This window comes from Molothrus aeneus, chromosome 3, assembly GCF_037042795.1.
Source record: "Molothrus aeneus isolate 106 chromosome 3, BPBGC_Maene_1.0, whole genome shotgun sequence".
NCBI classification, from domain to species: domain Eukaryota; kingdom Metazoa; phylum Chordata; class Aves; order Passeriformes; family Icteridae; genus Molothrus; species Molothrus aeneus.
Genome location: NC_089648.1, coordinates 68,039,109 through 68,327,466, shown reverse-complemented (window position 1 = coordinate 68,327,466; position 288,358 = coordinate 68,039,109). Strand labels below are relative to the sequence as shown.

Here is a 288,358-nt window from a genome sequence, read left to right as displayed (position 1 = left end):
TCCTGTTTTGCAAAGAGACAGACTTATCACCCAGACGCTGCTGCTGCGATGGGCGCACTGGAAAGGCAGGAAGATAAACTGGTGCACATGCAAGCTCTGGCCCCATCTCTGTTTGTGTTCCCTGTTGTTTCATCCAGGCATGCAGTCAAGCAAAATCATCATGGCTCGATGCAACCAGGAGACAATATTGATGTGTTTTTGCTTCCCAGTAGACCCATGACATTTCACAATGTAATTGCTGTTTCGCATCCGGCCGCTGAGTGCGGAGGGAGAGATGTGGAGCTGGCCACGCCAGGGTGTCTCTGCTAAGCCTTGGATTCACATGGGAACAGCTCAGATGTTTTATGTGACTGGTGTCCTACAGCACCCTATAGGGTGTGCTGTAAGATGCACAGACTGACTTCACTTCAGTCCTTGTGCAGTTTGATGAGCAGAGGGCGGGAGCACCTCTCCTGTGCAGACAGATTGAGAGAGTTGGGGTTGCTCAGTATGGAGAAGCAAAGGCTCTGGAGAGACCTTACAGGACCTTCCAGTGCCTAAAAGGGGTAACAAGAGATCTTTTTCAAGGACATGAAGTGAAAGGACAAGGGAGAATGGCTTTGAACTGAAAGAGGACAGGTTTAGATTAGATACCAGGAAGGAATTCTTCACTATGAGGGTGGTGAGACACTGGAACAGGTTGCCCAGAGAAGTTGTGGAAACCCCATCCCTGGAAGTGTTCAAGACCAGGCTGGATGGGGCTGTGAGCAATCTGGTCTAGTGGAAGGTGTCCCTGGCCACGGCAGAGGGTTGGAACCAGATGATGTCTAAGGTCCCTTCCAGCCCAAACCATTCTAAGATTCTATGAAATTCTACATGACAGCACTTGTGGTGTGTCTGCTCTTGTGAGGAGAAGATGTTTTCTTTTACTGCTAGGCTGACACATCCAGCAGGATTTGGAGGACAGCAGAATTTGATGAGGACAGATGAAATTAGGAGCAGATTTTGAAAGAATCACTGTTGACACTTATCCCAACCTCACGCAGGCAAGGCCAGACAGTCCTTTGTGCAGAGGGTGCAAACACACACACGTGTGTGCACTGGAGAGAACAGTCAAGCAAAACCTTCTCCAATACCCTTTGGACTTGGCCTGCTGCTGTTCCTCAGGTAGTGAAGAGCATTTTCTGACATGTTAGAACACCTCACAATGATAAGCAAAAATTTACTAGCAAAGAAGTTTGTGGCAATGTTTTGCTGAGTAGCTTTTGCACTTCTGATGGTCCCATGGCCTCTGAACTCAGCAGGAGCAAAGCTGCAGGGTCACAAGTACACTTTCTCTTGATGCTGTTCTTGTTTTTGGCTGAGATAAAAACTCTTTTGGTAATTATTCATATCTTCGTTCAGTGCTTTGGCAATCTGAGGAGCCTCCACTACTCAATGATGCTTCAAACTAGGAATGGTAGGGCCCAGATACCCTTGGATTTGACAACCAACAAACATCTTCATCAGTGAAGTCATACAAGGAGATGTTTTGATGTGCAATTAAGTTACTAGAGATCTAGTCACAGAGCAGAGCTTTGAACTACGTAGCTCTTGCTGTTTGAAGCAAATGGGGAGAATAAACACAAATATGTGTGAGTCTGAGGCTCAGTTTGCCAGCGGGCAGGCTGGCAAAGTGGGGCAATGTTCCTCAGCAAAGCTGACTTGAGTGGAGAAAGTGGAGGCTTCTGTGCAGGGAAGGCACACACAGGGGTGTGGAGGTGAGGCATCCTGCACCCTGCCTGCTCGCTCCACTGGGATGCTCAGTTCTCTGGTTAATTCTGGAGAGCCTTGCAGAAAGAGGAATTTATCATTTAGAGGCCATAGAAAAATACAGAAAATATTTTCATGTAGAAAAACAGTAAGTGTAAACATCAGAAGCAAACCTGAACTGAAACTTGTAAAGCATTCCAGAAAAAAATGGGAAAAACTTCTTCAATGTAAGAAAGGAAGAAAAACAAAGTCAGACTGTTGTGCAGTGAAAGAGATAAAGATAATTTAGGCATGGCCTGCAATCAAAGGAGTATTTTACCTCTGCTCTGGTTTAAGGAAGACAAATCCTAGGGGTAAAAGAAGGCTGGTTAATGGGAACAGGGATATGGAAATAGAATTGTTACTGTGCTCAAAGAGCAGGCGGCGTTCCTCTTGGGAAGGCAGGTCATGCCTGTCCAGGAGTTCTGGAAAGACCAGCATGAGAGGTGGCACGTCTACTAGCAACTGTTTTTATAGATCTGCCAAGTCAGAGAGGGACCCCGTGACTTCAGGATATCCATTACAACGTGTTCAGTGGTGCAGGGTTAAAAAATAATCCAGCCAACATCGGCGCCCTTGTACCTCTGACCTCACTGGTATGCGGGGCCTTGGAACGTGCCTTGAAGGTTAATTAAAAATGCAAAGGCACATCAAAAATGGGATGAAATGCAACTAAAGGCACATCCTGCCAGACTAACCCGATGGTTCTCTTTGATAAAACAATTATTTTTCCAGACAGGTGATATCTGCCAGATTTACTTTATCTAGACTACTTTAATGTATTTGCTATGATGTCAAGTGAGAAACCACTGATGTTGCTGGAGACAAAATAGATTATTAAAAAAATTGTGTTGTTGGTAAGAGGAGGAGACAACGAGTGCTGAGGCTGGAGATCTCAGGTTAGGAGAAGTTGTCTGTGAGAGTTCTTCAAACAGGAGTTTTGGGACCAATTTTGTTTCGCTGTTTGCCTTAATGGCATGCTTCTGGCCCATGTGAGCACTGTGCTGATGAAATATGCTGCACAAAGCCATGAGGCACTGCTGGCATGGAGGTGGTTTGCAGGTCAGGCAGGATGAGCAGGGCACCTGGAGAATGGCTGCAATAAAAGGAGGGTGACATTCAAGTAAAAGACAAAGAGTCATACAGGTGAAAACTGATGTCAGAGGTGGCTTTTGCTATTAACAGAGAGTGAATTGGTTGGGAAAAGAACTGAGGAAAAAGAAAAATCAGCATTAGATACTCACAGGGGAGTTGTGTGCTGCCACCTTGATTCTGATGTTGCACCTATTTCCAACTAAGTATTAGTGCCCAGATCAACTCTCCCTTCCTACCCCTCCTTTTGGGAAAGATGTATTAACAGCAGAGCAGCAGAGAAGATCTGCAAGGGAGACCAGGAGACCAGAGACCCTCTTTTCCACTTCCATGGGGAGTTACTGGAGCACATACATGTGGTGATGGGGATGGAGTTTGATGAAACAGGCACCCTCCTGCTGTCACAAGTATCCAAATGCTCCCTGCTCCAGCCTAAGGCCAGCCCCCAATTGTTGCCAGTCACTAGCATATCCACATCTACTTTCTTTGGATTAGGGTCAAAAGCAGCCCCTGGAACAAGAAGCATTAAGTGGGGGTAGGGTGGGGGATAGAGAAAAGCTCAGTGGTGCCTCCCAGTGCTTTGGTACCAAATGAATCTGGGAGCCACATTCCACTCCCTGTCCCGGAGCTGCCAGCTCTTCCACCCCCAGTCCCTGGCAGCTGAGCTGTAGCATCAGGGGTCTGACTCCAACACTGGCATTCTGTGAGGAGCAGTTGCAGTGGCATGCAATTGCATTTGTTTGAATGTTTTTCCTTAAAGCTTGGAAAAGCAATGAAAAAATGAATAAAAACAACTGCCTGTCTGCATGATTCATAGCCAAAGCAACCAACTATATCTTGCTCTGCCTAGCAATTACCAGAGTTTTCATACATGTGTTGTGGAGAAGGGAATTTGCAGTAGGGCCCCAGGTGAAGCCTAACCAAACAGGTAGGAGCAGAACCTGACCCTCTGGCCATGCCTCAGGCCTGTCAGATATGGAACAATGTGGGTCTGGAAGCTACCTTGCTGCCTTTGCTGGAGATGCACTGGGAGAGCGGCTCTTGTAGTGAGCTGCCAGACACGGCCCAGCAAAAGGCCAAGAGATGGTTTCCAGCCCAGGTTTGTTGCCCCAATACTCAGGTCAGCAAGGGGAGCAGAAGTGCTCGGGGCTGCAGGGCCTTTCACAGAGGGACTGCAAAGTCACATTCCAGAATTCCTTCAGCTCCTCTAGGAATTAATATTGTCTCCATCACTGCTGCCTTTCTAAAGAGAAAGGCAAGAAGGTGAGAGAAGAGTAAGTCAGACAGAGAAGAGCTGGGTGCTCATGCAAACCTGCAAGAATTAAAAGTGGTGGCTGCCAGTGCTTGTGTAAGAGCCACACGGCATTTGCAGCCTTGGCAAAGCGGTCGGGCAAGCTCCGGCTCCTCTCGTGAGAACAGTCGTGAGCAGAGCGGGACTCTCCCACCAGGGAGCCCTGGCAGGCTCTTGATTCACACGTTGGTGTTGAGAAGCTAAATCAAATACAATTATTAAACTGATTATTCATATTCCATTCTGTTCACTGTGGGAAGATACTCCTTTTGGGGTTTATGGGACATACAGATTGTCAGAGTGAATCTAATTAGCAAGAGAAATCCAAATTGGAACTTGACTGGTAATTGTTAATGATGCAAGTGCGTATTATACCAGCTCAAATGAAATCTTGGGTTGCAAGCAACACTGAAAGGCAAAAGAACATTTACAGTTGTGCATAAAACACTACAAGTCCTTACCTTGCTGCTCTCAGGCGTGGTTGAGCTGAGCTTCCACCTGTACAACAGCAGTGCTTTCTGAAATTATTCCCGGTCACCACCAAAAGAAAATGCTGCAAGGAATGAATGAGCTGCAGAGCTTTGGTAGAAGAGGTGGTCTGTATCTGGGCTGAAAGTGACCCCTTGCTTTGCTTTCACCACCACAAACCTTGGCTGCCTAGAGAGCTGATTTAAAGAACAGGACCCTTTCTTCTCACACAGTCTCTGGATTGTGTCTCCAGCCCGGGGGTCGGAGCATCCTGGGCTGCCAGCTGTTGGTGCTGCTCTTGGCATGCCTCTCCAGCTCCACCAAGCAAATGTGGGGCAGGCTGCCATCCAAATATTTTGGATTCAGTTTGGATGGTGAATTATGCAATACACACAGGCACACACACAAAACCTATTTTGTTGTTTCTGCCAAAACAGGTGGCAGAAACAACAGGAGGTGGGCATGTGGACCTTTCCAACTGTACAGCGAGCTGTGCATCTGAGTTTGTTGAAATTATCCAGTCCAGAACCTGCATTTTGGTTAGCAGACCCCAAACCAGAGCACTGGGGACTGGCACTCTCACTCTGTGGAAACTGCCATGCTTGTAGCAGTCATGGATTTGGTCCAACACCGAGCCTCAGCTCTCACATGGGATGGCCCTGGTCCCATGCCTTGCTTCTCACTTTCTAGCCCTGAAAACGTTTCAGATGGGTTTTCAGTTCAAGACCTACTTATTCCTCAATGTTTTCTGGGTAGGGTGTGTTTGTAAGAAGTGAACTGTATAGAAATGTTGTGAAAGATGGTTTAAGCTGCAACATTCTGGTTTTCAGAGGTTAAACACAAGTTAGGTGTCTTTTTGGCAATGCTATAAATGTGTATGTGATGGGAAGCCTGGACAGTTGAAACATTTTTTACTTATTCATCCTTCCAAATGTGTGTGGGCAAGACAACATGGTACAGAAAAAAAATGCAGACTCTGCCTTGCAGTATTTACATTTTCTGTGTCATGAAAGATGGGAGAAATAACAGACAAGGGTAGGAAGGAAAGTATAAGGAATTACATGAGTGATAGTTGTACGACCAGAGCATTGGATAAGGCTTCTGTGTCCTCTACCAGAATGTGGAAGCTGGCTGATAAATATCCTTTCATTCATATGGTGTCAGTGTTGGAGATGAAGTAGGACATTCAGCTAAAATGAAAATATTTTACTTAAAAGAGGAAAAATGTTTATATTAGCAGTTGCAGGACTTGAATGAAAACAAATAAAAGACCTGGAAAATCTAATTCAGATCCTTTTGTTTTAAACAACATTGAAGAGAGGTCTGACATGGTTGGTGTCTTATAAAAACCCTTAAAATTTCAACAACACTTTTTTTTAATATAAGTTTGGCAAAATTGTTAAAAACACAAAGAAAAGAAACATTTCTTCTGTGTGGTCCTCTTCCTAATGCAGATTTGAGTCATCATGAGTCCACTGAATGGCACTCAGTTTTGCATGCACACATGAGATTGAAAATTAAAAACCTGTGAAAGTACACAGTGCATTTAATATATTTTAAAGATTTTTGTTTGAGTTTTTTTTTCCCAATGACTTTGCATAGAAGTTTTTCCATGTAACTAAAATCATACTTAGAAATGTATTTTTCAAAACTAAGAATGTCATCATCACTTCAATTTTGCCTTAAAAATAATGATGAGATTTGACTTTTTCTATGCTTTTATTTCTTCAGGATTATAAACAGTGATTTTTTATTTCTCTTTGCTATTGAGATATGACAAGGAATTTCAAAGGCAAACAAAATTTTGCCATTGAAAGCAAATTTCTTACACTGTCAGGCAACACTTGTTTTAGACATTAAGACTGAATTTTTATTTTGCAAATTATTCAAGTAAGAGGAAGCATAAAAAACCCCAACTCAGTTATATTCCAACTCATTTGAACAAGGCACCATGGAGCCTGAACTAGTGTAAAAGCTGGTCCAACTACGAGCAGGGGGTTGTACCACAGGAAGGCTCCAGAAGTCCCTTCCAACCCAAATTATTCTATGTTGCTAAAATAAAATATTTTAACATCACAATTTCTATTTTTTCTAGATTTGCATGAATTTAGACTTCCAGATTTGAAGACTTTTTTTTTTTAAATACAAACTAGGCTCAGAGTTCATTTATCTTTTCATGATTATCAGTTAAAATAAATAAATCTATTACCTTCAACTAGAGGGATAGAAAATAATTAAAAATTACAACAAGACCTCTTGGCATCACTTTAAGAAGAGTGAACAAATGCTCAAGAGGAATCTTCACAAGCTGTTTTGCTAATTCACTTACTGTATAAGAAGGCATAACAGAACCAGCAAGACATCCTGGATCATATTATAACCAAGCTTTATTCTGTAACAGCTTCAATGAACCAACAAAAACCTTACATCTTTATTGCCCAAAACCATTGCACTGCAGCTAACTGAAACTGCCTGGTGTTTTAAATGTACTTGCATGGAGAAATCTCTGTAATATGAGTTTCTCACTGGATATTATCAATTGATGGAACATTTAAGAGTACAAAAAGAGGAGAAGTGTGGCAGAGCAGGTTGAGGTGGGCTCCCCAGTACAGAGCTGGGCTCTCCTTTTGCCAACACTTAGGGAACGCACCATTCCATCTATACAGTCCCCAGAGGAGTCAAGCAGGAGGCAAATCTTATTTATTCTAGAATCCATGAACCTGCATTAGTGGAAATTGTTTGTTTTGTTAAGCCATAGATCAATCTTCGAAGCCTGTTTCTTTTAGCATGGCTCCTGTGGGTTTTCAGGAGCTAGAACTATCCCACCTGTGACTGAGAGTGACTTAGAGTGACTGTTTCTGTGTCTCAGGCACAGAGAGTTCTTATCAGAAGATGAAAAGACAAAAACTGCAATAACATTTATTGATTAAATGGCCTCATCATTTTTCTTTTGAATTCAACACTATCCCAAGATGTCACCCAGTGTCAGTGTCCACTACTCCTTCTGATCCACATGACTTCTCCATTCATTTGCTCTCCTATGGGCTGAGGTTCTGTCTTGTCGACAAGTACAGAACCAGAGGAGGAATCAGCAGGAAGAGAAAAAACAGCAGCTATCCAGACTGGATAGGAGAAGTTGTGTTCCCAGCCTGTGAACATGGAAACCTGAGGGAGATTTGTACCAGACCAGGATGAGGTTTACAGCATCAAAATTCCACACAAGTCCTAACATCTAATGTCTACTGTTGGACATTTGTTCATCTCCTGAAAAACATTGGTTAAAAACCCCCACACCAATACGTTTTAACTTCATCTCCCTAATCCCTAATTATAAAATGTGATTATCAAAGAACAAAGAATTTGCCCTACTGTCTTTATGATGTACAATTTACATACTGCCCCATCCTCCCAGTACAGTAATTTTAAAGGGCACTAAAATATGATAATAACAAGTATTATGCTTGCTGATGTATTATGAAATGTATCCCATTAGTCACTTTATATCTGAAAGGCAGAAAAAATTTCAACCTAGCAACAAAAAGGCTTTTAGGATTTAAAAAAATATTTGGCAGGCAGTGGGCGTGTTAAACTATGCCAGGAGGAACCCAATTGGAGGTTTCTAGAGACAACAGGAGCATAAATAAGTTGCCATCCGTGTCGCCCACCACAGAGCTGGAAGAAAATTCTAAGCTTTGTAACCTGAATGAGGAAAAGAAAAGGAAAGGACAGCCTGGTGGCAGCTGTGGCCTGGCTCTGGGATCCTTGGGAGGAACTGCTGCCCTCCAAAGCCACAGAGAGAAACACAGCAGCAGAAATTCCAGCTCACCTCAGCCCCACTGTGCCATGCTCCTGCTCGTCTTGTGGGCCACAATAAAGATACCTCACTTCCTTAGCTCAGAAGAACTGATCCACTACCAAAATTGCTCAATTAATGATGGTGCTGATGAGACAGATTGAGAGATTCTTGCCAACACTTCTTTTTTCCCTCCTACATAGGAAAATTGCTAGCACTAGAGATTTTACTGAAAAGCAGAGCAAGCAGAACGCTTCAATTTTGGACACAAAGTAAGCCAGGCAAAGGACAAGAATTCTTCCTGCTCTTTATTTATATCAGTAACTACCTAGAAAAGTTTGGGGTTTTTTTTTGCTATCATCTCTAACTTATTCTGGAGCAGAAATGTCCTTGATTGACTAGGCAAAGGCTTTTCCTGTGAGAAATGTGTTTTAATCACACTAAAATTTTCATTCAATCCTTTTTTGTTTGGACAAGGAGCTCTTTCAGCAGCAGAGGGGCATGCAGCCAGCAAGACTCCCTGTATAGCTCAAGACTGACCTGCTAAAGAGAAAAAGGCAGCAAAATTTCATTTCCCAGGTGTGTCCCAGCTCAGGACCAGGCAGTTCAGAAGGGAGACAGGGAACTTGTACAGGCTTTATTGAAGGTAAGAAATATCCCCCTGCCTCAGCAGGACACATACCTCAGCCACACAGTGCTATATTCCCTAACGTCATCCTAAAATGTGAAAAATTGCTTTTTCCACTTTTGAAGGGACACTGCTTTAATGTCTGAACACAGCAAGTAAAATGAGCAAAACGAGTATCAACTGGAAGGATATCAACCTGTTGGAGAGCATCCAGAGGAGTACCACCAAGATAATTAGAGGGATGGAGCGCCTCTCCTGTGAGGAAATGCTAGAAGAATTGGGATTTTTTGGCCTGGAAGAGAAGGCTTTGGGATTACCCAGTTGTGACCTTCCATCACCTAAAAGGAGCCTGCAGGAAGGATGGAGAGAGACTATTTACTAGAGAATGTAGTGACAGGATAAGGGGGATTGGCTTTTAACTGAAGAGAATAAATTTATGTTAGGTATTAGGAAGAAATTCTTGACTGTGAGGGTGGTGAGACACTGGAATAGATCTCCCAGAGAAGCTGTGGATGCCCCATTCCTCAAAGTGTTCAAGGACAGGCTGGAGGGAGATAGAAGCAATTTGGTCTAGTGGAAGGTGCCCCTGCACACAGCTAGGGGGTTGGAATTAATTGACCTTCAAGGTCCCTTCCAACCCAAACCATTCTGTGGATTTGTGATTCTATTGAATGAGCACAATGAATGCATGTCACCCCTCAGTCCTGGAGAGAGCTGGCCTATTCAAGGACACTCTTTCTGCTGCACACTGCAGGCCAGCAGAGGAAGGAGGCCTGAGAAAGGACAAGCTACACCTGCAGGAGTCAATGTTCCTGCTCTCAATGGGAGGGGAAGGTGTTTGCCCTGTTTCACTGGCAGTGAGTGACAGTATTTGTGCCAAATCTTTGGGAAAGGCTCTATGCTGCACAAGGGGGCAGCAGGGTCGCTGAACGGAGTGTTTCACAACACTGGCAAACAAAGAAACTCTGTCTGTGCCTCTTGCAACCTGGCCCCCAAGCCAAGCACAAGTGGCCTGGTGGTACCCCCGTGGAGGATGCCAGTGAGCAAAACAGAGCTGGGCAGGGGAAAGTGGCCTGCTGCTGGTTATCTGAGAAGCCTTCAGATGCTTCCTTTCTTATTCCCACTTACTAGAGAGGCTGCTGGGACTGATAAACCTCTGCCTGGAGTGAAACCCTGCCCACCTTTTATGTTAAACAGAACCCACTTTAGTTTGGAGACAAGTGGTAAGCAGTAATTTGAGGATATCTAAAATGATGTGCACTTCCCTTCTGTTCAGCCCAGTCTTTGTGCTCCCTATCATGAATTAGGTAGGGCAAACACAGCCAGACAAAACACGGGCTGAAACCTGCCATCAGAGCTCGGCCCCATCACACAAGCAGTGCCCGAGGCTGGAATTCGATCCTGGGAGAGCTAATAATAACAACACACAGCAAAGAGCAGAGTACCTTGCTGCTGTTGCTGAAAGCATGAAAAATACCATCTTAATTTAGAGACTTATTATGGAATACTATGGCAGGGCATGCCAACAAACGTGGAGCGAGCTAGAAGTACTATGCTGTGGTATGTACTCTTATTGCAATAATAATAATAATAATAATAATGATAGTAATAAAAATACCTGCTGAAAATACAGTTTTTAAAAAAAAAGGAAAGGACATTCTGCTGTTTATTCAACAATAAAGAGGAAAACTATGACGTCCACAAAATACTCTCTCTTTAAAGTGGGCAAAAATTAACTAAAATGAGCCAAGTAACTTTTCTGCTTCTAAAAGCCTGTTAAGTGCCCCCTTGGCCTGAAAAAAAATTCACACAAATTATTCTGATCTTTTTTATTATTGTTAATATATCCATTTTGTAAAATTTGGTTCTTAAACCCAGTAAAGCTCACACTCAAAGAAACACAGGAACTTCAAACCCTGGTGGCATTTCATGGCTTTCATTTTACCTGGATTTGAGAAAAAAATCTAAAATCTCTAAGACCTTGCTGTGAGCTCAGGTAGGATGCAGGACTTGCACACTTGTCAGAGGCAGCAGCACATGTGCAGGACCCCTCAGTTTACTAGGCTGGCTTCTTGTGCTGCTCCAGCTGGGAAAGCAGAGGGGGGCTGAAGATCTGCTGTTGGGTTCAAGTAGGATCTCAGCTTCAGGCAGCCTGAAATTCCTTGCTCCCTCACTGCCCTCGGCTCCCAGCAAACCAGCAACAGGACAGGTGGAGAAACTCAGGGATACCACGGGGTTCCTGTCCTTGGACAGCCCTCAGGGCCACCACTGGCACTCTGGACCAGGGCTCCCCAGTGCCAAGCTGCATTCAGGCTGTTCTTTGCTTTTTCACAGCATCTCCTATAAAGCCACTGTAGTAGAGAAGCAGGCTGCACCACCACCAGCACTGTCAGAGCTTTCCACATGCACTTTGGGAGGTGATCTGCATTTCATTTAACAGCAGCTTATAATTATTATCTGGGGTTTCTTAGTGAAATACCAGAGAAATCCTAAATTTGGTTGGAAAAAGATCAGCCTTTTCTGTTTGCAGTTACTTGCTGGAGAGATTATTCTCAGGAGTTATAAACCATTCTCCATCAAGGAAGGAGTGTTTGGGATTTCCAGCATTAATGCTCCTAAGAAATCATTTGGCTGTCACTAACGTTATGTAAATAGATGGTTCATGTTTATACTCTACAAAATGCATTTACAAGAAAAAGGCTGACTAATTCGGAGGTCAGCTTCTAATTCAAGGTTAGTGCTCAACAGTTTTTTTCCCCTGCCAAATAAAACCACTAAAGGCTAAATTAAAACCATGTGCTCCAGCTTACCTTTATGTAGTTACTGATATAAAGAGGGTGGAAGCAATTTTGCTGTCAAATTTAATGCCTCTGTCTAAGGAGTGAAGTAAAACATCCTACAGGAGCTTTTGCACAAGGACACACATCAAGGGTGCCTGACCTAGAACGTGTGAAGTGCTTGAGTACATGAAAGCCACCTTTCAGTGACCTGTCACTGTTACAGACTGGAGGCTTTGTTTCCCAGGAATACATTGAAATAAATAGCAATTTAATGAACAAATCATCTTGCTACAGGGGAAAAAAAAAAGATCAGCATGAAGACATTTGACCCATACTATATGGTAATATTGGAGATGGTTGTCAAATTTCTGAAAACTACCAGCTTCCAAAGTTTGTACCAGCATTTTATTCTCCCTTCTAGCCATTTGTTTATTACAACTTAAATGTTATACAGTCTTTGAAATTTCACTTAAAATTGAAATGAAAACTCAACTCCACTCCTTTTTATTACCTTCTCTGGTGTAATTAACACTTCGAATTCATCCATCACTTAAAACATTTTTCCTGGAGAGAGTGGGAGTGCTCACCTGAGGACTTGAGCAGAAAGTCAGTGATGCTGTTCAGCTTCTGCCAGACTAGAAGTATGGTGTGATGTTTCTGTTCAGGCCCATGAACATGCTCCCAAATGGTTGAAGGACTGAGGTCTGTCTGGCCCCATCTCTCAATCCCTCTGTGTCTAAGAAACATTTGGCCCAGGACTGTGAATGTGTGTCAGGGTGACATAAACCCAAGCAGATGTAGTGCTTGTTGAGTGGTGGGACTGAGGTGTGCAGAGCCAGCCTGCTCAGGAGCTTCCCAGCTCCTTGGCTTCTGAGCTATGGACCCTGCTTGGGGTCATGTAGCCTCTCCCACAGATCCCAAACACTTCTGGTACTTAGAGTTGCAAAAGAAAACCTTTGGTTTATGAATGTGGCATTCATCTTTAAATGTGGCATTCATCTGTAGAGCCAGCCAGCTCAGAAAGGTTTCTTTCTGGCAAAATTATTGTCGTTATCAGACTTTGAAGTATAGAATACAAGTTGGATTATGAAATAAATAAAAAAATGTTTGCACTTCATGACCTCAGTAAAAACAACCACTTAGTTTGTATTACAGAAGTTTGCATCTGTTCCACAGCATCAAAAATGTCACCTGTCCAGAGCTCGAGTTTCCCACCCAGTCCAGTTGTTATAAAACACTCACACATCACAGTGGCCAAGCGCATACCACAGACTACAGGTGCTGAAGGAAATACAAATCACAGCCAAATGCAGGATGTGTGTCCAATTCAGCGAAGGCCAGGAAATAAAGAACATCCATTTATTTAACTGCACTGGGCAGGGACAGCACGGGCATATGGTGGCTGAATGCAGGGCTGGGTTTGCTGCGCTTCCACCTGGGTCAGGAGGGCTCCTCTGCCCTGACAGCTCTGGAAGGGTCCCTGCAGCCCACAGGCAGTGCAAGGGTGGATGTGTCAAATGAGTCTCCCAGGGGCTGGGTGTTTTTGTTACCTGGAGATGCACCCTGCTCCAATTAGAAACAACAGGGATGGCTCCAGGTTCAAGGCACTGGCTCAGAATGTGACACCACGGCCTGAAAATTACTGAATCCGTTCAGAGCAAAACAAAGATCTCACAATTACTACGAGAAGTGCTGACTACTCACCCTCTCAAAAAGATTTCTCAGATGTTGAACCTCACATGTCTCTGCTGAAGTCTTATTTCCCAAACCCTCATCTCATTTCAGCTTTATGTTCATATTGCACCTTTAAACCAAATGAATCCTAAGTTTCTTTGCTAAACTGAACTATCACTGAATGTAAAAAGATCCATTTTCAGTATGTGCCCAGACTAGATGTGGTGACACCAGAACTGCTGCTACAGTCATCTCATATGCAAATAATTTGTCTCTAAAAATGGTGACCACGAGCTTTTATTGTAGGCTCAGTACTGTCTGTAGGTCAAGCACAGTGTCCAGGGGTGGGACCCAGCACTGAAGGGGAATAATCAGAGGATTAATTATCTAATATTGAGCCTACATAACTTTAATAACTCCCATTGCATCTGTACCCAGATTCTGACCATGACTATAGTGGGTAACATGCCTTCCATGAGGAAGGATATGCTGCCTGAAAAGAAAGAGCTTTAGGTTTTTGGATTAAGTGGAGAAACAGTTTTGAGTGGATCAGCCAAGATAGCAATAATTGTTATGAGGCTTAACGTAGCTTGTGCAGAAAATATTTCTCAATTGCTTATGGTGGATTGTCAGATGTAAGAGCAGGCAAATTGAGCAGACTGTGAAAATAATCCTAGCATAGCTTCCAACAACAGAAGTTAAACTTTTTTGTTGCTAAGTAATGTGAAATTACAAAAAGCAGTAATATCAGTTGCTTCAGTACCAACAAAAGCAAAAAATACTGTTAGCTGCAGTTATTCATTATACATTATCTGATTAAAAGAAACTGATAAGTAGCATTTTCCAAGGCTTGCCCTTAGATAAAATTATGTTTTGGCAGAAAAGGTCTTCTGTATTGACACATATTGCAAACTGAGAAAACGTTTTTAAAAACTTTACTGAAGAGAGCATATTTTTCCTGCTGCTCACTAAAGACTCACATCATATTAAAACACTTGCAAAGGTTTTTCATTATATTAACAGGGACTGATCAGTTAATTGTCTGAGCCATTTCAATATGGTGATGCAGCAGTGATAGAAATTTTTTGAAAAAAAACCCCAAAACCTAGATTACAACCAAATTATTTGTATTTCAATATTATCCTTAGTTGCAGATGCCAGATTTAACTCTGGGGGTTGCCACTTTCTAAAAATTTAACGAAGAATGAGAATGAATGATTGCTGCCAGCTAACTGTTGAAATCATATATATTGCATACATCCATAAGAGATGATCATTTAATCTTCATTTAATCTTGAAGGTTATGCTTAGCTTTCAATCATTTAGGGGGTTTAATCATCTCTCCAAATGTCAGAATTACCAACCTTTGTCAAACTTCAATTTATGGGAGTGATAAGGCAAGCCTTCACATGACAGTTTATCTCTATACCCTAAAGTTGAAAGATCTTAAAATGTTTTGCAGCTAATAGAAGTTATTTTTGTACAGTAGTTAAGAATTGCTCAATTGTAATTTTAAAAATTCCTTAAGGATGAGTTAGATGGTGATGAAGGAAAGACATTTTCGGTGACTGAATACTCCTTATCTTCATCTCACACTGTGCTAAAAGTTTGACTGCTCTAATTTTCAAGCTATCTAATCTTTTATGTGCTAAAGCATATGAAATCATGCATTATTAGAAGTATGAATTACAAGAAGAGTTCATTTATTTGGTGTTCTATATACCCTTTATCTAAAAGGCACTATGTGGTTAGAATTTTTTCATTTGGTAATATTCATTAAGTCTCAAACTCTTCTTTCAGAGAACAAAATTGCTTCAACCTGATTGAGATATTTTATCTGGGGAAAGAAAAGACTTACTTTCATACAAAATCCATTATCATCAGTGAATGTTTTGATGCTTGCATTGGATGTGAATCCTGTGTATAAGGGATGTTCTTTACTGGGAGATCCATTCAAGTGAGTGCACAGGCCTCAGGAGTCTCCCACTGGAAAACAGCCACATATTCTCCCTTCAGAAATGTGAGTTTTTCAATTTCTTAGAACATGTGGAATGTGTTATATTCCTTTCACTGTTGCATCTGAGGCATGCGTGACTATTTTCTTTGTATACACATAGCTGGAAAGAGTGTAGCAATCTATTAAAAGCAAATTCTATTTAATGTTGAGCTTTCAATTTACATTATTTTCATTGTAGAAGTAAGGAGTTTTATCACTTGATTTTTTGTAAGGATATGATTATACCACTAAGACAATGCATATCATTTTACCAATAAAGTGAAGCTTATCAGAATGGAATGCCACAGTTGAGAGAAAGGACATTTCCACCTTGAAGAAAATGAGACAACGCTTGAAAGGCAAAATGGAATTTCCCTGAAATGTCCTTTAAAATAATGTTCCTAACTCCTACCTGAAATGGTGGCCAACCTGCCCAAGAATGATGCTTTCAGGACAGACGATTTGTTCTACAAAGAAAACACAGTGTGAGCCTGCACTTGTGCTTTTTAGTTTAGTCCTAGGACTTGGGGATTTGTTTTTTGTTTTCAAGTGTCACTAAATCTTTCTCCCTGCCCCTCTGCTGCAAGATTAATTATTTTCTGTACAAGGGCCCTTCTTTCAAAGTCCTCCATTATTCTGTTTTCACCATACTGGGGAACTTATCCAAGTCAACAGAAAGGCAGCCTTTATCACAGAGAGGCTGTTCATGAAGTGGATGGTTTCATATATTGCTGGGAGAGAATTGCCTTAACATTGCTTATTCACACTGCTGTGCCAGGTGCATCCACTTACATGGCTCAAAATGCTGCTACCACCACTTCCTCTGCTGCCAAAACCATTATGTGCTCCGAGTGATGGAGCAAGAGGCAGGACTTAGATCTTCTCTGCTGGGAAGCGGAGGCAGAGAGACCGATCTTTGTGTCTCAAAAGAAAAAAAAAATCTGCTGTAGGGAGCCTTTTAACTCGCTGTGGCTCTGCTGCTGTGAGCGCTTCGCAAGAAGATGGGGAGGAAAATAGCAGGAGTTTAGAACAAGATTCTGCTCTGCATCACTGCCCCAAGATACTGTAAAGAGGACAAAAGGAAACTGGGATATAAATAGAGAATGACATTTTCCTTGCATTGTCCACAATGAATACATTTGTACATGAACAAAATCGTTGGAACGAGTCAACATGCATGCCTGATGCTGAAGAAAAGCTTGTTTGTGCTTAGTACATTGAAGACATTGTTCGAAAATAGTTCATCCTTTTGTAAATATTGCCTCGGCATTGGTGCCAGGGTCACTGCTGCTTTGCGCTATCAGCTGAATAAGTATCAGTCATGCACATGCTGCTGGGAGAAATTTTAATACGGGCACCAGATTTAAAAGCAGAAAATTATCCTCTTAAGGACTGTCCCCTTCATTTGTAGTTAATACTCCCTGCTTTGCTCTTAGTCTTCTTTCTTCAAAACTTACGAGATTTTCTCACAACTAAAGGGTGTTTCATACGTGCCACCAGGAAGTAAAACTTGCCCCATCCCTCAGGCACTGCTAATGTGTGTACAGAAAGCAGATTTCCCTTTCTGACAAAACCCTGGTAGGAGGAAACCTTGCCTTTGCTTTTCATCTGCAGTTAAACAACTACAGCAGATACAGGCAACGCTCCCTCCTCGTGCAAAGTGGCTGAGGTCAGCTGAGCGGCGCCACGATGGAGATCTTGGCTCTTCAGCTTGTTTGCTGTTTTCTGGAAAGACATTTACGTGGCAACAATCCTTTTCTTTTCTCCAGAAGTTTTGAGAATCCAGCAAAACAAATACTTGTACCACATGCAAAACCAAATCTATGAAATTATTACAGTATGTTCTGTATCCAGTGAAAGCTTCCTTGTATCCCTACGCAGAAGGCAAATATGATGAACAAGATACATCTGTATTCATCCCCATACCCGGATTTTTTGGCAAGATAAACCAAAATCTGAAACTACAAAGTATGTAGGACCCTCCAGCATTTCATGCTAGCAAGCAAATACAGCTATCCCTATGATAAAGTCAAATAGATGATGGGAAAGTGAACTAGTGACTTGGAAAAAAAATTTGATCAATGGAAAAGCTGAAAATTATACCTCTAAAAAATTCTATGATGTCTAGGCAATTTTGAAAATGTTTCTCTGCCCTAAATAAGGTATAGTTCAATTTCAAATAAGATGTGGTATGAGCTATTGTATCAGGCTTACACAGTGTCTGAATATAATGCCACACATCCTGAAGATTCCTATATTCTGCCACTCTGTGCTTTTATCTCTATGGCCATGCCCCAGGGTTAAAAAGGTTCAAATCCTCCAGGCCTCCAAATTTTGCAGGTGGAAGTGGGAATTTCATTAGGCTGACAGAACAGGGACATCACATGTGTTTTTCTTGCAGCCTAGTTAAGTTGTATTGTGCTCACCCACCTTCACCTGGGCAAAAGGGCCAGGCACTCAATCTGCTCCTGTCTGGTAGGACAGGGCTGAGGGGACACAAGTCCTGCTCTCTGCTGGCTTGCTTGGAGACAGTGCACAGCTTCTGAGAGAGCCCTCTGGGAAGGATGGTGGTGTAGCCTGGAAGATAGGGAAGCTGGAACCAGGTAGTCTTTAAGGTGCTCTTCAACCTGACCCATTCTACAATTCTATGATACATGATCATCCCAGCAATCCCATTTTTTTAGGAGGCCTGTGTGCTTTAATTCAACAGCTGCTTTTATGCATTTGAACTCTGTCTGCATTTATGGCACAGAAGATGTGCTCTTCTAGCTGCTCCCAGCTCAGACAGACTTGTCCTCTTACCCCCTTGATTACAGCTCTGGTGGGTTTTTGCCATGTTACTGCCTTTTGTTTTTTGACATGTTATCACAATAATAAAGTTTTCACATCGTGCTGTCTCCTAAAAAAAGGTGAAATAATCTATAGATCAAGGATGAATGTCCAAAGACTGTATTAATTCATTAATTAATGGAAAATTTACTTCGTATCTTGTAGTAACGATTTGCTACAAATTACTCCAACATATGTCACTTCAGGTTTTCAGATCAATACCTTAATGAAAACAATTTTTATGTTTTCTAATTCAGGTCTGTGGTCCAGGAGCAGCTTGGAGACTATGAAATACTAGATAATTGCCTGCAAAACTGTTGGATCTATTTGTTTGTCCAGAAGTAGTATCACAGCACACCCCAAACTAAAACATGTATATGCTTTGACACGTGTAGGAGTCAACTAACAATGTAAAAAGTATATAATTGAAAAAAATAAAGGCAGGCCACTAAAATTCATGGTTCAGTCTTTATTATCACTATAACTTAAACCATTTGTGATGACTGCACAAGGTGATAAATGGATTTTCTCTTTTTTTTTTTTTTTAGATTGGTTCTGTAGGTTTTGGAACTAAAATGTTGAGAAGACTGCTCAAAACCAACTACACTAGCCAAATTGCTTTTGTTTGAGCTCAGGACATCTTGAACTCTCATTTCAGTGTAGCTCTCTGCACATTTCCCAGCACTGCAATGGGTCGAGGATTCCATCCTTCTTCTCTCAATGGTTCAAAAATACTAAGAAAACCTAGGAGTGAAAGTAAAACAAAATCCTTTTGCAGTTAAATTATGTTGACTAGAAATGTGGATTTAAATCAGAACCAGAATCTATTTCTATAGCAATCACTGCAGTGATGGGCTTTTGTATATGGTAGAATTTTGCAGAGTTTTTGAGTAAAATTTGTAAGCTTTATTCCAAAAAAATTGGAGTTAAAAAGTTCCTTCAGCACAGCAGAAAAAAGAAGATCAAAAAGTTGCCACTGTAGAAGTGAGGACTGATTACTCACAGTGGACTGAGTAATTAAGGAGACAGTATTTACCTATCTTAGGTATATCTTACCTCCCTAATTGCATTTTGCAGCGGGTATAGAGCCTCAACCTTCTTCCATATTTTTGATAAGCAGAATGGAAGTTTATCCATATCTTCATAGGACAGAATGATAGCAAAGACATTGCAATACAATGGAATTATTTCAAAATACTGCTTCTCTCAGTAGTGGGTGGTTCCTTGAGAACCATGAATATAAATATTCAGGAGAAAGTACTGTCAACCAAGGAAGATCGTATCTTATGCCCTGGGAGTGATTTAAAGTAAGCAATTTTATTAATAGGATTCCGTCAGTAGCCTATACAAGGTTTTACCATTGTCTTTAGATGACACTCTGACATCACAAACACAATATATTATTAATTAAAATTTGCTTTTAGCATCCAGGTGTCCCACTTCAGACCAGGGACCTTTCCTCTAGGCACTGTAAAAATTCATTAGAAATGTGTCTCAAAAGATTAAGATGAGTATCTGGCTACATCTTTGCCTTGATTGCAAAAGAGCACTGTCAAGCATCTTAATAACATATTTACTGGTGCTCAATTAGATGCTAGAGAACAAAATTGATCACCACACTTAAAAATATTTGCTGCTGCCTTACAGCAGTGAAAAATGTTACTATTCATCATGCATATGGCAGAACCCTTGGCTTAACACCAGTTCCTTCAATCACCCTCCACACCTTGTGGAGGAGCTGCCAAGTGCATCCAACCCTGCTTCTCCTCACCTCCAGTTTTCCATGTGTCCCTCAGCAGTTGTGACAGTACTTCAGTACTACTGAAGTCTGAGAACAAAAGCCCCCCAAAAAATGATGCCCTTCCTGTCCATCTGCAGGTTAACGGATCCAATGGTCTCTCTTGCTTATCAATGATTTCTAGCATGACATTGAACAACTGCTTTACCTTTATTAGTAGATTTGATCTATGAGGATAAAAGAGGGGAAGAGAGGTGCAAATGAGGGTCAAACTATGATCAGACTATTCTACATACTCACTGTCATCAACCCTTATCATGTTACCAGTAGTGCCATAGCTGTCTCCTCTTACATTGAAATTTCTTCCTTTTGGCTTTTCTGAAGGTGGGGGAGAAGCCTGTGAAGCAAACTGTTGTTTTCCTTTAGCGCAGTGGGTTTTGTTTGTTTGTCTGATACTGGCTTTCTAGCTTTGATTTTGCAATGTTTTTTAAACACAGGCGTTGCCATGCCTTTTTGCTAAAGGCAGACAGACCAAAGAAACATGTGCAGCACTTAGAAAGTGGTAGAAGAGTTTCACGCAGCACCATAATAATGAGATATTTTTTTTTTAGATTTTGTTCCCTGTCCCTTTCTTTGCAATTCCTAATGTTTTGCATGTTTTTTGACCCACTGCCAAGCTGTGCATTGATGTTTTTGTGGCAGCATTTATTGGAGCCTCACGAGGCTGCTCTGGAGGGGTACGAGCCAGCCAAGATCCCTCTGTGTATCACAGGGCATTTATCCACAGCAAGGTTCATCTGCTGTTTTCTTGCTCAGTCACTCTGCTTTGTGGCCTCGTCCCTCATCCTCTCCTCATCCTCACAGTAATCTCTGCACTTGTATTCTTGCCCCTTCACAGAATATTTCTGAGCATGCTGGTGAAGGGACTCTGCTACTGGACTCCCATCACCACAAGAAGTGACCATTTGTTTCTGACCTGTGCTTCCTCTCTTTCCTGTGATGTTTCTCCACATGAGAGGGTGCCTCTTTGTCCGTGCAGCTTAAGGTTTTTGAAAGCCTCTGGTAAAAGATGTCAAATGTCTTTCTTTAATTCCTTTTAAGTGTGTTGACCAGATCTCCCCTCCACATGGAGGGATTTGTGAGGCATCTCCTCCCTCTGCAAAAGCTGCCTGCTTCTTCCCCTGGGTCATGCTGGTTTTCTTCAAAATACTATTTTGATACAGTTAATATGGTTTTTTATATATATATAACTGGCCAGCTAGATGTTATTTTCTGATTTCTCTATTTGGGCATAACTTCAGGTTTTTTAACTTGTAGCAACTCTGACCAAGTTTGTTAGCTATGTTCACATTCTTTTTAAGACTTCATAAAACCTCCAAGATATGATCAGCCCTGGGCTGGACTAGAAATGAAGTGTGAAATTCTTGGAGGAGTAAACTGCAGCATTTAGAGGCTCTTATATCTATGGTCTTCTCAGCTATATGCTGAAGACTCCAAGAAAATCCATGTTTTACTACTGTCTCTGTGAGTGAGCTTCTTTGGGAATCCTTTAGGTAGAGGTGAAATGACAAAAAAAAGTTTTGTTCTGGGTTTCTTTATTTCTCGGTGAACAACCTTGGTCCTTGAGTCCAAGCCCAAGAGCAGTCACCTCAACTAAGATTTTAGAAGTAATGAAAGTTTAACAGGAGGAAAAATTGGGACTGCCCATCAAAAACTTGGATGGAAGGATGCATGGGATAAAATAGAAAAAAAGATAAACACTACAAAGCTTTCCTAATAATAGATTATGGCACACTAGCCAGACATTTACAAAAAATGCACCAAACCCTATTTTCTACATCAAGGAAGTGAGCTGACCTAATCTGACTGGATTTCAGGAAAACATTTGTTAGTATGCTACTTGAAAAAAAAAATAAACTGAGGAAGATAGCAGTTGCAAAATTAACTCTTAATATGAATAAAAGCTTGCAATGTAGTTTGGTAGGGAAAGTCTCAAGCTAGCAGAAAGTTTATAGTGAACTTCCTTAAAGAATGATCTCAGACAGATCGTATTAGTTATTTTCACTAACTACTTTAAATTAGGAATGATCAACTGAGGATTCAAAGCTGGGGTACTGCCTGCACAAAGTGGGGCTGGAATATTGTATAACAACGGGCATGAGAGTTATTGTACATGATAAGCTTGACTCAGTACCCTGGAACTCTGCCTATGCCAAACTTAGAAAAAGTTCTTCACTATGATATTTTCACTATAAAGGCAAATCAAGTGGTCAAGTTTCTTAGTTGTTTTGCAGGCACAGAGGTAAAATATATAAAATAAAATTGCTATATAAAAATGCCACAATACAAAGGCCGTGTAACCATTTCCAAGGGAAGGCAAAAAAAAAAAAAAAAGAAAAAAAAAGAAAACAGATTTTTGCTTGTTTAATTAGAGACAGTCATGATGTTAGCTAACTTCCACAAACACAACAACAAAAATCCTCCAGATTCTTCTATTAAAAAAGGCAAAAAAGAAAATTCTTATTTTTAGATGTTATTTAAGAGTGCCACACAATCCATTCCTCCTTCAATTTCACAGGCATCACCTGTAAACTGGAGATTAATGGACAAGATCAATAGAAACAATATAATGAGACACTAAGTCCATTCCTCTGTTGTTCCTGTAAAAATATTCCAGAATTTGGTCTCTTGCTCCCAGAGCTGTCAAATGAAGCCAGCGCAGAACAGGAAGTGAGAAGTGCTGTACAAACTCTGGAAGGCTTACCTGAGCTAACACACTATGATGTGCTGGAGGTAACCTAATTCTAGAGACAGCTCTGTTCCATGAGCCAAGCTGGCTCCCCTGCAGTGCCCTGAGCTGCATCGTGTGCCTGTGCCAGCTCACATCCATAGTCGTGCAAAGTACAGAGATTCCCAAACAAATCTGGACTTGCTGGAATTCAGGGGAAGCCCGTAGCTTGTATGAAAGTGATGACACCCTTTCATAAAAAAGCCTTTTGACACCCTTGTCATGCAATACTAGTATGATAGTGCAAAGGTCAAGGTCACAAACTAGGAATGAAGAATGTTTGCTGTCACTATTCATAAAAAAAGTATAAGTTGGATGTTTCGGTCAATCCTTACAGCTTTTGAGATACTGAGAGCAGGTAGCTTCAATATTAAATTAAATATATTAAAAATCAAAATATTAGTTGCTTTGTATCCAGGAGGCATGGGAAGATATTAATGCCACCATAAGAGGCAGTGGCAACATCTCATCTGGGTCACTGTGCTTACCTCTAACCCTGCAGATTAAAAGAGATTTCCTGGAAGTGGAGGTAAAAAGGAGGGTTAGAAGAACCATCAGTGAAAAGCATCCTTGTCTGTGACAGGCACGGCACAGCTGGTTTGGCTGAAATCAGGCCGAGCAGGTTTTGGCAGTAAACTGAAAAACTCAGGGGAGGACAGATGGGAATGGACTTTATTCTGGGTGAGAGAAATGTTCTTTAAACTGAAGTTGAAGACCCTGCAGAATGTGAGAGGTTCAGCTGGTCATGATACACGACCTGAAATCTTTAACCATACAGAGGAACAGAAAAACAGAGGCAAGCTGATGGCAGGGGTAGCTTCAAGATGGAGTCCAGTGTCTCTGCACGTTAAGTTGGAGAGTGCAACACAGCTGCCTGCGATAGAGAGGATCAAGCCCCAGAGTAGAGGAGGTCTTCTCCAGCCCTGCCCACTTTGTCAAGGACAAAGCTGGCTATGAAAGCTCTGATTTCAAAACACGTATCAAATTTACCCATTTGTCACCGGCCAGTTTATCACCACCCTCTATCGTATATTCAATAGTGTTACACAAGAGTGTAAATTAATGTGAAGTGCAATACTCCTAATTATTACAGTTGGGGAGCAAATGGGGCCATGCATATGCAAATATCTAATTAGTGACATTGTGGTTGTCTGTCTGTGGAAATGCCCTGTGTGACTATGAAATCATACTGCCTGCTTTGGCTTATACAATGATGTGTGTTGCTGCGACTCTTGCATAAGGAGAATTAGTCCTTCTGTTTTAATAATACTGCACCATTCTGCTCAATTCTGAGCCCTTAATCTTGCATCACAGTGAAACACTGTAACAGCAACACATAATTGTCTATTTTTCCAATTTTCTACTTTGTAAAATGCTAGTTCCTGACCTCTGCTGAATGTGTACAGTGGCCTACCTTGACACAATATTAGATTAATCTTAACTAAAAAGAGTTTCAGTGCAGCTGTAATAGAAAAAAGAATATGACTTCACCTACCCAGGAATTTTGGGTTTCGGTCTTCTATTCTCAGAAGAATGTTATCGTTTCATTATGACACATTTGTAGTTTCGTGAGTTCTGTTTGTTTTAGCCTGAGATGACCTTATTAGTTCCTTCTATCCCCTCCAGTTTTGGTGGGGTCCCGAGTGCCTCCTTAGTGGTATTGCAAAAGGAAATCCCCATAAACCACATAAATCCCTAAAAAAAGCTGATGGCAGAACGGAGCAGATCTCTGTTCAGGCAGGCAGCGTCCTCCCCTCGCGCAGTGCTGCCACGGGTGTCGATCGCAGCCCTGCAAAGAGACACAGGACGGCACAGCAGCCCGCAGGTTCTGCTTGCTCTCCAGGACTGAAAGGACACCCTCACCCAGAGCACTTTGTCTGTATCTGCTCAATTTTAAGACACCTCTTTGCTGGGATTTCCAGGGCAATATCCTCATTGTGGTGCTTCTGTAATTTACAGATAAAGGGTGACAGAAATGTGGTTTGGAGGACTGGGCACGATATAGGGTTGTGTTCACTAAGGCTGGCAAGATATCTGCCTTTCTGCTCAATTTGAAGGGCTAACTGGTTTCTGAATTATCATTACTTTGTTTTGAGGAGCGTCAGCAATGGATTGATAAAAAAAAAGTGTTTCTGTGGTTTTAAAAATACCTCTACCTTTTCTCCAGAATACAATAATTTCTTATCTTACTGCTTCTACACAGCAATTTAGATTCCTCCTAATTACTACCAAATTTTATGGTTAATTTCGCCTCCTTCCCCCTCTCCCAAAATGCAGACATGTATATTCTTATGTACATACGCATACCTCATCAAAATTATTTCAGCATAAGCGTGAATACCACGAACCAAAAGTTTGGCATCCCTGCTACAGTGAAAGATGACTGCCACCTATGGGTAAGAGCTCATGTTAACATATTTAGATAAAATTTTAATATTATTCTTTTTACTCAATTCAGTTTGTAATTAACTACCAGAACAGAGTTCTGATTCATTTGCTTATATTTTGTCAACAACAATCACTGAAAATCATCCTCTCAAAGTTAGGTGTTAAACCCCCTCCCTTACAAAGGAGCATCAGCTTTACGACGAGTAAAAAAAAGGGTACGACATTCTTATTTTTCTTTTTCTGAATAAAGACTACATAGAAGTGCTCTAATTCCCTATGCAAAGAAAAAAGACTTATTGCTGTGCAGCTAGGTACAGCATATTAGATAAAGCTGTATTGAACGACGACTATAATTTTAAAGTTTAGCCGTCTCAAGGTTTTTATATTATGCTTGCTGTTTCTTTTACTAAATACATACAACTAGCTTGGCTGTGCAGTTCCATGAAAATGTGTGTATAATCAGTACGTCATAGTAATTTTCTTTTCAAAATTTTTCATTTTTCATAGTAAAATGAAAGATAAGTGGGGGAAGGGAGGCAGTAGAAAAATGTATGTCCCGATTACGTAAGCCTCAATTTTTCTGATAATCAATCTGCGCAGCATTTACCTAGAAAACTCAAAAGAAAGTACAGACTGCAAAGCCAAATTTATCGTATCAAAAATACTTTTTTCCGATTCAGTTTTCAGGTATTTAAAAGCAAACAGCCTGACAAATCTGTATATCTGACTACCAAAGAGAAAAGCGCTCAATTACGGCTGCTATACTGTGGTAAGCTGCATTAAAATGGACATTACAACCTCTTTCTCAGAAATACCATACATAAAAATTGCTGGAAGTCTAGCAAATTAATGCATGTATTTCAGTTTGGGGAAAAAATCATTTTGCTCTGGAAAACAGAAGCTAATTGTAGTCATTATATTTCTCCCTTTTGGGGCTGGGACACAGTATTTCTGAAGGAAGAGAGTTGAACTTAACAAAAGAGAAAATTATATTAAAAGAGAGAGCAACTAATACAAACTAAGTGCAATACTGATTTTTTTTTAAATCTGTCTTTTAAAGTAATCTTAGTCCTGGGCCTTCTCATTTGTATTGTACTTTACTAAATATGATAATTGGCCTATCTAAAAAACCCAAAATCAGTATTACACTAGTGCTTACCTCCTCCATTTTCACAAAATAAAATTAATACTAAACCTATATTATAAACTTGTAAAATACTGTAAAGGTGGTCAGTAAATGTTGCTCAAATATCTGAGGTTCACATATCACCATTTCATGCTTGGGCTCCAATGGCGTCGGTACCCTTTATAATCTACATAATTCAGACATCTGCAGTAAAATCTTTGTGCTTCATAGATAAAAACATCTTCTAGGTAAAGTCACTGCTCCACAGTAACATATTAGTGATGTATTTTCCTGACGTATTTTAGGCCAAAAATAGCATTCTTCAATTTACTTCCTTGTGTCCACTTTGGCTACCGAATCAAACTGTCACCGGTCCAATAACATTTCCCTGTATTTTCAAACCACAGTTTAAACTTAAACCACTTAGTCTCCTTTGATGGGAACTTCATATCAGACAGACATTACTCCTTAGCACATTTAATGAATCCAGCTTAAAATAAAACACCAGAACTGCATGAGCATCTGTGACAAATGACTTGTCTCAGTCATCCTGCTCCTTCTTATTTAATCTCCCACTGGAGTACAATTTCATAGGTACACTGTTTTACAGTGCAGACCTCCTCCCACCAACCTACTCCTTGCAAAAGGAATTTAAAAAAAAATATTTTCCATTTGCCATACCAAAATCTGAACAAATTATACTTAAACCTTTCAAAATAATTAGAAGTAGGAAAATGGAAATAAATAAATAAACCTCAAATTTACAAAAGCAACAAAAAGGTAAAGAATTGTAGAAATGCAATAAAGGATTGTTAAACTAATCGATCTGCTAATGGAATATGAAACAAACCCTCCTTTCCTGGTGACACATCGCTGAGTTACTACCTGCATATCATACAAGTTAAAAGAAGAGAAAATATTTTTAAGTATAGTCAGTATGATGAATTTTGAGATATTCCTATTTCAGTCTCTTTAAAACCAAGGCCATCTTAAAAGACAGGGTACTCGACAAGATCTACATGATATTGGAAAACCCAGACAGGTTTTTCTTGATTTTTTTGCCGCCAATGATCTCTGTGTTTTACAGAGGGAAAAAAAAATTCCGCAAATCAGGCGGCATTCTTAATTCCCTGAAGTGCTTGCTGTTAATTTTATACCTTTACAGAATGACAAGTAAAATTCCACTTTCAAAGTAAAGAAATACAGAATGTCGTATCATAGCTTTAAAAAATTATACTTTCTGTTCGATATAGATGTCTCATCAATTTCACTTGAATGCTGCTTATACTGTATAACACAGATTTTACTTTAAATAATAGTACTTAATGCCTATATAGATTTTTTGTTACCTAACAGCTTTGCTAGATTGGTCATGGATTTTTTTACTGTGCTATGTATTTTTTTAGTACTTAGTTATATGCCTGCATTCTCCAACAGACGTTCAAAATATTACTGCATTCTGACCTATTCCACGGTTTTGACACTGAAGTGCATTAAGATACTCATAATGTGCTTATAGAGGCAACTAAACAAAAAACCATGTTACCTTCTGATGTTCTGGAATGAACGGGACTTTATTCTAATGGGGGAGAACCTGTTTGTTTGTAATAACTTAGTTTGTAGCTGAAAAAGAGAGCAACACACCTGGAATCACATCACTGAAAATTCCAGAAATGCAAGGAACTTCACAAAAAGTCTGCAGTTACCTTGTTTTTTAAGTAACCATACAGAGCTGACAGCTATTAGCAGCAGCAAGGACTTGCATAACGAGGACTTGAAGGAAGGCTTAGTACCATCCATGCCGGAGTGATTTAAAGAGAATGAAGGCACGTATTTCTTTATGATGCATTATGTAACAACAGAGAGGGCAATGTGAGGCATTAAAAAACTGCAGGACCCACACTTGATCTCATCCTTGTTATTTATCAGACAAATATTTAATAGTGCTTCTAGCAGAAGGCTTACGAAACACCAAGCACAGGAATGTTATCCGGTATAAAATAGTTTGAAATGTTTTAGGTGACGTATTCTATGTTTTGTACATCTTTATGAAAATGTAATAGGCCCTATAATTCATCTGCTTCAAACTTCTGCAATACATGCAATCTCAGATAAAAATGTCAAAATCAGTGATAGCTGGACCTTCTGGTTCACATTAGTGTGAAGAGAAAACTGCTGTTGAGCTGACACATTGATAGATTGCGAGTTCTGCTGAAGAATAGCTAAAAATGGTGATTCAATCTTGTCGCTACTATGTAAGAAGAATAACAGAAGTGGTGATGAGACTCATGATATCCTGTCTTTTATCAAAATCCTAAAGGGTATTGGTGCATTGAACACATTCTCTTCCTGAGAGCTTCTGGTTCCAAAAAAATACCTGTGTAAGTAAATGAAACTAAATAGGCCTATTAAAAACCAGGATCACTTTGTGCCCTAAATTTATTTAAACATTGATCTAAATAGCAGATTGTAAAAAGACTTTTTTTTTCTGGAGGGGGGGGTCCTCTCTCTTTCTCTCTGTTTTTTTTTTTTTCTTTTACAGTAGAGATGCTGGTCTTGTAATGACGAAATGGAGAGCTAGGAGGATTATGAAACACAAGGAACATGAAGGGCAAATCTGACTGAAAGAGAGGGAGAATATTATTCCGATTATTTAAAACTTCACTGGGTTTCTTTACTAACTTAAATCAATACCGGTGCCCTGAAATCTATATGGTGATACAGATGCATCCAAGATGCATGTAAGGTATTGCAGATCATCATCTTCTGTTAGGACAGTAAATAAAAACACTTGTATAATCATCTTTTCTGAACAGCTCCCTAATCTTTAGATATGCAAAACAAAACTTTAAAAAGAGGCTTCTGCTATTCTACCCCTGGTCCTCTGTTATCTGAAACTTGCGTGGTCGTTAATGCTGAAGTGAAGTCAGGTTTAAACACTGACTTCTGTCCCTCAGTGCTTCATACTTCCCTGTGCTGCTGCAAAATCACCATGGAAGGCTCAAGATGGAGGGAACAGGGCCTGGGTGGCTTGTGCCTTCCTCCCACAAAGATCACAAAATGCTCCCGGCGCTTACTTCCGACGCATCCAAGGAGTTCTGCAACAACAGAAGGGGAAACAAGGCTTCACAGTCCTCATCTTTCACTGACAGGAATAACAGGTAAGGAGAAGGAGGAAACAGAAACATGGGGGGAGGACGGGGGTAACGATTTCATCTTAGAGGCTCCCCTTTTCCAAAGGGAAAGGAACCTTGACACAAACTTCATTACATCACAGAGATTTAGACAGGTAGGCACCTCAGATTTCTGATAACTCAGTGGGTTGTTTCAGGGAAAGATTAAGCATTCATTTGATTTTTAGTTTTACATTTACCGGGGCCTCTACAGCAAGATTTGCAGCTTCTCCTGCAACAATTAATGTTTCATGTTGCATAGGAATTTCTGATTACATAAAAAAAACCCCTCTCCAACAAAACTGTAACTTAAGCTGTGTTCTTAATTTGATGATGGATGGGGAAGAAAAGCAGCAAGGCAGAAAGTTTATCACCCTACACTAAAATGTAGGGAAAACCAGAAACCAAAATCAAATTTAAAAAACCCCAGAAAGGTCTCAGCTTAGTTCCGTGTTTTTCCTACAATTCTTATACATGCATTTGCCTTTTAAGTATGCAGGTCGACATCTTTAGGATATTCAAGCAACGCATTAATACACCGTAGATATGGGAAAGAAATAAGTTAGAAATATTTGTAGAGTGTGAAGCAGTAAACAGTAACCAAGAAGAAATGTTTTACGTAATGCTATCATGGCTTGACAGCAGAGTAGATTTATACCATGTTTTCAAGCTAGTAAGCTTGGTAACAAGTGAAATGGGTTAAATTTTCTGAGTTTGGAATGCAACTGATTTATGTTTGTTCCACAGGGCTACGCAGCTCTTAAATGTACGAGCTCCTGCGGATGAAAGTCTGCTTTTAGGACAGGCCCCGCAGAGCCAGGCTGCGGCACGGCAGGGAGAAGAAGCCCAGGTAATTCTGGCGGGGCAGGGGCTGGCGATGCAGGGCGCAGCAGGTACCCAGCCATCCTGCCAGCCCGCCTTACGTAAGGACTTCATTTTCGTCCGCCTGCATCTCGCCGCCGCGCAGGGCACGGCAGAGGAGGCTATTCCATCTCCCCGTGCAGCCCCATCCCCTGTGCCAGGCCCAATGACCGCATCCTCGCATGTTTTCATTTTTTAATTTTTTTTTTTTCTCCTCTCCAAACAGCACATCTACACAGTGGCGTTTACCTACTCGCTCGCGCCGTGGCTGCCACGCAGCCTATCTGGGCGGCCGGCTGGCACAGCCCGCGGTCACCGGAGCGATGCCGAAGAGGAAACTCCCGCTCCCTCTCCGGGCGAGGGGCGCGCTGCGGGCCGGCTCCGGGCGGGCAGCTCTCCCTCCTCGGCGGCGGCGGCGGGTGTGCTCCGCTCTGCGGCCAGCGGCGGGCAGCGTCCATTGCAGCTCGGCGGGTCCGCGTCCGGAGTCCAGGGGCTCCGGCAGCCAGCGGGGAACCAGCCCCCGCTCCCCTAAATACCGCTGGCCAGGTGTGTTTATTTCTCATCCCGTCCTCTTCCCACAAATCCACCGTCTGCGGCCGCCGAGCGCCAGCGGCAGCCCGGCCAGCCCCCGAGTCACCACCGATCTCTCTCCCCTCTCGCTCTCGCTCTCTCTCTCTCTTTCCCTCTCGTTTCAAGCTCTCCCCGAGGAGGAAACAGCACAGCGGGGCCGCTCGTCCTGCATTTCACCGCCCGGGAGCCGCCGCCGCCGGAGCGCTCAAAACAAAGCGGAGAACAGTCACTTTCCACACTGTTCCCTTCCCTCCCCGCGCCGAGTAACGCGGGTGGCTGGGGGAGCTCGCCTAGAAGGGATGAAAAGATGAAAACTAAGGGGGGGGCGAAGGCAGCAGAACCCACCCACCCAGCCCGGAGCCCCCCAGCTGCTCCCCGTTCCCGGCGCAACCCGGCGCACCTGACAGCCCGCCGCGCGCGCTGTATTTCCCTCCCTTAGCGACAGGGGAGGCGCGCGCCGGCCGCGGCCCCGCCATTGGCGGAGCGCAGCGGCGCGGCGCGGCCATTGGCTGCGACGGCGGCCAATGGGGCGCGCTGTATCCGGGCGGCAGCGGCTGCGGAGCTATTTAAATCCTGCCCGGTGATGTCAGCGCGGGCCGCGCGGGGGGAGCGGCGGCGCCCGCGCCCGCGCCTGTCAGGCTGCGTTAGGAGCAGCGCGGCCGCCGCCCCCTCCCTCCCTCCGCGGGTAGCGGGGCGGGAGGGCTCGGCGCACCTGCACCGCCGGCCCCGCTTACACGGGACACGCAGCACCCCGCCGCCCTCCCCGCTGAGGTGCCGCGGTGTCGCTCCTGAAGGGTGCGGGTTAATCCCGGGGTGCTGGGTGCGCTCTCTGGTTGCGCGGGTGTCGCGCTAAGCCCTCGCTCGCGGAGAAAGCAGAAGGGCAACTCTTGGCGCTGAAAACACTTCTGCCAGCTGTTCGGGGGGAGGTACCCTCACTATACTGCATTCGCACTCTGTGGCCTCGGTGACACTGAGCCCCTCAGCTCAGGAAGGACATTGAGGGAATGGAACGAGTCCAGAGAAGGGAAATGAAGCTGGTGAAGCGTCTGGAGCACAAGTCCTGTGAAGAGCAGCTGAGGGAGCTGGGGGTGTTTAGCCTGGAGAACGGGAGGCTCAGGGAGGCCTTATTGCTCTCTACAGCCACCTTTCGGGAGGGTGTGGGCAGGTAGGGTCGGTCTCTTCCCCCAGGCAACCAGTGGCGAGACAAGAGGACACAGCCTCAAGCTGTGCCAGGGGAGGTTCAGACAGAATGATTAATTTCTTCACAGAAATGGTGATTAGACTTCGAAATGGACTGCCACGGCACATGGTGGAATCACTGCCTCTGGAATTGTGATGGAAACTTACCCATCATGTGACTGAAATGCAGGCATCTTACTTTTCACAAAGGTGTGTCACCCATGATGGGAACACACAGCTGCAGGATTTTCTCAGTTTGCAGATGGATGTATGCTGTGACCATAGCTTCTTGGCCCATATAACTACAGGCATTTTGGTTGCCCAAAAAAGTGTGTTAAGCTATGTGGCTGCAGAAGGAGTTACGGTGAGGTGACATGTGGAAGTGGTTCCCTAAAAACAATTCTGTGGTATGGTTAAAGTAAACACAGAGGAGGTCACTGAATATAGTTGATGCCAAATATTTATCGTGAGGACATTAGGACCAAAAGCCAGGAGGAACTGACTTCATGTGCCTTTTCAGTCCCATTGGCATTTCCTTGTTTTCCCTATTTGGGAAACTGCTTGGAATAAAGATTAACTCACTCCACTCACTGTGTTCTTTATGTATTGTATTTGTCCATCAATGCCACCATACTCCAGATTTTGTGTGAGTTACCATCAAGGTTCAGGAATAATATTTTTTGTTGTTTTGACTGCACTTTTTCTCCCCGGTTCCCAGCTCTGTTACTTCCAGGGTGACTTGGGGAAGTGTTACCTTCCTCTAAAATATCAAATTAGCATTAGCAAGAGATGAAAAGCTGGACAGAGGTGTTCATGGTGGCCTTGCTCCTGACACATGCATCTTGCTCAAATGCTTAGAACTAGTGATGAGATCTGACTCAAGAAGAAATTTTTCTCTAACGCGGCCTGTTGCATTTGAGATAAAAAAAAAATAATAAAAGGGTAAGGGGGAAGCAGTTACCCCACTCAGCAAGATGGAATGTGGTTAATTTTGTAAGTGAAACTTGAGTATTTTGGGAACAAGAACTTTTGGACAGAGCCCTCACCCTAGAGCAGTATAAACCTTCAATCTGTTGGCAGGGGAGTGGGTGGAAGAGGTTAATATACGTAGTGAAAGACAAATGTATATTCCTGGGCTTCACAGCTATGGCATAAACTTACAGGGGCAAAAAGGAATGTGAAGAGTTCATCTCATCTATCCCATGATTTTACTGCCATAAAGCAGGATCCAATCTCCCCATCTCTTTCCTGGTAAATACCCAAATTATGCAAATATCTTTAGGGATGAAACTTGATAACCTCCCCACTCATTTCTTTGAGTGCTCTGCTTTCCATAGCTTAGGACAGTCTAGCTCTCTTTTTTATGACTCTGAAAGACTGCAGTCCCTGACTCTTCCTCACTTAGGTCCACACATCTGCTTAAGAAAGGTCTGGAGAAAAAGGCCAGTAGTTATGTCAACATTTCCTCATGGTTTTATTTTTTTTCTTCCCAAGCAAGCATGGTGAATTAACAGAATTAATGGCAGGTGAAATTTGCAGCCCTGGGAAAGTAGCACACACTGCAGGGGAAGATGGATGGATGGTGATGAAGTGATGACATCAGCTCTAAAGCGAAAGGTAGGGACAGCTGGGTGCACCTCCACTGAAAAAAGGGGAAAAAACCTCTCAAAAACCAACCTGCAAATTTAAGCATGCTTGAGGAGAGGGATGCTGAATGATGAGCAGTAAAATGCTATTGTAAATGATACTCACCAGGTATTACAGTGTGTAGCAGTACCTCAGCTTCAGAGTTTTGAAGGGTGTACAAAGATCACTGCTAGAGCTGGGTAAACACAGACATGGAGAAACTAGGAGGCAAGTGAGTAGCTGAAGCTCAGATGAGGCAGAACTCATCTGGAAATCCTTTCCCAGTCTCGACACTGCTTCTTCCTGGCCAGTCTTTAGAAATCATTCCTGCTCCAGACTAGTGATACATAGTGCTGTAGTTTTTCCTGTTAAGAACACATTCTGCAGAAGGGTCTATAACACGGTGTAGGATTCAGCTGAATTCAGGCTACAAGATGGGGTCACTGAAGTCCTCTGCTTTAAAACATCACCAATAAAAATCTTATTTTAAATGTTCTGGTCAGGACTAGTGAAGCTTTTCAATTTTTAAATGTGTTTTGTGTGGAAAATCCCTCTGTTAAATAATTAGCAAGTGCTCTGAGCATTACTGCATATTTTATATTTCATCTGCCTGGAAGAAATGGACAGTTCTGTTGCTATAGATTAACTGCAATTTATTTTGTAATACTCTGGCTGCTGGAAGAGAGAGACTTCTTATTTCTTCTTATTTCTTTTGTATCCAATTACTCAAGGAATGGAGCTGGACAGAAGAAGGGTTTAGCCATACCTTTTCTTCTATTCCCAGTCCCAGTGGACATTTGAGTTCACAAAAAAAATATCTGCACAAGCAGTAAATGTGAAAAACAGAGACTGAGTGGTTCAGCAGTACAAAGAATCCCAGTGCTAGATCTTATTTTCTTGGCAGGCATTGGCTAGGATGGCTTGTTTATTTTACCTTTTACATACCCTTATTCCACATTTTAGTGTAAATTTTCCTCAGGCAGAAAAAAAATCATTGCTGTTGCATGAATTAGTCTGAAGTACCAATGGACACTAATTGTGTTTAAAAGGAAGAATTCAGCATAAAAAGCTGTTCAGATTTAACCTTTTCCTCTCAGAAGTGATATTACAAATTATTCTCTTAATGGAATGAAGGATTAGATCACCTTTCAAGTAATTTTGATTATCAGATCTGTGTTCTGAGGCTCTTTGAATGGGAGGTTGTGTCAGAAATGTGGCCCTGGCTCTGCTGTGGGCATTTCTGTACATCTCACTGCTGTCAGGCTACACCAGCAGACCTTGGTGTGACAGAGTGGTAACTGTCACATCTCTTTTCCTAGAAAGTTATTTTGTTCCATCCTCAAGACAAACTTTGAATTCTGAGATAATTTTATATCCCTAGCACTGCAATGGGCATCACCATTCCTGAAGGAAAAAGTGCTTCAATTTTCATGCGTGTTGGACCTAACAGCCCTCCTGGCAGTCTGTGGGAGCCTGTAGTCTGCCAGAAGATGCAGGTGTGGGTTCCTCAGCCTGAAGGAATTGGTGTGGATTACAGAACACAGATGAATGTTGATTAACCCAATGTGCCTACAACACACAGAAGTTCTCTAAGTGTATAAGCTAACTTCCTAGTCTCCTACCCTGGTGTAGCACCAATAGCTCAAATCTCTAAGCAGACCTCTGCTTAATTTGACAGGCACTGCATGAGTGGCTGCTCCAGTTTGGTTGGTAAGCTGTGTTATACAGAAAGTGATCACCTGTGTGTGCTGTCTCTGCACTCGCTGGGGCTCAGTCCTGGATGTTGCCCACATCAGTTTCTCCCACAGTGTTGCCTGGTTAGCACTTGCAGCAAGCATCCTGTGAAGTCTTTAGAAAAGTCTCTTCCAGCTTGCTGGAACACACAGGATGCTGTTGACCATCATGGAGTATAAAGGGGATGTTTGCAGTGGTGCTCAGTGGTCTGTTAAGGACCAGGTTCCGAGTCAGGCCAATGAGGATTGCAGGGAAGAATCAAGGGCTTGGATGAAACTAATCCTCCATTCTGGCCATCAGACTGGGGAAATGAGTGTTTTCTTGCAGCCCTGCTGCAGCTTGTGCATTCTCTTCTATCTCCAAAACACTGCTGAGACTGATGCCAATGAAAATAACAGGCAGAAACATTTTTAACATTTATGCTGCTCATTTGCAATTCAAGTATGGTGAACTCTTGTGTGCTGAAAAGCAGGGAGCAGAACAGAATGGACCAATCTGTTTATGAAGACTGCAGAAGTTATTTACCAGCTCTGAGATTTAGAGAATTGTTTTAATGTTATTGATCAGCATTTCCAAAATGGTGTTGAACTGTAGCTCTCCTCTTGTGATGAAACTGAATGACTACAATCTTGATGCTTTGTTAGTAGGTTGGCTCCACATATCAAAAGGCATGGGACACCAAAGAAGGCTGTAAGAATGTGTTCAAAATAACATAAGGGGGAATTCTATGTAGTATTTCCTAGGTACAATGTTCCTAAAGAAGTGAAAAATTTTACTTCATTCTTTCACAAAACTTACCTCTATGTATACAATAAAGTCTATTTTTAAGTATTGGCTTGCTTGAGCAACTACTTTTAGATTTGGGATGAAGTATAATGTGATGTGATATCATGTCAGTGGGCAGTATTATACTCTGCATAATTTTCCATAAAGGGTATGAAACTTTAGAGAAATGTCCTTTTACAATCTCCTATAATGAAGGAGGAAGCTTGTCAGCTGATTTGCCCAGTATGTGGATTATTTTTGTTTTTCAGAGTTAGCTGTCACATTTCACTGTGGTCTTTCTTCTCCTCACAATCCTGAAAAATAGAATATTCAATCACTAGCATAAAATTTTAAGTTCATAGATGACTCTTACAGTAAATACCAGTGTGACATTTAATATAAATTCTTGCCTAAAAATATCTGCAATAAATCTTAGATCCTATAGGTATGCATATGTATGTATTGGTACTAGAGGATGATGTAGTTGGGGGTTGAGCACCATGTTCCAAAAAAGCAAAACCATGTAAACTACTCATCACCTCTTCATCATCTGAGCATATGCAGACACCTACCATTTTTGTGACACAGTTTTAATCCTATGTGGAATGTCTTCATGAAGGCAGCTGCATTTTTAGCATACATGGAAGATTACCGAGCTCAGCACAGAGCTATTTCCAGTCAAGAATGCAAAACAGCAGAGATGGTTATTGTCCACTTCTTTCCTAATGGGCATATATTCAGAGGATAGAGGACTTGGTGAGGAAATCAGACTTTCAGCACCATCAGACAACAATTCCCACTTATTTCATGACAGATTTCACCCTAGTGGCATGAGTGGAATCATGACACATCCTCTTCCATGGTTTTCAGAGTTGATTTATAGTCTCTACCATGCTTGCATGGGACTGTTTTCCTTTCTATAACCACTCAAAATGCCATTCTCCTCTAGTTTCTGTGGAATTCGAGGTTTGTAGTAAGGAAAGGGATAATTTCAACACAAGAACTGAAATTGTGTCTGATTCTTGAGTAGATAGAGAAGAATATCTCTAGTGCTATTTCCATAGCTCTTTAATTTGTAAGATAAAAAATATATATCTATTCTCTGCTACCAGGTTCTCTTGCATCCTTTAAATAACTGCTCTATTAGGAGTTTTAAAGCACACAGTGCTTTTCAATTCATTCAATTCAGCATGAGGGAGAAGCATGCATCAAATTTAAGGACCCAAATGGAATCATCAGTCATTCACAAGGCAAGAAAGCATTTACAGCTTCTTGTCCTGGGCAATACAGAAAACTGAGAAGCTACTGGGTTAACTTGTCCCACCCAACACAGAGCAGAAGCCCCTGGAGTGAATCCAGCATTACTTAACTATGAGCTGTGTCTATGTGTTTGATTGGTGTGTTGTTTTGGTTTTGCTTTTCCACAGGAATCATAACTCATTTGCACAAACAATCCCTCGTCCATAATGAATACACATACCAGGATTTATAACAGATAAATTAAATGAGATGTGCTCAGGAGACAGCAAAGCATGCAGTAGTAGAAAGGGAAAGAAGTACCCTTTTCATTCTGCCTGATAAGAATGATCACTCAGAGCAGGATATAATTTTAATTTCTAAGTTATCCAAATACCCAGAAAGCAGGTCATTATGGGCACATCGGTATCACAAGTGCTTTGGTATCTTGCTCTTGTGTTGCATTCAATATCTGATTGTACAGCATACAGCACCAAAGCACACAGCATTTATAAAGATGTCATTAAAGAATGTGACAGTCTAGGCTGCAGGAGGCAGAAAGAAAAAACCTGTTTCCACTTAATCATTTGTCTGAATCTTACATTACTTTTTCCAGGCCAAGAAAAATAATGACTATTAAACAAGTGGCAAGTGAGCTGTTGCTCAAAGAAAGGGGTGCAACTCTATATGGCATCATTAAAAAATGAGAGCCAAGAAGTTGTGATCTGCTGCAGACAGCTGAGGGTGTGTGTTATTCTTCAAATTAATTTAGGTAAATTTAATTTATCAGTAAATCAGCTATCATAAGATGCTGGAGAGGGATAACCAGGTTATAGGTGTGGGTGGGAATAATAAGCCCAGCAAAACAAGCTGGTTGGGTATGTGAGAAGAAGTGTGTTGCTGGACCATCCTGTGAGAGGCTTCATCTAGCTGAAGTATCGTATATAAACTTGTGTCACATGCTGGTGATCAGGCAGAATTCAAACGCTGAAAAGTCTGAGCTGTGGCAGTCTCTGGCTTTGTGTGATTGCCAAAAAACTCCAGCGTGGAACACTTGGTAGTATCTTAACCTCTAGTTTCTGCTTGTAATGATTACATGGTGCTGTTTCATGGCAATTTTGAGGTTATTTGAAGAACTCTGGAGAAGGGAGCCTGAATGGCATATGGCATTGGAATGGACCCAGAAACTGCTGGAAGATGCAAGAGGATTCACAGGGGAGAAGTGTAGAGGGCAATGGAGAGAAGCCAAAGTGAACAAGCATGGAATGCAAAGAATGAACACAGAAGTACCTTTATTTACCATTATGGTGTAGTTTAAGATGTTACCTAGGGCTGCTTGGACCTGTGGGAAGCTGAAGAGTGCTCTTTGCTTAGCATGGCAGACCTGCTTGTCTAATTATTTTATCTGTGGTATTTCTAGAATACAAGTCGTGTGCAAGCTGTACTGCAATGTGGAGATAAGCAATAAAGGCAATTGATTGTCGGGATCTGCAGATGCTGATACCTGAGGTCCCTCATAATCTGGTATGTGCCCAGCAGGAGAGGAGGAAGCGTAGCAAAGAAGAGTCATAATGCACTTGGTTCCATGGTTCAAACAGCTACAGCTGTCAAACAATAGTGCTTCTTGTTTTGGAGTTAGGTTGGGTTAAAACTCTTCAGGCCTACTTGCCTGGGGCAAGCCTCCAGGCTACAATGCTGTAAGGAATTCACAGCTTAAATCTCCTTGGCAGCAGTTGGCATTTTTCAGCTTTTGTGGCAGTGGAGCAGGTTCTTGGGAATGGTAAGGGAAATCTCAGAAGGTATTTGGGAGACATCTGGGAGATACCTGTAAGGAGAGGGAGGAAATCTGTGAGAAGCCAGCAGGATGTCATGGGCCTGTGGTAGACCTGCAAAGAAGGGTAGGCTTTACTCAGTTTCTTTCCCTTTTCTCAATATGTTCTCATCTTTTCCTCCTCAGGGTTGGCTCCTCATTTTCTTGGGAGATTTGAGTTTCTGAAGCCCACATCTGTCTACTTCCCACCTTATAGCTGTCTTCCTCTATCAAGTCAATTGTACCTTGAAAAAGCCTTCTTTGTGGCTTTGCTGTAGCCTCTAATTCTTCTCTGCTGAAAAGAAGAGGATGCTGGTGTGGCTCCTGTTACAGAGCAAAGAGGAGGCAAAGGTTGGGTGGGGATTATTTAGGCCAGAACAGCAGGTTCTGTATCCCAAGGCACAGTCCCTTACAGTCTTCAGCTGCCTCTGCTGGGCTGACCACACTCAAGTAGTACAACTGATGTCAGAGGCTCACAGTTCAATCTTCATTATATTGCTATGTAGTTGTCAGGAATTAACTTTTGTTGGGTAAAGCATGATCAGACACATCTTATTAAGAAAACATGACTGGTAGAAGTAGCAGAACTGACCTAATATGAAAACACTTGCCCAGTGACTCAATGGGCAATCAAGCAACACTAGAATGAAGAATGAACCTACAACCAGTAAAAATCATCCAACCTGAATGGTGCTCTCCACCTCATGAAACTCATCTAAGGGCAGTAACAGAGCCCTACCTTCAGGGATGTCTGGGACCAAGCCTGTGTAGCTGGAACCAGCACAATTAATGCTGCTCCTCCCATTTATTGACAATCTCTGGTCCTGTCAGCAAGGAGATAGCCACTCTTCTGTAACTTTGTAGTGTCCTTTGCATTATTAATCACTCTTTCATAGAGATAATGAATTGTCACACTCCGTCCCACATATCCAATTATTGCACAATAATTAATGTGCAATTCAGCCCATCCTGACCTAAACCACAAGATGCTGAAGTCTCTTGAGTCAGCTTAAGACTGTCTTGCAGGTTTCTAAACCAGGATCAATTAATGGTAGGTATTTTCTGCATGCTCTCTGCAAACTCCTGCCTCAGTTCCTGCCCTTTGCCTTTGAGGTCTGTCTTCCAGTGTAGTGGTGGTCAGGCAGTGGTGGCTCTTGGATTCATCAGGACCATAGCTCAGTGGAAAGAGCCCTGATGGACACACTAGCCTCTTTTGTCTCTACACCTTTGTGTGTAAGTAGAGGTTATGTTTATATATCTTTGCATCTAAAATGTGCAACATCCTAAATCTAAATGTGCAACATCCACTTGCTAACTGGATGTGTATGAATGGAATAAAGCATTTTCCTCTTCATTCCAGATCTGTTTTCTAGCCAAACTAAAATCTTGTCCAGTTGATGTATCTACCTCATGGATAATGTCCACTGTCTCTCAGCAAAAATAAACCACAGCTGTATGTGTTTCCTGCTAGTTAAACTGACTTAAATGACTAATCATCTCTTCATTCATGTATTGCCTTTGGTCTTCTTAGGGTCCTCATAACCATGCAGAGTGTAAAACGGATGATTATCCCACTAAGTTATCCCGAAAATAGTTCAGTCTTCTTCAACAACAGAAAGTTACCTGGACTTTATTAATGAATTATGAGTTTCAGTGTTGGGAGAAGCTCTTTGTTCTCTTTCCTGGTTTTCAATGAAGCTGGTTCCTATCTTTGCTCAGAATGCTTCCATAGTGGCTTGTCTATTTGAGTTTCAACTCATGCTTCAAAATGCTTTCTTCCTCACTAGTCTGAAGTCTGAATAGTCCTTTACAAACTGGTAATGTAGGACATTTTAAATATTATCCTTCCAGTCACTCTCCAAAGCTATCTGTCATGATAGGCCTGTCGTGGCTGGAATTCAGTTGCAGACATTCCAGGATTTACACTCATCAAATGTCTTAGGTTGCAAATGCAAGATGTGGCCAGGGGTGTGTATTCTATTGCCATCTGTCAGAACCAGGTGGGGTGGTTTTCTTTATCTCTTCCACAACCCATCCTCCCTCAGGAAATATGTCTTCTGTTAATGGGCCATTTGAGAGTCACTGCATGACTGAAAAAATTACATCATTCCATTGTGAGATGCTCTGTCCGGGGGGGGAGCCAAACATTCCTACCTGGATATAATCAGAGATTTGGAATACCTTTTGGAATTTCCTTTGGAAATCCAAAGGATTTCCTCTGAGAATCGTTTTCCACTGGATTCCCAGAGGACCAGCCCTTTTTTCTATTGGATTTCCAGAGGAAGACCAGGCCCATCTACACCAGCACTGTAGAGGAAAATGACACCCTTCTACAGAATCACTGCTTCAACAGAACCACATGCAGCACTCCAGGAGGATTGCAGCCACCATTTAATCAGACTGCTACCAACACCCTGACCAACAAGGTATCAAGTCATATTCTGTCAGTGTTATTTTGTATTTCTGCATTTTTTAAAATTTTTCCTAATACAGAACTGTTATTCCTACTCCCATATCTTTTCCTGAGAGCCCCTTAATTTCAAAATTTTAATAATTCAGAGGGAGAGGATTTACATTTTCTGTTTCAAGAGAGGCTCCTGCCTTCCTTAGCAGACACCTGTCTTTTCAAACCAAGACATCATAGTAGCTACTTCATAGATACCATCTCTTTCTACCTCTGCATCTACCTCTCCTTTTCCTAATAATTAAATTGCAAAATCTTTGTGACTGAGAATGTTGTCACGTTGCTCTCTATTTAGATGTCTATTACAATTGGCTCATCATTCATGACTGGAATTCTTAGGTGTGGTAGTGAAATAAAAATTTTTAAAAAAAGTAATTATGTATTCCTTCAAAAACACCATGTGTTTTAAGGGAATATTTTAGGATATTTGAGTGGAATATTCCTGAAAATACAAAATGTCAGTGATTCGGGATTCTATCCATCACATGGTTTCTCCATCACTCCAATTACCATGGAGTGGCAAATTTTACCTTGTTTGTAAAGCCAATATCAAACACTTTTAGTGTTTATCTGGACTCTCACCACAAGACCATAAACTGGATCAACCTTCACTGTGGGAATGCAGTGATATTAGGACAGAGCAGTTTCAAAAGCTCAGCAACTGTGTATTCTTTTAGATACTTAAAGTAATAAATTTTCTAAGCTGTATAATCTCACCAGATTCTTAAAGGACACCATCTGTCTGTACCATCACAAAAGTCCAAGTGTGCCCTCCCCCTCCCAAAAAATGCAAGATGTTTTTTAATCATATCTGTTGAATCTATTTTCACAATTCAAGAAATTTAACAATGTTTTTGAAGATGAAAGAGCACCAACAAAACTGAGAAATCAGATTGTGGGACTTTCCTCCCTAGACCTGATGGGAACATAGAATTTGAACAATGTTTGTCCTCCTTTGTTCCGCCACCTCAGGAACACCATTCTTCCTGTGCTACGGACAAAAATAATAATACAGATCTCTCAATGTACTGTGGGAATAAGGGGGGCAGGAAACAAAAGTTAAATATTTACAACTGACCAAGTCCTACTCTGTTTGTTTCTACCCATGACAGCAGAGGAGCCATTCTCTGAATGTTGTGTTCCTGGTCAGAGAGGCTTCCTATCCTCTCGGACACCATCACTCCATCTTCTTTCTCAGCAGCACCATTAAATTGTGTGCTGGCATGGCTTTCTGTGGAAATCCCTCATGCACATAAATGAGTAGAATGATAATGACAGAAAAGTGCCTCAAGCTGAAGTATCAGGATGCAGTTTCACAATTCACCTACACTGCTCTCAGTCCATTTTGCCATCTCCTTCCCCTGTGCCCCATACCTGCCAGCAGCAAAAGTGGTCCTGCAATTACACACAGACTGATCAGCCACCCTATTTGGCAAAGCCAGCTGATTTTGGAGAGGGGAGAGTCTGTTTTCTGCTTAGGCAGGTCTCTTGCCCCCTACACAGCCCTGTGAGAGTCAGCAGTAACACACAACAAGGGGGCAGGAGCAGGACATAAGGGCATAAGGTTGTCCATATCTTTAGCAGCAATGCAGATGACTTAAGTTGGTAAAATCTCCCATTAGAAAAGGCATTAGAACAGACTGGTAAAAATGAATTTAGAAATTGCCAGGACTTGACAGTATCTATTCTTCAATTTCAGCATGGTTAAAATATGAAACTGCTCTATTGCTTTTTGTGGTGTACCACTTGAATTGGGTGCAGGAATTGAAGGTGAAGGGTTTGAGATATTTTTGGTAAGCATAAGCCAGCATGTCTGATTTCTGCACCAAGAAAATAAACTAAAATTGTATCCAAAACTAGAACTAGTGTATACAGCGGGTGGATAGAATATGAAGAGTCAATATGGCTTTATCACAGGGAAGTTGTACTTCAAAAATCTATTAGAGTCCTTTATGCTGAGTGTATGAAAGTAAACAAGGAGCTGAGAAGGGATTCAGTCAGGCTTTCAAAATACTGTTGACCAGGTCCCTCAGTAAAAGCTCATAAAAAATAAGTTTGATGAAGCAAGAAACAAAATCTGTTCGTTAGTAGCTGTTTAAAAGCTGTGCAGCAATGGATAAAAATACAAGGGTTTTCACAATAAAGATTTGTTGCTGTTCACTGTTATTGGCTTTCATTACCCAGTGAAAAGGTAAAGAATTCTATATAGTGATAAGCTTTACTGACTATACTAAGTTCTTTAGGATACTAAAAATCAAAAGCCAGTTATAAGGTGTTGCAGGAGGACACCACGAATAAGAAAAGAGCTAACAAAATTAGGTAAACGTATGCAAATCTTAACTTTTTAATACAGACCAATGGTTTCTAAACATCACTAACATTCAAGAAAGAGGCTATATAATCATTTTGACCAGTTTGATTAAAATAGTCACAGTTCAAAGGTAAACCATAAGGAAATAAACTGAGATTAAGCAGCAAAACATTGTTAAAGCACTCTACTTTTCTCTGTCTCATATTTTTCTAGGTTACAGAAGATCAAGAGGAATGATCAAAGGTGGAACATTTCCATCTGAGGAGATAGTAAATGAAAAGTAAACAGACCAAGATGTTTCTATTTGAAGAAAGGGTAATTGAGGGGATACTATGAAGGAAATCTATGAAATGGTGACTGGTATTAGGGCAGATAGAGAGCAATCACATACAACTTCTCACAATAATAGAATTGAATGGAAGTCTATAAAATTGTCATTTGGCAGGTTCAAAACACAAGGAAGTAATTTTTTTTCCATAAAATAGAATTGAATGTAGAATAAACTTGTTGTTATGGTAATAAAAATGAGAACGGGTTAAAAAAAGAATCAGAGCCCTCTTGGAGACAAACCTATTGAAGACTATTATGCAGTGGTCTAGAAAGAAATCTCCAGCTTGGAATTGTTGGGAGCTACAGGATATACCCTGGAAAGAATTGATTTGTATGTCTAATGAGCTTTTCATAAGTGCCCACAATTGGCCGCTGTGGGGAAGAAGGAACTGAGCTACAAAGACCTCTGGTCTGTCCAAGTACAGACATTTTAACCTCTACTTTCCAAACACAGTAAATTACTTTAATGAGGCTTCTAATACCAGCCACATAATGTGAGGTCAGCACAGGGAGGCAATATTTTAGATATTACATCTAACTCCATATTGCCTTGATTAACAGCTATGAAATATTCAGCATCATTCAAGTGGAATTGGTCTTATGCCATGGATGCAACAAACCTCTGTATGAGACCAGAGCACTTTCTCCTGGTAAACACCATGCCATATGTTTTTATCAGGCACTAATTTGGGGGAGAATTAATCTTTATAAAGTTATTACATTAGAGTGTCCTAGTTATGTCAAAGTATAGAGCTGGGGGCTTCTTCATTTGTACAAATGTTGCTAAACATTTAATTCAGATTTTCAGTCTGGTGGATAATAAAAAATGACTACCCACCAAACTTGGAGCATTAAATTGAGGCTGTGTTTTTGGCAGCTCATCGTAGAGGGATTAATATTACTGGAATAGCTTTGTTTCTCAGCAATACCATCTTAAAAACAGCTTCCTCCGAACACATATTTCTATTTTATTGAGAAAAGGAAATACAGTATTAGAAATCAATGTTTTTAAAGGGTAATTTAAAGAAATCTATCTTGGCAGATGCTGAAATATTTTCAATTTAAAACAAATAGTATTTCTGTCATCCAGTTGGATTTTTTAAATTAGACCATTACTCCTTGATAAGTTAATTACAAAACAGAAAGAGACTCAACCAATCTAAAAAAGCGTACTGATGAAAGTATAGAGCACATGTCTAAAAGCTACTTTTACTGATTTATGGGTGAAATTTTACTTTTTATATGAAAAAACCTTGTCTCCAAAGTCTTAAATCATGGGGAAAAATACTCAATTTTTCACCCTATCACAACTAATGTTTTACATTGCTACACTGATGGACTATTGTTTTCCTGTGCTACCATCCATTATAAAAAGTGACAGCATCATAATTGAAATTATTTAAAATATGTTGCATTTAGATAATTCTTTACTTTGCTATAAATATGACTACACAAGAAATGCTGCTACTGGAAATTGCTAGGATGAGCTACCAAAGTGGAATTATTGCTCAGCAGGCCATATTCCTCTGGGGATAGGAAATGAAAAATATCAGAACTTCCTCTGAAATGCAGAAAGGTTAAAGGAATGGAAGGAACATTTTTTGTTGTGTCTGAGATGCAGAGAAGGGAAGCACAGAGTATGTTGCAACCATGGGTGGAAATGTCTCCAGGTCCATCAGCTGAATCCTGATCTCACCAAAATCCCTGACAAGTCTTTCAGCTGAGTGAAGTCACAATTTTACCCCAAGGACTTTGGGGTAAAAGGAAGTAAAACTCACAAAAAAAAATTCCACAAAAAATTAGCTTCATAATCTCTGCCCATGGATGTCCCTGTAACTGTGATGCATGGCTGCATTTTGTTGTGCATTTTCTTACTGCTTCTTACAGTAAGAACTTGCCAGGGTGCCAGTGGGAATCCTTCTGGATTAGTGCTGGGGTCTGAGCCAAGTCGTGGCAGGTATCAGTCGAAGAGTTTAACAAAATGAATAGTGGCAAGCCAGAACCCAAACTAAATGCCCCCTATGAGTAATTTACCTGTATAGAAACTGTCCCACAGAGCTAACAGGTGTTGCTGTCCTAAAGTGAACAGGCAGATTTAGCATTTTCAGATACTGTAAAATTTTACAGAATTTCACAGAACTGGCCAGCTGGTGAAAAAGAACCTGGCCAAATGCAGAACAATGGCAGAAGTAACAAATCTGGGTTATGGGGGATTTTGTGTCTGTGAAACGGTACAGTTTCTGAAAAGGCTAAATTTGCTTGTCCACTTTGGGGCAGCAACATCTTGGGATAAGAAAATATTTATCATATTATAAATACAATCAACAGGACTAGCCCTGGAATTGAACCTGGATGAACACTGCTGGTGACTGGTCACCAGCCAGTTTTAAGCACACCCCTTTAATAACAATCCTTAGACTATTCAATACCAGGTGAAATCATAAGAAATTTTAACAAAAAAGTGTTTGCAGAAGACTTCTATACTTCAAACACAGGAAAGAAAAGAAAAAAAAAAAAAAAGAGAAAGTATGGGACACAATAAAAACCTCAATTTTCAGTATATTGTCCACGGATAATTTTAAAAACCCAGAACTTTTGAAAAAACAGGCAATTTCTTTAATTACATGAGAAGTCTCCTTTATACAAGGCTTTCCATATTACTGCTCACATCAATACTATCTCAGAGATAACAGCAACCCTTAAATTACAATATTGCTTGCCTTCCTAAATGCGGAGCAAAATTTAGGCAGACACTATGCCTTGTTTGTATATCTTCATCTCCTCCTTCTGATGAATGGCAATACAAGTACCACTGTAAAGTTTGTAACTTTATGCTGTTACATGAGACAAAGTAATGATCTTCACTCCTTCTATTTAAAGAGAAAACCTGTCTGGTGATGTTTGTTTTATCTTTACCTTACAAAGCGACATAGTCTAAGGACCCTGAAGGACAGGCATGTCAGTTCTGCAGTTTTGATTTGGGATTGTTCCAGGTTAGATGACTTTTCAAATACCCCTAATTACCACTGTGAAACAGTTTGCATTTTGATATAAATTAAATCCCTGTCTGTAAGTGTGGATTTCTAATTTCCACAGAGGAAAAATAGAAGTCAGAAGTTCTATATGAAAAATAAACATAAGCTGCATTGAAAATTGGACTTTGGATCATTGTTCAATGGTTCACATTAACATGCATTAGGGAAGTTACTGTGAGCATGGTAGCAGCATTGTGAGTCCAGGTTCCAGTTCTGTCACTTGCTTGTGGCTTTTCAGCAGGAGTTTCTTGCGTTGCTTCATGGTGGAGCAATGTGAAAGATCAAGTGGGGAGTGTCACTGAAATTCTGTGTTAGGGACTGTGCCTGGCCTAGGAGAATGTGGCTGAGTCCATTATCAGGGATTTGACTCCTCCATTTATCACAGTTATTAATGTACCAGCTCAAAAGGTCAAGTGACTCACATGAGAATCTCACTTTTCATTTGAAGAAAAATGTGTCCCCAGCCTTGTGCTTATGGAGAAAAGATAAAAATGTAAATGTGCAAAGGCTTAATAAGTAGAATGATACTTAAAAAATCATTAAAAGACACACTAAACATGAAGAGGTTTTGATCTGATGTTATGATCTGGGGGATGAATTCATGACTTTTGAGTCAGGGATAGAAAAGATTAGGACAGACAATAGAAAAAGGAGTAGAGCAATCTTCCAAAACACGCATTATTTAAAGAGCTATTCCCACGTGTTTAAAACTTGAGATAATATTTTACTGTCTGCTGCTGTAGACTACGATCCTTCTGGTTGTTATGTCACTTCAGTCAGTTGGAATTTTACTGACCAATCACTTGACATTTGTTGTTGCAAAGTAGATCCACAAAAGCCACATCTGTCCACACACCACAGAATTGCTCTTCCACAAGGGCCTCAAGACCTGCTTCAGACCTAGTGCCTCTCACCAATCAATTAAATACACTTATTTTTATTTTTAAAATGAACCCAGATTTTACGTGAAATGAGGGAGAGCTGTATGATACAGTTTGCTGTGAGATAACCATCAATGGTCAGGCCTGAAGTAATGTTTTGGTTAGAGTTTGTTCTGTAGTGAAATGCTTGAACAAAAGGTGAGGTAGTTTAGTGAGCTTTCAACTACTACAAAGAAGATCTTGTAGAAAGAAAAGAGACTGAGGAACTCAACTGTGTGAGAACTCTTTGGGTAAAATTTTCACACTTGCCCCAACTCCAGCTTTTTGCAAGTGCCAAGTCTCTTGGCACATCTCTAACTAGTCTGTTGCTGTAAGCATTCCTGCTCCATTTCTGAGTATCCTGTCAAGAGCTTCCTACAGGCTTGATGATGGAAGCATGGGGTACAAATCATGGTATCTCGCACAGTGAAGTGTTTTCATATTAGCACTTGACATTGCTGGCCGAGTATGAAGAGAGAACTTCTCTATCAAACTTGATGACTCCAAAATTCCCTTTTGATCAGCCAGTGGTTAGATTTTGAAGGGAAGGGCACAGCTGTTTCAAAAGTGAAGTTTAGTGGTTCTTCATAAATACCTTCCATTTCACATCCTTTGATGTCAGGTGAAACCTCAATATCTCAGAAGTTTCCAAAAGTTGTTTACTAAAAATCGCAAAATTAGAAAATTTTCTTTTAGTGACCATGTATCCGTATTTTTCACTTTGAACTACTTCTCTGTGGTTCAGCTTAATTTTTTGGTTCCTCTATCACTAGCAGACTGATAACATCCTGGTGTCCAGTCATGGCCGGCTGGATCTTAATAATGAAAGATTATAGTGTATGTATAAACACACTTTGCAAAATTATGTTCTATCCCAGAGACAATTGTTGAAAACAATCCTATAGACAACTGTAAACCTGAGAAAGGAAGAGGATTATCGGTCAATACACTACCATAAAACACAACAGACTGTCTTTAGCTTGGCAGAAAGTTACCTTTTGTCACATATTTGCAACCATAGGGTTGCAGCTGTATGATAAAAGATCCTTATTTGCTTCTTACATTTAATAATATTATGTTGTTCTACTTGCATCACAGCTGGAGAGTGTTAGAAAGTATTTGGGAGCCTACTGAACAAAACTCCTTCTGCTTTTCCCTTGTGTGGGCTTGATCCAGGGGCAGTAAGTAGAGAGCTGAAAGGTAGAAAAGAACTCTCTGAAAAAGTTGTGTGATAAAAGAGGACAGCTAAGAGAAATACTGGAGCTTTTAAACCCCTCCCACTTAGCAATGCTGTTTCTTGCACCTTCAGTTTCATCTGCTTCTCACAGACTACCTATCCTACCAAACATGCCTACCTTTCAGAATTCCCCCAGCTTTGGACTGGAGGTAGCAGCAGCTGCAAGACCCCACAGGGTGTGATTATCTGTCTCCTGTTGATTATGTTTAAACATATGCTAAACTGTAAAGGTCATTTTTCTAGCGTGACTCTAGAGTACACTTAATGATAGTCTTGTTACCAATTGACCTCCTGTACCTGACAGAGATTAAACATCTTGGGCAGATTTTCATTGCTTGAATCTGTGCCAAATCCTTTTAATATGTGAAGGACTTGATCATTTTTAAACTGGTGATGTAGTACAAACAAGACTAAATTTGATGCCAAGATGCCTGCTTGATTTTTGCAGTAAAGGAACAGAAATTCATAACCACTATGGAAAGAGCAAAAGAAAATGTATCTGTGCAGATCTTTGTTGATAGCCTAATCTGATTCCTCAGAACATCCTGCCTGGACAATGTTGAGTGATGCTCAGCAGAACTACAGCCATGCTACCACACGTGATGAAAACACATTATCTGTGTCCATGGCTTATCATCAGAAGCATAACCTCAGCTTTCAAAATAAGGGACATACTTCTTTAAGTATTCATATTGTGGAAATTAAAGTAAATTAGATCATGTTGTAGTGTTGGTTTTAGCAACTTTTACTTACTCTGCTTCCAGCATATTTAGACTTAAACATACCTGAAAAATCCCACTAAATCTTCAGTGGGGCTATTTTCAGGGGTTTCTTTTATGCTCCATTGGCTGTTAACATTTCACAGCATGTCACAACTGGCCATTTTGATTCTATTGAGCCTTGCTGAATGGGAATGTTTGTATCATTTAAGAGCAATTCATGGCACTGCCTATATTCTATATTGCTTCCTCAGAAATAGGGATGATGACAGGTGATGTCTCAAAAGATAAGTAATCTTCCACTACATACCCTCTGTCTACAGTGAGTTCTCTAGATGTTGTACATGAGGTTCACCAGGAAAAATCATCATGGCATGTTACCTACTTTATTTATCCATTCCACTTGATACACCTACTAAAAATAGCTGTTCTTAGATGAGTGAGTCTTGCTCTCTCACATGTGTCAGTCTGCAGGATCTAATTCTGTAGCTAATTTTACAAAACTGAAGAGTCATAAGATGAATGGGCTAAATGGGAAACTGTATCCTCCAGGAATATTTTGATGATTTAAAAATTTCTTAGGATACATGTCAATTAAAAGGAAAAAGGAAGAGGAAGGATTCCATACACCCTTTCATGCTTATTTCCTCTTCTTCACTGTTGTTTCCCTTTTATTGTATCTGTCCTCAGATAAGCTTTCTGTCACCAAATCAATTTTGCTATTTTGTATATCTTTTCTTTTATCTTCTTGACTTTTGCATCTTTGTTGTGGTTTAATCTGGCAGGCAGATAACATTGCACAGCCACTCACTCACTCACTCACTCACTCTTCTTCCCTACCTCAGTGGGAATGTGGAGGAAGTTGCATAAGAAAAATAAAATTCATGGTCTGAGATAAAGACGGTTTCATAGGACAGAAAAAGAAAAAAAATTAAAAAGAATATGCAAAACAAATGTTGCACAATGCAATTGCTCTCTACCTGCTGACTGATGCCCAGCCAGTTCCTGAGTAGCAGCCCCTGGCCACCTCTCCCCCTAGTTTATACACTGAGCATGACACTCTGTGGTGTAGAATGTTCCCTTTGCCTGTTCAGGTCACCTTGAGCAGTTGTGTCTCCTCCCAAGCTCTTGTGCCCTCTGGGCTGCTTGCTGGTAGTGTGGTGTGAGAAACAGAAAAGGCCTTCCTTGACTTCATGTAGCAACAACCAAAACATCCCCATGTTATCAATGCCATTCTCATCCTAAATCCAAGCCACTGCACTGTGACAGTTACTAGGAAGAAAATCAACTTTATCCCAGCTGAAACCAGGGCAATGTTCTAAGTTACACTACTACTACGTGAGAAAATATTTCTATTTATTTCCAGGCATTCTCTGTTTTTTTTATTATTAATGACAATGAGATTGGAACCAAGTTCAGCATCAACCAATGGCTGATTAGTGGTCTTAGTATTTCTGATAAAAACGAGCAGATAGTCAAATTTTGAAGGAGAGGGTAATGATTATAACATTTTGCACACATTTTGAGCTTTTGTTGATACTTTAAGTAGAGAAAGTAGATGGCTGAATTTAACAGCTTTTCATCACTAGAATGGTTTCCTTTACACCATGACTGAAAACTGCACTGACAGGAGACCACAGAAAAACTTGCAAAACCTAAGCTTTAGGTTTAACATTGGCTTAACATTTAAGCCTGGTTTAACATTGACAATAAATGTCCTCGGCACTAAGACAGAAAGAATGGAACAAATTGTGATTTGCTGGGCATAGGAACAAGGACAGAAGGAAAAATTAAGTCTTTCACCCAGTCTTTCTGTGCTCAGAGGCAGGTCGTAGAATGCAAGAAATTATGAAAAACAGCAGCTGCAAAAATACTGGGCAGACCAGCCTTTCTTCAGAGGCAGTGTTGAGCAGGTCAGCAAGGATGCAAACTGAGGTGGGTTTAGAACAAGTATGAAAAGAGTACATCTGCAACAGTCACAAGGTCATGCAAATACCACTCAACTATCCATGAATATTTGAACTGCAACTGCTGCCAGAAATTAAAGTAGTTTTTCTTTCAATGTAATTCTACAGGTAAATATATATTTTTGTACGGAGGATCAATCCCCACAGGAAAGTATGTGTTCCAAAATTACAAAGAGTGCCTTTCCCTTAGTTTATTTATCATGGAATAGAAGTGTCCGCACAGGCAGCTTTACATTCATAATTATATTGTAAGATTTTTAGTTTGGTTCATTTTTTCAGTGAGTCAAGTCTTAAACTATTACTTGATGGAAAACCCCCCAGCCTTGGAGGAAAAACAGGAACAATATTGATATTGCTGTGTTCTGGAGATGGTACCCTTGTGTGCAGAATCCATTGTCCTCTTTGGGCAAATCTGGGCCATCACACAAAGCACTGTCAGCAATGAAGCAGTGTGATTAGCAATTTAGGAGAGAAATGTGATGCCATCAGAAAGGAACCCAAAGAAGCAACAAAGATGGTAGCCAGAAAATTATATATCAGCAGTACTATTTCTAAAAATAATGGTTTCCAAACTTTTCCACAAGGCATTAACAGCTCTTTTAGGGATAATTTTTATTGCTTTGTAATGTACAAAGCAATAAACAGCTGCTGAGATTGATTAATAGCCAAAGCAAAGTTGAGGCATGTAATCAATCTAAAAAGCCATTTATTGTGAGTATACTACAAAAGCAATAGAGATTATTGCTGTTGCACAACAAACCATAACAGAAAACACACAAACACACACACACAGACACACACAAACAAACAGTTGTTTTCTTTTCAAGGCTTGGAGTGCTATGCTGCCGTTTCCCTGAGTTTTTCTCTCTAACAAAGGCAGGCAACTGGCCTTACAGCAAACAATCTACTGGGAAAGGTAATGCTCTAAGAACTTCAGTGTTATCTAAAGGAGAAGTAATAGTTATTCTTTTAATTCTGTAGCTAGAAATACAAAATTCCACAGGTATTCATCTTGTCCTTGGTAGCACTACTGTTACTTATTACTGAGAAAAACAAAAAGTTAGCTTACCAGTCAAAAAATCATCTACTTCATGCAAATGCAGTGCTCTTTTAGAAATGAAGGCTATTTACTTTCGTGGGGTATTTTTATGAATGGCTACTAAATCACTTCAGCTTTTTCAGAGTAACACTGAATAAAACTACTGGCTTTCAGCTCCAGTTATTTTCAGCAACTACCCCACCTCATTCTTTTAATGCAACTTTAGTACAGCTCTTAATATAGTTTGGTTTTGACTTCCCCAGTCTTCCTGGGAGGCTGTTTCAGAATCTTATCTCTCTACTAGCTTTAAACTTTTTTTAAAAATGGCATTCTGATTTTTCCAGGTCAGATAATGCTCATTTGTTCCTGAGCATAAATAAAGTATAAATTGCTTTTTATCTTCTTTAAAGAGATGATATGAACAGAGTCTCTCACCCTTCCCTTGGGCAGAATAAACAAGCTGTGCTGCTGTAGCTTTATGGCATGATAGGCTTGTCCCTGGATCAGTCTCACCACCCTCCTGTACACTCATCCCAGTCTCAGTCTCTCTCTCCTGAATGCTCTCGATGGCACTGAGCTGCAGGGGGCCTCCCAACACTGCCTCCTCCTGACACACACTCACTACATCTACTGGAAATATCTCACCCAGCAGACCCAAGGATCAAATTTGCCTTTTCCACATCCCCTTAACATTTGAAGCAAGTGGTTAACTTGCACTTCCAGGCACAACTCGCTTATTTCTGCTTCTGAACTGATGACCTTGCAGCTTATGACAGAAATTTGTATTAGTACAGAAGGGCACAAGCTTGCAATTTGCACTATTAAATTTCAGTCCATTTTTATTACTCTAGTTCTCAAGGTTATTCAGGTCTCCCTGTATCATATTGCCATCCCTTTCCTTATTAACTATGTCTCCCACTTCCGTGTCATCAGCAAATTTTATTAATAAACTCCATCTTCCTATTCTAAGGTAATGAATAAAAATATGACTGAAGAGGTATCCTTGAGGAACTCTTGGTAAAATACCACTCAAAGTCAGGTATCACAACAGTAGGAACTGAATTCTCCAATTTCACATTTACAGGAAATACAATTCAGCTCAATGAAAGTTAATTTTTGGGTCCTAGTGGATCTAAACTTTCCAAACGGTTATCTTCAAAAATCTGAAACTATTTCATATCTGCAATTACCAAAAAATTAATAACACCTAATTAAAATAATAGAATAAGGATTTTCATAAATATATGTACCTACCTCTTTACAGATACAAAAATTTGGATTATAAGAATTGTACTCATGATGTAGTGGTCCTTTTGGTTGTTTCTAAGCATTTGATTCTGGTAGATAAAACAATGGTTTTAAAGTTATTATTGCCTTAGCAGCCAATTTTACCATTTATCCAGCCTTATATTTAATTTTTTATCACCTTCGTACTACTCCTGCAAGTCATAACTTTCTGCAGAAGATGATCTCCAGACTTGAGATGGCATTCTCCATGAATTCCTTTTCTCTGTGGTTCTGAAATTTCAAATTTCCTCATGTTTACATTTTCAGCAGCCATACCATTCTTATTTCAGGAAATGCTGGACCTAGATGCATGATCTTCTTAGCCCTTCTCTACTTTTTTTTTTTTTTTCCCCAGCTGGGGAGTTCGGTGTCAGCAAAATCTATGAAAATCTTTTGATAATTATCAGTGATATTTCTTTTGTCCCTGCTGGTATTTATTTGCAAAGGGATTGTCACTGAAGTACACGACCTTTTGTCAAAAATTTTGGAGGAAATTCTCACTTAGAGCTGCCAAACTGAAGCTCGTACCTATCTCAGCTGTGTCTAACCCCACACTTGTGCTGTGGAGGCATCCCAAGGCTGTGCACACCACTGCTGCTGCTGCTGCTGGCCTTGTTTGAACTAGAAAGTTCTAGTGGCAGAAGTTCTGCTGGCATATGCCACTGACATGGCTGTTTTGACAGGATGTGTTCACATCTGGCTGTTTTTTAAAGACGCACTATGTCCTCAGATCATCATCAGCAGCAAGAGAAATCTGGTGCTGTGGGAAGTTAACTCAGAGTACTTTGTGCCACATTTTGGAGATTGCTTTCTGGTAATTCTTTGCAGCATGTTGTGGAGCTGCACTGTATACTGTGAGGTACAATGTCCCATCCTAAATCTGAGTAAATATTGGGTCAGATTTAAAAATGCTTTTCTATCTTGTACAATAACCTATTTTTATATGTGTTGTTTCTTCATATTGCAGATTTCTCAGTGCCAGAACCCCAGACTGTATCCAACAGCAGAGCTCTCTTGCTCATTTAGGACAGATGAAAGAATTCTTTTCTATCCAGAGAGGAGCTTAAAATATTGGGTACTGTGGGCAAGTAGGGACAGGGACATAGAGACAATGAATGTTAGCTAACTATTTGCTGTAAGTATTTGCTAAACTAGAAGAACAAAGTGTAGTTTTGAGACATACTGTAAACACTGGATGAGGGAAAATTTCAGGGTTGGATGTAAAGTTTGTGTTATCCTCACAGCACTTTCACTCTGAGTTAAGAGATGCTTAAAGCAAAGACAGTGGAGAAATAGGTGGTGCCAGCATTCTGGAAAGCTGGCCCAGTCTGGGCATTTTGTCATTATTTGAGGTGCTCACACTCCAGTAAGATACACAAAATTAACTATTTCCTGCTGTACAGTCTTTTCATGCTGGGTAATGTACTGGAAATCAGAGATGAACTTGATACAATGAGCTTTGCTGATTGTGGTGGAACAGTAAATAAGGTTCATGTCCAATTCGGTTTTGAATACATAAAATGAAAGCAGGGCTTCTCAGTGATGATCTCTCTGGAGAGTATTTTATATCAATGTTGTTTGTGAGAAAGCCCATGCTTTCCTTCCCATCTATACTGTTGTCAGTAATAGAGCTACAAAGCCAACCCTGGCAGCAAAGACAAGGCAGATCTGCTTGGCAAGGTGTTTGTGGAAACAAAACCACTGTAACTGGACAAAAATAACACCAACCCACAAACCTTTAATTTAGCAGTCTCCTGCAAAACACATGAAGAGTCTCATAGGGTCCCTCAATTTCAATGGAGTTTCATCCTGTTTCCTGAATTCAACACAGAGGCAGTGGCAGTGCTTTGTATTTTTCCATAACATTTCCAGATATTAGAGACAAGTGGATTCCTTAGAATAGCTATCCTACATGTAGAATATACAGATGGATGGAAAACACATCAAGCTTAGAGACCATATGTAGGCATGGAACCTGCTGGGTATGTGCATAACCACACGTGTAAAGCAAGTTCCAAACAATGAGTCTGACATGTTATGGACCTGCAGCACCTGTGGTCTGCAGGCAGCCTCTGTATACATGGAAACAGGCTGAGAGAGTTGGGGTTGTTCAGCCAGTAGAAGAGAAGGCTCTGGGGAGACCTTATAGCACTTTCCAGTACCTAAAGAGGGCAACAAGAAATCTGGAGAGGGTCTTTTTACAAGGGTATATAGTGACAGGATAAGGGGGAATGACTTGACACTGGAAGAGGATAGGTTTAGATTAGTTATCAGGAAGAAATTCTTTGCTGTGAGGGTGGTGAGACACAGGTTGCTCAGAGAAGTTGTGGATGCCCCATCCCTGGGAGTGTTCAAGGCCAGGTTGGATGGGGCTTGGAGCAACCTGGTCTAGTGGAAAGTGACTCTGCCCATTGCAGGGAGTTGGAACTAGATGATGTTTAAGGTCCCTTCCAACCCAAACCATTCTATGATCCTATGACTTTTTAAACTTTTGATGAAAACTAATATTTTAGCAATCTTAACATGCCCTCCCAGCAGATACAATTTGACAGGAGAATCTGTTTGGAAGAAAGGCAAGGAATGCTGCTGTAGGTACCTTGAGAAAGCAAGTAAGATCACCATGTTAATGCACCAGCTCTATTCAGTGAATCCTCTTACTCATTTAGCTCCTTAATGGGTTCTGTGTCTCAGCAGTTTTGACTTTATTCACATCTCTGTGCTCAAAAATGCCTTCCAATTTAGTCAGTTCTTGGGCTTCTGTGAATTTTAAGTGCAGTGTGTGAGGTAAGTATGCCCCATAATTAATGTACAGCCATTGGAAGTTGTGCACAACAAAATGCTCATAAAAGAAGCATTTTGTGTCTTCTGAGAAGAAGAAGAACCTAAAAGAAGGTTGTGTCTTCTGAGGGAAAAAAAAAGCCCTTTCTTTTTCACTTTCAGTGGTTCTTAACTTGCTCTTTAGGCTCTATGTTGGATTGCAACCTTCAATGACTTTCACATTTTCCTTCCAAATTTATTTATTCTTCAAGAAAGGCTGTTTCTCTAATGTCTAGTCCCACCTGGCCCAAAGAAATTTGGGTCTTAAATTGACAAGGAGCACCAAAGTCATGGGGAGTTCTGTTTGTCTAGGTGTTTCAAAAGGTAGAGTAGAGGAAAATCAAGCATTTCACTAACATGCCAGGGATTTCCAGTCACTGGCAGAGGCAGCAGAAATATCAGGAAATCAATGAAAGCAATCATAGATGTAGGGACAATTGCATAGTGGGTGTGCAGCTGGTAGATTGCTCACAATGCTTAGTTAGCTGGTACAAGAAGTCTTTGCATGCTGTGCGTCGGCACAAACATGGGTGTTGTATTGTGTTGGTTTGTTCCATTCCCCCTCTATGTTAAAATGATTCTGCCCTGGCTCTCCCTCCCCTCCCAGTTACCGCCTGTGACCCCAGTTGCCATGTCGACCCTTGTATCTCTTTATACTCTGCCCTGGTTTCCCTAGCGACTGGATGTATCCTTTGCCCCGTGCCCTGCCAGTCACTGCCTGCTACCACCTTTCTCTCCAGAAACTTCAGCTGAGGGCTCGGAGTGATTGGTTCAGGGGCTGGGGCCCCTCCTTTAAGTTGTTTTCATTGGTGTTTTCTGTATGTCAGTCTTGTGTACCCCACTCCCCTCTAGATTCCCATTTGCTCCTGTACTGGTTCCACCCCTACCGCCCACACCCTTTATAAGTTCGTGTAATCCCTCCCCTCGCTCTCTTTGGTTGCTGGCCTGCCTAGGACCCTCAATAAAGCTAGATTTGCCCCAACCTGAGAGCGCCCTCCTCTTTTCCTGTTGTCCGCAGCCACTTTTCAGCCTCGTCGTGAACGTGGCCACGTCCCCTGCTATAACGCAGGGCGATTGCCTGAGGCGCTGACCCAAAGCGCGGCTATCGGGTTAAGTGCCCCCTGTGCTGCTAGCTGTGCTGGCGAGCTAGCTGGGACGCATCTCTCTGGCCAGACAGCTGCTCATGGGTACAACTGAAGTGTATTTCACTTAGGAAGCTGGTGTTAACTTCTCTGGGAAATCTCAGCTTTTGGCTGGAGGGTTGAGCACTGAGCATGGAGGGAATCAATTGCTGGTCAGAGAGAGGGAAAGGGGCAGAGTTTGCAGGATGCAGTGGTTAAACCACACTAAGCAATGCAAGCTAGACATTGATCATGGCAATTTCCAAAATCTAAAATTTCAGCCAAATCTGAATAAGATTTTAAGAAATTTTTAAAAATTTACATCTATCACAGAATATTTAAGGTTTGAAAAAAATCTCTGGAGATCACCTAGTCCAACCCCCTCGCTTAAAGCAGTTAAGTAAAGAAGGTTCTTCAGGGGCTTTTTCAATCAAATTTTTAGTATCACCAAAGATGGAGACCATACAACCTCTATGAACAACCTCTTTTTGTGCTTGAGATATTTAGAGATAACCATTCTCATCACAGAAGTTTGGTTTTATGATTAAATGGAGTTCCATGTATTTCAATTTGTGCCTTCTTTCTCTTGTTCTTTCACCGTGCACCACCAAGAAGTCTGTCTCCATCTTCTTTGCACCATTCCTTCAGATACACACAGATAAGTTCCCACCAGAGCCTCCTCTTCTCCAGGCTGAACAGTTCCAGCTCTCTCAGCCTTTCCTCATGGTAAAAATGCTTCATTCCCTTAGTCACCTTAGTGGCCCTTCTCTAGACTCCAGTATGTCTCTCTTGTACTGGGGACACCATGACTGTACCCAGTGCTGCAGCTGTGGCCTCACTGGTGCTGCACAGAAAGAAAGGATCACTTTTGTCTATCTCCTGGCAGTGCTTTTCCTAATGCAGCCCAAGAGGCTGTTGGCCACCTCTGCAGCAAGTGGCACATTGCTGGTTCAGCTTATGTCAGCTGGCATCCCCAGGTCCTTTTCTGCCAAGCTCCTTTCCAGCCAGCTGGTCCCCAGCATGTACTGGTGCATGAGGTTATTCCTCTCGAGGTGCAGAACCTCACATTTCCCTTTGTTGTGCTTCTTGAGATCCCCCTCGGCCCAGTTCTCCAGCCTGTTTGGGTCCCTCTGAACAGCAGCACAACCATCTGATGTACCCGTCACTCCAGCCAGTTTTACATCATCTGTAAACTTGCTGAGGGTGCACCCTAAGGATGACTGGTCCCCAGCTGCATTTTGTGTGGCCAATCTCAACCCTTTGAGCTCTGCAGTTCTGCCAAATTTAAGTTCAGCTCCATATCCATCTTAATAGCCTATGCTTCATCAGTTTGTCTGTCAGGGTGTAATGGGAGACAATCAAAAGCCTTACTTAAGATAAACAGCGTACACTGCTCTCCCTTTACCCACCAACTAATCATCCCATCATACACCCAGCACTCTTTCCTGTGACAGATTTCCCTGCTGCATATAATGGAGATCTTCATAAACTTGTTTTATTAAGACTTATTAGACCACTTGATATAGGAGTTGCTTCTAACTGCTATAAAATGAACAGCTCCACCTGCCTTTGTAATGATCTACAAGTGATACAAAACATTGAGCTTATTTAACAGCACATACCAGATGGTTTATACAAGATTGAATATAACAGGAAGATTTTTGTCCAGATTGGGGGCGGGACTGTCGTTTTATTTTGAAAAAGAGGAAAGAAATACAGAAAAATGGGGGTTACATTGTCTCTTGTGTTGCTCAAATTGCACTTGAGGCTGCTTTTACAGGTCAGCAGCTAGAAGCAGCAAATGTGGTCAATGAACACTTGGCAAGCAAAGTGCTTAACACTGTTAACTAATTCTGAATTGCACTGAAATATAGGCTTGGTATGCTTGGACATTCAGGTAAGTTTCATCTCTAGACAGATTTAAGTTAGCCAGACCAAAACCTGAGACTGGATACCAGCACAAAATCCCTTCCATGATTTTCAAATAAAAAAAAAAAATTAAAACAATTTGAATGAATATTATATAATTGAATACTTTTTCATTGGATATTTTTCATTAGTGAGGCAGAAATGTTCAGAACACACTGCTTTTACCTTAGCAATCACTTCAGCAAATACTAGCTTACTTAGACCAAGTCAATTTATAGGTTTTGATGATATTTCCATCCTAAAACACTGTTACTGCAAACAAGATTTGATTATGTACCTGCATTTAAAAGAGGTGCTGAGAGAGTTCCTTCAATAAAAAGCACAGGATGGAAAGGATTTAAGTGAGAAAGTTATAACAATTGATACATAGCAGAGAGATCACAAAAGAAATATTTGCTATAATTGCCAAAACTCAGAAAATGAATAAAATTTAACTCTTCAATTTGATGACCTAGAAAATAGAGAGGAGAAATAATGTGCATATGAAAAGGATTAAAGAAGAAGCCAAGAAAGGAGGCTTAGTGGGTTTAACTGGGTGGATTTAAAAATTGTTTAAAGAATGATAACGGTAAAAAGAAATTCAAACTGGCTTTACCAGGAAACAGATCTACACAATTTTCTGTGAAACTTCCCTTGTATTATTTCAATAAAAGAAAGGTTCAGAAGAAAGTAACAGAAAATGAGCTGTGAATGATCTGAAAATAGCATACATACATGCACACACACATTCTTTTGGCTTTTAAAGAAGAATATACAGAGAAAAGCGGGTACCATAATAACAAGGTTTTCATTACTTCTGAGGTATTGAACTTGGCTGCCAAAGAAAGAGGACTAGATGCCTAATAATTAGAGATAAAGTAGAAGCTAGCAGAGATAATGGCATGTGTTATGTAAACCAGGTAGCGTTACACATGGAGATCTTTTTACTGCTATCATAATGCCTGTCAGAATCAAAAAAGGAACTGGAAGAGGGTATTTTTCTAGAAGAGAGTGGCATAACAAAGCTTATCATAAAAATCAGAAAGACAAATTAAATTTAAAATATCCACAAGGTTCTTATGTAGCAAACATGAAAAAGTAAAAGTTATGTTAGCAAGCAATTAGTAATAGGAACTTCAAGCTAGTAAGAGATTTATAGATAATTACATATAAATATATAGAGAGGATGAATTTATTCAGGGAGTGCTTTCAGATATATCTGAAGTATATAATAAAGGAACAAAGGAAGAAGCTTGGTCACACAGAGCTGTATTTGTTGTGTTTTTCTATTGTTCACAGAGGTAACAACTACCCTCCTACAGCAGTTTATAGATAAATTTCAAAATTCATTCAGAGATAGCGAACAAAGTCAGTCACAAGCAACCCACTTGCCACAAAAGGCCTGTCTTTGTCGTTATTACATGTCTGGAGATTTTCTGATACAAGCTGTGATCACATTCCTCATTGCAATAGCAGGAGACATGCGAGGGGGCTGTTCAGGGAGCATCTGGTTCATCTGCCCAACGGGACCCAAACCTGGAGGTGGATGCATTTTTGGTGAGACCTTGCCAGGAGGCAGCCTGGGGAAGTCACTGCAAGTGACCCCTTTGTGCCACTCCAACAAAGCCATCTGGCCTGTGGGACCTATGTGTGTGAAGCTCTGCTACAGCCAATGTGAAAATGTCCATCTTTTGGCCTTCCAGAGAACAGGAGGCAAGCGGGAGATGTGACAGCACTTCTGCCCTGCCAGGGAACCACTAATGTGAGCAAACCAACCTTCACTGCCTGATCAGAGAGACCCAGGCACAGGAGAGGAGTTTGTGGCTGCTGCTACACCATGTCTGAGCTCAGAGAGAAGGTATTAAAATGATGCTGACACCCAAAGAGTCAGAAATGGCCAGCAATTCACCCAGAGAGTTACAGAGAATGAGAAGAGAATGAGAAGGGGGTTGGGAAACAGAGTCTTGCCTCATCAGTGAAACAGGCATCATAGCTTTAAAGGAGTGACCCTGAACAGAGGATCACTGGGGCTTTTATCCAACAGTCTGGGGTTATCCTGTGAGCGTTCAGCTCCTGCTGTGTCACCTGTCTGTCTATTGTCACTTGCTGTGTCTCTTGTCACCTGTCTGGCCACAGGTCCCCTGCCCTTTATAATGCAAGGAATCACTGCCAGTTCACAGCCTCTTGATTCCAGCCACCGTGGAGACTCAAACACCACTGGCCACCAACTCAAGAATCCCACCAACTCAAAAGAAGAGAAAGATTGAGCATGAGGAGTAATTAGTATAAGAAGCAAGAAAATCGTTAAACCAATAAAGGTTAAATACCAACAGGAGAATTTTCCAATGAACTGTGATTTGTTTGCTAAAATGTATATTTAGTGCAATTGAAATGGACTGCCCATGGCGGTGGTGGAGTCACTGACCCTTGGAGGAGTTTAAGGAAAGACAGGACATGACACTTAGTGCCATGGTCTAGTTGGCATGGTGATGTTCAGTCATAAGTTGGACTCGATGATTTCAGAAGTCTTTTCCAAGTCAACCGATTCTGCGATTCTGTAAATTTTTGAGAATCTGAGTTGATTTGTGTAACACTTCCACCTTGCACCCTGCACAGAACAAAAAACACCTCCTGTCTAAACCGGGCCTCGTGTCTGTGTTTAGCGTCCCCAAATTGGCAACAACAGTAGGTCACCCCAGTAACTTCTGCCAGCCGTGCCCTGGCTTGTGCCACCACGCTGTCCATGAACGCGGGCCAGCACTGGCCACGGGGGACAGCTCTCCACCAGGAATGCAGAGTGCTGCGGGACAGCGCCGCGGCAGGAGCCCGCATGGGCACTGCCCCTGGCATCTGGGCACGCCATCCCCGGGATCTGGGCTCGCAATCCCTGGATCTGGGCACGCCATCCCTGGGATCTGGGTACGCCATCCCCGCGATCTGGGCACGCCATCCCTGGATCTGGGCACGCCATCCCTGGGATCTGGGCTCGCCATCCCGGCCGGGCAGCGGCCGCGCCGCGCACGCGCCCGTAGGTGCTGGCGCGTGCGCCCCGGGGTGCCCGGGCGGCCCCGCGGGCGCGGCGGCGGCGGCGCGGGGGGGGCGGCCCCGCTCGGGCTCGGCCTCGGGCCCGGCGGCGGCGCGGCGCGGACGGTTGCTATGGGAACGGCGGGCGGCCGAGCGACGCTGGGGCCCTGCGGAGGCGCTGGCGGGTCCCGACCGAGTCCCCCGGGCAGCGCCCGGTGCCCCCGCCGGCCGTAGCGCTCGTCCCTGGGGGTGTCGCCTGGCCGGGCGGGGGCGAAGGGCCGGACTGTGCGGTAAGTCGGGCGGGAGGCTTTGGAAAGCGGCCGGAGACTGATAATCCCTGTGCCGCTTCCCGGCAGCTTTCCCGTGCTCGGGAGGGAGGCGCGATTGCCGGGTGTGGGTTGGGACAGCGTTTACTCCACAGGTGCTGCTTGTTTGGGGGGTTCCTCTGGGACGTGTTGACCCACGGCTGCGCTGGAAACCTCGCTCCGCTGAGAACTCGGCTCTCCTAACTTCATTCTATTTTCTCTTTGATAGCGATTTCTCTGCGTCAAAATTTCACCGGGGTGAAAGTGCATCAATTGTGATTGGTAAGTTTCTGTGAATCAGAACTATGTCTAATAATAGCTGTTGTTTACATCTGAAAGGAGGATGTAGTGAGGTGGGGGCCCAGCTCTTCTACCGTGTCTGCAGTGAAAGGACAGGAGGAAATGGCCTTAAGCTGAGACGGGGAGATGCAGATTAGATATTAGAAAAAGTAAATTCACTGTAAGGATGGCCATGCACTGGAATAGGTTGGCCAGGAAGGTGATGGAGTCACCAGCCTTGGGTGTGTTTAGGAGGCGTCTGGATTGGGCAGTGATTGATATGGTTTAGGGGTTACAGGGGCAGTGCAGGGTTGGCTTTGGACTTGATGATCTTAAAGGTCTCTTCCAACCTCAGAGATTCTGGGATTCTTACTAAACCTGTATCTGTGTGCTAACTGTTCTAGAGATTTGCTAGGGCATACAGAACATGGTTTGGATGTCAGAGAGCAGAATGTTCATAGCCTGAATACAGGGCTTCTCCTCACTGTACTTAGTGATTGCAAATACACCCACTCTGCACCCTAACAATTAAATGACACTGGTCTTGAGATGGGAAAGAGGATGGCAGAGGCAGTGTGAGATGGCAGAGCCAATGTGGTGCCATGTCTGATGTAGCCAGCCATGCTTCTCTCATCTTGACTGAACTGAGATAAGAGCTGTGAGAGTACAGCTGTCTCACTTCTGGACATTGCTGGGAGTAATGTGTGGATTCTGTACTGCTCTCTACTGCTTAAAAATCTTCCTATACAGCAAAGACCAGACTTCTGGAGTAAACAATTGGGGAATAAGGACAAGAGCCCAAGTATGGCTTTTCAGACACTGCTGTGATACTCTTCTACCTCCCAGCAGAGTCAGAGAGGAGCTCTTCACTTGTGCAAGTTAAAGGCTTCTTGGAAATGGTGACAGTAGTGAGGGACAAGATCTGTGTGTACCAGTTATGCTGTCCCCATTGATGCTGCAGTCTTCCCTCTATCTGTTCCTGCTGGGCCCGGGGAGCAAAATTACAGAATCACAGAATATGCTGAGTTGGAAGGGACTCTCAAGGATCATGAAGTCCAGCTCCTGGCCCTGTACAGGACCATTGCCAACTGTATCAGACACGTAAGGCCTACAGAGGAGACCTTCCACTTAAGGTCAAAATTCTGGTTTCCAGTAGCTGGGGGAATAGGGAATGATAGCCTACCTTCCTTTTTCCAGTGAGAACTGGTTAATTTTTTTCTAAACAGACGGCTGCAGTGGAATTCCGTACTGTTTTTTTTATCACATTGTAATGGAGGGAAGAGTATTGAGCATAGAGAACAAAATTTAGTCACAGTGAAGACAAGTAATATATTAATTGTAGTTGGAAATATTAAAAAGACTGTTAGTCTCAGGCTCCTGATCTGTTCCTGAGGTTTTTTAAACTATGCATCATTTAGTGAAAGATTTGGTGCAGTTCTCCTTATCCAATTTTATATTGGATGTGCAACAATGACAGACACTACCAGAATGTGCAGGCTCTCAAAGAAAGAAGAAGCAGCTGAAAAAGTTAGACTGCAGAACAGGAAGAATTGAATAAGAAACTAAGGATATAAGATTTTTCTTTTACTCTATAGTTTAGAAATAACCCAGATGATGGTGTCTGATCTACTGTCAGTTCATTGTCATAAACTGTGTAAGAGAATAGAAGTTACCAGATGGTCTGAGTCACAGTGCAGAAACATATTTTTGTTTTTAGGTAAGTCTGAAAGCAGAAGAGGAATTTTGCATGGTGTAAGACTCATGATGAGTTTGCTGTAAAATGACAAGGATGATACCTACAGAGAACTGCACCATGATAGTGATGGGTTGTGGGTCCAGGGGGTGATGGAGCAACTCTGTCACTGCCCATTGCATTTCCCGGAAACTACAGCAGGACAGAATGCTGATTGGAAGTTTGGGTTTATCACTTACATTAGTGTTGTCTTTCTTTGCCTGTGCTTGGGGTTGGGTTGGGGAGTCGTTTCTTTCAGAGGAAAAAAATGGATTGCCTGTTCTTCCTTGTCTCTGCTCATCAATTGCTGATAACTGTGCTTCAGTTACTGATAATGGTGCCTCTGACATATTAGGAAGCTGCCCTTGGTAAGGTCGATAATATATATTGGGTTTTTCCTAAGTTGGTAGAACCTGTGTCTTTGCAGCATATTATTGAATTCCTGTTTTGGCTGTGGTGTTTCACAAGTAACCAAGTGTCAAGAAACAGATTTTCTATGGATTTGTAGAGGACCACATTTGGCCCATGAAGCACAGTGACATATTTTAGTATCCTATAAACAAACTGATGGTAGATCATCCATGTCAGATGCTTTCTGTTTTTGAGTATTATCCTACAGAAGTGAAGAATAGAGAGGAAATGCATTATCAGTGTACCTTATTTCCCTCTATTTCAGCACTGCCTAGGATTTACTGTGGTAGCATAACCAGTGATGAATTAATAGTTTGTAATTTAAAACTAGCATAATACTTTGTGCCATTCACATATATTTTCCAGTCTTCTTCCTGTGCAGTACTTTGCAGAGGAATGCAAGCTTCAAAGACTGAAAACAGAAGAAAAGCAGAACCATTCTACTGGCTGTCAATGGCAAAGCCTAGGACCAGTTCTGAGATTGTAAATGAAGCCAGAGATGCTCTACGGACAGTGAAAACTCAAAGACCATTCACACCTACAGATGAACAAAGGAAACTTTCTGGGTCTCAATCCTCACGATGTCCTCAAAATAGACGCCCTGTACTTTTTAGGTACTGTGGCTTTAAGATGTTTTGAAATATCTTTTAGCAGCAAGAGATTTGATTCTCTAGTTATGCTTCTGGTGGTTATTTTCCCTGTGTTAATCTGTATTCCTAATCACATCCTTTGCCTTCTTCTAATGATCTTTACTGTTGGTGTTAATCTACATGTCCAGCAAGTTTCTCTGGCTTAGAGCTACCAGAGGCAGTCACTATACACTAGTTTTTATGTGTAGAATAGTATAAGAAAATAGTCTGTTACTTACCTTTTCTTGAGACGATTGAATGCTTTTAATTGAGATAGTCTTCAGCTTTTTTCCTAGAACATGTGAAAGCTTGCTTGTTTCCTATAACCTATGTGCTAGATCTTTTTTCAGAGCCTTCTGAGTTCTTTTAAATGTGAAATTTTAGGTCCTGCAGTTTGAAATGCTCATTTTCAAACAGAGTTTTTACTACCTCAAAATTATTTCTAGGTGGAGTTTTGTTACCTTGATGTGCTGATGTGTTCTTGTCATTTTTCCTTTCTTCCCTTTCCCCGTATTCACTGGCAAAGGGAAGAAGCATGCACTTAAAAAAACCATCTGGTCACACAACTCTGGGTCTGCTTTATTCTAACTATGTTTCATTTCTTCATTAGTCTTGATACTTCCAGTTCTGATTCATCTGAATCAAGACCGAATTCTGGTGTTCGTCTAAGTCCACTGACTCATGTAAGTACTCTGGAAATAACTCATGCAGTACTGATATAAAATATGTGTCTTGGTAGTGTTAGGAAAATAAATGGTTTAAAGACATTTGGGAAAAGTGGAGGCTTGTTGTAACATTAGTCTGAGACTTATAAAGTCAGTTTTGTCATTTTTACCCCAAAAGAAACTGGAAAATAATTTAAACTACTTAAATATTGCTGTATTGCTTTATGATTCAAAGTGACATTAACAAGAATCAGAAGGCTGATAATTGAGTCAGCTTTCTTTCAGTGTAAGTTTACTAAAATAGGTGAAGTTCATGAGCATGGACATGTGCCAACAGCATGCCCTGGCTGTTAAGAAAGTGGCTGATGGTATCTGGGGCTGCATTAGGAGGAGTGTTGGCAGCAGGTTGAGGGAAAGTGATCCTTCCCCTCTACTCAGCACCTGGAGTGCTGGTATGCAGTTCTGGGCTCCACAGTATGAGAAAGACATGGAGCTACTGGAGAGAATCTGATGAATGGCCCCAAAGGTGATGAAGGGACAGGGAGACATGAGAATGTTCAGCCTGGAGAAGACCAAGGGAGGACCTTATCCATGGATGTAAATACCTGAAAGGTGGGTGCAAAGAGGATGGGACCAGCCTCTTTGCAGTGACTGGACCAGAGGCAGAGGGCACAAACTGGGACACAGGAGGTTTCCTCTGAACCTCAGGAAACAGTTTTCCCGCTGTGAGGTGATGAGGCCTTGGCACAGGTTGCCCAGAGATCTTCAAAAGCTTCTTGGGCATGGTCCTGGGCAACTGAGGTTAGGTGGCTGTAGTTGAATACAGGGCTTGGACCTCCAGAGGTCCTTTCCAACCTCATCTATTTTGTGGTTCTGTGAACAGTAACTTGAAAGTAACTAGGTTGCTTTCTATTTGGCTTACATTTCTATAAAATGTCATGATTGTAGTTTTATTTCAAAACAGATAGAGGTCCTTTAAGAACCACTTTTCTCCCTCTGTGAAAGCTGTGAATTGTTTTCAATTTATAAGTGTATCTGCTCTTTCACAGGTTTTTTTATATTTGGTCTTTAAATATAAGATTAAGTCACGACTGTTTGTTTAGTACCAAAGATAACAGAGCATGCTATAGCAATTAAATGTACTTGCTGTATACATTGCTTTTTCCAGACAGGAACCTTTAGGAAATTCTTTAGGAAATTAGGGGAAATATCCAAGAAATTTTATACTTTAGTAATTTGGATAAAGGAATGTATTTACATGAATCAAGTTTAAAAAATTCTGAGCATACTTCTATTTAGATGAAGTATATCTACATTTGGATTTAAGAACTGGTGTTAAATTTTCATGTATTTTGTGAGAGTGGAAAAAAATTAGAGAAAACTACTGACGAATGCAAAACCTGTTTTTTTTTTCTTTATCAATGGGTATAAGTTAATACACTGTAAATTAAGAGTTCATATTAATTGTGGTGGTTGTAAGTAGTCAGTCTCACCTGCTGGCTCCTTAATACTATAGAGAGCTCTGAAGTATTGGCTGGAGACTTTTTAGTGGATTCTTTATTTTAAGGAAATTGGTATTGGTATTAGAGGTCAGTACTTTATGTAGGTCAAGGGCACAACAGGTACTTGATACTAGAGATTCAGGGACTTGTTCACCTCCTCTAAGATGCAAGACACTGACATAAAAAAACTAGGACTTTCATGTTTCTGGATCTGCATGATTTGTCTCAGTGTGACAGAAAGTAGTACATATGATGTGAACATATTTGGAGTGCTTTGGAAATACTGTTTTAGTGCTCAAAAGCAAATCAAAGAATAGATGTATCTCTAGAATTGTTGACAATAGTCATTGGCACAATATTTTCTTTGATAAATAAGCTTGCTGCAGATGTAGTTAAATGAGTACTTACGAGGAATAAATAATTCTGAGTTCTACTCAAGCTAGGTTTTGTTTTCTGCACCTCTGAATGTTGGCTTTCTGTGGTGATAATGGTATAGACATCTGGTTTGTTTGGTGGAATGATATCATTAGATTCAGAATATGAAAATTTCTTAATGAGCAGGCCAGTGTAACTCCTGTTCTATTTTGAACTTAGCCCTTTGTTAGAAGTTATGTAGGTTTGGTTTTTTTAATTTTTTACTTAAATGAAAATTAAATTATCCGTGCTTTTGTTTAAAAGTCTTCTTTATTTCTGTCACAGAAACCAGTAGTAATAATTTCTGAAAAAAAAGATGAAGCTTCTTCTGTTTTCCATCCAACACCTCCTGCTGATGCTGCAGAGCTTAGAAAAGTCAGCAAAGCTTGCAAAGGCTTATTTAGAGCAACTTCTCTGAAAGATTTATTTTCTGCTAAGGTGGTTCCTCTGAATCAGAGTAAGAATGTTTTGATACATATTTGCGATAAAGATTACTGCATGATGGGTTTTAATATTGGTAATTACATGAATTATTAATACATTAAAGGACTTGTGTGTCCTTTCAGTATGAATTCTGGAAGTATTTAAATGGGTTTAAGGCAGTTTTGAAACTCTGGTTTCCCAAAATGATGCTGGCTTGCACTACTGAAAATGAACTGAAAACTACTCAGGTGCCTCTTCTTTCTATAGGTTTCCAAGTAATGGAATTTTACTGAAAGTTGTCATCAGTAAAATTAACATTAAATGCTGTCATGCTTGAAGAGATAATGAGATGCCATCATCTAAGGAGATTCCCTGATGGATTATTGAGCCTAAAAGGAGGAATAAAAAGGAATGATATGTCTTGACAGGCCTCCAAATACATCGTATTTGTTGTTAAGAGTTTTATTAGTGGAGGTTTAATAAAGGTCACCAAATGTGGGATTTAAAAGTAATTTTCTTGAAGATGGGAAATGGCATCTTGGCTTCCTGCATGCTGACTCATAATAAAGTGTGCTGGGACTGTCTTTATTTCAGAAGACTCATTTATAATGACAGTTCTTACACTGTCTGGGATTGTTACTTTACATTATAAACTGAATATCTCCTTTTTACTTACTAAACTTTACTTCATTTTTATGTATTTATTCTATAAATATATCTTTATATAATGTGTCACTTCATATAGCCTTAATAAGCTGATGTTACTAATTGAAGAAGTTGAGAAGCTGATGTATTTGTAACCTGCCTTGGTCTCTTCCCTTTTGGGATCATGCAAATGTTATGTGAGGGGTTTTATTTGTGGAGGTTCTTCTTGTATGTACATAGAAGCTACAGGATTAACAGCTACCTTTTCCTGAGTTCCTTCATAATATTCAGGTCCTGAAATACAATCACTTTTTTTCACCAGGTACAATCCACCTATTTGTAAAAGGGAAATCATGGAGATGAAATATTAAAACTTGAAACACAACCCCAAAAGACTTTAAGAAATGCTGTTCATAAGAAGACACTGACTACGTTACTCTTAATAGTCTTAAACTTTCTCAGCTTTTAAATTGATACAAGCAAATTTTGATAATGTAACATGACAAGCAGTAATTAATAACACTTGAACAAAATGTGTTCTCTTTGACTGTTTCAGATGAAATGAAACTTGATTTTGAAGAGCCAACTATGATGATGAATAGTCTTGACAGAAGTAATAATAACTGCTTAACAGAACAAAAGTTGTACACATCATTTAATGATGAGAGTAGACAATTAATTTGTAATGAACATACCAGCAGATCAGGAAATGAAGACTCCATGGAAGGGACACCAGGAAACTTTTCACTTCAGCTGCAAGGAGAAAGGTCAGCATTGGTCAAGTATGGTAATGTACATCTTCCATACAGCCCTCTTCCTGGTTACTCAATTGTGCAATATCAAAATGCTTAAAATTAATGGTATCTGAAGATAACATTACATGTGCTTCAAAATGAAACTGTGTTTAGATTATTAGAAAAATTTACATTTCTTCTTTTAGGAAGTTTGTACATTCAAAAGACTAATTTGTAAAATATTGGTGGTAGAAATTTATTTGATGTGATTGTTTGATCATTAACATTTCAAAACCAAGTCTTCTAGCCACTGTGTGTAAAATTCTCAAGTTTAAATTTAATGTGCTTGCTTTCATAGTTTAGTCCTGTTGTTTTAAGGTGCTATGCCATTCTTCACTTAGCTTGACAGATGAGCAGAGCCATGCTTTCAGTTCAGGTATGTGATCATACACCAAAACCAGGCTAAAACTCTTTAGCAATAGAAGCAGAATTTTTTTGTGACTTTTAATTTTTAGTTCTTTTTTTTTTTTTTGCATGACCAAGTAGGTGTAAGAGATTAATGAGACTCATATGCCTGCAGTCTGTTTTTACTGGACCTGGAATATCATATCCATTCTTTAGTTCATAATCAACTAGTTTGTTTTTCTTTTGATTTAGATGTGAATTCTTGCACAGGGAGCAATAGCCCTGTGGCACTGTGGGTAGTTGGTGTATCAGTTGCTGCATTAGCAGTCAGATGAACAACTGTTTTGTGCTAATAACATTGACAGATCTGGCAGTCTCAGCAACAAAGAATGAAAAACACTTTATTTTCAAAACACATTCTTGTAAAACTTGTTCACTATTAAAAAGACATATTTGCCAGTAAGTATCTTCTTTCTAGCATGTTTGTATGCTTAGGGAAAAGCTATTTCCCTGGATATTCTTAAGCACCTTTGATATTAAAGACTATGTTCTTAATTTTATAAAATGAAAGGCCTTTCATTTACTAACTTGATGATAGCACTTAATAGTGTAAGAGAATGTTGTCCATTGAGGCTCTTACAGTAAATGATACATAACAGAGCTATCAAAGGACTCTTTTAAATTAAACTGTAAGCAGGATTTTAAAAAAAGACAGATTCTAAAAGAATGAAGATTTGTTGTAGCAAAGAAAAAACTCCATGAGTGTGGAGGACGAATGAGAAAATAAGAGCAGAGATGAAAAAAGTAGGTGAAAAAAAAGAAAGCTTAAGCACCAAGGAGAATACTTTACTGCAATATAATTTTCTCTCTTTAAAATCAGTGATCTAATAACTTCTTAGATAAAGACTAGTTGGATTATCATACTACATAATTTACTGTAGTTTGAATTTTATTTAATAAAGGTGTGGTGTGAAGTACTTCAGTGTTGCAGTGGAGATGGATAGTTCCTTTTGTGGAATACGCATCCTGCTGTGTTCAGTTCTGCTTTCTGTTTGGGTCGCTGTTTTGGTTGATGGTGTCCAAATGCCTCTGACAGGAAAGGGTTAGTTGATACTTTTGCTAATTCAAAAGAATCATCTTCTTTCTCAGTCATAATTTTAAAACTTGCATGTATAATGGAACAGCTAACCCATTAGGCATGCTTCCTGTCTGTTCAAAATTCTACACTTCTCCTTCTAAGAACAAGAGCTCTGCAAATTTTTGGTTTTGCATTTTTGTTACTGATGCTTTTTGCAGCCATGAGTCTCATACATCAGTTAAATTAGATCTCAAATTACTGGCCTTAACATAATACCAAAAATTGCTCTTGAATATTGTTCTGACTAGTTCTCTCCAAAATGGTAGAAAAATATAACATTCCTCCATCTTTCTGTGTTGGATGCAAGATGCATATTTTTAAATAGTCCATTTTTACCTCTCCTGTGAGTCCTCTTCTGTGTACTTGAGTCAGAGCTGTTTTTTGCCAATGCTTAGGAAGCAAAGCTTCCTGACACCATTTTAGGTGCTCATTAGGCTTAGAGCACCATGTATATCTGCAGTGCTGCAAGATGCACAAGAGTAATACAAAATGCTTTCCATTTAGCCACAGACAAAGGTCCCTCATCTGTATCAGCCCAAGCAGTTCAGGCCATCATGTGATGGGATGGGTGTCGATAATCTCAGCTGCTCTCATAATGTTGTATCTTCTTGCTAAGACCAAAGAGCACATTGGTCCAGTGTTTGTATGATACTCCACAAGTCAGGCAGACCTTGTTCTGTGTGCTTGGGTGAGTACAAAGATGTCATTCTTCTTCTGACACGGCAGTTGAAAGGTACCACAAACCTCGCCTTCCATACAGTTTGTTGAGTTTGGTCTTCATGATAGTTGTATGTAAAAGGCTCCAGAACCATAGAGGGGCCATTGCAGTGAGAGATTTGGCATTCTTTCTCAGTAGAACATGTTTACTAGATGATTGTAAGGTTAGATTGCATCTGGTTCTGTATAATAAATACTTGAGGTATCTTGTATAGGGTTACAAGATATTTTCTATTTAAAGTACATCACATTCAGGAGTAATAGGATGAAAGCTTAAAGGAATGTCAAATCTTTTATTATCTAGTGTCCTGTCATTTTCTACATGAAGCAGGTGTCAACCTCAATTCTGTACTGCAGTGACTTAAAACCCTTACAGGAATTAAGCAAGGGGATCGTAGATGTAGTGTACTTCATATAGGGGGAGGCATGGGACTTCCTACTCCCCTTTCCCTACAGTTCCTATACATGTACTGAAATAACTTTCCTAATTAAACCCTTTTTCTGCTAATGAGGAAACAGTAGAGCATGACAAAATAGCATGGCAGATTCCTGCCATTAGTGCTATTATATATTTATTTTAAAGACAACAGAAGGGGGAGGTATTCTATTCCAACAAGAGACTTGATCACTTTCTGTCTCACATTCTTTTGTTGTCCCAAAGACTGAAGAAAAGACTGAACAGTGCTAATGAAATCACAACTGCCTTGTAAAGGTACTGGGGGAAAAAGAGAAAATGACCTTTTGAGGGAAAAAGCCATTTGCCATTTTGTTTGCAATTCTGTTTTGCAAATAACATTCTAGATGTAATAGAATAGGTATATTAATTGAAGCAGATTGAATTTATTGACATGTTGCCTCAGGAAACCTAGGAACAATTTCTGGCAATCATAAGGAAGCTCAGTTTTGTTTACACCTTCCTCTAACCATTGTGCCTTGCCATCTATTGTGATTGCTATAGAAGTGAAACTTCTAAAATGTTTTCTGCATTCATATATTTCAAGAGAAGTGTCAACAGTGATGGCAGATTTGCTGATGAAGAGATGAAGAGCAACAGTTTCCCGGGTGTGAAAGAATGATGATTTTTTTTTTTCCATTCCAATTTCTCAATATTCTGAAAGCTTAGATGTCATTCCAGGACTTCTTAAAAGCAGAGGTGCCTTGAGTGAGGAAGAGTTTGGAGGCAAACAGTTCATTCCCAAGTGGCTTGTTCTTTTTTAATAAGTGAGTTTTATAAAGAGCTACAAAAGGATTAGCAGGTACTGTAAAGAAGATATACTCTGCCCTGTTTTCTCTCACCATTGTTCTCTTTATTAAATGCCTGTTTTACTATATCCTTGAAATATATTCTTCTTCCATGAGAATAGTTTCTCTTTCTTGTGCTTTTTTAGAGTTTTGTAGTATTTCAATAGAAAATGATAAAAGCAAAAAATTAAATGATAAAGTGAATTATACATTTATAGGGTGGGTTGGAGAGGACCACTGGAAATTGCTTCTCTCTGGTTGCTTGAACTACCTTCACATCTGTGCTCAAAATATACATTCTTTTTCTCTTCAAAGAAAAGGATTCCCACAGAGGAGAGAGATTTTTTTTCCTCAGGGGAACACCCATTCTGTTTTGTTCTGGATGATGTTTTTGAAATGAGTGATATGGTGTGGCTATTGGTTTGAAGTATGGTGTAGCTGACTCTCCAGACATTTTTCAGTATTTTTATATTTTTCTTTTTTTTTTTTTTTAATTATGTATATTGACAAGTTTTGGAATTCTCATAAAGACAGGGAAACAGGAAATTAACCTGCTCCCCACTAATCTTTATCTATTTCTGCCTCAGTTCCACTGGCTATTTGGATCACTGATTTTGAGTGGTGGGAAATCCTTCACAGGTGGAGCTTTCTACAGTGTTTTCCAGATTGTGACACCTACCCTTTCAAGAAGGTGCCTGGTTTGGTATAGGGTTAAGGGATACTGAGAGAACACTGGGGAAGAAGAATTCTTTTTTTCAGAACTTGTTACAGACTTCTAAAGAAAAGGGTAAGAGGTAACTTTTATCTCTGGTCTCTTAGCTCACAAAAGAGACAGTGGTGTTTAGGCTCATTTTTACCCTGTACTCTAAAGAGTCTTTCCACTCTAGCACTTAGTTTCAGGTCAATGTAATTGGTCTCCAAATCTGGGAGATCTAGGTCTTGAAAGTCCTTAATACCAATTGAATTGCAATTCTGGAATGGGAAAGTGTGCCATGCAAAGGGTAGAGAAGAAATGTCAGTTCAGTCTAGGTAGACTTGTAGTAACAATGGATTTAAATTTATTTTCTGTTTAGAAATGCCATGTTTATTCAAGGTTCAAGTTAGGAAGATGATGAGGGTGTGGTTTTCAGACTCAAATATATTTAGGCTAATGTTTTAGATATTTTTTATAGTTAGAATTAGACTGTCAGTTGTCTGGTTGCCTAAAGATACACTGCCACAAATAGATACTGTTAATATTTTCAATATTAGACAGAATATGCAAAGACTGTGAAGAATAAAAAGGATAAGGATAGAAGTTTTTCATCAACCTTGATTATTATTTTAAGTCATACTGTTTAACATGTGCATGAGGTTCTCCATCAACAGCCTGTGTAAATAAGAAATGCTGTATTTTCTTATCGCTGGAGTTGTCATAAAAAATGAGTGAGCTATTCCCATGATTGTGTTTACAGGATTGTTATTTACTCATCTTTAGGATGACTCAGAGAGTTGGTCTATTTGTCAATATATTTTTACAAGTTATGTTGTCTTTCTACTAGTTACATTTTCTCATATCAGTGGTATCAGTTATGCACTTGATTATAGTTTTCACTCCCTTTGTTTTTTTTCTCTTCTTATTATGTTCCTTGTAATCCTCTGCGGTTCCTGAAATAATTTCAGGACATCTATATTAGCAGGTTTTAAATTATTTTCATGCTTTTGAGGAGTTTTGTGGATGAGAAGTCAAACTGACTCAAATTGTGTGTAATTGGCTTAATACTTTATTTTATATCTCTTTTAGCTGTCTGCCAGTAATTTCATCTCCATTGTTTTTTTGAAAAAGAAAATAGTCTTTAAAAATTGAGCTATTATACTGGGTTTTGTTTTTTTCTTTGAGGCTTATTTCCAGATTGTGTTTATCTGTCTTGTTTGTCCCTCAGATGACATCACAGAATGGAAGATTCTGTGGTAACTGAGTAAAATAGGGACAGATTCTCTTAAGTGGCTCAGTGAAGGTCAATTCTTTGTCTAAAAGGATAGAGTGCTTTTCAAGTGCTGAGTTATGGTCAGGAAGGAATCAGTTGGTTTGCAATAAAAAACATATTCCATACTATTCAAATAATGAAAGGCAATACCAGAAACTAATTCTGATGTCCTTCTGGCAACATGAAATATCTGGATAGTATAATGAAATTGGAATAAAGGGATTAATGAGAAATGCAAATGTTAATTGGTATGTGGAAAAATTAATTTCTGTGAGAGTAAATGACAAAACTAAATACTAATTTTTCTCATTTTGCCAAAAGCTAAAAACACTTCCTACTAGTTGCTTTGGCAAAAATACTGGAATGTTGTTTATACTTCCTTTCAAAGTCTACAGGGCAATGTCTTGTTGTTAACATCAGTAATTTTGGTTTAGAGTTAGAACTCTTGTTTCTCAATCACTAAACACTTACAGCAGAGGAATCATGGTAGCAGGGGATTGTGTTCTGAAGCAGTGGCTCCTAAAAGCATTGTGTAAATGAACCTGCTCAGAGAAGATCCATTGCAGTTTCACTTGCTGCAGCTCCACATCTGACTCTGCCCCTTCTTCGCCTTGGGGCCCCTTGCACCACTTTGTCCCTTGCTGCTGACTCAGGGTTTGCTCCGTTGTCCTTAGTGCCCTAATTCCCAGGATCACCATTAGCTCCTTTAACTTTCCCTAGAGCTGCTATTGTTCTTTTGGAGACAGCTGCTGGGTTAGGCTGTGCCCTGATAAACTTGCTCTAGAGCCCTACATATCTTTGCATGGTGCTACACAGTGCTCCTGCCAAGAGATCTCACAGGCTGTTCATGAGACCACAGTTCTGAATATTTTTTTTTAAAGTGCTGACAGTCAGTAGATAAAGAACGCATTGGCTGATACACCAGAGGATTGTCCAGAGGAGCCTCAGCAGGCTGGAGAAATGGTTTGATAGGAACGTGATGCAGTTTAACAAAGACAAGTGCAAAGTCCTGCATCTGGGCTGGAACAGCCCCGGGCACTATTATATACTGGGAGCGATCCAGCTGGGAGGCAACTTTGCAGAATAAGACCTGGAGGTCCTGATGTACACAAGTTCATAAAACCTCAGAAGATCATCTGGCCTGATCTTTTGTGGAAAAGAGAGTAGATGAGATTATCTAGCATGCTGTTCATTTGTGTCTTGAAAACCTCCGCTACACCTGGGCTGCTGGGACCAGCTCCAGGCTCCCCAATGCAATAGAGATGTTGAAATGACTGAAGGGAATCCAGCTGCTAAAATGTGAAGGAATCCTTTGTATAAGGAACGGCTGAGAGATCTGGAACTGTTTAGCGTGGAGAAGAGAAGGCTTGGCAGGAGTTTTTATCAAGATCATTCAATACCTGGAGGGAGGGTTAGGGTGCATTGTAGCACCATCATTGACTGTGGGACAAGAGCTCTTCTCCCCCATGGCAAGCACTCAAAACAGGAAAAACTATTTACCTGTGATGGTTCTTTTTAAGGATTTATTGGTTGTATATACTTCCACAACACCTCCTTCCAGCTTTTCCCTTTGTAGTCCATATAGAATTGTGAGACTTCGGTTGAAAGAAAAGCACTCAGCTGCTTAAATAGCCAAATGATCTTTATCAATACAAGGCATGCCATCCTGGACAGTGCTAGCAATAAAAATAAACCCAGATTACAGTGTAAATGTGTAGTCACACTCTGAATATACAGGTGAGTAAAATCTCAACATTCTTTCTAAATGGCCTGTCTGTTTATGGATTATCCACAGTCATGGGAACCAAACTCTGAATGAGTCTGGAAGAACACCTTTGTGCCTAGTAGTCATTTTGATACATCTGGCTTGCCTGAACGGGCCCCCAAAATCTGCTTAGCATTGATTGAAATCTGTTCTTCCTTACACTTAGTAAAATATCTTGATTTTTGGGTGTAGATTCACCATGTCTGGCTTTCCAATGCACGCAACCATTTTATGTTGGTAAAATCAGATGTTCAGTGCTTGTATTTATGTATAAACAGTCTGCATCTACTGCAGTGCCTGCACTGTTTTTAGAGTTTTGTGAAAAGTTAGAAATTGCTCTCCTAGACTTTTGCAGACCTGAAAACATTGATATATCATGGATCCAAAATAAAATTTGTAAAAATTTCAGCCACATTTTTGGGTTTTAAATAAACTAGAAAAAGGAATTTTGTGGGAGCTGAAGGGGATGTAATGAAGGAAAATACAGTGGGGAGAAACTGAATGACTATGAGGGGAAAATGGAAGAAAAAAGATTTGTTTACCTTATCAAAATAAAGACCAAATATAAAAGGGCTCTAAGGTTAAACAAACTATCTGGTGCTTAGATTTCCTTCTGAGGAAGTAACTTAAAGATAAGAATGGTGGTTCTACAGATATAGAAAGGCCTCTGCAGTTATAGATGTGTAGAAATTGTGTGCCCATAATTATAGTTCTTTGGCTTAATAAAAAGGGCATGTTTAAAAATGGAAAAGAAATCTGTTTCCAGACATCAGATTGTGTCTACAGTCTAGGGTTTCCTTACAGCATTTACTCAGGGCATGCTGTGCACAGTCTGTGTGTTAGTAGCTCTCTGCCTTTCTAAGAATCTGTTCAGGTTCTGGTTTACATGGGATAGTCCCAGTTTTGTCTCTAGGAGAAAGTCCATAGATCCAGTTTGCATGGGTACAAAAAGAGAGGCTCTTAGCATCTGGATGAGAAAGTTCTGTGAGGCCTTGGTGCTTGTAGAAGGAGATACTGGCTCTTATGGTGTTTTCCATCCCCACTGCCCTCATCTTTTTCTCATTTGCCCTTATTCCTGCTCTTCCCTTTGAAAAGTAACTTGTATATTTTTCATTCTTTGTTACACTATGTCAGTTACTGTGCTTCTGTCTTCTTCTCCCACTTTGTTATCTAGTTTTGCCTCGCAAAGCTGTGAGGATATATAAGATGTTATAGGATACTTTGAGGAGGATACAGGATACTGTGAGGAGAGGGTAATGTCAAGAGGGAATGCCTTGAAGCTGGACAGTTCAGAAAAGATGGTCATGTTCTCTTTTTGTTCTAGTTGAGCTTTGCTACCTTGCTGACCACAGGTGCTTGATAGATACAATTCTGTAAGAGAAGCATTAACTTGTTAGTATTAGACCATAAGTCCCTCTTAACTGGTAACTAAATAATCAGGGGTACCAGCCATACATCTCTACCAATAATTAATAAAAATTAAACGAAGCAGTAAGTCTCTGACTTGGTGGCTATCAGCAGTGTCATAGGTTATATCAATACAATGACACTTTTTAATTACCTCCCTATTTTTAATACACATAAGGTAGTGTGCTTATCTATGCCATGCTCGGGCATCTGTCAAGAAAAATATCACCTTTCCTGGGCCAAAACTATAGCAGGGGTGATGGTAAGGGTCTAAATCTGTGGGATAGTGTGAGACAAAATTCAGACCCAATGCCTGAATTTTGGGCAGGGAGGTAGTCAGATTCTCAGATGTTTAAGGTGCAGTATGAGGAAGGAGCCCAAGCACTGTTCCTTCATTGGGACCTTACTTTCACATTTGTGATTCAAACCTTGCTGTTGTGTGCGGCTTCTTTGGAGATTACTAGCTCAATTCTTTGCCTCTGGGATATAGTTCATAGAAATGTAGTTTTCCCTGGAATACCATGGAAGGGTGAGAGTTTGCAGGTTTCCTATTCACAAGAGGCTCATGGCAAGAACAAGCAAGTAAATTTCTAAACATGCAGAATTGCTTAATAAATGCAGCTTTCACTTAATTATCCATTCTTTCATGAAAATACTGAACACGTGTTGGGTCTGGCTGAGACGGAGTTGATTTTTCCTGGAGCAGCCCTCACAGTGCTGTGCATTGCATTGCAGGGGGTTGTTGGTAACACACCAGCAGTTGGCTGCTGCTGAGCAGCACTCCACAGCATCAGCCCTGTCTCTCCAACTTCAGCCTGGCACAAGTAGGCTTGGGGTGAGCAAGGTGTTTTGAGGGGACATAACCAGGACAGCTAGACAAAAGGGATTCCATAATGTATGATGTCTGCTCAGCAATGAAAGTTAAGACAAAGGAAGTGAGGGGGCATTTATTATTATGAGGTTTGTCCTCCAGAGCAATCACTGCATGCTCAAGCCCTACTTCCTTGGAAATGGCTGGACATTGCTTTTGGTGGGAAGTTGAGCATAACTCTTTTGTTTTTCTTTGCTTCTGCAAGTGGCCTTTGCTTTTGTTTTATTAAACTGTTTTTGTCTTGACCCGTGGGTTTTTCTCCGTCTTGTTTCTACCCTTGGTCCTGCTGAGGCAGGGAGTGAGAAAAGTGGTGTGATTGGGCACCTAACATCTGTCCAAGGTCAACCCACCTCACCACACTGCTCCAGTACTGGCTCACTTTCTTTTTGGAAGTCCTCACACTCTGTGTACATTCATGAGAGCAGTGTTCTTCATTGAGGCTACTATGATTTCTTTTATATGAGAAGGACCAAAATGATCCAGTTGCCAAGTTCCTTTTCTTCTGTAAATCATCAGAGCCTCTGTCAGTTGATTTCTTGATGAGGCCCTTATCAGATGATCAGATTTCTGCCAATTGACTTTGTTTCCAAGGCAACCACTCTCTTGACAAGCCAGTTCTCTTCAATAGTAGGTGACTTATTTTTTGTAATAGGTTGATTATATTTTAACCGCATTGTCCTTAATAAGGTACTTCTATTTAAATTTCAATCCTAAATGAAAATGTAAAAATAACAAACCAAAAGTCTGTGTAACTAAAATGAAGTTGACAGAGTGGTAAAGACGTGTAAAGGGATTTTATAATCTCTCACAGAATTCCTAAATTGTACATATTCCCTAAAGATAAGCCTGCTCATGAACCATTCCCAATTATATAGGTATTCAGTGTATTCATTTTCTGAAACTAATGGAAGTTTGGGTGACTTACAAGGATGTTTCCCAAGAGCATAGATGGTTCTACTGCTGGTATTCACAGAACAATTTGCTTTCCTACTAATTTAAGTCTATAAACTGGTGATACTGGTGTTGATACTGGTGTTTAAAAAACAACAGATTCCACCCAACTTCTTCTTACGCACATGGTCTTATTCTTGACATGGTCTTACTCTACATCTCACACATGTGGTGTTTCTCTCTGGTAAGTTAACTCATCCTTTGCTTCAGTGGCTTTTTATATTAATTTGCTTTTGCTTCCAACAAAACTCATAGGATTGTCTGTGTTGAGTTTCTTGGATTCATCCTGGATTTACATTTTCAGGGAAGAGGCACCGAGAGAATATAGTTACAAAACACTTTCTCTGAGGAAAGCGAATTCTAACATCTGTATTCATATAGGCATGTATTGTCATCATGCCTACACACACAATTCTGAAGGTACTGATTTCTGAATATAGCTATGTTTAGTATACAGTGACTGAAGATGTTCTCTTGCTTATCTAGTATGTTTTCAAGTTGTAGTCTTGATTTCAGAGATGGCTGAAACTTGTAGAAACGTTTCTGAAACTTTTAAAGTTTGTAGGACAAGGCATTCACAGAAATGGAATCAAATTTTTGTTTCTACCAATAGATTGAACTGTCTGTAATGCATGCTCTAAGCCCCGTCTTTCTTAGAGATGTCAGACAATTTTAGAGAGGCAAACACTTGTCTTTTTTACTTTATAAAGTATTGTTTCCCCAGAGGAGTAGAAATTGCTATATTTGAGCTGAACTAATTTCAAGGTAGTTTGTGTAAGCATTTGGATTTTGGAGCACTTAAATCCTCATGCTGTAAAAATAAACACTGTTCATTCTTAACCGTAATGAAGCAACTGGTCCTCTGTAATGTGATTGCTTGGGAAATTTCTCACTGACCACCGTGAGCTATCCAGTCCTTTTTGCAGGGAACTGATCTTGCAAGAGCTTTGTCCTTTATTTTGTCTCCATCTGTTTATAGGTTAACTTATATCTTCTGTCTGGACTGACAGACAGAATTTAGGCACCAATCCAGCAAACTACTTAAACAACAGTTTAGTTTTAAGCCTTAGAATAACTAAATTACCTGGTTAAAAAAAAATGAAATAACATTGCTAGCACACTACTGTCATCTTCAGAATGGAGTTCGGGAGATTAGGTTGTATTGGTACATGAACTTTAAATGGAATAAGAAGTGTTAAATTAAACATACATTGAGAATAGAAAACATAGATTAAGACATTCGTCTTTAGTACAGGAGAAAAGATTCCAGTTTGATAGCAGGCAGTGTTCATCTTGTATATTTCTTTTAGATCAGTGCTGCTTGAGTGTGTGGCTAGGCAAACTATTTATTTAGAATAAATAAATAAATTTATTATAGATGTAGTAGTTTCCTCTGTCCAAAGAAGGACTGACCATAAAATCAGCAGGAATTATGGCATTACTTTGTAAAACAATAGAAATGGCAACATACCTGTTATTGTACTGGCAGAACTAGTGATCACTACATAGTTAGCAATAATTCACTGGCATACACAGAAATTCTAATATATACTTTAAAGGTTACTCAGGTGTTTGTTTCTTTGAAAGATCTTCTCATTAAATATTATAAAAGTGTTAGTCCTGTCAGAAAAAGAAACTGTCCTGTGAATGGGTGAACTTACATTTTTAAGCTAGTTGAGTTTTACATTCCTTTAATGAAGCTGATGGTAAAATAGAAATTGTCTCTTTTTGAATTTAGTTTGGTTCATCTTTCATTTTATTGAGCAAGCAGAAATGCCTAGTTTTTGTGTTCCATAATGGTGACCTCTTGTGGTGTGAATATGTCAGTATTTCTGAAGGAGCTTTCTGTAATACATAGGGGAGGAGGTTGTATTTACATGTAACTTTTAATGAACAGCTAACTTACTAACTTAGTAAAATAACATAATCTTTTCCAATTAGCTATTAATATGCACAACTCAATGCATGTGGAAGAGCAAGCATTTTGAGACAGTTTTCTGATAATGCTTTTGTGTGTTCATACTGCATCTTGTAGTGACCAGATGGAAGAGCCTGGCAAAAAGTCATCACAGCTGAGGACTTCAGGCCAGAAGAGAAGAGTAACAGGTACAAGGGATTTCATCTCCATTCAAAAACTGTGAAATGCAGTCAAATAGAAATAATGTAGTTCTTGTGATTTGCCAGTATTGTTCTTTATTATTCACTGAACAATATTTTTTGGTTTTCTAGATATATTGGGTTTTATTACTGTTCTTAGTGAAGAGAAACAATATTCCAGGGATCTTCACTTTAAATATCTGTTGGTATTTTCTATTTGCTTTTCCCATATCTAGGCTTAAGAATCTGCCAATCCATTAATACCTTATTTGCCCATCACTTTTTGTAATCTGTCACAGTTGCACAGAAACTAATAAAATTATGCCAGCCTGTATTATCTGAAGAAGCAGATTTTGGATTGCTCTGTAGGGATGCATTTTGCTAATTTTACATAACAGACTTTAATAATATTTCCTCATAGCTGGCACATTTCATACATCACAAGTGTGTATTTGAGAGTCTGATATGGAAACCTGAACTTTCTACTGTGCAATTATTGTGCTTTATTACTATTATTCTAGAAATGAGAAATTCTATTATTCTAGATCATTCTGGCAAAAGCTGTATTGTGCTCTGCTCTTATTTCTTTCTGAGGAGCAGAGAGTATTTACCATGTCATGCAAGTTAGTACACTTACAAGCCTTTTAATTTGTTTGTGCTATTTTATTGATGTTACTGAAAATATAAAGTGTGTTTTTAGGATTGTTTCTTTCTAAGTCTACTTTTTTAACATTATGTAGCTTCCTCAGTTTGTGCATGCTTCATCTTTTATCCCACAATAAAGAAGGGGATGGCACCAGGAATTCTCCATCATTTCTTCTCTACAATGGGATTCTGGGTGGAGTGTTCATTTACAAATTATTTCTATTTTCTGATATGAATTGTGTTTATGCTTTGACATTTTAGAGAGGAGGTAGACTGTTTTAATATTGATCTATTCGTGGCCACTCAGTATTCAGTGAAAAGGCTAAACATTATAAGTCAGGCAGTACTCAGCTTTTCAAAGCTCAGTGTTGCTAAGGCTCTTGTATTTACATGCTAAAAACAGCAACCAATAAATGTAGACTGATTAGTGATTTTTTTTTGACCAGAATGCAAAGCAGCAGTTAAGACCTATGAAAAACGGAGACAACCAACTTGAACTTGCTGCATTTTTTTGCCTTGAGTATTTTTTCTGTTGAGTTGTGGTTTGCTCTATTAGAAAGTTCTGGACAGCTTCTGCAATATTTTAAATATAGCTAGTACCCTAACTTTTCATCAGCAGCTTAAAAAATCTCCCAGGACTGAGACACGATTTAGTAATGTTGCTTTACTTTAGAATCATGTATTGTCTGGTCATTCTCACTTGTTTAGTAAAAGCTGATTATCTTCTTTTTTATTTAGTTATAAGAGATAATTATATTTAGATATAAGGTATACCTTATTTAGATATAAGGCATAATTACTTTTTTTAAACTATACCATTATGACGTTCAGTTTGCTGTATTCTTCTGATGAATATGAGACAAGTGAAGCAGAGCAGTACAAAAAAGCATCTGTTCTTTCCATTCTGAACTGAAAATTAAATGGATTTGGTAATTTTTTTTAAAAGTGAGAAGTTTGTCTCTATCTGCAAATGCATGCCCAAAATTTTCTATTTCTTGACTAATGAAGTTAAGTATATGTGTAGTTAAAAAGTCAGTTCCATCTTTCAGTTTAGGAGAGGTAGCTACAGATAGAAAATAAAATAAATAATTGAGTCAGTATGTGGATTTTGTGGCAGGAAGGAAGTGTGCACACTACTGTAATGTTCTTATTTCAGCTGTACTTTTACATTATCCAGAGCAGAATTTTCACTTCATTGCAAACACTGCATAGTGTTTTATTAATTAGGCCACTCATCAATTTAAATAAGATGGTCAGCTCATTTGATCTAGAAAATAAAAATGCCATGCAAAATAATAAGAATAACAGTATTTGCTAATAACATGCACTTATATATAATATGTATATATCAAATATAGTGTATTACTTATGAAATAGCAGCATTTTTTATAATCTTTTGAAATAGGTATATTTGATAGATTAATTGTGTTAAAATGTAGACAGTTAATATAGACCAAAAAACTAGTCTTTAGGTTATTTTCTAAAGAGCAAGTTTTTAAAATATGAAGTTTTAAATTGTTTTACTGTTCCAAGTAATGCCAGTATGCAGTCACTGTTTTAAGGTCTGAGATACTGTTCTTGTGATGCAAACCTCTTATTATTGGTGTTTTCAGGCAGTATAGTAGTTTTTGTGTTCTTCATATTTCTCTTAGGAATTCACATTGTCCTTTAAGTGCAAGAGCTAGTAATGAACAACAGGAGACATTTTCAGACAAATCCATGACTTAAAGAAATGTGTATAATCCAGTCTTAATGGCTTTCTTATTTAGTAGAGTTGTGTGGCTTTTATTTCCCTATTAAAAAACCCTCAAAGCAAAAACAAATCAACAGACCAGACCCTGTCTTTATAACAACGTTGCTTGCCTGCAAGATAAAGAGCTTAACCCATTCTTGAACTCCAAACACATGCCTACATGCACCTTGTAAGCAACTGTTAGATCCTTTACATCTTGAGTTTCAAGGAAGCTCTGGCTCTCCATCTGTAGTGGCCCAATGGTCAAGGCCAGAATTTTGTCACTTCACAAAATACTAGGTGGAGGTGTAAAGGATGTTCAGCATGTCAGAATAATTCCCAGTGATGCTGCATCCATATGAAAGTGAATCCTTGATTCCATTTTTTAATTAACTGTGTTTTCACCATCTTCCTTGTCCAATCTGAAAACAGATCCATGCTCCCAGTCTTGTTCCCAGAAAAATTCTAGTCCACTGGTTTTCAGGTCTGCCAACTTTTGCCTTGATGTCTGTGATACAATTTTTTTTTTGTATTTTCTTTTTGAAGCCAAGTAAAAAAAGCTTAAATATCTTTAAAAACTTCCTCTGTGAAGTGAACAAGGTTTCTGATAATGGAAAGTAGCTTTTTCTGAGTCACACGGGTATTTGGCTGAGGGCGGCCAAGAACAGTGGGAGTTAGTTGTCTTCAAGATTTCTGACATGTTTTTTTGGAGGCAAAATATCTTTCACATATCTATAGTTTACTACTCATTTCAGAGGTTGCTGTGTGACAAACTGCTGAATGCATTGAAGAATAGGAATAAACATACATTTTATAAAAGTCTAGTCATGAAGTTTGCAAAACTTCATGCATGAAGTAGTTAGAATTGCTAACAGGATGTAATAACTAACAGGACTTTTCCCTAACTGACCAGTCAGTTAATCAAGCTTAGTGTTATATCATGCATATGTACTAGATAAAATACTGCAATCCTAGAGGATTATCTGTAGTATGCATTTTTTTGGAACAAATAATAAGCTGTCACGTGAACACAGAGCTGAGAAATAGTAGGACACTTTGATGTTTAAGTAGTCATTACCTTCCAATTCAGTGATCAAATGATCCATTAATGTCAGCAAACAAAACTTTATAATACAGCTTTACGTATCAAACTACTTATCCATCTAGTTTTGTTTGAAATGTTCGTTTTTGAGAACATGTAAATAGAAAGAAAATCTTTAATTCATAGAATAACCCAGAATATAGCAAAATGTGACATTTTTAGATTTTTTTTCTGACTAATGAATAAAGTATTTGTAGTTATTTATTATTGTAGAAAGTGAAACCTTCACTGAATGTGTGCTTCTGTTTTGAATGTATTTTGAAGGTGTAAAGGATGAAACAAGAATAAATGAATGGGAAGAGGAAGATTTCTTTTGGCATACAAGGATTCTACCAATTCTGCGTGAACTGGAAAAAAGTGGGTAACACTGCTCTGAAAGGGTGTGTTTTCTGTACTGTTTCTTGCAGGAAGCATGGGACTAATTTTTGTTTACTACAAAATAACAACAGTAATTGGAGTATGTGGCCTTTTATGCTTCCATATGTTCAGTGACTTCACTGTGTAAAACTGGCCTGGGCAGTCTAGGTGGCCCTGCTTGAGCACAGGGGTTGTACCAGATGACTTTCAGACGTCATTTCCAACTTCACCCATTCTGTGATCCTGTAAAAAACCCCAGAACTGGTTTAGTGTGAACCTTGTCTGATTAAATTACCTTATTTTAGACAACATAGCTGTGCAAGCTTAGCGGTCAATGTTGAGCTAATAATTTTAAGAATAAGTACTGCACAGATTCACTGCTTTAACCATAGACTGTATTGAAGGTCTCAATCCATTTTAAAAAACTAAGGAAATCTTAATGAAAATTTCCACTTGTGATTAAAGTGTTAGATGTGCCAGAAAAGTATGTAATGACTCAGAATACTGAAGCAAAATTGAATAAATTAAGTATAGTAAACTCTGGAATCCATTTTGCATTGGAAAAGTTGTTCAGTTGCCTTCTGTAGACACTGTATTTATTTGAATGATGAGAATATAGAAAGTAGATTTGTTTTTACAAGTAATTCTGTTTTACAGGATCTTTAGTAGTGTTTATGATAGCATGGCACAGCTTAGAACTTTTTTTGCATAGTTTTGCAGATGTTCATGAGTGTGAAGCACCTGTACACTGCTAAGTGATTCCCAATATTTGTAATTGTTTAAAAAAGACGGGATTCTCATTCCCACGTCTGTCACTGATGTATAGACAACAGTGATCAGGAAATTTGAAAACAGCTATGTAACTTCACATTTTCCTTGCTTAATGCCAAGATTGTCAAATATCAGCCATTGGTTACAGTTTTGCATGGTGAGCTGTTCTTTATTTGTAAGCGAAATAAAATTTAGAGGTAAAATCTAATCATGTCTTTCCCTTGTCATGAATGTAGCTAAGGAAAATCAGTTTTCATGCCCCTTTTCCTCAGTCTTCACTTGATTTGGTTAGTGTATTGGGGTTTTTCTAGCTTTTATCAAAACCTGATTATGGCCTAGCTTTTCTAATAATAGATGACATTATCTAATGATACCTTCTCACCAGCTGATTGAATGTAGTACTACATATACCTTAAGACCTGAGGTTTGCTACTTCTTGAATATTAACACAAACTGTAACTGAATTGCATCATTGCCTCCTACAACTGTGTGATATATTGCTTTCTTTAGACTGTTTACTACATAATTCTTATGAATGTTAGAATTTCATAATTGAGATGCTTTGAGTGGGTCTGTTAGTAATTTAATATTTTTTAATTTTGTGTGCAGTCATTTGCTTTGTACCTTTTAGCTAATTCCCCGCACATGAACCTAGGTCACATTTAGTTTTTCATATATTAATAGAGAAGCCTTTTTCTTCACCTTCTTGATGCAAAAGTATTTGCAGAAGCCTTTCCATGCAAAAACAAATCTGGAGTTAACCTGGAACTTATTTATTGCCTAAATTCTTCTGAATATGATGTACTTGAGTTGTTTATAATGTGACAAAAAAAAACCAACCCTAAAGTCTCTTTTTCTAGAGGAACAAATAATTAATTTTGTTACCTTCCAATACTCAGGAAGTTAAACTTTAAAATGCCCCATGGGATGAGTGACGAATAATTTTTGTTGTTAATTTTGATGAAATGGAGTGTAAGACCTTTCAGTTTTGGTTCCTTGCCACTCCTGTTTAACAGCTTACTGGAGCAGAGCATTTAGAATCATGCTAAATTTTGTTACATTTTCTGTCATGATGGGAGTAGAAATGGAATAGTCATTGCTGTTCCTTGAGTGTGATGATTGCAAATTGAGAGCTTCCAGGCACTTCTCATCCTGAGAGATCAGTCCTTGAATCTGCCTGCAGGGTAGGGGCCTCAGACATGTTTCATCAAAAGTGCTTTGCCTCCTTGAATATGACTTTATTTCAGCTGTGAAGTACACCCTGAGTAAATGCAGTTTATACTACCAGTTCATGTGGATTTACATGGGGCTCTGTAAGTGTGACCTTATGGAAAAAGGCAAATGCAAGAAAATCTTTTAAAAATCTCACTGTTCAATTTTAAAAATAGACAAGACTTCTCCTTTTCTCTGTAGACATGTACATGATTCCATTGTGTTGAGATGCAGTTTTTGTGATTTGGTTTTATTTTTGTATATTTTAAACAGAGTCTCAGGGACTTGAGTGAGGAAGCAGATCACTTTTTTGTCCATATGACAACATTCCACTCAAATATGTCTTGCACCTCTACATTGAAGAGTTCTAGCAAGTCTTTACTTGCACTTTTTTTAATCCCAGCAAGGTTTGATATATAAAGTTAGGTATATGGGGAGAAAAATGCTCCATAATGATTCCTTTTTCACGTCTAATGTTGAGTGGAGTGCTTTAAATGTTCTCAGAGACACAGTTTCCTGGTAGACATTTGGTCAATCTGATTATTAAGCATCAAAGGTGAGTTTAATTTTAGCTGTAGGTATTATTTTGGCTAAATGATTTCTCAGCTTGAGTCTCCTTTTTTTGACAAAGCAGAATAAAATTATTTCTGGGTATCACATTAGCATGTGAAGACATTTATTTGGTGTCTCATTTTTGGAACAGGTTGTTGTGCAACCTGTTATTTATTTTGTTCTTCTGTGTCTTCATGTATTGAGATCCTCTGGATAAAGTGGCACTGATAATTAGGTTTTTTTCTCTCCTTTCCTACACCCTTCAAGGAGAAGACAATATAGAACACCTTTGTCTAGCTTGTACCAAGCTCCATCAAGCATTGGGTGATGGAAATATGCTTGGAAAAAGATTTAAAAGAAGAAACATCCTTCTGAAGACATTATATAAACTTGTAGACATTGATTCAGATCCACTTTCCCTGAAGCTGGCAAAGATTATTCTGGCTGTAAGTGTTTTGAAATGCTCTTTGGTAAAATGTGAAGCTCAAAATCATGAATTACAACTTGCATTTAATTTTTCATTTCATACTTGTAAACTGTGTCTAAACTAACTCTTCCCTAAGTACAGTTTGCTACCTCAGGGATACTAGTCTGCTGTCCATCTACATCAGCACTTGTAGCTTATTTTCTGTAGAGAAGTTACATCTGGGGGAGGAAGGAGGGGCACAAAATAGAATAGTTGGTGTATGGTGGCAGGAATATTGTATAGGCATGGAAAAGACACAGTGTTCTAAACTGGGGTACACGTGCATGGATTTAAAAAACCCAATGATTATAAAATGTACACATGGAAATGAAGCTTTGGTTTTGAATAATATCTTGATCTTGTTCTGAAAATACCAAAGTGGAGGGGTTTTTTTTGAAGGTGAGTGAATGTAAATAATCTTTTACATTAATATTTCTGGTTAAAACTCTCAATTAAATGTTGTGCTTCAGAACTTCTTTGTTCTGCAAAGCATGTATGGACAGTCACTGGTGAAAGGATGCCCACTAACGTTGTGTTGTAGGCATCTGGGTAATGTGTGTGTGTGTTGAGGGAGTTGTGTTCTCCTATAAGGGAGTAAGTTATGTTATTGAGAAGATACACTTACATACTCAGATACCACAGAGATGTTAAGTGGTGCTTATTAAAAGGAAAGGTTCCTTTACAGACATTTTTCTGTGTAATCTTCAAAAAGCATGAACCTAGAAGAAATTGCCCTTGAAGTGCAGAGAAAAGGAAGAGAGATGTCATTGTATTTTTGCCACCCTTCCTTCCCTTTCACAATCTCTCATCATAAGAGCATGTTTTCTGATAGCTGAGAGTAAATTTCAGTGTGACATGTACTGTTGTGCTGGAGGTCTTTGTTGGTAGGGCCATAGATGCCAAACCACTGATTTCCATACAGAATTACTTTGTAAGGGAATTGTAGAAAACAATCTTGCAAGTTATTGATAGACTACCTGTTTATATTAATACATTAAAAGTTTAAAACTGTTATTTTAAAGCCAGCACAGTTCGCTAAATAGAGTTTAAAATACCTGAGTTTCAGGTTATTTCAGTTTCCTTTAATTCTGCATGTATCTTCAGTTTGTTTTAGTGTGTTGTTAGGATTTAAGCTGTAATTTAATAGTTCTGTGAGAACACAAGTGTGCCATGGTATCTGAACTTGTAGAATGTTAGATGTGTTTTTGCATGCAGATCTTAGTTGTGATTTTATGTCTTTTAATTTCTTTGCAGATGAAAGTAGATGGAAAAAATCTTGTTAGTGTTTGCAAGCTAGCATTTAAAATTTGTAGGAATGAAAACAATTATTTCATCATTCAAAATGATACATTATTGGGTATGTATTCTTTCTTATCTGTAAGTTAGATGTTGAAATTCAACAGTTAAAGTTGTTTATCTTTGAAAAAACATTTTGAGAATTAAAAATTCTGAAGAAAGACTAAAAATTGCCTGCCTAGGTCAAACTGATGGTTGGTCTAGTCCAGTATTCTGTGTCTTAAGTAGTGATGAGGATGAGGAATGCTTTTTAGGGGGAGCACAGGAGCCTGTGTGGTTTTTGTGATCTGTTTACCCAGCACTACTCCAGCATCCAGAACTTTTCTGTTCTATTAGGGACATTGGATGGTGCATCCCTGCCTAATCCCTTTTTAATTTCTATGTCTTTTGTTCATTTGTTTGCCTTTTTGGATTTTCTGATTTTGTCTCCCTCTATGATATCATAGAACAATTTCCAGAAATTCTCTGTGTGCTATTTTAAATCTATACATTTTTCTTTATCCCCCTGCTTGTAGTTTTGCAGGATTTATAAGAGTTTGTACAGTCAGTTTACCTTTCACCTTCAGGATTTTTTAAAAGGCAGTCTTATGACATATCTCTTTCTTCTCCTTTTCAAGACTGGGGCATCTGAGCCTCTTAGCTCTTTGAGCAGATATTGTGTCATTCAGTTGTTCTTTAAGTCCTTCTCTGTACCTTCTCAAACTCCAGTGGATCCTTCTTGAGATTTGTGGAACAAAAATGTTAGCGTTCAGAAACACATAATCACGAGAATGATTATATGCAGGTGCTTTTATTGAAGAGCTCTGGGTGTCAGGGGTACAAACCCAAATCTGACTCCTGACATGGGTTTGGGATGAACATGTTTTTCTATTCTATCGTTATATAACTTTCATGTTAATTAATAAACTTATATTGTTCTATTGTATACATAGATTTCATCCAAGCTCCTCGTGGTCCCCCTCAAACTTCTAACATAGTTTCTCATGATTCTTCTTATGATTAAACAATAATTATATTTAATTACTAAACAATCATCACATCTAACAATTATATCATTTATCATATACTGCTTACACAGGTGCAATTTCACGTGATCTGGCAAACACAAAGTCTAACATTTTCAGAGTGAATTTTTGACATTTTTCCAGGGCCCCACTAAGTTTAGCTTCTTTCTAATTCCCTGAATTTTATGATTTTAAAACCTTTTACTATCAAAACTATCTATAGAATTCAAGCTGTGTCTGCACCAAATTTATAGAAATGAGATAATGCTGACTGTGGTATTGGCCATCATCAGGGAGGATCTTGAGAATAGTCATTGGTTTTTTTATATTTTTTTATAGCTGCTGCATCACATTGAGCCAAAGGTTTTACAGAACTGTCAGCAATGGCTTAAGATCTTTTGTGTTTTTAACAGTGTTTGTGTCATGTACACCCCCCCACCCCTTGCAAATATGAGAAATATTAAGAAAATGAAAGTGTGCAAATGATACTCAGTATTGATGGAAAGTCATTCCTTTCATTAAAACCTTAGTATGTTTTATTAATGTAGGTCTTGATCTTGCAAGCAGTTATTGCATCTGTATTGGTTAAGACATATGTGTATATTTGCTTGAATAGTTGAGAGTGTTCATGGTCTTAAAGTTTAGCACGCAGTTGTTGTCAGAAATGAAGACATGCCTTTCAGGTGGCAAGGAAAGGACTCACAGGAAACAGAACAGGATTGACTTTGGATACAGAAGAGTACAGTTTTGTAGAGATCAGCATCATACACAGCATTTGAACAAGTTGCATTTTTCTCTCATTTCCATCCTCATTCACTTTTCTTTCACTTGCTCTTCTTTCCCTGTATTTTAAAAACTAGTGAAGGAAAGAGCATTGGTAGGTGTTGTTTTATTTGTTTATTCACTCTTTGTGTTTTGGACCCACCTTGTCCCAGAAGTAGACATGACCCTGGCCTATCATCACAACTGCCCAGATCCCTGTTACAGTCACTGGGTTATAGATTCAATTTTTTTATTTTTCCTCTTCTGTCCTTGTGAACTGTTTATGTGCAGTGCAGCAGCTCCAGCAGAAGAAATAAGTTAATCCTTCATCCCAGAATAGACAACTACTGTTCAAGACCCTGTTTGATACTGTGCAGAGCAGGAACCTGAAACTGAGTTCTCACATTGCCACAACCCAAGTGATTTAATTGGTGAGGGTGGGAGTTTGGACAAGAACCTAGAGTGTGTACTTCATTCATATATATATATATATACACACACACACACCATTTCCCACAGCTTCAGTTGAGACAGAAAAAAAATTTTGAATCTCTTCAGTTTAATGATATGGGAAGATGTTTTTATTCAACTGGAACTGAATAGGAAGCAGAAATAAATATCTCTTTGAATCAGTTATTATAAGTTTAAAAGTATAATGTTGGTTAGGATTATTCATTTGTTTAAGATACCCCACTAAATTCAGAATGTCTCAATTTGACTGCAAAAGATACCTTGGCCATGTGTTAACTGTAAATTTTAACATTTCAGATGTCTGACAGTGGTTGCACAAAACAAAACTTCTATGTCAACTTTACCCACATGAAAAGGAAACCTAAAAAGACTATGAACAGGTTTCAAATGTGAGAGTTGAATTAGGCCCCTGTGCCTTTTAGTGCTCCGTTTGAGATGCTTTAAGACATTTGATTTTTAATGTAGTAGTGGGAAGTACACAAAATTCCAGGCACACACAATAACTTTTGCAAATCTTGACTGAGAATTTCAATGATTCCTGCTATGTGTTTACAGCTTACATTGGTTCTTGAAGTCTAGGAGAACAAAAGTCAGGCCCATTCTCTCATTCATCAATAATTGTTTCTTGGTTTCAGTCCAAATATCCAATTTTTCTAGCCCACTTATTAGAAATGTAAGAGTTCAATCTGAGGGTGTTTTTCAGTTGCTAATCTCTTTAATGAGATGGATTGTACAAAATATAAATTTTGATATTGAACTTTCTGAATGATGGTTTTCCTTTTAGATTATTTGTTGCAGGTTCTGTGGAATGAAGACCTACAAACAAACCATGAAGCTCTTGTCTATTGCATGGCAGCTATAAAAGTCATGTCTGAAAAGGAAGTACTCCGTTTAAAAATGGTCAGCAAAGGAGCTATTGAAATTTTTCTGGAATTAATGAAGCGGATTAATAACATAAAAGAACATGACACATATTTCTCCAAGCTGGGCCTCTTATTAGTCCAGGTTAGCATTTACTTTTATTTCTAAAAGTATGTACTTCAAGGGCAAATTAAAAATTTAATTAGAGGAGATAAGCTAACCCTGTGTGCTACTGACAGAGTTGTACCTATATTTCAATAGACTTATTTATAAGAAGTTAAATGAAGTTGTTCAGGACCTAATGTAATTACCACAGATGTTTGTGTGTAGTCAGTTTTAAAGGCTTTAGAAATTCTGAAGTTAATAGAAATATTTTTATACCTAATTAGCCAGTTTCTCATTACTACTTTATTGTGCTGACAATATTCTGGATACTGTAGTAAACAGATAAAAATGTGTTCTCTATCTAAATTCTTGAAACTGAAATAATAAATACAAACTGATTCTGCAATACTCTAGGAGATTACAAATTTTTTTTTTTATTATAAGAATAATGTATTTTAAAAATGTGTAGGGAAATACAGCTGTGTTTTTTTGACACAATGTTTTTGAAGAACTGTGATATAAGGAAAAAGTAGTTGCAAAAGCAAACACTTTTTGAATCTTTTGAAGGCAGCAGGCTCAAAACTGTTTTCACATACAAAGCACCTTGATAAACAGTGGCTATGAAAACTAATCCTTGTCCCTAAAACTTTTTAAACCCATGTATTTTAGAAACACAGTGGGATGGATGTTGTGTTTACCAAGGATTTGCCAGGTAGATTCCTGGAATTTGTTTGGAAGTTACTGATGTAATGTTTAGCGAGTGGTTGAATTGTAAACTTTCAGGTACTTCATAGGAAAATACATTGGACAATTTTCTGAGGTAGCTTTTGCACTTGGTTTGTCAGATTTCTTTAATTCTCTACTAATTTATAAGCACAGGATTTTATAATTCTTGAAATTATATGAGAAAACAGATAGCCTACATCATCACATTACTATTGGTGATCTTTGTCTGGTTTTTTAAATCTTAGTAATAAAACTAATAAATCAGTTTATTTCCAGGATTTTGACTATCTGTCTGATGTTCCTCACAACTTTGCAGGAATGTTTTTCTTCCATTGTTTGCCCGGGATAAATTTAGGTTTTTTTAAATCAAGGCTTTAGTTTGCAAATACCTAGAAGGAAAATGTTGTATTTTATGCTTTCTTTAAAATATCCCTCGTATCTCTGCTTTTTCCAGTACAAATGGAAGTATAGCAAAACTGCTTTTGTACTGTTTGAATAGACTGTCTGTTTCTAAGAATTTCTTGAGTGTTTTGTGAAGAAGTCAGTACTGACAGCTGTCTCTTATGAGATTGTTCTTTCACTTGTTTGTGTTCTCTTCTATAATAGTACAGATACTTCAGTTTTCTTCCTCTTGTGAGAAAAATAGTGATTCCTACTTCTATGGAATTCCTGTGTGACTTTCTCATATTGATTCCTTCAACAAATCCATGTGCACTACTTCCTTCATGTGAGTTAATTGATCAGTCATCACAGACAGATAAACGGGTAGTTCTGTTTTAGGGATGGTTGAAGAAAGTTTCTTCTGTGATCCATGTCTTCAGAATAAAGTTTTCATAACATACTGCATCTTGTAGCAACAGATCAAATAGCCAGTGATGTACAGAAAGAATGCCTTCAGTTATAGAAAGCACACTATATTGGAGCAGAAAAACACTTTAAATAGTCACAGTGGTCTCTGAAGGATGCTCTGCTATCTCTTAACCTTGGTAACTGAAGTATCCCATTTAGTTGGGACCAGCTTTTCATTCTTTAACTGTATAATTGCACAATCACCAGATGGCAGTGTTATACATAATCTTGCTAGATCCTTTTTCTGGGAATAAAGTCCCTATCTGGTTTCTTCATTCTTCCACAATGCTTTTTTTGCAGAAGTCATACAATACCAGAATAAAAATGTTAGTATTTTTTTTTCCCTTAATAGAGGGCATGAAATCAGGGTCAACTTTGATTAATTTTATGTTGCTTAACCTAACAGTCTGTTAATATTTATACAAAATACAAGATTTTTAAAGCGTCACTGTCAAGACTTGATAAGTGTTCCCTGTTCCTTAATTGAAAAGTACTTAAATGTCTTCTTCTTTAAAAATAGCATTTGTCAGCAGTTAAATTTTCTGTTTGGGTGAATTTGATCTTTCATATGGCAACGTAAGGATTAGGACTGGTGGGGGTTGCTAAAGATAATTGTTATGCATTTCTCCCTGAAAGATGGGGTCTGCTTGAAGCAATCACAATATTTCTAGAATTGACCTGCTGTCTGGCTAGCTTCTATTATTTTTCAAACTCTTCAAGTTTCAGTTGCACATTAGCTGTGTTTTATGGATATATATTTCTGTGAAGTGCCAAATGCTGTTTTCTTGCACATTTAAGTGTATATATTATTTTGCATTGCTTTTCCTTTCCAATCTGTCTTTGTCTGAAGGTTGCTCTTGATAGAATTTACTGCTTGAGGATTTTGAACCATCTAACTGTATCAAGCATTGAAAAATCTTACTCTCTTTTTGGAGACCTCTGTACCATCATCTATTGATTTTTTTTTTCCTCATTATCCAATATGTAAGTCTCTTTGCTGCAGTGAAAGCTCTTGTCTGCGTTTGAACAACACTTCTAAAATGTGGCTTTTCCTTAATTTTCTTTATTGTGTCAATTGAAGCTTAGCTAGAATTCAAAACATATCATCCTAGGCTGACTGTGAACATCTTGTATGTAAGCACTAAATGGAGTCACCTGTCTCTATTCCATGTGACAAGAATTTTTCTAACATAACTTCTGAAAAGCAAAGTATTTGATCAGAATATATTTATTAAAATGTATCTCCAGTATTGTGTTGATTTTTGAAGCATCGTGACTTGAGAAGGAATATGCATCTGGAAATTTTTTTTGCAGTTGTTCAGTTAAAATAATAAAAAGTCCCAGGTGTCTTCTTAAAATATGAGTGATATGAAGCAAATGGCTTCTGTAGGTTCAGATTCTCTGTATTATGAATATAGTATAAATTGCATTTTTAGTGCTGAAGTTAAATCCATTCGCATACTACATGACCACATTTATCTTCCCTCTATGCCTTGCTTCTTCATTTTGACATGTTGCACCTCCAGTTGCTCCATTACAGAGCATCATGGGTTTGCTGAGGATTTGTTCTCTGCTGTCAAATTTGTTGAAGTAGGACAGCAGATCTGGAAGCTGCTGGAGAATGGACAGAATGTGCATAGAGTCCTATGTGCAAAAGCTGGAACACAACATCTTAACCTGCTCTTTGTCAAGAGTTTTTCTTTAAAATTAGCAATTACATATCATTGGATAAGCAATCCAATTTAGTGATAAATTGCTTAATTTCCAGAGTTTTTTGTGATAAGAAACAATTTGAACAGATAGTTTTTGTGCCTTATCAAACTCCATTCAAAACCAAATTGAAGTTAATAACTTCACTCTGAATAAGAAAACTTTGAAGAATTCCCATATCCACATAAGATTGAATGACTTCATATTCATTTTGTAGTAAATTCTGGATTAGATCAAAATTAACTTAAATGTCATGGCCTGTCTGACCTTGTCATTTGAATGCTCTTGCCTTGGAAGAGAATCAGAATATTTCAAAATATGCAATAGGTGATACATTTGTTCATCTGCCAGAGTTAGATTATGCTTTAAGTTCCTTGAAATAGAACAGTATCATCTGAAAATATTTTGGTTTCTTCAAACAGACCTGAGCACTTAAGCTTTTCATTTTTATTTTGTTCATACAGTGGATTTCTTTTATCATGATTAACTTTTAATTTTTTAATTGGAATAAATCTGATTGTGTTTTAAAAGCAATTCATTTTAGTTTGCCGTTTGCAGTTATCATCAAAGTATATATTATATTTTCAAGATTTAAATATAAAGATTTATTGAAGAATTACACAAAAAATTACTTTAAACATCCACAGCATTTCACCTAATTCCACTTGGTACGTGGCTGTATACATGCAAGATTTTAAAGCATGAAAGATCATGTGCCCTCATAGAAGGAGGTTACACGCAGGCAAGGACCAGTGTCAATCTTGCATTTTCAGTTATCCCAAACCCACCATCTTGCCGCCTGCACGTTTCCTGTGTTACTTATTGGTTTATACCTAGTTGCAGAGTGTTAACAGGCACGCAGAGTGCTCTAGGTGCTGTCGCTGAGACCCGAGTCGTGCTGTGCCACGGTGGTTAATGAGTGTCCCAACCCCCGTGTGCAGCTGACGGCCACCCTGCGGATCCTGGCCAGCTGCGCCCTGGCGCGCCGCCAGCTCAGCCCCAGCGCTGCCATCCCCCAGCTCTGCGTGGCGCTGGAGCAGCGCAGCAGCGACAAGGACGTGTGCATCTGGATTGTCAGCGTCCTCAGGTACGTGAGAACGCAGTGCTGTGTGCTGCCACGTCCCCCTCCCTCGAAGGAGGCACGACCAAGCGCTGAGATTGGAAGATTTACTTATTGAACTCTTTTTTAAAAAGCTCTTTTAATGACGATATCTTTTAATGATATTGTATGTTAATTGTGTCTCTATTATTGCTTACGGAATTGTGTAATTGTAGCCACACAGACTTGGATTCATCATCCCCATGAAAAATATTTTGTTGTATTGGGTCATTCTTTGATCCCACCGATCCTGATTGAGTTTTTTAAAGTGCCGTTTCTTGTGTTTTAAAGCTGCACCAATTATTAGGTATTTATTAATCCTGGTTTAGGCCATGTTTGAAAAAAAAAAATTAATGAGAGAAATTACACAAGGAACTGTGTATTGTGAAATAAAATACACAAGAGGGAAAATGTGACCAGTGTTCATTGTTTTGAGCAATTACAGAGTGTTTGAGGAGATTAATCCCAGGGATCAGGGCTTCAGTATGCAGATGGAAGTGCTGAAAGAATCTCAGTTTTATGAGCAGCCAACGGCTGCTTCCCAAGTAGTGCTTTTTAGAGGGAGATCAGTGTGAATTAGTCAGCACAAAGATCATTTTGTAGTCTGAATAGTTTCTCAGTCAAAAGTCTTCCAGTTACCAAGCATTGGTTTGCAGTATTCAGTGCTAGATGGACTTGCAAACAATGTAAGGATTTGGAAGAAGTTGTGAAATCGGCTGTTGGTAATTTCAGGAATAATGGGATTATAAATGCAATTTATGAATTATGTGCTGGATGAAGTATTTGCCATTGCTGCTTTGTTACTGCACTGAGTCATGTTGCCTGTGGCTCCATGTTCAATGAGATTTTGTTATGGGCTTCTGCTGTTCAGGTGCTCCAAATTATCCCTCATGTTCTCCTCTCTGGATGAGGCTGAGTTGTGCTTTGAACAGTGGCATCATAAGAGGCTGGTAGTCCTTCCTCCCCACAGCTGAAAGCAGGCAAATCTGCTCCTTTGCTCTTTGTGCTATCTCTAAGGCATGTGAATGGCTTCCTCAATTCCCTGCTACCTTGTTCACATCTGTCTCTCTAGTTTTGTTCCTAAAAATGAGCTCTTGCAATGATTATAGCACTTTGAGCATATTTACTTCTTCTGAGGAGGGAGCATTTCTTTTATTTGGAAAATGCCATGAAAAGTGGGATAATGAGTTTGTAATTAAGTGTAATTGATACTTATACTGTAATTCTGATAAGGACATTTACTTGTTATAGAATTCAATATGGAGAAAAAATACCTTACTTAAAGTTTCCTGCTGCTTCAATTTTTTTTCCTCAAGATTAGAACTACATGATCCAAGAATACAAATTAGCCATAGAAATCAATTTAATTAGCTTCCTGGAAATTGCAGTCGCAAAAAAAAATATATACATATATATATACATATATATATACATATATATATATATACACACACTATGCAGGAAAGAGCTCAGATTTTAATTTTGTTTTGTCTTCTAGTAATACAGAATGATTAATCTCTCAATCAACTTTAGGCAGCTTCTTCATAGAGAATGTGTTCAATCTATCCAGATTATTCATTCAATAAGACTGTAAATCTTCCTGTAAGAAGTTGTAATTGAACATCAACACAGATCTTTTGTGGTTTTGACTACATAAGAAGTAAGATGTTATCCTAGCTTGTTCTGTTACTGCATTTTTATGGTGTGACCAAAGCATGGCAATGGGCAAGGTGAGCAGTGTAGGAGCAGCTGTTAGGAAATGTGCAGAGATAAATCCTGCCTGCAAGGAGGCACAGTCTCTGTATTTGCTGGTGAGAGATGTGTCTCTTAGTGCTGTTAATGGGCTCTACTAGATGTGCACTAGGAAGGGACCCCTCGTTTCCTCTCGTCTGACTTCACACATCATCTTGAAATTCCAGTTCTCCCCTTTAGCACTGAGAAGTGCTGGTGTTAGCATACTGTGCCCATATGGCAAGCAGGTTGGAAAGCTCCTTATGTTTGCTTCTTCCAGTAATGCACTGTGCCAAGGATAGCTGGGCTTCTGTGGTGCTCTTATATAACTGCACATGTCTCTGCTAGAAGTCAGAGTATTGGCATTCACTTCATTTGTTGGAAAATACAGCTCTGAGAATCAAAAGTGACTTTCTAAAAAATGTTTTGTGGAAAAAAGTTCTTTTTTTCATTTCTATTTTTTTTTTCTTTATAGCAAACTTTCTACCTACAATGACTTCTGTGCAGCTTTAGCCGACTGCTCCAGATGTTACATTGTATTTTTAGCCCTGCTAAACAAATACCAGAAGCAGCAGGTCAGTTTTTCATCTCTTGATTTTTATATATTAATCCTCTGATGTGTCTGTGTATTATTGTGTATCAGCTTGTTTTCAGTGTCCTACTTTTATGCATTTACCAAATAAAAAATTTTAAATGGTTGACAGCATTTCTAAATAGTAAATAATTGTGATGAAATAATTTAGATTAGAAATTCAAAGCAATACAGTGGACAGTTGATTAACTTGTCTATCCATGTGTAGAATCAGTCCTTTGAGTACCTATTTTTTTCCTAGTTTTAAGAAATATTTTTCAAAGCAAAAATCTATTTGACTATTTAATTGTTGTAAATTGCTGGGCTTCCTCCTGTCCTCCTCAGCTGCAAAAGAAGTGTGACTTTTTTAGAGCTAAGCAATGTGAAAGCAGAGGAAAATATGTTCCTTGCTGTCATGTAAAACGGGGAAATTTGCTCAACCCCTTTGTGTTTAATTAGTCTGTCAGAGCCCCAGGAAAGCTGTTACCCTTGTGCCCAACCAATCTATCAGTGTCCCATTATGAGACCCTTCACTAGGCAGTCCCACTGGATCTGTTCCACTGATTTATTCAGTGTCACATACCTAGCAGAGGAACCTCCTCCTCCTTTACCCGCTGTGGGCAGAGGGCAGTGCCCTTGGAGGACTCGCATTAACAGTTTGCAGACTGACACTCTCCATTAATAGAATTGTGAAAGGTTAAGGTTTGAGACTTGCCAATGATAGTAACAGACTGCAAAAAACATACTCAAATCAATATACTAATTTAAAGCGATGTACTAACAAGCTCTATAATATAATAATAATATTAATGATAATAATAATAATAATAATAATAGCTGATCTGAGACAATCATTCAGCATGTAGAGATCACATTTCTTACACAGTAGGCGTCCCTACGAGGGAGAAGACAGATTCAGCTTGTCGATTAATCCCAGAAGTTACAGTGGAGTAACTGTAACCCCATTTCTCCCCACTCTTAACTCATTTTTATATTATTTCTTTATGTTTAGGTGGAACTTGAGTGGCTTTGGTCATACTTCTTAGTCAGTGAGAGGTGGTTGTACTGGGGGGTGGATATCTTAGGATAGTACCCGAGATAACCCTGGGATGGGGACATGCATTAGTCCAAGCAGAATGATTTCACAACAGTTGATGATTCAAGAGCAGGACATTTTCCTTTATCTCCCTTGTTTTTCAGCAGCTATGGGGCTACCTTCAACTAGAAGGTACCACTGAGTTCCCTCCTCTGCAAGGGTTTCAACACAGTGGCTGGCCATGGTGTCTCCACTCTGCTCCACCCTCCGTTGGGTCCCCCTTAGTGTATGGGAGGTCAGATATGCTGACCATGTTTCATCCAGGGAGTACAACTGTTTTTTTCCCTGTGACTCCCATACCATTATCTTCTTAACCTTAGTCATCTTCCCATACTCTCTAACTGCATAAAATATCAAAATGTATCTCTCCTTTACCAGAGAAAACCACATGCCTGCAGTACTGCATTTGGGATGTTCATGTAGAAATAAATGTTTAGACATTGTCAAAATGCCTTGTATCATGAAGTAAAATTCTGAGTATAGTTGCTGCCAACTTTATTAGAACTCCAAGGGTGTTGCTCTGTTGTCCTGCTGTATCACAGTGATCTTTCTTACATTTACTGAAGATAAAACTCAGAGCTCGGTGCAGGATCCCAGTCTTACAGATTGATGCATTGGTAAGATTGGAGTGCCCTATGTAGGGCAAATTACTCAGCCCTATTGCCAGGTAAGTTTTAAGAAGAAAATAATTTTTATCTGAAGCATAGATGTTCAAATGTGGAACAAGGTTTCAAAACAGAGAATATTAAATGACATTAAGATCCGTCTTAAAAGTAAGGAACTTTCTTGGCTGGTCAGCATCTAAACTAGTTTGAGATAATTTAGTTATCCTATTCAGTTTGTCCCAGGGTTAGTAATTCTTGGGGATTTGTTGGAAGGAGGTCTTTTGGGTTGCTATCATTGAAGGGAGTTAATGAAGGTTGCTGGATTTGCTATACTGAACAATATTCTTTCTCCTGCCAAATACAAAAATAATTTGTTCCTTTCCTGTTTACCAGCATCCCTGTTTTCTATGATAATGTACATGGAAGAGGAACAAAGATTAAGTTGTTTCTCTTCTAAATATCTGCTGTAGCATATCTGAGTATTTCTAGGTTCAGACTGCTCTTGCATAGCTTAGTCTTCAGAGACACTTTAGTAAAATACTATGTAAATGCTATGTAAATAACATGAAAATTGTCAAAGGCATTATATTTTCCTAGATTTATAGTTGTTCTTCCTTATGACCATTGAATTAAAAACTCAGCAAATTATGGAACCGAGATTAAGGATCTTTAATTAAGTAACGCCTTTCTCCTAAACTTAATCTGTCATTTTAAGGGTAGCTTTTTTAGGTTCCTGAGATAATAGCTTTGTGTCATAATGAATTGTAGGTTCATATCTACCTCAAATTATTATTATTTAGTATTCATAATTTAGCTTCTCTTTTGGCTTTTAAGTGGTCCTAAAATACATCTTTCTTCACAAGGTTAGCATTGCATTTTGTGTTAAATTGTCAGTTGTTTCATCAAAATACAAATGAGTAAAGAAGTAGCATGTGTTTTGTATAGAAAAAACCACTATTACATTGTGTTGATTATATATGCAGTGTCTTCAGAATAATTATGTCTTACTGCAGTTTTGAAACAAGCATGCAGTTGTCAGTTGTCAGCTTAGTGAAGCCCTGCAGAAACAAAAAGAACATAGATAATGTAATGCATCACTTTTTCTGTAGTATGTAATAAACACTTGAGCTGTGTGGAGTGCAAATGTTTTTCCTGAGGTGTAGTTGGCACTGCTAATCTTTTTTTTTTAAATGCTGACAGCTAATGAGTTACAGTATGAGCTGGTATGTGTTGAAAATAAATGAAGTAACAGCAGTGTGAGTAAAATTGTCTGCTGTGGGAACAATCAAAGAGAAGGAAAAATCATCATTATAAAGCATTAAAAATCTTCAAGACTTAAAAGTGATATGTGAAGAAAGGAAGTGTGTGTGTGTGTTTTTCTGTTCTCAGGTTGCAGATTTTGTGGGATCAGGCTTTTTACTGGCAGTCATAGCAGCAAGAAACACAGGGGAAGAAATAGAGGAAAACTGGCATTCAGACTTTCTCAAGAGCTGTCATAATTGTGACTTTAAAGATAATTATTAAGTACTGTGGAAGTAAAAATGGGAGCACTGGAAATAGGTTCAATGACTTGCACCCACACCACACACTGAATTCCACAGTTGCAACCCAAATAGTCTCTGTTCTTTGCTCCACACTGCAGTTATAACTCTTTTCCCTTTTTTTTGTCAGCTCATTTTCTCTCTTGGGTGAAGGAGGCAGACTTTTGGGGAAATTCAGTTGGCAAGACTTGATAATAAAGACTTGTCATAGTCTTAGGTGGGGAATACAGAAGACTGGAAAAGCTGAATCTTCAGGGCAGGACTGGGGAAGTCAATTGGGCTTTTATGCACATCTGAAGTATGCATTCATGGTTGGCTTTGGAGCTTACCTGTGTGCAGTAACAAAAAAAATCCTTGGTGGTTGCCACATGCTGTCAAAACTGTCAGAAATGTTTGTGTAATTCCTCTGTCTTACAGGATAAGCTTTGAATGATTCTGCTTCTAGTCAGCATTGTAACTTTTGCCCATCTCAAGAGATCTTCTAGCAGGGTTCTGTTCCACTTCCCCACATCATTATCATCTCTGAGCTTTCCAGATAAACTGCATCAAGAGTGACTTTCTCAAGCTGTGGTTAATGTCACAAGTCACAAGCAGGCTGTGCTTTTGGAACAGAGACATTGCCTAAATAGGACAGTAGCTTCTGTCAATAAGTCAGGCACTACCTGAGCTTAGGTGACATTTTGGGGCCCTGCCAGCTTCTGTGTAATGTTTTATCAGTTAGGAGTCTGTTTTCAATCCTAAGAGCACAAACACAGGGTGTGATACCAAAATTTGTATAGGAGCAATCTTATGCCTGTTGTATAGAAAGATCCCCTTACACTTTAGTGTTCCTAATTTTGAAATTGGGAAGCATTTTTTTAAGAATCTGACATCACTGGATGTAGTAATTGCCTATTCAGCAAAATGATAATTACATTGGATCACATGAGCAGTTCATCCAGTCTGCTCTTGATACTCAGCAATGGTGAGATTCAGATGTCTGGAGAACAGTAAAAATGGAGCAGGCTTTTATGATACTTCCTGTGTGTACTTACCAAACCCCCAACTCTTTCCAGTTTGGAAACACCCTCAGCCAGCTGTGTATGAAATAAACCTCAGCTGAAATGAAATTCTACAGTCTCTCTCCTACCCCATATAAACTTTTAATGTGTTATAGATCCATTGACAAGGAATTGCATAGCAAACAATTCCTTTTGCCTATTTTGAATTTTGCCTTTACTGTGTTTATTTGATGCCTTCTGGTTCTTGTATTGCAAATGTGGTGAAGCCCACTGTTCCTTTCACACCTCCCTCGATTTTCTAAGTGTTTAACCTACTCTCTTCAAGTTACCTCTTTTCCATGCTGAGGAATCCTTGCTTACATAGCCCTTTTTGATAGAGAGACTGTTCCATGCCATGGTGTATCCACGTTGCTTTTCTCATAACATTTCTCCAATCCTGATTCCTGTCTCATTTTTTGAAAGGAGGAAACCAGAACACAGCACTTAAGATGTGGCTATATCATAGATATATGTGCCAGCCTAAATTTATTTCCCAATAATTCCCAATACTTTATTTACTTTCTTGATCTGTGGTCATTAAACTCTGTCATTGAGATTGCTCTGTAGGTGGATATGGTTGGTTTAAAGGCTGTAATTTTATACAGAAAGGTATGTTTGCCTTGTTCTTTTCCATAGATCCTTTAATGTGTAAATTAATGCATTTAAATTTCATCTGCCATTTTATTACCAACTGACTACAATTCTTTTTCAGCTTTTCAGTCAACCTTCATCTTATGTACTTTGAATATCATGGTGAAATCAGTACATTCTTCCATATCACTGCTGCTGCCCATTTTCTGTTTTTATGGACAAATTGAATACAACAGATCCCAGAACAAAACCTTGGGAATTCCACTGGTCATCTTCCACCACTGCAGAAACTGCCAATTTACTCTTAACATCCTCTAATCATTTATCCATACCAGGACATTCTCCCTTACAGAATGACTCCTTAGTTTCACTAGGATTTTGGTGAGTGACTTTGTTAAAAGTCTCCTGGAAAGTCACATGGGTGATATCAGATGGGTCTTTTTTATGCATGTTTGTTAATCCCTTCAAAGAGCTCAGTAAATGCATATATAAGAAATGAGAAGTCTTAAAGCTGATTGTGTCCACTCATTTTTTTGTTCTTTTTTTTTTTTGTGGTCTCTTCTAATTTATCTGGTCCAGACACCAGACTTTATTCTCACTTGGAATCTTTTCATGTTTGTTACAGTTGTAGGAGGTTGCATAGTGCTATAGTGCTGTTAGTAATTAAGCTATTTAATTAATTAGTTCTTTTAGAACTGTTGGATAATTATCAAGTCCTAGTGATTGGTTACTCTTTGTTTTGTCAGTTTGTTCCTTAAAGTTATTTGTGATTGCTTCAGTTTTGGACAGATGGCTCTGATGAGCCTTCCCTGGAGAATGCTGTCTCATTGAGATCTCCCAGTTGCTTCTAGAGTGGGCATGAATCAATGCAAAGTACTCATTTAGCTTCTCTGCAATTACATTTTCTTCTCTCAGTGCTCCTATTTTATCCTGATCATCAATTAGTTCTTCAGATTCTGGCAAACTTCCCAGTCCTGATACATTTGAAAAGATTTGTTATTATTTTTGCATCTCTTGCATCAGCTAGAAGAACTGCACTTATTTTCAATTATAATTTGCACACTGCTTTACCTGGCTGATTTAGCAATCAGTTTGTCAGAAACAATTTATTGAATTAAGAGATGTTGCCTTGTCATCCTCTGTAAGGACTTGTCCACATTTATCAGGTTCACTGATAAATGCCTGGGTGCCCAGCTTCCTTCCCAAATGCATCTACCAGTTAGCAGCTCCCAAATCAGCTTATTGTCTTCTGTGAGCCAGCAGGCTTTTGCATGTGAGACTTGCTCTTGTCTCCCCCAAAGAAAAAACCTTGTTTCAGGGCTGTTGAATGTCCTTTTTGCTCTTGGGAGTGCTGCTGTGGGGAAGGTTGTCACAGGTGAGGCCTCTAACTGCAGGGAATTTTCCCACTGTGTTTCTGGCTTTATTGATTAGGCAAAGGCTTATCTGCAAGTGGTGATGCCTGCTCTTCCTGGCTGGTGTTTTGGCTGCTTTATGGATAACTCTGTGATGAGCTCCAGGAACCCACCATCTGTCTGTTTCAGTCAGTCATAGAACATAAGTCATGTAGTGCCCAAAAGCAACCTCAGGCTCTTCCTTACATAGTGTAGTGCTGCACCTGTGTTTAGTCAGGTACACATTTGCCTTTTAAATACTTTGAGAGTGTTACTGATGCTCTGTTCAGTGCCATCGCACTCTTCTGAGATTCCAAAGGGCTTTTTTATTAATGTTGTACTGGGGGCACTGGTGTGTTCCTGTGTCTACTGCTTGCTTCTGAATAAATGGTTATCCAGTGCTGTCCCAAGTGTTCTTTGTGTTTTGGTTACTCACTTTTTCTCTGTGTCATCCCTCATTTGGGCTGAGGACAGCTGTTTGTGTGACAGCACCGTACATCGTGTCAGAGAACTGACCCAGCTTCCAATAACCATGAAGCTGAAAAAAAGAACCCCAGTCCTTTCCTGGTTATTATCTGCATTGCTTTCCTGTCTAGTTTGTTGAACAGCCATACAAATGCTTCCTTGATCCCAAATACAGGCAGCAGTGTGGGAGAAGAAAGAAACTCTGTATGGAAAGGAGATTGAGTGCTGTTTATGCCACTGCTTGTCCTGAAATGCTTGTCAAGGTAACCCTACAAAGACCTTCCATTGATAATGTGGTTCTTTTCTCCTACATGTACTAGTACATATTTTCAGTTGGATTCCTCCTCAGTGTAGCCCAACATTGTAATAATGCCTAGGACAATTTTAAAAAGGAAATTGATCAGTAATGTAATTGATCATTAAAGAACAAAAAAATACAAGATTCTTCTCCAGTATTTTGTATGTGCACTTGCATATTCGTAACTGATCAATCATTCTCTCTGAATTTGCTTCTATTTCCAAGAAGGAAGTAGCAATTCTAGGATAGATATTCTGACAACTCTGAAGGAATTTCCCTGCTGATAAAGGTGAATAACAGAAGGTCACTCTTTCCCTACAGTATGATTTCTGACAGTGTGCTGAGCTGAAAAGTGTATGTGCATCTTCCTAAAGCTTTAGTTTTTTGGGGGTTTTTGGGTTTGTTTTTTTTTGTTGTTTTTTGGGGGGTTTTTTTTGTTTTGTTTATTTGGTTTTTTGGGTTTTTTGGTTTTGTTTTGTTTTTGTTGTTTTGTTTTTTGGGGTTTTGGCTGAAAGAAAAAGCAAAAATGTTAAGAAAAGTGCAGAATATTTGATCTGTACACTGAATGTAAAATTGTCAGAAATGCGGTGTTCAAAGTTTGTAATGAACCAGTTGGCATGCATCATGTAGAAACCTGCTGTTCTGGTGTATCAAAAGATACAAGTGAGTGTATGTAATTACTAGATAGATAAACAATAAAATATCAATAATAACAATAACAACAATAATAATAGTACTGCTTGGTGAGACACACTGCTATGAAAATATGTTATTGTAGTTTTTGATTTAACTTCTCTAAACGATGCTGAAAGCTTGGGAGCACCTCTAAAAAAAAGCTACAAGAATTACTAGAGTTAAAATGCCCCAAGGAAATTATCCATGGCAAAGGTCAGACCATTAGCAAGCTGCCTATTAATAGAATCTGTACAAGGAAAACATTTCTGTTAGAAGACCAGTCTTTAATCCAGGAAAACAAAAGCGCTGATAAGAAATAGGGGCTAAAGTTGTTCAAATTTAAAGTAGTAATAAGAATAAATGAATTTAAAGTAGTAATAAGAATAAACGTTTTAACAAGAGAGATCAGCAGTCATTGGAGCAATACCATGGAGGATATGGTTTTCAACTTTTTTTTTATTAAGTTAATTTCTGAAATACTGTTTTTTTTAGAGAACCTACACAGCTTTTCATCAAAGATTGTTCTGGTAACAGTGTGCTTGCTTTTCTTCTTTTCCTTTCCCAGGTGTCCACAAACAAAATGGACAAGTTCTAAGCACAAGTTCTTGATAGCTGAAATTCACTAAGTGCAGATGAACCCTTTTCTGAAAAGTTTAGCTGAACAGATCAGATTTTGGGATGTAGAAATTACTGAGTAGGGTCCTATGGTGTGGATACAGTATAATTGCATTTTACTAATGGTCTCTCCTTCTCCTCAAATGCATTAATATTTGGGGGGGAAGGAGGGTCTCTTTACTGACAAGGTACTCCCTGCTGTCCCTGTTGCAAAACTTCTCTCTGCTCCTTATTTCACATTACTTAGTCAGGAGGTTCTCTATTTGTTTTTGATACTTCCAGTGTGTTCTGCACCACTGCCCTCTACCCCTTTTTTTATTCTTTAAATTGAGTTTCATATCGTGACAGCTGTTTTCTGTGGTTGAACAGAAATTTTTCCAGCTAGAATGTCACTTCAAGATGAATATTTACTGTATTTGGAAGAGATTAGCTCTGGGTTAGTATACCTACAGTAATTTTGCATATAAGTAGACTATTAAACTCCCAAGTTTTCTTTCCAAGGTGCATAATAAAGCAGAAATACAAATTTGGAAGTGAAGTGTAAATTAGATTTGAATGAGAATCAGGGCAGGTGTAGAATTTTGACTAACTCCACTGAAATTTGGGTAACATGGAAAGCAGATTTCATTTGCAGCTGATGATTCAATAGGAACTCAGCTGCTGGCATCTGACCTTTTGTTTTGTACTATCCCCCTCATTCTGAAGGCCCAGATAAAGTAACAGCAGGTACTTGGCCAGCATTCACAGGTTCTAGATTAGACTGTCCTTCCTTGTTGATCTTGTTCTAGTTAGAAACTACTGACCTGATTTGCTTTCCTTCCTTCCTGATAAGATGCCTGTACAGTCTGTACCTGTGCTCATCATGTTTACACTGAAGGCAGGTGTACTTTATTGCCAAGATAAACTGATGTCAGGTTCTGTGACTCAGCAGGTCCATGGAGTACCTTTGCTGCTAGGGCAGGGCAAGGAAGAGAGTTTTAGAAGTAGATAAGCAAAAAAACCTTTCATATCCATCATGATCTAGTGTTTATGTGTCAGTTGCCAGAAGAATAAGAGTTAAATGTTGAAGGAGTATGTAGTGCCATTACCACCTCGAAACCCAAAATATCACAGTTTCTTCACAGATATGAAGCAAATAAAAAGATCTTCTCAAGCTTTTCTTGATTTGTTTGTTCAAATTTATTTATGTAGGTGAAGCTGTGTGCTCTCGTATATAGCCTTCCACTCAGGTTTAAGTACACTCTGTGTTCATCATGTCTCACATGAATGCCTCACTGTAAAAAGATGAAATAACTGAGTGTAATTCCTATCTTTAATCTAGTTTGTCTTTAGTGCAATACATGTTTAAACTTCCATATGATAGAAATTGATCTGTTAAATGTAATTTTTCTGTAAGTGTGAAAAAATGTCTGAAATTCCATATGTAGTTAATACTCCAAACATGTGGAAATGAACAGTAATCTCATTTATTATATTGATTTTTTGCTACAGAAAGGCCCATGGGCCTTGTACAGGTTTAGTCTTGCAAGCAGTTTCAAAATACCGTGTAGTTCTGCATGTATCTTTTTACACAGCCATTCTAAGATGGTGCTTCTTACTCTTGCAGTCCTTATCCATGAGCATTTAAAGAAATATAGCCAAAAATAATACAAATCTTTGAGCATTGTACTACTCAGGAGAAGTTGTACTGCTTTCCTTTTTGTCCTTGCTTGTTAAGTTTTCACTGAAAGATAATGCAACTTTGGTACTATTCTATTAAAGCCGGATGTGCTTAGCTAAAAAAGAAGTATTTTATAAGTTTGTTTTGCTGGGCTGTAGGTGGAAAGCACAGCTGAGATCACACTTCTCAAAATATCAGTTGATTGCTGTGTGGTACCTGTTTGTCTCTTTCCTGATTGGGCAGAGCTGTTGCTGGGCTGATACCATTTTGACCAAAATTAGAAAGTCAATATAAACGAGTCAAACTAGATTGCCTGCTTTTTTCAGTTCTCTCTTCTGATTCATCTGTTGTTTGCTTCAAATTTTTACAGCCTTTGTGAGTTGGGTGTTGTGCCAGCAAAGGTGAAAGCTCTTAGTGGTTAGTCATTAAGAATATTAATAAAAAATTGCTGTGATGACATTTAGAGCCTAACAAAAAATGTGATGCCTAGTTTAAAAAAAAAAAGTGGAAGTGGGTCCTACAGAGTGATTTATTAAATACATGAATGTGAAAACCATTTCCTTACATAGGAGACTGCTGCTTCTCATGTTCAGGCATAGCAGTCATCTTCCTGAGAGGATGTTATTGCCAGTGTCTTGTGGCAGAGGCTTAGGACCTGAAACTTACTGATGAAGGCAGGTATCAAAGGAGGAGTTGCTGCCTAAACATCTTTTATACTTCAGTATTAGCTTGTTTAACAAGTTGGACTGAGCCTGGTTAACTTATGTTGCTAATACCAGGGAGGGTTAGAATATGTGTAAATATAATTATGATATTTGAACAAAACCAGTGGAATAATTGTTCAGTAAAATTCTAGGTTAGTGCAAGTACAGCAGGTTAGCAGCTAAAAGCAGATGTTTCTCTTGTACTTGAAGAAATGCTGTTACTTTACCTGCACCATTAAGCTAAAGCTACAGACTCTTCTTAAATGAGTAGATTTTGATGCAAGTGACAGAGGGAAATGTTTGAAGTAGTTTAAACTTGAGTTACTTTAGATTTTCAGAATTTTTTTTCTTGTCACATACTGGTGGGTAATAACCAGGCAGGGATGTCGTTGAATTGCCATTCAGTTAGGATCCTCTAGTCTTGCCACTAAAAGGTTGTATCTCAGTATGTACAAAATGAAGGTCAGGCTAGAAAGTGCTTTAGGAGAGCAACTTGCTTAAATCATGAGATCTCAAGATACCTTACAAAAATAGAAAGTAGGTCTCATTCAGCAATGATAAAAGTAAAAAGGTAGGAAGAGCATATAAAATCAGAAAAAAAAACCCCAGCAGAACACAATGTGAGGTGCAACTACAAGGGACATAAAAAGAAACAAAACTTTTTATAGTAAATTGAGACGACAACAAGGAAATAATTTCTCTGGTGTTCAGAAGAAGGTGAGCATTACTGGCAGGTACTGTGGATAGTTAAGTGTGAAATGCCTTTTTTTTTTTCTTCTTCTTTTTCTGAAATGGTTATGTATGACCAAATGAATAATCTCTGCTTTAGCCTGGAGTCTTTTGTCACTAAAAAACAAACTGAAGCATATTAAATGTCATCAAACCAGCTGATGCAATTTTCCTTTTGGTGTTTAAAAGGGGATCCAAGTCTCTGGGATTCTTGAAAAGTTATGAAGAATTGCAAGATTGTAGGGTGCCTGTTTTTAAAAGGAGAGAGAAGGAATTGAGGAATGACAGACCAGTGAATTTAAATTGTATTTCTGGTAAAAATTAGGAACAAATAAGTCAGCTATCTGTAAGCAGTTAGAATGAACAACAAAATGAATAAAATCTAATTTGGATTTAACAGTAACAAATCAAGGGGAAGGAGTTTAACTTCTAAAATGGTTACCAGGCCTAGAAAAGGAAAGGTTGTGGTCTCTTCCTGTCACAGCTGACACTTTCTTACTTGAAAGATTAGTAAATTCTGCTGATTTTTCTGATTAGTCCGGTTATATAAAGTGTGGTTTTAAGATGTTTTAAGATTACTCTGGGCTTGGTAAAAATAGATGACCTTTACTAAGTATATTGCATTAGTAATTACTTCAGTGGTATCTAGTTCTGTCAGATGTTTTTGATTTCTTCTGTAAATCAAATTTTGAAAATTGGTAGCATAAAAAATTATTTCTAGCTAGTGTGTTTGGCATTCCTTCAGTTGTTCTGGATGTGCTGTTATCTGAATTGGGAAGCAAATAAGTATTATGTTCTTTTTAAGCAGGTGCCACCTTCTGATGTTGTCCATGTAACATGGTTTGTTTATTTATTTTGTTACAGGATTTGGTTATCCGTATCATCTTCATTCTTGGGAATTTAACAGCAAGGAATGACCAGTCCCGGGAGCAATTTTTTAAAGAAAAAGAAAGTGTTAACACCTTGACATCATTATTCCAAACCTACTATGAACTTGATTTGAATGCACTGACATGGCACCATGATAGAAAAGGAAAAAACCAACCAAAGTATCCTTCAGAAGCAGAAGATGTTCTGATAAAACTGATCAGAGTGCTGGCCAACCTCTCCATTCACCCTAGAGTAGGTGCAGCTCTGGCAGCTGCCCATCCTCTTGTAGGATTACTTGTTACAATACTAGGTAATAACATTTATGTTGTACTTGTTATGTTTGTTCAGCCTGTAAGGAGAGTTTAAGACTTTCCATTGCAAAGAAACCCCACAGTCAATTGGCTGACATTCATAAACTGTTTTATGTAGGAGGCCTGTTTGAGAAGCATTGCTACTTTGGTACTGACTTTTCAGTATCTGGGGAAAGATGTTGTAGAAGTCTTTAATTCAGTGATCAGATTTGCAGATAGGATCATTAATGATAAGAAAACAAATTTTATTTTAAACACATCTCACTGAGAGTTAATACATAAGGAAAGTTTGTTCTTATCAAGTTCTATATATGTGTTTGGTGGTGGTTTGGTTTTTTTTTAAAGGTTTGTATTTTTTGTGACTGTTTTGGATTGTTCCTGTTCTCTGCACCCATAACTTTCAGCTTCTTTAAAGATTTTTCTCTTACTTTTTTCCTTCTTTTTCAGTCTTCCAACCTTTTATCTCTTTCAGATGGAAGAGTGTCTCCCTCTAAATGGAGGATTAGGACTGCAGTTCCTTTACCACTTACTGATCCCCTTGTAAATCTAATTACAGACTAGGGCTGGTCTGTTTGGCCCATAACAGAGTTTAACTGTGACAAGATACATGTTAAACAGCTCAGTATATTTTACTGTGTAATGAGAACATTAAATATTATGTTAAGGTAATCAACCTGATTGTACACTGTCTTAGCAGTCATGAGGGATGAGACAAGTCAGATGCACAACTTGGTTCTGTCTCATGGGTTGAAACTGTCTTAATGATTTTGTAAGTGCTTTTGACCTTCAGAGCTTCTCTCTGCTACCCTCTCCTCTTCTTGAGCACTTTATCAGTCAGTTTACTACAAAATGTTCTGTCTCCCTATGAACTTACCCCTCTTTTATTTCCTTCACTCTTGGCTTCTGAGGCCAGGGACCTCGGACAGAAAAGTCTTTCAGACTTTTTTACATGTTAACATTCTGTCAGGAAATCTGAGAGAAAAGTCTTTCAAATATTGTTGAAGGGGTTTTTAACCAATTTTTCTCCATGTCTATCACACAGCCCTGTTTCTACATGTGGACTCTCCTCAGTGCCATCTTAAAACAGCGAAGAGGATTTGTAGAATGTCTTAACTAACTAAATTTTAAACTATTTTGCCTGAGTCACAATGATTTCTCTAAATTAATAATGGGGAAGAATGGTTTTGTATTGCCATTCTTGGATCAGGTGTTCCTGTTAGCTTCTGCCATGTTACTCAACAACAGAAGGTTTGACCGTAGTAGTGGCCACATAAACTATTATTCACTTTGCTTCTGGGATCTAATGCACTGCAAAATTAGACACATGTGTGTGTTTATCTACATATGCATATGTTTTGGGGCTTTTTTACTCTCAGAATACAAGTCAGTCGATGATTGTGAAGAGTTGGTCATCAATGCTGCAACAGCAATCAACAATTTGTCCTACTACCAAGTGGAGAATTCTGCAGTTCAGGAGAAGCAGCTACACATTGCTGAAAGTAAGGACTTTTAAATGAGTACTTTTTGTACAGCTTTTTGAAAGCAGAAATATTTTGACACAACAGAAAGACGCATAACATTTTGTGGCATTATCTTGCAGGAGTATAAAGCTCATAGGGCTAAAGTCTTTCAATAATGATTTCCCATTTTCTTGAAAACACTATGACTTATATGAAAATAGTTGGGTTGTTCACAAAACCCCTTCTTTTCCTCCACAAAGGAATTTGCTGTATTGTTTTCTGTTCAGCAGTTTTTGCCAGATTTGTTCAAAATCCATATACCTGAGCCAAAATAATCATGTTGCTTTTTTCTTCTAATCACAGTATGGCAAGAGGGTTTTTTCTTCTTGATAAAAACTTACTTTCTATACCTGTAAAATCAGATTTGTGTTCGTTTCTGGCTTGTAAATCCATTGGCAATATTATATTGAGTGATTCTGTCCTCTCTTGATATGGTGGTCAATAATCAGTTATGTGTAGGAACTGCACTGACTTCTGAGACTATTGTGTTAATGTTGTACAAAAGATAGAGAGGTTGTGTCTTGCACATCTCTCTGTCTCAATAGACCAGACATTGGGGAGAGACAGAACCTGAAGTTCACACAACAGGTAGAATGAGGAATAGGAAAAAATATCCTGGCTGTCAGCCCAGTGCCTGGACTGGTAGACATCATATTCTCTGTAGGTGACATTTCTGCTGTTCTGTCACAACTCATTTTATCACCTGTAAGCCAGCTGCCTCTTGTTGCTGGTTGAAAACAAATTACTCCTGTCCTGTGTGTTGGCATGTGGAGCCAGTCCCATCACCTTCCTGAACTGAGGAAAAAGGAAACCTTTTGATGCAAGACCAGCAGGCTTTCTGCTCCTGCAGGCATTTTGAGAATGCTTCCTGTTTGATATGAGTGGTGGACAAAATCCCTTCAGATGTCTTTTTAAGACAAATTCAAGATGTGTTCAGCATTGCAACATCCAGAGGCAGAAGTAATGAGGACAAAGCCAACCTCCTTTCTATATTTCTTTCTCTCTTCTGTCATATGAAGGGCTAAGGGTTGACTTATTTGAGTCCTTGGTGTGATGGACTGATTTAAGTGTTTTGCTTTGTATTCACAGAAGACTGATAAATGTAACTTTGGTAACATCACTCTCTGCCATGCACAGAAATCTTCCATGATTGTAGCTCTTCCTAGGAAGTGCTGAAGGTCTCATTCCTGCTGCTGAAGCACACACTGATCATATGTGAAACTGCTAAGCAGAAAAGCAGCAAGGAAGTGAATGCATCAGATTGGGACAATATTAAGTAGCTGTTGAGAGAACACTTGCTTGTTATAGCAGCACTGAGAGAAAACAGAGCTAATGAGAAAATAATTTCATCCCACCATAAGACCATCTGTTCAGGATCTAAATCAATTATATATTACATTGTTATATTATATTAATTTTTTTAATTATGTCTTCCTGGATTTTCATGAGCCCACTCAAAACTGCATAGCAAAACTGGCTCCCCTTATTACAACTGTGCTTAGACTGTCTCTATAACTCCTCACTTGTTCCTTTGCACTTAGTCCCATATTGGAGCTCTTTGTTTTATCTTTGAAGCCATACGCGATTTTGTTCTTGTTCTACCATCAGCTCAACCCCTTTGCTGCCACCAGACAGACAGACAGACAACTGCTCCCATTTTTTACATTTATAGCTGTTGCTGTTTGCATTCTGATATTCATTGATGAAAAAGAGCCATATATTTGTGATTTATCATTTTTATTTAATTTCTCTGCAAACCAACAGTGCTTTTAAAGCTGTTAATGAGTGACAATATGGATGCAGTTGTGGAGGCTGTCAGAGTCTTTGGCAATCTTTCCCAGCATCATGAGATCCGTGACTTCATCATGCAGAAAAAGAGTGAGTTACTTTTGCATTTGTAGGAGTTCTATTTTTGAATGTCCACGGTTCTAAAAAGAAAAAGTTGTTAATAAGCTGTCTCAGTTAAAGGGTAGAATCAATCTTCCCTGATGTTTTGCAAATTAGGCAAACATTAGAATCCAATAATAGTCATTATAAATACCATTTCATTTCAGTTTCATTTAAATGGAAATATTGGAGTAGGAAAAATATGCCAGGCTACTTTCACAAAGGTACATATTACAAAAATTCTGTTTTTCCTGAAGTTTCAAATTTGAAATTTCCCTTTACTCAAATAGCTTTTCAGATCCTGCAGGTTAGTAGTGATATGATATAAAATTAAAATCCAATTAAAATCTCATTTAGGTTCATAATCTCAGATTCTTGATTCCCACAGTTGACAGCTTGTTAGCAGTTTGTAACATGTGGCTTGGATTTGACTGCCTCAGCAAAGACCTCCTGTTTGCCTCGGGGTGAAGTAGGGTACAAGTCTTCTCAAGTTCTTTTGCTTTGTGTATCTGAAGAGCTTTGGGGAAAATGGCAACTCCTTGCTATCCACAGAAGGTGTGTCATCAGCTTAGACACCACTTCATTGTAAATTTTTTTTTCCTCTGCCTCTTGCTGCTGAAAGTGAGGTGATCATGTCACAATATGCAATTTTTTATTCCAAGGGTGGCACATCACCATAAATGAAGGGAGAAGTGACTCTTAGGAGCTGGTTCCTGGTGAACAGTCTCAGTCAAAGGACTAAGTTTTCCAGCTGGAGAGACAGTGGTGTTGGTGTGCCAAGCTCAGGAATTGCAGAGAGGCTTCCTCTCAGAGAGGCCAGCCCAGCTCCCACTTCCTGGCTGGGCTGGCTGCACAGCTCCACAGTCAGTGCCAGCAGGTGCTGTGGATGCTGCTCCCACTGGAGCCCCAGGCTGGACTTGGTGCAGTCTGGGACAACCCTGCACTCAAAGGGGAAAGAACTTCCCCCTCTGAGTGCCAGATGCCAAATCCTTGCAGTTTCTGCTGACTCTGGGATGGAAAGGGAGGTGATACTTTTAAGAAATAAGCTTCAATTCAGTTTGGTCAACTTCTGATGGGATTTCCACATTTCTTTGGTGTATTTTTATTACTAGAATTTCTGGTTTGTTGTTTTGAAGGAACTGGTGTTGAGCATGATGCTCTGTCCTGTGCCTCCTCTACAAATGTCACAGTAATATGCTACAAGGGTGAATTTTTGGATAGGGTATCCTGCATTTGACTGCTTTCTAATAATGTGTTGTAATGCCACTTGTATGGTAAATCCATCTTCCTGGTAATATTGTTTCCTTTTTACAATCCAGTATACAAGTTTGTGATTGCTTTGCTGGATTCCAAGGACCGAGAGGTCTGTTTTCCTGCCTGTGGAGTTCTGCTCAATCTCACAGTAGATGAGAACAAACGAGCTTTTCTCATGGAAGAAGGAGGAATTGGAAAGTAAGTTCCTGATTGTGCTTGAAAAAAGTAATTTTGAGTAGTTTGGCCAAAAAGTTTTAATTGGATTTTTTTTTCTGGGGCCAGTAGCTTGTAATAAAGATGCCAGCATAGTAGATACTTAGTATCTAAAGTTCTTTGAGAACCAGCCTTTCATAAGAGCCAAACCCTACAGAAAAGTCTCCCAAACACCCTCTGTGATCTACACAGCAGAGAGTACCATAGAAGAAAGCAACTAAAGCCTGGCTTTGCAGCAGCTGCTTGAGCTTGGCTTAACTGGGTCCTAGGTGGGCTACAGTGAACAGCAGGGTCAGTGTGCATCTGAGGCAGGTGTGAAGGTACTTCAGGAAATTACAAACCAGATGGTCCCTTGCAATTTTTGTAACCACTTGGTTCTGTAGGGAAAACTACCTGATGTAGCCAAGCTCTGCAGGGAGCAGCTCCTGGGTCTCCTTTCTCTGGGACTTCCAAGTTAAAGGCACTGTAACATTGTGAGGGATATTAGACCTTGAAAAAGCACCGTGGATGCAACACTTGTGGCTTTGATGTTCAGATAATAGCGGATCCAGCTTAATTGGAGCAACATGAAAGATCATGTTCCTGTGCTTGTAAAGCAGTTGGTACAGCCCACAGTTATGAAACAATATGCCTGACTTTGAAATGCTTTCCTGTTCATACATCATATAATTACTTTTTTATACACTGTAAACAATGCATAGTCTTCTCATCCTTCCTTCCCACATTCTAGTTAACTTACAATATAAAGCTGGAAAAGGAGCATAAAAAGAAGTTGCTGGCAAATTGAATAATAAATGTGAGAAATTTCTATAATATAGAATATTCTCTAGCCTATAGAGCCATATAAATTCAGAATTTTCTATACTGTGTCTGAAAATTTGTGAGGGAAGGAACAGAAAACAGCCTGGAATGAATCTAGAGAATTTGGAAGTGATTGTTAAGGAGATCATCCTGACAGTGCCAAAGCAGCTCTAATTTTTTGGAACTGAGGTTATTGTACCACTATATAGTTGCCCAAAGAAAATAGGGAATTAGTCTTTTCAGAGAGTTACATTTTAAAAAAATTAGGGCAAGTTTTTTTGGCTATTCATTAGATGCCTCCTGTTTTTCCACAATGACTGCCTTCAGAGAGGAGGAAAAAAGCAAACCTCTTTTTGGGTGGTCTTCAATGACTGATATTTCCAGCCATACCTGAATATAGTAGTTATCCTTTACTATTCAGCAGATTATAAATCTCTCTGTGAAGTGGAGAAGTGAGGGAAGGAGGGGTTCCTAAGGCTGCAGAAGAGAACAGCAGTGAAAGATTACTCTCACTTAAGGGACACCTTAGTAAAACAGGCATTTCTGAGAGGAGATGCAAGAATGGGTGAGATCGGCAAAATTGTGAGGCTTCACTGACTGTGAAAGGTAATTCTTTGATCATGGAAACAGCAGATTCCTTTGGATTTGTTTTTTTGGTGAGATGATCTGATGTGTAGTAAGATGGATATTCTGACTGAAGCTTTTTCTGCATTCCCCACCACCTTTTCCAGATGAATCATTGGTGCCTGATAAAGTTTGGCTTGGTTTGCAATCTCTGCTTTAGTGGTAGTCACAGATTTGGGACAGTCACATACTGTAATGAAATTTGATGGAATTTTAGTGTCTTTGAAATGGTTACATTTGCAAAGTATGTGAGTGAAATTGGTCATTTGGGTTAGAAAGTTATGGAGGATGGGCAGCCTGCAGGCAGGCACACACATGTGTAGACAAAAGGCATGTCCACATGCTTGGGGAACTACACTTAATAAAAAGGGGGAAGTTACTGAGGAAGAAAGTAGCATCTGATGTTTATTAACATAGAATTTTCCTGCAAACTTCCACGGAGCTTGCTTACATTTCTAGACTGCCAGATTTTCAAGAGCTCAGGAGTAAATTCCATGGAACAAAGCACTGGTTTTGTTTGGTACCAACAGGTTGATTGACTGCTTACAAGACTTTGGGCCAGCAGACTGGCAGCTCTCATGTTTGATCTGCAAAACCCTGTGGAACTACAGTGAGAACACGGCGAGCACGGCCTCCTGCTTCGGAGGGAACACCAACACCCTGCTGATGCTGCTCACAGCACTTCTGGGTGAGACTCCCAGCCTTGGGCTCTTTTCCTCAATAAAAGACACAGAAGGAGCAAAATCAATGCAGGATTAGTTTGGGTGGGAAGTCTGTGCTGCAGCTTTCAGTGGCTGGCCAGCGTGGGCTGTGCAGCAGCACAGTGGTCCCTGTGCAGCACACGCTGGGCTCCCTGGGGATTGTGCCGTTTCTGGGGTGCAGCGGGCTGACTTTCCTGCCTGCCCACCTTTCTTGTCTCTCCATGGTTTCCTTGTGGGCAAGGACAACATCCTGACAATTTCTCATCTGTTCCCTAAGGCCAGGAAAGGTGTGCTCATTGCTTCACAAGGCTGAAAGGTTAATGTAAAGACCTTGATTTGCTTACCCAGTGGCATCTTTTCATTCGGGCATTTACTTTTGCTTCAAATTTTACATAGTTCAGTGGCTGTGTAATAGTCCTGCAGTCAGTATATGTAATATTCCTCCTTTAGTTTTAGAGCACTGCTTTGCTTATGATTTTATTTTGGGTAGATCACTTGCAATCATCTTTAAAAAATCTTTAAAATATAAATCAAATTGAAGGAAACTAACTATATGTGATATGATTTTAATTGGAAATTGATTAAAGATGTATACTTACTGTCAGACCCAGACAGAACGTGAGATCTCACAGTCTCTTTCATTGTAGACAATCAGAAAAGTGGGTGGATTTGTGAGGATTTTTTTCCAGTTACAGCAGAATTACTGATATTCACTGCTGTAATACTTCCTTGTATTACATTCCTTGCTATGATGGACTTTATCTTAATGTGTGCAGTAATTCCATCTATTTATCTGAAAATAGCAGTGTTTCAAGGTTATTGCTGCACTTTTCAACATTCTGCAAGAGATCTGCAAACTTTACAGCCACAATCATGCTTGAATTTTCTGGCACACATAGAGAGGTATATATCTTTGTTTTAGAAAGTACATGCTTATGTTTTCCTCTGCATTTAACACTCCTTATTGAAGCAATTGATTTGACTGCAAAATCCAGGCTGGATAGCAATTGTAACTCTCAGTGAACAGTATAACTTTCATCAGCTGGAAGTTTGTGTACAATTGCAATTGCAGTTACAGGAATGATTGCAGTTACAGTTGTGATTGCAATGCTGCTGTAATGGTAATTAATTAGGAACAGGTTAGAATTAAATCAGAAGGCCAGTCATTCTTCACACTGTAGTATGAAGAGGAGCTGTAGAAAAAGCACATCTTATTCATTGGATCTGGTTCCTCTGTGTGCAGAGAGCCAACAAATCTTAGTAATAGCAGCTGGTTGATATTGTGTTGCATCTTCCTCCTCCCATTGTGTCCAGTAACAGCCTTGAACCGTCATTGCTCTGATTCTATCATTCAGGAAGCAGGAGGCAACTGCTGACAGCCATGAACTGTACTTGAGCGTCAGCACACCCTCAGGAAGCGGAAAAAGTGGAGCATGGCACAGCAGACACCTCTCTTCACCTGCTGTGCTTGGCCTCCTCCCCTTTATTTTTCCCTTCCCCATCTGGCACAGGGTGACAAAAGATACAAGGAAGCAAAAGGGAATGGAAGTGGCCTGGAAAGATGTTGTGCCCAAGAGAAAGGCTGGACAAAGGGCACTATTTGTTTTTCTTTCTCCCTGCCTGATCCCAGCAGCCTGGGATGCAGTGGCCCTGCTTTCCAATGGCACTTGTCATTCACCTTCTTTCAGCTGCTTGACTTTCATGTCACTCTGCTGGCTCAGAGCTCCTGGAGGCTGCTGTTCCCAGGCCCCTGGCAGCAGCTTTGCCTTGGCCCAGGCCCTCACAGGCAGCAATGGAGATGAGCTTCTGTCTTGGGAACATTCTTCTCTTTGGTCATTCACTGAAAATAAAGTTTCTCCCTCTCCCTCCAGACTTTTTCTTATGCTGACTTTTACCTCCACTATCAATTCCAGGAGGTTATTTTGGAATCTCAGTCCATGTGAACTCTTACCTGACATGACAGAGCTTCCAGGGCTGCCAGCCCCTGTCTTGCTGGTGTTTCAAGGATGGGCAGCCCTTGCAGACTGCAGGAGTCAGCACTCCAGGCTCCAGTTTCCCCCACAGTATGCAGGCCCACTGTGTTTGTCTTGTTCCTGGGCTTGCAGCCAGAACATATGCTCTTCGGCCAGGACCCAATATTGCTGGTTTTTGAGGAGAGTCGTGGGAAAATTAAATTATCTGAGGATGCACAGCTTGCATGCGGAACACTGATCCTCGCTGATCCACAGCGTTACTCACGTTCTGCTTTGGGAAATTTACTGCTTCAGTCCAACACTTCAGCTTTGAACTGCTTCTGACCCTTGTTCTTGTAGGCTGGAATTCTCGACCTCAGTGATTCCATAAATATTCAGTCGACTTCTGGGGAGCACAGCTGTCTAATAAAAGGGAGAAATGCCTCTCAGTCTGTGTTTGAACAGAGTTAATTTGGGTAGAAAAAAGCAGGAGTAGGCAAGGCAATTCTCCTTGAAAACAAATCCCATAATCCCTTATTTTCCTCTTCAGGGTCTCTGGCTTCCCTGCTGCTGAGATTGATTTTTAGGTATGTTGGGTTACTGTGCCATTGACAGGACAAGAGCTAATGGGCACAGGTTGCAATAAGACAAAATTCCAATTAAGCATTAGGAAAAGAGATTTCCATTGTAGCAGGAGTTAAGCACTGGAACAGACTGCTGCCCTAGAAGGTGTTCAGTACTCAACACAGACTAGAGCAAGCTGGTGACTCTGCTCCAGAGGTTTTTTCCAACCTAATTATCCCGTGACATCATCAAATATAGATTTGATGTCAGAGGCTGGATTTTATCTCTGATTACAAGCTTTCTTCCTGCAGAGATATGACATCTTTCTTGAAAGAATGGGTGTTCTTTTCCTCTTTATTTTATTATGGATAGACTCTAAATGTCATCTCCTTACGTAGAACCCCTTTTGGAATCTTTCTCACCATCAGCCTCTGTTTAATTTTGGTAGTTGCAGTGTAGTGGCAGAGGATCCACTTGTTTGCAGTTGCTGGTAGCTTTGTGTGAGCTGGAAATGACACACAGGAATGTCTTTTGCTCCTTCATACCTGTCTCAGCTCAGGCCATCTGATCTGCACAGGCATCTTGGCATGCTTTTGGATGGGAGTAACTGCTGTTGGAGCATCTCTTTTCTACATAAAGTTTGATTCAAAATGTGGGTAACTGAAATTTCTCTTTAGCCCCAAGTTGCTTTTACCTGCTGTGACTGTGCAATTAGCTCCCTTAAAGAGTTATTTATTTAACACATTGTGAATCTGGTGCTTTTTCATAGTGTAGGCCAAGGATTAAGTATTGCCCATTTGGAGCAGGATTCTACCTTCTTATTAGGTTTGTTTGTGGCCTAAATCCTGTCAAATATCCTTCTGTTAAACTGTGTGAAGACATTCAGCATTATCAGTTGTGTTTGTGGATTCCTGATTCAGGAGAATGCTTCTGGTTGCAGACTGATTTGTATTTTCTCTAAGAGTTTGTCTCTTTGTCATATCCAGTGCTAAGCAAAATAGAAGGGGAAAAAATGACTGATGACTTCCTTTCATTCCTAACATTGTCTTTAATAAAGACTGTCCTGTTCTGTTGTTTTATTTTTGAAATCTGTGAGGAAGGGAGGGCATCAGTAAATCCAATAACCAGTGTGGTTCAAGTTCCTTCAGTGTGAGAGTAGGTAGAGTTTGAACGAGTCTCCAGATTGGCAGAGCAATTTGGGACAGGAAAAACATAGTTGTAGGTAGATTAATGGATTGCTTACCTCAGCAAAATTGCTGTGGGCAATATTAAACCCTGGGTGCTTTCCAGACTGACAGTCACAATAAATGATCAGTCTCAGAGACAGTTTTTGTCTCAGAGACACCCATGAGGTGTGAGAATAAAAGAACTTGCAGTACCATTTTTACTTTTCTACTGACCTTACCATCCTTTATTTTCAATTAAATCTAAGACCCTCAGACAGTGATGCTTAACTTATCTCAAGTGCAGTTGTTTTTAAGCCATCAGCATACACAGCTGGTAAGCTGCATGTGTCACAAAATATGTAGTTGAATGTATTTTTATTTGAAACTGATGATAGTATTTCCTTGATTACAGATGAAGAGGTAGAGTTGGAGTGCAGCCTTGACAAAGATATAAAGGACTGCCAAAGAGTATATTGGGAAAGAGAGTTCAAACCCGTGGCAGCAAAACTTCTTGACAGAATTCAAAGCCATCACTCTTCCAGCTGAGTCTATCACTCCATTTTAATCAGTCGGGGTGTTTTTATCAGGTAAACTCTGTATATTTCTAATATACCTGTACATTGCCAGTGGTAAGCTTGTTGGAGAGCATGACTATTCTAAAAAAAGTCAGAAAAGCCTGGCATTTATATACTGGATGCTATCTTCTGAAGAGCTTGTATGAAATCTTTGCATGTGTAATTATTTTTTACAATATACCTGAGCTGATGAAGCAGCTGTTCAGTGTGACTTGTCTAGTAATTGCATTGTTTCTTCACTGGAAAAATACTTGCTGAACTTCTAATTTTTAAAAAGTAAGTTATGAGTGAGTACCTGGACCTCTGTGGTATCAAAAATGTTGTGCAAACGAGTGTTATGTGACAGGAGCCACATCTCACCTACAGACCTTGACACACTTTTACCTTAAGGAGCTTCTGTGACAGAGTAACCTGGTGCTGTTGGGGCATTGTCCTGTGCTCCTTCATGAGCTTCACTCTTCAGATCGAACACTGTTGGTGGTCAGGGAAAGTCACCCCCTTTTCCTTCTGACACTGGGGGGTAGGGTCTAGGGTATCCCAGCTAACCCAGCTGCTGCCTTGATGCTGGTGGGATGTAGGCCCAGCTGTGCTGGTCTTTCTTGAATTGGGACTTCCCATCTTTAGGCAAAACACCCATATCCCTGATGTCAGAGAAGATTTTACCTTCTTTCAGTTGGTCCCACACTCCCAGGAGCTGCCTGAGTGCCTCTACTTCCCAGACTTCTTGGCCAGCTGTCTCCCCTGAACCTGTGTCTCCATCTGTGGGGCCATAACAACCCTCTTTCTCCCTGTTCCCCCTGCCTGCTGCTGCCTTGTTTATTGCTCAGTTTCATCCTTCCAGCATGTAAAAGTTCCTGTAGGCCATGGATTAGCGCAGCAGGTGCATCGCCGGCCTCCAGCGTTCACAGCCCAGTTGGCCACAGGGAGCTGCACAGCCCTGACCCATTTCTCTCTTTGCTGACCTCAGATTACTGGGAATGAACAGCTGGGCAGGAGCTGCCAGGCTCCTGCTCCTGTGGGCCAGCAGCATCGCACTGGGCCCTGCAGCAGGAGCAGCTCCAGTCTGGTGGTGCTGGAAGAGGCTGGAGAAATTTGTTGGGAGGCAGGGATTCATAGCTCCTCCCTCAGTGGAACTGCTCTCTCTGCCTTTGGTAGTGCCCAGACCTCTGCTTCCAGGGGAGGAGAGAGAGGCTGGGAAGTAGCACCATGGTAGAAGGGCAGCAAGACTTCTTTCCTAGTTTAGATCCCTGCTTTTATGGGGCAGGGAAAGGGAGATTTCATGGTCCAGGTTTTGGGAGTGGTGAGGAGAAAACTTCAGTGAAAGTGATAAAATTTGCTCCATTCTTTGTGTCTCAGCTGTTCAGGTGTTACTTGTGCCCAGCAAGGCTCAGCCCTGCTTTGGGAGCTTGTGTGATGGCGGCCTCTGTCACGGAGGCCGATCCACAGGAGAGAAGTGCTCGGCATTCCGTGTGGTTTGGCTCCAACAACAGCTCTGCTCAGCTCAAAAATATCTCAATTATCATCCCTTCTTTTGCCATTTTAATTTTAGCTGAAGTTGAAGGGAAGATAAATGGTTTCAATGTCCCATTTGTTTCTGGGAGAAAAGAATGGATTTGCTTTGAGAGAGTATTAAAGAAAGGATGCTGGGTAAGTAGTCCCTGTGGGGAAGACGCTGGAGGCATTTGTTCCTGGCATTTGTGTCACAGCAAGGCAGGCAAACATCCGGCTGTGCAGGGCAGGGTGTGGGCACTGGAAAAGGCCCCTGTGGCTAAGCCCTGTTAGGAGGACTAATCAGAATTGACAAGGGCTGAATCTCAGTCAGAAGGCAGCTGATACTGATGGCTGGCTCAAGTCAAGGTGGTATTTGGGCAATTAAGATTTGTTCAAATACAACACTAATTCTGTCAGCTACTGCTAATCAAACTGTAACCAGGAGCCTGAAGTACTGTGTCTGCAGCTGGGCAGAGCTGGGGATCCTGGGGCAGCCACCATGTGTGAGCTCTGGCCTTTGTACAGGAAGAGGCACATTCACAGGAACTGGATTGAGAGGGTGGCACAGGACTCTTGAGCACCCCTCCTTTCTAGCTATACCAGCCTCTGTCTTTCTCTGCAGAAAAACCTGTGAGTAGTAAGAAGCAGCCCCAGAATGCTGGATTTCAGGTCTGTTCTTATACCATTTGGGTATCTCTGCCACAGGCCTCAGTGCAGCAGCTCTCTGGTGTCCAGGAGCCCATTCCTGTTCTCCCTTGGGGAGAGCTGCCAGCACCACAGCTGAGAGGCTGCTGCACTCCACAGCCACAGGCTGGGGCTCTCCTGGAGCTGCCCAGGAGTACTGGGCTGGGAGTTGGGATTGCCTGCAGGTTGTGGCTTCTGCTCTGATGGCAGCTGTGACCAGATGAAGCCACTCACACACAGATCCACTGCAGTGTTTACCGCTTGAAAAGTGAGAGGGCACTTGGATGTGGCTGGAGAGCATAGGATGGAAAGGGCCAGTTTAGGTTTCTTGGAAAAATTCATGTCTACCTTTGACCTCAGAAAGCACCTGGAGACTCAAGCGCTGCAGGAACTGTTCACAGACTGGAAAGGCCCAGCTCAGCTGTACAATGCCCTTAAGACAGGAAAGTTTTGCTCTGCTTTTGGAACATCAAAAATCCTGTATTTTCAGTTAAGAGGAAGCACCAGATGCTTCCTGTTAGTCACAATTTTTGACAGTTTATTAATCTTTCTCCCCTAGATCTTTTTAGATATTTTAGCTTCTTGGACTGTAAACTTAAAACTGTTCTCAGAAGGTTCTGTAGAAAAAGAAACCAGTCTGAGCTGAAATCCAGGCCAGGGGACAGAAATTAGACTGCTTATGGGCTTGGGCAGCATAATCGAGTCCCACTCCTGGCCCTGCACCAGACACCCCAGGAATCACACCTTGTGCCTGAGATAGCTTTGTCCAAATGGGTGAAAATACCAGCAGTACAGAAGAGGTGTTCCCACTACAGTTAGTGAAGCTCTAGCTCTGTTTTTAAACTTTTCCTCCCACCATTTCAGACTCAGTTAAAAAATTCATGGCTCATGATTTTAACTGTTTGCTCAGTTACTGTTTCAAACATTTTAAATGGTCTCACACCCAGTAAGAACAGAAGCTTAAAGTTAAACCACACAAAAACGCCAAGAGAAAAAGTTGTTACCTTTATTTCAAAAATACCAGTAATACTGACAGATTTAAAAAGCAATTCACACTCATACAAAAGTATTCATGTGTTCTCCAAAACCACTGTATATTAAACGTCAGCATTTTAATCACGTTTTGATTTACTAAAAATAGATGTTTTTTAGCCTAGTTATTTAAGCAACTGCAAAAATCATTAAGACCAGCGTTGGGCATGTAATACAGTAGGACTGTTTGGCAGTCTAGAACAACATTCCCACACCTTTTCCTAGCTCCTTCTTGGTTCATCCATGAAAAGGAGGACAAGAAGCTACTTGACACTTTGTGTAGGTAGATCTCTAAGAAGCTTTGAGGACTCCAGTCCCCTTCTTTCCATAGGAAGACCATTGCACTTTGGAGCTCACGAAATAATGCTGAACAAACATCCTGTTTTTAAGGCTAAACTAGTTGAGAAAATTGACTGCTATCTTTCAAATTATCAGTGTGGACAGAAGAGGTTTAGTTCTGATTAAATGGGGAATCTAAATAACAAGGCTTTTTTGAAACCACACACAATAAAGGCTCAGACAATAGCAGTGCTCACTTTCACTTCTAGCTCACCTGGAACAGCCTGGGTCTGTTCACTCCACCTGCACAAATAGCAGCATCAAGATTTTCTAGAATTATTCTCGTAGGGAAAGCAAATGCCATCAAGTCCCAGTTCTTTTCACACTCTGACTCCCGCAGTATTTGCCTTAACACAAGATCTATGTATCTATGGTTTGCTATATTGCCACAAGTTCAGAGAATGTCCCGGGCTGTCTAAAGCCAAAATACCATGAGCAGGCAGCACTTCTGCACAACCCTGTCTGTCAACTGCCAAGCGTTCGCTGCCCAGCGGCAGCAATGATATTCCAAACATGGAAATAGCTGAAACTAAAGGAGTTATGGCACAATGGGCATCTTAACTTATAGCTACTGTTGGTCCTGAGGCTTCGTATCTTCCTCTGCCATACTGCAGCTGCAGAACATTCCAACGTCGACAGGCAGCCAGAGACATCAGGTCATATAGCGAGTAATAGCTCTCAGAGCATAAAGTAGTTCGGCTTGCATCCGAGCTTCTACCAGAAGCAAATTTACATGGACCTGCAGAGAGAGAAGAAGTTCTGCTTTAGCATCGAGCTCACCGCCACACCTGCAGCCACAGGAAGCCTGGGGGCTGTGGGCACTGTGCTGTGCAGCAGCAGCAGGGGAGCACTGCCCTGTCACAGCCAGACCTCGCTGTGGAGCTCACTGAGGGGGGCAGAGGAACCAATGCCACACCCTGTGGCACTGTGGCACAGTGTGGCACTGGCCCATGGGCACACTTATGTAGGGCCAGGGCCATAGGAAGAGGAAATCATCCTTTAGCAGACCAGCTGGTTTAGCTGGAAATAACAGACAAGCTTTCAAGCACACAAGCCCTTCCTTCTCTGGCAGCACAAAATGCACAGCTTGTTCAGTTTCAGTGAGGCTAATGACTAAAGGCAGAAGGGCAGTGAGTACCTGTGGAGCAGAGGGGGCTGATAGCAAAGGCAGAGGTGATAAGGACATTTGTCCCTGGGGACTGAGAGAGAAACACACAGGCAGCTTCCACCTGAACAACACAGAGTGGTTGGCAAAGGTGAAGCACCAGAAAAACTCTCCAGTGTGATAAACCCTCTATCTCTACTGACACACAGGTGTTCAGTAGCTACTGGAGCTAAGAATTTTAGTTCCCCACATCATCTCCTCAATGCCTTTACTGCATTTCTTTGAGGATGAAATCAGAAACTTGTGGGGGGAAGGGTGTGAAAGTATTTTTTCACTGACAGCAGGTTGCTGTGAGTTTGCTCTGGCATGTAAGGGCTGTGTGTGGTTTCATTTGCATGATCTCTGTGAGAATGTGTGGTTATTGCATTCAGTGACACATATGTGAATGAGTCTTGGCTTTTGATGGCTATGGAGATGCAAAATTTTGGGCTTTAAAGAAGGATTTGAGTGCTTGGAAAGCTCATCTATCACAGTCAGTCTAACCAAAACATAGGCAGTGTTTTACTTGAACATTAAATCATTGTAGTTACATGACCCTTCTTTAAGGGGTTTTATCAAGAATTAGAGCCTTTAATGATATGAGCATTAATGATTTCTGCATCTTTATGTTTCAGCATTGACTTTAAGTGAGGCCAAGAAATACCATTTCAAAGAAAAACTGAAGGACATAAACTTAATGGATTCAATATCTGGGAGTTAATAGCAGGAAATGGGAGGTGTAATTCAGGCTGTAACCCAGCAGCAGAGCTTTTAGGCTTTGATAAAAAAACTCTTTTGGAGCTATCCATGCCAGAAGGACCAGGGGACTGGAAAGAGCCTGGGCCAGCCAGAGAGCTGTTCCAAGTCTGCTGCCAAGGGATGAATGGACTGTGTACCACTTTGCTGCCTCTCTGAGATACAGGCAGTACTGACTGCAGTTGAGGTGAAGCTGTACCATTGTCATGTCTAACCCCCTGTACTGCTCAGAACTTGCCCAGTCTATGTCAGCTGTTACCCAGCACACAGGCATGAGGAAAGGCGAGATTATTTCAGCCCAGGAACACAACACTTCCCAATGACTTGACTGTGAGCAGAACCCCAGGAGCACCAGCTAAAGCTTAAGCTGTAGCTGTCAGGGAGACACTGATGTGGGGCTGTCCCTCAGCACACACACCAACTGTACCTTCTCAGAGTGTTCAAACTGTCTCCAGAAGCTATCATACATTCTTTTTGTGGTCTTTTCAGGAGTGCAAACCACAGTCTTGATATAAACTTTAAAGCTGCGGTCCAACAACTGATTAATTTCACCATAGTCATAATCATCGTATCTGTTTGGAATTGAAAGAAAAACACTTTCATTTTCAAGCAGCAGTTATTTCACTTGCATTGTTTCTAAGTTCCTATGGCAAAACAAATTATTGGGTAAGTGTAGCACTAGTGGCCCTCCCCCATAAACAAAAATATGTTTAGAAGTACATGCATGTTTGCTTAATAAATAGTTCTGGTTCAACTTGAGAAAGAAATGCCAATGTGTTTAGAATAAAAAGAGTAAAACTGACCTTATTCCAAACATACAATGAATATAGTTCCAAATAGCTCGTCTTAGCATTGAGGTATCCACATCTTTGTGCATGGCCATTGTGTTGTAAGTCAGATTATAAGCAATATGAAACTTCTCATCAAGTAGTTGTCCCACATCTGGATAAAGACGATTAACCAAGGAATAACCATGGTCTTCCCAGGAATAATCCTTAGAATAAGTAAAAATGCAGAATGAAGCATTTCAGAAATAAACTTGTGAAGAACCAGAGTTTTAGTATAGTAAAGATCCCAGGGCAGATAATCCACTGGGGGTAGGGGTCGTTCATTTGCTGGCTTAATTTAAGCCTCACCCATGGGGCAGTGAGAACACAGCCATTTCCAGGTTTGGTATCTGGCACAGGTTGTTCCCTGAGCCCCCTGATGGCAGCCCCCAGCCTCTTACCTGAACACGAAAGGTGGGCACGTGCATTCCGTGTCGGGAGAAGTCTTTGTAACCATAGCTGGTGTCCTCAAAGTGCCGAGACACATCTCTTGTTGCTGCAGATTCTTCATCTTCTGTTAATGTCAAACAGAATTGCACACAATTTGGATAGAACAAATTGGAAGTGTATGAGCAGAACTCCTGCAGAAGAATGGGTCTCTGTGCTTTTTAATCAAACACATTTTCACTGGATTAGCTGTATTAAGATTCTCTGGTACAGTTCTGTGACTGCAGCTATGGTGTTCAGAGGCAACTCCATGAAAAACACTCAGGTTTTTTCTTACAGACAAACATTTTTTTCTCCCTTCTCTTGTACTGCAGTCTTCACCCCATCCCCTGAATCTAGGGGATGTTTTCCCCCTAACTCAAAAGTCTGTAAAAATATCAGGGGGAAAACTGGTTTGAAACAGAGAGCTTATTAAAAGAGAGACTTCTGAGACTCCCATGGTCAAGTGTGTCTTAGAGGAAATTGTATTGAAGAGCCCATTACAAGCCTAAATTTGTAATAGATGAAGTATTGTCTCTCAGTCATCTGAAAAGTAACGTTTCATACACTTAAATAGCAAAGCATGTCAAATGTCTAGTTTTTAGAACATCTTGCAAGATGCTTAAATCTCCTGTGCAATTTCTAAAACTTTTAAGAGAGAGATTCCATTTCTGCTGGAGATTTCTATTAAACACAATTTTGGTCAGAGTGTTATGGTGTGTCTGCAAGCAGGCACAAATCTTGGCACTACTTTGCTTTTAAGTGTTCCTGGAAGAAAACAAGGCATCTCTAATACTGATTCCTTCAAAGAAATGGTAATGTTTGTGTGACATCTAATAGCATTTCTTTCCCCTTTTGCAGGAGTATTTCTCCAAATAATTGGGAAAAGTCTTAATAAATACATACAATAAATACAGACTACATCTGCACTACCTGAAGAGCACACAAACATGCTTTCTCTCTTCTCTCTTTCAAAACGTGTGGCCATCTCTTCTTGGCTGGCTTCTTCTTCATCTCTGCACTCCTGCAGCTGCTTCATCTTCTCCATAAGAGCTTCAACTTCACAGACAGACTCTGTGGACTAAAAAGAAGAGAAAGACATTTCATTTTCATGCAACAGGAACTGACAATGATGGCAGTAATTGCCAAGCCAGAAAGTTTAAACACAACTGAAGTCCTTTACATCTTTAAATAAAGATTTTTCAAGGAACACAGTTTTTGAAAGAAACCTGTACTGACACAATGGTTTACATTTAGTCATCATCTTTTCTCAATTAGACCCCTGGTATTTTTAGCATGATTTAAAAATCACAGCATTTTGGAACTAGTTGTTCTCATGCTAAAATTAGTTTCTCTTAGTCTAAATGTTCAGTAACTGAAAAACAAGGAGCTGTAACAGAAATTTTGATAGAGGAAGTAACCACAATTTACCACCCAACAGTATTTTTCTCCTCCTCTGCTCACAGAGAAGAAACATTGAAGGAAAAAGGAAGGGTGAGTATAAATGCAGATTTAATGAAGCCTCAAAAGAAAGCCAGTGCAAGATAATCGTCTTTCACAACAGCTGTTTTAACACCTCAAGAATTCGGTAATTGATCTTGTAAACATTCATCATCACCAGAGTAAAATTATCTTTAATTTATACAGTTCTGCCCCTTTCCTCCCTGCCTTTTGCAGTTTGGTCCTTCAGAGAGCCAGCAAGCTTCATCAAACAAATTTAAATGCCACCCACACCACTGCAGTAAAATATCACAGGCAAGGATCTTGCAGTGAGAACACCCTCATGGCTGTTCTTAAACCAACACTTAGTTCACATCATTCTTTTCACCAAGGGAAAACAAGTCCAGATCAGCATAACAGCTGCAGGCAGGAGAGAGTGTTTTAAAGAGTCACAAAGTTGTGAATGATCTGTTAAAAATGATCCTTTGTGTGATGCATGACAAACACCTCAAGGCAAAAAAGTCTGAGAGCCTGGACTCAAAGGAAGAGCCAACTTTCCACTGCACAGATGAAAAATGCATTCCCGGCCACTGCTGCTCAGGACACGTGTCATGAACTAGCTGAGGCTGGGACTCATCTCAGTTCACCTTTATGAATGACAGGCAGAAAAAAATAACAACAGAGATTGTGTCTGTTTCCCTTTGGTAGCTTTCCCCAGCTTCCCAGTATCATTTCAGCTCCTCCTAAATGCATTTTTTCAATACCCACATCTGGATTAGGCTCATCAATCCCACTCTCAAAAGAATAAAAAGAGACAGGCACCCTCCACGTATTAAGTTTACAAAGACATAACTATTGTTGGAAGAGACTGTTTGTTCAGACAGACACTTACTGGAATACTTGCAGCTGGGCTGGCATGGATTTCATCCACCCCGTGGTAACCATTTGTTATATCACAGATGCAATAGTTACTGACAGAGGGGGGCCTGAAGGTGTGACCCCCTTCACAGTCGATCTCTGGGCTGATCCCACAGCCAAACGTGAAGGAAGCAAGGGAGTGGTAGTGTGTAAGGAGAACAACTGCATGGATCAGCTCTGCCAGGGACCAGCTGTTCTCTTCTGTCTTCAGAAGTTGCTTTAAAAATAATGCAAGACAAAAATATTAAAAGTCATTCATTTGACCCCACCTTAATGCACTTTATCGACACATTTCTTAGTCAGGTAAAATTACTTTTGTGACATCCAAACATGCTTCCTCACTCTGCTGCCATTAGTGTGCTCAGTGACCTGCCATACACAGACCTGCATGGTTATGCCACAAAGGACACAACTTCTCTCCCCTCTGTCCCTGGGCAATTGAATAAGTTGGGGTTTCTTCTTTTGCACCATGTGGCTTCTGTCGAGGCCATACTGACTTGCACTGAAATTTCACACTTCTGATGAAGATGCAACCACAACTGTTGCATGTTTGTTCAAATGGTCTTTACAGCATCAGAAAACCCAGGCAACCCCTTGCAGATCAGCTGTGTAAAAATCTAGCACAGGCTCCCTCCATTTTGTCCCTGTGGGTGGAATGCTCTAGATTTGACAAGAAGCTTCAAACCCCAACTTCCCCTTCAGGCAGGAAAGTGTGGGAGGTTTGGGGCCTTCTGGCAGAGCGTGCGCCCTCCCCGTCCTGCCCCAGCTGGACCTGCCACCACCTCCCACCAGGCCAGGCAGCACAGAGGAAGTCCCAGCACCCACATGCTCCTTGCTTAGGGCACAGAGGAGAGCAGAAGGGGTGGAAGAAGCAGCCCTTTGGTGGTTTGTTGGTGCTGCAGTCCTGGCTGTCCTGTACCACCACCAACCCCTGGGCAGCTCTGCCAGCCTGCTCTCTCCATCCCACCTGAAAACACAGCAGCAGCAAGCCAGACAAAATGTGGTGGCTGGTGTTCTGTCTAACCTCTGGCAGCAACTCAGAAACACTCAGGGGTTCTGGCTACTGAAAGCACACAGCTTGAGGAGGGAGGTGCACACCTGAGCACCCTGTCATTGCACCAACAGAATTCCAGCATGACAGAGAAATTTCAGGGTGTTGTAAATGAAATTTGTTACTCATTTAAGAGCAGTTATGATCCTGTTAGTTTTACATAACAGGGCACAAGTGATACTAGATCATGCAGTGATGTAGCACTGAAATCAAAGTCATTACCACAGAACATCTTTCACCCTGTCTGGCTCTGAATCCAAGAATCTGGGATTGCTTTACTGAACAAAGGGGACATTCACATTACTCTGTGAAAGACCTACCTCGATATGTTCCTTGGTGATAAGCCAGGGTCGGTGAGCCAACATTTTGTTCAGTTCTCCTAAATTTTGCAATTTTTGAGGTGCATTTTCCAGACCATTCAACCATTTCGGGTCTCCACCAACATGAAGGAAGTCATTCACATGGAGGTTAACAAGGTAAGAGCACTGATGTCGTGCTGCAGCCTAAAAAGGAAAACAGTGTGATACAGAAAACAATTAGAGAAAGTTAGTACTTTATGACAAATACCATAAGGCATCATTTCCTCAAAACATCCAAGAATAAGCCTTGCACTGATCAAAGACTCAAGTAAAAAAAGTTTTCTGAAATTAACACATCAGCTTGTTTTGATTATTGTTCTCACAACATAAATAATATCCCTTGTTTATACACACCATCGTTATGCTGGCTACAGGTGCAACATGCCTATACCCAGGGAGAAATACAGGCATAGATTTATTGCATGTCCTGAAGCAAGTAATCCATACTGCATCCTACAGCCCAGGGGGAAGAAGCTGTCTCTAGCTGCATCTTTACCAGCAACAATCAAAAGCAGGTTTCAGATTGCATATGGCAAGAGAAACTACAGGCAGCTTCTCAGTAAAGAAAAGCCCAGTACCATTTACTCCAACAATTTCTATATCAGATAAAGACACAGCCCAGAACCTTAATTCAACTTCAGCAAGCAAAGGTCATTGAACTGGCAGATTAAAAATTAGAAAACCACTTTTGGCAGAAAACTCACTCAGAATTTACATATTCAGAAATGCACAATGGGACCAACAATTGAGTTAGGAGAAGTGTATGTGACAGGACACAGATACAAAAACAAGCTTTCTTGAGAAACAGTTTCTGAGATACTAAGGATGCCAAAAACAAACAATTATCTCATTTCTACAGCATGCTTTTCCCCTTTTTCTCAGAGTCCTACCAAATCTATGAACATAAAGTGCCGATCTTCTGAAACCATCTGTAAAGCAGACACTAACAAACAAACAGACACAACACTACTCTGCTTTCCAGCTAGAAACTGCAAAACACAGCAGCAGCTGCTCTGGGGCAGGGCTGGGTGCGTACCATGATCCCGATGTAGTGCCGGTAGTGGAGCGGGAGCGGGCCATCCATCTGCAGCAGATAGTGCTGAGTTTTGAGAAAGCTTTCCAGATACTGCGGGTGGAAAACCATCACCAAGGTGACGTTGTCCAGCCGGCCCAGCGTGGCAAAAGACTCTGCAAACAGCGTGTGCATCGTGGCGTCCTCCTTCCCCACCTGAATTGTCTGATCGGAGAGAAGGAGCAGTGAGCAATATTGTCCAAGTTCCACCAATAAAATAGCAAATAAATACATTACCACAGCACCCAGAGGCCCCAAGTGAAAGGAATTATACTATAAATCTATTAATGACATTAAATCAGTGCACATAAGGCACATTAAGTCCCTGTAATACCTCTCATTTAGGAGATCACAAGTGGTTATACCAGCAAAAGGAGATTTTTGGCTTTAGTCTCTCTCTAATACAACGCTGACTTTCATTTTTAACTGTCTCACCTTCACTTTCTTGAAAACCCCAGGTTGATCTTAGTTAATTATAACTAAAAGCTAATTGAATCATCACTTTTACTATAGAAAAAAGAGGGAAAGAAGTGAAAAGCTGGCTAAGAGAGAAAAAAACAGGAAATTGAAAAAGACTAAAACTCCTAGAAAACCACAGGCATATTACTAACTTTTCCTCTACTCCAAATTCTCTTACCAGACAATCAGGAGATAAGCAGCAGAAATGCTCATCCAAAGCACTCTGAACCTTCTCAGATTCTTCAGAGTGGTAGAGGCAGCTCAAGAAAAAGCAATCCCAGAGCAGAGGGGCAGGTACCTTGTGGACCAGTAGGAAATTACATCCGGATGTTCACAAGGAAACAGTATTGGGTTTCTCTCATACTAGATAGCAGCATGGGAGGGGTCATAACTATTCCAAAGCTCCCCAAGGCTCTGACTGTTCTGTACGCTAGAACTGTGGCCAAAGTCTCAGGACTGAATGTGATACCACTCCTGAAAATGTTTTGCAGATCAGCAGCTGTCCTGAAACCACTGTGGGCTACTACTATAAAATGATGTTCCTTAAAAGCATAAAGTTCACTATGTACTTGAAAACACTACCACACCTCCTTCTCAGGGATGAATCTGCTTGGTCCGTGTCCCAGTGGTCTAGGAATTCTTATTCCAAGTTCCTAGAAAAGAAAATTACACCACCTCAGCATTTAGTTATAAACAGCTTTTCAGCTGTGGTTGCAAGAAAGAAAAGAGTTCTCCATTCAGAGCTGGGCTTATTTGGGTACTTGTGGTACTCTTGCACGGGCACTTTTACTAGTACTGTTTGTACAAATGCAAATCATTTTTTATACAAGTGCTTTATAATTAGCTGTGCTTGTTTACAGCACACTGCCCCACTCCAGCAAAAAAAGTTCAGCAACAAAGGCCCTGTCAACCAAAGAAAACACACACAAATTTATATGCATGCACACACACACACACACACAAACACACTACAGGCTGGTTCACAGAAAATTCTGCATAAAGCATATTTTGGCAGGGTGTCCAGGACAAGGAGTTCCGAACATGCCGGCTGCTGTGTGGTTATGCCACTGATACAAAACGAGGCTGCTGTGTGTGTGTACATCCGCAGCTCGCCAGCACACAACACCCTGTGCATCTGTCAGGAAATGAAACAGCTGTAACCCTAATCAGATTTCTTCTTCCCAACCTCAAAGAGCACTTAAACTGCTCAAAGTACCTGATCTACATTTGCATCTGCTTTCTTTTCAAGATAGGATAAAAAGCTATTCACATTTGCAGGGAAGGAGGGAGGGAGGGGAATTTGCTCCATCAGAACAGCAGCAACCACATCCTTCCACCTGCTTGTGTGGATGTGTTGCCTTGCAGGGAAGGTGGAGGCTGGATAACCCTGGCAGTTCACTACTTGTCCTCTCCTTCAGCCAGATGCAGCTTTCTGACAGGCCTATGGCCCCCTGGTCCTTTGCTGCAGCCAAGGAGCAAACACATGGAAGACTTGGGTGCATTTGTGTCCTGCCCATTAACACCGTTCCCTTTGGAAGGGAGGGAGCCATGTGTTCCAGGGCAGTCTCTGTAGCACAGAGCAGCCCCCTGAGAAGGCACAGCAGGTTCCAGGTACCAGAGCAGGACATGGCCTCACCTCACACTTCCACAGATGCCTCCCATGCCATCTCTGCAGAGGCTCCTCTGCCGTGTGTGTGGCACTCTGCAAACCAGCCCTCCTGAGGGGATTACTCCCCACTGAGCAGCTCGGCTTCCCCAGGAAAGATGGGAGCCCTGCCAGCTGATGGCATGGCACTCTTACAGACGGAGACCTGGGATTAAAGCTGAGGATGGAGCTGAGTGCTAAACACCAGGCATTATATAAACTAATGGTTTGGGCTCCTTATCTGTGCCCTCTTTCCCAATCATCTTTTAGAACACATGCATTGCCTCTGTTCCATAGCCAAACCCGCCCATTTTGTGACCACACCAACTTCTCAGGCAGGTTTAGATGAATAAATACCAAGCACTGAGCCAGTTCAGGCCACACAGAGCAGAGGGGCACCTTCAGCTGGTCCAGGCCTCTGAGCAGATGATGCCCCAAGAGCTGCCTGCCAAATGCAGTTGTTAACTTTGACACATTTTCCTCACATAGGTAAAGGCTGTTAAAATGTGCAATACTGGCTGCACTTTTTTTCTCTTTAGCTGAGGTTTCTATTTGCATGAATTTCACTGTACAAGAAGCAATTTTATTAATCAGTTACTGTTTCCTGAACTTTCCCCTAAGATTAAAAAACAACCTCAGAGAGCTGGAAACAATGAGTGCAGGCACAAGTGGCAACTGCCAAACTCTTTAGACTCTGACAGTCTCCTTAAATCCCAAAGTCAGATACCTTCATTTCTCAAGTCTTACTTGGATAAAATAAGATCAAAGGGTATCTCTTACAAATAGTCTTTTCACTTTTTCCCCTCAGTGCCACTTTTTCCTGCTATGGGTCCCAACACACACAAGGAAATTTTGCCTGTCAGCCAAGCAATGCCACTTGTAGGATGGAATTTATCAACATCTCTCTTTAAAACTTCAGCAGAGCTTCTTATTTTGGCTATAACTACACTCGAGAAACATAGCCAAACAACAGCAAGCAAAAAGAGAGATCATTTAAATTGTAAACAGGATTTAAAAATTTAGCAGATGTCTGCAGTTTGCCAGATCAAGCCCTCCAAGACAAATAGCTTGAAGTTTAATTCTTGAACAACTGTTTTTCAGTTTTTCCTTTTCCCAGAACAGTTAGAGGAAGGAAAAAAAACCCAAACCCAGATTTAAGAACCTGAGATCAGCAGACTGCTAGTGTATTTTGCTTCACAATCTAAAATACATCACAATCAATACATTTCTGTTTATTAAAGCATACAGAGGTCAGGCTTACAATTACACAGCAGTAACAGGTTATATTACTCAACCATCCAAACCCTGGCTGCAAAGTGACTTAAGAGGTTTTTTTTAATGATAAAATGAGTTGCTTTGTTTTCCATCAGGAGAGGCATCATCCCCCTGATATCATGGCACCAGCCTAGTACTTGAGAAGCTTGGGGTCAAGGCCCTGTTGTGACAGAGACGTAACAAAGGATCTGTGAAGATGAGCCTGTTTCCCACCTGCAAAACGGGGGTTTCTTCCAGAGGGTGCTGAGAACAGAAGCAACTTGCCATGAGGTGCACGCTTAACACAGTCACGAGAGCTGTGTAAAATCTGACCCATTAGAAGGCTTTTGAAAACTTGTTCTTCAGTTACAAGCTATGGCAGACCTTTCAAAAGCTATTTTCCTCTCTTTTTAGGAAGCAGCATTTAATTCTCCTAGTACTTCAGAAATAGCTGTGTGCTTCCAGCATCCCAGCATTTCAAATACTTGATAACACAGTAATAATTCTCCAAACAGTCCTAGTGAATTTCTCCTTTGTCCTGAACATATTTCTATGCTTCACAATACCCTTCACTAAACCTCCATCTTTCAAATACACTCAAGTCAGGGAGCAACACTCCCTCTCAAAGACAAGACCTGCATCCTGAGCAGACACACCACTACATCTCTCTCCTGCACATTTCTCTTAAAGCACCATCTCACCTGGAGCACCAACAAGCCCTTGGTGAAGCAGTTGTGTCTTGGAGAAGCAGCAGCTGGAAGAAAGCTTGCATTTCTTTTGGTTATTCCAAAAGTATAAACAACTTTCATGCGATTCCAGACCACGGAATTGCACACCAAAGTAACCTACTTAGTGACACATTCTCTGCATCAAACTTCTACTGGCTCCTTTCCTCCTGTTTGCCAACCTCACCACACCACACCACACCACTTTCATTCAGTCTAGAAACTCTGCAGCTGAATACAGCTCAAAGCTCAGCAGAAAGCCAACCACAACTGAAGCATTGGGTGCAAATAAATAATAACAATAACAATAATAACAATAATGATGATGGTGATGCATCAGACGCACTCCATCTTCAAAGCCAGAACATAAAACTCAGGTGGCTGCAAAGCTGAGCACCAAGGGTGGAACACCCAGAAGCTCAAGGTAATGGAAGGAGGTGGGCCTTGCAGGATGGCAATCCACTCCACTGCTCACCTTCCAGACATACCTTGAGAGAAAAGCAAGACTTTAGCCATGTAAGTGCTGCATTGCTGCATGGACAGAGACAACCGCAAAAAACACAGAAAAGCCTCCTCTTTCCCCTTATGTAATGTAACTTGTATTTCTGTACAGCCACTATTATTATTTCCATGGGAACTTAGCTCACCAGGTACCCATCATTTCTCAATCTACACATCCCTCACCATTATCACATCTCATGCATTTAGATAATGCAAGATTCCTGTGAGGTAGGACAAATACATTATCTCCAATCTAGAAGAAAAAAATCCCTCAGAAATGGAAAAGCTACACATCTTAGAGAAGCTGCTACAGAAGACTGGTGGCTTGAGCTGAGATCTCTGAAGTCACAGGCTAATGCCCTAACTATCAGACTGTGTGCCTGTTCAGAGACTTCTCAGCCAGGAAATGCTTTATGCAAATTTACACCAAGAAACAGCACTGCAGAGCTAAGACAGAAAAGTTAATGAGACAACTCTGCAAGCTTAATTATATACTTCCCAGTCACCACTTACTCTCACCAGTCTGGCTCAATTAGCACATCCAACTCCTCAAGGACGACTAGACCAAGAAGTCCATACTGCCTGCACATACATGCTCAAGGAAGTCCACTCTAAAGCACAAATGTGTAAATTCACACAATGTAGAGCTCTTCTGTATCTTACAGCTGTTGATCCAGCCCAGTTTGTAGGTAGCTTTTTAAGCCTCTTGACAGGAACATCATTCCCGTCAAATTTATGTAAAATCCCGAGATAAAAAATTGAACTGCAATAATGTAGAAGAGGTTTGTAAACACTAACAGTATAACACACATTACCTGTGCTAGCAAGAGAACATCATCTGCTTTGGTTCTGAATCTCTTAAAACAAAAAAAAAAAAACAAAAAAAAAACAAAAAAAAAAAAGAAAAGAAAAAAGTCATGGTCTAAGCAGACACACAGTATCAGAAATTTCACCTAGAAACACTGAAAACAGAACTAAGCTACAAGCCAGGTCACAGAGCCTCTGGAACAGGAACAGCTATCTAACCTAAGCTACAGTTCTTCCTCCATTGTATGCCTAAAATGCTTTTTCAGATCCTTGTTGGTCCCTCACTACTGGCACCTTGCAGCTAGAGCTCTGCCGCTTATCACAAAACCTCTCCCAGAACTCCATGGTAGTTTTATCCAATGAATCTGGGACTGTTACCAAACTGCTAATTTTCAGTCATTCAGGACTGATGAGCTATGATCCACAATGCTCATTCAGACTGCTTCCCTGGTGCTAGCACAGTGAGTCATTTTGCTCCCCTCAAGTACAGTCAGTACCACTATCAAGTCTACCAGATTTATATCTATCAGAAAGAATTATTTACGTACTTACTTAGGCCTTCTCCCTCGAAACAGGGAACATTTTATCATAAATAAGCCACAGGTGAAGTAAGATTGTAATTATCAATTTACTTCACTAAACTACATTTGAATTAACATCTTTATCTGAATCATCTATGTCTTGATTAAACACTAAGTGCTGCTAGATTCAAACAAAATTATATGAAAATCGCACCCATAATACAATATAAAACAATCTCATGTAATGAACCAGAGAAGGAAAATGAGATTGAGGTGAATTTTTTGAGGTAACATTTTTTCTAGATAACCAGTCATCATTTTACATAATCTAAGTGCTTTCCTACCCAAGCTTAGGGTTAAGAAAGGCACAATGAGCTGTGAATTAAAAACTCTTCGACACAATTTCCCAGTGGAATTAACTCCTCCAGCATGCCTGTGCTGAAAATTCAACTCAGTATAATATGATGAGCATTTGAAGCATGGGCATTAAAAATACCCATTTAGGTCTTTATAAGCTTATAGGATGAAATGCCTCTAAGCATATAAGTGTCCAAGAAGGTTGTGCAGCATTTCCAAGGGAGACTTGGCACTTACCAGTCTAAGAGGCTTCATGCTGCTCCTGCTGCTGCGCTCACCATGAACTGTCTGGTTCCTACTTCCCCTTTAAAGGCCACTGACACCAAAGCCTCGCTGCTGGTGACACTGAGGCTACAAGTAGAGTTTCCTTGTTTAGGACCTTAACAACAAGGACTGGCACAACTGGCCCCACAGGACAAGCTGTCCCCAAGCTGATACATACTCAGCTTAAAAACTGTATTTTCAGTTCTGCTAAATGCAGTAGCTACTGTAGTTTCCATACTGGTCAGAAAACTTTTAGGAAGGGGAGACTTAAGAACAAAGAGTGGTGATTAAATACATTTCTTTTCCTACACACAGAGAAATCCTACACCTTTTCTAAATGTGGGGCTATGCAGAGCTGGCCATTTTTCCTAGTTTACTTTTTTACTTAATCCTGAAGTAGCTGCAATTATTGTGGCTTTCCCAAACAAACCATGATTCACATTAAAATGACAGAAAAAAAAATTATCCTAGAAATGCTCATTTACTTTAAATTTTCGCACTGGTTCCATTTGCTGGGTATTTCAGACTGTCATTCAGCTGAAGCAACAGACATGTCTCCACTTGTACGGATTTAAAGAACTGGGAACAAGTACTCCCCCTCTGTTACAAAGCGCTTTGTTACACAGACCTACCACTCTTCACTGGAATTAGAGCATGGCAAATGCTGAACTGTTCCTCTTTCATATAGAGTATGTTATTCTTACATGAATTTAATTTCATTATAATTTCTCTGAATGTCTCAAAGTCCTTTGAAATACCTGATTTTAAAAACACCCCCATCTAGTTTATGTGACTTGATTCAAGAGAGAAATCAAGGCAAGGGAGAGTGTTTCCAAGATCACGCACCTTGTTCACAATGGCAGGAATGAAAGCAAAGCCCAGACTCCACTGTCTCCATCTCTAGCACCTCTTCTCTGGTCATTTTCTAGGACTGACAGGTACAAGCAGGTCCAGCTGCAGCAGTCTCAAGGTGCCTGCCTATGTGCTACCTACTCTTACTCAGCATTAGCAGCTCTTCCTGCAGTGGTTTTGTGACACAACTGCCTAGAGTCCACGACCCAATTTACTTTTGATATGAGCTCACTGAAACTGAGGCTGAGTTTCAATGATTAGTGCCTAACTTTTTTAATATGGCACTTCTGTGGTGAAACAGAAAGCATTAAAGGGCAAAGGATTTTGAATGAATGCTTGCAATTTCCCTGCTGTAAACACTATTTAAATACCAATAAATTGGTGGCACAGAAGGAAACAGTCTAAATGTGACAGTAACCCTTTGCATTACATAGACTGTACTGCTGGATTATGTCAAAGCAAAGCATATTCCATATATATGTATCCATATGTATCCATGAAGTACTGGGTTACTCTAAATCAGAAAAATACAAAACAGGCTCTGCCGCAACCTACACCACTTCTGAGGATTTAAAATTTTCCTTTAAAAGAAGAATCTTAACGTGATGAGACTAAGAAATTTACAAGAGAGATCCAAATCAGCAGATTTATTCCTTTCTAAATAATGCTCTTGACTTGCATTTGTTTATAATTACAGCCCGCTCTTCTCCATGAGAAATACAAGACCAGCCTTACTGTTTCAAAAGGATAATCCAAATCTATGCAAGAACGACGTAAACGCCGGGCAATTCCGAGGCAAAAGCCACCGGGACGAGCCCGAGAACCCTTCAGAGGTACCCGGCTGCCGCACACCCCAGCGGAACCCAGCTCCTCCTGGGAGCAGGGGCTTCGCGGAGGGTGGCGACAGCATCTGCGCTGTCACCGCGGGCAGCAGCTGCTCATCCCGCGGCTGAACAGGACCTGCGGACCCCCGAACGACACCCTCCGAGCGAGGAGCCCGCAGGCAAACGCCTCTGCTGCCTCCTCAGCCGCGCGGCTCATCCGCAGGGGGCTGCCCGGACCCCGCCCCCCCTTCCAGCAGGGATTTCTCTGGGGATGCGCCCGGGCAGAGACCCCCCCGGCCAGCCGCGAGTACCTGGTGCTGCCGGCCCGGCCTGGCCACCATCCGGCCGGTGCTGCGGGGCTGGCCCGGACTCGCCGCTCTCGCAGCCCCACTGGGCTCTGCCCCAGCGCCGCCGGGGCGGTGCCAGCCCCGGCCCGCCCGCCCGGCGCAGGGGCGGAGCGGCGGCCGCGGCGCTGCCCCGCCAGGGACCGGCCTCGCCGCGACCCCGCCGCTGCTCCCCGTGCCCGGGAGTGGCACCAAATGCCCCGGGCGGGGGCACAAGAGGCGGCAGCCCCCTGGCAGTCCACCCCGGCCCGGCAGGACAGCCCCCGTCCAGTCCAGCCCCGGCCCCGACCCACTTGGCTCCGTTCCGCTCTCCTCCCCAGCCCAGAGACGCTCCTCGGACGATGCTTTCCGCCCCCCTCTCCTGTTCCTGATGCAAGTGTTTCTACCTTGTCTTTAAGAAACAAAATAATTACGGTTTTTAAACCGAGAAATCGCAGGAGGTTCACATTTTGCAGATATTTGTGTGACTAAGTGCGCTGCTGCTGCTGCAGAAATCTGGCCTCCTGCCTATTCCCAAGATCAGAACAGTCCTGGGCAAACATATGTTTTGCAATCGTATCAGCAAAACACTCAGCCTTTGTTTGCAGCAGGCTGTGCTGTGCCTGCCGACCCCCCAGCACTGTAAACTCTGCCAGATGCCTTGCATCTCCCACCTCTTTTGGTCTGGGATTTTATGTCATCAGTTATTTCAAAAGAAACAAGTTCCTGAGCTGGCCCATGTGATTTTTATTTCTTTTTTCTTTCACGACATTAAAAGATCCATAGAGCTACATGCTGTTAGTTTTTACTTCAAATAATTCCAATTAAAATAAAATATGGTAGACCCCAAGAGGAGATCTTCTGTTGCAGTTTTCATGGGAGAAGGGCCAGGACAGCTCTGAACTTCTAAACATACTCACCTGGGGGAAGGAAGGCTTCTGCCTACAGTTCAGGCTGTGTGGTTTTGAGCTGTACTAAGTTATCTTAACAACCAAGCAGGGAAATTCCATGACACTGAACTTTACACTTCTGTTAAATGTAAAACTGAATACTGCAAAATTGCACACAAGCTGTTCCTGTTATCAAACCTAGCAGCTAAATGCAGAAAACACTGAGGACAGTGCTGTCAGGGGAACATGGCAACATGACGCAAGGCAGCATTTCTGCACATCTCTAATTCTGGAGCCTTAAAGGCTTTCTTTCCTCTCCAGTTTCCAAATACCACCAAACCTCTGGGTCATGCAATGCTGGAGAACCAAGGGATACTCTACTGCTGAAGACTTAGTAGCAGTTATAAGGTTAAATTACCTAGAGATGCCAAGCTACCACAGTTCCATCCTTATTTGGAGCCTTGGCTTGAAGCTGCTAATTTTCTCCAGAAGAAACTGAGTGTCCTCACCTACTTGCACTTTATAAAATGCTCAAGAGAAGCATGGAGAAAGAATAATGCAATACTGGCAGAGAAGATTACACTTTGTGAGCTAATAAAATAAACTAATGAAGAACAGTGCTTAATTCCCACTGCTTACTTCCTTACTTCAGGCCAAGGTATAACAAAAAGGTGGCATGGGCTCCTCTTCCAACACAGGCAGAAAACTGGCTTGCACTCAGAAAAACTATTGAAAGGGAGAGAAATTACCTGAAAGCTGAAATGCGAGAAGATGCCTCACCATAAGAAGCCTCCCTGGATGATAGACAAATGGTCATCTCCTTCAGTGCATTTGTTAATACCCTTGGAAGAAGAGGTGGGGGAGGAGGGGCAGAACTCCCTCAGTTCCAAAGTGGTTTTGTCCCACTGCCTGGGTATTTGTGAGGAAGCCTGTTTATATTAACAGTTGTTCCTATACAAAGAACCTTGGCAGATACAGATTCTTTTCTGGCATTGTCCAAGGGAAATTCTCTCTCTTTAAACAACCAACTCAACAACAGAAGGTAGGAAATTGTATCGTGTTCTCCGCTTTCTCTGTCAGGAGAGATGGAGGCAGTGACAGCATGTCAGAAAAACTGTGTACAAAGGGGAAGAGGAAGTTGCACAGCCACAGCAAACAAGTAATAATGGACTTAAAAGCTCTCCCATATGGCCAGAGTACACAAGCCCTGCTCAGGCCCCAGGTATGCCTCTGCCTTAGCAGAATCCCATCACCCAGCTTGCTGCAAGCCCTTTCTCCACCCCACCCCTCGCACAAGTGTTTCCAAAGTGCAACTCCTCCAAACTGAAGAGCCCACACAAACCTGAGCCCCCTGCTCATCTATAAATCAGTACACAATTGCAGACTGAAATTATTTGTGTTTGTGAGCTAGTATGACCAACTACATGAGCAATTTCATAAGAGAATATGGCACAGAGCTCACTTGGGTACTGAGGAGTGCAAACCACAGTGCAGCTGGAGAACAAGGGGACAGATCCATGGTTTGGTTTGCATAACTGAGTGTTCCCCTGGGGAAACACAACAGTGTGTTTGACCATGGATCAGTGCAAGTAAACAGATCCAGTGAAATGCTCCTATGGGAAAACACAACAGATGTTTAACATGAAAATATCGATAGACATCGAGTTCCTTTCACCCAGAAAGTGTGCATGAGATATACTCAAAGCAAACAGCACCTACAGCATGGAAGCACACTCCTTCAGAGCAAGCATATCCATAGACGTTGGCATTTAACATCTATGCACTCTAAGTTATCAGAAATGCAATTTTTCCTTATTGCTACATTTAAAGAAAAGCCCTGGGCAAGCTAAAAGGAGACCAACCAGCTACAGTGTGAAAAGCCTAATACTGCAAACAAAAATGTCTGCACTTTGCTGCTTTAAGTTGAAACAGTTCTGTTTCAGTCCAATAGGGCAACTTTTTGAGTCAAGTTCAGCACAAACATATGACTCCAAAGAACTGGCAAACCTAGATCTTAAATTCTTTCCACAGAAAAGCCATCCAGGCAGGAACACTTGAAATGCCTGTTATTGCAATGCCCTGGACAGCAAATTAGTATCTTGGAGGATGATCAGATGATTCTTTCCCTGGAACATTTACAAGTAAAACCAGGTAATGCTTTGGGGCTCTGAGCTGATTTGTATTAGTTTTAACTCCACCTAATATGGTGCCTTAATGAAGTCACCAGGTGTTTCAGCAATGACTAAGCAGCCCCACACTGGCCACTATGAACATTTCTCTGTAGATTCCTCTCATTCCTTGCTGTCCACAGCCACTTTTCATAACTAATTTCATATGTGTCTATTAATCTCTTCTATCCCTTGATTATACATTGTTATTTCTCAAACATCAAAAATCTTTATCATGATAACAATATGGCACAGGAATCAAACCATTCATTACAGTGATGAAAGAATTTAAATTAAATAGAAGAACATACCATTGTAGCATGCAAGTAAAAAAAAATACGGCCAGTATTTGAAAGCATTCCTCTTGATTTAACCTTGTCTGATTAAAAAAAAAATCATTCTATTATTAGAATTGTTACACAGTTTTAGGAAGGAGAATAAACTGTATTCTTTGTACAATCTAAATTCTTGCTGTATGTGTCAAAAAGGATCAACCCTTTAGGAATGTCACTACACCTGATGCTTTTACAACAATAACAAAAACAAGTTGTTTATTAGAATGGAGGGCTGGCAATTGGCCACATCAGGGGATAAGTTTAGATCAATATACAGAAGCTTTCCTTTTGTAGTCTTTAGGATTGTAAGGTTGGCTAAGACTGAACATTTTACTCTATCCATACATTAGATGTATTGTCTTTTCTCCAAACCTTATCAGTCCTCAAAATGCTGTTTTTCTATTTCTAGACCCTGCTTAAATGCTGTTTTCTTAATGGCCTCATCTTAAGCATTAATGGGCAAACAACTTGCAAGTGATCATGCTCGTTTGTGAGCAATTATAAATCAGGTCATTCATTCCTAGCCCACTGTATTTCCCATCTTTTCTCTCAGAGCTGCAAGAAGCTGTGAGACTCTTTTGTTTCACCTGAGCTGTTATCACAATTGACTGACTTGAACTCACCAAGCTGCAAGAACTTCAGTGGTTTTATTTGTTTCCTGAACTATGTGGTTCATCCCTTAGGACTCTTACTGCCCCCAAAGAGTCCTTCTTCTGGTAATTTCTACCTTTAAGATATCTACAGCTCACTCCCACCTCTAAACCACAAGTTGTTTTGTTTTTAATGTCAGCACGGCTTATCCAAATTTAACGTTCTGCTCTGCAGTTATTAGGTAGCAGAAGTACAAAGTTTAATTTAGGGAGCTATAAGAAGTTTAGATCTTGAGATTATTCATGCTTTGGCAAGGACACAAAAACAGAAGTATGGTTTCTAAGACTACTGTAAATAGGTAGATTAAAGATGCATATCTAAAGCTGAGAAGATTGAAAGAGTGTTTTACTAGATTATCCTTCCCCTTTTTTATGAGGGTACACAGCCCTTCCTAGGCTGATAGGGAGCAGCTGACCTATTGAAGTTGTTTGTCTGGCTGGCTGTGGGTTCTGCTGCTGCTCTTCCGAGGTGGCCCCAGACTGACACACCACATAAGAATACTCAGGTCAACAATTCCCCCCAGATCCAACTCTCCCAAAATCCAAGTCTGTGTCAGTTTTCAAAGCTGACCTTGGTATCTCAGAGGTAACTTCAGAACTTTTGATGGCTAGAGGCTGTATAGAGAGGGGATTGGCTGTCCAGCTGCAGATTGTCACCACTCCCTGGGGAATGGAACATCTGTAGGCTGCCAGTCACTCTGCAGTCTCTCAGTACTAAATAAGCATTAAGGTTAAACAAAACTAGTTTAACCTTAATAAAAGAGTGTATTTGGAGTTCAGACAAGAAAAATAAAACTTAGCTCACAGCTGTCTAGAACTGGTTTGGCCTAAATAGGTCACCTCTCTTTCCTTTAGTAGCAGATTGCTGGGTCACACCAATGCCAAACATATTTCCCAGCTCCTTGGAGTTGGGACCCATTCTACCATCTTATACTGATGTCCCTTCTCCCCAGGATGAATACTGAAAAGTGATGAATATGATGTGTCCAGTGAAAATTCACCCTTAGGAACTTCCTGCAACTCCTGATCCTCATGATTGATTGAGACAATTCAGTACCTTACTTGCTATGCTGCCTGGAATGGTGTGTGACCCTGCCTCACCACTGTCATGTGAAAATGCTCCTGGAAGGCCTGTCCTGCAGAGATGGAAGTGTCCCTATCACTCACTGAGCAATCAACTGCCAACCAACCTTCTACAAAATGCAAACATATGTCTTCAAAGCAAGGGAAGGCCAGCTGAATCATCTCTATGAGTTTAAGGCTTCTGTTTGTTGTTTTTATTTTTAACTGCATTTAACCTCAGAAATAGTCTTTATATGAAAATATAAGAAAAAAACAGTGAAATGCATGTCATTTCAGATAGAAATAAGACACAACAGCAAGCACATGGGGAGAAGGAAAAGGCATTTAGGAGTACTGGAGTGTTACACTTGGCTTACTGAAATTGGCTGAGACCATGACAGCAAGTGACCCAGAGCTGCACTGCTGTGAGGTGACAGTGAGTGTGCAGGAAATGCTGTGCAAGTGTCCTGTAAAGAAGTTGCATCTAAAACCTGCTCTCATATTCTGGAGCATACAGACATGCAACCCAGAAGTGCATCCTACTAGAAGCTTTTTGCCATCTTTACTCCTAGGGGCTCGAGTGTGTTTCTAGAAAATTGCTTTATACTGTGACCTGAGGCTCAGGCCTGATTTGATTCTGCAGGTACAACATACAAAAACCTTACTTTTGCAGGGCCTTCACTAAGAAACAAACTAGAAATTTATAGAATGCTTTGTTAAGAAACCAATTCAACCCTTAATCTCATATATATTCACACTGCATTCAAAAACGAAGATATTTTTGTGTGTTTTCCTTTTTGTGTGTTTTGTTGTTTTTTTTTTTTAAATAAATTCAGCGTTTTCCCCACAAAACCACAAGTAACAAGAATGGAATATGACAAAATGCCATGCCATTTAGTGTACCTCAAGACTCAGCTATTTATCTGTAGCTTGATTTTACAATGAGATAAATTAAGTGAAATAGTACTAAACTAATAATGTCAATTACTGCTAGAGATTCAGGAACCCTTCTGACAGTAACTGTACTTTGAGGAACTGTTTTGTGGCTTCTTGCACTTGCCACTTTCAGGCCCATGCTCAGACTGCCTAAGAGCAGTAGCCAGGAAGAAAAAAAGAAAAATCAGTTTTTTTATTTTCAGTTTTCACAGTCTAGCTGTGTCCCACATGATGTTTATTTTTTTGAGTCTGGGAATTCTGGAAAAACATCACCGTTTTTTATTAGGAAAAAAAATTCCAAATAACCATATATTCCCTTTGCACTGTCTGTAATGACCTATCTTGTCAGGAGGGTTGCAAGTTCCTTTACTGAATCTCTCTCCTTATTTACCTAATATGTGGAGCCAAGTACAATACTATAATATAAGATTTATCAACTCCTTTAGAACAGTATCTTGGTAAAAAGTTAAGTACAAAAGTAAACAGCATCATCATAGAACAGCAAAACCCACATCACTGATATAATGATAGCCATTAAGAAAACAGATCATTCTCTAGGTACTACTCAACAACTGATTGTTATAAGTTAAGGAGATAATATCAGATCTGTTTCTTTTTGCTTTTGCACTCAGAGACAAACCCATTAAGACCTCTGCATGAGGAGAATCATAAAAATACCCAGATGAATAATATATTTCTTGTCATTTTTGGCAATGTTTATTGGTGTTTTGTTTAAATTCAGACAGGACTGTGATCGTGATCTTCATTATTCCCATTATCAGAAGACATAGCTAAGATTTTTGAAACAAATCAGTTTTTGGCCTTTGCTTTCTAAATCAGAAGAACTGACAAAAGCACTGCTTTCCTGCCGATACAAACCCTAAAAGATCTGGCCTGTCTCCTACTCAGGAATCGATACCATTTCCTACCATTTCCCCACAGTGGGTCTTACTATGTTGCCACTTGCAGCAATATGTCATTCCTTTATCTCACAGCGAGTTAAGAAGAGGTCACTGCCACTCGCTGGGAGTGCACAGCAGGGAGCAGAAGCCTCTCAGCCCATCAGGAGCAACCCCTGCCCTGTGACCAGCGCCGGCCAACACCCGCTCTGCTGAGCCCCAGCAAACTGCAGTGCCTCTGCCAACACGTGCTTCAAGGACACAGTACACGTGCCTCTGTTTAACAGCACAACTTCTGCATCCTCCTAAATCCTGGAGAGCTTCAGAGCTTGGAGAGCTCCCTCAAGGCCCCTGGGACAAACTGGCCTGGCACCAAGCTCCTGTGGGCCTCCTACTGCCACTGCCACCTTGGCACTTTTCCACTGGCCACAGAGACCTTGGGTCCCTGCAGGACAACTCTAAAGTCACAGGAGATTTCTGCAACTGAGCTGCTCAGGATCTGAATAAACCCACATACTCTTCTGGACTTTGTAACATTGCTGTCTGCAATACTGTCATCTAAACCATGCAACTGTTAATACCTTCCCCCATCTACCTTCTCAAAAGCATATTTTGTAGGGCAACTAAGTCAAAACAGTCTTGAAAGCAATTTTAACACTTTCTGTTAAAATACTGTTAAGTTTGTTTGTTTTTTGGGTTTTTTTAAAGTTAACCACAGTAGTGGAACTTAGCCTTAAATCCACTGTTCGTTACAATCATAATTTTAAATCAACTACTTGCTGTTGTGAGAGATGAAAGGCCACCTACCACTGCCTACCTGCCTACTTTCTCTACAGCATTTTACACTCATGATAGATTCTGTCAAAATCTTAGGAAAGGCCAGCACTGACTATGTAGCCCCTCAGATTCCCACATGCTGAAACCACACAAAAAATACATACAGCAGATGTGCTGTAGGAGACACAATGTTCTCAGATTTCCTTACCAAAAGAAGAATCTTGTAATCAAGTATCTTGTAATCAAGCTACCATTGAAGCCTGATTAATAGTAATTTTCAAATATTAAGTAAGTAAATAAAGTACAAGTAAGTAAATGAAAATGCACACATACCATACTAAACATACACAATTTTACTAAGATAGGATTAAAATAAGATCTGATAAATATGGATGTGAAGCTATAAACATTTAAACACCTTCTCATTTTGTCAGTGAAGCTATAAATCCATACCTGACCCTCTGCTCCTCACCAGCATGACAACTGTATTCTGGACACTCAGCAAGGATTCCAAACCAGCAAAACAGAGCAGAAAACTCAGGCAGAACTGGATCACATTTTCACTACTGATGAAAGATCACTGAAGCCTGTAAACTAAAATGTTAGCAAAAAATTCTGGTTCATTTGCTAATTTGCCTATATTACTAACAACAGCAGAGATGATGACTTCTCTTTATCAGGGTGTGTTTGTCATCTTTCTGAGTTGTCCTTCTCTTGAGAGAGACTACCACAAAAATCATTCTATTATTTTTGTAAATGTAAATTTCATTCAAGTAACAAATTATAACTTAATGTGAAGTATGACTTGAAATTAAGTCATCTGTCCCATCACACTCCTCTGAAGCTGGTAGGGTGAGACTAAACCAAATTTGGATTGTAGCAAACCAGGGCCAGAGGCCAACTCTTTAGAGCTGCAGCAAAGAATTACTTTAATAAAGTAATAAATAAAGAATTACTTGGCAAAGCATAGGTCTGGAGATGTCAAAGATCACTGCACAATGGCTAAAACATACAAGACTGAGACAAGTTCCAGAGAAATCATTTTGGTGAGCCTAGACCAGGGGTTCACAGAGAAACCAGAGTCAGGATTGGCATTAGGATTTGAACCACCACTGACTAGCAGGGCAGAATTCAGGCTTTGGGCTAAGGAATGAGAGAGAACTCCTTAGCATCATCTCTCTAGATTTAAACTTAAGCCTAGTGGGAGTAATTTTGCTAAGGCAAGGTGTTTGCACATCCACAGCCAGCAGCTGAAGTGTAGAACTCATACTAACCAGAAAGGGAGGTTCAAATGTGGCAAATGAGAGGGCTCCCTGAGTCCCCTCTTGTAACAACAAGATTCTTTGCTCTGAAAGAATAAATAAATAAAACCCTGTGTACCTGAATTCACACCGCAATATCATCAATATTTTTTCTTCTACATGCAAGGGCCACATTTTCTACAATGAATTCTTTCTCAGGGCTAAAGAACAATAATGCAGCATTACACACACAGGCAGGCACTTTCTTAATAACTGTCCTGCTCTAATTATTTTGTTGAAATACAATCAAGATGTTGATGGAAGGGAGTGTTTTAAACAGGAGTCACTTGAGAATTCAGGTTGTTTCTGGCAACACATTGCCCTGGCTAAAGGGAAATGGTCGTGTACAAGAAACCAAAATTAATCATCTGACCACGCCTAAGCTGACCTGAACAGGAAAGAAAGATAACCCCCATATAAGCTTGTACAGCAAGTATGTTAGGAGTGAAGGACTTTGCCCAGTTTCACATGATACAGCAACTGGACAAATTCTCCTAACGGCTCTGAACCTCAAACACACAATGCTCTGAAAGCAGAGGGAAGAAGAAATTAGCTAGAGGCAAGCTGGGGAGCTGGTTTGCAGGGAGAAACTCCATAAAAGAAATGACAGGGCAGGGTTAGAATGTTTCTGTATGGCAATGTGGACACAGCCCAGGTGGGCAGCATAGATGATGCTAAATCAACAAATTTTGAAAGAACATGAAATGTAACTGCAGTGCATCCAGGACCATTTTAGTTCACTGAGTACTGCCAGTGATCTCCCAAGTATAGTTTGTTTAACAGGTCTGAACCTGCTCCAAAAACATCAGACACCTGTGTGTATGCATGCAGCCATCATTTTACAGACTGTAATCAGCTATCAGAAGCCCCAAATGACCAAATTCCTTTTTTCCCTTGTCTATGCCATCTTCCAGGAGGGGAGGGGATGGCAGGGGTGGAAGGGACAGGAATGTGTGTGGGTAATGGCAGCTCTATTTATGAAGTCCTAAAAACAGACTAGCTCTCTGCATGGGTACTCACTGATGAAAAAAACCAACCCACAACTGCCTGCTTTGCCTCATAACAAGACAGACGTTCACATAAAACAAAACACACATTTAGATTTTTGGCTCAGTATACTTGTCTCTGAATTGTTGCTCTGCCTATCAACAAATGATCCTTTGTTTTGAAAAAGCCTTACCAGCCACAAGTTTCCCAAGAGAGGGACATCCTCAGGTACTGACAGGCCTGCCCGGTAATAAGTAACCAGCACGTATGGGATAGATGGCACAAATCCAGGCCTGAGTATAGAGGAATCACAAGAATACTGGCCAAGAGAGAGTTTAAGTTAAGAAGGTATCTGGGTACAAGACTGACAGAAAAGCACTGGACACAGTTATCCTACAACCCTGCTATGCTGCCTTGCATGCCAGCTTGTTGACATTTATGTGGCTATTGAAAAACGAGAGAACAACCACAAACAAGTCACTATGCAAAACTTTTTTTCTAAAAGTACAATGTTAAGGAACATTGGACACAGAGGTATCCAAGCCAGTCTTAAAGCAATCAGCCTCACATTGAGAGTTACTGGCTAACAATTCTCAGTCAACAGTAGCTAAAAACATTCAATCCCAGGCACCTAGAGCATGGGAAAGACTGCAATCTATTAAAAGTCAGGAACATCAAAAAGCTGCAGTAGAAACAGAAGTCTGGACTTGGCAAGTAAATGCCTTTTCCACTCCTTTTTAGACAAACTTCCTTGATGGAAGTTGTCCATTTTAAAGGAATTGAATTTTGCATTTGAGTATCCTATTAAATTCTTAACTAAGTATGGTTAAAACCTTTTTATAACTTACAAGAATATAGTAACTGTTTTTGTCATGAAGTTTGTTGACAGACTAGAGCAACAGCACTTACATTATAGTAAATAAAGCCTCTAAAGGCAAATTTATTTCATGTTTTTCTGTTAACTAGCAAAGTATCAACTAAATGTTATTGGCATTTATCCTGCTATTTTGGTCACTATCAGATTTGAAGGAATACAGCTGCACCCATTTTTCCCATATGTTTTATACCAGTGTCTTCCTAAATGTTTTCTTCCTCTCACCATATAAAACTTCCACCAACTGTTGGAGAAGCTCCCCAGCTGCATTTGACTCTAATATGAACTTCCTCATCAGACTGTCTACAACCTTTAGCCCATGTTCCCAGTAGTCTCAGGGGGCAAAGGGAGTGGGCAGTTGCTCAGAAAGCTTGTAACTAACAGAACATTGTGAAAGGAACATGAAGGGAACTAGAGACAACAAATTTGATTTGAAGATTTTAAGCAAAGTGCCTGAAGAGACAGCACATATTTTTAGTCTGGTAACAACCTCAGCCATTACATAAGTGTATTTGTACATCACCCTGGAAAGCCTACGGTCCCTGTGGTAGAAGGATGCTTGACCTCCACGGTTTGCTGCTTACAAACAACAGTTTACATCAAGCAAAGTGTTCCATCTTAGATGCCCTTGAACCAATTTGAAAACTTATTAAAGCAGCATTGCAATTATTTGAAAAGTAAGTGGAGAACAACCCAGAAAAAAAAAAAGCTTCAAAGGTTTTCAGTTAACTTCCAAGTGGCATTTCCAAGAATCGGCATGCCTGTTCCATACTGTGAAATAGTTTTCCAACTGTTTCTTTTGCCCAGTATTTTTCCAAACTGACTAGCACAGCCAAGCACAGCTAGGCAACTCAGAAGAGTGCACAGTGAAAGACATTTCAGAAGAACCCTGGGTTCATGACCAATTTTATGTAATGGAAATATGTTTAAATGTGATTTTAATGTAGATATAAGAACTCTTCACATTGAGATGATATCGACCTATGTGGCTCTCTTATGTGCCAATAAGTTTTGTACATCACATTCTTCCCTGATAGGAGGCCCCTTCAACAAAATGGGGCTCAAAATTCAGAACACAAAAGTTAGTTTTCTGCTGCTTTATTGTTTTCAATCTCTCCTGACCCTACTGCTTCCCAAACTAGCTCAGCTTTTCAATGACATGAGAACTAGGAGCTAAAGCAATGTACTAAGGTTTCAGGACAACGCCCCAAAACCAAAGCAGCCCCCCAGTGCTCCTCTAAACTTCCACCTGCAAAGACTTTCTTCCACATTATGGAAGAGACTCATCTCTGTTCTGCTATAGATTGCTGCTATTAAAAAAAATTAAAATCTAGCTCTGCAAGAGCTCATTATTACTTTGATGATGTCTCTTTATCAAAGCCACTTGAAGATTGAAAATATCTGGTCTGCCCCAGGAAAAACAAAGTCCAGGAGAATTTATCTAAATTTGAGCTTGTTATGAAGCTGAAACTTGCACAAGTTCAATAAATACAGGCTTTGTCTCAGCTATCTGTGGTTGTATTACACCACAACTTACTTCTGCCTTGGAAGAACTAGGAAGGTAGAAGTTGAAAACTCTCCATGTACACATGTAAAAGTAGAAGAAAACAGGCTGCACTCCTCCCCAGGGCCTGACAGCTGAATCCACTGATGATTAAGGACAGGGGAGAGAGCAAAGCCAGAAAAGGCAGTGTGTGGACATGAAGGATGGCAAACCAGAGGCTTAGGCAGGGACAGCAAGAATGAGCATCCAGAACTGAGGACTCCTAGGTAATAGCATCCCTGTACTTGTTGGGCTTAGGGACAGCCAGCCCCCCTTAGTATGGGGACTCACCTGGGACAGGAGCCTTGTAAATTGCTGTGTAAGTCTATCAGGAACTAGTGGAAACCATCTCTCTCAGACTAAAAGCAGCTTTTAAGGGGTGAGATTTGGTGTGATTCAACTTCATTGAAGTTTCAAACAGTGGAAGTTTAAGATAGGGCCGGGACTTCATGGAAAACATGGGTTTACCTGAGTCTGTGACCAAAAAGCCTTCCCAATGGTCTGAGAGCTTTGCTGTATAATCTGTTTAAATGGATTCAATTTGTAGAATTGAACTTGCAAGTTTTATTATTAAGCACAGCTGCTAGCAAACAGAAACACACAAATCTGATGTGAAAATAAAATGGTAGCCTATCTATTCCTTCCACTGTATTTGGCTACTGTATTTGTTTTCTCTCTTTGGACAAACACTCACCGAAACTTGGGACAATTCCAGCTGGTTACATCAGCAGTTTATACAGCAGTAGTTACAGACAAAAACTAGCCTTCATATTACTCTATGGACTTTATTACAATTCCCTTCTAAAATCTGCAGCATTAGCAACAACCTTGTATGTTATTAAATCTATAGCATCTGAAAAAGAAAATTGAGATGCTTTTATTTTTCATCTTCAGAACAAATAAATCAGAGTTCCACAGAGCATCTAATTATCACATTTTCATAGACATCAAATTATCATCGACTTTCCAATTAACACTACAGGCCAGTGACAAATGATGCAGGAGTACCTCTTAACACAATTTAACAAAACCAGTCAAGTCCCAGAGCAAAGAGGGATTCAAAGCCTTTCAGATGACAGGAAATAGTGGCCAGCTGGCAAGAGATTTAATGAATACAATAGCATTCAGCAGCAACTTGAAAACTGTCTGCTTTGGTAAGGCTGAGTTATTAAAGAAATCTCCATTTATAAACAGTGTTGATGGGATTTAAACAGCCTGTGTAAGAAGGATTAAAAGTCAATTGAAAAGTCTGTACAGATAAGAAAGCAAAAAGAAACTGTGCCCTTGAATTCTGTACATAGTGATTAACCTTATCTCTGTCTCCTGACACTCAGCAGGGGTAAAACAGGCTGCCTTATGCTGGTGAGGTGGGCTTTGCATTAGGGTTATTTAATGCTTGTACAGTGCTTTGAGCTCTACTGTCCCTTCACTCTCCCCCTCTCTGTTTTTCTAAAGTGTATACTAAAAATCATCTTTTGCCATCCCACCAGTTACATTTAGCAGATACCAAAGAAACACAAATTGCAAGAATCTTTCCAGGCATGCTATAATGATTAGGTTTTTCCTTCCTTTATGTAATTGATGATCTTGCTATTCTCTGTTAGACTTTTATAACTGTACACTTTCAGTACAAACCAGTGTAAATGTTGACAATGGAGACTGGCAAGTGGGGATTTCTGGAAGAAGGAGGAGGGAGATGAGAACTTGTTTTTAAGGGTTTTTTTTCCTCTTGCCTTCAGAATATCCTGTAATATTCTGTTTTACCCAAGACTTATTATGGCTCTTAATTTATGCATCACTTCTTAGAATAAGACAACAGAAAGGAACACAAAACTAGTTCTTTTCAGTCCTTAATCCCTCCCCTATCCTTTCTCATCTTCTCATCCCATCCAAAATCCAGCCTATTCTGGTAACATAAGTTGCCTATTTCTGACGTGCCTTTTGTAAAACAGCCAAAGCCAAAGAGCATTTAAGGTGAAAATGTACAATGCCACATCTTGTCTTGGTTTCCCTTCCCTGTAACATAGCCTAACATCTGATTTGCTTCCTTTGCTCTTGCCCAGGATACAATAAGAGCTTTATGAAAAAGCTCTGTAAGAATCTGGGCCATTGGTTTGAACAAGGGCTGTTTAGCCATGACACAGCACCAAAGAGAGCTGCTCCACACGCTGGCTCTGGAAGCAGCAGTGCCCTTTCAGTGCAGAGCTCTTTGCAGGAGTGCAGTGCTTGGCAGCACAGCTGGGGAGCTTCTGGAACCCAGGTTATCTCCTGGCAGTCCTTCACCTCATTGTGCCAACCTGTCAGAGCTAGTTCAGGTGTGTCCAACACTGCACCACAAACATGATGTAAACATATTCCAATTACTTATCTGTGACATTTATCAGCCTATGTTTTTTTCCAAGGCATTGCAGAAACCATTACATAAACATAACCAGAATATTACTTGCAGAAGGGGAAAGCTATTCCACTGGGAAGTAATATTTAAGAAACAAACAAACAAGCCACAGATACTTATGAGTACATTGCCTCCATGCAAATCTGGGGTGGAAATGAAGAACATCAATATACAATTGCCCTAGGGAGATTCAATGAACTTATATTCAATCAGCTGTGTTTGTATAAAGCTGTATAAAAATCCTGTAGGAAATACATTTTTTCATTCAATAAGTATGCTTTTATGTCCTTAGATATTATATCCTTAGATATCCTCATCCTTATATTCTTATAGAGTAAGAAGTATAATGTCACTCAAAACATGTGTGATTATTCATTTTGCAGCAATGTTTTCATGGTCCAGTCCTTACTCTGGATGACAAACCCAGGTAGTCCTCATTGACGATATAGAAATAAACTTAGCAAACCAATCCCTCCTAAAAGCTCATCACCCTTTTATGTAGTTCCTACTGAAAAAAAAGGAGGGTTTCTTGGTACTTTTTTCTGTTTAGGCTGCAAAGACAGCATAGGTAAGATAGCCAGGTCTCCCTATTTGCTAGGGTTCCTACCATCTTACTATGACATTAAAAAGGATTGGATTACCATTCTGTGAGAGCTGTGAAAGATGAGGTGAACCTTAAAAACTGAAAAAACACCTTGCATCTGAAAGTAGCCAGGCAGCTGTCTCATTGAAACACCAAGAATATCAGTCACAGTTCGCCTGCCTCAATGCACGTACCTAAGAGGACTATGGTCTAAAAACGTGCAGTTTGTCTCCTTTGCTGTAACCTCATGATGTTATTTGGGCATTTATGAATAGCCAGATCTCTGTGCAGATGAGCTGCTAATAACATGGCAAAGCAAGTGATCTCACCTAGGCAGCTTGTGTAAACACAGCTCAGCCACAGAAATATGACAAGCTTCTGAGCATGCTTAAGGTTATTCCATGAAGAGTATTTATTCTGTTGCCTGGAAAGACATAAATAGGGCTTTTGGGGGTTCCCCTCCAATTTTTCATGAAGAAAATTTAGAACAAGAATTCCTTCAAAGAAGGGGGGTTTCCTCTTGTAGTAATTTAGCATATCATATTCGGAAGGTTAACTTTTCTAAACAGCATTTCCAAATCCATCAATCTTCCTTTCTGAACACCTATTTCCATTAGGAAGTATTCTGCTGTTATAGCCAAGAACTGATGGCACTTCCAGTGGCCTATTTGAACAAATGCACACTGCTGGAATTAAGACTACTTCTCCCCATGAATGCATTTGGAAAAGTACTTTTTAAAGCACCCTGGACACGACAGTGAAACTGAATTTAAATTCTGAAAGATAAAAAAGTCCAAACCCTTTCAAAGAAGCTATAAATATCTGTTACCTTCTTGCTTAAGCCAATAGATATTACTTACGTGTTGGCAGATTGGTAGGAAAATACTCTGGTTATTCACAAGGTCTACCATTAAAAACCAAGAATGGGTAGATTCAACTGTCTCATGGTCTCATGAAGAAACAGCTAAACCCTAGTTCTGTCCAGATTAGAAGAAGTAAATCCTATTTACCACCATTTAATCTCCCCTATACTACATCTTCCATTATTAATACTTAAAAACAGAATTCTATTTCATATGCAGCATTGTTAAAGAACAGAATTTCCATCAGAGTAAATATGAAGTTCACTCTATATGAAATTTCTGGTTTGCAAAATATTTACCAAAGAATCTTGTAAGAAAAGAAAGTTTATTTTTATATAAGGTATTTCATTATATCAACTAAAGCAGTTGGAAAACTACAGGGGGCAAGCTCTACTTCAGATCAGGCTTAGAAGCTTATCTACTTTTATCAATTGTATGAGCTCATCTAAGAAAAGCAAGCACCTCTCCCTACAAGTCTGATTTGCTGTTATAACAGCTACAACACTATTTTTATTCAAAAAGAAAGACCAAGTTTAGAATGTTTGCTAAATGTTTTTAGTTGGTTTTTTCCCTCCCCATCAAACCAGAAAATAATTCTTTCCTTGAAGGCGCCACTGCTACAAATGCCAGAGCAGGAGAAGAAATAGTGGTCAGACAATTTATTTTAGAGATATATACTCTGCATTAAGTGGGATTTCAAAGAAAAATGGTATGATAAGGAGATTTAGCCAAAAGCTTTGGCTAAACAGCCAAAGTTTTTTTACTGCAACTTCGTAAAATGAGCAGGTATTTATTTTCAATATACAGTAATTGAACTCTGCCTGGCTTACCTGATGGGTGCAAAATCTGATGGACAAATGACAGAAAATTATTACATATTCTTCAATGTTTTAGTCTTCATAATCACGAAGAGAAAAACACCTTGAAATTTGAAAATTTGTACAGCACACCATGCAGAATATTTCAGAAATAGTCAAAGGAAATTACAAAAGTATCCCAGCTGCAGAAAAAGGACAGATGGGACCCCTGAAAGCCTACTTGAGACCAACCTCCTGTTTCAGCAGAATCAACTGCAGCTTTGTCATCCTGACAGATGTTTGCCTAACATGACAGAAGTGCCATGAGTCCTTAAGTAAAGGAGTGCTTAAGTAGCCTTATTATTAAGAACTATATTTTACTTGGTACCATTATCTGAATGAATCTGTGAACATAGAATGACTTTTCAGTTATAAAAAAATCTTCTATTACTGCTGAATAATTTAACACACCACCAGTTCTTAAAGAACATATTGCTAAGAAAGACTTTTATTATGTTCCTGCAGTGTGACTCAGCTGCTCAATTGTCTTTTCATCCAGATATAAAGCAAAACAAACTCAAGTCCAGAAGCAAAGAGCATCAAATATAATGCATGACAGAATGCAAGTGACAACAGGTATTTCAACTTAAGTGTAGCTCACAGCATTGTTGTTCTTTGTTGTTCTCAATTCTTTTATAGCTTCAGTGGATTTGTGACTGAGAAATAGAGGGACAAGGATAAAGAATAGGGTGATTTAAAATTGCTAAGGAACAACTGTTTTGTGATAAACTTTTCAGAGAAGGGGAATGAAGCTCCTAGGAAGAGCAGCAGTACACAATCTTACTGCACCTTAGAACAATGCTTGGCAGAGGATTAAGAGAGGTCTATTCCTACTCCATCGTAAAACTGGTTGCAGTACACCATTAGCAAAAGGTGGTTCAAAAGGCTTAGATCTCATCTCTATTCAACCCTACTTTTGCACCAGCTCTTGCTGACTTTTGAGAATTTCTTGTCCTTCTTCAGCAGCCCCACTATTAGTTACTCTGTCAGGGAGAGATACTTCTTCAGAGACAGATAAGTAATGACCTTGGACAGCAAGTTTGTTACTTCATCTTTGCCTCAGAAGATGGGGACAAAATGTTCTACTTGTTCTGTGCAACCCTTGTTACTGAAGAAAACAAGTAGTGGATGATGTACTGCTGTCTCCTCCAGACTGAACAAGCCAAGTGATCTCAGCTCCTCATAAGGCTTCCTCAGCAGACCCCTCACCATCCTCATGGCCCTCCTCTGGATGGTCTCTAATAGCTTCATATCCTCCTTGCATTGTGGTGCCCAAAACTGCACACAGGACTCGAGGTGAGGCCGCACGAGAGCAGAGTAAAGTGGGACAATCCCCTGCCTTGCCTGGCTGGCCCAGGGAGAGGTTCCTCTCTGAGCTTCCTTAGCAGTGGCTTAAGTTCAGCTGGAACTTTCCACCTGCACTCTCCTCTATTGTTTCTTTCAGTGATAATTTACTACAATTACATCCCCATTCCCTGCTCACACGAACTCTGCCAACAGAAAACAAGCCTGTCCTACATCCTGGAAGGCCCATATATTTTTTTTTCCTCACACAACAGATGTCATCACATCAAAGAACAGTGATGATTATCAGCAAGCCTCTCAAAGCACACACAAAGGCAAACAAAACCACACATCTGTTTAATAAGTCTTGTTGAGGACCCTCGGTATGCTTACAAAAATTCACACAAAAGCAGGACCAATGAGCCTCCATGCAAGGCTTCTCCCAAATGCATGATGGTCAGGTTTTTAAAATGAGTCACAGGTCATAAAAAGAAGGAATGCATGGAAACTCTTTTTCAAGTTTTCACAGGTAGAGGTGAAGCAGAAGTATAGAAGTCCAAGACCCTGGCCAGTGTAAGATGGAGGTAATGGCTGGATAACAATAGGTCTTTACAGGCGTTTTACGTAGTCAATGTGAAAGGATATTTCTAACGCTACTACAAAGGAGATTCAGGGTAGAAGGGAAAAGGGCTCAAGGACATTTTAAATGTATGTGACTTCAAAAATCAATCCTACAGGAAAAAAAGGAGGAAACAATGCTGTGCAGCTGTAGAAGACAGTGGTGTAGCTGACAGGAGGACCTTTCCACTGGAGTCTTGGGCTACCCTAATTTGTGAACATTTGCACATGTGTGCATAGAATGGCACTGTAAAGACAGGGAAAGAGGATGGCTGGAAAACTGTAGGTGTCTTAATGCTCCATGTCCCTTTTCTTTTATGCTACATTTAACCTAGGACTCCCTGTTTCCTTTCAAGAACTCCTAAAAGAAAAACATTTTGCCTGTAGTCATGCACACAAGCCGTATTTCCACCTTTATTTGTCAATCAGTGCTAGGTTTTCTTCTATGTTAAACTGGCTTCTTATTCACTATTGAGGCAATGATCAGGCACTTCAGTCTGTATGGAACAATTTCCTATGAAAGGTCTTAGACACTTTTTCCTACTCAAAAAAAACCAATCTTATTGGAAAGCAGCAAAAAGAAAACATCATGCTGGAGCAATTACCACAGTGGAAACAGTCAATGATTACGATGTCTGGGAACTGTCACAACATAATAACAATAAATTAATACCTGGGAAAAAGACTAAACCCCGCTGTTTATTGAATTATAATATGAATTAGTATAACAATCCATGAAGGAAAAAGAGGCTACATATGTGATCAAATTCAATGTGAAATCCCTCTCTACAAATATCTGATACTTATTATTTATTATTGTAATCTTTAAATAATTGATCTTATTTACTCAAGCACTGTACTTTCTGAAACTGAAAGCTTACCTTACCATCAAGAGAGGCAATTCTTTTCCTACAGTTGACATCTCAAAGAGTTCTCTTCTGCTTAAAAATGTAGTTGGGCTCCACCTGCATTATTTGTTTGCTCTTGCACTATATCTGAATGATTCTATAGGAAATATACTTAAGTCCACAAAGCTTTTTTAAAACCAGTTTTCTACAGTTGTACAGCTGAGCTTGCAAATTCCTCCAGGTCCAAAAGTCTAAAGTGCACCTCTACAGACTGTCAGTGCAAGAAGGTGTCTGAACACAAGCCAGCTTCAGTGCAGAAACCATATAACTCTGACACTGTTTTCAGCATTTCAGAGCTAATAAACTCTGCCTCTTAGAATGAGAAACAGGTCTAATACTTCCTGGAAGACATTCAACCATCATGAACGTCAAGCTATATCCCAGATGCTTACCTGTAATTTCACTCTGTTCATGTCATTAACGACCATACAAAACTAGAAATGGTATCAGATTTCAAGCAGCTAAAATGGCTTTGCTGATGCTGCTCAATCCTGGACAATTCATTCTTACTCTACTGGGGAGTTCAATGACCTAACAGGATTCAAAAGCAGTGAGCATTCCTGCAGATATGCTCAGCAGATAGCTATGCTGTGAGAGGAGACAAGATCTGTTAAGAAGGCAGTCTTTCTATGGCCTTAGCTATATGCAGTATTTGTAGGTAAACTGCTACTGATTATTAAAATGGGTTTGGTTAAACTGCCACAAGCTATGTCCATACATTTTAAACACTGTTTACAAATGGCTTAAACAAGTGAGAGATAAAACCAAATTAAAAAGAAGCTTTTATAACCCAGAGTACATTTATTTACATCAAGACTCAAACCAGCTTAAACTTTAATGATGGTTATGTATGGAACAGCATTTGCAAAACAGACTACTGACAAAACTATGCAAACATTGCTCTTGCAGTACTGTCAAGTCAGCTTGGGAACAGCTAGTGCTGTGGTTTCCTTGTGAAAGTGTAAGCACCTCAGGATCTGATAAGAGACACAGTAGGAGTGTATTATACTAAAGACAGAATGTCAGTTCCAATTCTTCATCCTCATAAAGGCACTAGGGTAACAAAGGCCCCACATGACATCGGTGCAAGTAATTCTGGGCTTTAAACATGAAAACTACAGGTATGAAGCTTAAGTAGTTGCACTTGATGATGTCTATCAATACTTGCTGAGCCAAGTAAGACTTCAAACTATCCCTTCTTGCTTCAGAAAAGAAATTTATGAAAAGCTTAGCTTCCTAAATAGCAAATTTAAATATGCATAATCCAAATATCTGCATGTTGTTTACTTGTAATTCAAAATTAGCATACAGTTCTGTATAAGTGGACTCCAAAGATTCTGCTGGATTACTGATGTCAATTTATTGTTGAAATGCTAATTTCAAACAATGAATATAAATGAGTTTCTTTTCTGTCCTCTCCCAAGAATCATTCAGCCATTATCTGGACATCCAAAAAGGCTATATATTGAAGAAACAGCCTCCTTTATTTCTCAAATATGCTAGTGCACCTTCTAAACCAGAATTTTTACCTGAACTGTAGTAATGGTTTCAGAGAGATGTGTAATCAAAGCATGAAGGGGAAATGGCTCTCTCTGCTTCAGGTATCTTCAGGTACAAAGAGGAGATTATAGAACTGACAAATCGTAAATCTCAAAAACAAAGAAACCTGCTTGTTGAATAGTCTGTGTGATAAGAGCTCAAACCAGTAAATTTTGGTATACTCTGTAATTAATCTTTGGACATACCTCCTATGAGAAATATTTATCTAATAAAAATATTTTAATGCATATACTTTTTCAAAACATCAGTTGGAGACAATCAATTCAAAACAACCAATGGAGACATTGCTCAATTGTGCTCTAGCACAAAAGTTTAAATAGATCTGCAGTAGTCTTTAAAGGAGCCAAGAAAGCCTGTGTGATGTGCTGCTCTTCCCCTTTCAAAAATGGGAGAGGTAAAGGAAGTTTTATTTGACAAGCTTAGAAATTTAGGTTTGTTTACCCGAGACTCTAGAGAACTAGCACAGCTACACTGCAATTTTCAGCAAGTTCAGCTCTGGCCATAAATTACAGTGGATACAGCCCAGCAGGCATGACTCATTCCTTTTGCAACTGTGCTTTAACATCTAAAAGGCCCTGCACATCAGCCTCCTGCTTCCAGGAATATCATATTTTTTGCACACTTGCCTAATGATAAGTAGAATTGCAGGCTTTTGTTTTTGCTCAGATCCCACCTCCCAAGACCTGATGTGCCCAGCTGTGTCAAAGGCATGTGAGTACAAGTGTCCCCATTTTACGTGTCAGCCTTGTTGTTGAGCGCTTTCCTCGAGACTCTTTGGTCCTCTAGTCCAGTGCTAGGCCACAGGACTTCACTACTAGACAATAAAGTCATCTGGGCAAGCAAAAGGAGAGAATTACAATAAAGACTGGCTATAAAAGGATTTAATTCTGGATGAGAAGGGGATTTCCAGAAAATGAGTGAGGAAGGAACCACTGGTAGGCTTCCCTCATCTTTTGTTAAGAAAAGATACGTTCTTTTTTACTTAATAAACAGAAATACATTGCAAAGATTAGAGGCAAAATACAGAGTGATATCTCAAAAACTTAAATATATTTACAGTGTTATTGATAGTTTAAATTAATATGATGCAATCATTCCTTTATAAGGGAACATTTATACTCACTTTGAACATTCCTCTTCATTTTCAACTTAATCAGACAAAAATTGTCAAAATATATTACCAAGAAAAGCTGATTTTCAAAACCTAAAATTTCAAGATTCACCTTCTTAAATGTGCCTGCATAAACAAAAAAAAATCTAAATCATTAATTATCTTGAAAGATTTCTGCAATTCATCTGATTGTAAAATTGCTTTAGTAAACAGTTCAAAGCTATTTGATAAATACAGGGACTACTACACTATTAAAATGCTAGTCATAAATTGGCAAGACTTTCTTCCATAAAAGTGTCTAAAAGCTGCATTTCAGAAATCTGTTTTTTAAGTTTTTGTGTTAACCATAATGAAATCTGTGAGCATGTGTGAATAAAACATACAATTTTTTAAATAAAAAGATTTTCCTGACAAGGAAACTGGACCTGGCTACAAAAGCCATGGCTGATTTCCTGCTCTTTCATGGGACCTAAATAATATTTCAAGGCAAATAAAAAAAGGGTGGACATTTTTACTTCTCCAGGAAAACCCATCTAACATCCAATTAAAGAGTTTAACTATGAAGGTAAAGGTTATCTGATAATATCTTAGAAATCCTTGTCTGGATCTTCTGTCCATATTCCACTTAGAAGCAATATTATCCTTACTTGCTTATTGTGTTTTGTCTATATTGTTAATGGTCAAAAATACCTTGAATTATTTGGTACAGCTTCTATTTCCACTAGCATATGTAATTAAGACCTAATAGGGTGTTGTAGCACAGGCAAACAAGGTCATATGGCTGTATCATGGAACAGAGACTTTCACAGCACTGAAAGAAAAAAATTGTCCAAACTTCAGAATTTCAGCATCTATTAAAACCAAAACTTTTGAAATTCAGGGATGAGATAATAAGTGAATGGAAAATAACAAAAAGGCAACATAACAAAACCATCTGAATTTCCTTTTTTAACCCTCAAAGCTCAACATCAACACAGAAGACAGAAAATCAGTCTAGACAGAAGAAGCTTAGCCAACTAAAAAAAATACTTATATTTCACCTTAAATATATACAGAATTGACTGAAATGGCTAGTGTTGTTTTCAAGACTTTATGGAGGATGGGCAAAGTACCAAAAACTAGAGAAACAAGAAACAATGCTTTCATTTAAAGAAGGAAACAAAAAAGGAACCAGTTCAGCCAGCTGAATTTCAATTCCTAAAAAAAAAAAAAAAAGGGGGGGGGAATTGGCAAAGCCGTTTCTAAGTGCCTAGGCAATATGTGATAGGGTAAAAGGCAAAATTCAGTTTGACACACATGTTGAGGACAGATTCTGAAACCTTTCTAGCTTGCCTTCCTCAACAGATAATAGGTTGGAACAAGGGAAGGCCCATGCTGCTGGTAGTCTTTAAAACAGTCAGATAAACTTCTCATACACAGACTAGATACAGTAATTGTTTCTCCCCCGGGGCATCTCAACAGACCTAACAGCTCTCTTCAGCACCTTCCCTACCTTCCCTGTTCTGTGGTTCTGTGAAAACACATTTTAATTTAGCTACCCCACACATAGGAACAAAGAAAATAATCAACATGCACACTTGGGAAAGTAATTTGGAAAGCACTGTCTCCAGAAGGAACATTGGGAACTGCAGCTTGGGCTCCACTGTGTATTTCTTACTGTGGTTCAGCTGTCTAGAAGGATAATTTGAGCTAAAATATATAAAAGTAGAAATATCAAGTAAAAAAAAACCACCAACCCCCTTTCCTGCAAACACTATGGCAATCTGATTGTTTATGATGATTTTCCCAGTGTCAGAATTTACTTGAAAATACTAGAAAGATTTTTGAGGCTCCTGTTGATTTGGTAAAGAAAGGGGAACCTCTCAGTACACACCTTAAAAACCTCACTATAGGCAAATTAATGGAAGCTGAGAGATGGCTTGATATTTTTGCATATACACATATATATTTTTACATATATACATACCTTTAAGACTCATTAAGATGTCTAAGAAGAAAAAAATATTGGGGAAAAAAATTAAGATTTTTTTCCAAATTCATAAATTAACTCACAGAAAACCACAATGAATAGAAATTGAGAAAACTCAAAGAACCCTATGGGAAGGGCTTGCCGAATAAATTTACAAGACTCTGTAAATGTGTCTTACAGAGGTACCACTTTCTAGCAGCAAGAAGATTACTCTGAAAGCTCTTACTACAGGAAATGGACACCATTGCTTCAATTTTAAAGTAAATTTAGATACCTTTCAGAAACTTAACTTATATTCAGCTTCTGGGAGATAAACAAAACTCTGAGCTACACACACAAGAGTGAATCAGAGCATCACAATTCTCTAACCTGGCCTAGAAGTCTGTATACTTCTTTCTCTCAGCTTCTCTGAGATGCTTTCTAGTCTGTGCATTTTGCAGCAGGAGGGACTCAAGACAAAAGTGCCCTGATGAAAAGACAGGAAGAATATTGAGGTACCTGAAAAAAGATACCTCAAAGGCAACAGTCATATAAAAATAACTTCTTAGATTCCACAGAGTAAGAAAGGAGCTTTAAGACTTGGCAAGTGGAAAACTCAAAGAACTCTATGGAAAGGAAAGACGCAAGGAGAAAAATCAACATATCAGAAGGAAGACAACTATCATCGTCTATGATAGCTATCCATCAGGGAAGAAATGGTCAGTTGCCTCTTGAAAAGGCTCTGAGCTTGAAATATGTGTGAGAGAAATAAAACTCATCTGCTCCCATAGCCTGGGCTGCCTGATATGTTTCAAGTTAATAGTACCTCAGGCTTTCTGCTGTCCCTCTATAGGCTCAGACTTGCCTGACAAAGCAGTTTCAAAGTCAGGGACATTACAAAAAGAAAGCATTTTATTGTTATTGCTGTACTGATTAATCCATGTCTAAACCTACCCTGTACATTACATACAGTCTTTGTTTACATTTTATTACTGTACAAGTTGTTCCAAAGGAATCTTTCCCTTCCCTACAGTAACAACCAGGAAAAAAAAATTCCAGTAATACATTATGTTTCCAAGTGTGGTAATTGTCATAACAATTTAACCTCCAGTCCATCCTAACAACCATTGCTAGAACAAATTCTCCCTTTGGCCAGCAATGCATCAAGTCTCACTCCAAAATACTGTCAAGGCTGCTACTGGATGCTCAGCAGAAGACTTCAGCAATGTAACTAATTCATGCTACCCGTCTGCTAAGAAAATTTAATACTGCCAGTTCAGGCAGCATCTTTTCTATGACAGTAAAATAGCATATTTGACATGTTTATAACTTTCAACTCCCAGCTTAAAGTCTCAATATTTCAATCACAATGTTGTCCCAAATAAATAGTAATAATGAAATTTTGTATGTCAGAGTAAATTGTAAAGTGGTTGGAAAACAGAACCTAAGTTAAATATAATTAGGTGTTTGTGGTTTTTTTTTTTTTTAATTAAGACACTAATGTAAAAAAGATTCTTTAAAATTTAATAATGAGAAAGATTTATTATGTACCAACACATACAGGATTCCAGAGGAGCCCACACTAGATATTTACTCAGAACAGGAGAACCTTAAGCCATTTTTGCTGTTTTGGAAAACATGACAGAATATGTTAAGTTAAAAGAAATACAGAATACACTCATACTCTATATCCTCAGATCAGTATATTAGATAAATAAGTACATTAAACATTTCCTAGGACTTTCAGATCATAATGAATCAATGAATGGTTGACTGAACAGTACGTCCAGCACCCATGGAATAGAGGGTGATATGGAAAGGTGCCCTTTAAAAAACAGTCCTAGAGCAGCTCAGTCCTGAAGTCCTACTTCTGCCTGAATAAAATTTTGAGTTCCTGGGATAGAAAGATAAAACCTTGTTCTACATGATATGGAAACAACAGAACATGCGAGACTTGAGATATAGGAAGAAATATACATGTATCAGGGATATGCAGGGAAGAAGCAATTACAATATAGCACTCATTACAGACTTGAATAATGAAGAGCAGGAAAACATCATCAGCAAAGCATACAAGAAAAGGGCAGGCTATGTTAAAGCTCTTTTGGAGCTGAGCCATTTAACAAACACGGGAAACATTCTGAGAGATAAAATGCTCCACAAAGTGTACTGAGACAAAGTGTTTGTTTAGGAGACAGGGTATTTTTTTTTTCAGCATTGTAAGGTAGGTTTGGCTCCTCTTTGCAATGTTGGGTACTTTATAGTTGTTTTAACATCTGGCCACTTAATATTATGATCTTTTAAAACTTCTAAGATTATCAAAACATCTAAGATATGATTTTAAATGTTCATAACACTAGAATTAAACTTCATATGTCTTATAAACAGTACTTCCTATGCAGAAGAAAAATACAGCATCACTAAAGCAAAAGCCTAAATGATGGTACAGCCCATTACATTAAAACAGAAGCATTCTCTGTTTTGGAGAACTGCATTTAATGTAGATATTTAACATTAGTTCATATTTATTGAGCTCCAATTAAATGTTGTAAACATTTTTGTTTGGTTTTAAGCCAGACATGAAACCTGAAATTCTTTCTTATTTATTACCCAGGGGACACATTAGCAGCAGTACCTCCTTACTGAGCTAGGCTGTACATATATTAAAGGAAAGCATCTGTCAGCTGAACAAGGAAATCAGGAGTTGTCTGTTTTGGTCAATACTTTTTAATTTCCACATGAAAGCTAAGAACATGTGCACCCACCTAGAAAAAACAACTCTAAACTTGGCAAAACACACAGGGTATAGGTTTATTTTTTACCCATACCAACAGTGTATAATTGTTTCTTAGTGAAACTACCTTAACCAGCCAGTAGAAAAATTCCTGGGAGATTAAATACTCAGTCCTCCAGAATCAGGTTTGAATTTTCTACTTAACATCAAATTCATGATGTGATGCTGTTATTCTGGGAAGCAAACTAACATTATCTTTTTTTCCATGCCCTGAATCCATGGGCAAAGAAACAGTACTAATAGGTTTGTGTTTTAATTGCTAGTACAAAACTATTCAGTCAACCATTTATTGATTCATAAGGCTATGAAAGTCCTAGGAAACATTTAACATCTTTATGATTTCCATATGTAAATCAGAAATTAGAATAGGGCTTAATTACAAATCAAATTTCCCCCCCTCCCCCCATGATGAAGAGATACAGTACAGAGCTTTCACTGTAGGATAAAGTTGATGAAAGTGATTAAAATAGAACTTGCTGTGCAGTTGTTCAGAACCACACTCTTGCTTTCTGCAGTTTCAGCACTTCCAGAACGTGGAGGAAAGCATAAATAGACTACAACAATGAAACAGAGCTCCACCAGGGATCTGAGACAATGTGTGCAAACACAGGAACTTCCCTTTTTCAACTCTTGGTAGTCCCTGATTCACAGAATATCCTGTATCAAAAAGTTCAGATGATATAAAGTTGGACATGGGAAAGGGGTAAATTTGTCTTTGACTGAAATTTGAGTTTATATTCTCAGAATTTAACTGGACAGTGACTGTGGTGAGGATTGCATTGTCTATGCAATTAAAAAGAATGTCAACACTCAGAGGAAGAATTCAGGTTGCATGAATGATTTTGAACACAAACAGCACCTGCATAAACTCCCACTAAGCTTCAAGCCTTCAAACTTTGGCACTGTGGCATAATGCTGCTGGTGCCCCAGAGTACAGGGATAACTTTACCCACAAGCAGAAGTTTCTTTACACTTAGCAGACTTTTAGACTCCAGAAATTTCAGTGAACTGTAACAGTTATTTCCATGGGCTAACTGTAATATTTCCCCCCTGCCCCGCAACTCCAAGGAAAAGGAAAACCTACCATGTCTACATGACTAGACTGCAGATTTGAAGATAGAGCCCAGTTTTACCCTTACACCTCCACTCTCACTACTGATCTGACAGCTTCCTCCACCTCCTAAGCAATGCCTGCAACTGCTGGAAAGTTTTTAGAGGCTTGTAACTGCACAAAAGTAAATCCTTCTTTTTAACACTTATAGGCTTGACAAATCTGAGTGTAGCCATGGGAAAAAATAAAATTCCTCTTGTGTAGTTCAAGTGCTCCTGTCAAATATCAAAAGATCTGCTCCAAAAAAAAAAAAAAATTAGACTCTCTCAAAGAAAAGGTCATAACAATTCTTTCCAAGGAAATGTCAGGGCATATCTGTGCAGGTTTTGCACAAGGTAATGTCTCCGTAATGCAAACCAACATTAGTTTAGAAAGATATATGGGTAGGGTATAGCTATAAAACTCTAAAATTAAGTCATAGTAATGACAAGACAAAAGCACTTCTATTGCTACAGTTTATAGCTGTGGATAAAATAGAGAATAGTTTATAGTGTGGAAATTTTAGACTGACAGAAATATTTCTGAGTAGTAGCATTATGAGACAGAAAAAATGAAACATTGAAAATTCTGCAAATAAGCAAAAATACTGAAACTCATCTTGATATAGGATGATTTCCATAATCTATTTGATCTATAAACCAACAAACCAAAACTATTGACCCATGCACTTCTTCCTCCCAAACCAAACCATATTCAATGTCTTATCAAGCTCTGATTTAGTACCTCAAGCATTAGATAGTCACTCTTACATACATTTACTTTGTGGCATTTCATTCTTTTCCTTCAGTTGTTCAATACAGAGAGGTTACATACACCTGTCTGCAGAAGTAAAGACAGAGAGGAGGGGGTTTAAGCTATAATATCTGGAGCTTTTACAATGATTGAAAAAAAACTGTTTATATATTTTTGTCTTAGTTTCCACTTGAAGCAGAATGGTGTAACTCAGGCCAATCCCTCTGTGTGGAAGGCAATTATTTATCAGCTTCCTTTTGGCAAAGAATTCTTTCACCTCTTATTTTAAAGCACTGAGGGTACCAAGGTGTTTCCTGCTCAGCCATTTATCACAGCAGGTTTATAATTTATTTTAACAAGAAACACAAGATAAAAAGGATATCACAGAAGTGCAATGCCCCACAGTAAAGGGAATGCATTTCTAATAGCCACCAAGACAGGTTTCTAATGCTGAAGATTCTCCTACCAAAGCAAGCACTGTTAATCCCTGTTGAGTCAGAGCATTGCACAGACTGCTGATTTATTCAGGAATTACTGCTCCCTGCTCATTGCCCCCAGTTAGACTGTCCACTGTATTATGAACAACTGGCATGTAACACCAGAGATTACTACCAGCTGTATATGCACACAAACCCATTCCTATACACACATGTACAAACACTCTGCACCATGCTATTAAAACACAACATTTCTTTTGTCAGGTCTCACTTTCTCAGAGGTGTGCACATGCTGTTCCAAAAACTAGTCTGAACAAATGAACACTTTAACCTTCATTTCTAGATTAACATTCTTCATTGTGAGGAACAATTAGCACCAGCTGATGGAGCTATTACTTTGGTTGAGTTTTGAAATCGGTACAAAGTTCACAGTAAGTCTGAAGTCACTAAAGACTTGATTTTTTTTTATTTGCCAAGACAAGAGAGACGTTCCTACTTCCTCCAGGAAACATACAAGTAAATTCCAGAATTCATTAAATGTTTGTGCTCTGCCTATTCCCTGAGCTGCACGATAGATCCTGGACAAGTGAGCATAACTGAAGTTAAACATTTCCAGCATTCAATAATAAAATTTTGACCTTTATCAACTGAAAGAAATCCTTTTTTTTTACAAAAAACTTCACTTTTCCTTTAATATTTAGAAGAAGAAACTTGCACACAAGGGGATTTTGAAATTTTTCCTCTTAAATTTATCTTTATTATTTGTAAACTCCTGCATCCTCTCAGCACAAGGAACTAATCAGTTCTTCTCTAAGCTTTTCCATTTCCCATGCCAAACATCTGCACTTGCCTTCCCCCATCTGCTGTTCTTGTTGTTGAGTTAGTTTACCACCTCAATCCCAACTTCCTTTTCAGTTTCACTGAACAATAGATTGGTGCTCTCCTCAATGAGGTTGCCTTCTGTCTTTTCTATCATTCCATCTTTCCCCTTCACTAACCTGAGGTGATAACAAGACACACCACTAGCAAAAGCTCGTCTCCTTTGCTTTAAAAGAGAAATTTATTTCATTTTATTCTCAGTATTCTCCATGCTAGTTTGTCCAAGATTAACATACACAAAAACAGTAAGAAAAATGCAAAGACAAGCCAAGAGCAAGACCTCATATAGATATATATATATATATACACACACTTGTTTTAAAGCAGACTAGGAAGAAGGCTATTTGAAAGCAACACAAACACATTCCTACAAGCCACACAAACACATTCCTACAAGCCACTGTAGCTATTGTTAAACATTTACTTGGTTTTGCCTGTGTGCAGTGTTACCCAATAGGCCATCTCCATTGTATTTAATAAAGTATGTGATGAGATGCTACAATAGCCAAAGTTGTCAATTCATGACACATTTTAGTCACATATGCGTTGTCCAGGTTATACAAAACTGTAAATGGAAGAATCTTAAATGAAAAATAAAACAAATAATGAATCCTATAGGCTGAAGAGCCTGAGGGCAGTAAACAAAACCTACAGACTATTTCTGTAAGTCTCACTATTTTGGGAGTTGCTAGGAGCCAGAAATGGATCAGCAGATCAGACTGAGGAACTGAATTTTCCCAACTGCAGATTCAGCAGCTTCAAAACCAAACCACGCCACCATTTTTTCATATTGATCTACATTAAAATAAAAGGCCTAAAAGAATTCTTAAACTACAGTAAAATAAATCTAAATAATTTCTGATATCCTGGCAACTAACATACATGAGCAAACTCCAAAGTGTGTTTCTCGGGAATTTTTTGTTATTATTGGAATGGTGTACGAGCAACTGGAACTGCAAATCTCATGCCAACAGTTAATTCCATATTGACCTGACTCACACAATGATGTTAAACCATTTCTACACAGATTTTTAGTTATGTTTTCTGTAGGATCCTCTTTTGCCATTACCAGCACATCGGTGCCTTACAGCAGTATGCCAAGTATCATGAAATTTAGTTAATAGGAATCCATATTCCTCTCTAACCCTTTTTTCAGGAAGAGGAATACTACATGTAATATTTTCTTCTAACTTTTGATTTATTTATTTTTAAAATTAGAAGCAGCAAGCTCAATGTGGTCTTTTTACACTTACAGGGGAAAAGAACAGTTGGGAATGTCCTTGAACATACTTGTTTCCCCATGGGCATTTAATTCATAATCTAGGAACACTCACCTTCAAAATAAATAACTCTATGCTTCCAAAGTCCCCGCTACATTTTCAATCACAGTCTTGGGGTTTGAGACTTTTGCCATCTAAGGACTCCTTTAACAATGCTAAGCCTTGTGCTTCTTTTAAGTATTGGAAAGAACTGGTGATCTGACAAAATCCAAGACTACTCTACAAATTGAAAAGAACAGAAAATTACAAAGTTTAGTTGTTAAAACCAGAGATGTGACACAGTTTAGGTCACTGTGAGGTGACAGCCTCTCTGAATAAACAATAAACACACCAACACTAAACTCTTTCCTCTCAGTATCTCTAGATATCTATCACACACTGTTTCTAAATTGCTAAAAGTAACTTCTTACTTTACTGATTTGTCCAAGAATTGTAAAGTGTTATTTGAGTAACATAATCACCTCTGCAGATAAATACCGGTCCAGACTTTTTGAGTTTGAGAGGCAAACAGAAGCCAAATCTCCTAGCAATTCCTTAAAATATAATTTTGGCATTTTTTACTTCACCCTTCCTCTTTTTATTTATAATCCTCCACACATGAGAGGGACTCAAAACATTGAGGGAAACAGTTCTCTTGAACAGCCACAGCTATCCCAGCCACTCCGGGATTTGCTTTTTGTTCCCCACTTCTCATTTCATGTATGTTAAGCAGAAGACTAAGAAAAAGCATGCAGCCACTAACAACCCTCCTTGGGACACCTTCAGCCTGTGGAACAGGTGCTTCACTCTCTGCCTCCTCATTTACATCTTTGACACTTGGCCTTCTTCTTTCTACTTGCAAGTGCAATCCTCTCCCAACACCATGCCTCACTGTGTTTTTGAGGGAGGGATACTCTTATTTTTGGGACAAAGGCACAGTCATCCCCTTGGTTAGTGCTAACAACAACAGCAACCAGTACCAGAGACCCAGAAAACAGGGTAAGATAGATGTCTCACAGCCTACTTGCCTTGTTAAGGCACTCCCTGCCTGCCTCCAGCAACCTGCCACTCAGAGAGAGCCAGAGTTGGGCAGCACATTTTAACACCCTTCCAAAAACCTCTCCCAGTTTCTGGGCAGTTGTCTGAACCAGCATAGGCTTCTAGGAGACATACCGGCCTACAGAAACAAGGTTTCAAAGGTTAGCTGTGCCTTATTTAAGAAAAATAATAAAAAAAGAAGTAATCTCATTTTGCTTGCAAACTACCACCCAACAAAGATTTTGAAAGCCTTTTATTCTTTCATATAAGGTGGGAAGAGCAAAACACCATTCCCATTCTCTAATAGGAATTAGAATTTTCTAATATGAATGGACAGCTCTACTGTAATTTCATTGTTTTCTGAATAGCAAGCACATAGAACACAGCCTGTAAAATGGGAATTTGCTTCCCCTTACACGCATATCTTGCAGTTGTCAGTCTGAAATGTCACACATTTTGAAGCTCTCTGCTACCAGCTTCCCATTTTACGAACCAACTTAGTATCAGCAAATATTTTAAGGAGGTTAAGAGACTGTCAATTAAGATAACAAAACAAGAAGTCTAAAAATTGCTTCACTAGCTCTTTTATGCCTATGGAGAAAGGAAAAAGATGCATCTTTTTTTTCCACAAACATGGCTAAAGAGCAGCAACATTTATGTAAAGGGAAGAGCACAGTTCAACATTTTCATAAACAATATACAAGACTACAATAATATAATAATGAAACTCCCTTTCAAATGTAGATCTGAAAGCACAGGTTCATCCTTCAGTCTCACTAAGTCTCAGGATATGCAAACAATGCTGGTAAGCCAAAGAAACCCTAAATTGTTGTATCAGCCCTAAGGCACAGATATAAAAGGTTATTTTCAGGACTTCCTACAGCTTACAAAAGGGAAGCAGCCAGAGAAAGCTTTTCTCAAAGCAAGTCTTCAGAAGTCTCTGCAGCACTGAACAAGATTCCCTCCTTCACACAACTCCCTTAATTACCCTAATTTGAAAATATTCAAATTAACAGCTAGAAAGTGAGCATAAAAGGAATGAGGCTGCTAGCTCTCCCATTCTTATCCAACAGGAAGGAAGTTTTCCTTAGAGGAAACGTTACTTTTGCGTGTTATCTAGCTGATAACTAACAAAAAAACCCTAGAAATCAAGAATATACCATTACCATACCACTCCTCCATTTGCAGCTATGGAATTCCATATTTTTTTTAAAGTTTCTGAGGAAGGCTTTTCTCTGTCACTTTTCTGGGTTAAGATTTTAAACAAACAATTAAAAAGATTTGTGTATTAGTGAATTGAAAGTATCTTTTGCTGCTAATTCCTCCATAAGTGCATTTGTTATTTCCTCCTCACTTTGCTCCAAAGAGCAAGGAATTTTAATAGGATAATGTGAAAGCTAATAAAACCATCACTGAGGCTGCAAAGATTTAAGAAGGGAATGTTTAATTTAAATTCAGCAACACCAATAAGGTATCACAGCTGGTCTTTTAAAAATCTCAACAGTTAATTCTGTATAGATCATGAAAATAAATGCATTTTCAAAAGCTGATTGGCAATTTAAGTATTACTGATGACTGCTTTTATCCATATTTAAATATAACAGAAGCAATTCCAATTATTCAGGGAGAAGGGGAAAAACTGAACTTGGGTTTTAAGAGCTTTCTGGTAGTCAGCCTCTCTTGCCTTTAATCTTCTCTCTCATCTATTTCCATTCTCATTCTCCTCAGTATCTTTGCCTTCTTCTGAAGGCAATTACTCCTACAGTCAATATTCCTGTTTGGTGCTGGTCCAAATCCTTACTACTTGATAACAACCACAAGTTCCTGCTTCACAAACTAGCCTATCACAACCCTCTGCTTCTGTATGCATCCCATATGAACCACAACAAAAGTCATATGTTTTTTCCATATAATTTTCTACCTTTTTTTTTTGAGAGAGAGAGGAAGTAGGTTAATGAGTTCTGATGTATTCAGTTATGCCAGATACTTACTCAGCTGGAACATTCATTGCAGATGATCAAATCACTCATTCAGTTGCAGTCTGGAGTTATTTTACATAGGCCATCAAAATAGTTTAAGTCCTTAACTTAAAAAAAAAAAAGAAATTCCAAGAAAATTGCAGATATATTTAAATTGATTAACATAATAAAAAAAGAAACTCACTAAAACATGATCAGAAATAGCAACTTGATATTTACAAAAATAATGAAAGACAGTACTGCAATTGTAAACATTTTACTGGGCAGACATAAAAACAGCTTTAGAAGAATAACTGCCTTTAGTATAAGCTGAGGTCAATACATTATAAAATGTGAAAACACCTTTCAGCTCTAGCTAAGATGCAAGGAAGTTCTTGAATATGATATATAGTCACCCGAAAAATGCAAATAACAGATCTAGACAACTCGCACAGGCACAATTTTCTCAGGAGGAAATGAGGAAAAAACAAAAAAACCACCACCAAATAAAACCCCAAAAACTTGAATTCATTCCATCCATCTAAAGTACTACATTTGTTCCAAAGAGGTTAACTGTGTTTGTTCTGGTTTATTTAGATATTAAATGCAAGATAAGAGATCTCTAGGCGAAATGTAAAAGATTGTATCTTATTTTTGGGAAATAAACAGATTCCAGAGGTGTGTTCCCGCCCAGCCAATCCCGAGGCTGTTGTGCAGCTCTGCCACCTCTCACAGCCCAATCACAGCCATGAAGGGGGAAGCTCGTTTTGCAGTTTGGCTCGGCCGTGCTGCTGATGAATGGCTGCTTCAGGGGAAGAGATCAAGCTGTGCGGTAAATCTTCGCATTTGTTCCATTTGCTTTTCTATTTTAAACAGCTGCAGTGATCACCCTGGCACCCTACATTAAGTACATGCGAATTTCATGAGAGAAAACATTTCTGTAAGTGAAAACATATCCTAGGAAGGACAAACCTTTCTCAAACTAAACACTGCAACTTCTGCAAATAGCTGCAGAAATTTACTATAATTTTGTATCTGCCTTTCAGAAAAGATATGGCATAATCATAGCTCAATTTTACAGCTTTTACAAGGTCTGCTTTGCAGCCATAGCTGGTTTCAAGATGATGTTCTCCACCTTCTGTCCTCCTGCCTAGCTCCACTTTGCAATACAATTTGTAAAATGGCAGAAGTAATATGCAAACAGAGTATGTTTATTAAAATATGCAACTCAAATATACAAAAGCCTAACCTGTAAGTCTTACTTATCTTGTAACTGTGCTGAGGTTGTACTAATGTAAGATATGCCAATCCAGCCTGGCTCCAAAGGTCACCATTTTAAAAGAACGCTTTCAATAAAGCCCATTACTAATTTTAAGCCAAAAAGACTGGTAAACATACTGAGACAAGCCATGGGCTTGGGTGGTTTTTTTTTTTTTCCTTTGGTTATAAACACCAATTCTTGACTGGTCAGATTCCAGTGTGGCCAAATGCTGCTTTCACTTTGACTGTGTTGCTCTTTGTCTCCTGACATACTGTGCAGCACTGCTGTGTTCTGCTAAACAGCTTCCTCACTTCTCAAAGCTAGCTACATTTCAAATGCCAGCAAAACAAACTTTAGTGCCTTGATAAGAATATCTACCCTGCTCCCAAACTGAAATGCTTTAGGAGTCTAAGGAAGGAGAATGCTAGCACATGTATCTACATGTGCTAGAGTATAACATTTTCTATTACTGTTTCTCTCCCCCACCTTAAATTCAGTTTCTTTGAAAGTTTGAATATGTTTAGCCACTTCTGAATTAAAGTAAAGGAAAAGTGAAGTGAAATGGCAATAAAATGAAATTGCAGATGGCAGCACTATAGGTTGCCTTTTCAAAGTCTCACAAGAAATTACAACATCTCTTAGATAGTTTCCACCATACTCTATCTATGGATAATTTTCTTCACATTAATATGTCATGCTATAGAAGTTTTCTAAAGTACAATGGTATATAAAAGTTAGCAGAAAATATTTCAACTTCAACTAAATATACTTCTATAAATACATCCTATCAGCTTTTCACATAACTCAAAACTGCTGTGAAGTTCCATGAGCATTATTTACATTTTACAGATAAGCAAACTGAAATGGGGCTATAACTCGTCCAAGATCACACAGCAAATCAGAGAGTGGCAAGGCCAGGAATAGCACTCATCTCTCAGGCCATTCCTAGAACTGTTAAGCCCATTTCAATATTGCTGAAGCAGGAGAAGGTACATTTTGGGGAGAAATGCCAGAGGAAGATTTCTTAGTAAGGAGTCAGAAAGAACACTCATGTGCCAAGTTCTTGAGAGATCAAAGTCTTGATTATATTTCTGTCCCCTCCTCGCAATAAGACAACTTGTTGAAAGTGCCTTTCAACAGCAGGACACATGAATGTGAATGTGACACCAAGTTGGCAAAGACTTCAGTTAAGATTTGATCTTAAAGGCTAACTACAGGATCGTTTGATTAGCAGAATTTAAAGCTGACATGTTTATACATTCAATGTATAACTTTGCAAATACAATGACCGAACAACAAAATAAGCACAATCCCAGTGTTAATCTCTTAGGAAGAAATCAAAATTATTTGAGAACTGTCTGTATAGTTTCTCAAAATTATTTGAGAACTGTCTATATAGTTTCTATTATTTCATAAGTTTCATTTTAAAGAAGATTTTAATATTTTAAAAAGTTTTAAGGCTATTAGAGACACTTAGCACCTTTAAGGAGAATTTCAGGAAAGGAATTATAATTTTCTGTATTCAGACAGACCTAAAGTAGACATTTTGAATATTATTCTAATGGTAGCACAATATATGGTTAAGCCATGCTACCAAGGTGCTTTCTTTTGGGTAACCAGTAAGGACTGGAAAAATTGTGCAAAAAGCTTCTGCACAACCAGCATGAAAAAAACAGGTCAAACTAACAAAACAAAACCTCAAACAAAGCAAAAAGATTCTACTTCACTTACCTGCTTTCAGCAGCAGTATCTTAGATTTATGCAGATAATCCGAAATTGTCACACTCTGTCAAGGAGGTGGAACACTAAATTGTGAGCTCCCTCAGGCTGACAGTTTTTCTTTCATTTGGGATTTCAAACTTCGTTTGCTTTATTTCCTCACCTCCCCACCCCCTTGTCCTGCCTCAGCAGTACTTTCTTCTGTTATGCTCCCGTGCGTCAGTGGGATGCGTCCCTGCAGCCCCGCGTGCTGCATGATGCAAGAATGTGCAATCTGGAAGGGCTGCTATTGATACAGTCCCAGCAAGGTATGTGCCTGATGGGCACACAAAGTTGGGCAGATCCTATCCCTACAGTCAATACAGAAATCAATATCTTTATGTAGTAAGCATTAGTGGAAGTGAACAGATCTTTAAAAACAAATTTTTGATTTCATGACACAACATGAAATCAACGCATCACGTGACGCTGTAGGAAAATAGTAAGATGATGGCAAAGTAGGAAGCAAGAGCAATGAGATGACAATGACAGAACAGGGAAGGGAAAAGCTGAAAGGAGTTCAGTTTAGGATACATTAACTAAGGTAGTCATCAAGTCATCAGACATGAATATGATCTATGCCCAGACAGCTGAGACAGAAAATGGAATCTGAAATTCAGAGACCAGAGATGGTCTACCTCAAAGAAAAAAAGTGCAAAAAAAGCTAGAACAATAATAGCCTGCACATTTAATTAACATGAACATAGAGAATTTGCACAAAGACAGAAGACAAAAATCTTTATTAGCCTGGGACTAAAGACATTTATCGAATGGATTTTACCATTCATGTTCCTTTCATTTTTAAATTCTGCCAGTCTAATATTTGCAAGTTCCGTTCTTTCCTTACAATCCCTGGCTGTAAAGCTTAGTGAAGTGACTGGCTGCTAACTGCCAAGTATTCTTGTGCTTTAGCAGGATATAGGCACTTCATTCCAATAACATGATTTTATTTGGCAGTTGGCACAAAACAGGCATTAGGGTTATGATTCAGTACTTGGTTGTCTCAACAATCTAATGCTGAATGAACTTTTATCTCCCTAGCATTTGATGATCAGACTATTAAAAGGTTAAAACGGGCAAAAAGGTTTCTAAAACTTTTTTTCTACAGAAATCTTCATATTTCACAGGGCACTTTTCAAGGACAAGAACACTAAACAATCAGCCAGAGGTGCATAAATTCCAAAGCAATATTTATTGTGTTACTATTAGCTACGCTTTCTCCTACTACCTCTCTCTACTGCCCCATGTAAACACTCACACAAAGCTCTTACTGAAAAATACTGCTCGCTTTGAAAATATTCTCAAAGCTTTATGTTCTCACAACCTTCATAGACCACAGAATTTTCCTTTCACAGAGTAGTGAAGGGGAGATAACACTGAATGGGTGCCAGAAAATTCTTCCTAACTTCCCAAGCTACTGTGTTGCTCTCCCTCACCAACCTGTACTTCTCTCTTCCCCATTCCAGAAATGGTAACTAGACTTCCTCTCTAGTTTCAGCTCTGTCTCCAGAGAAGCAAGCAAGCAGCACCCATTACAACCCCTGCTCAGCCCTGAGCACTGCTGCACAGAGCTCTGCCTGGCTCCAAACTCACCTGAAGCTGTAAGTCCAAAAGCCTCTGTCCCCCAACAGGCTGATATCTTGAGCCAGAGATGCAACCTGCTAGACTGGCATCTGCTGAAACCCACATCTCAAATTCTTCTACTCCAAGAAGGATGAAAAGAAATCACTAGAAGAAATGGTTGTATTTGAGCTTGGACTGTGTCCTCATTCCATAAAAGCCTAATGCTAGAGTTCAGCACTTGTTTTCCCCTTCAGCTTATGGAGCGATCCTCCAAAACGTAAAAAGTAAAACTCACAAACCAGCACTTGGACAATGTAAATTGTAGGTGCTCAATGCTATTCCTGAACTCTGGTCCAAGTACAGATCTAACTACACTCACTAACACCTCTATAAATCATCCCTTTCCAAACCAGCTGGGTCTAGTAATGCATAAGGGGTCCACAAGAAGCAAATCACTGTGGAATAGATTAAATTAATAAATGTCCACCATTTAGGCTGGGGATATTCCCAGATTTCCAGCAGGGAGAAACCATGCAGACCATTACACAAGCAAAGCCTTACCAGCTTCCATTTTACACAAACTGCTATTTTCCCTGGTTCCACACCCAAAGTATAATGATCTACAATAGAAGGGCTGACTCCATCTTTTCAAGGACATTGACAACTTAATGTTGAAAGGAAAACTAGGGGGGTTTTGTTTTCCTTTGGTTTGTTGCTTGTTTCTCTATTTGATATTTTGAAGATTAAAACTTCACAGAAAGGGATGGAATCGCCAAAAAGGAAGTCTGCTAAACTGACAATGGGCCAGCCTTTGGTTTTATGCTAGCTATTCCAGAAACAACAACGAACCAAACAACAACAAAAAAAAAAACAGACTATTTTGAAGTTCCATATTTATAACTCTAGGCTTCTGATGTTCATGAAAGCTTTTACAACAAGGAGGTCACTAAACAGTCACCCCAGGTATCGCATAACTAATTCATGTCACTTGGGGAAGGTAGGGAGAAAACTATTAGCCCAGTCTTGTGGGAAAACGGGGAAGAACCAGCCATCATCAGCCACCTTCTTTAATCTACTGCCAATAGATTAAACCAATAATTGTCTACAGCACCACTTGATGTTTGGCATTTGCTACATTTCCTTCCTGTCCAAAATCCTTTAAGAAGAAGTCTTGAAGATGCTGGAATATATGTTTTAGCATGCAGGCATGCTTTAACACAGAAAGAAAAGTAAACATTAATAAGAGCTGCTATCATAGTAAGTTCACACAACTTCAAACAATCAATTTACCACCATTTTGTGAGTTAAATCTTGTCACTTCAGTCACTGCAACTGACAGCATGCTCCCCATTTGATGTGTTTTACGCAGCAAGTCAGACAAGTAAGTTTTTAGAGATGAGCTGCTCCTAAGTTAACAGTAATTTAGTTCACATGCAATCATGGGAAGTTACCCTAAAATCAGAAGGCTTGAGTGTGAAGTGTTAGCATATATCTTGTAACTCCAGCCACAGAGAAACACTCAGGGGCTCTTCAGGGTGCAGATTTTCATGGTACTGTTCATGAAACCTCTGGCATTTCACAATGTCCATGGCCATCCACTCTGCGCAAGATTCAACTGCACACATTTCTATGTTTGAAAAAAGGTCTATTAAACAGAGTGGAAGCACAGTGTCACTAAAGAGACATGTATTTCATCTCCTATTGTTTGATATAATTAGGAGATGGGGAAATAAAAAGGCCTCTGCACATTTAATATATGCTATTATGTCATCTAGTTGCATGTTTGCTTGAGGCTTACTTCATTTGGCCTGAATATAAACTTGGAAGAACTTCAGGTTCTTTTAATGCTAATGATCTAGTTCCTGCATAATACAGTCAAATGAAAAAGCTTGACATGTGAAAACTTAAATAGCAACAAGAATACACAGTTCTCTTCAAGAAGAATTTCAACTTCAGCCTCTATTAAACTCAATCTAGTGTACAATACTTGTTGACACTGTTTTGCTCTTCCTCCAGACTGTCCTGCTGCTTCTGTGACCCTGTTTCAGCCACTTAGCTGCAGTAGTGCAGGTTACTCAAATCTCACTGCACTTGGATTTTGAAACCAAGTTGCAAATCCACTAGAGACTAATTATTTTCTTTCTAGGTGCCAAACTGTTCTATCAAGTCTTATACACCCATTGATATTTTAAAGAACTGTTCTTCTTTTCCCTTTACGGGAACTTCTGTCTGCAAACATTTTTCTCTGAAACTAAAGATAAATAGAAAATTCATAAAAAATACCAAGAGACACCCAGTTTTGCTTTGAACCTCCACCAAGAGGTGGCAGTCAGTTATAAAGAAATAATGAACCTACAGTGCCCTCACGTGTGAGGGGATATGAATTAGAAGTGTGGAGATCTAGAAAGGGAGAGAAAAGTTCTCAAGCCTTCAGGAAAGACCCTCACTGAAGAAAACAATGCTTTCCAGCACGTGGGGATAATTGCCCTCATGCATTAGGACAGACTGGGTACTATAAACATGTGCAAGAAACAAATGACAAAAGATCTCCACTTTCAACTGCCTTTTCAGATGCTTGTGAGCTGAAAGTTTCATGTGCATTCTCAACACAGGAACATAATAAAGGCAGTTTAGTTATCTAGTTTAGAAGCCACTAGATAGTATGTCAAGGAAGTGCCACCTTAGTGGAAGAGCAAAGATCACACTTCACTCTATTACCCAGGAACACAAAAGTTATCTTTTCTACAGTTACACAGAAATTAAGGAGGGTAATGCACCTTAATTAGCATTCAGAAAACCTGTAGGTCAAGTTGGAAGTCACCTAAGTTAACCAACAGGAAGCACCAAAGACAGGAGTGCCTTATCTCTCACTGTGCTAGAGCTTTCTGCCCACCACAGAAAGGCAACTGCATCTATTCACAACCACAACCTCAAGCTGAGGCTGGTGCTCTCACCTCAGCAGTGAGATCACTCAAACAAGACAGAGGCCAAGTCCCAGTCATTAATGGGCCCAAGGTGACTTCACCTCCTCTCTAAATAAAGTTAAGCTGTTTAATGATGGTGACACAGCCAGCACTTCCAACTGCATTAGTCCTGCTTTACATGCAATTCTTAACTTGTTCACAGGCCTGGAAATGAGAGCAAAAGCTACTTCAGTTCTCTCATCTTGGGAGCCCAGGCATGTAAAGGGCATGACTTTGAACCACCTCAGGGAGAAAAGGTGCTGAACCCAGAGTCCTACTCTTTGGAAATACTCTAACCACTAAGCTATTTCTCAGGAGTGGGAGGGGTAGCTCTGGTTTGTTTTGTGCAAAGCCCATCTGATAGGTCTTCAGTAAACATGCTCCAAGAACACCATGTTCTGCAAGCCCTGAGAGGAGATAGAAGGAAACATTTAACCTCTGGATCCACAGTGAGCTTACTTGAGCACAGGCGTGGAACTATTGCCCACTTCTAGACCTGAAGCAGCCTTAAGCATGGCTGAGTATCTGATGAAGTTCTGCCTAGATTCTCACTGACTTTGGCTAAAGGGTTAGAAGGATCCTGAGTTTTGAAGCTCTGAGTTGGGTCATAAACACAAGCTTCCTGAACTCAGCTCCTGTCTTTAGACTACGTCATTGTCTTTCAGCGACGTAGTGAAAACCAGAACCTGTGTCTTGACAAACAATTATAACACAGGACAGAGGATCCCCCATGTTGGTGGCTCTAAGTGCAGAAATCTGAAGTTATCTTATTCCATTTAAAACAAACAAACAAACAAACCCCCAAAACCCAACCAAGCAAAAAACAAAAAAACAAAAAAAACCCAAAAAAACAACAAAAAAACACACCCAAAAACAAAAAAAAAAAAAAACCAAAAACAAACCCATCAGCAGTACTATAAAAACATTAGGTTTGAAAAGCAAAGCATTCTGATGCTAGCAACTACCAGAAGTTGAGTCTACCTACATTATTTCAACTTTCAATTTTTAAGTTTTTGTTTTACTGTAGGGAGAACATTTTCCTGTTAGGGTTATTTTTCCTATAGTGCCATCTGTTGCAGAACCTCACCTCTTTCATTGTCATTGTGAATGATATATCAATGATAAAGCAGCAACAAACTTGTCAATGAAAATACTGCATAGTAAGCTTTGTCACAATCATGACCTAAATGTATCCCAAGTGGGTGAACTACCATTCCCCTGCAGGAGGCTGTAGGAAACAGTAAGTAACAAAGTGTAAGAAACAGTAGAGCATAGCACCTGAAAATACCTCCAAGATACAAGCTAACTCTTTCAGTTGCATACATATAGTAAGGGAGTTTAAAGAATTTGAAGAGTATTTGCATCTAAAAGCCACAAGCTCCAGCACCCTTCTTTCATGAAAACACCACCTATGTTCTGACACATTAGACAGTAGTAAGTAGGAAATCTCTGGGGACACAAGCAGTCTGTTGGGTCATTGCTACAGCCAGGGCTGAATTAAGTAAAGCACCTTTCCCACTGGATGAGGCCTTGCCATACAGCAGGATAAAAGTGAAAACACAGCTAGGAAGTTTCACCATGCAGGGTCCCTTTGAGCACACACCAGCAACTCCTGTGTACCACAGTCACACAGCAAAGAATATATTTCTTCTTGCTAGTGAGGACAACCAAAAAATTCCATTTTCCACTGTCTCTCTTTATAATAGTGGACAATTAACAGTATTTAAACAGATTTTAGCCTTGACAATGCAGGAGTTTTACTCTGCTTGGAATAAAGAAAAAAAAAACAAATATCAACACTACCACACAACACATTATTTTACTTAAGATAATACAGTTCAGCAGAAAAAAATTATAGCTTAAACATGTTTATTGGTTAATTTTGTTTAACAGGAACTAAAAAGTTCCTGTTAAAGGAACTTCAAAGTCCTAAAACCTTAAATGTCAGCCTTCTCTTCCCAACTAGAATCTACTCATTTGTTGAATCCGTTCTTAGAAAAACTGGTTAGTTACCGTGTGCTAGTTTAAAATTCTTCTCAGATAAGCTCAAAATTAAAGAGTTATTCACCAAAGTCTTCTAATAGTTTCATTTCCCTTAAAGTCCTTCATATAGATCTGTTGCTAGATCCTTCAGGAAAAGAAAGACTGATTATGGCTATTATTTTCACTTAGTACCTCTGCTAGTATTTTCTGGTTAGACTGAGGAAAGTCAATGCCACAGCCAGCAACAGAAGACACCATCATACATACTCAGGACTGATTTCCTACACAAACCTCAGCTTTTTGATCCCAACTCATTCACTTATTAAAACATCACTGTAGTTGGGTAGGGGATTTTTTTCTGTTGTTTTGGCTTTGGGTTTTTTTTAATATGTGGGAGTGCATGCCTCCCACAGATTGTTCAGACATGGTGACTTAGTGCAGTGAGTGCCTTTTTCCTTCGTTCAGTTTTGTTGTTTTGAAAGATGTATTTTTTGAAAGGCTTTATTAACAATACAAAGGTAATATTAGGGAAGTTTCAGTAGGAGATAAATGCCTTACAAAACTGAAATAGTGACAATCATGAATTAAAATAGAAGTAGGCATGAAACTTGAATATAGCGGTGATTATTCATAATTAATATATAAGGTGCTGATTCACCTACTATCATAAATTTCTTATTAATTAATAATTTTCTTCTCCCTTTCCTATGACTGTGTCAATCATCACTGCTTTAAGTCAGTTACAATTCCATGTAAGAAAACTAGCAAGATGTCATCACCAACAAAAAAAAAACCTAAAAATATGCTCCATCTCAAGAAGTTTTCATATTACTATTCTGCAAACAGAAATAGCATGAGATAAAAGGGACATTTTAGTTTCATTTTTCAAGAGATTTAGAGTAATACATTTCCATTTATATTGATATCACTTCAAACAAATCAAAAACTGGCAACAAAACATGAGACATGAAGTCTCCCCCAAGTGTTCCTTCAAATTCATTACATCTTCCTGGAGCAGGTGCACCAGCTTAAGTTCATTCCATGTGGAATTCTGTGAAGCATGTACAAGTGAGGAATGTCTATTTACTGCTGTGGTAACCGGCACACCTGGTAGCCCACACTGAGCCAATTTAGTCCTGAAAATACTGCAGCTGCATTCATATGACATTAGATTCAACCTCCCTGGCCCTGCTGAAAGGTACACCACACAAATAAATAGAGACACTGTGCTTCCAAGCTCCATATGGCCCATCCAAAATTTGCTTCCTGCATCTCTCTACTCACAGTGTGACTTCTCAGATTAAGAGACAAGTGTGAGTGTCAGCTTGGCACAGTGATCACACTTATGGCCACTGGAACTCCAGGAAACCTGACACTTGTAAGAGGAGACACATGATTGTTCGTAACAAATGGAAGTACTAAGAGAGTTTTGAAACAGAATCCTGCAGCAACATTTCAAGATGCTTCTGGACCGACCAACCAGCACAGGAGCCTCAACCCTGCAAGCACATACATGCTTCACCCTACCACACAGGAGCAGCCATTCTGGCAATTTAGGGCTGCTCCTAGGAATAACAGGCAGATGGGACTTTTCTCAGGATAATGTCTGTGGTACACTACACTTTTAATGAAGTACCTGCTGGTTTATTTTTAATCTATAGCTTTTAGATCATGTGATGGTATTAATATAAGTTCCCTCAGTAAAGCAGTTCCCTCCAAATGTGACAGTAAGTGCCCAAAATACTACTGCTAAGACAATAAATACTTCAGAAGAAAATCAAGGAAAAAAAACCCAAACAAATCCTACCACAACAACCTAATTAAACAGATGTGTTTAATATAATAGTAAGTTTAACCTGAATAAAGAAAAATGCTTTCCTCTTGTGGTACAAAACCAAATTGTGTCGTATTTCTGTAGCACAACACACTCTTTCCCCTCTTCAAAAAAAGATTCCAGAAGCTGAATTTTAAAAAAGCTGGGCAAACATGTATTTAATCCTAGTTTTCTGAAGGCAACATATTTAGAAGTGTTCTAAAAAGAAAGAGAAGATAAATACTTAACATTTTGATTGGAGAAATTATTTTAGCATATTTCAGTCTTCACCAAAATTCTTGTTCAACTCACCTCATTAATCTAACTGGATTACCACTATTCAGGTTAAATCCTTCACCCACCTTACAGGATCTTCAAAGCTTTCTCACTACTTTGGCTTTAATATAAAGCACTTTTGGACTGAGATAAATAATTTTCACAGCATCTGGACAAAATGTGGTTTTTTCCTAACTTGATGGAATTTTAAGACCTCAGGTAATTATTTCCCAATGTGACATCTTGTCAATAAAAACAACCTTTAGGGCCAAATTAAGTTTTGAGATGAGGCAGAGCAAGTTTCAAACTCCAGTTCAGTACAGATCCCACTCATGCTTGAATGAGATACTCATAGATCTAAGACAAATGCAGATTTTTACAAGTTTAAATGAAAACATGAAACTCCTAATGCTTGAGAAGATCTACTTTGTCTGTTCAACTGCGTTCACAAGTCACTTACCTGAGAGAGGCAAACCAAAGACTGGAATCTGAGACCTTAATGTTCATAGGTTTTGGCTATTCTAAGGGTATTTTTCTTGCTGTTCTTCATGGGACTTCCAGTTATTACTGAGGAAGCCTTTTCCTGCAAGCACTTTGTCTAAAGCAGCACATTTTCACAAAAAGGAGGGGTTTTTTTGAGACATCAATCAACTTTGTAACAACCAAATAAACACTGATATTCTAGCAAATTCTAAATTTTACTCTCAAAAAAACAAACACACTGAAGAACTAGTTCCAGTATTGTGGTGGGTTGATGCTGGCTGCATGTCAAGTCTCCACCAAAGCTGCTCTATCCCTCCCTTCTTCAGCTAGACAGGGAGACAGAATGTAATAAAAGAAGCTTGTAGGCCAAGGTAAGGACAGAGAGAGATCACTCACTCAGCAGTTACCATCACAGGCAAAACATACTTGATTTGGGGAAATTAATTTAAATTATTAATAAACCAGAGTAAGATAATGAGAAATAAACCCAAAATTTCAAGCATCTTATCCCCCCCCAACCCCACTTTCTTCCTGGGCTTAACTTCCCTCACAATTTTTTCTACTTCCTCTTCCCTAGCAATGCAGGGGAACAGGAATGGGGTTGTGGTCAGATACATTGTCTCTGCTGTTCCTTCCTCCCTTGCTCCAGGGGTCTCTCCCCACAGGAGGCAGTTCTCCATGAACTTCTCCAAAGTGCATCCTTCCTCAGGGCTGCAGTTCTTCATGAACTGCTCCAGCTTGGGTCCCTTCCAGTGGGGTGGAACCATTCAGGAACGGACTGCTCCAGCATGGATCCCTCTCAGAGTCACAAATCCTGCCAGTAAAACCTCTACAGCTCCATTCTCCACAGGGCCACAGGTGCTGCCAGAAGCCTGCTACAGCACAGGCTCCCAAACTTCCTCAGGCATCCACCTGCTCTGGTGTGGGATCCTCCACACCCTGTAGGTGGAGATCTGCTCCACCACAGACCTCCACTGGGACATCCTGCCTCATCATGGTCAGGACCATGGGCTGCAATGGAATCTCAGCTCCAGTCCCTAAAACACCACTTCCCCCTCCTTCTTCACTGCCCATGTCTGCAGAGCTGTTTCTCTCACATATCCCTCCCTTCTCTCACTCCAGTTGCTATTACCCAGGGCTTTTTCCCCTTTCCTAAAAGACATTATCCCAGAGGTACCACCACTGTCACTGATGGGCATGGCCTTGGCCAGTGACAGGCCCAAATTGGAGCCAAATGGACATTTAGGAAATTTTCAGCAACTTCTCACAGGAGTCACCCCTGTAGCTGCTATGAAACCAATATCTTGCCATGCAAACCCAAGACAAATACAGAGCCAGGGGGGTAAAAAAATAAAATCCATTTTTTATTAAATAATCTGCCCCACACATTTTCTGGACTTCATCTCCACTACAAGAGAGAAATAAAAAAGATTGCTGTAAGAGCCTTCTAGAAATTTAGAATTTGCATCAATAATGAGAGCATTCTCTTTAGGATGCTCTCCTGCAGATGATGCCAGATTTCCAAATCGACTCTGTGAAGAGTCATGATCCCATCTAGTTACATGAAGAAAAGCAACTGCCACAAGGACATAATAGCAGCTTCTCTTCTATATTTTCTTATAGCAGCAGAATATTGTTGCGACAGAATATTATACAGCATGCTCCTTCAATTCCTTATCATTCTATAACATTCAGAATTGTTAAGAAGCTTCCCCTTGCCATTTCGAAGTCTCAGGGTTCAAGACTTCTCAGAGAGCTCATTCAGAAATAGAAACTATGTAAGTGGTATCACACTATTTTGAAAAGAAAGTAGTTTACAGACTTTATTATCCACATGAAGACTGACTTAGTCTGTTGGAGATGGAGAGCTTGATTTCAATGAGCATCAGAATCTACCATTGTACCAGATAAAGGAATCTAGTCTCAAATTAGGCTATTAAATTATATTATCCCTGGCTTCTATTACATACAGAAGGAGAAGATATTTCACATGATACTATCCCTAGGAAAACCACTTCATTCTATTTCAAAATTATTTATGCTTGGCTTCAGAATTTAGAGTTAGTTCTTTGTTAGATTGCCTCTTATATTGTATATCCATAATAAAAACCTACAGCACATACTCTTTCCAGTTTGATTTCCACTTATATTTCTTAGCAGTTTTAGACAACAAAGGAGCTCAATGCTTTTTACATGTCCTGTCTAGTTGGATTGGCCACCCTTGTTTTTAAACAAATGAATTCAAGTAGTACTGTAGCAGGATACTCTAGCCCTAAAGTGGTCAAGCAACTTGGACAATGTCCTGTTTGCACAGCTATCAGTGGTGGGCTGAGCTCAGGCCATGTGCTGGTTTTGGTGTTGAACTACACTAAACCCCAATTCAGTATCCTGATAGTGAGGCAAAGATTTGGCAGAGAAGCTGCTAAGCTGGCCTGGCAGACATGGGACTGGCAGTCGGTCACTTTATACTATCAAAGCCCAGTCCACTTTCATGAGGTAAGGTTTCTCTAGCATATTCCTTCTTGACACTCCTCAAGGTTAGGAGAGAGACCTGCCCACGAGCATTGGTAGGGTGAGTTACATCCACTTTACTTAATTATTCCTTCCTGTGAGCTTTAATATAATTGCTTTGCAATAGTGCTCTGTTCTATCCTATACATACACTGCTAGCAGTTCTAGCTTTTATACTGTACAGGAAAGAATATTGGGGCTAAGATTGGATCCAGCCATACCCGGACCTCTCTCTGAGAAGGAGTTTAGAAAGCAAAGGGTTCCTTTCAGCACCTTGTGGTTCAGCAGCAGGACTTGGCACTCCACCCTCAACAAGTTCACAGAGCAAATGTTCAGAAGATTAGTATTCGTTTTTCTGCTGAAGTTTGGAAAACACATGATGATAGACATGTATGTTTGTTTCTGTTACAGAATCAAGTAGGTGTCTCCTTACAGCTGTCTAAAATAGCTAGATACAAAAAGAAAAATTTCACACCAGACCATCACACAGGACAGAACCAGATAGGTTATATTAGCAAAGGATAACCTGGGATAAGTTTGCACTAAAACCATAGACTTTCAACAAAACTTCAAGCTTTGGCCCTCCCACGCCAGCATCCCTGACACAAACTCTGAGATTATATCATCGAAGACATTTTATTCCTCAAAAGGCAAATGTTTATTCATGAAGTTATCATTAAAAAGGGAATTTGTGAGTCTGAGTGAGTGTGCAACTAGAGAAATTTTCAGTTTCTCAACACAATCAAGAAGAGATTTAGAAGATAGTATTAAAATGTGATTTTATTCTCCGTAAAATGCATTCTTTTTTTGACCTCAGGACATCTTCCCAAGTATTTTTTCGCAACTGTTTTTTTGAAGGAACAGTCAGCAAGTCATTTAGCTTCCATGTGAGATTCCCATCAGAACTTTGCAATTGCCTTAGCATGTTTTTATGCACATGCGTGAAGATTTATTGCCAGTGGAAATGACTTTTGAGCCACGTGGCTACCCTACCCCAGAGATCTGATAGCCAAGAACTGTACCTCCCCCCAAAACATGCGGATGTGTGACACACTGCACCGCAGACCTGGGGCTCTGAGAGGAGGAACATAGGTGGAAGCCACATATATGGGAAGCACACGACAGCTTACCGGTACAAAATTAATTTCTGAGTCATGAAGCAGCCATGTTTTCCACTGCCCTTAGGAGTAATGATCTGCACACTAAATTCAGAGTGTATAAAACCAGCACTTTTCCCAAGTCTTCTATCACTATACACAAACATACCAAAAACTCCACAAAAAACCACAGAACAGTCTATGCTTCAATCTCAGGTATTCATTTAATGTATAAGCTACAAAGAGTTAACTACTACCTTTAGAATCTAAAATTAAGATTTTTACATTGCACATTACAAATGGTATCTTCTGCATTAAAAAACAGCTTTCATTCCTAGTGAAACCTTACTCAAAACCTTGAATCCTTTAACAAAAAGGCCTGACACTGAATAATGAAAGAAAAAGAAGCAACATTTGACATTTCCAATTTACACATACTCTTCTGACAGATTATAGACAATATCAGCCAAGCAGAGTTGCCATATTCTGAACAGCAAGAAAAGCAGAACACTACAAGCCAAGATACCAATATGCCTTCTAAAAGCCAGACAAAAGCATTTCTTTTCCATTTGGCTTATTTTCCTGCCTCATGGAACAGAACAGTAGCAATAAAAATGTCAGAATTAAGCTTCTCTTACAGAACACTATTTATACATCAATTTCTAGGTAAATATAAGTGACCATTACAAACATAACTCTTAAAAACAAAATGTAACCTAGGTGAAGTTATAAGGTTTCCAAAACCTTTTCTGTAACACAAGTAGGAAGGACAGAATGGACACAAAGGAAGTTACAGCAAATATCAAAAGCATATCCTGGTAAGGCCTTATCTTGTAACATGGTGAGCTCCAGAAAACGTTTTGTGCACAGCAGTTGCCAAATATTTAGTACTGTTAAAGGGACATAAGCTTGCACTCAGCACTGACTTGGAATTCACAGAAAGCTTTTCTTAAACTTTTTCCTTTCTTTGGTCTTTCTTCTACATGGGTATCAGTGTGAAACTAGTTTAGAACTAAAATTTAAATAAATGGAAAATCCAAACAGTTTAATCTGCGTGGAATGTGCTGTTGGCAAACAGGCTGCATTTAAAGCTAAAAGTTTTGTAGCACCAGAACACCAGCAACAGGCTCAGCAACAAGCTGCAATGGAAAAAAAATCTTTCAGAAAAGAGGTGGTTCTCCTCCTCCCAGAAACAAACACCATCCCCTCTCCCCCCTCAAAAAAAGAAAACAAAAGAAAAAAAATGCACACAGGAAAGGCTTTAGAACTTTAAATAAGTTTGCATTTTCAGGTTTATTCCTCCTTTGAATAAATGGTCATATTATTCCATGTTTACTCTCTAGGAGCTAAGAAATCCTTGACAAAAATATTTGTCTCAGAAGAAAACCGTTTAAAAACAATTCAATACCAATCAAAAATATCCCAGGGAGAGAAATGTGGTAAAGAGGTGATTACATCCTGAGTCTCAAAGCTCAGGCCCACAAAGCCAGTCAGCTATTTAGGCAGACAAAGACTTGCCAGGAAAGACCTGCAAATAAGAAATCTTTATTACTGACTCCAGAAGGCATAGAACAGTGAAAAAAAGTTACAATTTTTAACTAAGTTACAGGGAAAAAAATAAAAACCACGTGTTTTCAGAAGCAGTTTTCAGTGCTTTTCTACAGTACAGTGCCTGAATTGAAAGTTCTTGCAGTTGCACAGAAGGGACACATTATCAGATTACATAAGCAGCATCACCTCTATTTTTAAAATACCAGCCCAGTATATTTTTGGGTAATATTCTTGCACTAGAACACAGCACTGGGTGATACTTTTAACCCAAAATTACATGAAAGAACAAACTTTGTTTCTACATAAAGCTGAAGTAAGAGAAATGGTAAATTGTTTACTAGGTTTAAATAGAACTAAACCAGTTCACCTTCCCAAACCAACTTTTGGCAGTAATTTAACCTAAGCTTTCCAGAAAGAAGACAAAGGGAAAGAAAAAAAGTCAAAGTCACTGAAAACATCAGAAAGGCAGTAAACAAGAAAAAATTAACTTAACTTTTTGGGCTTAATTAATTTATGTAGCTTCAAGTGAAGATTTCCATGTTTCCATTGATTTCTGGGGAGAAACCTAAGCTTTTCCCACCCTCCAATCCCCATTCAACTGTAAACAATTTACAGGAATAGAAAACCATACTGACAGCAAACCATATTTTTGGAAATTTAAACACTCGGTATCCACAGGAAAATATAATCAAGCTTTCAAAACCTTTTTTTCTGGCCCACAATGGTATATTCAGTACTTTTCCACTATGTTTATTTTAAAAGGAGAAACCCTGACCTGAAGAAAAAGTCAAGAGTAAGATGACACAACAGCAAGTATTTCTTCAGTGCTCACTTTACACTTGTCACAGTAAGACAATGTAATTTTCTTTCAAGTAATATGCTTTGGTCAGGCTAACAGAAGATACATTATTTTACATAACCTAGAAATACATACTTTTTTTTACTTAATATTGTATGCTAATTTACAAAAGATTGCAAAATCTTAGATCTTTTCCCTTTGCTTGAACATCTCCTCAAGATACATAAAATTCCCCATTTGTGATCAAAAATCAGCCAAGAGCCCAAAATGAGGACAGTTATTTACTAATAAGCAGGACAAACAAATTATATTATAAAACCCCCCCAAAAATATAAATAAATTGGCTTTTTGGAAACTTAGAGCAGAACTTCTAGGAAAATCAATGCAGAGAGGGGAAGGATCACTGCTACCCATAGACTATTAGAATCAGAGCAAGAAGAACAATTTCAGATAGAGACCTAAGTGGACACTAGAACATGAGTGTAGACTGGAAAGGATCATATCCAGTTATGAGTTGAAATGAACAGCCAACTTCTAAAATTACCTCTAGAAAGAGAAGCAGAATCAAAAGAAAGTTTTGAAAAAAATCTAAAAAAGCATTCATGTGACTTAGTGACTGCTAGATCAGGAGAACAGATGCTGCTATTTACAAAATGCATTCAAGCTGAAGCATTTCTGGTTCCTACAGATCTCTAGGTATCAACTCCTATTTAAAAAACCAGAAAAATACAGGGAACAAATATTTTTTAACTAAGCCACCAATGTACATCCTATAATTGCTTACCTCATTACTAAAGAGCAATAGATAAGGAACCATTTCTGTTTGATTTCTTCAGTTTTAAAGTACTTCAATGCAGTAAAAAAATAAATATCAACCAAGATATTACCAGAAGTGTGCTTCATGCAAATAAAATTTGTAGTTATGATGTCTTGAAAATCAATGCAGCAAAATCACAAAATTCATAAATTTACAGATAAAGTAATTTCCAACAATTATAAGGAAAAGCTGACTAAGCAAAGCTCATTTCCATACACAAAGAGCCACATAACATTAGCATGGAAAATTATGGACAGGCTCAAACACAGAAACAGCATTAGAAGTGCCCCAGATGCCCTACTTGGCATCACTTTGAGAACCTCCACTGTTTTCAAGCAACTCCTTATTCCAACCAAAGACATTCCCAAGGTCAGGCAATTCTGGAGTTGACAAGCTCAGCAAGAGAAAATTTTCCTTCATCTCTCTCAACAGACTAAAGCCTTAAGAAAGAAGGCAAGTAGGCTGAAGGAGGGAAGAGTCAGATAAGGCCATCTGAGTTTTATTGGGCATTTAAGTCTTTAAGAAATATTTTCACATGCCTGCTCAGAATATTCCCTGACATGTCAAGATTACTTCTTCTCCATTAACATCAGCCTGACCCCACACATGTGATACAGACCCATCATCAGAACATGTTTACAATAATACTGCAGAGGCAGCAGATGCCATAAATAAGACTGATCATTTTAAAGCATCATGTCATTACTTCAGTATTCTCTCTCAATTTGAGGAAAGCAAGAGTATTAAACACCACCAAAAAGCCCATAACAGACAGATGTTTTCTAAACTCGTGATCTGGTAAAGCACCGTGTGGATTTTGAAGGGAGCACCCTACAATGAATAATTAAATCCATTCCATACAATATCTGGAAGAGACAGAACATGCTTTTGCTATGAAGTGAACTTACAAAAAAAGATGTTTTAATTCACTGTATAAGAGTACTATGCAAACAGGAACTGATTTGGGTATTGGCACTGTGCAGAGAGACTAGTCAGCTTCCAGACGGATCAGATTCACCAGCTACAGTGAGGATATCATATTTAAATTCTTAAGCTTGAATAGACTATAAATTTCAACTGAGACACCTTTCTAGGGTGGCTGACCAACAGTAAGAATCACAGGGGAACATCCCTATCATGCAGCAGGACACAGTCAAATTAACTTGGACAAAAATCCTAAACCTAACAGATCTGCCTAGCTAAAGATCTCAATGTTCACCAAAGAAAACTACTAGTGTTGTACAGGAAGGCTAAAAAGGACTTTAGACAAAGTTATAAAGTCATTTTTCAAAGATTACCCCCAAGAAGATTAAAGATTTGGAAAGTTAGGCAGTCTTCCATAACACCGCTGATCAGGATAAACCATTTGGGAGCAATGAGTATAATTTTCACCCTTATTACTCTTAAGAAGTGTGCACCATAGAGCTCAAACACAAAGCAAAGAGTGAATTCTTTTGTGAATTCACATTGCTAGAACAAATACAGCAATGAAACAGAAAAGTAACTCCTATTTTATCCTTTATGGATGCACACAGGGGAATTACTACCTCCTCTCCTGGCAGAGGCTTTATTTGTCCTACCACAGTAGCAGAGAACACAATGTCTGCTTTGGCTATGACCAGAAATCTTCCCATCCTTTCTGGATGCCCATTTAATTTAAATGATACAAGTATTTTGCCAGGATTTGGAAAGGAAGGATATTCCCTCCATGTCCTCTGCCAAGCAAGCCTAGATCCCAATCAGTCCCTCAAGGTTTTAAGACAGGAAAATTTATTTGGCTGCTCACATGACCCCTCTCTTCTGTGCCCTAACAGCCCTTGGCAAACTCTGGAATTCTGATACATTTATCTACTAAAGCAGCAGGCCTGAGAAAACAAAGAGATAATCAAAACCACCCCTTCAAGCCACCTGATGCTTTTATGTATGAGACAGGTTTCAGACCACAGGTTTGAGCACTATTTGTCAGGTAAATACACTCCTGAAGATCAAAGGGAAAGGACTTAGATGGTTCTTGAAGTCCCTCCAAACAGTTACCAATACAAAACACAGAAAAAGAAGCTGGAAGGAAAAATCATCCAGCTAGCAATGCTCTCCCTTTCCCAGGGAGAGATCAAATAAGCACCTCACTCCTGCCTGATGTTTAAGAACAGTTTAGATCTAAAGATGAACATGACTGGATAAGTCTATCCTAATACTGAAATTTTCCCCAAATGTCCAATCCAAGTCTTTCTGGAATTTAGATCCATTGTTCATTCATTCTAGCTCATGTTTTCTTTATTTTTGCAGCAGGATTTTCATCCCTTTTCATCACATTTCTTTTTGAATATATTATCTTAAGCCTCCTTTTAGCTGACACACCACCACTAAGTGCTTCAAACCTTCTTCACAAAAAAACTCCAAAGGACTAGAAAATATTATACAAACTCACATTAAATATTAAAGTAATTTTAAATTATATGATTGCTCTCCAGTTCTCTTACTCTCCCTCCCAGCTCATAATCCATTCAACAAACCATAAAAATTTGTTAATCAAGCCTTTGCTGGACTGGACCTTGTGGAGGCTGTACCAAGTACTTGTTACCTGACCTCACTTGCCCTCTGGGGATGGTTTTCCAGCTAATTTTACTCACTAAAGTGCAGTTTATAGACCACAATTCCCCAGCTTGTTAATAAGGCTATCATGTGAACATTGAGGACTCCAGTATATCAATCTATTAATATAATAGAATCTCTCTGCACCACAAGGCCTATTACTCCATCACAGAAGCAGTAGCAATGCTGGATTTAAAAGAATTTATCCTGGCTAAGTCTGCTTTGGCTGTTGCTCAACTTCTTTTCCTAGGCACTAAAAATGTGTTTCAACACTGGTCCAGTATTTTTTCTTTGAGCTACAGTTAAAATCCATCAGCTTCCTCTTCATCCCATCCCATTTAGCCCACACTGAAGAGGCATGCACCAATTAATCTGAGTCTGCTACTTCCCTCCACTATCTTGAAATTACAATCCACTACATGAGATCACTTCAGCTAGTTGCTTTTTTAAGCACCCTGGAATTAATTTCACCAGGCCCTACCAGATTTAAAATCTGTTGCTTATCCAAGCAACCTACAGGTTTTCCCTCCAGCCTAGGAAGGTACTATTTATGCTTTTATGGCTATTGACTACACAGGCCGGATTAACCGTTTCAGAAAACATTTCAATCACCTCAGCATTATCTGTTAATCCACTAATCTGTGGATCTTTTATTTCTTGCTTTCTTCCAATATTCATTTTAGCCATGCCTCCTCATGATTTTGACCATCCTAGCTTTATTCATATGTCTTTGTGTACTTTCTATATGTTTCCTTTGTTTACATCAATGAAAAGATCAACAGAGAGCACAGTTATTTTTTCATTACTAATTTTCCCCTTCAATGCAAGTGTTTGGTATCACTAGACTACTTCTCAAAGAGGTAGAGATTGTTTTTTTCTTCCTTATATTTGCCCCCAATCAAGCTCTGTGTGCCATATTCTCTGCTTTTTGACATTTACTGATTTTTATGCTGTTGTCATCTTTTATCCTATGTAGACTAGAATCTTGTTGCACCAGCAGAACCTGCCCTCCATCTATGTATTCTCTTTGTTTATGAAGAGAATGAATTTACACACCCATGGAAAGCAATATGTCCTGCTGAGTTTTCTCCACTGAATGGTTACAAGAGATTTTAATTATCAAATCTCATCCTTTCAATGATTCTTCTCCAGCTATGGACAGACACCTTGTATTTGTGTCCCACTCCTGCATTACTGATTGATCCAACAGAGGCTGGCAGAAGACTGTTCATGAGCATGTGTTTAGACATTCCATGGCTGTTCTTTCCCAATATATTTGTGTTGGTGTGCGGACACCCAGCACACTGGGAGGAATGACGCACTACTCTGCAAGGTCATAGGCACTATGCTATAAATACATGCAAAACACCCCATCAGCAAGAATTTACTAAGAACCTAGGATACATCTTGGGGGTTTTACCTCAAAAACCATTCATCAAACATTTATAAATGCAAACATTGAAACTGCTTTCACTTGGTTAAAGCATTGCAATTGAAATATGTTTAAAACATTTTTAAAATTATCCATTGAGGTCAAAGTGGCTTTAGGAACTTGCTTTTATTAATAAAAGCAAAAATTAGAAAAAAGGGAACTCATTTGCTGACATTGTCTTTATAATAACCCTTACAAAAACAACTCATTTATTCTAAATGGGAAAACCTATGTATTCTCTCAGGTAAAAAAGTATATGTTATTATACATATAAAGACATAGAGCCTACAATGAGAAAACTCATTATCCTGAACATAAGTCAAATCAACAGGAATATATGTTAAGCAATAATTAATTCTACAGATTCTGATACAAGCAATATTATTTATTAATAATATCATTATTAATGCTATTTATGAATAGCAAAGAAGAAACCCGCATACTTAGCAGCCCACCATATATCAGAGAAATTTTTATCCAGGAGAAAGAAACCCCAAAACATAACAAAGGCAGGCTTAGAGGGATGCCATGCTGACACAGGCTGCTGCCAAGCCTGCAGCTTACACCAGCCATACAATGCATTTTACCAACCTGCTCCAGACACAAAGCTGCAAAATCACCAGGAGCACCAGTTGCTCATGCCTAAATATTTGCTGACTGCCCCAACAGGCAAGAGGGCACTAACTCAAAGAAAGAAATAGCAATCAGACCACATGGAAAATTCTAATCTTTGATGTCCTCACTGATTTACGCTGGAAGCAAATCTGAAAGATGAATAAAGCACATTTTGCAGTTCTCCGTATTGAGGCAGCTGGGGTGGGCAGGAACAAAAAGAAATACCTAAGTCCAGGCTCAGAGTTCTAGTCTGGGATGGACCATTCCACAGGAGAGAGAACGAGGGGGGGCCCAGTTCACAGGAGAACTTCTGGGTTCAAAGTTGCCTCTCGTGCCCTGGGCTCCATGTCATTTAATAACTTTGGAACATACTGCTTGAAGTCCATATTGTGGACTTCAGTATTGTTTCAGAGCCCAAAAGAGGGAGATAAAGTAATACAAGTGCTGGTGCTGATGCTGATCTGAATGGGATTTCACATTTTTAAGTAACTAACCTTTGGAAGCACTGCTGAAAGCCACAAGTTCTATGGGGTGATAATATTTAATTTAATAGTTTGCTCTATCTGCCACCTTCACTGCAGAGAACTGAACAATATTATTCTTGATGATTAATCAACAGAAAACCTTTTCATGCCTGACAGGGGTCCTCAGCACCCAAAACAGAACACCTGCACTGGATTATTTCTCCAACAAATGTGGATCCAAAGAGTACAATGAAAATTTTCATTTATAAGTACAGACACAAGAACTAAGATTTGCCACTCTAAATTGATAAAATACAGAATACTTCTCTCTTAGATCTGTACTCCTGAAAGGGAAAATTTACAAAAGCAGCTTTTAAAAATTTTCTTAAAAATAATGTTGTATTTGACTTTATTTGCTTAACTTATTGGTAAACTTTTACTGCACCTTGTGTGTACAGTTGGTTTCACAGCTATTAAGCCTTTGACACCTATGTTTATTAATCAAACCAGCAAGGACCACAGCATTTGAACTTGCTTTTGCTGTATGAAAATGGACATTTTCTGCCAGAACTTTTTGGCCTAGTTAAAAAAAAAAACAACTAGTAACAAAGTTTCTAAACCACACTAAAACTTGAACAGACCACTAACTTCAAATACATAAAAACATAAAAGGGAGTCATCTGGTCCTGTATTCTGACCTCACCCCAAAATTTAGGTGAGAGATCACCATCTGTTTGGCCTTTGAATAGACTGGTATTTTGAACCTGACAAAAACAAGTCTTCCCTTAGCAGTCTGTTGCAGTAACTCATCACTCCCACTGGTAACAGACTCACTTCTCATATGAACCTTTAACAGGGAAGATGCCAGATGAAGTTTTCAACTCAATATTCAAGTTTGGGGTGGTTGCTTGTTTCACTGGCTTCAGTTTTTGAAGAAAAGCTGTCAAGCTTTTCACTTAGACCATGTGGAACTATCAGCTTTGAGAAAAACTCCACACACAGCCTAAACTGGGTAAAATAAGTTACACTGTATTGATCATACTGCACACTACTAAGAAGTTAAACAAAATAAACAGAGACTCTTTCACCTCCAATAACTCAAACCCGGAATGTATTTCTATATATATGATAACATAAAATGTTTTTTATGTTATACATATTTATGCATATCATGTATAAATTATTCTATCTATAGTACTTTCATATATTATTATTATTATGTTTCCCCGGATTTCCCTATGTTCAACCTGGTAAAGTTCAGGGAGAAAAAGCACAGTAGTGAGAATCAGGCAGCTATCTCCAAGCACAGCTCTCTGTATTCACTTGTGATTAAAAGAAATACCCGAATTTCCTTTTCCTACTCTGCAGCTAAAAGCAGCAGCTTTAGCAGTGCTGCTGGACCCGTTGACACAAGAATTCCGAGACCTGTGCAAAAACTTGAGGTGAGCAAGACAATCGCAATGCAAGTAACTATAATTAGACTGCAGGAGTGGAAGAGTACAAAGTAACATTTATTTTTGTTAGCATTAGGTCAGTAAATGTAATCCTCTACTGGCTAGGCTGCCTATGATGCCTTTGGAAAAAAAAAAAAAGTTTGGATCCTATCGATGCCAGTGGAAAAACTATTTACCAATAAACAACAAGAAGGGCATTCTGACAGGCTCTGCCTTAACAACAAGCTCACATGGCTTTTAAAAGCTCCAAGACTTCCCATTTATATTTTCAATTGGCAACACGAATATCAATACCCAAATCCTTCCTGCTTTTCTGTTAAAGTTAACTGGGTAATACCACAACACTGATCATACAGACTGAAACTAGAGCGTTAAAGTTGTCATTTTAGTGCTTCCTTGGGGATGCCCCAACTTTCCAGCCATTCATTGCCAAATCCTCTCTGGTGGATTCCACTAAAAGACTTCGTGCTTTTTCACAGAATAGTTAGGGTTGGAAGGGACCTCTGGAGATCACCCAGTCCAACCTCACTGCCAAGGCAGGATCACCTAGAGCTGGTGACACAGGAACATATCCAGGTGTTTTTTGAATGTCTTCAGTGAGATATTCCCCCTCCCTCCCCCCGCTGCCTTTCAATAACGCTTTTCCAGGTGTTTATTCGGGGAGAGAGCCATAGGGGTGGGGAGTACTTAGCACGTATTAATTGCAGGAATAAATCTGACAGGGTGGATCAGACGCCCACCTCGGGGCACAGATGAAACCCGAGGGCGCCCTGCGTGGGACGGGGCCAGTCCCAAAGCCGGCCTGCGTGGGAGATCCCGCGGGCCGGTCCCAAAGCCGAAGGGGTGGAGTGCCGCGCTCACCTGCACCCCGCCGAGGATCGCCTCGCTCTTCTCCCTCACGTCGGGGAAGGGGCACCGCTTGGACAGCATGAGCAGGCGGGCCAGCGCCTCGCCCAGCCCGTCCCGGGCGGCGGGCACCGGCAGCCCGTCGGCGGCCGCCCCGGAGGCGACGCTCTCTGCGCGGCGGAGCACGGCTTGCCCGATGGTGTCCAGGGTGGCGGCGCGGGCGGCGGCGTCCCGGCTGCACAGCCCGTCCCAGCGCACCTCGCCCTCCCGCTCCTCCATGGGGCCGCCCGGCCGCTGCTCCCCCGCCGCAGCCACCGCCTCCTCCTCCTCAGCAGCCCCGGCGCGGCCGCCCCATGGCGGGCTCCCGGCAGCCGCCAGCCCGCCCACACAGACGACGACGAGCGCGGCCGCGGCGAGCGCAGAGCCCGCTGCCCGCGCCGCATGGGGGGCAGCGCGGGCCCGTGCCCCCGAGAGCTGCCGCCGCCCTCCCGCGCCGGGGCAGCCGAACGAGCGGCGCCGCTGCGGCTTCGCCTTTCCCGGCGGGGAGAGGGGCGGCCACCACCCCGCGGCGCCGGCGGCTCCTCCTCCCTGCCCCGGGCATGGAGGGAAAGGGCGGCCCCAGCCCTGCCTCTCCCGGGACGGCCCCTCAGCCCTCCCCGCCGGGGCCGCCACCGACCCCCGGCAGTCCCCTCACGCGGGGTTGGGGGGAAATAGTCCCGCCCAGCACGGGGAGCCCGCGTGACAGACCGCCGCTCAGCCAATCGTCTTTCAGCGCTCCCACCCAGGGGGCCCAATCGCGGCGGGGAGCGGCAGTTCCGGGAGGGGCTGCTGGGATATGTAGTCCGGCCAAAGGGCGGCCCTGCGGCCCTTGCGCGGGAAGACTACGTGTCCCGGCAGGCAGCGCGGTGCGCGGTCCGGATCCTGCCGGGGAAGGGGGAGCGCCCGCAGGGATGCGCGCACGGTATTCCCGTCCGGTATTCCCATCAGACTCTTTGATGGGAGTCTGGGGGGATTTTCCCATCCGTCGCAGCGGGTTATGGAGCGCCCATGGCGGGTGGCACCCGGGGGTGAAGCAGTCCTGGGATGTATCCTAAGTAAGCGCGTCAGCGGAAGATCTGTCGGTGCTAAGGAAACAAGAGTCTCGTCGTCACTTGGGATAAAGGAGGGATGGGGGGGAGGGCGGGGAAATCCCCGGAATATTCACATTGAGCAACAGTTCCGCGGTGTTTTTATCCAAATTAATCCCAGGGGATTGTTTAAAATCCCAGTTGTGCAGGGGCTGATGAACCCGGAGAAGAGAAGGCTCGCGGGGAATCTTACCCGCGTGTAGATCCGGACGTTTGTATGTGCCCAGAGGGAAGGTGCGCTGAGGATGGAGCCAGGGTGGTCTCGGTGGTGCCCAGTGTCAGTATCAGAGGCAAGGGACTCAAACTGAAACGCAGGAGCTTCCCTTTTAATTTTCAGCCAAATCAGTTCCTTGATCCAGTTCACCTCTTGGCAGGGAAGAGGAGAAGAAAACAAGGGAAGAACTGTTTGTAGCTGTCACGTTGAAGCAATCATGAAACTAAAATTTTGAGTACACAAAAAGGTAAAAGAATACTAAGAATACTTGGGAGTAAATTAGAAACAGGACATTGAGCCTACATAGGGTCTTGCATAATAATTTTTTGCTTTTCACATACACATTTCCCACTCTAAAATTCAGATGTCAAAACTGAAGGTAAATGCAGAACGAGCTACTCTTATGCCACAGAAAGACACAGAAACCACTTCTGAGTCCAGGAACAGAGGCTGGGCTGGCTCACCAACATCATCCATTGTCAGACCTCTTCTTTGCAAAGAATCTGATTTCTTCATCTGCCATCCCTTTGTTTTCTGGAACAGTTTCTTTAAAACTTGCATTTACCTGTACCTTTGAAGGAAGACCAGTCTGTTTTTGCCCATAAAATCCCTTCTGCAAGGAGGCTGCATTGCCATTGTTCAGGAGGGTGGACAAGCCTGGGCTGCTTCACGCAGCTGCTTCCTCCAGGCCCTTGGCACCCTGGTGAACAATGTGTCTGCTGAAATCAGCACTACCTGTAATAAATATGAGTCTTGACTTCTCTAAGCACTCCAGGCTTCCACCCACCATAACTGATGGGTTCAAAGAAAATAGTTCTGCCAGTACTTTTTATGTTGTTGGAGGGTTTTTTGTTTGTTTTTTCTGTTTTTTACATTAGCTACCACTTCAGCTTCCAATCCCATTCTGTTGTCACTCGTTATGGTCTCCCATTTTCCCGTGAATGGGCATGTCACATCTGTTTGCTTTATTTCTATCTAGATTTTGATCTCCAGAAGTTGGCTAGATCTTATTTTTCCCATTATGAGTTGTTGGGTGTCCCTAACAATGACAACATATATCCAGGATCAGAAGAGTGAACCAGAATCAGAGCTGGAGCTTTGGTGTTTTAGACTTTGGTACAGCTATATTCGCACACTGAATGCCAAGATTGATTGAAAGTCACAGCACTGCCTTTTATCTTTTAGAAGCTGTTTTTTCCACTGGCTCCAAATGAACTCTGGCTACAGGAAACAGATTGTGAAACTGGCTCCAAGGCCTAAACTTCAGATTTCAGCCCTTTGTTTTATAGATTTTAATGTAGTACTTAGGGAATAGCCATGAGGATGGCTTTATTATTTTTCCAAACCAAATCTCTGCAGTTTTCTGATACCAGGTCAGGCTTCTTTATGCACTGTAAGACATTGTGGAAATCAAGGTCAAAGGCTACCAGTGGATTTAATCAGAGCCCAAAGTTAGGGGAAAGTGTTTGATTTGCATGTTCACAGACTGCAGTTAATATGCTTGTTTTTGATCCCTACAGAATGGATAAGAGAGAGGCAGAATTATGAAGGAAACAATCTGGCAACTCATCCAGAATTACAGCAGTTGAGTTTTCAAAATGATAAGCTGAAGAAAAACAAATTTGTGGCTGTTTTAAACCTCAGTATTTCCTTCCTTCATGATTTATCAACTTCCTTTTTTTTTTAACTAGATAAGGACTTCTATAGCCATATGCAGATGACATCCAGCAGCAGAATTATTTTTGAAAATACAATATCTCGTAATTGTATTCATGTTCTTTCTAAGACATAAGATCTAAAATGTATTATCTTTACTTTTAAAAGTTCATTCCAGTTTCTGTATGTCACAAAAGAACACTTTACTCGAGAATGCATTTAGTCAAATACTGGAGAACTAATAATAACACAGTAAAACTTGTGCAGTCTAGAAGGAACTGCTTTTTTAAATTAAATTCCTTCAACTGTTTTCCTTTACACCTGGTTTTCTTAAGTCTTACTTCATTCCAATTGCTAAATACCTAGGATGGGATGACTCTTCAAAAAGTTCACCCTCCCTTTTTAGATCTGTGTTTTGGCATGTTGCCACAATAAATGGCACTCCAGATTAAAATGCATTTTTCTTCACAGCTTCTTTCTGAGAAAACAAAGTTCTGTGACTCCTGTTCTGCAAAGAAACACCAAAAAGCCAGAGGCTACTTCTCTACTGCCTTTGAACCCAGGCTCAAGTTTGGTGTCAAGTCCAAACCATTCTGTTTGGAGGAGATGTGACCTTTTTTTGCTTCTGAGCATGTGTTTGTACAACTAATGTGTTCTGCCCTATTCTGTGTTGCAGGCATACATTTGCACCAAACCCTGCCACCCTGCCTCCTTAGAGGTCACAAATACAGCAGGGATGGGTAAATTAGACAGCACCTTCTTCTTAGGAGACCAAATCTTCCATGCAGAAAATCTGTGGAATAGTTTATGCTGGGGAGTGGGTTGCTTTGAGCAGAGCTGGGCTATGAACTAGAACTAGGCCAGAACTACTTAAAGTCCTGCTGGATGTTGCCAACTCTCTGACTATACTCCACTTAACTATAAATGTCACCTGAAACACTGAGGACAAGGAAAACAGTATGGGTAAACTAAAAGTGCTGTTCTGAAAAACTCCTCTGAGCAGCCACCTGAACTCTTGTTAATCTGTTTCTGGACAGAAGTGTTTGGAATTGCCCCAAACTGGGCACTTTGCAAGCTGTCTCCTCTTTGTTCCCACTTGTGGTCTGGAAAGTAGGTGGAGCAGCTCTAAGAGAGGTCCTGCTGAGTGGAACCTCTCCAAGCCCAACAAGTCAGGGTCTTTTGTTGTAGGCACAGATGGCTTCAGAGCCTGGCAGAATTTGGTAGAGTGCTCACCTTCAGTACTGTAACCCAGGGATTGAAGAATTGCCTTTTAGCTCAAAGGCATTTACATCAACACCTCCTAATTACCAGGAGAGTGTCCCAGGTACTCAGGAGGATTGCAAAATGGAAGGGAAGCATTCATCACCTCACTTGGTGAATTTGTGCCCTACTGGAAAGGAAGGCAAATAAGTGGCACCAGTGTGAGCTAGAAGGAAGGAGACACAGGGATCTATAAGCACTTATTCCTGGTTTCTGATAACTTTTCCCAGGCCAGTGCTGGTTTTTTATCCAGGAACTATTTACTACAGAAATACATAAATTAACCCCAGGACCCTGTTTTGCTGATTGAACTAGATGAGAGAGACACCTCCTGGTTTTACTCTTTGGCCTCAGCTGCCTTGTCCTTGTTTGAGCTTCACATGCTTTTTGGAGCAGGGTCATAACTTCAAACGAAAAGGTGGTGACTCCCTGTTTCCTTCCTGCTCTTCCTCCTCCCAGTCTAGCATGGTGGTCAGGGATGAGGCATGAATGCTCCCCAGGAACTCCCACTTCCTGGCCAATGCTCTCACCACTGGGTAGCAGCACAGAGAAGGTGGACACCGTTTCCTCCAGCTGCACTTTAAAAGAAAAGGAACATTGCTCATTGGGAATTTTATATCTGCTGACAGCCCAAAAGGCCCTTTTAGTGCCTTTGGCAGGCTGTTAACACCGACCTTGGTGTTTTCCAGCAGTAACACAAAGAAAAATGCTGTGACCAGCAGCCACATGAACTGAAGTCACAGACCAGAAAAGCTACAGGGACTCTTTATTCATTGTTTTAAAGAACGGGTTTTGGCACTCACTGCCAGAAGAGGACTCCAAATTCTGAGTCCAAAGAAGATAAAGGTGCCAAGCATGGGTGGGACTTCACCCACGTCTCTGTTCATAGAGTTTCCTCACCCTGAAACAAAGCTCTTGTTAGCTCCTCACTGAGTGTGCTGCTTGTTTTGGATCTATACCTGCATTTCTTTTTCATGCAGGGAATGTAAGCCTGTCATTACCACACTCAGCCCTGAGGCTGAAAGGCTCATGTATCCTGAAACATCAGTCCCTTATTAGTCCCAACCCTCTGATTTATTAAGGTCACATAGAATGACAAGAATTGAAGTCAAGAACCTAGAGATCCACTAAATTTCCTTGCATTCAGAAACTGCATATAATTAATAGGGAAGAAATGCCTATTAAAAACTTTATAATCAATTGAAGTTAGTTTTCTGCCTGAGACATTGCACAGGATTTTGTATCATCTTACTCAGGTTTGGTTTTTCTGTATCTCCAAAGGCATGCAAGTTTAAATATACAGATTATATGAAACAAGTAATGCCTTTGACAGTTTTAAGTTTCCCCAGGCAACTCAGGGCAGAAGTAGTGATAAAACCATTCCTAGATTTTTGAATACTCATTATACCATATGATATACAAACTATTTAGCATTATTACCTAGAATATTGTGCCTGTTCAGGATGTGCAACATGAATGTTAGAATTGCTATGATTATTCTGGGTCATGTAAACAGGTGATATTTTTAAAAACCATTCTTCAACAAAACAGGTCTCCAAAATAAGATTGAAGAGTTACTCGAGGAGTTGCTTTCATTTTTTCTGCATATTAAAAGGCAACTATTTCAGACAAAATATGATTTTGGGAATAATTTCTTGCCTGGAGTGAAACTTATCTTTTCCTTTTCCTTGCTAACATTTTTTTCTCCCCTCATTCTGTTTCTTAGGCTGCCTGATGTACAAATGCAGAATGGAGTTTTTATTCCTTGCCAGGTGCCTAGCTATTGGCAGCACAGGAATATATGAGAAAAAATGTAGGTGGGGTAGTTGGTAAAAAGAGACAAATCCTATGAATAATTATCTTCTTTGTGTTTCTCTGCTCATCCATGTCAAGCTTTTGTGGTTATCTGTCTAAAATCTACCTCCTACTCCATCTTCAGGCTAGGTTAGAGGATAGTGGATAAAGAGACTGACACTTTCCCTGAGAAAGTATTGGTAAAAACAGAAGTTTACTTTAAAAATAAATTCCAAGGCAGCAGTGGGGACACAATCTGTGTGTTTCATCTGCCTAGAGGGCAAGTTGCAACATTCAAAACCATCTTTCAGTGGTACCATTAAATATTTGAGACATAAAAGGTGAAAATTATCATGCAGTAAAAGTGTTTACTGTGAATGAGTCAACACCTGCAATAATCATCCTCTACCTTCTTACATTTCTTCACTATGATTGTCATTTCAACCCACCCTTATACTTGCCCTGCCCTACACTAATGTGCCTTTTCCTTTTTGCATTTGCCTTTCTAATATCTAATTATTCTGCCTGTACACAGATACAGTCTTTTATACTGGAGTCAGTTACCCTTGAAAACCTTTCCTTTACACAACAGTAAACCTTCCTTTTTTTTTTTTTTTTTTTTTTTTTTTTCCTAAGGGTATATAGCCAAATCCAGTAATTTCTTCCTGCCTTCCAATCTGTCAGGACACACCAAACAAAAGAAACTACATATGGAAGACTGTGATGGAATCAGCTGGAAACAACAGAGGACAGAAAAAGTAGCCTTTTGCATTCTTCATGTAGAGTATGAGGAGAACACCTTCAATTTCCACATCAGTCAGTATACTAACGGCAAGCCGCATCTCTGAATTTTAAGTATAAAATGAATAAACTTGATTGTTAATCTTGGGGGGGGGAATGGGTATTTTTACTTTGAAAAAATCCTAGCTTTTTGTGCTAGAAGAGGGAGTAAGATAAAAGGAATACCAAATGGCAAAGGGCAAGGAACAAAGCTATCATGTAAACAAAGGATCATGTAAATACAATAAAGAGAGAGGAGATGAGGGACAAGCCCCAAATGTAACAGAAGGTAAATGAAAGAAGAGGAACAGAACAGAACTGTGAGTGAAGTGAGGAAGTGCATTAGTGATCACTTATGGTATTTGAGTTTTGTTTGATGCTTATTACAAAAAGATTATGTTTAATTACTTTGGACTGATTAAAAATATATAAATGTAGTTATTTTGATAGTACTGTATTACAGGGTAAATGTTTTCATGCTAAGATAGCAATTATTTCTAGGTAGGAATTTGCAGTCTTGCTCCTCTGCAGTTCAGTTATCATCTGTACATGGAGGTTAAAGCAATTTACACCAACTTGACTTCCCCACCAAGGGTTGATTGTGAGTGTATCATGTGCTTTTGGATGAAGGCCCAGTTGGATGTGGAACTTGGTCTGCTGTGCTCATTGAAGAAAACAGCAAAACTCTAATAATATTTTGACCCAAGTTTGCATGCTTGATACACTGCCAGGTTAGAATCTATTCCCCAAAAAATTGTTAAAAAGTCACAGGTTTTTTCTCCACTAGGTTGTTTCTTTGCCTTGCTCACAAAGTACTCGTGTAACTCATTCCACTTTCCTTCTTCCTCTGTTTTTTCTTTTTTTGTTTGGTTTTTTTTTGTTCTCTCTTTTCTCTGTAGCAAACAGGAACTAGAGAAATATCAGTGTGAATGCTTAGAAGTGAAATGCTGACACAGTGAAAAGTCTTAGGAGTTTTGGGCATTTGTTGGGTTGTTTGTGGTTTGGGGTTTTATTTTTGTTAAAATGCCAGGTTTTATCCTATTTGACAGTACATAGGGTGTCATGAGAAAAGAGAGAATGCCATTTCTTTTCCTTTTCTTGCAAGAATGAAAAACAAGGATTGTATGAAAGTCCTACATAACATTTGGTATTCAGGAGCGGATGGGCTTTGCTACAGTAGTATCAAAGAAGAGACTGGAAATTTAACCTTTATGTATCCAGTTCTGAGACTGCCAGTGTGTATCTTGCAGTTTGTACAACAGACTGCCTCCCATGGATTTGGCTGTGTCAGTTTTTCAAAACACTCCCAGGTTCCTTGATTTCTCTAATAAATTTTTACCATTTGCTCTGAACTTGCTTAAAGTGGAACTTGACAAAACTTAAAAAAAATGTTGAGGTGCTTTATTGATTTGGTGAGGTTTCACTTCTTATTAGTTTTGCACCTGCCACCATTTCGTGTCTAACTCACTTATATTAGAAGAGGCATGGGAGTATCAGCTGCTTAGATATGTCCTGAGCATTGCCATGTGTTTCAGGCTGATTAAAGTGGTTGTGTCAGGATGCTAGAGACTGGGTGTTCCCAAAACAACAATGCAGTTTGCCCACAACATTATTTATTTCTTTTTTTCCTCTGTAGAAGGGCTGTTCTTTGTCTGCTGGGAATAAGGCTGAGTGTTGCAGCATAGCTAGTACAGCTGACCAAGCTTTTCTCCGAGTTCTCAAAGGAAAGTGAAAGGGGAAAAATACACCAGTTTGGATTGTGTCACAAAAATGGCTTCTCACATAATCATTAGCCAGCAAGACTTGGCTCAAGTAGAAAAGGCAGCAGCCAGAATTTTGGGAGCTTCTTGTTATTGCCTGTGTTGGGGCAGTTCTTTAGAACTTCTCTTATGTCAGATAAACACTGAATCAGTCTTTGGTTCATCTAAGACTTTGTTTTCAGTTATCAAAAAAACACTATAAATTGTGTATGCCTGTTAGGTCAGGGCAGAAGGTAGACATCTTTGTATTTCTTTCTGAAAAATGCTTTGATTTGCTTTTTCTTTTTCCTCTTTGAAGGTGTTCTGACAGCATTTCTTTCTTTGGTTCTAAAAGGTTGCCCTCACAGCAATTTGAATGAACCAGTGTCCCTGTGAGATAGCGAACATCAGAGAATTTAGTGGAAGTATCCCTTACATTATCACATTATTCATTTAGTGTGTCTTTTGGGAGACTGTTAAGCCAGCATTATTCCCTGAGTCTGCTGTTGTTTACATGTGGAAAGAGCTTTACCATATGCTGCTTTACAACATGGGACGTAATTGTATGTGTGGCAAAATGTTTCTGGACTTATCACTTGAGGAGACATTTTTTTGAAACTTTGTAATGCAGTGCGTTGCACTGGAGGGGAAACACATAGAGGAGGGGAGGAGGATGATGAAGAAGTCATCAGTGGTCTTTCTGTAACACTTGGGATTTCAGTTGTGTTCAGTAATTCTCCACTGTCAGTATACTTGCTTGGGCCAGACAGCAGTAACTAAAATGTCAATTGATTTTTACAGCAACCCAGTCCAGTACTCTGGCATTTACTGCAGGCCATATTCAGCAAAAGTAAATAGAAATGGGATAAAGGTAAATGGTATTAGTACTTGTATTACTCTGATGAAATGGGAAGTTCTCTATTTGTCTTAAGGTACCAAACTCCAGTTTGCTTGCTCTTTTCTGAGGCGTGAATGTCATATGTACAGGGATGGGCCTGATGGTGGGGTTGCTCCCCAGCATACTTTGTGCAAGCTTGCTCTCAGCCTGCGTGTGGTGCTGAGCCAAGAGGCTGAAGTGGTCCCCCTGGAGGGACCAGCCCTTCTCATGCTCACAACCCCAGGCCCGAGCACTCCAGCTGCAGGAAGGCAGGAGGTGGGCAGAGTATTTGCATTAATGCAGTGCTGTCACAGAGCTAATGTGCTGTGCCTGGCATCATGCACCATGCATAGGGTTGCAACTGTGTGGCACAGAACTCTGTGAGTCTCCTAGCTCAGACCAGGAGAAAAACATAGCTGGCTTGACCAGGCTGATAGTTAATCACAGAATATTCCAAGTTGGAAGGGACCCATGGTAAACTCCTGGGACAGCACAGTTACCCCATGCTTGATGCAGCCAGTGTTGGGACCAGTTACTCTGTATTTTTCTGGGTAAAATAACACTGGGTGTCTGAGCATCACTACTGCATCCACCAACACAGGCTGTGCTATTTCCCGTTAAAAAGCCCACGGGGCCAGTGTTGACTCCAGATATGACCTGCACAACACAAGTGCTTTGCCCTGCTCACCGCAGCAGTGTAGGCTGCTGGGGTGGGAGTGAGGCATTTCTTCCTTCTTCCCCTCCCCTCTGCATGTAACTGGGGTATTTTGTCAGCCTCTGTTTAATATGCATACTTCTCTCTTGGCTCTTGCCCAAACTCAAAGGAGTGCACTGCTTTCCTCAACCAAGGGCTTGTCTAAACAACGATATTCTGGCTGCTTTAACGAGTGTTGTTCAAGTGCTAAATCCCCCTAAGCCTTGTGGAGTTACATTAGTACAAACATTGCTGTTTGGGAAGCAATATCTGCTTTAAAGCACCTCTCTAGGGCTGTGTACCAGGTGTCCATGGCAGCGGCGCCATGGAATAAGAGAGTGGTTTAAGCTTGCTGTATAAGACTTTTTAAAAAGCAAACCTGGTTGTGATGATTTTATAGAAGCTTAAATACTTGGGGGGGGGAAAAGTTGTGGTAGGACAGTTGACGTTCAAGCATACGTCAAACTACTTGGTTATTTCCTGATATGTTTCTTGTTGCAGTGGGCTGGAAGTGGCCAGGATGTTTAGTGATGCCTTGCTGGTGTAGAGTGACCTGGTCCTTTTCCTGGCATGGATCTCCTTGCCTGAGATCTGCAGTGTTGTACGCATTCCTGCTGTGCAGTTTGGTTGCTATAAACTCTATTTACCTGCTGAGATATTAGGGCTTGCCTACACCAGAGTACCTCTACCACAGTAATTATGCTGACACAGCCTCAGAGCACTATAGCAACCATGCCCTCAGCTGCTGCACACAGCCTCAGTATCTGAGGAAGCTGTGGTAAAGCAAGGCGTCCCTAACTGTGTCTGCAGCAGAGTTTCTGCAAACACAGGTGTCTCGGTCCTGTGGTGTTTTCTTTCACACCCTTTGCTGAGCCTGTGCTCTTATGAGCAGCTTAGGGAGCTCCCCCCTCCAGCTGGAGGGTGTTTATTTTCACATTAAACTTGTGGGGTTTTTGTGCTGAAGCCCACACCGGATTAGCTGAATCACCACCACCAGGCAGGTGAGCTGGCCTCTTCTCTTTCACTTCCCTTTGGTTTCACTTGCAGAACTAAAAGGGTTTTATTTCCCTTTCTGCTAAAAAGGTTTCCCCCATGCCCCCCCCACCTTTGTCCACAAACTCTCAAATATTCTGCTTCTTTATTCCCTCCTTTTTTCATTATTTCCTTCGGAACACTGCCCTCCTTACAAGTGTCCACAGACCCATGTTTTCTCCTTGGAAACAGCAGAACTTGTTTATGTGAGAGTAATAAGGAAAGTAATTGATGTGTGTCTGTGCAGGCATGCAGGGGAGCCATGTTCCACTGGAGGATGTTGGAAAAGCGATTCTCCACTTAAGCTGACTGCCAGAAGGTTGGATGGTGGAAGCAAAAACCACCTTCTTCCTCTGCTGTTTCCAAAGTTGCCTTTTATTCACAGTGGTGGTAGGAAACTTCTTGCCTGTCCATATGCTCATTCTTCTGGACTTTTTTTTTTGCTGATCTTTTTCATCACCAATGTGAAGGAGTTGAATAGCAAAATTTTTAGGTCTTGCTGATCTCTTATTTTCTGGAACTCCATGCTGATGCACTGTGCCATGCCAGGGCCATCTCCTCTCTTGTCTTGGCCCTGACCACCTCTGTGGCCACAGGACTTTCTCATCCACGTTTTGAGGTTTCTGCTGCTCCCTGCTTTGTGCCTTTTATTGCCATTGCCCCTTGTGCTGTTGGACATGGTTGATAGACCTGGCTAGCTGTTAAGTTCAGGTATCCCAGGATGGTCTTTCCCAGCCCTTCAGGACAGAGGTAGGGAGGCCTGTAAACAGCTTTTGTGGCCATAAATGTGGTTGGGTCACCAGATGGGGCCTCTCCCAAGTGATGGTGGGATACCTGGCTGTCTGCTGCTGCCTACCCAGTGCCAAAGAGCTCGTGGCCTGGCCTTGAGTAGGATGGCAGCAAGACCCCATGGAGAAGTCTTTGGAAAAGACCTGTGGCATGAGGGTAGTCTAGATAGACTCCCTCTTTGGGACCAGGGGGTGCTGCTCTGAATGGTGTCACCTCAGGGGTGTTAGCACACATGATTAGGACCATCACACCTGGTGATGGTCAGGTCAAGCAAGCCCTGGTGAAGAGGTGCTCATGTGGACATCTCTGTAATGACAGTTTGGAGGAAGAAAGAAGGATTTCTGATTGCCTTCAGTTTAGTGCATACCTTGAAAAGGCAGTGTGGCTGGAAGATTATTTTTAATCTTAGCTGTAAGAGCTGTAAATGCTCCTAGAAACTTTTTTTGTAATTGAAAAATTTTCCCTTGTTTGCCACCCAGTATGAATGGCTTCTGGGGTGTGCTTCATCATCAGGCCTTAGTCTTGGTCTCTTTTTTCCTCTTTCTATCTCCTTTGGGTGATTTTCTTGGGACTAACATCTGTAAATAGCCTTACCCAAGCAGGAAGACTGTTCCAGTTGCATGCCTTGTATTTTAAACACAAGTGATCCAACAATCATAATTGTTATATCACTGAACCTTGAAATAAGCTGTTTTTCTATTAGCTGAAGCTGTATAGACTCTTTGCTTCTTACACTGTGTCAAGTGAAATGCTTGGTACTACTTTGATAGGTCACTGTAGGATGGTTTCAAACTTGCTTTAACTTCCTAGAGGTTGTATTAGCCTAAGGCACTTTCTGCACATTTCACTGTCCCATGTCTTGAGTATCAAGAAAAATTTCTGTTTGACAGGGTGTGAACTGTCTCCAAATGTGCTTCTCATAAAACAAAGAATGTGAAAGGGTGGAACAGAAAGGGAGTGAAGAAACAGGACTTAATACATGCGCCTGATAATGGAGATAATACTGGGGATATTGCATATTAAATATCCTCCTGTTATCTCAACACTAAATGTGGAGAACTATGTCTTTATTATGGAATAATGGTACATTATTTACCATATGTAATTTGGCTTTACATCCAAAAAGATGGGAAGAGGAGCACGAAGGAGGCTGCAAATGGAAATAGGCTGTAAAACCTGGAATGTTTGCTCTGCAGGGAGCACTTAGAGTCAAAACATTGAAGTCTGTAAAACAGTTAGTAGAAAATGCTCTTGATGCTTGGGTTTTTAAAGGACAAAAATCAGCATAAGTTATTAGAAAGCACCTAGAAAAATCTTGGAAAATTTTGGTTGGTCAAAGGAAGCTGTTTTTTTAATGTTATGAAAGACATTGTTTTGGAATTGCATTAAAAGACAGGATTCTTCTGGTGGGGTGTGGGTATAATTATTGTTATTGTTGTTGTTGTTGTTGTTCTTATTACTACTATTATTATTTTGGTGTACATGATCTGGTTTGATATAAACAGAGCCAGGAACAGCCCAGTGACATACTTCTGAAAAAGAGTCTTTTAAAGAAATAATGTCATTAAATGTCTCTCTTTCTACAGGCTATGGATTCTGAATCAAAGAACAGTTTCATAGGAAGCTTTCTTCAGCCACCAGATTGGAGGCTTCCTGCAGCCTTTGTTTATATGGAATCAAAGAAGTTGGCAACTGCTGCTGCTGACAGGCCTTCTCTCCCAAATAACCAAGGTATAGCCAAAATATGTCCTTAAAACAGTCTTTTTAATTGTTCCATGTGAAATCTCTTGAGCAAACTCCCCATCCTATTTGACTGAGTTCAATGACTTGCTGCAGTTATCAGTCTGACATTAAGACAGGATGTATATGTGTCCTGAGGGAGTAGTCTCCCTGAAGTCATACATCTAGAATGGAAACCTCTGCAAATCTTCTAACATCCTTGTAAACTTTGGCTTTGAAATTTGTTTAACTTAAAATTGTCAGACTTCCTCTGAAAGCAAAGGAGAATGCTTCAAACTCAGTAGAAGTAGTTCATGACTTCAAATACAGTAAAAAAAAGACCATTAGTATGGTACAGTGACCTGAGTGACCTGAATTTGCATGGTGCTATTTGACTCCTTACAGCTTAAAATCACTTCTAAGGGGGCTTTTTTGGTTGTTTTTTTAATTGTTTTGGTTTGGGTTTTTTTGTTTTGTTTTGGTTTTTTGTTTGTTTGTTTGTTTGTTTTGGGTGGTTTTTTTGCATGGTATATTTCTTTGGGAGAACTTTTGAACAATTCAGATCCCAAAAAAGTTAGCAGCATGAAAGTTAGTTCCTATGAAATATGGTTGTCATGTGCCTTAATGGGTGACTGCTCTCTGGAGCTCACAAGGGAAATGCTCAGTGGCTTAACATATCTGGAGAGCCTGGGGAATATTAAGGATACCCACACTTGGACTTACTATCATGGACAACTTTGCTACCTTGCACAGACATAACCCGTGAGTGTGCATGTGATCATTGTTCTTCACCTAAAAAATCTGTGATTCCTGTAGTAATCTTATTTCATACAGAGTTTGGGCTTTTTTGGATTACAGTGATCAGTTTAGTGCTATGTAGCTAAGTGGTTAAGGAAATGTTTGGCATGACAATAGAAAGACGGAAAGGGTGGTCCCACTTCATCCTTCTGTTTTCTGGTTTTTTCTTTTTGGTTTGAGTTTTTGTTTGATGTTTGCTTGGTTTTTGCTGTTTTGTGGTTTGGTTTGGTTTTTGTTTGTTTGTTTGTTTTTAATAGATCTCTGATAATATGGTGAAAGTTGTTACGGAGGTAGCAATATTTGATGGTATTCTTTTGATGAGAGAGTTTGGAATAGAGAAACTGTCAATTATAAAATGTCAGAAAATCAGCTTGACTTGTTGCAGGACATGTCTTAAACTTCCACAGGTGTGTTTGCTTTATGGAGAGCTAGCAGACTTTTTCTTGTAGCTGAAATTGCAGCTTTTATTTTTGGTATAATTTGACACATACTGATTTGAGTCTGAAAGCAAAATCTTCCAGACTTGTTTCCATGGTTTGCAGACTTGTTTCCATGGTTTGAAGAATCATCAAATACAAGATACTGGATGTTGAAACATTGCCTTTTGAAACAATAAAGTATTTAACAATGTATCCTTGCTAAATTGTCCTTTGTATCTAATTTCTCCCCCTGTTCTGAGCATGTTTTCTCTTTTCAATCTGTCCAGACCAGTTGCCTTACACCAAAACTTATGACCTCACTTGGATACCTGTGTTCTCTGCTTCTATTTAAAGAGAAGGCCCAGGGTTGATTATATTCTATTTGCCATTGTTTCTTTGTGCTTGCTGCCATTTGGAGTGAAAATATTTTTGCTTATAGGGCCAGAGCTTCATACCTCAGTTATGCAGGAAACACATCCATTTTCTCTCATATGTGTTCTGCATATGTTAGTGTACAGCAGGGGAATATCGTTAATTTTGGGAGGGATACTAATAAGAAAATTTAGGTAGTATATTGTAATGTGAAGTGTTTTCTAATAATGATAATCATCATCAAAATAGGAACTGTTACTTAAGGTGTAGCTGTTGTGTTGTTTGCTAGCTGTAGTGGCAGCCCTGAGAGCTCTGCAAGAAAAGATCCACTGCCTAGAGCTGGAGAAGTCACAGGCTGAAGATAAACTGTGCAGCCTCTCCAGAGCAGCTGCTCAGTACAAGAAGGTCTTAGAGCACAAATCCTATGAGAAGGATGCAGCATATCAAGAGCTGATGCAACAGAGGAAAGGTATTTCTTTGGAGTGATAAGGTGTAGCCACAGCAACCCTAAAACTGTATAATCCAGGGAATGTTTTGTTTCGAAAAACTGCTAATTAGTGCAGCCCCCTTTAGTTTTTTGCTTCAGAACTGAGGAGGGACAGGGGCTGGATAATTGTGGATAAAGTTGAGATATGTTTAACATATATCAACTGAGTATTGCATAAGCCATGAAGCAATTTTAAATACTTAGCATGTTTCAGGTGGTATGTTTAACTCCTACAATAAGCAAGCAGCTGCTTACATAACACTGCTAACTTGAGAAAAGATAGGAGAAGATTCTCCTCTCTCAGATTCTGGCTAGGTATCTGCTGATACAAATCAAAGTAACTGCAGTGCTCATGCCGTTGGAATTCAAATTAGAGACTAGCTTTGAAAAAACATTTTGATTCTCATGTCTTATATATAAAATACATTTTAACCTCATTACTTGTTCAGGCTAACAAAACTGTTCTTGCCTGATTTGAAGACAGAGAATTCCTCAATGATAGTACAGTCTGGCTAAATGTGTAGCTCCCTCTGCTCTACTGAATGTCTTGTTTCTCTCTGTAGATTCAAATGCAGTACAATCCCGCTGCTCCCTGCTGGAGAAACAGCTGGATTACATGAGAAAGATGGTTTCCAGTGCAGAACTGGAAAAGAAGATGATTTTAGAACAACAGGTGAAGCCTTTTAGCATAATAACAAAGTAATGACAGAGTTCAAAAGTATAGAAATGTGCAAGACGCGAAGTTTTTTGTGGTCATTGTTTTTCCTCAGCTCTGCTCAGGCTGCTAGCAAACAGAAGCAATTTAGTGTATGGCTGATGGCAACCATTCAATGGAGTGTATGAAAAGCTCCCTGGGTGGAACTCCTAATGAGCAAAGCCATGCTAATACTTGCACACTTGGTAGACAAAAAAGCTGCTGGAAGCTTCAGTTGTCTTTGTCTGCCTGGTATTTTTCATAACTTTGCAATTTAAAATATATGGAATTTAAAGTAATTAAACACCTTTATTCTAGTGTGGGGTGGTTTGGTGGTTTTTTTTGCTGTCTGAAACAATTTCAATCAGTTGCCATCTCCATTCTTGCTTATTTTTTCCAGGCTCAGCTTCAGAAAGAGGAAGATCAGAACTGGTTGGAACTGCATGCAAAACTTGAAAAGCTTGAAATGCTAGATAAAGAGTGTCTTAAACTTACTGCTACTCAGAGAATTATTGAAGTAAGCATGCATGGAATGACAGTCTGAAAGTTATTTGTTATCATTTTATGGCATACTATTAATATTATTAATGACTAACTATTAATAGTACTAAGTTTTGCAAAAATTGTCTCTGTTAAAGCATACCTGACTGAGTGCCACCTTGGCTTCATGTGCATGAGTCTTTTTCAGTCTGGGCTTTAAAAATTCCTAAAGTTTTATCCCCACATTACAGTTGTGAGCTCCTCCAGACTTCTGACTCAACATTCAAAATGAAGTGGGACTAATCATTCTTGCCTTCAAATTCAGGACAAGATCAAACACTTAGAAGAAATGCTGTGTAAAGAAGAGCATCAGCATAAGCTAATACAAGATAAAACTGCTCAGGTAGACTGAAAAGATTTTATTTTATCTTCTTTTTTAGTACTGAAGAAATCTATTCCCTCTGTTCAAAATGCTTGTTTTATTACATTTTAACCCCTTGTGTTTATTACCCAGGCAGAACTCCTGAAATACTACCTAGATCAGTTATAAGCTATATATTAGAAAGCTTGCCAGGTGTGTTGTATATCTCAATGAAGAAAGATTCTACTTGGCTTTGTATTAGTGATACAGTTCATCAGCCTCAACACTGCTCTAAGTGACCCAGGTAGAAAATTAATTTCTAGAAAATCTGTAACTGAATCAGGTTAATTTAATTTTCAGTAACTCAAAAGTGATCGTATATGAAACCATATATACCAAGTGAGGCTGGTTATTATGTTTGTTTTCCTCCCTTTCTTAAGATCTGTAGCAATCTAATACATAGAGCTGTACTTGGAAAAACCCTAATCAGTGATATGTTGTTCATCAAATGAGATCTTGTATAATTCATTATTCTGTGAAGCCATAATCAGTTTGTTGGGCCAGCATCCATCTGAGAGAGAAGTATTTGCCAAAGAGAGCAAAATGATGAAACCTTTTGTTAAAGGGGCAAGGTAGTCATTTTCTAAACCTCACTTTGTGCATTAGTACCAGCCAGCTTGAAAGAGAGACCAGTTGTGGGGGAATTCCCTTGGGGTGAGGTGAGGGCTGCAGTGCTGAAGAGTAATATTGGAATAATGCAAGCAAAGCGGATGCCTTAATTTAATTCATCACTGCTGTCAGCTCTTATACCTCATCCAAGGATGATGGGTTTTCATCTACCCAGGAAGCTTTAAATAACATGCAAATTTGTAGCCCAGATGTCTGACCACCTCCAGAATCCAACAGAATGACACAGTTGAAAACGTGTAGGTTTTTTGGTTTCTTGCTTAGACTGCATGCAGAGATTTTATTTTTGGAGAAACATGGTAAGAATGACTCTCCCAGAGCAGATAGTCTAAACATTTGGTCAAGAAACTACTTAGATGCCATAAACTGAGTCCTAAAGTCATGTTAGTACCATCTTCATACACTGCAGGATGGGTTTAGGTCTGTTGGATCTGGGCTGGGAAGCACAGGGTTCACTTCCTCACTTCCTTTTGATGACAGAAAAGCCAGAATATTCTCACTTTAGTGGCAGACCTCCAGCATTGTTTAGCTGCAGCTGTAACACACGCCAAAGCAAAGTCCTTGTCCTGTTTTTAATTGGGGATGATTATCGTCCTGTTTATCATGGGTCTTGATAGCAACTTTGGACCACCGAGCGGTATGAGGATTGTCCAGTAGGTTTGACCTCAATGTAATACAGACAGGCTTAGTTCTCTCTGTCCCCAGATTGTAGGAGCCAAATGTTCATATAATTTGGATTTTATGATCACATCCTCAGCATGTGGCAGGATTAGCTTATCTCAGTTGCTGGTTGTCACAGTGGAAAAATACAGCTGCTGCTGCAGCTGAATATGAAAATGAGGAATACTAAGATAGAGCTGCAAGATCTGCCTGATACCCTGCCTTCCTAGTAATCTGTTCAGGTTTTAAGTGTAGCTTATGCCTTCCAAGCAGGACAGTTAATAGTGCCCTTAATTGGTTCTTATCCATGCATGAACAAGAGAATTAATTAAACCTTGCTATTTCATACTTCTAATATTACATTAAATGGCTCCTTTTTTTTTTTTTTTGCTTATTGCCACAGCTTCAAATGGGATTTGATATAAACAGAATTTTGATGTCTTCAGTAACATCTCAACATGAACCTGAAAAGGAAAATGGGAAGAACAAAAAACCTAGGAAGGTAACGTGGAAATTTTTATTAACATACTGTTGCTGATAGCATCTGACTTGCACAGAGACTGGAATTTGTGAAAAATGGTGATGTAAGAGGAACTTGATGCATTTGCTGCACTTTACTCCACTTCCAAAGTGACAAACAGTGCTAAATAACTCTTTTTTCCTTCTTTTTTTTCTTTCCTTCATTAACTAAAATGGTACTGGGGTGATATGACATCACTTGCAAATCTTCCCTTATCAGCTTGACAATTACCTCTGTTAAAGTCTTGCTGCCATCCCCCATGTCCTGTCTTAGCTTCCTTTCAGTTTATCTGGCAAAATTAGTTTCCAAAGGAGTTTTAGCTCAGCATCTTAAAGTGGTGTGTTTTGGGGGGATTACTGAAATCAAGAGAATTTATTTTGCAACACATTACAGATCAGTCAAAATTTTGCAACTGTGGTTTTGAAAACGTAAGTCAACAAGGTTCAATTACTTTCATGTTAGCCTAATTGTTAAACAATCTCCTACATGCATATGGCATAAAATTTATTTGTGTCAGCTATTGGAAAGTCTTATTTGTTACACATACAGGAGGGAAATTTATTTCTTTAAACCAGAAGAAAACTGAGGTGCTGCATTTCACTGCTTATTTACTTGAATTTTACTTCCTAAAAAAAAAGTTTAAGATTGTACTCTTGAGTCAGCAGATTGGAATTTTTTCTCTTATATTTTCTTATGGCAGAGAAATCCTACAATGAAGAAAATGCAGCTCTCACAATTACATGTAAAGGCTGGTGAACTACCTTTTGTAGCTGGGAAGGTAGGTGAAAACCACTGCTGTCACTAAAGTGACATCTTTGGTTTGAATAAGGCTGTATAGTTGTTAATTACTTCTGTAAGCCACTGATCATTCTTCTTTTAGTCTGCCAGCTCCAGCCATTCTGTCAGTGCAAATGTACAAAGTGTGCTGCACATTATGAAGCATCGCAATCCGTGCATCTCACCACAAGGACAAGGAGGAGCCACAGCTGGGATTTCAGGGCACAGTGCACTTTCAAAATCTGTATCCTCTTGTTCCACATCACCCACTGCCACCAGGAGCTTTTCAGACCTTCTGTTGGCCTTTCAAGACGAGCTGGGCCAAATGAGCTCGTGAGTACCCGTCTCTGGTGTTGTGAGTAAACGTGACTTCAGCAGCAGCCCTGAGAAGCGACAGGGTGCTGTAATTGAGCCTAGCCTGTTTTAGCTATAGGACTGCTTGTTGACAGAATGACCTGAGCAGGCTTGACTAGTAGGATTTTTCTCATTCAAAAAATTCTTTCTGTCCTGGTGTTTCACTGGTCTTGTTTTTCTGCTTCCACATCCTGTATTTAAAAAAGCAGCAAATGAAAAGCCTTTCAAACCTGTGCCTTTCAGACATTTTAAACATGTTCTGGGATATACAGAGTAAACCAAAATTTTTCTGCTGGATAAGGCTGCAAAGGTGGTGCTGATAGTAGGCCTGCAGGATGCAGTCAGTCTGGGTGGTGGAATGGGTTAGTACAGCTCTGGCATGAACAGTCCTGTCACAACATCTCTCCTGTTCCTTTGTACTCACTGCGTGTTCTTTCCTTCCCTGTGTACCTGCCGGGTCCTTGTGCTGAGTCAGTCTGGTGCTCGTACCCTTTGCTTGTTGATAGCAGGAGAACTTGCTGGTCCTGTAAGGGGGTTGTGAAAGAGGAATGGTCACCTGCCAGAAAATGGGCAGGGTGTGGAAGAAGCTAACACTTCAAATGGGAGTGTATGTATCTTTCTAGCCATGCAAGTAAATGTGGATTACAGCCTGTTGTGTTCTTAGGCATCTTCCCATTAATGCAGGCTTGTGGGACTGTGGGCCAAAGCTCTGTAGCTGGTCATAGCAGACATGTCAACATGATGAGTTGTGGTTTGAACAGGGGAGGAGGATGTGCTGATTAAACCAGTTAGGATGTTGACGCTGATTTGAAATCCTTGATGTGGTAAAATTTTAACTGGCAAACAATCTAATGTTCAAAAAACAATGTCTAGCTTACTCATGGCAGTTAAGGACAGGATTTTTTTTTAAATAGCAACAACCAGTTGCTTCAATTAAACTGTCAAGGAGAAGCAGTTAGAAGTCAGAATAGAAGCTCTGACCTTTGTAAAGGGATTATTTATCTAAGAGGGGGGTCTCTTGCTTCAACCTGTTCAGGTATCTGGGTATCAAGATCTACACAATTTCTTTTACCTAATCTGGTTATTTTAATTAAGCAGCCCACTTTGCTGTAAATCTTTCTGAGTATAATATTTTAATTTGAATAATTTGTCAGAAAAATTGTAACTTGAGTGTACTAGTTTAAAAAGTACTTTCATGTATTACACTAAGCCTTCAAAGTCTGCACTAAATTGGCAGGAAGTGAAAATGTTGTACTGCATAGCTGCTGTTCACTTTCAAAAATCTCATTTTGCACACTCTTACACATGTAGTTGTTATGCCTGTGGGAAGAAGGAGAAGTAAGATGGACATCAGCTAAAAATTTGGAATGAGAAAATCAGACTCACAGGAAACCTTTTCCCTTTCTCATGTAAATATATTCCAGATTAATGTGTATTGTGTGAGAGTGGAAATAGTGCTAAATTTCTGTACTCTGCACAAAATGGCTAGGAACTCCTGCAGGAAGAAATCCTAGAGACTGTATCATTAGATTGCCATTCTTGTCTTTAATAGTGAGCATCAGGAACTTCTGAAGCAGATACAGGAGACTCAAGACTCCCAAGCTCGTGAAGACCTGGAACAGGAGCTAGATTGCCTCATAAAACAAATGGAGATGAAAGGAAGACAAATATCCAAGCTGAAAAAGCATCAGGCTACTGTAAGAATGAAATGTAAACTCTCTGGCTACTAACATTTTTGTTGAAAGGCTGCCACAACTCTGCCTCCTGTTGTCATCAGCTAGAATGTCACTGGAATGTTTTAAGCCAAGATGTTCCAGTATGGGTGATTATAATTAGACTGCTGGCTCATATTTTTGAACCTCCAAGTTCTTCATTGGATCAAGAAAAGTGCTTACAACTGGCAGTTAGGAATGTATGCTGGTGGGAAAGCTTCCTGCCCTGTGGCAGTTCTGCAGTACAGAGCTGGGTTGCACTGTCTGTCACTTCTGCTCACTGTGTTGAGACAAACTTTTGAAATTTCATTTCTTTATATCCTGTCCCTCAGGGGAATGAGAAAATAGAAGCTGTAATTCCTGTACAGACTAGATTAATGTCTTTTCTATTACTGAAACATTGAAGCTTTCTTGTTAACTAGTCTGTTGACCAGAGCTTCTCCAAAATCATAGCTGGGCAAGTCTTTCAGTTTTGTTTAACCTTTAAACTGCCTTCATTCAGTCATTTTTTAGTTTAGAGTCATAGATAGCAACTTTTTATACATGCCCATATAAAATCCCTCTTCTGTAGTTAAACAGCCTAACTCTTTTGTAGCAATTTGGTTTGGGCATATGATTAAACATTCAATCCATAGTTCTGTCTGATTGTTTGTGTTTTTTTCATCTTATGTTTCAAGATACTCACCTGAGAACTTTGCTTATACAGGAACAAAACAAAACTCAGCATGAGCCCTTATGAAAAGAGGAGAATACAGTTGATTTGAATCTGACCAGTTTTATTCATATTCATTTTTGATGGGTTTTTCTCACTTAAACTTTTTATTGTCCATGTAATTGCAAGCATAGAGGTGCTTTATGTCATAGGAGATGTGTCAGACTTGCATGTTAGCAGTAGGGACTATTGGCATTGACTGCTGAGTCCTCGCTGCCTCTCTTGGCAATGTCAGCTGGTTTTTTTAATAAAACTCTTATATTCTTGAAGACCCAACAATTACGGTGTTACTCCTTGCCTCAAAATCTTGCTGTCTTCATCCTCAGGAATGTAAAACACTGGGCAACAACTGCACCTTGGTTTCTTTCTTTTGTATATCTTTATGGCCACAGTTTGCCTTTGTTTTGGGATGATGAAGAGTAGCACATACAATGTGGTGCAACCTTGTTGTCATCTTTGCCTCTTACCAGTGTGCAGATCTTCTGGCAGGTCCTCTGTGCTCTGGTACAGCCTGGTCAGAGCACACCCCTTAGGGTCCTGCTGTAAATAGTAGTGTCTGTATGATTACTGGCCATTATGCCCTGGTTATCAATACAGACCATTCCTCTAATTCCTTGGCCTGTATTTTTTTTTCCTAGTGCTTTTGAACACAGACATTTCCACTTGTATTTTGTATAGACCAATCTTAATATTTCTAATGCATATTTCTTTTTCTAGAACCTGACATACTAAAAGTGCTATGCTAATCTCTGTTTCACAGTTAATAATATGTTCTAGTATGCAATTAAAGTTAATTATTTTTAGAAATGGATTTAAAGCCTAAATTGGCATTTGGAATGCTTCCAGCCTTATTTTATCTTTGGGAAGTGACCTTTCATGCCAAGTGCAAGTCAAGACTCATTATTTGACATTTTAAAAAACATTCTTTAGCAATTAACCCTATTTATTCTGTTGTCCACTTTTGCTAAGGAGGCTTCAAAATAAGCTGCTTAGATCCAGTAACTGATAATTAACAGTATACATTTTAGAGGTTTATTGGTTGTTTGGTTTTTTTATTAGGGTAGTACAATCTGAAATTAAAAGAAACTGTTGTAAGTATAGATTATTAAGAGATGATATTCCAGCCATCTCAAGCAAGCATTTTTATGCTAGGGGGCAATGGGATTCAACAACCAAATGAGTGTGGATGAGGTCGGTTTTCTCTGGTGGTTTCTTTATGTGCAAGGTCAGCTTTCTGTTACAGTGAGACAACTGTGCAGGGTTATTAAGTTTAAACTTTTCTCTTTTTTTTTAAATTAGTCTCTTAGTCATGTAGTTATTCTCTAAGTCTGTAGTTTGGAGTTCAGTATGGAATATGTAACATGCTAATTAGTTGTGGTTTTTTCCCTAGGTGCAGAAATTAAAGAGAAAGACTCAGAAATTGAAGCAAGGGGCAACTCATGTCAAACTAAAGTGTGGTGAACAAAAGGAAGCAAAGGAGATTGCAGTCACTGTAAAGGAAAGTATGTCTAAACCTTGTCCTGGGCAGAAGAGCAGAAGTTCTCTTCAGCTGCTAAAAGCTGTGAGGAAACTTCAGCTATCTCTGAAAAAAGATTATGTCATCTGAGAAGAATAGTTCTGAAGTTTGTTATGTTAGAAGTTTTTGAAGTTGTCTGACATCTAGTAAATTTTTAGTTGTACAAAATACCTCTTAAAAATAAATTGGATACAGTAGACTTGTACATTCTACACTGCCTACTCTCCAGTAGGTCAGTTTGTTCACCTTAGAATTAACTTTCATGTAGTGTAGCTGTAACTCAACTACTCTTCCTTGTAATAAAGTGTTTTAATGGACTAATGAAATGTTATTATTTAGTAACTTGTCAAATAAAATTTTATACTTTTTTACACTTAAAATAGTTTGCGATCTTTGGTGTCCTATTTCCCTGGCTGCCAAGGAGATATTTAGAGCTTGCTTTTCCAGAATGACTTGTGCTAGTGCTTCTGTATGCTTAAAGCTGCTTAGACAAAATTCAAAGCATGGTATTTTTTCATGGTGCAGATAGATTTTTCTGAGATAGTTTTATGCATTTCTGGATAGTGGAATCACTGATCCTGGTAGGGACAGGGTACATAAATCTCTCTGGCTCTCTCTGTACCTTGACCTGGTATTTTTGTCGACTACAGAATCCTGGGAGAGGGTGTTATTTTGGAGCTGGAGAAGCAGGGCTCTGGTTCCCCTCTTGGGCAGAAGCTGTGGTGGAGGGCTGCAACTTTGGGTCTGTCAACCAAGTACTGGATGGGGCAGTCTTTAAACGATGGCAGCATTGAATAGTCAGTCTTCAAAATGTGTGTGCTGGCAGGGGCTGTCCAGTCCCAGAAAAAAATTTGTGCTTGCCCTTCTGTGAGGTGAATGGCTGGAGGGAAAGGGAAACAGTTGAACCTGGTCCTGCTGGCAACTGGGCATTTCTGATCTCTGCCTGCTTGAGAGAGGGCCCAGGAGCTGAAAAAGCTGTCTTGCTCAGACCCAGGAGCTGGGATTTGAGAGGGAAAAAAAAGAAATGGATAATATGTGAGCTTACATTGGCTGACTGGTTACATCACTCGTATTTCAACTCAAAAGATTTAAATGCATTTTAATAATTCTTTTCTGCTTTTTCTTTCTGAAGCTTTTGTTTCTGTAATGTGTGTGTTTTCACACACCAAAGCAAAGTAGATGCATTCCAGCATCAGCTGAGAGATCCAAACCAGATACAAAGCAAGTATATCCCAAACCAGTTTTCTTGCCTGAAGAAAGACATAAAATTTGTTTTCAGATTGTATCTTGGGAGGGAGGGGTAGGGTAGGAGTTATTTATTTATCTATTGGCATATTCACAGTTCGAGGCAGTTGTCAGTCATGTAAAATAAGTCTTCAAAGAAATATCTGTCAGAGAATAATTATCTAGAAGCTGCATTGGGAAGGTAAGCTTGTGCACAACTGTGGTGAAGTTCAGTTCCATGAGAATTAGGCAGATCACAGTGAATTTTGCTGGGATCAAATGCTTCATGTCTTTATGCTCCAAAAATGTTCTGGCCTAGAACTCCATAAACATACATTTGGAGAAAGCACAGTCGTCAGAGCAGGCTTCTTCACAAGAACAGTATGTTTTTGGCTTAGTAAGTGCTTACTCTATTCTTTTGCAAATCCTTGTTTTGATTTATATCCTGCATGTTTTTGTTTGTCTTCTCAGATGAAACTGTATATATCTCTTTTTTATTCATGGCTTGGATTTAGCTCTGCAAGGCAGCAGACAAAAACACGCAGTGATCCCAAAAAAAAGACTTATGAGTTATTTACTTGAGGTCTGGGTTCTTTTGCACTGAGTTATGCAAAATTGCGACAACAGGTTTTATTGGCATTTGAATCAAGGGTTGTATTTTATGGTTAGGTATCAAGGAAAGCAAACAAAAGTTGTAGGTCAAACTGTGATTAATAATACAGACCAACAAATTGCATCTAACAATAGCTCACTTGCCTATTGCTAATGTATGCTAGCACAATTTAATGGCTAGTTACTTGAGCCTGCTGGAAAGACTTTGTCCTAATAACAAAAGATGTTCACTTTGAGCATGTGTGTTACAATCTTCTAACTAGCAAAGCTGGAGCCTGGACATAGCTATAAATCCAGTGTGTTCTGGGAATAGAAGCTGGCAAAAACACTCAGAGCTAAATAATCAGGGCAGGATCTTGCTGGGATTTGGATACTGGCTAACGTAACAAAGTGCAGATGTTTATGTGGACTGAAATACATTCCCAGAATAAGAATATTGTACAAACACATAATGATTTTATAGCAGGAAAAAAAGCCAAGGAAATGATGATAATAAAACAAGCACTCTTATTTTTGATGAAGCACTTTTCTGCTTGCCTGAAGTGACTCTACTGTGTCCCCTGCTGGGGCCTGGTTGAAGCTTCTGCAAGTTGCTTGGGTTGTGGCTCTGGTGCTTACCTGAAAGTCTGCATAGGCTTCCATGTGAGTGCCAAAGTCTGTCTTAGATGAGAGGAGAAGGGAGAAACAAGCATTTCTGAAAGTGTTACTCTGAAGGAACAGCTGAAACAGGTCAGATTAATCTTATCCCAAATGCCTGGTCATTAGTTTTACAGCCATTATCTGTGTTATTTTTATCTGAACTCCACATAGTTCATAATTTCTTTTCTCTTGGTTCCTTCTTATATATACAGCTGAAGAACTTTCTGCTCTTTATTCTCCTTAGCAACTTTTAATTTAGCTGGTGTTTCTTGCTTTAGTTTGGACTTCCCAGCCCTGACTTTAGCTGCACCAGTGCTTTTTTTTTGGGGGTTACAATTGTGTCAACATTTCAATTTTGAGGCCTGAATACACTCATGGGAGCCAGGAATACCAGCTTTTTCCTTGTGTGTTTACCACAGAATTATGATAGAAGTTGAATGGAATGTCAAAACATAAACTGAATTCATTTCATGTTGTATGTTGTAAGCAAAACTTTAGATCTCACAGGCAAGTCAAATGTGTCCTTCTTAGAGTGAAGAGGAAGCAGCTTCAAACATAATGCTGCAATGTATAAACAGAGTGGTTACATAGGAGACTTTCCTTGGCAATGATGAGATGAAAGCTAAGTTGATGTGTCCAAGTTTGGCATTACACTTCAAGGAAGCTGTAGACTACTTGGAGAATATGTGGAGGTAAACAGAGGTGAAGAACTTTTGACTGAGACACTTGAGACAAAAAAGAAAGGAACTGGATTTACACCTCCACTCTATTTTCTCTAGGTTATAAATCTTAAGAAACATGAGACATTGCTGTAAAGGTGAAGGGAATAAAGTTCTGTTTGCACTTATGCATAGGACATATAATAATAGGCTAAAAATCAAGCTTTCCAAAGATAGTGTAAGTTAAACACTGACATCTAGGCTAGGAGGTTGTTGACCATCTGTAATGGCCATCCATTTTTAAAAACAGGATAAACAAATACCTTTAGGGAACAGATTTACTTTTTCCTGCCCATGAGTAGTGAAAGTAGTAGATGGGTTGTAAAACCCATTCTGGTCCTACCTCTTTAGGGTTCTGAAGTGTTCCAGCAGTTTGCTATGTTTTGCTTTTGGATGAGATCTAGGGTGCCTTTTTTAATGGTCCAGTTTTTCACCTGTGGTTTTAATTTTCATGCATTCATTTTTCTCAAATAGATATGTAGTATATGCTTCTTGTAAGTATATTTATCATAGAACCTTAGACTATCTCAGGATGGAAGTGAACCATAAGAACCAAAGATTCTAATTCCCTGCTCCTTGCAGGACTACCTAAAGCTAAACCAAATGGCCAAGAATGTCATCCAGATGCTCCTTGAACTCAGGCAGATCTGGTGCCATGATAATTTCCCTGGGAGCTCGGTCCAATGACAGACCACCCTATGGCTGAAGAGTCTTTTCCTAGTGACCTGTGTTGATACATAAGAATTAAAAACCAGTTCTCCTCCAAAAGTTTTCTCAGCTCCCTCTTCTGTGACACAGGCATACTAGGAAGGTGGCAGAATTGTGAAGGATGCTTGTCAACTCCACTGCATAGCTGTGCATTGTAATATGTATTTATAGGATTGACAAGTATCCAGATGGACTTTTTAAAGGCTTTCACAAAAAGGTGGAAGACAAGAAATTGCCAAAAAGTCTTCTAATTAAATAAATTCTGCTGTTTTAATACAGTCTTTTCATATAATTAAACTTGCTTACTCATAAATTTACTATCTGAGCTGTGTTGAGCCTGACAAATATTTGGATTATACTAGCTTGTGTGTAGCATCCTGTTAAACATTTTCCCCCCTATTGTTCTGTTGGAATTCCAAAGGATGCATCTTGTTTCAGAAAAGAAAGAAAGGGAGGTTATAATGAAGAAAGGCTTATGGGCAGGTAGATAAAATGCACAGTGGTTTACAAAAAAACCTCTTAGATCTGCCAAGAAATTACTGAAAATTAAAATCAGAGAAAGTAGTATGATTTTTGAAATCTGGGTCTGTAAAGGGAGAATAGGAGGGGTCATAATGCTGTTTTCACTGTAGTAACACAGTATGACCTTTCTTTCATCTGAGTAGTACTGTGGACCTGGTTCTGCAGCATTTATTTATGCCACAACTCCCAGTTAAATTCAGTGCCTAATAATTCTTTCTGTATTTACCACTTTGGAAATTTTTTTTAATTTTTTTTTTTTTTTTTTATTCAATGTATGCTCCATTTGCATGTGCCAGAAGCTAACGTCCTTGTTATTCGGGCTGCTGTCATGCAGAGGGAGTTAGAGAGCTGGAAATAGCCCGGAGGAGGGAGCACACGATAATACTGCTGGGGCTCCTGGTCGGCTTCCGCTGGCTGCGAGGACCCAGGAGCTTTCCTGGCCCAGCAGGTTGCACTGTGCACATTCGAAAGTAAAACCAATATGAAAGTCCTTCCTGAAAACAGGCATGAAAATGCCAGTATTTGCAGTACCATTGCACAAAATGAAAATTTTCTTCTATTTCTCGAAAAGATGAGAATCTATGCCAGACCAAATGGGCTGGGCCAAGGTTCTCTTAATTCCCTGAAGTTTTTGTGCTGTTCTAGTACATCTATGTTGCAGTTTAGTTTTATTTTCAGTTTTTAAGTGGGTTTCAAATTTCTAGGTTCAGTGATCTGAATTCTGCCATTTTCTGGTATGAACTGTTTTGGTTATTTAATACCTGTAATACTTCCAGTGGGTCAGCTTAAGGGAAGTACACTTCATGAATAAGTCTAATAGCACAGTGGTCTTTGATGGCTGATTAGCTGTTGTGTTGGTGTTACTCTCTGATGCTAATGATGATATATATGCTCTTTAATTTTCCTATTATGTCAAGATGCTATTGTTTTTGAATCTGTGATTTGCTGGTTATTTCTGATTTTATTCCAGTTTTTTGCAGACAGAATTACTCAGCTAGTCCAGAGTAAATATTTGCACATCCTAAGATGGAAGAGATTTTGTACGCACAGCAGTGTTATTGGACACTTTTATCCCCTTTATCAGGAGGGAACCTGGGATCTGTCATGCATACATCTAGCACAGCAGCTGTTCATGAAAAACAGTGTGTCAGCAATGGCTTTTTTCCCACCCAAATAAAAAGCTATTAACATTGAGAGTAATTTGTCTCTAGACTTTCCCTCTCAGCTGTCTACTTATGATCAGAATTAGCTGCTCAGCAAGATTCACTATTGAGACTGAAATTCCCTTTTCCTCATTGGGTTGGAAATAACATTTGTAAGCACTTAGGAAGAAAATAAACCTTTGAGATTACTCTCAGGCTAGGATTCTTCATGCAGTAGGAATGCAATGGCTTCTAGCTAACACAGGAATAAGATTCAGAAATGCAAAAGTAACAGTCTCTCTATTATATGTATAAGCAGAAGCAAATCAGTCACATCAAGCAGAAACACAGCAATGCAGTTCAGAGGGCCGCAAGGATTTCAGTGACCATGAAAATGGGCCAGGAAAGAAAAATACAGGCAATGTCATGATTCAGGAAGATTCACACCTAGTGTGATTCACACCTACAGTATGTCACCTGCACTCTCTGAAAGTAGTTTTCTCCAGGTAAGATGATCATCCTTTGAACAGTGAAGTGTAATTATGAAGCATTTTAAAAAGTAAACAGAGGAAAATCAAATTCAATGTGAGAAATCTATAGGTTTATAAATAATGAGCTAGGCTGTGTATATGTGACTTTCTTTTAGCAGATTGATTTTACTGGAAAGAAAATGTTGCAGTGATAAAAATTATTTAGGTAATTAACGAGCTCCCTGCATGCAGTGTAGGTACTGTTGAGTTGCTTAGATTTGAGGAGATCTGGGATGAGAAGGAGAAACCTTGGAGAGACTTTTTTCTGTATTATCACTGTGATGATATTTAGATAGAGCAGGACACTACTGAGACATCTCAATGAGGCCTGCAGACTTGGGAAGTATTTGATTAAGCACCACCTTTTGAAAATAGATTTGAATACTTCCTTATTTATCCAATTTCTTCAATAATTTTATTTTATCAGTGCTTCGTGTCATTGACTGTGAATCAACTTCTGGAATTATATATAATTGATAGCTACAGTCTTGTCTTTTCTCTTTTGTGTTTCATTTTGTTACTAAATTTGCTACTGAACAGTTTATATGCTTTCTAAATGACTAAGAAAAATAACTGGTATGTTCTTAACTCCAGTTCTCCAGCATTTGCCTATTTCTCATAGAATAAATGTGATTGATGAGAAATATCCTGATGTGGTTCAAGACAATTAGGAAAAAATAAGAAGTGCTTTAGACAGGAATTCAGATATTTTTAATACTGATGTGCTTCCCTGTTCAAGAGTTATAAGAAGAAATTGTGAAGAATTATCAGCTTTCCTTTAAAACCACAGTCCTACAGATAAAGCATTTGTTTATATGTATTTTCTGAGACAGGTCAATATTGCAAACATTGCCATCCTTGGTTTGTATACTTGAGAAATCTGGAGTGTGGCTTTTAAAGTCAGCAGGAATCCTGGAAATCTGGTGCTCAGATTCCAGAGTTTGGAGCCCTGAATCTGCAGCGGTTGTGCCTCTGGCCTTACTGTGTCTTGGACTGCAGAAACAGGCAGTTCAGAAGGATATTTGTGGGATCAACTTGATGGAGAAGCCAAGATATTGTCTCAATTATGCCAAACCCTGAAACTAATCCTTCCAATCTTCTGTAGCAACATTATTTAAAATATTTCTGTGGGTGGCCTGGTTCTGGATAAACTAAGAGAAGAAGGCTCTTGTTTAAAGACTTATACTGAAGTATCTCTAGGAGTCTCTAGATTTTCAGTCTAAACTTTCTGCTTATGATCAGAATTAGCTGCTCAGCAAGATTCACTGCTGGGATTGGGTATCTAGGAGTATCTGCTTGTGGTTATTCTCAAGTTCTCTTTCCTTTTGAAGGAAGGGAGGGAATTGTTTACATAGAATTACTCATGTGAGTGGTACTTAGCAAGCAAAGCAGCATTCTTGTTGCAGAGTGTTTAAAACCTAGGATGTAACCCATGCTGTTACAGAGTAGGAACACTGTGGAATTGTAGCCGTTCAAAGGATTAGAAAAGTACAACCCCTCTCATCTGGGAACTAGGCAGGTCTATGCCTCGTCCTTGCAGGTGAGGAGGGGGCTGCCCAGGGTGGAGGATAAAAAAGGAAAAGGTGCTGTGACTTGTCCTCCCTCTCTCCTTTCTCCACCAAAAATGTCTAGTGGATGTACCTGTGGATTGGCATAGGGGAGGAAGGCACAGCCCTTGGCCCAAATAGGACTGTCCAACCAGTGACAATTGATCGGGACAGTGCTGAGGAAAGTACAGCTTTACCTGGGGCAGATAAGGGGTCTGTAGCATTTAGTTAGTGGCTCTGACTGGTCTAACTGGTGGTGCTGGTGCCATTTTTCACTCCTTAACCCAAAGGAGTTCCACGATGGGGAGACACAGCTGCACTGCCCCAGGAGTATGGCACTACCCTGACAGCAAGAGCAGGGTTAAACTCTTTGTCCCAGATACAGCCTTTTGAACCTGCCACATTTCTCTTATATTAGCAGGATAGAAGGAGAGATGATCCATGATCTTGGATAAAACGGGCTAATAATGTACAGAGAAGGGAGCAAGACCTGCAACATTACAAAGTTCACCTGAGCCACTCTGTGGAATAGACCCTTATTAGTATTAAAAGTAACTCAGATGTGCTCTGGATCATTTTGATCTTCAGTATCTGGTTATCTAATATTTGAGGAACAGTTTCATCTTACCATCATAAGTGTCATTCATCTGCTCTCAAGATCTGAGCATCATAAATGAAACAACAGAATGATTAGACAAGACATTAAAAACAAAGCTGAAATAAAGCATGGAACAAAAACACAGATGGCCCTGCATTGATTAAACAATGAGATAAAAAATATATTACATGTAGTTCTAGCAAACCCCAAGAGCTGTACTGAATTCTAGCAAATTCTATCTTACCTGTTGGGATCATTGCACACATAAGCAATACTCACCAATACTGGATAAAGAAGAATCAGCTGATACTCATGTAGACTTTCAAAGGTCTCTGGAAAAATAATAGCAGAAGAAGTGTTTGTTATGGTTTGGCCTAAGAAAAAAAGCAAGCAAGCAAGCAACCAACCAACCAAACAAAACCCCAGTGTTAAATATACCCATCAAAGAGCTGAGAAAAGAGAAGAAAATATGACAAAACTTACAGTAACACAGTAGTTTTTGCTCTTCAAGGATGAAGTGATACTGGTATCCTTCAAGTGATACTGGTATCCTTCAAGTGATACAGGTATCCTTCAAAGTCTTGAGCCAGCCTGAGGTGATGTAAAAAAGAAGGAGAAAAGAGTTTTCTTCTAAAAATGGTTGTTATGATGCCAACAGACTCTTCAACACTAATACCAGGCCAGACTCAGCCATCCCCTGGACACCCTTGTTTCAGAAGCTGGTGATAGCAGCATTGTGCCAGAATCAGATACCAGAGGAGTGATAACCCTGAAATAGTAACATACTTGAAGTTCTCATGGCATGTGAAGATTGGGGAGGTGTGTGTGTGAGAAGAATGTTGTACACGCCTGAGCAGGACTCTGTTCAGGCAGAAGGATTTCTTAGCTGATGTCCCTTCCTAGAGGATAGGCACTCCTCCAAGGACTGTGGAGGTGCCTTGACCTCCAACAGCTGTTTGTCCTTTGGGATCTGGCAGAAGGCCCTTTCTTAAAAGAAATATGAAAATAATAAAAATCCACACAACATGGGTTTCTCCTGCCATAATATTCTACTCTCTGACATATTTCTGCTTCAGGATAAAAACCCCTAGGGAATTAAGTCATGGTGTGGATGAAAAGTAAAGGGCACTTTAGGGACAGCAGGGACAGCATTGCTTTCAGACATCTTGCACTCATGTTGCCTAAAGTGTTGATGTTCTCCAGCTGGTCTGATTATGTTTTTTTTGCAGTCTTACCACAAGGAAAATGGTTTCACTCTGCGCTGGCACAACACTGAAACCAAGGAGCTGAAACCTCAGTTCCAGCTTCTGCTTTCTCACTTTGATATTGACTATAACCTTAAGAATCTCAATAACTCACTGATGAGGTTGGACCCCCTTTCCCTGGTAACTGAAATGTACTTCCCAATGGTAAAGAAAAAAGAGTTTAAAAAGGTCTTTGAAAGCATGGAAGGAAGTCCCATTTTATTACGAGTCAGTGTTTTGCATCATGGAAAATAAGATTGTGTTATTTTTGCTCTTGACAGGAAGCAGCAGAAAGGCTCAACTCACATCCACTAAGCTCTAATAACTGCTCACATTCATATTTTCAGTATCTTGGTTCTGAGGCTGTGCCTTTGTTCTCTCAGGTCTCACTAGTTTGCTGTGCATTTTCTCGAGTTTTCCTGCCTTTGTTTGGTGTCTCCCTGAGCTGTGGTCCTTCCACTAGAGGTCGGCTGCAGCACACCATCACCCAGAAACTCGCCAGCCTCCACAGTTCTCGGAATACCAGCAGGAATGAGTTTCATTTTTATTGTCACCCAAAAGGCAAAACCAAAAATCTCCACCGTGTGCCCAGAGTCCAAAAGAGTTGTGTAGCTGTTAAACAGAAAAGACAGACTGCTTTTAAATGCATGACTTGCCTTACAAACTGCACCTTGAATGAGCACAGGTGATCAGCTAAAAGGACAAAGGTTTGATTGCATAAACTGATCTGTAACACCTTCCTCAAATTAGCATTTGAGCTATCAGAGATGAGCACAGGCAGATATGTTTACCCATCTAGGTAAGGACGTTCACTGCCTTCATTGTAAGCTGCCTTAGTTTGTGGTTTTAGTTTTTGAACAGGACTTTCAAAATATACTTTCTGGGGTAATGCTAATCTTACCAAAGTCATTGATAAGAAATTTATTATTAACTTTGGTTGAAAGACAGTGGTTTTGAAAATCCTGGTCTTTTATTTGGAGGTGCCAGAATTAACAGCAGGGAGTTTCATTGTATCTACTGGAAAAGAAAAGAAACACAGAACCAGAATGTCTCCTTTGTCCCTCTACCACTCCACTTATTTTCATCTCTTTTTTCTTCTTTTTGGCTGATACTATGCAGTATTGCTTTACTCTAGGATTTCATATCCAGCTTAGGAAATTTATATCAGTACCATCTCCTTTTGTGCTTTAGTTCTGTAAAACTTCAGAAGCATTTTCTGCAAACAGCAGACAATGAGAGCATTTCTACTTTATGATGCAGAGGTTTCTCAGTTGGAGAGCTGGGGCATTCTAGATACTGCCAAGACTTTGGAAAAGAGAAACTACAGGATTCCTTACTTAAAGGTAATAATGAGGAAATTTCTTTTTCCAGTTGTGTTAGTCCTAACTAGTCTTCAGGATGTACCAAGATACATTTCAGCGATTAAAGTCTAAAATGTTTATTTTGACAAATGGAAGGATGATTTTTTTTTTAATTCAGGCCTTATCAAACAACAGTACTTCTGTACAGTCAGGAAGCCCTATTCATATCTGCTGAAAATACAAGCTGAATGTGTTGCTTTACTATATATTGCCTCCTATATAAAAACATTTAGCAATATTCATAAGTTTTGTGGTTACTTTTATGTCAACCAGATTAATCCTAAAGTAGATCCCTGACAGCAAAAGCTTTTGATGGAACTGCAACAGTAGAAAAAAGGAGATAAACTGATGGACCTTCCTTCTAAATCTGTAGAGGTAATATAAGTAATTAAAGTAATTTCATTTGAAGCTATTTTATTTATTGGACACTTCCAGGGAAATTGAAATCTCTAGAGAAAGGTTGCCTCAGGTTTATGTATCATGTGCTTAGGCTTGAATTAATAAAGATCCATTACTAAGGTGCTATAGGGATATTTTTCCCCCTCTTTCCCAGTTCAGGAGTTTCAAAATACAGCTCAAACACTTGCATAAATATTCAAAAACTCTGAAGTTCACTCAAGTCAAGTCAAAATCAGCCCTAGAATTTGTGTCAAAGGGATTGCTCAGAATAGCTCTTTTTGTTATGTGACCAAGGTTCAGACCTGTGCTCAAAAGACAAGGAGAGATGCTCTAATAATAAGGTACAAGTTGGTGGGGCACAATGTGTCCCAGGGAGTGGCTACTGAGTGTCTCTTTTTTAGTTCTGGCTTCCCAGCTTCTCTTGACTATGGTGATACAATGCCATTTTGGGACATTTGGAGGACGTGCTACCTGCCACCCAGCCTCCTTGGAAAAATGTCTTCAGAGATCAGGTGTCTTTTGCATCTGCAGGGAGCAGGAGGCACCTCTAACACCTCTCATTCATTTGCCCTAATTGCATTTTATTCACTGTGTGTACCCTTCAGGGCTGACCTGCACCTGCCCAGCAAGAGCTGCTCATTCACCCCTGCTGTGGATGCTTGAAGGAGATGTGGGGTATGACAGCTGGTCAAGTGTGCTGGGGTTTGGCACATTATCCCAGTGAAATTGGAGCAGGTCTGGTATCCTCATCTGTAAAACTGGTAAAACAGGCGTGTTCTGCCTCCAAAACAGGAGGAAAGCTAACGCAGTTAAGATGGTGAACTGCTACTATAGACCTGGACCTATATCAATATCTCATCCAGTGACACTGATATGGTGTCAGAGCATGAGGTTACTGCCTCCCACCCCCTGGGTGAGCCTGAAGCACTATGAAAGCACGAATACCTTGTAGCTCTTCTCCCAGTTCTACATAAAATAGATACCTTCTCTGAAGCTGGAGGAGTTGGGCCCCTATGTGCCCTTTTCTATCAATAATCACATTCCTGACAAATGGAAAGTCCCTGGTGTGCTCTTTCTTCTTTGATTACTCGTGTGGTGTCCCCAACCCATGTGAGGCTGTTTCAACCCAGAAATGTTGCTGAGCTCCTAAGTTTTCTATTCCCAAAGAACCACTGCTGCAGTCCATCCAAATACTTCCGTGCTCAGGCTTGAAGATCCCTGCTATCTAGAGAGGGGGTAGTGGGCTTGTCAAAGAGCAGCAGATGATGCTGTGGATGTGTTCGAGTTTTGGGCAAGCCTTCCTTTGGGACCCTTGTTGGCTGGTAACTGTTTAGTAGAGAAGCAGTAAAGGATCAGAAATTGTTGACTCCCAAGCAGTAAGAAAGTCAATAAAGTAAATAGATGGGAAATTAATGAAAATGTAATTTCCATAGAGTTTGATATCTAATTTGCATTTTTATTAAAGGCTTCTAGGTCCCCTGCCCCCTCCTTTTTAATTTTTTTCTCCTGTGTTAAGCAAGGTTCCATTTGTTCAAAACAGATGACAAAGAGTCTTATGAAACTCCTGTTCTTAATACCCTTGGAATTCCTATAATGCTTTGCTAGTTGTATCAAGGAAATGTTATGGATACTAATTACTGCTAAAACATGACTATGTTCTTCATATTATGAAGAACATAGATAGAACACTTCTGATAGAAGTGGCAATTAAAAAAAACTCCTGCAAGGTGAGATGTGTGTTTTTAAAATTACATTTGTATCATTATTAATTTTATTTAACGTAGGGTGGGTTTGGCAGTACTCTGTATATTAATATTCTCACTGGTTCCTATTTAATATTCATTATTCCTTTTGTGGGTCTCACAAAGCATTTGAGACAGGACTTGTCTTAAATTGCAGAACTCAGAAACTGGATATGGAGGCTTTACAGCTGAATTTGGCTTTACATTATTTTAATTAATGTAACAGGATGATTTTGATTATACTCTTAGAAAGATTATATGTTTATAGCCTTAAAAAAATAGGACAGAAATAAGTTTTCTTTTATGATCCCTTTTTTCAGACATTTTCCCTATACCAGATACTTCACAAAGAAACCATTCTTTCAAATCAGGTAGTTTTTCTGGAAAGCTTGGGTACAAGCCATCATCACTAACAGAAGTAAAACTGGCTTTGCTGCTCACTGAGACAATGAAAAAAAATCTTTCTCCTTGTTTTTTCTATAGTCATTTGCTCTCCAAATACGGTATGTTTGATTTTGATCATCACTCCTTAAGGATGAGGGGTAACAGGAAATGAGAGAGGTAATCCCTCCCCTCCACAAATCTTAGGAAAAAAGCACTTTCACATTCCTTCCAATCTGGTGTACTTCCTCCATATGCTATAACAGGCAAATCCATTTTACGTTTTCACCTTGGAGAGGGGGCAGCAGAGAACTTTCTCAAATAAAGGAGAAGCAGTCAGGAGCAGTGCTGCAGAGGCCAGATGCTCTAAATCGATCTTGACTCACTGCGGGATGGGGTCTGGTGTGCTGACTCACTGGCCTTGTGAATCTTATGTCTGTATTTGGTGTGAGAGTGATGAAGGATCCCCAGCAACATGCAGCAGCAGTGTTTGAAACACATCCTGTGTGGTCAAATTCTACCACTTCTTTTCATGCCACTGGACAGCAGAGCTATGGTCATGTCTGGGGGAAAGCTCTGCCAGATACTTAGAAGGGTGGAAATTATGGATAATGGACAATTAACACACCTAGCAGGCATTTGTCAGCTTTGATAGAGGGCTTCTGTAACAGATTTCTGTTTGGACACTAGCTTCCCCCTTTTTCAAAAGTCAGTCTCCTGCTACTGCTGCTAATCAGGAGCTGCCCAGCTGCAGTGCATGGTGGTGTGCCAAGGTGTCCTCTGCTCCTTGTGCTCACCAGCTCCAGTACAGCACAAGCAGTATGAAACTGCACCTCTGTAAAAACAACATGGGCATGTGCCTGCAGCAGGGCTCAGGAGTGGATTTGGCCATGAGAAGTGTGCCCTGGTATTTACTGAAGGGTAATGGTCTTAGGGAGTGGGTTAGCATGTGTGTATGGGGGGAGGGGAGGAAGGACTGCACCATGACCTGGTTGCTAGAAGCCATCCAGCAGCTGAGCACCTGGGGACCTGAGAGGAAATGCCTGCTTTGAGCAGAGGCAGGTGTGGTAGCAAGTTCCTCCTCTAAAGGAGGAAGTGGCATCTGTGGACATTGCCTCAGAGAGGCTCAGAAGTTGCAAGAAATCCCCACGTTTTGTAGAGGGGGAGAAAAAGCCCCAATGGTCTCACTGTGGGGGTAGTGAATGAAAAGTAGGACCTACTTCTCTTGTATCTGGGGAAGTTACAGTATCTGTGTGGCAAGCTCTATGACTAATCCTCTGAATGTGAAGCTATCACTTTGATGCTTTTATTCCATATTTCTTTATTGTTCTTTGGACTCAGAAGCCCTTCACAGCTGCTGCATTTTTCACAGAAGGGTTACAGAATTTTTTGTATCTACAGCCCAATGTTGAATTTGGCTCACTCTACCCATGCCTGCACCAGTGGGCCCTGGTAGCAAGGTAAGAAAAAACTGAAAAATCTCCTTACTTTTCTGGTTTTTTTTGTTTGTTTGTTTGTTTGGGTTTTTTTTAAGAGGAAAGGTCTCAGCTACTGGAGCTGAGGCAGCCCTGATGTTCATGAGAGGGTCTTGAGCCCATGCACTTGGCCAGCATCAAGCATGACAGTCATACAGGGGTAAGGGAAAGGGAACAGGAAAAGAGAGAGAGCATTTAGTCTCACACATTCCCACTTTCCTGCTGATTAATCTGTCCCAAGCTTGATACCAACTCTGTGTTAAAAAATACAACCACATTTTTTGTCAGGAAAATTTCCCACCTGCAGAAAATACTGCAGGTCTTCCTCCCTCAGGCTGACCTAGACCAGGAAATATTCAATTCCTAAACGAAAAGTTCAGAAAAAAACCTCCAAACATTGGGTTGACTCTGCAAGCACCATGAAAATTAATGATGAAAAGAAAGAAAAAAAAAAAGGAAAGAAAACAGGCTTGTCCAGTGCATCTTTTGTCAAGTGCACTAAATCCACAATTGGGAAAGAGTAGCCCATTGAGGGCATTGCAAGGAATGTGACTGATTTAAATTTTAAAACAGTCTAGTCATCAAGGTTACTGAAGAACTAGAATTAGATCCTCCACAAAGAAAAAAAATGTGCTGTCCAGGTTTCTCTCTTTTAAAATAAAACTTTAGCTGCTAGCCAAAAATGTGCCATCATTTTTTTCCTCATGTCACTCACGTTTTTCAGACAGCATTGTCTGTTGTTTTGGATTGAAAATTTTAAATGCAAATGCTTCATCCCATGCTTAGTCCATATACTTACCCTGACACTTAACAGAGATGCACAATTAATGCTATTGACTCAGGAGAACATATTTTAATACTATTTGACCTTGTGCTATGTAATAGAGATGGAAGGACCTAGAGTTTCTCAGATTTAAGAAATTAGACCTTTAGAGTCAATGAGAACAGGATGAGTGAGGATGATCATACTAAAACAGAGAAATTGGTTCACAGATAATCTGTAATTGCAAGGATTATGTAATGAATTCACTGCTTGACAATTTGTCATCAAGATTTGCTTGGCTTGAAGGAATTCTTGGAGACAATACGCTCATGATTTCTACTTGCAAATTTACAGAACTGCCAACGTAGTCCTAAGTTTATCTGTGCCACTTCTATTAGAAGCTTTGTTAGAATGTCTCATGTTGAGCAGGATAAATTTGACAAGCACCCATTTGTAAAGATACATTAACAGGATTTTCTGGAATCAGAAAAAACCAAGGCCAAGATTAATGCTAAACCTTTAGCACACTGAAAAGAATTCCAATTTACTGCATTCAAATAATTTTGGCAAGAGAAGATATAAGAATTTTTCTTATGTACTTGATTTTCTGAGACAATGAAACGGATAATGCCAAGTAAATCACTGCCCATAATGTCCCACAATTAATAAATACTGCATGACTCACAATGATCTTCTCACATACACTGATACTAATGCCAGTTTAATTCCACTGATAGTGGTGGAGTAACTCCTGATGTTTGTGAGAAAGCCTTGGAATTGATACCAAGGCAGGTGTAGCTGTTTTCTTGCTTGCTGTTCTTCTGCTATTCTTCTACTGCAGTGTTGGGTGCGCTCAAAAGCAGTGAGGAAAAAATCTCAAATTGATTATTTAATTTCATTTTACAGAATGTTTGATAGAGCATTTAATATAAGCTTGTTTTGGGATTGTTGTGTATATGTCCCAGTAAAACTTTCCTACAGTGTAGTTCGATGTTATTTCTTTGTTCCACGCTATGATTTTACCCCATGCTGCTCCTGTGATCTGCTGGAGCCCAGAAATTAGTTTTGCTTTTATGTCTGGAGGAATGAGGATGAACTAGGAGGTCAGACATGTCACCAGGCATAGCTGTGCTGAGGTTTTAGTGAAACAGATGTTCTGAATTTCTTTGGAAAATTCCCTTGTTCTGTCCCTTGCCAGTCTTGTCTTTGAAACAGGGACAGTCCTTTCATATGGCCCAAGGACAAATCACAAAGGACTGAAAAGGAATCAAATATTGTAAAGTTATATGCTGTGATAATTTCACTGCCAGATAGATCATGAATTTCGTCCAGTATGGAACTTCCTTCCCTTTTCTTTTTATTATTATAAAATCTATGCAGAAAACTGGTTTTGTATATATAGTTAATAAAGCCCAAAAGAAGGAAAAGCAATTATATCAATATATTAAGAGAAGCAGTAGTGCCATCCTTTTTCATTATTCCATACTGCAGATTTCCATGACTTTCAGTCCTGTAGGCAGCACCAGTCTTCTTTTAGACAACAGACACAGCCAAACTATTTGCTTTGCAGAGGTTCAGAAATCTTCTTGAATAGTAAAAAATGCAATTACATTTTTCCTGTCAGGAAAAAGGTATAGCTATACAAGCAGCTTGGAGCCGCTTGAGCTAGAAGGTGACACAGCTACTGCCCACAGGGAGCATGCGGTGAGGAGAAGAGCCTACTTGTCCCATCTTTTCTTATGTGCCCTGAGGAGTCTGTGAGCTAATGCTTAAAAAAATTGACATAAAATCTGCAGAGATCAGACTTATTTTTTTTAAGAGGGTCATCCAACTGAAAATGCACCTGCTCACTTGTTCCAGCAAATATGCCTGAGGATCCTTAAGTATTTTAGGTCCATGGAGAGAAGCCTGACCATCAGTGCTGCTGGGCACTCCTTAAAGGCTGGTTGCCTAAATCCCAGCACAGAAGATGCTGCCAAAGGAGGCACTGGGGTTTTTGGTGACCTGAGTTCCTGGCCACATGTTCAGTACACACCAAGGTGGGGTACCACCCAAGTCTTCCAAAGCATGTTCTTCATCAGGAGTACCCTATCCAGTGCTCTGGATCTCTCCATGCCAGCTGGTTCTGATCAATTGCTGGATGATCTGAGGGATTCAGGGTAACCCGTTCCTCAGAACCTATGTCTTGCCCTTACCAACAAAAACTTGTATTTACCAGTGGTCTGTAACAAACCTGAGAAACTTCAGGCATGTAGAAGTACAGTGTCAATAATGACTGCCAGATAAACATTCACTTAGATAGGTGCTGCTGGCTGTGCTTAAACTACAACCTTTTTAAGTGTGGGACTATCATACTACATAGATATTCCCAAAAATCAGAGGCATTCTGCAATTTATGGAAACATTTGTTTAACTAACTCCTAATGACTTCCAAAATGTACTATTAGATTTAGGTAGACCTTAAGACTTACTGGTTTTTAATCTTGCATGAGGGCATGTGGCCAAAGTGAGATAATTTGTACATTTACTTCACAGATTTGAAAAAATAACTCCAAACATAATTCCTAAGGCTTATCAAACAAGTTTCCAAATTTTTTTTGTGGGATACCCCAAACAGAATTGGTATCTCATCTGGATATTAGGGGTTTGATGTGAGATATATAGTATTTTGTCTTTTGAGCTGTAGAATTTCTGCTCCTTAACACTCATCCCAAAGTTCTCATGTAGAAAGCCTGAAGAAGCATGATAGTATTCTAAAAGGAGGTTTTTCAGCATTTTGAACTCATATTTATTTCTTATTTACTGGAAACTTGTTTGTGTGTTTTTCTCCATAGAAACATATAGAAGTAAACACCAATGCTATAACCAAAAAAGGAAGTAGGCTTCCAGCCTCCTTTTTTTGCTTGTGTAAGACTTCAAACATTCCATCCACCCCCCAGAAAATAACAAAACAAAACAACCCCCCAACCCCCCCTCCAAAAACAGCAAAAAAACCCAAGAAAACAAACAAACCAACCAAAACAAACAAAACCCCAAATAAAAAACAACAACAAAAAATCAAACTAACCAAACACAAAAAACCCCACACCACCTTCATCCGGAAATATGAAAAATCCTAAACTTCTTTGAAAATAAACAAAGTGTGGGGGACAGACATGGAATTGGTGATATTTTATGTTTATTTTTATTTCTAATATGATCACATTTATCCTTTAAAAATATAATCAGTAAAATTCCTAAATGAAAGCTACTTGGCACTAGAAAATGGCATTTTTCCACTAAAGAAATGTTGAACAGAGTGCTCCATCTTCAAATTTTCAGGTCAGAAGAAGTAATTTGAAAACTTTTTCTTTCCAATGGGAGGTGTCAGCTTTCCAGGGAGCAGGCACTGGGACAAAATCTCCTGAATTCTAGATAATATACATTTGTTTTCATTCCTCTTTTTTTCAGTGGCAGAAGAAATGATGCAAAGATCAGTTCTGACCTTCCACGTAGGCAATCTCTGTACTGGAGATTAGATGTGAAATACTTCAGGGAGCCCTCGCAATGAGAGAGACATTATTGCACAGGGGCCTGTCTTTCCCCTGGACTAATACATGGATATGGATATATACTCTTGAACTTTAACTAAAGCCTAGATAAATATTTACTAATCTGATTACAGTTTATTTGGCAGTGAATTTAGAAGCAGAGGCAGCAGTATTTCCTTAACAACAGTCTCTAATGTGTTTTGTTTGTTTGGGTTTTTTTTAATATAATGCACAGACTGTCTTTTGTGAACTGGAACAACAAGAAAGTCAATTTACTGGCAACCTACTTGAGACCTACCTAACATGTAGGTAGCATTTGCCATAAACACAAAATGTATGGCATGGTTTCTTAAATACATTATCATTTAATCAATGCTCATAATTGGAGTACCTTTGTTATGAATCCCTCCACACTGTAAGCTGTGAGCCTGTGTGACAATTCAGGACATATTCTATCTGAAACTGAGACTGAGTCAGCATTGCACCCTCCCTAGACTGCTGGGATGATCAGAAGTGTGGGTTACACTGACAGAAGGCCCTGCAAACCAGTGAATTACATTAAAACCATTTTTTATTCCACTCTGAGATTCAGCTTGTAAGAAAGTAGATAAGACATATGTTGGTGTGTAAGTGTTGCTTTATAACCCAAAAAGGATTTATTAGGGCCCAGTAAGCCTGAGCAGAACGAGAGGAGAAAACCCAAAACCTGCAGCAAAAAACCATCACACAAATATCCAGTTACTTGCTTTGCTGCTAAGATACATAACTGGGTATTAACATTTTTTTATAGGCATAAATAGTACTTAGAGGGCTTGGGTAGTTTCTTTAAAATATGACTCTCAAAACAAGAACAACAGGGAGAAGATTTCATTTCTTCTTCTGTTTTGTTTTGGTTTTTTAGTAAAATGTCTCTAGTTTTGTAGTCACATACCCCTTCTCCAAAGTGCAGTAGTCTTGACTGAGATGTTTAGGACTAAGAGCAGGAATCGCCAGAAAAAAAGAGTCAAGATCTTGAAAATGGAGATATTTCAATGAATGTTCTCCATAAGGTTGTTTAAAAACACAATCAAAAACCTCTTCTATCCGCTATAGTAAAGTCAGCCCAGAATTTGCTCAGCTATTTACCTCAATCAAGTGCATTTAATTCTTCTATAAAGGGCTTTGATGTAACCTTTAGCAAACTCTGCACACCATCATTAAGAGCAGCGAAACAGACAGTGTGTTCAGAAGAACAAGGGAAGAGCAGAGTGCAGAGAATTGTATGAGAAAAAGGAAGGGAATCTGATCAGGCTGATCCAACATGATGTTCAAATGAGGTGAACATTTTTCAGGGGTACCTCATAAACTTTATAGTAAAGAATGAAATCTGATTCAGTATAGGCCTGTGAAGCTGGCAAGCTGTTCTTCCCAGCACATTTAAATTTGACTAAGATTTCAATGACTAAGGCAAATAACTTTTCCTTTTCTCCATCCCTTCTTTGAATGGAATTGGAGTCACCTGGGAAGCAGTGGAGAACCTGTCAAGGCAGATGTTAGGACAGACAGTGGAAAGAGGCAGTCTGCAGTACATTCTGCATCATTATTTGGCACTGAAGGGAGAATAAAGGTGCATTGCACAACAGGAAATAGCAAAACCAGGACCTTGCATTTGCTTGCTAGATTCTTATATGGAGAACCATTAAAAAAATTTCCATGCTTATACCCTTATACCAAGTGCTTGTTTATACTGGAAGATTAACTTCAGTAATTATATACCAGTGATGTATGTATGTAATTCTCTTTGTGGCATTCCTGGTCAAGAAACGGAATCTTTTGAAAATGAACACCACTTCTGCTGACTGCAGTACTGGGTTCTTGCCTGGGGTGTTACCAGCCTAACTAATGACTCACTGCCAAGGTAGACAATTATCTCTTAAACATGCTGATGTGTTTTTTTAGAAAAAAATGTCATTGTTAAACTAATCTACTGAACAAGTTCTGATGTCACAGCAATTTGGGATACCAGTCAAGGAGTGTTCCTTTTAATTAGGGCTAAAGTTCTTTTGTTGTATGAGCTTATCTTCAAATCTTGCAAGAGGAACTTAGCCAGGATGACTTAAAAAATATGTTGACATTGAATATCAGAATTTAAGACTTTTTTCCAAACTTTAGCTAAATTAGAAAAAAGAAGAAAGGTTCTACCTTAGTTCAAGAGCTAATATTTCACTTTTTAATGCCTTCTTTGTGCTTTTTGTGAATTTATATGACTGAAGGAAAAACTAGGCACAATAAAAAATTCATATAGTACATCTTACTCTGTGACAATATAAATGAAGCCACAGTGTAGAAAAGTAATAATTTGGTGATATTTTATTTAGTTGTTTTCTGCTAGTGACAAAACACCATGTTCTGAGGCCAGATCCACTCTTAGTTCGATTATACAGGACTGAAATCTGTGCAGAGCTGGCTGCTGTTTCCTGGGTGTTTATTTTTCATGGCACAGGTCCACAGCACTCAGTTCATGGAGTTTGCAGAGGTGGAAAACTATGACAACTCTCACACTAGTGAGGATGGATATATTCACACACAGGACCAGTGAGGGTTTTACATAATATATGATGTGAATATAGAGGACTGAAAGGAGATTGGGAACAGCTGCTGCTTGTGACCAGCCAGTATATCAAAAAAGATAAACATAAGGTATCCACAGGTCCAAAAGACCTATGTTAGGTTTGCTCTTCTCAAAGTAGGCCAAGTCCAGGACTTGAACTGTTGCTGTACTTCTGCAAGACTACGTGCTGACTCTATTTCTGGGACCTTTTTGTATCCTTCTAGTTAGTTAGGTGATGAATGTTCCACAAAGACCTAACTGAACATGTGGAATTGGTTGTCACATATTGTTAATGTCACAGTCTTGCACTTTTTCAGGGTCATAGACAACAAAGTCACCCTGGAGGGGATAATAACAGAGAAGGGACACTAACTGATGTAGTTCAGTAATATAATGAGCAAGCACATCTTCTAGGCACAGAGAGCTAGAAAAGAAAAATGTTAATTTTTTTCTGAATATCTTTAATTAATGCACTGAATTTCTTTTTCCACAGAACTATATTTAACTTCCTACCATATTAAATTTTTCTCAGTTGTAAATTAAAATCCACAAATTATTTGATGTTCCAGACTTCCTTTTTCTTAAACAGTAAGATCTGAGTAAAGTCAGACTATTACAGATTTCTAAATAAGACCAGCTCTACTTCTAGAAGGATGAGGAGGAAGAAGCTTGGAAACCCCATGGCTGATTTTTAACTCTGCAGCTCTAAACTTTTCAGACTCACTCTACTTGATTTATAATTCATTGTCAAAAATAGCTTTAATTTAGATAGCAATACAACCAAGAAAACAAAAGCATCTGTTCTTTAAGGATTTCTCATGGACTGATAGCATTGAAACATTTGTAGTGTTGTTTTTTCTCCTTTCACAGTAATTTTTAAATTATGAAGACTGACTTTTCTAATACTAAGCTACATGAAAAGAAAGTCTACCCCCTTGATCCACTCTCCATCCCTATACCTCTTATTAAAATTTATTTTTGAGCAGTCTGTGCTGCTTTTCATTGATCTGAGTGAGAAGGTGAAGGGATGAAGATGATACCAACAGGATTCGGTATGTGAGCAATTAAGCTTTTCTTCACTTTCCACTCCTAGTTTTCTTGTGTTTTCTCTGGCTTTATGTTTCTTGATGTGTATCTTTTGAAGCTGAACCTCACAAAGAATATTTGTTAAATGATGATGGAAGAGATATGTTTACACCAAATGGCTGGTGAGCTTGCTCCATTTCTTGTAGAATACTCTGGGGTGCGCCAAAGCTTATGGAACTTGAAATCTTTTCCTGGCCTGGGGTTCCCTGCAAGCAAAAACCACAAACCTGTGCTATAAATAAACCAAATTACCACAAGCCCTGGGACCGTAGGCATGTGGAAATCCCTGTGATACTGACATCTGCTTGTTTTCTCCTTTTTTGGTTTGTCTTAGGCAAAGTAACTTTTGAGCAATTCAGTGGCAGCAAGCCAATCCTTGGCTGGGCACACGCCTCTGTGTATCAATGTGCTATGCTGCATGACCTCTGGAACTGCAAAACTGCTCTATTGGAAAAAAAAATTAGGTACAGATGATTTTTGATCTGAAAACAGTGATTTGCAATCAGTTTGCTTTGGGTTGCGTAAGATTCCTTTTCAATGTTTCCTGTTGTGCATACACATGGATGCTAGAGCCATCAGCTACATATATTCTATAAATATCACTCTATATTTACTATATTTTTTTCATTGTTATTTAATCTGAGAAAACATGCCACACTTTATTAAATAGTTACGAAAAACAATGAACAAACTGACACTAAAACGTGTATTAAGCAATGTGTACCCTTGTTATTCACTAGGGCTGCTGCATATCCTGAGGGTTCTCCCCTTCCTCTCTAGAAATCCAGAGATGTGGCTGTATTTTACCATGGCCCATGGAAGCATAAAGAGTTTCTGCCCAGAGAGTTCAGTGTTGAAAGGTGAAGACTGGACCAGTTGAGAGGAATGGACCCAGAGAAGCTTGGAAGGATATTTCAGCCCAGGGGACTCAGCGGTCTCAAGGACAATGATGTGCGTGTCAGAACGTGGAAAGGGGCAGATAAACCACTTCAGAAGCAGGGAAAAATGGCACTAATTGAGGTCATCTTCACACACTTGAATTGTTTTGTTCTCAGTCCTGGAACAACACAGGGCAGCTCTCAAAATAGGAATAGTAGAGGGTGTTATGGAATCTCCTGGGTACCCTGGAGGAGGCTCTAAATAGAAAACCTTTTAAAACTAAAAGTATGTAGTTTAGGAAATCTCCTAAGGCCACTCTCCCATTTACATGGGTGTTACAGAGCTATATAAAAGACTGTCTAATTGCCTAGTTCACTAAGCTTCCGCCCTCATCCCAACAGACTTCACTTTCCATTGCTGTATGATCATGCTACCTCTGTGAATCTACCTTTCATTTTAATCATGGCTCTTCTATACATGGAAACTTGATTTATTTTAAAAAGAAAAACTCCAGCTAGAGAAAAATGAAATCTCTACAGCAAAAATACAGTAATTCTCTTCCAAAAGCATTAAAGGGTATATTCTGGAATTGCTCCCACAACCCAGCTATCTAGGCAGGATTAAATGTACAGATGTGCTGTTGCTGGAGGTCCCACTTTTAGCTGAAATTTTAGCTAGCTTTCTTTCCATCTGGGACAGAGTTCATGCAGAAGAATTAGGAAACAAAAGCACTTTGTCCAGCAGCTTAGCTTAGCCAATACAAAACTTCTATCTTTATATTGCTCAAGCACTCTCCTAGCTTCCTCAAAACAGTTCAGGTCAAGCAGGTCTAAGTCAGAGAAACTGAGTGCTGAAATCTGCATTTTCAGCAACCAGGTTACCCTAAGTCTTTCTGCATCTTCCTTTTCCAGAATCCTTTGGTTTCAGTATGGAAAGTAACGTGAATGCTTTTCTGCTTAAGTGTAATGCAAAAGAGTCAGATCTAGATCATTGCATAGAGGCATTACTGGTATGTCCAGAAGGAAGAGCACTAGTTCATCTTTTCAATCTCTTAATTAAATTTGACCAAAAAGTATGACAATATTTTAAAAAAACTCTTAAGAGTTCACACACGCCGTTGTTCTTGGAACATTTATTTTTCTAACCTAAGCTGTGGGCATTTGTAATTAAAATTTTTATTTAAAAAGAACTTAACAGCTATTCTTGATAGAGGAGCCTAAAAAGGACTTGAGTCTTTGTGCATCTTTAATTACACCTTCATTTAATTTGGAGTTTCTCCAAAAAATATAAAGTAACAGTGACAGTAATTGCCAAATGTGGTAATGGAAAGTCTTGGAAGAGTCTTTCAGGTTTCAGGCTAAGGGAAATGGAGCTCTTCAAATATATGAAAATAGATTAGTTGTCAAAAGAAGCAGGTGTTTTTAAACCAGTTGTCAAAAGAAGCAGGTGTTTTTAAAGCAGCACACTGCCTGTTACTTTTTAAAAAGAAAAATGTACATCATAAAAATCTTCATGTTTCAGTAGAAAAAACCCAAAAGTTAACTTGGCAAGATTTGGAAGAAATTTGTCCCATGAGTGATTTATTCTATTATTCTATGTTCTGTTCTTGAGCCTTCAATGAAGCATTCGATAATATCCTGTACCATAAATATGATGATACACCAGGTTACTGGTGGTTTGATACAGGCAGAAACTTCCATGTTCAGAAATCTCTCCCCCCAAAAAAAAGAATATTTGGGCAAATAAACATTTCAAAATGTGCTTCTGTGTATCTCTTCAGCTTTTTAAAGTTTACTTTGAGGTTTATCAGAATGCTTTGAACCCAGAGGAAAGATTCACTTTGGTCTGAGCAATGATTGACATCAACTGACATCATGCATGTGGTTTGCACTTGAGCTTGAATGATCCAGGGTTTGACCTTGAGCTTCAATGTATGTGAATGCCTACAAAGATGAACATATGTGTTTGCAACTTCATCCCACTGCTGAGGGACATAGCAAACCAACAAGTAGGTTGAATTTACAAAGTAGCCATCTTGGGCAAGTAGATGAAATCCATAATGGGAAATTTTTATTAAAGCCTGCATGGATTTACAGTGTTAAGGTGAGTCCATACTAATTTAAAAATGAAGTCCATGGATGTTTTGTAAATAAAAGGCCTGAAGCTCAAGAGCAGTAAGCTATCATTTCCTCATCATAAAAAACAAAACATTGGAAAGATTGCTGAGCTTCTTATGTCATGTAAAACCCCCATCTGCTATTGTTTGAGACAAGTAGAAATAGTATTTTAGAGGCATGGAAGGTAAATAAAATTAGAATCTAATATTTTTCTGTAATGCAGTGGATAAGGAACTAGTCATGTTTAGAGTAAGAGAGAAGAGACTTTAAAGAGAATATAAACAAAGCTTGTACTTTGTAGTGCACTTTGAAAAATTTCAGATAGCTGGGAATTCCTATACTAATAATTAAAGCACAGCATTTTAAATCCTTACATTTCTCTTCAGGTTTAAAAATCTGCCTCAGCTTTCTGCTGTATCCTGTCACAGGGTATTTCCTTTCTCCGGGCTTTGATTTCTGCAGGTTGGGAAGCTTAATTAGCTAACTTTTGGCTTTTAGTCCACAGATAGAAGTTAGGAGTTTGGTACAAGAGGCACCTGTTGTGCTGCTGTTGCCACCAGTGCTTCCACATTACTAGCAATAAAAATAAAATGTTGCCAGCATGAATGGATCTCAAATTTTGTTCTGAAACAATATGAAAGACTCAAAATAATTTTAGTATGAATGATTCATCTAGAGTGGGTACATAGATAACTGACATGAAAACTTATACATATATATATATATAGATAGATAGATAGATATAAAATTTTATAACTTCCGTTAAATAAAGAATAGTTGATTTTTGCCTTGATTTCTAGCTATATGTGAATTTTGTTGGCTAACATCACTGTGTTTATTAGTAAGTTTTATGTAGAGGCCCAGAGGGAATATATCCACATGACGTTTTTGCTTCTAGAAGCTTCCTCCACATCTGACAGAGCCAATGCCAAGCAGCTCCAAGACGGACCCACTGCTGGTCAGTGCTGAGTCCCTCAGTTACAGTAGTAGTGCATCTGGAATAACAGATTTAGGGAGGGAGGAAAAAACCTGTGCAACAGCAATTACAGCCAGAGTGAGAAGCAAGAAAAAACAGCCCTGCAGACACAAAGGTCAGTGACAAAGGAGGGGAAGAAGGTGCTCCAGGTTCCAGAGCAGAGATTCCCCCACAGCCCCTGGTGCAGACCATGGGGAGGCAGCTGTGCCCCTACAGCCCATGGAGGTCCATGGTGGAGCACAGATCCATCTGCAGCCCCTGGAGGAACCCACACCAGATCAGGCTGATGCCTGAAAGAGGCTGGAAGCCTGTACTGGAGCAGGCTCCTGGGAGAATCTATGGCCTCACGGAGAGAGGAACCCACACTGAAATGGATTTGCTGGCAGGACTTCTGACCCTGTGGGGGGACCCATGCTAGAGCAATTTGAGAAGAACTGCAGCCTGGAGAAAGGACTTGGCTTGGAGAAGTTTGTGGAGGACTGTCTCCTGTGGGAGGGACCCCATGCAGGGGAAGAGCACGAGTCCTGCCACTGAAGAGGAAGGAGCACCAAAGACAGGTGATGAACTCCTTGCAGCTCCCAGTCCCTGTCCCCTTGCTGCTTGTAGGGGGAGTTAGAGATAATCAGGAGTGGAGTAGAGCCTAGGAAGAAGGAAGGGGTGGGAGGAAGCAGTTTTAAGATTTGGTGTTTTTTTCATTACCTTACTCTGATCTTTAATGTCAATGCATTAATGTTCCCCAAGTCAGGTCTGTTTTGCCTATGACAGTAACTGGTGAGATCATTCCTGGTCCCTATCTCTCTCTATGAGAATGTTGTTATATTGTCTCTCTCCTGCCTTGCTCAGGAGGGGAGTGATAGAGCAGCTTCATGGGCATTTGGCATCCAACCACCACACTGACTGTAAAAACTTTAGGACCCAACACCCAAAAGTAAGACTATTTGAAAAAATTGCAGTCTTATGGTGAATCAAGCAATAGATAAAAAGTCTCATGCTGTTTAGATGCCTAGAAAAAAAAAAAAGGAGAAAAGGTAACTCCTCCCCTGCCAGCTTTACACTGTCCTTTCATGACAATGGATTTGGTAATTGCATCTTGCAGTGCACTGGGGCATTACTATTCCTATGGGTACAGAATATTAAACAGTAATGATGGAATTACTGAGGTTAGCCTGGCCTCAGGGTCACTGCATCAGCATTTTGACCAGGTGGTACAACTTTCCCTGCCCTTTGGCCACAGCCCCTTACCTCTCTGAGTTCAGCTGCCCAGCTGGATGTGTGTGCACTGTGATTTCACATCTGGAAGCCACCCATCACCTGCAGGACAGGCCTGCCCCTTGCTCCCCATCCCACAGCTGTGCAACACTGTGGGCCATACAGAGCAGCCCCAGAGCAGCTGACACACACTCAGAAGCCAAGAGCTCCTAGCCTCAGGTCCCTTATGGATTCCTGCCCCTGTCTTGAGCCCCTTGCCATATTCCTCTCCCCACAGACCCTGTGATTTTGTGTTGGTCATCTGAGGGTTTATTTCCCAGTGCAGTCAGTTTTAATGTGCAGGCATAATCATTAAAACTGATTGTCAGAGACAATGTGGCTAATAAACCATGTCAGCTAACAAAGGAGAATTTTAAACATTTTCTGTTTTCATTAGCAAATGAGACTGCTTAGATGTGTTCCAATATAATTATGTTTATTATGGCTTCAGTTGTATTTTCATATTTGATGTTTGATATCTGATGTGCACTAAAGCATTGCATTTTATTCTTGCAAATGAACCCATTGCAAGGTTTCTTATGTAGAAAATTAATAAAAGCCTTATTTGAGACCTATTTGTTCTTTCTTTGTTTTTGTTGGTTTTAAGTTCTACTTTGAGGAACATTTCTTTAGCTGGAGTTTCACCCTTCTCTTAGTTTGCACTAAACTGCACTCAATCCCCAAAGTTCTTGAGTGTGTCTACCAGGAATTTCACAGCATCTACAGACCAAAAACAGACAACAAATGAGGTAATCTAGAAAAACAAGTACTGCAGCAAATAGTTGATAAGTGGCTAACTGTGGAAAACCCAGAAACTTTCTAGAGTTCTTGGATTCCAAAGGACATGAGTTCCAGTTTGCTTATGTTAGTATTAACTCTTTCAAGTCAAATGCCCCAGTGTGATCTTGCTAGTTCAACTACACTTCCTGGTTAAATTCTAGCTATGTGATCCTTAATTTATTTATCTGTTGCTTAAGATTGGTGAATATACATTCTATCCACCCTTAAAACAAGATTTTTTTCCTGCAAATGACCACAGAAAGGTAGAACTCTTGACCTCATAGTGGCAGGAAGTAGAAACAATCAGCTTAATGAGAAGGAAAATACACATGTTTAATACTGATATGAGGTCATGATAAGTCTCCCGATTTTTTGTTTGTGTGTGTGTACAGTCTGCAAAGAAAAAAAAAAGACTTGACATTAAAGCAAATATTGTTATAGTTGAAGCAAATTATTACTATAATATCTACCATTTCCTGGTGTAGGACTCCAAATTTGGTTGGTATAATTTTGATAAATGCTAATTATTGTGAATGAAATTACTGACGTTGGATGTCTCTAGCAGGTCGGGGGTTTTTTAATTAGTCAGCTTAGTTGTTGCTTGCTACTTCTGTCCTCACTGGAAACAGGAAAGATGCTGTTCTCCTTGTAGCAACTCTGTGAAGAAGTGTGTAAAGATGAGTTTCCTGTCCCCCCCATCCAGAGTCACAGAGCTACAAAAGCACATTGTAGAGGGGACAGAATAAAGTTGAACAGCTTCTGACACTAAAATTTGGGGTGCTGTCTTTCCAAACTCTTTTTTTTTCAGTATAGCTGTGAAGGTCTGGGGAATGGCTGGTGTTGAAATCAAAACATTTATTACTAATAAGTGCATGGCTGTGTTCACATTTTCTTATGATCTGTGACTCATTGGTCACAAGTGGCAAAGTGTGAAGCCACTCAGCCATAGCAGTGGCCACATCTGCTGTGGTCTAGGTGGCCCAGTTGTACAGGCTGGGACAGGCAGAGAGAAGGAGCGTCTTTCTGTGCACAGAGTCAGGATTCCTCACACCACTTCCACAGCGCAACAGATCATGGACTGCTGTCTTTTCAGCTTCCACATGACCAATCTGCAGATTTTGAAATTTTTTTATTTTCTGGGTTTCTGTTCTTTTGGAGGCTTCCATCATCAGTAAAAAAGGGCTCCAGCTCTGCAGACCATAGGTGTTTGCTGTCCCCATTTTGGAAGCACCATAGGTACACTGGTGCATGTGCTGGGATCTGCACAGTCTTTGGAGGAGGAATGGCCTCAGCTGGTAATAAGTGAACCAGGTTACAGAGGTATTTATACTTTAGAGAGGTATATACAGAGGAAAGCCTACTGAATTTTGATTCAAAAGGTAAATATCTTGCATTAGATATAAAAAATTGATAAAATAACATTTGTTATGGATAAAATAAGCTTTGAGCAAAGCCAGGCTTATAGATTCAATGTCTTTTACCTTCAAAGCAAAAGACAAAATGTCAACATATTTTTAGGGGCCAGAATAGGTCAGAGTGGGTACAATTCTGGCCTTGCATGACTGGCAAGACAGAAACAAATCCAGTCACAATTTATGATTGATTTTTGAATGATTCTCTAAAGTATTTAAAGGCCTTTGTTATCTGTACGTAAATTATTTCTCTGTTTCCTTTTTTATTATTCCCCTTTGTTAGCAATTATTTCCTGAGGTATTGATAGAAGACCCTGTGTTGGAGCAAGAAATTGTCACTATTAGAGATGGAAGCAGACGAAGAGAAAAAGTCAGGCAGAGGAAAACAGTTCATTATCCTGGATTCCTTCTCCACTCTCCTGGACCTTGTCTCACTCTGCCATTGGCTGATGAAGGTGGGAACAGAGAAGGCATGGTTAGCTAGGTTAGTGCTGGTTTAGCTGAGATTATTTCAGAGACGTGGAGTTTGTAAGGGAAAAAAAATTACTTCTTTTAAATAGGCCACCTACTATAGTCGGAAAAAAATGCAGAGAGAAGGACAATGCCTGCATTTTTGTTGTGGGAGCTGTTTGCCTGCATGTGGAGATGGGGAAATAGGTTTAGTTCCAAAAGTTAAGGCCATGCTGCTCCTCAAAAAGGAACTCCTTGACAGCAGAAACTCTCTCCCAGTGAAAATACCAAAATTCTGTCAAAAGGAGCAGGCAGAATTCACTAATCAAAAAAACACAAAGCTGCATCCTTCTGCTAGGTTTTACACACTTAAATATTTTAACGGCCTTTTTATGAGAGGTAGTGCAATATAAGAAGAGGGACACAGGAAGCGCAAGTTTTGTTCACCACCAGAGGCAGGAAAATACCAAAATTGCTCTAGCTCAGCTGATCTTCTCAGTGATAATGAAATAAGATAGGCAAGGGAAGTCAGTGTCATTTATGGAGTTATCAGCTGGAGGAGATGACAATTTGTACAGGAAGACAAAGAAGATAAGGACTGAGGTAATGGGGAGACTACAAAGAGAAATGTTGAACTGCTGTCTTGGAGGCAGGTTATTGGTGAAAATACTTCTTGTTCAGCTCCATACTGCTTGACACTTTTATTAATGATGTCAGTAGAAAACCTAAGGAAGTGTTATTAAATCCAGGACATTGCAGTGCTGGCAGATAAAACTGATATGGAAAATAAATGGAATACCTTGCAGGAAGAACTCACAGTTCTAAGGATTAGAGCAGTAGAGAGGAGATAAGCATCAATAACACAAATCTAAAAGTTATGAATAATAATAGAAAATTCTCCTGTGGGCTTTGAGCTTATTACTTGGAAACAACAGAGGAGAAGAAAGAACTGGGTGTAGAGCTAACCATGTAAACTGCCAACATATCACAACTGTGATGGGCAGGAAAGCCATTATTCCTTACTGTGAGTCAGGCAATGTGTTTATAGATAGAGGGAAATTGATGCCTGTATGTGGTTCTGGTAAGGTCTTAGCTGCATTACTATGTATAATTTGGAGATTTGTGTTCAGGTAAGATCAATTCAGCCTGGAATGGGGGCAAAGATGATATACTGGCATGCTGGGGCAAAATTCAGGACACATTTTACAAAAGCAAACAAAATTGATTGGCTTGTTTATCCTAGGAAAAATGAAGGCTTAGAGAAGATAAGATTTTTCTCCATAAATACACCAGAAAGATAAGCACTGAGAATGGAAGGAAGCTATTAAACCAAAGGCCAATTCTGGCAGCAGAACAAATGGATCTAATCACTGTGAATAAATTTAATCTTGAAATTAATAGGGGATTTCTAAGAATCAGACAACTAAATTCTGGAAGGGAAAGAGCAAACAGTAGAAAACTAACAGTTTTAAAGTGGGGTTTGATTCATTTATGGAAAAGACTTGTGGGATGTGATTGCTTGCAATAGCAAAGTTGGGTGTGTAAATAGATATTATTTCAGTCACAATTTTTTTGTCTTAACCCTTTCTCTAACTTTCCTCTTAAAAATTCAGAATCTGTATCAAAAAGTCAGCAGCATTTATTTTCAGCAGTTGAAAACCTAGATATCTTTAAGATATGTGAGCCCTGACCACTCAACTTAGTTTGGTGGAAAATCTAATTTTCTGTCACAACTCTTTTTCACTGAAAGAAGAACTTCTAGAACTATAATCTAACATGTGGAACTTTCTTGACCAAACTAACAAACAGGTTATTGTACTTAAGCAAAAAAATTCCATGAAGCAAGGAGGTCTCTTTTCTTGGGTGTTTTTGTTTCTTTTTTGGATACTCAGCTTTCTAATAAAATAGAAATTCTAGTTCAGCTACTGCTGGTTGAGCTTTTCCTTCAATTATACACATGCATATGTACAAACACAAATATTTTCTGGTAATCAATAGGGAGTAAGCTTACACTGAAACTTTTCAATTACCTTTTTTTCATGAAACTTATAGGAACTTAGTATGATGAACATTTTGTCTCCGTATCAGATTTCATTAATACTCACCAATTTCTATAGAAGTCATCTAGAGCAAACAGATGGGCAGTCCAGATCACTGCCTGGTTGCATTTCTTTTGGAAGAGGACTAAGAGTACATACTTATCTGAGGGGCTTACTTACAAATCCCTGAGAAACAGCAGTAAATTGTCATTTTCCAGTATGAGAATGGAGTGGAAAGTTATGACAGAAAGTAAGATCTCAGATGCATATGTAAGACCAGTAAGCATAACATTATCTTCATTTCAGCGAAGATAGTTAAGGCAGTCTAAATATTAATATAAACCTATACAGCTTATTTAATTTGGTACTTGGAGGTGATGTTTTTACATCTTCTTTTGATGTGATGAAATTCACAGTTCATTACAGTATGAACTGGTAGAGGCTAGATTCAGACTGAAACATCAGAAAGGTTAGTGATCTCTTTTCCTGTTTTGCAGTCTTAAATTTAGCTAATTTATGGATTCCTCTATCTCATAAAATAGCTTTTGTCAGACTTGTCAGAATTACTGCCATTACTTGATTGTCTCTCCACTCCTGGAGTGGAAGGCCATTTCCAGTTAGAAGTACACATGTATATTGTATGTACTGTTCCTTCCAGCCCCCATAGCTCCTCTTTGTTCCTCAGTGTTTCCCCAGTTCTTAGTTTCTCAGTATTTCTTTTCTACTATTTGATGACAAGGGACATCCTTTGGCAGAATAATAGAGCTAGACAGTGCAGCTTTAGTCGAATTTTGCTTCTTTTTGGGTTTGTTTGACAAAGTCACTTTTTAAATATATTTTATTATTCTCTATTTTTCCCCTTTACATGATAACAACAAGACGTGTGTGCTGATGGCTGTCCTGTACAGGTTCTTTATATGTCTATACTAGTTAATTGTGAGCAATATTTATAATAATAACACAGAGCTCTTTGTTTTAAGATTCTAGAGTTCATTTTGGCTGTGCCACATATGATTCTTTATTCATGCACATGACATCTTTCATGCATTATTTTGTCTCCTCTCCTTTTCTTTCCTTTACTTCGTAGGCAGGGAATGACACCTGATTTTAAAAGATTAAGAGCTATGTTTTCTAGGTCCTGTTTGTGTTTTTATCACATTCTCACAACATAGATTCTCTGTCACCAGATTGTTTGACTGATAAAACACCTGATGTGATGTTAGGAGGAAGCAAGGGAGTATCTTACTCCTTTGCACTCTGTACCGAAAAGTCAAAGCCTTTTCTTCTGACATCTTCTTACACTATATGAGATGAAGCATCACAGACCAGATCAATATTTCTGTGGTCTTGCATCTGAAGGAGTGCAGTGATGGATCTCTAGGGAGGGAATACTAAAAGCAGAACAGTGCCCAGCTTCTGGCACTTGGTGCTTTAGAAGTTTCCTGAGCTAGTGGTTGCATCCAGACCATGTGTTTACCATCTGCTGATGCACTGCCCTCATAATTCATTAGATGGGGGAGGTTGTTTTAGGGTTGTGTCATACTGCAGCTATCCAGAATAAATGTTTCTTAAGTTTTGAAATCTCTGTTTTAATGGTAATAATGTGTATGAGCTCTACTTGTCTGTTTGGGTTTCCTCTCTGGCAGTCAGTCCTCTGCCCAGTTTTTAGTTTAAAATAATGTTATTAATCTCTCTGACAAAGGCTATCCCTTCAAAATAAGAACAGTTAGCCTATTTCCCTTTGTTTTCCCTAACAGGCTTTTAAGTAGCTGCCCTTTGTGAGTGCTGTCTGTGTCAACTGAATGGGCAATCCTGAGCCACCATCAGCTATCTGGGTACAAGACGTGTTTGCTTTGTATCCATCACACCATTTCAGATGCCCAGAAATATTTTAAGTTGAATGCAGGGGTCTCACTGAAGTGAATGTGATGGAGGCAGATTTCTAGACGTGGATTGTTTACAGCCGAAGGAAAGTTAATTTTTTAAATGCATCCTTGGGGTTTTGGTCTTAGGTTATATAAGGCACTTGCAGTGGAAGCAGGTTTGGGGGAGTTCCATTTGTCCATTAATGAATCATTCTAAAGTCAGCCACGAAACATCATGAGAACATATTCCTTTTCTTACAAAACTCCTTTGAAAACCAAAGCATTATCCTAATATCACTAAATTAAGGTCTAGAGTGATCAATTCCATTATTGTTCAAAAATCTAAAGGGGGAAAGAAATAAAAAGTGTTTCTGAATTTGTTACAATTTTCCTTTTATTCTCAGTTTGGCTTCTTTCTGTCATACTCCATGTTGATAAATAATTTTGCTTTTATTGGAGATGTTTTCCATGTAGTTTACCAATAAGCATTCAAGAAAATGACAATCATATTAGAAAGTTTTGTGTCTGTACAAATGATCGTAAGGCAGGAGAATGATTTATTTTGCAGAATAAGCAAAAATATGTGTATTAAATTATGAAAGGAGATTACTTTATTCTTCAATGGAGTTTTTTTGCATATTTAATCCTTTCCTCTTTGCACAGGTGTATAAAACAGTATCACAGACTGCCAGGCCATGGACGTTTCTTCTTTAAAGCTTTCCACAAGGTCTCTTTCTTGCCATTAATTCAGTTATGACTTGTACTTAGCAGCATGGTGGCATGCAATTAAAAATTTACCAAGGAAAAGGAAATAGGTTTAATTCTGTATCTATTCCTTTCCCAGCCTGTTTGCACTTGGCTGCAGTCTATAGCACTCTGCTCTACCAAGTAGAACTGAGCATACAACTCACTAAACACAAATGAATGAAATGTTTCCTTGGTCTCTCCATTTAGTCATGTTTCAATGATAACAATGCATACAACTATAACAGAATTCCCTCCCTTATTCCTCCTTTCTTTCGTTAAGCTGCTGAAGTACTACAAAACAGAGAGCAGTTTATGTAAAGTGAGCAGCAGAGGAAATGCCTAACACGTTGTTTTCCCTTTCCTTAGCTCTTGTGTCTATCTGGAATAAAGAAGATGTAATTTATCCTGGCCTCTCAGGTCATTCAGAAAAATGCTTTTTGGCAGACATTCAGCAAGCCTCCTTGTGTAACTGAATCCAGCCTCCTCATATCCTGGGCAGAAAAGTTAGCAGCATTTTCTTCCTCACACTGCCCTAGGAATAATGGGGTTTGTCAGACTTAGCCCTCAGAGTGTATCTGTTAATTTTGTTTATAATCAGTTGGGTGGCAGTCCTGCACAATACTTGAAACAGTGTCACTGATGACTGCAGAACTGTAGTGGGTGTGTATTAGCACATAACATAAAAATAAATGGTGTCACATCAGTGATTTATTCAAAGTTTATGAGTTAGGTTAGCGATGAAGCATAGCTAAAAATACACAAGAGAGGACTGATGGAGGTTGGACATGATTTGTGTTCAAAAGGCACCGTGAAATCTTAAAGCCCATGGTATGCAAAAGGCTAGCAATCACAATCTGACCTTGAAATATGCATTCTTCTAGCATGGTGAAACCATTAATTCCCACTACTTTCATTTGTCCTGTCTTCCAAAAAGAAAAGTATGATCAATGCTATTTGCAATGGGAAATCTCCATGCCAGTTTGATTCCATAATGTTGGTTCAAAAGCTGCCTTCTAGGGTTATAGGGTTACCAACATTATTCTTGCTCATATATGATTTTCCCTTGTTTTTTTTTTAACATCCTGTATTTAATGCATGGTGTCCAGGAGCTGCCCTTGCTTTATACGTGCCAAGTTTTTGTAGGGCTCTATGCAGCATTATCTTGCACAGCTGTTGTGTCTCTTCCAGAGACAGCTGCCTTACAGTGGTGAGCTAAGTGATCTTATGTGCAATATAGAATTCATAAGCAAAGAGAGATTCTCTGGGGCTTGTTATGCCTTCTCTGTGCTTACACTGACATCCCTTTCTCTGTTCCTTTGTACACTTCTTCCATTTCCCCTCAGCTCCTTCTTGCATCCCTGATGCACCCTTGTGCTCAATCCCTCACCACCAGGAGTATCCTCAGCCCATTCCTGAGTGTAGGAAGTGCCCATGGTTTGCTCTCTAGCCAGGCAAGAAACACACTGTGTTTTGCAGCAGGTCTGTAGCTGTGCGCGTGCTGACTGCCTGGCTGTGATGCTGGGAACCCAGCTGGCTGCTGCCCCCTGAGAGCTGAGCAAGCCAAACAAAACAGCCAGGGATCAAACCCTCCTTGCCTTTTCCATGAGCAGGGAGTTCTCCTCACTAGCTGAATGTTGATTTTGCAAAACTGGAAGGGATGTTTTACCCCTGAGACCTCTGTTCTTATATCAAATGTATTTAAAATTAGTCAGCGGGTTCAAAAGTTGTTGGAGATGAACCAGCTAAGGGAATGACGCTAAACCATTTCCTCTGTGGCACACCACTAGTTTTTTTCTAAGTTTAAAAATGAAAAATAGATGTTATCATGACACTCTATTGTCTCATTTTAGGTCACTCAAAGCTGTAGTGTAAAGAGAGGAGGGAAAGACACCACATGCACTGCAGCTGTGACTGGCAAGCTTCAGAGCATGAATTGCTGTTTCTAGAGCAGTGTCCTACACACTGTCTTTCCTTAAATTAGAGATGATTGTAAAGGAAATTCTAGGGTCAGTACTGCCCCCAGAGACTGTCAACTGCACCAGAACAGACTTGTTCCACTACTACATGGTTTGCATCCTGTCCCAGGACAGTGATTCTGCACTATAGGGATGAGATCCACTGGCCCATATAAACTGATACCCTGACAATCCCCCAGGAAAAAGCCTAGTGCTGTGTAGTCAGAGCTGCCTGCTCACTGCTGAGCAGGAACCTTCACAGCACTGAAATGCAACTTTTGGCAGCACACAGCCCATGTCCCTGGAGGATGCTGCACTCTGCAGCTACTTGGTGGGCACCCAGGCATTGAGACCAGCTGCGCAGCCTCCTTGGGCCAGCCAGGGTCTGCTTCATCCAACAGACTGCTTTCAATTCCCTCTCACAGACATGTCTCCATTTCTAATCAGATCCTGCAGCACTGAAGTCTTCAAGGGGAACTGAGCAACTGGTTGAAAAGAATTGATCTTTCAAACATTTAGAACTTGCTTACTGTCTAAATGCGGAATAGTTTATTTGCCACAGAATGGCAGCAACTTTCTTTTTCATTCTCAGATGTCTCCTCACCTCTGTAAATCATTTAGTGGCTGCTGCATCCATTCTAAATCAGTTTTTGCTGATTTACTGTCAGTGGGCATTAGCTAACTTATCGAACTCACACACAGGAGAGAATCAATACAACCAACAGAGGCAGTGATAAGGTGGTCATGCATCTGTTATTCGAGTAATATGTAAAAATGGAACAAATCTTGTAAAACCTCCTTACATAGGAAGAGGAGATGGATTCAGGATGTCACATGCTGTGTCTGCAGTGAGGCACCTGCTGGTGCCATGAGTGGTGTGGTTGCCCACCCAAAACAGGGCAAGGTTTGTGGTGATTCCCTTCAGCCTGTGTGAAGGAAAGCTGTTTGCATGATGCCAAGGGAGCTGTGTGCTCTGCAGCACCTGCCAGGGCCTGGCTGGTTGATAGCCAAGACACATGGGCTGTGCCATGAAGGGCACAGGCTTAACCAGGCCAGACTCAGTAAGTCCAGTGCAGTAAGTCCTCATGCAGACCAGTTTGTTTGATAGTGGTCTAGGACCTTCAGAACGATGAAATTCCCTATATTTGAAACCTCAGTGCTTTACTATATAGCTTTAGCTATAGTAGTTACAGCTTTACTATATTGCCTTTGTTCATAGGCTGAACTATTTCTCAGGAAGACACTGCTCATGTCTGCCCATTTACTTCTCAGGCAATTGCTGACTCTTGATTTTTAATAAGTTTTATATTCCTTGTGCTCAGAAGAATTGTTCTCTGGGCAATAAATCAATTTTCCACAACAGAGCCAAAGGTAGACCTATCTGCAAGCTGCCACTAACCCAAGTCAAGTTAGTACTTAAGAGAAGGAAGTCAATCCTCAAAAACATGGCTTTTTTCCTTCTTTGATCTTTCCCTTTCCTGCTATACATGCAAAAATAGTTCTCCTTGATCCACAGTGGAATTAGTGTGCTTTTTTAGCATTCCTGGACTTCAGAGTGCCTGTGACACTTTTGAAATATGACTTAAACTGTTTGGAAAACTACCAATTGTTCCTATTTGAAAATTAGGATTATTTTTATATAAATATGCAAAACTTTCTGAGGCTCCTTCATACCAAGATCCAACGGGACTTACATAGGAGTTGTGAGGGGATGAGTGTAGTTTTTTACATTTGTGGGCAGGCAAACTGATTTTCCAGACAAGTAATCTAGAAAAACAATTATTTGTACATATTTGAAAAATGTGACTACCTGTAAATATTCATATTTTATTTGTGGCTGATTGAATGTTGAGAATGTAGTTTGATTTATAAATAGGGTGCTGCCTCTAAGTCGGCTGCTGCTACAGTTTCATTATGCCTGTGCTCAATGAGAAATGTTTTTCTTCGGTGACTTTCAGTAATCCCAGTGAATTATTATTGCATAAAACCAGAGTAAACAAAAACACACAGAATTTCAAATCTGCAATGGTTTAGTAGGAAGAGCTACCAGTCTTTATGACAGCAAGCACAGAATTGATATTCATGATATTTTAGGAATGACATGTTAAGCCTAACAAGTCAGAGCAGTTCAGCAGATGAAAGAAATTTAAAAATTCTGGGAGTGAAATAGAAGATTGGCTGCTTTTATGGCATTCAAGACCAGGTTTATGGGCTTTGGGCAGCCTCATTTAGTGGACAGTGTTCCTGCCCATGGCAGGGCTGTGTAATCTCTAAGGGCCCTTTCAACCAAAGCCATTCTATGGTTCTATATGACTCTGGTTTCACATTAAAACCCATGGAGAAAACCTTTCGTTAACTAAAGAAGAAAATCCAGATACCCCTCAGGAGATTCTAAGCATCATGAAGTTTACAATTGAAAACACTGGAAAATTTTGACAAATAATAAGTGAGCCAGAATAAGGCCATTAAATATGATTTTTCTCCTCCTGTAGAACAGAGCTTGGTCTCAATAGTTTTATGCCTACTTACTACCTCCTGGCTTTTACATGGGGTACTGTATACTAACAAGGTACTGGCAAGACATAGATATATTTTTTAATATTATTCAGTGCTGATTAGCTGGAAATTGATCACAGAACTCTGTGTGCTAATTGAACCACCTGGTTTGAAGATACAAATAAAAGGGCATTCAATGTGTCTAGTTTGGCCCAGGCAGACTCGTGGTTCCTATTACTACCTTAATGTCAGTATGAAGAGGTTTTTTGGGGTTTTCTGGTTTGTCGTTATTTCTTTCACCATATATTATGCTTGCACTGAAATTAAAACCACATAAACTGTGTGACTTTCTCCAGAACTCATCTAATCTCTGATAGCTGATCCACAAGGCCCTGTGTATTTATACCTGTGATATATAAGGAATCAGTAAAATGTATGAGATGACTCTTCTCAGCTCCCATGCTTTTCTTCCCTCTTTAGCCTTCCAGAGGCTTTCATTTACCCTCAGACCCCGAGACAAGATGCTGAATGCTTTCACTCAAAAGAGAGGAGTACTGGGCAGCAGGCTGCAAAGCCCTCTGAGTACATCAGGATGCCCCCAAGCGATTTTGAGAGGGACTTTTGGGTTTTGGCACATGGGTGAAGTGGCAGCTTTGAGTTAGCATTTGTACTTTCTCAGTGGTTACTTTAAGGGGAAGTGTAAGCCAGTGGCAGTTGTGGAAATTCCAGCAGAGAGGAGAAGGCTGGGATGTGGCCAGGTGTCTAGACAGTGGCCTGGCTCCTTCCTCTGCTGCACAGTCTCTCCGTGGTCTCCCATGGGCATTCCTGCAAGGCTCATGATGGATGGAGAGGGGCATGGAAAACAGGGCCGATAAAGGCTGTGAATGCTAATGAACATTGCTCCTAAATTATTTCCAGCCTGGGTGTGGACATCAATTCTGGCTGTAGCTCTGCTGATGGGTGCATAACTGCTCTGGACTTTTGCATAGAAGTGTCCAACAGTGGTTCTAGCTAGAGAGGGACACTTTGTGACAAAGGCTTCTCTAATAAATATTTCTATAAATATTTTAATTTTAGAAGAAGATGTGATAGTTATTTAAAAAATAATAAATGTAAATATACAGCTATGGCTATGGATTATGTCTTTTGCAAATTCTTATTTATCCAGTGTCTAAAGGTGAGAACATAGATCCTCTATTAAACTGCTTGTGATTCTGAATCTCGTGCTGACTGTGTTACAGGTTAAGCACAGCCTTTAAGAATTTACCAGGTAGTGAAATCAAACTTCTTTTACACAACTCCCTAATGCTTATTCTGTTTTGAAAATAGCCAGCATAAATTATTAAGCTTAATGTACTCCTAAAGTTCTTGCCATCTCAGTAAGCTTTTTGAGTGTACAAGGAAATATCTGCAAGCCACAGGCTCTTTTGGGGAAATACTACAGAATTTGTATACAAAACTGTAAGAACCAGACTTCAATAAAATAATTTTAGCTGTCTACAAGGCCTGGCATACTGGTTGAAATGGTTTTTAATGTTTAATCTCCTTAATATTTTGGAGTATCATAGTTCAGATGTTTGTAATACTGTACATAGTCTAGAGGGGTTTTTAAAATTATACAAACAGAAAATGTTGCAAGTGTTTTGGCTTTGCTAGATTCACAGTGCATCTAAGTCCTACATGTTGGTAAGAAGAAAATATTGTCTCTTTAGAGGGTAAAGTTCTGAAGCTCAAAAGAAGAATTATTGTTGAATATTGCCATAAGTAAGTATGTCTGATATAGATGTTTACTGTATGTCTAATAAATGTTTAGTATAGACCTATTATAGCCATTTCCATACAAATGGATCACAATTTAAACCTAACTCTTGTTCTGAGGTCATCTTTTTCATGTGGATAGTATGAACTTAGAGACTCTTTATTCAGAATATTATGAATATACCTGTAAGCTATTTTGCAAGGTAAGGAAAAGAACATTTTCAGTGGTTTAGTGGGATAACATATAGGTAGTACAAGCCATGCTGAAGAGTAGGAAATATGCCCCTTGGTTTCTTTATGAGGAGAAAGGATTGATGGTGGGATGCTAAGCAACAACACCAACACTTTTTTGGTACTTCAGCGAAATACCAGATAAACATCATTGAGACGAGTGATAAATTGTAGTGGAAATAATGTACAGTAGATCAGAGAATGAATGAGTGGGATGTGCTATCCTATGAATTCAATATAGCCTGTAAAATAATTTGTGAGAAAACATAAGTTCAAACAGAGTTGGACTTGATTTTATTTTTTTTAACTGTGTGTTCATACATAAATATTCAGTATTTATTAGTTTTATTCCCAGATAAGTTTAGGTTTCTGAGACCTTTCTCTTGCACACAATATCTTGAGATTGAGCACAAACGGCAATAATGAAGAAATTAAAAACAGAAATGGGCTTTTTCTAGTCTATTTTCACTGAGAAACAGACCACACTTGGCATAGCCCCTTAGCCTAGTTTATGCGTGTCCTTTCTACTGGGTGTGTAGCTTGTGGCGAAGCCACCTAGAAGTGCATGTTCCACTCTGTCAAAAGGCTGGGCAACACCATGGCATGTGGGCAGCATCCAGGTGCCATTTCATATGCCCAGGTATGGAAAGGTGCATCTGAAAGGTGTAGCCTTGGGAAACGCCTCAGCAAGGAGAGTGCTGTGAGCAGGACAGCAGCTCCAGGAAGCCGTGTTTTGCAAACAGTCTGGGTCTGTGTCATGCTGCAGGTACAGACTGCCTGCATCCCAGGTAACAGTGGGGGGTAAGGCCACACTGAGGGCACCCCAGGAAGCTTGCAGCCTGGGGTTAGAGTAGAGTTTCAGCTGATGATGCAGTGAAATCTGACTCGGGGTCACACTGTCGAATCCCCAGTTCTGCAATTAACTCATCATCTCACTCAGCTCCTTCCTGCTTCTGCTGCTTTATTGTAACTTAAGTATCAGCAGCTACCACTAAGTGGCTACTGTGTTAATCTGTGGATTCTTCTAAAGCATTGTAAAGACACATGCAAGATGAAAAGCTTTAAATCTAAAATTTGTCTTAGTTCTTAAATGCCACCTTCACAATTTTTATCATGCTGGTCATCACAGTACAGAGGAAGAATAGCTTGTAAATTTGGCTGTAGAAGATGCCAAGAATGTCCATACAGAAAGAAGTTCAAAAAAGGTAGAGTTTATCTGGGCTTATCTGACGCTCTGCACAAAATTACCTATTTAAATTATACTTTTCTTAGGCTGTGTCATTGTATGTCCCAGCATGCCCTGAGAGGTCAGATCACTGGGCACCACTATAGCCTAAGAAGCCTCTTAGATGACGTCCCTGTCATCAGAGAAAAACCCTGCAGCTAATGCCAGGTTTGCATTACGTTTGCAAAAGTGTTCCTGGGGGCCAGAGTCCTCAGCCAGTGCATGTTGCTAAGTAAAGGTAAACACATGTCTGTAAAGGGAGTGATAGTCTGAAAGTGCCTTGAGCTGTGTGTTCTGCCAGTCTTCAGGCAATTTTTGGTGGATGGAGAATGTGCACAGAGTCTCCTGCAAAAGCCAGCACACAGAGAAAGAAAATGTTGAAAATGTTCTTGCTTCTAATCCCAGCATGATGTGTATGGGGAAAGCAAACAGATAATCTCATTTTCAGGATGTAAATCCACTCCTTTAATGATTAAGCTTGAGTAGTGAGGGTTGTTTACTCTTTAAATTTTATTCATTTAAGATTTAAATGAAACCTGTTAATAAACTGCAGACATGTGACTCGTTGGATGTTAGGAAAGGAGAGAAAGAGTACAAAGCAGCTTAGGAGATGACCCTGTATCAACTGCTCCTTTGAGAAAAGACAATTTTTGACCATGTCATAAGGATCTCCTTCCTCAAAACTTGTGTCTAGCAAGGCGTGCCCTTCTGCTGACTCCTGTGTGACTGTTAGCACCAGCAGACAGATGGGTTTAGAAACAGCCCCCAGCACACTGGTTTTACTTTTGGTCATCTTGTTCCCCAGCAATAGAGAGGCTCAGCAGGAAACACAGGAAAACACGTGTTAACGTTCAGGCAGAAGTTTGTGTTGAGGCTGGAAGCTGTAGTTAGAAGCCCAGCAAGCTATGAAAGTTGAGAAGGTGTTTGTCAGCCCTCCCCTGCTGTTTAACTGCACACCTGTTGCAGGCATGTGGAGCTACACAAGTTTAGGGTAGCTCTTATCTGGCTGGTAGCTGCTGGAAAGTAGCCCCACCACAGGATTATTGTACAGGCTTTGTTTTCCTTCCTTTATCTGCCTAGTTTTGTTGGGTGTTGTCTAAGCAGCTGTATTTTGTCTCAGATTGCCCTGAGAAGCTTTTAAGCTTTATAGTATTTTATGTATTATCATAAAAAGTTGCACACAGGCCATTCATAGCACATTTACTCTTAGATTTAGAAAGAGTTTTCTCTGGACATAATAAGAGAAGAGATAATAGTAATCCTAGAGCAGATTATTTTAGTAGACTAAGTTTCAAGGTCCTCCTGCCCTCACCTCAGATTGTTTCAGTCTGTGGCTTCAGGAGTCTCAGCGTCCTCCTACCCTGAACTCATTTGGGAGTTAGTACCAAGAGTGGTGGCTTGTTATAGTAACTCCTGATAGCCATCCTAGTTTATCAGCAAGGACTGAATCAAACATGATTTATTTCTACCAAGGAGCTGAGTTCAGCTGCAGAACCTATCCACCTGCAGTTCATGCCATGCACTTCCTGCTACTCTTGGACTCACAAGGATGTTGAGTAAAGAATAAAGCCATGGTGCATTTCAGGAGCATTCATCTTGTGGCAGAGAAGGCATTCCAGACCACTGACTCTGCTAGGATGATCAAGGCAGAGATCTGCAAGTCCTAATGCTGTGCACCCTTATCAGATACTGGTTTGTGCCTCTTGAGCCTGTAACTTGTTGGCAGCAAGAAAATATTTCAGTACCCTGTAATATTTTGTACATTTCTACTATTACACTTCTTCAAGGAAGTTAATGTGTAACTTATAGATGTTACACAGTGTCCTTTTATACTTTAAAATGAAACATCCAAGAAACAGACACATCCTAGAAAATGTGTGTATACATATGAATGCCCTTTTATTTCTTTAATAGCACTGATTCTTTTTAAGTTGCCTATTCTTCTCTTGTGCTTTGACACTTGCTTGTGTCTCTCCATCAGCTTGTGGCCCAGCCACACTCACTTTCCTATCACTTGATAAGCTGCTTTTCTGTGCTTCAGATACAAAGGACGCTGAGATCAAAACCTCACCTACTGAAAGGAGGCAGATGTGAGGGTGTCCAGAGAGCAGTGAGTGTGGGGACAGCTGCAGCATGGCAACTGGGGAAGGCTTCAGTATGGGTTTCAGGGACCCCTGCAGCCTGGGGACCACAGCAGCACACCTTTTGCACAAGTGTCAACCTGCCCTGCACAGGCTGCCACAGAAACTGGCACTCATGCCAGAAAGGCAGCTGCAAGTTGCTGGAGAAAAGGCTTTAATTAAGAACTGCTCCTGCCCTTTCCACTCCTCTGGTCTTTTTTTCATCCCTGCCTTATCAGTTATTACCAGTAAATGTTTCATTATCTGTTTTTTTTTAACCGAAGCCAAGAAGCACCTTGTAGACAACAACTGCCAATTAGTTATAATGAAAGCAGAAATTTAGCTTCCAGCTTGCCTGCATTTGGAAGGCTATAACAGGAGTTAATTCAATTGCTTTCTTATCTTCTGAACTATTCTTGCTACATGCATTTCTGATTGCCAGGTGCTTTTGGGGTGAGCAGGCCCTGCCTTTCCTGTCTCTCTCTCCCTTCTTCCCTCTGATAAGGAGCTGCAGCTAGGTGGATGGATGGATTGAACAAATGAGTGAATGAATGAACAAATGAACTACCAACTACTGACTCTAGGGGAGAAGCAGAAGATAATTATAAAGTAGATCTTTCTGGAAATATAAATATGCATTTCCATAAGACTAAAATTAATTCATGTTAATAGGAACTGTTTGAGAAGAGCCCATCTCACTCCAGTCACCTGTATCTAAGAAGATTCCCCTGATCATCAAGAGGTGCTTCAAAGGGATGACTTTTTTTGTGTCCTGGAAGACCCTCTTTCTCTCCTCAGGGACTCAGGGGAGATGCTGACATTGCCAAAATCTGCGTTTGGTCAAGTGAATCCTCTTACATTCCTGATTTTGCTGTCTTCACATTACACAGAGTTGAGCTGCAGCAGGATGAAGGAAAGACTGTGGATAGTAGTCTGCATCCACCCTTACTGCTTACCAAGGCCCTGAGTTTCTCTGAGTGAAAGGCAGAAGCACTGGGTACAGCAGAAGTGTTACCTTATAGAAGACAGGAAAGGAGTCCCACAGCAACTGCTGTCTTAAAATTAGATTTTGGAAGCAGGATGAAACAGGACAGTGTAGAACTGTGGATTTAGAGCAGTGGTGCTGTCCTGTTCTTGACTTTTTCTTTGTTCCAAGATTTGGCATATGAAACTAGACCAAAGCTCTTTGCCGTACATGTTTTAGAAGTACTAGTCACTCTGTGAGCATGACAAAGCATGTTGGAGGAGGGGCTAGGGTTTGGGGTTTTTTCTTCACATAATATGGAAAATCCATTCTATTTGGGATTAAACTGTGTTTTAGTTGTTTCTTGGGAAATGGCACTGCAAGTCTTTCATCTGTTTCTGGGCTGATCTAGATGCAATGGGATGTTCTTTTCTCTCTGAAGAAGTCAGGTGCCACATCATAGGGAAGTGACAAGGTGTTGGGAGTCCTCTGCAAACATGGCTACAGCAAAGTCACCCTTAGTGTCCTGAAGTGAGGTGAAGAAGAACAGCATTTGTGACAGGCAGCTCACAGTCCCTGACCACCAAAATCAGTGAAGTTGACACACATCTGGACACTGTATGTGCTCCTGCCCTGGGAGGAAACCCTGCTTGCCCTGCCTGCTCTCACTCTGCTGGTATCATTTACGGGTTGTGATGTAAAGCAGAGGAAATGGGGAGTGTGAATACCAACCTCACCCCGAAAAGGATCTGGTTTCCTCAGGTACGGTTTGTGCTTATCATGCTTATCATTCTTGTGCAAAAGTTAGTAGGTCACAGCTGGTTAAACAAACCCTGCCTAATCATAATTTCCGTGCTTACAACACAGAGTACTTAAACTTTCATTCCTCCTTTCCACCCAAATCAAAGGTCTAATTTTTTGCATTCAAATTTACTTTGGTTTTTTTTCAGCGTAAAAAGGAAAAAGGAAGACATTAAAACCCTGGAAAACTCACTTCAGAAAAACCTGAACTTAATCTCTAAGGTTAACTGCTGTCTCTTATTTCAGAATGTACTAATTGCATATTGTACTTCATCTACACATATATGAAGACGAGAAATGGCATATTGTATATAAAAACAGGATAATGCATTTTTCATGTAAGAAATTATTTTCTTCACATCTTCTGGCAAAAAAGTGGGCTGCCTACTAGCAATTGTACATCACATTTTAAAATGATGATGCAGATTTTTAATGTGTTTCAATTGCATTGTCCTGCCTGTGTTCTGTCCCAGCCAGCAAAAGCACATTCCTGGAGGAAGAGACCCTGAATGCCCTCAGTGCAGCAGCTCACATACTTGCTTTATAAATTAGATACTTTAAGAAAGTTTCTTCCAAATGTCGTTCAAGTTCAGCAGGTTTTGAAGACCTTGTACTCTACACATCATAGCTAAATCATGTTATGTCTAAAATACACTTGCTTCAAATCTGAGAGACAAATCTTATGTTCAAGTAAAAGTTTAACTAAAATAAAACCAAAAAAACAGGATTTCTGGGAAGTGACAGGCACAAAGAAGCCTCAAAACAGTATATACATTTAACTCCTTGCAGCAACTCCTTCTAACCTCAAACATGCTCCACTAAGTATGGGCACACATTCCTGAACTTGTGGATAATGACTCAGGCTAACAAAGTGCTGGTCATGAACAAAACACTTCAAGAGAAGGTCAGTATTAATGCTAAGAGAGAATTTGTTCTAGGCACTAAGCCATCCATGGCTTTTCACATGCATTACAATATGGCTTGCAACTGGACACGGGGAAAAACAATTACAGTGACAATATGAATGCAAGTCAGTGTGAGCCACAGATGAAGGGTTTTGATGCAGCTAGGAAAAGCATGCCAAAGGAAGCACAGCACTGCTCTAACACAGCTCCCTCCACACCTTTCTCCTTGGCACCAGCCAGGTCATGGCCACCTCAGCCTGAAACAAAGGCTGCATTCACTGCTCTGCTTAGGGTTAGGGTTAAGAAACCCACAAAGCCTAGAGCTCCAGGGACACTGGAACCACAATAGGCATGCCAAAGGAAGCACGGCCCTGCCCCAACATTGTTCCCTCCACACTTCTCTGCTTGGAACCAGGCACAGTAAAAGACTGCTTTTACTGCTCCGCTAAGGGTTAGGGCTAGAAAACCCACAAAACCTAGAGCTCCAGAGACACTGCAACTACAGAAGGCATGCCAGGGGTAGCACAACACTGCCCCAACATTGTTCCTTCCACATCTTTCTGCTTGGAACCTGCCTCAACCAAAGGCTGCTTTTACTGCTTTTATTAGGGTTAGGGTTATGCTTAGGGCTAGGTCTAAGAAACCCACAAAGCCTAGAGCTCCAGGGACACTGGAACTTCAAAATGCATGCCAAGAGCAGCCCAGCACTGCCCCAACATTGCTCCGTCCACACCTTTCTCCTTGGCATCAGCCATGGGCTGGCCATCTCAGCCTCAGCTCATGCTCCTTTTAGTGCTCCACTAAGGGTTAGTCTTATGCTTAGGTTCGGTCTTAGGGATTGATTTATGCTTTAAGAAAACTGCAAAGCCTAGAGCTCCAGGAAATACTGAAATTTTAAAAGCAGAAGTTGCCTCTACAGATATTCATCATGCTCAATGGCCAGCACAAGGTAAGGCAGGGGCATGGAGCTCACTTTTCCTCTCAGGAGGCAATAACTGCTATACTGAATCTCAGGAATTACCCCAAGAAATCTCTCATGTGTAGGACTGGGACATGCTGAGGCCAGGGCTCTCCCACAGCTGTCCAGTTCCAGGATGATGCACAAGCTGTTGTTCATTCCACGCAGAGAAATTGCATCCCTGACCTCCAGCCCTCCTGCAACCCAGTCCTGCTCTGTCCTGGAGCTGTTCCCTCAAAAGAGTTCATAAATTAGTTAGAGGCAAAGACCATGGGCTCCCAGGATTGTACTGAATCTCTTCGACTCTGGTAGTAATGCATGGGAGATAGCACTGGGATACAGATACCTGGAGACCAGAATGGAGTCTGATACGAGCTCTTTATGCAAACATACAAATTTTCTGTGATGGATTCAGACTTGGCAATATAAAATACCTTGGCCTGATAGGGACATATCCACTGACCATTGTTTCTTCCCTGACCCACTGCATGACAACAGTGTTTTTCAGTGCCTACGTGCACAGATTTCACCCTCACTGTGTCATCTTGCACTTTCATTTCCTTTCTCATGGTTTCTGGGGACAAGGCTTTTTAAAAGGCAATGTTTCATTTTCTGCTTTCAGAAGAACCTCTCTGATGGCAATCTTTCAAATTTCTATTCTTGACTGCTCAAAGTTGAGCCAAGTGGGAGGGTTAAGAAGAATTCTGCTACAATTGATCTAATGGGCTTCCCAATTTTCCATTTATTAAAGTACTGTATTTAACATTGTTTATGGAACCTGAATTACAGGGTCGGGTCACATGACTGAGAAGAATGCACTTGGAATACAGCATCAGCAAACAGGCTGAACTGATATTGAAAGGGGGAAAAAACAACTGTATTGAAGCAGAAGGTAACCCTCAAGCCTTTAGAGAAAAGCAAAACTACTTAGCTAATAATAAGCAAAAAAAAAGAAAGGCAGAAATTAAAAAAAAAAAAGGAAAGTAAAAGAGGAGGACAGGAGGAAAATGCATGGACAAGGCAAAGACTTTTCTTATTTTTCATCTTTTCAGTCACTCTGCATATTCTTGCATCCTTATGGCTCACAAAATTCTTTGTAGAGAAGAATTGTATTGATACTCTCAGTCCTCAGGTTCAGTGGGCCCCATTCTGCCTTTAATATTGCTTCGGCAGTATCAGAAAAGGTCTCAGCAATTTAAGTGATACAACCAGATCATGAACCCTCAGCAAATGTTTGCATGCCTTTTAGCCATCCTGCAAACAGCTAGTACTTGAGTCAAGCATTTCTGCCGAATTCTACTGGAAGTCACAAGGAAATGCGTTCTTTGCTTGCTATCATCTCATGAGATGTGCAATGAGACAAGACCTGTGACAAGCTATTGTGCAATTGCAGCCTTACACCAGGATTGCTCAGAGCATGGCACAGGGAAAAAGGGCCTATTTTTTGACTGCAGTGGGAACTCACACAGAGCAGAGATGGGAGTTAAATCCTTTGTTTTATTGCTTCATTCCTCAAGTGGATTGCATCAACAGCATCTCTGCTTGGTCACTGTGAAAAGTGCTATTACAGAAATCTGCCACTCCTTTTACTTTAAAGATTGATCGTAGCATTTGTTTTCCATCACAAACAGTTTAAATCTCTCCCCATTCCTTGAACCAAATTTTTACGTAGTTTCTGGTAGACTTAGGTGCCCCTAGGAGCCATTCCTCACAAACACATTCAGATTGGAAGTACTTGGTGAAGTACAGTCTGGAAGTACCTTTCCTCTCCTTCACTTGGTTTTAGACAGTGACCAGCCTGTTCCTCTTCCCTTTGTGCTGAGTAGCTCTTGACAAGAAAGAGCTAGTCTTTTGTGGAGTATGGGGTCTCTGCTTTCTCCAGAAGTCTGGAGATACCAGCAGGTCCTCAAAGGGCATCTGCCACTAGGGCTTCTCTTGAGACTACTCAGGGTTTACGAGACAACACTGTTCCCTTTGCTTCTTACCAGCTGGCCAGGAGTAGGTGAGGGCACAACTCAGATCTAGGTCACTTATGTTTACAGAGATTTGGTTGCAAATATTAAGAGGAGCCCTACACAGAATTTGTAGAGTCCCAAACAAACTGAGCTGTCAGAGATACCAGCTTGCTCTGAGCTAACAAGGCCTGACAGTCAGTGTGCCCCTCCACAGCACAGCCATGGCTGCAGGACACCCTCCAGGAGAAAGCACATCACCACCAGCTCTGCATGAGCAGCTCTTCAGGCTGCACAGGCACAGCTGGGGAGGAAGGCAAGGTCTCTGAAGGTCTGCTGTCAGAGCTTCACCAGCAATAGCAAATCTCATACTGTCAGCACAGGGGCCTTTGTGTTACAACACAAGTGGGTTTCAAGATTTTAGCACCATGGTTCTAAAACACATATGCCCATGCATAAAAATTGTCTACCTCTAGCACACTAGAAAAATGCTAGGTATAGGTTTATTATCAATAAAAATGCTCTTTGTGCCTGAAGAAAGATCTGATATGATGCAAATGGCAAAAAGGGCTTTTGGACAGAAAGGGGGGAGATTTTTTCACTCCTGTCCTTTAAAAAAAACAAAGACATGAAAAAAGATAGTCCTAGTTTATTTTCCTCCGATGTCATAGAATCAACTTGTCTTTTTATTTTTGAACATAAGTACAAGGCTACTATCTCACTGTACTTCTATGTTGTAATTTAAATTAATTGCTGTTGTCATTAGAGTGCAAGAGTTCTATTGACATTATATTGCAAGGGTTCCACATTGCTAGAGTTTCGTGCCTCCTTGATATTTCTCGTAGTCAGCTCCTCCGGGCACTGACTCTTCCTTGTCCTCACAGCAGCCAACTGACTCCAGTTCCCTTCAGCCAACCAATCCACTCTTTTATAACACTCTTTTACTGGCTACAGGTGTGGCCTGTTAACATCAGGCCTGCTCCTAATCCTTAGTAATTGGCTCAGCTGCAACTCTTTAGGCAATGTAATAGCCTGTCCATCACACCACAACATTTATTTAGGGGGTAACATTACTTTCTATACTACCTTTATTTACTTATGTTCTATCCGCCCACAAATTGCATTGTTGATAGTGACTGGAAAAAATCCTCCATCCATTAGGAATATCCTCCAAGAAAAACACATGTAAGTCTAAAAAATTAGAGATGACTTTTGTAAATAAGAGCAACATTCAATTAGTTATGGGAGTCCCATCTAATATGAAGAGGAAAAGGCAACTCAGAGGCCACATTGATATCAAATATCTGGTACACTGTGCTCTGACTTTGAAAGTTGGCCAGGTATGAGAAAAGAAAGAAGCATCTGTTATCAATCCTTGTGAAAAAAACCCAATAAAATTAATTCCAGAATACGTGTCCTACCAAGAAGCTGGACTACTTCTTCCATGGAATAGCTCCCATGTCTTTACCCAGCCACTGTCAATCATTTATTCTTGGTCCAACCTCAGAGGCATCAGGACATCTTATTCATCAAAGCTGTCCAGATTTTACATGCCAGTGTAAATCCTGTTTCTCAGTTATGCTAAGTAGGTACTACGTGTCATTGGACCTAAATCAAGGCAGAAAATTGTATTCCCATAAATCATTGTTTGGGAAAGGCATTATTAGAGGTGAAATCATAGTATCTAGCATTGGATACTTAGCGAAATGGCACTAAAATGAAGAAACATGAAGTGAGAATGATTACTTAAAGCTGCCTATTAGCTTGGAACATATTAGTATTGCCAGCAAGACTCATCTTTACTTTCCCTAACAAGACACCAGTTTTTTTTGCCAGTGTCATTCAAGGTGCCTTCGAGCACATAGGTGTGTATTTTGGCATTATGTAACTCCATTTGATGCTATATCTGAGAAAACCACTCCACTTAAATATCTTGTACACAACCATGACAGACATATTGATCAATCAAAACTGTTGCCAGGCAGTAAGAGAGCTCAGAAGGATAATTAACCAAAACTGAAAGTTAGTAGAAACGCCGACATCTGTCATGCAGAATAATTCCATTTTGGGGACATCAGTGTGATTACATTCTGCCTCAGATTCTTATTATTCTCTATATAACCTTCTGTAGAGAATGCTTTCTAGAACTCCTGATGGAGAATCAAGTTAATAAGCTGTGATCATGGGAATTTTTTGAATTAGCTGTTAGTGGTTAGGTTCTTTGCCCCAAGGTTAGGTTCTTTGCTTCTTCCTGCCCCGTTAGGGAAGGAGTAAGCAGGACAGAGGACATTGTTCTCCAAGGAGCTCAAGGCAAATGGAGAAAGGAAGAGTGCCTCTGAGGATAGGCTTTACTCACCCTGCAGCTTTGAGCATCCAGGAGCTGTGGGAGTCATAGCTGTGAAGCAAATGCTCTCTGAATCACAGAGCTACTCAAGAGAGGGAGTTCATGGTGTACCCTGTCTGTAACACTCTGGTAGGCTGAAACATACCCTGAGGACTAAAATGTCTCTCGGAAAAGAAATCAAAATGTTTGAAATAAAAAAGGTAGTAAGCTGACTTCAAAATTCTCCAAATGGTCTATAACAAAATTACCTGTGCTTCATTTTAACCCAACATAGTGGCAACTAAGAGGGATAGTGGCAGACTTGATAAAAACAAATGGAAACAAATATTAGTGACCTAGATGCATATTTGAAAGTGCCTCTGATTGGGGACATTTACAGCAAAACATATGTCTGAGAGGAATGTTACTGTAGTTAATTGACTGGATAATAATTCAGAAGCTCTACTGTCTCCTATTTCTGGTATTAAGATTATTTCCTATACAGAGCGAGAGAGCCACTAAAGCTATCCAAAGTTTTCACAAGTGCCTGCGAAACTTTGGAAACTAAATTACAGGACTCTTGGAGCTGGGAGTCCAGAGCCAGGTTTAGCAGGAGCACTCTGTACTGATTTTCATGAGACCTGGACTCACACAGAAATGGAGGGGACATCAGCTAAATCATTTAAGTCCTCTTCCAATACAGTTGTACAAGAACTTCCAAGACCCAGCTGACTCATGCTTGGATTGCACTGTGCTGTGGATTGCCACACACAAAGCTGTTATTGAACTCCATACGCATCTTGGAAATATACCACTCAACCAAGCTTAGACGTGACTTTGTAATTTCATTGCAGCCTCTTTGTCACTCTCAATTCTTCTGTACTTCATTCTCATGCTTTTTTAGAAAAGAATCTCTGTTTGACCAGTTCTTGCAATATAAAAAGCAATCTATGCTGCAACTTTTTCTGTAGCTGCACATCCTACTTTGAAAGGCAATTCTGAGGCAAGAATCTTGTTGTTTTTGTCAAACACACACAAGTGCTTTTTAAAGTGACCTGGAGCTTATATCAGTTGCAGTACTAGCAAGAAAATTACAGGGGTAAATAACATCTTCTGGGATTGAACTTGGCAGAGAAGTTCAAATGAGGTTAAATGTAATTTAGTGTCACACTAAGCCCTGGTGTGAAGAAAATGGAAACTGAACCGGCAACAAGGAACAAGAAAGATGAGTTATCTGATATTTGCATTTTTTCTTACTTCCTATTAACACACAACTCCTTATTTGAGAAAAACAGTTCCCTCACGAATTGCCTTTGTAGTACTTTCAGCAGGAAAAATAGAAATAAAAGCACGATGTAGTTTTATCTCCATGCAAATCTGCAGAAAAGTCCTCAGTCTACAATTACATGCAACTCCACTGGATAGCACAAGCATGATCATACTGGGTCAGAGCAAAGGTCCACCAGCTCAGAGTCCTGCCTCCCACAGTGATCAAAAGCAGACTCGTGAGAAGATTACAAAAATCTCCAGAACCAGCATATGATGGTATTTCCCACTGATGTTCTCACGGCCTCCTCAGGCATTTCCTCAGCCAGACATGATTGCTGAATGTTTAATCTCGGTGGATTTTTCTTCCATGAGCCTGTGCAGGCTCCCTCTGAGTCCTATAAACTTTTACCACCTGCCGCACAATGCAGCAAGAAATCCCACAGCCTAATTACAGGCTATGTGCAAGAAACACCTTATTATTGTTGTTGTTGTTGAGAGCTGGATATCTGCTGTTCACCTCTGCACCTTAGACTTGAAAAGACTGTGAGCAAACATTCCTTGTTTATCCCCTCACCTTGACTGACAGTTTTAGAAGGCTCCCAGTTGTAACTCTTATTCCACCCAGCAACCTTTCACCATCCACGTGGCTCCTTTGGGAACCTTTCAGAGTTCTCTCTCCTTCCTCAGGTGGGGACCAGAACTGTGTAGGCTTGTCAGCACAGATTTATCCAGTGGTGGTGTTCTTATGATTTTGTTTTTACCTAAAGGGAATCAATTTTATTTTCTTTTTATTGCCACTGAGCTGAAATTCTGACAGAATTATCTGTTGTAATTTTGTGATTTTGGTATTGCATGGTGAATGCATTGACATGTAACGATCAAGTCAGAGGTTGTAATTTTATATATTGGGATTGGTTTCTTTCCCCCAGGGGCATCATTTTACCAACACACTGAACTCTCCCTTTGAAAGAAAGTTCAACTTTCTGAAGTATGCCTTCTTGCTTTAATAAACTGTTTAATCCTGCTGTTAAGCAATGCCAGCATCCTCTCATCCCTTCTTAAGGCTTTCTTCACATGCGGTATACATTTCTTGAATGCTTCCAGTATGTCCCCAAAAGGTCCCCATGCCATCTGCAAGGACTGAATTCCCCCAGCTGAGCCTTCTGATTTTTTTTTGAGCAAGTATTCTCCTTTTTATGTAGTCTCTTACTTTGAAGTTGCCATAAGTGGGTAAGTTCTCTACCTTAATAAGTATGCTTATTAGCATACTTTGATAAAAGAGATTATAAGATTAGACATAGATCCTACAGAAAAATAAAAAGATTAACTCGTAAGTCAACCTCTGTGGCAGCCACCAACCTCCCTGATGTAATAAAGTATGAATCAGAACATAAAGGTGATATAATGCTCAGTAATAGGACAGCTGTACTAACATGATGTGTAGATTTCCCTCAGTGAGGCATGTAAGGATCTTCAGCACTTTTAGTTAAATAAAATTAATGTTTTTAAGTGAAAGGAATATGTCTACACTTACAATGCACATATCGTGATCTTGGAACAGACACCATAGACAAAATTTAAATTCATCTTTCCTACATTTTTTCTTTCTTTGTGAACAACTGAAAAAAGCACCTCTTTATCAAAAAAGGTGCCAGTCCCATCCCCAACAAGTTGTGATTCCTACCATAATTGATGCCTGATTGCTGTATCAAACTGTAGAAAGACCGCTTTTCTGTAAATGGCTAACAGCTGGGATACTCTGCTGAGATCCAGTGGATTCTGGAAGCTGTAAGAATTTTCTGTGTCTCTTGAAGTTCAGTCCCTGCAATCTCAAGAAGAGTAAATTTATCAGGTAAGGTGTCAGAAACTGCACATAAAAATATGTCAGTTTTGTAAACTCATTTCCCCTCCAGAGGTTTTGTATTCAGGACTTTCTCAATTTTTCATCCTCCCCTGTGATGCAGAAGAATCTGTTTAGAACCCCCTCAACATGACAAAACCAAGCTTTAAGAATAGAGATTGTGGCAGGTGGAGAATTATGCGGATGCAGTAAAGTCAGAGAGGAAAAGGCATCGTAATAGAAAGTTGCACACAACTCAAAAGAAAGGCCAATGAAAGAACCATTCTCATTAAAAAGTTAAACATTATAAAATCCAAGCAAGCATGGTGTTAAATTCTCCTGACTATCATGTTAAGGTTAGGTTTGTCAGACACAAGCAGAATCATGTTCAGAGATGGCATTTTTCTTACTCCAAAGACCTAAACTAGATACTACTTGATTAGGGATGAGAAGGACAACATTTCCAAGAGTTTTTTAATGAAATACTTTTTCAGCTCAATCATGCAAGCTGCAGAATATTTTCCCACTGAGGCTCCAAAGTTTTTTATTCCCTCTAAGCTTAGGGAAAACTTCTCAAAGCAATGGCTCTCTGCAAGTCATTATCCTTACAAGAGCACCTGCTCTTACTTGGTGCTTGCAGGAAGTGTGCACACAGGGCTTGACAGCCTCCCAGGACAGCTCTGGCAGAAGTGATTTAACTCAGAACTACCTGTTATAGAAACCCAATGTTCTCTCTGTCAGACCGGAGGGCCTGCCATCATTCAGGGAAGTTAAATGGTCTGATTTGGAGGAGAGGGAAATTATTCCTCAGCTGCAGTCACCAGAAAGATCTCTTGGTTATGAGCAATGGAGTAAAACTCTGCACAAAATGTGTTACAGAGAAGCAGAGCACTGCCCATATTTTCTGTTTTAAAAGTGTAGCAGCTAGGCACACATTAGATGTATTCCTCCTACATCTAGTTATGTGGTTTCTCACTGATCATTGAGCTCAGCCTTTTTGATTCTTTCAAAGCTCATTATGCATGCTAATTTACGTGAGCTTTCTCAGTCATATACAAATGAGGTTACTGATATGCACTTGATTGCACAATGAGCACACACCACAGAACAAGAAGGGCTTTTTGTCAGAGAAAATAAACCCACTTCAAACATCAAACATTCATAAGCACAGTAGTAAAATAAAAGCTGTAACACTGACTTCCTTTCTTCCTTCCAAAATGAAAATTCAGGAAGATAA

At 39.9% G+C, this 288,358-nt stretch overlaps 3 protein-coding genes across 6 annotated transcripts; 2 read left to right on the top strand and 1 right to left on the bottom strand.

Annotated features, from left to right (window-relative positions):
- The first annotated feature begins 63,668 nt into the window (after window positions 1–63,668).
- On the top strand, window positions 63,669–134,004 carry ARMC2 (armadillo repeat containing 2). 2 transcript variants are annotated; one of them, XM_066547126.1, is made up of 20 exons: window positions 63,669–63,784; window positions 64,029–64,081; window positions 66,604–66,835; window positions 67,461–67,533; window positions 69,717–69,888; window positions 71,056–71,266; window positions 83,732–83,802; window positions 87,537–87,629; window positions 90,432–90,610; window positions 91,885–91,987; window positions 94,948–95,168; window positions 99,356–99,501; window positions 101,720–101,819; window positions 114,090–114,405; window positions 115,783–115,905; window positions 117,691–117,804; window positions 119,133–119,265; window positions 121,236–121,393; window positions 125,501–125,675; window positions 133,224–134,004. In XM_066547126.1, exons 3-19 carry the CDS (start codon window positions 66,618–66,620, stop codon window positions 125,632–125,634), a joined length of 2,565 nt encoding a protein of 854 aa, XP_066403223.1. In that variant the 5' UTR covers window positions 63,669–63,784; window positions 64,029–64,081; window positions 66,604–66,617; the 3' UTR covers window positions 125,635–125,675; window positions 133,224–134,004. The 2 variants fall into 2 exon arrangements, with proteins under 2 accessions (XP_066403223.1, XP_066403222.1); XM_066547125.1 differs by having other exon boundaries at window positions 66,588–66,835.
- Window positions 128,831–207,063, bottom strand: SESN1 (sestrin 1). 3 transcript variants are annotated; one of them, XM_066547127.1, is made up of 10 exons: window positions 206,785–207,063; window positions 138,249–138,314; window positions 137,167–137,367; window positions 136,092–136,274; window positions 134,695–134,937; window positions 133,296–133,443; window positions 132,338–132,450; window positions 131,913–132,103; window positions 131,537–131,681; window positions 128,831–129,948 (listed from the first exon to the last, which is right to left on the bottom strand). In XM_066547127.1, the coding sequence occupies exons 1-10, from the start codon at window positions 207,046–207,048 to the stop codon at window positions 129,862–129,864; spliced, it is 1,641 nt and encodes a 546-aa protein (XP_066403224.1). In that variant the 5' UTR covers window positions 207,049–207,063; the 3' UTR covers window positions 128,831–129,861. The 3 variants fall into 3 exon arrangements, with proteins under 3 accessions (XP_066403224.1, XP_066403225.1, XP_066403226.1); XM_066547128.1 differs by lacking the exon at window positions 206,785–207,063 and adding an exon at window positions 145,723–145,828; XM_066547129.1 differs by lacking the exons at window positions 138,249–138,314; window positions 206,785–207,063 and adding an exon at window positions 137,840–138,177.
- Window positions 207,064–207,711: 648 nt separating this feature from the next.
- Window positions 207,712–231,363, top strand: CEP57L1 (centrosomal protein 57 like 1). Its single transcript, XM_066545818.1, has 12 exons — window positions 207,712–207,863; window positions 213,457–213,636; window positions 220,318–220,462; window positions 222,329–222,508; window positions 223,090–223,199; window positions 223,621–223,737; window positions 224,026–224,103; window positions 225,812–225,910; window positions 226,629–226,706; window positions 226,809–227,038; window positions 228,612–228,756; window positions 230,874–231,363. The coding sequence occupies exons 2-12, from the start codon at window positions 213,607–213,609 to the stop codon at window positions 231,087–231,089; spliced, it is 1,428 nt and encodes a 475-aa protein (XP_066401915.1). The 5' UTR covers window positions 207,712–207,863; window positions 213,457–213,606; the 3' UTR covers window positions 231,090–231,363.
- The last annotated feature ends 56,995 nt before the right edge of the window (window positions 231,364–288,358 follow it).

Coding starts and splice junctions, on each gene's coding strand:
- ARMC2 (XM_066547126.1), top strand. CDS start 66,618: ATGCAAGCTTCAAAGACTGAAAACAGAAGAAAAGCAGAACCATTCTAC. Junction 66,836..67,460: donor AGACGCCCTGTACTTTTTAG/GTACTGTGGCTT, acceptor TTTCTTCATTAG/TCTTGATACTTCCAGTTCTG. Junction 90,611..91,884: donor TGGCAAAGATTATTCTGGCT/GTAAGTGTTTTG, acceptor ATTTCTTTGCAG/ATGAAAGTAGATGGAAAAAA.
- SESN1 (XM_066547127.1), bottom strand. CDS start 207,048: ATGGAGGAGCGGGAGGGCGAGGTGCGCTGGGACGGGCTGTGCAGCCGG. Junction 132,451..133,295: donor CATGTTTGTGTGCTCTTCAG/GTAGTGCAGATG, acceptor TGACATTAACAG/AAGATGAAGAATCTGCAGCA. Junction 132,104..132,337: donor TGCCCACCTTTCGTGTTCAG/GTAAGAGGCTGG, acceptor ACTTATTCTAAG/GATTATTCCTGGGAAGACCA.
- CEP57L1 (XM_066545818.1), top strand. CDS start 213,607: ATGAGGAGAACACCTTCAATTTCCACATCA. Junction 225,911..226,628: donor AGAACAAAAAACCTAGGAAG/GTAACGTGGAAA, acceptor TTCTTATGGCAG/AGAAATCCTACAATGAAGAA. Junction 228,757..230,873: donor TGAAAAAGCATCAGGCTACT/GTAAGAATGAAA, acceptor TTTTTTCCCTAG/GTGCAGAAATTAAAGAGAAA.